Genomic DNA, 203227 nt, shown 5'->3' on the forward strand with positions numbered 1-203227 from the left:
GAAGTCTTGCTCGCAGACATCCTTGTATTATAGATGTGGGCAACCTGTTGGTGTTGTGCCGACAGCGAGCCCGCCATAGAGCATGGGTGGGAATTTACGGTACCTCCTGCTGGTGGGATTTTCTGGTCCCGTCAAAGCCAATGGACTTTTGAATGGCTTGCTGCATTTTATGGCCCCACCCCCACCATGACAGGGCTGTAAAATCCTGGCCCATGTCTTTGGGGGTGCACCAGCCCAACAGCAGCCTTATATTTATATAGCACCTTTTAGATAAATCAGCGTCCCAAGCGCTTCATTGGAGCACGATAAAGCAAAAATATGACACCAAGCCACATGAGGAAATAATGGGAAGATGGTCAAAAGGGGTCAAAGAGGTAGGTTTGTCAGAAATGCCTTGAAGGAGGAAAGTGAGGTGGAGAGACAGGAAGATTTAGGGAAGGAATTCCAGAACTTGGGGCCCAAGTTGCCAATGGTGGAACGATTAAAATTGGGGATTCTCAAGAGGCCAGAATCCTCTGAGCGCAGATATCCCAGAGGATTGTGGGGTTGGAGAAGACTACAGAGATAGGGAGAGGCAATGCCCTTCAGGAATAAAACTCAGACTGGAAAAGTGGTCAAACCGTGGCTAACAAGAGAAGTTAAAGGTAGTATTAGGTTAAAGGCAGAGGCTTATAATGTTGTCAAAAGAGTAGTAAACCTGAGGATTGGATTTTTTTTTAATTCAGCAATGGATGAAAACAGAATTCATGTAGATAAAATAGAACATGAAAGTAAACCAGTTAGAGACATAAAAACAGATTGTAAAAGTTTCTAAAAGGTATGTGAAATAAAAGATTAGTGAAAGTAAAATGGGTTCCTTGGTGGCAGAGACAGGAAGTAGCAAACTCCTCCCAATCATTAATGCCAGTGCCGTACACAGGAAGAACTTCAGTGTCTTTGAAGTGTTTTCTTTATCCTCCCTTGGAACATTGGCCTTTTGAGAGTTGAGAGAGTTGGCCAGGGAGATGGTTTTTGTCTATCTAAACGCAGTGACCAGTCCACTGGAATTTTGCCTGAATGCTTGTAGTGATGATCCTCCCACTGAATCAAAAGGAGGTGGCAGAGGCATTGCTGATAGAATTCCTCTAGCACTCTTATATGTTGCTGATATATAACTGCCCTGTACACTAGGATGTTTAGTGACTTGCGGAGCTCTTGGTTGTCAAACACTCGCTGCCGTAGTTTGTAGAAGGTTGAACTGGCGCAGCTGATCCAGTGTTCGATCTCCTTGCAGATGGTGGCCTTTGAGAGAGGTGGCTGCTGAGGTATGGGACATGCTCAATATATTTCAGTATCGCTGCTTCAGCATGTATGGGAAATATTTAGTTGACCAGGTGTAGTTCCTTACTGCTATTAACATGCAAACCGGACAACAACTTCCAACAACAACAGTGTATTGGGGATAAATGTGCAAATTAGCAAGGCACTGTCCAAGAGGTGCTCCTCCTCCATAAACTGCAATGTACTGGTATCTCACGAGGAGAATTACATTGAATAGTGTGAATTTGTGGTACATACCTGATTTATACACACTAAACTTACTAATAGTGTCAGCTGATAGCCCGCTTGCCCCTGACCCCACAATGTTATAGGTTCAATTCCCACTCCAGAGCTCAAGCATGAAAATCATAGCTCGTACTCCAAAGCAGTACCAAGGGAGGGATGCACCAATGGAGGTGCTGCCTTTTGGATGAGATGTTAATCTGAGGGCCCATCCGCTTGATTAGGTGATGTAAAAGATCCCATGACATTATTTTGAAGAAGGGCAGGGGAAATATCCCCGGCATCGTGGCCAATATTTAGCTATCAAACAATGTCACAAAAAAATAGATTTTCTGGTCATCATCACATTTCTGTTTGTGGGATTTTGCTCAGTGCAAATTAGCAACAGTATTTCCTACATTACAAAAGTGACTACACTTCAAAAAGTACTTCATTGTTTGTGAAGCACTTTGAGACACCTGGTGGTTGTGACAAGCACTATATAAATGCAAATCTTTCTTTACAGACCAACTTAGGACTTGATCTCTCCAATATAAGCACCCTTTTAATAGAGTGATGAGCCTTAATTACTGAAAGACCTCTACAGTCCTGAAAATGTACTTTACCAAATGTGTTTACCAGATGTTAATTATTGTTGGAGATTTTAAAAACTAAGAAAAGTAAATAAAAAGATTTTTTATTTTACTTTCCACCTCTGTTATCCCTTTCTTAGCCTAATCTTTCCTTCCCTTTCTTTATTTTGCTTTCTGTATCAGATTTGATGGTAGAGAAAGCAAAATAAAGATGGTAACTGACACTTACTGTTCAGATTCTTCAATCTGATTGGCTGCTCAGTATCTTTCCTTCTTGATGCAGGTCCAAGATTCCCTATGGACGGTGATGTGCTTTTTCACTAGTTGGCTGTCGGCAACTTCCAATGCAAAAGTCTGTAGAAAATCTATGGTTGACAAGTTTAAAATTTGCCTGACTGTAAAATCTGACCAAAGTGTTGAGCCTTTCTTTTCAATAAGCATTTTGTCTGGGTGTAAGAACCAACTAGTAACCAATTCAGCGATGTTTAAAAGTCATTTTTTAATGTCAGGTTCTAGGACTCAAGCATGGCGGAGGTGTGAACATCTCTTCATCAGGTGTTAATACGAACATATGAATTAGGAGCAGGAGTAGGCCATTCAGCCTCTGGAGCCTGTGGCACCATTCGATAAGATCATGGCTGATCTGATTGTGGCCTCAACCCCACTTTCCTATCTACCCCCCATAACCCTTGACTCCCTTGTCAATCAAGAACCTATCTAACGCTGCCTTGAATATATTCAATGACCCACTGCTCCAATGCTCTGAGAAAGCAAGTTCCACAGAAACCCAGATGTATTGATGCATCCCCTCATCAACTACCATGCAATCAAAATGGGGTCAGAACGTGTATGGATGCACATTGAGAATTTGCTATATAAATAAAGCAAGTATCTGCTTAAGAGTACAAGCAGCCTCTTTCATGTCTAAATGATTAACAGATGACTGTTTTCCTTGAGAAGGTTGAGAAGAGATTTGATAGAGGCATTCAAAATCATGAGAGGTCTGGACAGAGTAAGTAGGGAGAAATTCTTCCCATTGGTGGAAAGATTGAGAACAAGAGGGCACAGATTTAGGGAACTGGCAAAAGAAGCAACGGTGACATGAGGAAAAACTTGTTCACACAGCAAGTGGTTAGGATCTGGAATGCACTACCATTAATGTTCAATCTCTGTGATCCTTTTAACTTCCCCCATGTTTTAAATGTGCACAAATCCTTTAGTAACAATTGGGGGAAGAACCTTGGTGTGTCAGAAAAGAAGAAAATTCTTTCCTTTCTTGATAAGTTGAGTAATTGCAATGCTTTTCGAGCCAGATTGAAACAGTAAATTTGTTTATTCTAGTTTTAAATGCCGTGCTGCGTTATTTATTTTAATGAAGTCAATGATATAAACATAGTTTCAGTTTCCCATAGCAACTGAGTGACTTTTGACAGTATATCAGACAATTCCAGTAGTTTACAGATCATTATGTGCTTTTGTCAAATTTGATATCACAGGAAAAAATGAATGAAATGATTTAATAGTGCCATGAATTCAATTACTTGTCAAAATAATAATCAGTTTAACTGTTTTCCTGTATACCGCCCCTGACTTTATCAAACAGCAGACTCTCTGGCCCACTGAACTGCACATGTATGTATCACATGTTTCTCACACACATGTTGCATTTCAGATGCCACTTGTCAGACATGTAAAAAAAATAAGAACAGAAAGCAGTCATTTCATGTTCGTTCTTCAGATGTTTGATAAACTGCTCCCCTCCCAATGGCAGAAATCGGGGATTCACAAGCAGCAAAAAGCTGTCCAATTAGCCTCAACACATTCCTTAATCGGTCTGCTCCTCTTTGGGGCATTAAAGGCACAGGACAGGTTATTCTGAGCTCCATCTCAGTAGAGAGAACCTCAAATTGAGCTTTAGACACAGATTAACCATGAACAATGCCATAGGAGTTCAGTAGTTGTGATACAGACTACAACAATAGTTGGAGATTAAGTATTATAGTGCATCAGCCCACTGTTTGCAAGGTTCAAAGTGAGCCTTTACTAATGGAATAAATGTCGACTCTCTCTCTAGATACAAGGATCCTATACTCTCTACTTCCCAGCTTCCAGCATTTGTACCTTCACAGAACAAACCTTCCTACAGATTGACTCTAAATTAGCAGGTCTCACTCTTATATGGGAGCTGGAAGCATCACATTGGTGTAGGAGAGTAGAAAGTCTACAAACATTTTAATCCAACATGGGATGATTTTCAGCACTGCATACCTGAAACACTTGTTCTTATTTAACTTTTCCACAGCAAAGACAGCAATCAGTGGCTCAGGGTTTGTATATGCAGAGAACTTGCTGCAGCCTTGACTCTGAGTTCTGGTTCTGGTTCTGGTAAGGGCCAAAGTTGAGTCCTCTAAACACACAGACGCTGAGCTCCACTACAAACAGAATCAGAAGATTCTACAAAGGGCACACTGTTTACAGAAACAAAAAAATAGAAAACACTGGAACGATCTGTGGAAAGAAGGTAAGTTAATTATTCATTTATAAACCACTCACAAAAATTACAAATGTACAACCAAGGACATACAAGAAAAGACAAAAGCAAAATACTGTGGATGCTGGACATCTGAAATAAAAATAGAAAATGCTGGAAATACTCAGCAGATCTCACAGCATCTGTGGAGAGAGAAACAGTGTGAAAAGATCTTTAGTCCATTCAATCCGTTCCAAACATGTTGTGCATCATAATAATCACACTCCCCAGCTGGAACCATGTGATCTGGAAGAGATTAGAAAGCATAAGAAAACCCAAGGCAATTTTGGAAACAAAATCTGGGAAATTCTTCTCCATCCCCTTGGTCAATCAAAACTGGTTAAGGAGATCATTTTGGATTTGATAATTCCTGGTAGTATCTGGCTTTTGTAAGAGGTGATGTCCGTCCCAGGCAAAAACAGATACAGGTTTCACTTGGAGGAATTCAGCAAGTATCCAACGCACCATAGATCCATGATTCTCTGGAAAAAGAACCATCTCCTGACATCTGGCCTTACACAACTTAATATTGTTGTTCTGATGAAGGGTCATTGACCTGAAATATTAATTGTTTCTCTCCATAGATGCTGCCTGACCTGCTGAGTATTTCCTGCATTTCTTTGTTTTTATTTCAGATTTCCAATATCCACAACATTTTGCTTTTATATTAATATTGTGATCCCTGGTCCTCCCTGACCTGTTTAACAGGAACACTTCATCTTCTAAACGTCAATTGAGTCACCTGTAAGTCTATACTTCTCTAAAGTGCACAGTCCCAGCTTTTTTAGCCTCTGTTCATAACCAGATGCTTCAAACTGGGCTTTAAACCAATGGCCCTACTTTGCACCCTTTCCAATTCCTCGATATCACCCACCATGTGAGGAGACGAAATCGGAACAGAGTACTCCAAATGAGGTCTGACCAAAGACAGGTAGCATGCTGTGTGTTAGTCAAGCATCCTGTTAATACACCCCAACACCCTGTTCACTCTAGTTATAGCTTCACAGAATTACTCACAAATCTTTGGAGAACTAAGTGTTAGATCACCCAGATCTTTCCTCCTCTATTTAGTGTTTTTCCCTGAATGTTGAGTATCCACTCTGCCCACATGCATAACACTGTACTTATCCAAGTTAAACATCATTTGGCACACATGAGCTTAATTTTCCAATACACTGAGATCTATCTGAAACAGACATTCAGACATGTGTTAGATCTGGGTGATCTAACGCTTAGGTCTCCAAAGATTTGTGAGCAATTCTGTGAAGCTATAACTAGAGTGAACAGGGTGTTGGGGTGTATTAGCAGGATGCTTGACTAACACACAGCATGCTACCTGTCTTTGGTCAGATCTCATTTGGAGTACTCTGTTCTGATTTGGCCTCCTCACATGGTGGGTGATATTGAGGAATTGGAAAGGGTGCAAAGTAGGGCCTCTGGTTTAAAGCCCAGTTCGAAGCGCCTGGTTATCAACAAATTTGCAGATCATGACCCCAATGCCTACGTCTAGACAATTAATATAAACGGTAAAGAGCAACAGACCCATCAGTGATCCCCAAAGGACACCATTGGTGACCAGTCTCCAAATAGTTCCAAATCTATCTATAATTACTTTCTGCTGATGTCCTTCCAGATAGTTTCCAATCCAGTTCCTCTGCCACTAATATCAGAGGATTCAATATTTTAATGAAAGTCCCAGAATGCTTAACCTCAACATCATCTCTCTATGTGGAGCAGACACTATACTGCAGTTGCTGTCCCTTCCTTTGAGATACATGGTTTACTAAAACTGAAAGAAACTTACAAAACTTAACTAATAATGTTTCCACCTGTGTCAATTACACACTCCAGTCCCTGTGGTGCCCACTGGTAACAGAAGACCTCAAGCATACTGGCAGACGCCACATGCACCTTCTCAAGGATCACTTGGGCATGGGTAAAGCCCCGGAAGACAGGCAGCTGGTGTGACCCCCTCCCCACCCCCACGCATGGGCTGTGTCCAATCTGGACCTGTGGATAGCCACCTTGGTAATGGTCCAACAGGAGACCCACCAAGACCCACCCCGTCTCACTGCGTAACCAAAAATCAGGAGTTTGGGACTGCAGTGGAACCAAGAATTGAGGAGTAAGCCCTTCAAATAGAAACAGAGGCTACAACCTTTCACATTCAGTTTAAATATGAAATGCAGATTCACCCAGGCTGCAAAAATTACAGGTGGGGCTACCTATACTCTATTCGATTGCTGCCTCTAGACATGTGTCACCATGAGCCTAATTTGGCAATGTCTTGGGACTCCAGACAGGTGCCATTTGGAGCAGGTAATCCAAGTTTCCCAGAAACCAAAACATGTTCTGTCTTTTCTCCGTAAACAATAATAGAACCCTCGATTCCCTTAAGATGTGTGTGTAGTAATTGCTCCATGGAAAACAAGCATTAACTTGCATAATATTTTGCACATCTGACTATTCAGGGAGCAGTAATTCTGGCAGAGCAGGGTTCAGCCAGCAGAGATGGCATTGAATACAGTTGATGGCGTTTTGTTCTTGGGAAATGCCAATAGCCTGGTGAAGCCAGTTCTGTTTCTTCAGTTGGTGCTGCACAACACTGTTGAACTCAACAAATGTCAGCATGTGGGCAGAGGAGGGCGATGATGAACTGCACACAGGCCGATCGAAGTGATGTTCCTGTTGGTATTTGGAAGAACCCAAGGTGGTAGAACTGAGGGTGCCACCCAAATGTTGAACTGTTCCAGGAGATGATCCTGATCTGAATCTTAGCAACTCAGTAGCTTACATCAGAAAGGGAGGCCATTTGGCCCATCAAGCCTGTGCTTGCTATTTGTTAGAGTAATTGAAACCTAATCCTAGTACCCTGTTATTTCCTCATAATTATGTCTTCTTTTGCTTCATGACTTATCTACCCTTCCTTTAAAGGATAGAATGGTCTCTGTGCCAACTACATCCTGTGCAAAGCACGCCACAGTCCAACAGCACGCAATGTAAATTGTGCTAAATTCCCTCCCATTTTAAATTGATTACTCTTCCCAACCAATTGAAATTGTCTTTCAGATTCAACCTATCAAAATCCTTCATCATTTTTGAAAACATTATTAAATCTTTCCAGTTTCAGTATCACAAGTGTCTCCTCATAACGATCCCATCCTTTATCTAATGCCACATTTCTGTCAAGATGCAGCTTCCTGACACATTGTTTGTCCCTCACATCCAGGCAGGTGACACATCGATGGTACTCATTCTGCATCAGGTACAAAAAGGTCATGGGAATAAGTAAGAAGTCATTGTCTTTGGTTAATGCCATAAGCTCACTTCTCTAGCTGCCAACTCCATCTCTCGTGCTGACAACTGTCAGGCCAAGCCAGACTGTCCGCAACTTTAGTGTTATATTTGACCCTGAGATGAACTTCCAACCACATTGCTGCACCATCACTAAAGCTGTCTATTTACCTCGGTAGCATCACATGACTCTTCTCCTACCTCAGCTCATCTGCTGCTGAAACCTACGCCTGTGCCTTTGTTACCTCTAGACTCAGCTATTCCAACACATTTCTGTCTGGTCTCCAACCTTGGTGCCTCTGTAAATTTGAAATCATCAAACATTCTGCTGCCCGTGTCCTTTAATCACACCAAAATCCCATTCACCCCTTACCCCTGTGCTCATTGACTTACACAGCTTCCCAATTTAGCAATGGTCTGACTTTAAAATTCTCATCCTTGTTTTCAAATCCCTCCATGGCCTCACCCCTCCCTATCTCTCTAATCTCCTCCAACCCCACAACCCTCTCAGATCTCTGTGCTCCTCCAATTCTGACCATTTGAGCATTGTCAATCTTAATCGCTTCAGCATTGGCATCCATGCCTTCAGCTGCCTGGGCCCTAAGCTCTGGAATTCATTTGCTAAACCATTATACTCTATCCCTCACCTCCTTCAAGATACCTCTTAAAACACCCCTTTGTCCAAGTTTTTGGACATCTGTCCTTATATCTTCTTATGCGGTTTATAATGCTTCTGTGAAGCACCTGGGGTCATTTTATTACACTAAGGGAGCTATATATACACAAGTTATTACTGTTTTTGTAGGTCCCTCCTCTATTCTCCCAACCTCCCATTATGTTCTCCTGCTGTTACCAATCCTTCTACTGTGAAGTATTTAGAATTGACTGAATTGAGGTCAAATCCCAAACTGCAGAGTTCACTGAGGACCTGTTCTTTAGACAATATTTGTTGCTCTCCTCACCACAGAAACTCTGCAAGCTCCTTCTGGTGCTTTAATTCCAATGATAATAGGAGAAAAGTAGCAATGAAGTAAATTCAAGTACAATTGGATTACTATGCACAGACACGTGACAAAATGGTTATAGGGGCACTGGAGAGTGTGTAAAAAAGATTCACAAAGATCATACCAGAACTGAAAGGCCATAACTGTCAGGAAAGACTGTATAGGCTGGGGCCCTTTTCTCTAAAAAAGAGAAGGCTGAGAAGTTATCTGATTAAAATATATTAAAATTATGAAGAGGTTTGCTGGGTAGACATAGAGAAGATGTGTCCACTTGTGGGAAATCCAAAACTAGATGTCTTAAATATAAGTTCGTTACTAATAAATTGAATGGGTAATTCAGGAGAAACTTCTTTATCCAGAGAGTAGTGAGAACGTGGGACTCAGTACCACAGGGAGTGGTTAAGACAAATGGCAGATATATATTCAAGTATAAACTAGATTAGCTCATGAGGGATGATAGGAATAGAGGGTTGACAGGGTTAAGTGAAATGGGGTATGAGAAGATGTGTGTACAGCAAAAATACCAACACAAACCAGTTGGACTGAATGGCCTGTTTCTACACTGTAAATTCCACACAATTCTGTGAGAACAATAGGCAATCAAAGTTTTTGGCCTTAATATGTATTGGCAATGGTTATTCCCAGGAGGAAGTTGAAGAGATGGGCAAAAATGTCCCAATGATGCACTCATGCTAATGTACAAATTTGCTGTTCTTTGGTGTAGGGGATAAGGTGGTGTAGTTGGGCAGTCATCATCAGCTGTCCCTCGATTTTTGAAGATGACGCCCATTCAGGATTGCGAGTTTCCGACATATTTCAGATTCCTTCTCTTTTCTAGAGAAAAGGGTCCCAGTCTTTCCTGATAGTTATGACCTTTCAGTTCTGGTGTAATCTTTGTGAATCTTTTTTACACACTCTCCAGTGCCCCTATAACCATTTTGTCACATGCAGACCAGACTGGGCACAGTAATCCACTTGTACTTGAATTTACTTCATTACTTCAGGGTCTTCATGTGACTGAACAGGCCGATTCTCGACCCACAGACCTTTGGGCACATGGGGCAGGATGTCCCACCATGTAGTGGGATCCAGAGCGCAGAGTTTGCTTCCTTTTCTTTCCTCATCTGCTGCTGCTCTGCCTCATCATTCAGACCCTAATTGAAAAGCAGAACACTGCGGATGCTGGAAATCTGAAATAAAAAAAGAAAATGCAGGAAATACTGAGCAGGTCAGGCAGCATCTGTGCAGAGAGAAACAGAGCTAACGTTTCAGAACTGATGAAAGGTCATAGAGCTGAAATCTTAACTCTGTTTCTCTCTCTATAGATGCTGCCTGACTTGCTGAGTGTTTCCAGCATTTTCTGTTTTTATCTCATCATTCAGATGTCGTGACTCAAAGTTGAGGCGGATTGATGGATAAGTCGTCAATTCTGAACGATTGGTAAACTCAATGGTGTGGTGCCCTTCTTGAAGGTGAGTCACTGGGTGAGCACTAGGACCCGTCGGCCTCCGGCTGGTTGAGGCGCGTTCCCGCGGTCGCGCGCGGGTTTCCTTCACAACCAAGATGGCGGCGGGCGGAGCGAGGAGCGGAGTCGTGGGATTGCTGTCAGCGGCTGGCATTCAACATGAATGAAAAACACTTTATTTGGTTCATCTCAGCCTGGTAAAGAAAGCGGGGAGAAGCCCCTGGAGCGGTGAGTTGTCCGCGGGGTGACTTTCAGACACATTTCCCCGGCTTAATGAGCGGCTGCCGGCAGGGGCTAGTGCGCAGGCGCAATGCCGTCTGCTTGTCCTGGTTGCTCAGTAAATAGAATTAGTGGCCTTGACACCTCTTCCCCGTGCTAATGTATATATAACACCCCGATCCTGTGCTAATGTATATGTAACACCCTGACCCTGTGCTGCTAATGTATATGTAACACCCTGACCCTGTGCTGCTAATGTATGTATAACACCCTGATCCTGTGCTAATGTATATGTAATACCCTGACCCTGTGCTGCTAATGTATATATAACACCCCGATCCTGTGCTAATGTATATGTAACACCCTGACCCTGTGCTGCTAATGTATATATAACACCCCGATCCTGTGCTAATGTATATGTAACACCCTGACCCTGTGCTGCTAATGTATATATAACACCCCGATCCTGTGCTAATGTATATGTAACACCCTGACCCTGTGCTGCTAATGTATGTATAACATCCTGATCCTGTGCTAATGTATATGTAACACCCTGACCCTGTGCTGCTAATGTATATGTAACACCCTGACCCTGTGCCGCTAATGTATGTATAACATCCTGATCCTGTGCTAATGTATATGTAACACCCTGACCCTGTGCTGCTAATGTATATGTAACACCCTGACCCTGTGCTGCTAATGTATATGTAACACCCTGACCCTGTGCTGCTAATGTATGTATAACACCCTGATCCTGTGCTAATGTATATGTAATACCCTGACCCTGTGCTGCTAATGTATATGTAACACCCTGACCCTGTGCTGCTAATGTATGTATAACACCCTGATCCTGTGCTAATGTATATGTAACACCCTGACCCTGTGCTGCTAATGTATATGTAACACCCTGACCCTGTGCTGCTAATGTATATGTAACACCCTGACGCTGTGCTGATAATGTATATAGAACACCCTGACCCTGTGCTAATAATGTATATATAGCACCCTGTTTCTGTGCTGATAATGTATATATAACACCCTGACCCTGTGCTAATGTATATATAACACCCTGACGCTGTGCTAATAATGTATATATAGCACCCTGTTTCTGTGCTGATAATGTATATATAACACCCTGACCCTGTGCTAATAATGTATATATAACACCCTGACCCTGTGCTAATAATGTATATAGAACACCCTGACCCTGGAGTAATGTTATATGTAATACATTGCCTCTGGGTTAATATATATTTACAGATGTGTCAGCTGCTCAAGAATTTCTAATCTTATTTAAAATTCTGGAGGCATAGATTCAATTTTATTTGAACATTTCTGGGGAGGTATTTTCAATCCACGGATGGGTGAATAATGAACAACGGTATTTATTATTTAAAGTGTCTTTCAATTTTCACAAAGCGAAAACAGACCAATGACCAATTAGATATTTGCTGAATAAATTTACAGCCAGTTTTAACCCTTGGGGAAAGTCTCCGCTTTAAATGTCACCTTGCTCCTAATTCCCATCTGACCCGGCCTTTAAAGATTTTTTGAGGCAGGTGTGTGTGTGTGTGAGAGCAGAGAATGTCCTTAGATTGAACTCCGTTAGGATTCAGTTGTGTTTTATTAAATTAGAGTTCGTGTTTGATGCTCTATAAACTTAAGCGATTTAAGTTTAATTTGAGGAATCGCGAGCCAAAACGCCGACTATGAGTTTGTAAAAAGAATTCGAGACGTTCGTTTAGAACTGGAAAGATAGCGCAAATGTACATTGATGGTGGCGTCCTCACAACGGATTATTCCGTTGCCTTTTCACACACACACCAGGGGATAACATGAAACTCATATTAAAATGGTTGTCGGGTCTCAGGAGTAAACCCTGGCGCCTCCACGTGCATTTATAAATGGGGGATTTCTAAGATCCACATTGAGGCTTATCATGGACTCCACATGTCCATCATCATGTTTTCGATATTGCCTGTGCAAATGTCACCGGGAAAACCCTGTGCTCATGTTTGTAAATTCATGTTATGCAAACTGTTTTTTTTGAGTAAGTTGTGAATGGGTGAGGGAGAGAGTGTGGAATTTCGCTCAGCTCAATTGCACAGCGGTGAGTTGTGTGACGATTGAAAAACAAATGTTTTGTTAACTGACAAGGAATAGCTTAGGAATTGTGTGTGTGTGTTTTAAAGTGACCGTTGGCCAGCCAAAATCCATGGATTGAAAATTGAATTAGAGGGAGATATCCAGAGACTTTTAGTAGCAGGCTTAAAATCGATTCAGATTAAAAGACTGAGACTTGTTTATTGGATCCACAGTTTGGGAACGGAGGATTCTACTTGACAAGTTATTTAGCTTCTTGCCATTGCTATGGTCTGTCGGCTGAAAGGGGATGTTGTTTGCTGTATTGTTTTAATGATACGGAGTTCAGTTCAGGAAAGCTCAGGTATAGTCATATTGCTGTGGCTGAAGTTGACATCACGCTATACTGCAGCGTATGTTTAAGAATTTTTCGTGCTTTGATCTCACTTCTAATTTAAAAGTATACAATTGTTAGATTATCAGATTCACTGGATGACAGCTTGTGATTGGACTCCTCTCTGAATGTTAGTGTGTTAATATGTCACACAAGCCAGGTTTATTAACAAATGTGGAAAAAATAGCAACGCACAACAATTTGGTTCAAAAACTTCAGTTGCAAATTTGGTTTCGCTTATAAAAGGTGTTGACAACATCATTTATGTTAATTGGCTGAAATAAGCCTGTGGATCTCACCGTTCAGGGAATGGAATGAATTAATACAGAAAGAAAGGTCTGTCAAATGGAGACTTTTGAAAGGGAATTATTGCAGGTTCCCATTACACAATATTTGCCTAAATGGAAGCTTGTTTGTGCTAATTTTCCCTCTGACACCTGTGCCGCCTCCTCAAAAAATTGTGTTGATTCCCTGCCAGGGTGACAATCCAGAGGCTTTGGTCTCCCTCAGTACTTACACAGTGGCTGCACAGTAGGAGATCAGCTAACTCGCCAAATGCCAAGGATTAAACCTGGATCTTTCCTGGCCTAAGTGCCCCCTACACTCACTGGGTAAACTTGCTGGCTCAGTTGGTCTCCCAGATGAGGAAAGCGGGAAGGCCCAGGATTCCTGCTCCTTGGTGCTATTGAGAGACTCTCTCCACCTTCTGGAATGTGCTTCTATGTTGATGTGAGAACAGGTCTAGAATCTAGCTATAATGATGCATACATACTTGGAATGCCCCGGTATATAATGAGTTGTATCCCAGTACGAATCACCACCTTCAAGAGTAATGGGATGGAAAGAGACAAGGTGTCGCTCCAAGACATTTTACCTTCATTGCATTGCATCTTGGTATAGTTGATAATTTATTTTTATAATTTCCGAGGGATGTTTTGCACCCAGTCTTTTGTCAGTGCTCGTCTCTGGGTGGTTTTTAGAATCTCATGGTGATTTACCTGATCTTGTGTGTGTTTATATGGCTGAATCACTTCAGGAAATACTTCTGCAATACTAGCTGAGCTTCCGAGAGCTGTGGAAATCTCCTTGTTCCTATCACGGAGTAGTTTCCACAACAGCCCAAACAAGATTAAAAGAAAGGTGATTGTGCAAATGTTTTTAATTAACAAATTATAATTATATATCGGGTTGCTGTGATGACCCCAGTGGTCCAAAATCCACTTCTTTTGGGGCTGCACATAGTCTCCAGGTATAGTAGTGCAGAACTTGGATGTTGCTCAAAAGAGAGACATGTTGCTGAAGCTTTTTGTGTTGCAGTCATCAGGACAAATGCAAGAATACCAAATTTCAAATGGGCACAACAATTTATACTATGGGAGAAAAGGACGCTGATTGGTTGGCAAGTTGTCTCTGGCTGAGGCGTTGCGTGGATGGCTTTTCTCCTGTGTTTGTGCTAATGAGTGCAAGATGAAAAGCTTCAGCATTCTCTTTTCAGCAATGTTCAAGAAGCAGTCGTGTTATCTTGTTTGCATAGCCAGTGTGCAAACCTCATTGTTAAAAGATTGCTGTTAAACTGTTAGCCTCAATACAGCAATAGTTTGAATTCAAATGGACGCAGTCTTATGCTGTTTGAATTTGTCACCACATCAAGTACAGTCCCAGTGCAAAGTAGTTTGAAAAGCATTTGGAAGAGATCTCAGACCTCTTGGAGACTTTATGAAAGCACACAGAATTAGAATCACTGAATGATACAGAACAGAAGGTGGTCATTCAGCCCATATTATGCCTTTGGTACAGCCATCCAAGTAATTCACTCCCCTATTCTTTCCCCATAGACCTGAAGTTATCCCTTCAAGTTGACTTTGAAATGCTTTAGAAATGTGAATTTCCAGCTCTTAAAACAACTTTTTGCAAAATACACATACTTGGTGTATCTTCTCTTCAGAATTAAATTAGTGCATATCAGTTTGGCATTGATTATGGAGTCCCCATTCTCAGTCCAATAGTTGTTAGCATAAAAGCAATTTTTCATGCAGCACTGATGTGACATTTGTAGGCAGTAGAACATAATTTTAGGAAGGCAGGTTTTGTATATTGAGGCCAGTGACCTGAGCTGTTTATCTTCATGTTCATGTACTTTGACAAGCAGGAGTCCAGGGGCAAAGAGCAAACGTGAGCAGCACAAGTTCACAAACATTGCCTTCCTGAAACTTCTGTCATCTTTGTTGCAAGGGTCAGTGCTGGGGTTCAGCGATTTTCAATTCATATCAATCACTTAGATAAAGGGACTGAATGTAATGGACGCAGGTTTACTGACGATACACAGCGAGGTGGGAAAGTAAGCTGTGAAGAGGACACAAAGAGTCCGCAAAGGGATATATTTAGATTAATTGAGTGGGCAATAAGGTAGCAGATGGAGTATAATGTGGGGAGTTATGCACTTTGGTAGGGAGAATAGATAAACAATAATTTCTAAATGGTGAAAAACAATTAAATATTGATTTTTGAGGGATTTTGTGAGCTTGTACATGAAATACCAAGTTAATATGCAGGTACAACAAGCAATTAGGAAGACCCATGGACTTTAGTGCTAGGGGATTGGAGGACAAGAGTAGGGAAGTTTTGCTGCAATTGTACAGCATTTTGGTGAAACCACACCTCATGTATTGTTTGCAGCTTTGGTCTCCATACCTATGGAAAGATGTACTTGCCTTAGAGGATGTGCAACAAAGATTCATTAGATTAATTCCTAGGATGAGAGGGCTTTTCTATGGGGAGAGATGGAGTAGAATGGGCCTGTACTCTCTGGAGTTTAGAAGAATGAAAGGTGATATTATTGAAACATTTACAATTCTTAGAGGGCTTGATAGGGTAAATGCTGAGAGACTGTTTCCCCTGACTGAAGAATCTAAAACTAGGGGGCATAGTCTCAGGATAAGAGGTCAGTCATTTAGGACCGAGAGGGAGAGGAATTTCTTCACTTGGAGTGTTGTGAATCTTCACAATTTTTTTACCCCAGAGGTTTGTGGGTGCACAGTGGATCGGAAAAAGTTACTTCCCTTAGCCAAGAGGTCAAAATCCAGGAGGCATAGATTTAGGAGGCAGGAGGATTAGAAGGGAGTTAAGAATGTTTTTCACCCAGAGGGTGGTGGGGATCTGGAGCTCACTGCTTCAAAGGGTGGCAAAGACAGAAATCCTAGTTGCATTTTAGAAGTTGCACTTGAAGTGCCATAACCTACAAGGCTACAGAGCAAGAGCTGGAAGGCAGAATGAGGCTGGGTAGCTTTCTTTCAAGCCGTTTGGATACAGCGGATCAAATGGACTCCTCCTAAGTCATATGCATACAACCCCATATTTATGAACCTTTTAAAACTGTTTAGGAATGCCCAAACAATCTAGGCAGAATTTCACTAATTCTTGTTCCCGTGAGGATTGTAGGGAGTATACCATTTTCAGCTGCTCTGTGAATGTATAATTACCTGACTTTCTAAATAGCACATTCTTTACTAACAGAGGAATTGTCAACGACAAAAGGCCAAGGCCATCCAGTTCACCTTCTACCAGCATGGTAGTGACATGATCCAGCAATAATGGAGTTATTGACCAAACACAGTGATCCATTTCTATCATTGAGTCTACAACAGACCCACACATGAGGTTAGAGAAGCTCCAGTGATGGAGAGCTTTGGCAACAAAGGTCCAAAGTCACCTGTTCCTCACAAGTAGGCTCCATTTGCCACATGTTATGTCTCAAATTACTCATATGCTGAATTCTAAATGTTATTTTCTGAAAGAAATCTATCTAATTTGCTTTTGAATGAATCAATACTATCTGCTTTCACCATCTCCCTTGAGAGCCTGTTCCATAGATGCCACTCGCTCACCACAGATTTGTTTCAATATTTAAGCACAGGTCCTGTCCCCTGGATTCTGGACAAGGTGAAACAGCTTGTCATGGTCTACATTATTCAGTCTCTTTAAAATCCTAAAAATAGCGATCGAACCATCTCTCAATCTTTTTCCAGTGAGAATTTAAATTTACAAAATCATTCATCATTATCCAATCCCTCCACCCCCTCAGATCTGTTTACTGTCTTCATCCTTTAAGCAGCTGCAATATCCTTTCTGTACTACAGTGAGCAAAACTGTACACAGTGTTCTAAGTGCATAAAGTTACTTCATCATTTTGGCTCAATATTAAATTTTTAATGTATCTCAACATTTGATTTGTTTTAGTCATTTTCACCAAGTGTCATTGCAATAGCTTCAAATTATTGCCGATAAGGAGCCCAGAACACACTCATTTTCCATACGCATTGTTTCCTTTCCATTAAAGTAATAGCTCTTTCTAGATTTTTTTTGTCCCCATGTGAAGCACTGCCACCTGTCTGCTCATTTTTCAAATCATCTTGTAGCTTATCCTGTCCAGCGTTTGGAGTCTACCACCTTCACTGGCTTTGTCTGCAGATTTAGCTGTTGTACTTGCAACTCCTGGGTCAGGAAAATATTAAATAAGAGGCCCTAAAACAGACTCCTGTAGAATCCCACTGGTCATGTAGTCTCAGGTTACTGACAATTCCTGTACCACCCACCCTCTGGATTCTATTGGTCACCAAAGTTTATATCCATAATAAAATATCTCCACTTGTTCCCATCTTTATTTTCAGTACCAGCCTTTGCAGAGGAGCCTTAGTCTAGGGCTCAGGATTACTAGCCCAATAAGGTAACAATTATGCTATTGTAACTCAGTTAAAGGACATGTCTGATTTTTAATTTTTTGAGTATCTCTCAGAGCTATCATCAGTCTTTCTCCATTATACTTTTTGCAGATTCTCATTTTATTTCTTTCTAGTTGGAGATATGTGAGAATAGTTTTTTTTAAAAAAAATGAACTTAACTATGACCCCACTCTCATATCGACTCCCGATCCTATACAGAAAGGACCTTTCCTTGATTTTGATCTACTCTGACTCCACGTGGCCTTCCTGAGATTAGAAGGTCATGTGATTGAGATGGTGCATGCCATTTGTCTACAACACTCCTTACAGAAATAAAAAATTAATATATCATGAGACAGCCATTAAAATGGAAGCATGTATGATAAAATTGCCAAATGGGGTGTAGCATGAGAATTGTTGGAAACCCATTGTCCGCTTTGACTGCTGATGTGGGCTTGTTCTGGATGTGGGCTAGCTGTTCATCATCTAGATTTATGTTGTCTTGATGTCCTTTCACTTTTAGTGCATTGGAATCCTCCAGAAGTCACCAGATCCTAAACAGATGTTTTACACCTCACTTAAAGAATATTGGTTTCACTTGTAAATTTGGGCCAATTCCAGTGTCTGTTGGCAACACTCAAGTTGAATTTGGCCCAGACGTGCTTTGGTATGAGACCCAGATGAAATTACAGAGCTGTGGAGAAAGGAAGTGCAAGGACATGCCACCTAAATAGCACCGATTTTAAAAAGCTGATGCCCATTTCTTGCTGCACCCTCTCTCTCTCCTCCTGCCACAGAATATTACTTGTGCAGCTAACTAAAGAAGTAGGAATTGCCCACAATTCACTTAAAATATGTGAATGGGGAGATAAAGTTTGTAACACCATTGTCTACTTTGGCTTCGTGAAGACATCATTCTGTCCCATCATTTACTTGATTTGTGGACACTTGAGTCACCATTTAATCACTTTTTAACATGCTAGACAACCTATACAGTGTAGTGAACAAACTGTACAATTGTTTTTCCGCTGTCCAAGTATAAGTGATCAATTGGCATGTTGTACATGGTTTTATTAAATTAGTGACCCTGAAATAGGAGAATGGCTTCTGCCCTATATTCTAATGGCATTCTCTGCAAATTATTTTATTCTTTAATTTTAGAAATAATATCTGAATATGCAGATTCTGTTTTACTATATTAGGCACCCTGTAATATATTATCTTGAACACAGGCATTCTACTATCATTGGGTATTTATCTCATTGTGAGAAATTGATTTTTTAAAATACATTTTTGGGAAATATTGTGTTATTCTGTGTGTGTGTGTGTGTGTGTGTGTGTGTGTGCATGATTTAATTAAGCTGGGCAGAGAATTGGAGACAGGTTGCCTGGGGATGTTTAAAATATGAAAAAGGTAGAGGTGAGGTATAAGTGAATAGGTTTGATCTAACATTTGCATTTTTAGATAAGTTGAGAGTTTGCTTGAATATCAAAGGGAAGTCAGATGTGATAAGGAACATGTTTGCATCTTGCAGGAGTTCCATAGGTAAATAGAAGTAGGGATATTATATTTTATTGACCTGAAAGCAAAGACAAGATGGAAATGTGAAAGATCATATATTTGGAAGGATTTGAGTTTCAAAAAGGTGTGAGAACAATGGAACCTGAGATGAAAGGGGAAAAGGTATTTAAGAGTTACTCTGGTGGAGAGCTTAGGGTAGCTTTTTGAGCTGTTGAGCTGGAGCTGTGAGAGGTAGCAGCTGGAGCTATAGCTGGAGCTTTGGGTTGAGAGAGAATGCAGTTTGAATCAACCATCCAGTCAAGCCAGAAAAGTCTTGGGCTGCAAAAAGCAGTTTTATTCTAAAGTTTGGATTTTCATGGCAGAGTGGAAGAGAGTTACAGGTCATGTGGTATGCCTTTATTGAAGCTACAGCAGTTTGCCTTGGGTAATATTACTGGATTTTTTTATAGTTAAACATCTATAAGGAAATGTTGCCTGGAAGGTGTTTACTTGTGGGTCTGACCGAGTAGAGTCTTTTTGGGGGAATGTTTATAAGACTACGTTTAACTGTGTAACTATGATCTTGTCTGCTTAAGTTTTCTTTTATTCTTGTTAATAAAACTTTTACTTTTAATTTTGAAAATCCTCAAAAGTGTTGCTGGATTTCTTGCTGTTGAGATCAGTACAACTTCTTCTTATTTTCAGAATGAAAAAAAAAAGGGTTAGCCAAGTTTGCCTCTGGGATTTGGTTTGCGCAGCAATTAACACCAGCTGTGGTCATAACACTCATCCAATTAAGACAGACTCTTTTTAATATGCCATAAAAATACAGTTGGGAAGAATGGAGTGAAATAGAGGTTTGACACTGTACTATTATCTCTGGAATCAAATCCCACCTCTCTCTCTCTCTAGCAGTCCCTCAAAGTGAAGTGAACGCTTGCCAGAATACAGCCTGTGGCAAGAGCTTGTGGGTGGAGTCTTTTAATGTGGGGAGGCTGTTGCACCGCAACTACTAAATGTTTCTTGCTGACCAGGAGACTCTTCCGCTCTTGCCACCTGTGATAGGCATATCACGAAGATTTACAGGTTGACAATCCGCTTGCTTGGCCACACCATGAAGGCACCTACCATGACCATCAAGTCTTAGGTGGGACTGGAACCTGGAGCCTCTGGCTCAGAGTAGGGATACTACCCACTGAGCCACAATACTTGGTCTCAAATCCTACTTAGATTGATATTATCAAAGTCTGTTGCCTGCTGGCTGTAAGGGTCTCATTAAATGAATTTAGACAGTCTTAATCTAGTTTCTAGGGGCTGTGGGGTTCACATAGCAAAACTGTCATGCAACATGGTGTTTAGAATGATTCACAATAATACAGCAATGGCCTAACCAATGTCATGTACAAATTCAACATCTTTTCCGTAAAAGCCCAAGATATCATTTGTCTTTTTCTCTCTAAATGTTTCTGTTCATCAAGTTGAAGCCATGATTTGAAGTTTCCCTTGGAAAATCCACAGAATAGCTAGATGTGAGGAATGGTGCTGTCGAGGACATTTTCTGAAGTTGGTATCAGACATTTTGGGGCAGAGGGAGCTTTATTCTACATCTGGCGGGGCTGTACTTGGTTGAAGAATTCTTGATGCTGGGACTGGATGCCCAAGAAGGGGAGAGCTTAATTCTCTGGTCCAAAGGCCCTTCAACTTGATGAACAGAAACATTTAAAGAGAAAAAGACAAATGATATCTTGGGCTTTTACGGAAAAGATGTTGAATTTGTACATGACATTGGTTAGGCCACAGCTGTATTATTGTGAATCATTCTAAACACCATATTGTAGGAAGGACGTGAGAGCCATGAAGCATAATGAAGCTTCATTGCAATGATAGGTTATCAAAAAAGTTTTTTTACTGGAACAGAGTAGGTTAAGAAGAAAGTCTATTTCAGGGTTACAAAATTGACATATTTTGAAAGGATAAATATTAATGTGCTGTAACAATTCTGTGATTCTCTTGGAAGGTTGTTTGTGAACGGTAAGTAATAATGGGGGTGGCCGAGAGACTCAAGATTATCACTGGAAGAAATTAAGGGGGAAATTAGGAGCTTTTGACACTGTTATTAGAACATGGAATGATTTAATTTTATGTAGCTGTTCGCACACAGACTAAAACATTTTTGGCAAGATAATTGAAAAAGTATTTGGTAAGGAAGTATAATCAAAGGATATGGTGAAAGGGAAGAGAAATGGAGACAGCTCCAGTTGAAGAACAGGCATATGATATGAAATATCTTTGTAAATTCAGTGGTTCTGTCAACACAGCATATTAGTTTGTTTCCATTCTGGTACATTTCTCGCAAGAAGTTTGACCTTGTGATATTACTTACACATTGTCTATTGCCAACGCCTGCATCATCTGTTTAGTCCACTCATCGAAGTTGGACGATAGTTGCTTTTTACAAGTGTAATTCAGTTCTGTATATTGTGCAAAATAGCAGCTGGTTTAGAAATGTTTTGACATGTTCAGAACTTTTCTCATTGTTTTTGGTTATGTGATTACTGGCATAAAATCAATCCCGGACTTTCATTATATACTAAGTTTTTGCTGATATTATTTAATGTCTGGACAATATATGCCACATCATTGCACAATGTGAGGATGAACTATTATGCTATTTAGTGACCTCTATTGAATTAAACGAATCCTTCTCCCACTTTGTTATTCCTTCAAATGGTTCATTTATTTGGATTGTGCTTATCAGCACAAAGCAAAAAAAAACATAAATTTTTCACCCTGAGGGTGGTGGGAATCTGGAACTCACTGCCTGAAAGGGTGGTAGAGGCAGAAACCCTCATAACATTTAAGAAGTATTTGTATGTGCACTTGCGATGCCATGGCATACAAGGCTAGGGGCCTAGAGCTGGAAAATGGGATTAGAATAGTTAGGTACTTGTTTGTCCGGTGCAGACTTGATGGGCCGAAGGGCCTTTTTCTGTGCTGTAGACCTCTATGACGCCAATGAAAGAGTGGCAATGTTTTAAAATCTGAGTTGCCAACACATTTTTTAAAAGGCTTCTAGGTAAGTTAACCCAGAGTAAATATGCAGTCAAAGTATACATTGCAATGAGGAATTTGATTATGAGTTTTATAAGTTGTTAGATAAGATTCAATCTTTGATCTTATACAGTTAATGTTTGCCTGAATAATCAGATACCAGGTGTCATCCAATTAAGGGTTGCGCCCTGCACCATGTTTCTCCCTCAGTGGAATGGGCAGATGACCTGCTCCTTCTGCCAGTACTGCTGCAGAATCTTAAGGCATCTGCTCAATACGTACTGAGATTGAGAATTCAACCTCTAGGGAAAATGTTGGCACAATCCTATGTTCTATTCCACAGTGGTAAAGCATGTTGACATTCATTGGAATGATTCATTTATTTTTTTCCATTCAGTCCCAAACAGGATCTGTTTTTGAAAACATGGTCTTTTTAATGTGTTTTGAATTTTTGCTTTATTCATTCATGGGATGTGAACGTCGCTGGCCAGGCCAGCATTTATTGCCCATCCCTAATGGCCCTGGAGTGACTTGCTAGGCCATTTCAGAGGGCATTTAAGAGTCACATGTAAGCCAGACAAGATAAGGATGGCATTAAGGACATTAGTGAACCAGAGAATCGACAATGGTCATAATTAGACTTTAATTCCAGGTTTAAATTCAAATTTCACCATCTGCCATGGTGGGATTTGAACCCAGGTCCCCAGAGCATTTTCCTGGGTATCTGGAGTACTAGCCCAGTGACAATACCAGTATGCCACCACCTCTCCTGGGAGATTATATGGCTTCGTCCACCTCTAAGTTTTGGAACTTTTCTGAAGGACCCTGGGTTAGAAATAGCATGCAGTCTACTGGTGATTCATAAGGGCATTTGCCTTGCTCCCTCTCAAGCCCTTGGTAACAACCTGCGTTGCTGTTGTTGATTGACCCTTGCCTGACTAGATGCTCTGGTGCTCTAAGATTGCTCAGCAACAATTCCTCTCATCCTTTGAATGTGCTACTGGTTTATCCTTGTCTTAGCTGACTGCAGAAAAGAGCATGTTGGTCCTTGTGTGTGTTGTATCTCACCCAAAATGATAACTCAATTTGAAGCATCTCTGGTCTATGTACATTGTTTCTTGATTTTGTTTTGCTTGTTGCTGAATTTGTAACTCTTGTTAAATCATAACCTTCATAAAGGATTATTGAAGCTGAATCATTCAGAAAGCACTAATGTATCTTGGATGCTGACATAACACATAATAAGCCTTGAAGTGATCACATTGAGGAGTTCACTTGGTTCCCAAAGGAACTAACCAGTTTAACAGTTCAAAACTGTCACCTGAACTTTCAGTATGGATTACTGAGTGGCTTGCTAGGCCATTTCAGAGGGAGTTTAAGAGTCAGCCATATTGCTGTGGGTCTGGAGTCACATTTAGGCCAGACTAGGTAAGGACAACAGATTCCCTTTCCCTAAAGGACATTAGTGAATGTCAGAAAGATATAATAATTATCATAATGTTATTGGAATTTATTATAAAATAGAGTAATAGTGGGGTGTGTGTGTGTGAGATTTAATTGAATTAGAGGCAGCTAGTCTGGGTGCTTTGACCTGAGAAGAGAGGTTGGGTTTGCGATGTTAAGTAGATAAGCATGTGGAAGTTTAGACACATAGGTGTCAGGGGAACATTTGCACTTTGAAATAAACTAGACTAGGTTGCTTTCAAAAGAGGGGTGAAATGTGTTGCCTAGCCAGGTGAAGTTTAGAAACGGTGTGTTTATTTTTCCCAAAGATTGCAGGTAAAACTTAATGCTATGAGAGGGTTTTATTATCAGGGAGATAATGTCCAAAGACATAGTGAAACAATGGGTATTTGCATTCAAAGAGGAAGATATGTATAAAGAAGGAGCAAGGGCTGTGTGTAAAAGAAGGCATTTTTAAGATCTTACAAGTGTGAAAAAGCCTTCAGTATCTATGCCTCAAGCTACTGTCTCCAAAGGACTGAAGTTAAGAAAACTCACTTGGAAGATGACTTGTTCAGGGAATCATGTTTCTTTGCCTGGGTCTTATAAAATCTGTCTGTCTTACAGTTTCCTTAACGAAAGTGTAACTGGGAGTTAGATTGATTAGGGGATTTAGAAGTTATGTTGGTAGTAATTTGTAGATCTATGTATGTATTTAAAGTCATTTCTTCTATTAATGTTTAATCTAGTTTTGTAAAAAACCTTGGTGGCCTTATTACTACTGAATTCAGGGCACACATCTCAAAATTTATACAAATTGCAAAACAAGTTGTGGCAGTTCTTTCAAGTTTACCTTCGGGATTTGACCAACTCAGCATTTACCATTGGCTGTGCCAGATGGGTTTTTACAACAATCAACAATGGTTTCATGGTCATTAAAAGACTTTTAACTCCAGATTTTTATGGAATTCAATTTCAATTGAAAATTCATATTTCACCATCTGCTGTGGTGAGATTCAAGCCCCGGTCCCCAGAGCATTACCCTGGGTCTCTGGATTACTAGTCCAGCAACAATACCACTACACCACTACCTCCCATTCCTTCACTGTTGCTGGGTCAAAATCCTGGAACTCCCTCCCTAACAGCATTGTGGGTGTACCTACATCCATGGACTGCAGCGGTTCAAGAAGGCAGCTCACCACCACCTTCTCAGGGGCAATTAGGGATGGGGGATAAATGCTGGCCTAGCCAGCGAAGCCCACATCCCTTGAATGAATAAAACAAAAATTTAATTATTACTTTGGAATGATTGAGATTGCACAGTGTTACATAGTATTGACATATAGAAACAAGCCATTTGGCCCATCAGATCCATGCAAGTTTATGCTCCACACTAACTTCTTCTTGTCCTTCTTTATTTAACCCAATCAACACATCTTTCTATTCCTTTCTCCCTCATATGTTTATCCAGCTTCCCCCTAAATGTATTTCTACTATTCACCTCAGCTACTGTATGCAATAGCGAGCTCCACATTCTAACCACTCTCTGGGTAAAGAAGTTTCTCCTGAATTCCCTAATGGACTCATTTGTAACTATCTTAATTTAACTTGGACCCTAGTTCTAGACTGCATACTTGGTAACAATAGAGACATGTTTTTTCTTTTTATAATGTAGTTACATTTCCCTTCACAGGGCTACCTATATAAATGTTTGAAATGTTGCTTCTAAAATTTATGAAGAAGCAAGTTGACATTTTTTGTGATTTGTAATCCTTCTGTTAAAGCAGAGATTTCCCAGTCTACTTGAACTGAATCTGATTCAGCCACCACTGTCCTTCGAAACAGATTAGTCATTGCTTATCTGAGCATTAATGACAGTTATTGCCACATGGTTACTGGCAAGGTGCTGTGATGCAATCTGCCATGGAACATTAAACACAGTGAAATGTTTACTGTTCCTTCATATATCCTCACAACTACCAAAGGCTACTTCAACCTGCTATAGGAGTGAATATGAAGTGTGGAACTTCATTAAACTTAAATATGAAGAGAAAGCTTTTATATCAACAAGAGAGAGAACTAGAAATGTGTTTTAAGCATAACATTTCCATTGTCACACACGTGTCCCCCTCTCCACTATTGCAAGTGCCATTTAGTAATTGTTCATCTTTGTAGTAAAGTCCAGCCAATGTTTTGAAGTCTTGTCTGATATACCAATTTATAAATGTTTTTCAGGCATTTGTGTGCGGCAGAATACACTTTATGCGCCTTCTGATTTTTAAAAAAAGTACAAAAGTCATACGTATGGTACCTTCTTATGAATTGTATGGAAGGAGGTTGAGCTGATCAGAAGGGATACATTGGCTAACACCTAGCAGCCATCGAAACAAAAGAGTTATTGTCTGAGTTATAGTCAGAAACTGAACTGGACTAGCCATATAAATACAGTGACTACAAGAGCAGGTCAGGAGCTAGGAATCGTGCGACAAGTAACCCACCTCCTGACTCCCCAAAACCTGTTCACCATCTACAAGGCACAAGTTAAGAGTGTGATGGAATACTCCCCACTTGCCTGGATGAGTGCAGCTCCCACGACGCTCAAGAAGCTTGACACCGTCCAGGACAAAGCAGCCCACTTGATTGACACCACATCCAGAAACATTCACTCCCTTCACCACTGACGCACAATAGCAGCACTGTGTATCATCTACAAGATGCACTGCAGGAATTCACCAAGGCTCCTTCGACACCACCTTCCAAACCCATGACGGACAAGGACAGCAGATAGATGGGATACCACCATCTGGAAGTTGCCACGCAGTCGCTCACCATCCTGACTTGGAAATATGTCGCCGTTCCTTCACTGTCACTGGGTCAAAATCCTGGAACTCCCTCCCTAACAGCACTGTGGGTGTACCTACACCACATGGTCTGCAGCAGTTCAAGAAGGCAGCTCACCACCTTCTCAAGGGCAATTTGGGATGGGATATAAATGCTGGTCCAGCCAGCGAAGCCCAAACCCCAGGAATTAATTAAAAAAAATAGAAGCTATTGGGGTTAGAGGAGCTGATATTCATTTGTTCAGCTAAGCGAACTATACTTAAGTGCTGTACATCTCCTCTGCAAATTGGGAACGTTTCCTGTAGTGATTGTTGAAGACCATTTTTAAACTAATTTTCACTATGATTCCTGGATTTCTTTTCAGATTGGGGGGTTGGTAATAACTGATTCTGTCCCAATTTTTCAAAAATGAGAAACAAATTCTTCCTGGGTGAAAATGTGGACTTGGGATGTTGACATCTCACCCTACACATTGTCTGGCACATGTGGTATGCATCACCCGCACTTCACAATGTACATGTTCCTTCTTAGTTCACTTGAAGCTTGAGCTCTTTCCCATGTATTTGGGAGGCACTAGGGAAAGAGGATGTATATTCAGAACTGTTTCACCACAAAGCTGATTAGTGATTTATGTTTGTATTTCTAAGTTATTTTTCTACTGTGCCAGAGACTTGCAACATTTCCTGTTGGATAAGGGCTGGACCAAACAATTATGTATATTTTTTCCATTATTTTTAAACTTCTTGAGGATTTGCAGACAATTTTTTACAATCCTTTTCAATCCTGTCAACCAGGTTGGCTGTAAAATTAAACCTTTCAGCTTTTTAAATTCAGTACCTCTGGAATCTTGAGATGATAATAGATACACTATAGCAAAACTTGGACTTCAGTCAACCTGCATTAATATGTGTAATTTTTCTGTAATACCCTAATTAATCATTTTAAATTAATTAACACTGACGGTTTACTCCAGTTTTAAGGGCTCAAAATATTTCCTGCAGATACAATCCAGGTTTGGGAAGAGAAATCTCAAACTGTATTTCTAAGTGTTCATAGCTCCAGTGAACTTCGTACAGCATTTCCATATGTGAATTACTGAAGTTCTTTTAGTAACGCAATTGACTAACCTGCTCAACAGCCAGAAAATAATGTCCAGCACACAAACAATACTTTTCTAAATTTAAATCATTTTCCCCTAATCCAATCTATTGCACAATTCAATTTGGACGGCTGTCCAGATCATAAGTCTGATTTGTTAAGCAATTAACTATGATTTATACTGAAAAAACATCTCATCTCAACATTTTTTTTGTACAAAGGTGTCTAAATGATCATGGTAAGTTCAAATAGAGCAACAGATAGTTGGACCACATTTGGCTATCATTTTAATATTTAGAAATATGCAAATCTACAAGGGAAAAGCTCAAATTCGTTCAAACAAAATCATCCAAACACCATGATTAGGCTGGAGGAACAGCACCTCATCTTCTGACTAGGCACTTTACAGCCTGCCGGACTTAACATTGAGTTCAACAACTTCAGATCATGAACTCTCTCCTCCATCCCCACCCCCTTTCTGATCCCCCTTTTTCCAATAATTTATATTTTTAAATATATTTTTCTTTTCCCACCTATTTCCATTATTTTTAAATGTATTTCTATCCATTGTTTCATTTCCACCTTTTAGCATATTTCGATCCCTTTCCCCCACCCCATTTCCACTAGGGCTATCTGTCACTTGCTCATCCTGCTTTCTACCCTTAATGTCACCATTAGCACATTCTTGAGCTAATATCGCGACCGTCAACATCCCTTTGTCCTTTTGTCTGTGACATCTTTGACAATCTCTTCTTTGCCCCCACCTATCACTAGCCCTCTATCCAGCTCTACCTGTCCACCCCCCTCAACCATCTTATATTTCACCTCATTTCTATATTTCCTTAGTCCTGATGAAGAGTCTTACGGACTCGAAACGTTAACTGTCTTCCTCTCCGCAGATACTGCCAGACTTGCTGAGTTTTTCCAGCTATTTTTACTTTTGCACCATGATTACATTACAGCTTTGAAAACATTTGCTAGTATCTGTTGTTTTAACTGTACAAGCATATGTCATATATCGGGCTGGGTACCTAATAAAATCTCTTATTAAGGTCTTTTCTCTGTCGATAATTCTGTAAACACTCTTGACATCGGTAGGAATTAATGTAGTGAAGATTGGATGGTGAGCCTGCCTGTGTCAACATTATTTACCTCATTGAGCTGGCACAACAGCAGCATTGCCTGATACTTGGAATGAAGGTACTGCAGAATGATGCAATTTACTGGATTTGTATTGCAGCGAATCAAGTAGTTTACTAAATTTTGATGTCGCCTTTTAAGCCTGGTTTGTTTTGTTGTCCAGGATGGCAGACAGAAAATTTCATATGCAGCAAGACCAGAGGAAGTGATCACGTTCATTAAATTACTTAGAGTATTAAATGACATTGCCTAGGCACTCAGGATAAGCTAGTTAATAATGCATATCAGACTAGCTTTGAGAAATGCCAAATCTCTTAGCAAATTTCCTAATGCTTTCTCTAAATGGCAGCAGAATCATAATATTGGGCCAAAGTTTAATAAATTTTATTTTACTACATTAATGTATTTCCAGAGTTGAAGTGAATTTGTAAATAATAAAGAGGTATGGTTCTTCCCTGTGTAAATTGTTAAGAATTTGTGTTGTCTTTGTGATACTAGGTCTTGACTGGAAAATTCTAAGGTGCACTTGAAGTAAATATAACATAATTTAAACTTATTTTAAAATTAAGGCCATCAAATTTCTGCTTTGGCTCATTTTAAAATCACCCTTTTTCTTGGGACTAACTTATTAAAGTAAGATTATACATTATACTCTAGTTGTGGCCTAACCAGACCATTATAAAGGCTCAGAAAAATTTCCCTGCTTTATGAAGCCCAAAATTCCATTGATTTTGCTAACTACTCTCTCAGTATGTCCTGCCAGCTTCAAAGATCTATGCACATGAACTCCCAGGTTCCCTCTGAACTTGCACGCTCTATAAAACTGTGCCACTGTCTATATTGCCTCTCCCTTCTGCTAAAATGTATCACATGTCTTTGTATTAAATTCCATCTTCCACTCATCTGCCTGTTCAGCTAGGCTATTTTATATCCTGTTGCAGTCAATTGGTATTGTCCTCAGTTTGCTGTATCATTGGCAAACTTTGAAAATTTACTCTGTATTGCATCTTATATTTATAAGTAACAAAAAGACTGGTCCCAGCACTGACCCTTGGAGAATGCCACGATCTACATCCAGTCCACTCTTTCATGGCAAGGTCAGCATTTGTCACCCATCCCTAGTTGTCTTTGACCAAATGGCTTCAGAGGGCAGTTAAGAGTCAACCACATTGTTGTGGATCAGAAATCACATGTAGGTCAGGTACGGACGGCAGATTTCTTTCCCTAAAGGGTATTAGTAAACCAGATGGGTTTTTATGACAATCGATGATAGTTTTATGGTCACTATTACTGAGACTAGCTTTATAATCCCAGATTTTATTATCTGCCATGGTGGAAATTGAACCTTTGTCCTTACACCATTAGCCTAGGCCTCTGGATTACTAATCTAGTGATATTGCCACTACTCCACTATCTCCGCTTTTTTAAAATCTAAGCTGTAACTGACCCTTCTATTCCATGAGCCTCAATTTTACTAAACAGCCTTTTTATGTGGTACTTTGTCAAACACTTTCTTAAAATCCATATGGACAACATCCATTGCTTTCCCTTTAACCTTGTCTGTTACTTGATCAAAAAATTCAATTGGATTAGTCAAGCACAATCTACCTTTTACAAATCTGTGCTTGCTCTCCTCAAATATCAACATTCTGGGGGTTACCATTGACCAGAAACTCAACTGGGCCAGCTATATAAATACTGTGGCTACAAGAGCAGGTCAGAGCCTGGGAATTCAGTGGAGATTCATTCACCTGACTCCCTAGAGCCTGTCCACCATCTTCAAGGCGCAAGTCAGGAGTGTGATGGAATACTCTCCACTTTCCTGGATGAGTGCAGCTGCAATAGCACTCAAGAAGCTGGACACCGTCCACGACAAAGTAGCCTGCATGATTGGCACCCCATCAACCAACTTCAACATCCACTCCCTCCACCACCAAGTCACAGTGGCAGCAGTGTGTACTTTTTACAAGATGCAGTGCAGCAACTCCCCAAGGCTCATTCGACAACATCTTCCAAATCCATGACCTCCACCACCTAGAAGGACAAACAGCAGGAGCATGGGAGCACCACCACTTGCAAGTTCCCCTCCAAGCCGCACACCATCCTGACTTGGAACAATATCACCGTTCCTTCACTGTCGCTGGGTCAAAATCCTGGAACTCTCCCCCTAACAGCACTCTGGGTATACCACATGGACTGCAGCAGTTCAAGAAGGCAGCTCACCGCCACTTTCTCAAGGGCAATTAAGAATGGGCAATAAAAATGCTGGCCTAGCCAGTGACACATTCCATGAAATATTTTATTTAAAAAAAACACAAAAGGTAACCCAAAAATCTTTTGCCAGCATGTAAATAATGTTTGGGTGGTAAGAGGCCCATAAGAGGCAATGGGTGATATAGTATATGTTTAGAGATGGAGGGCAAGGCTAGAATGCTTAATGAGTACTTTGTATCAGTGTTTAATGAAGAAGAGGAAATGGTACAGATAATGGATGGACTGAAAATTGATAGGCAGGACATACTGGAAAGGCTGGCTATACTTAGAGTGGGTACGCTGCCCAACGTATTTATTTTTATGCAACTTGATTTAAAATTTGCAAGTTCAAGAAACACTGGAATGAAAAGTGAAGAAACAGATTGAGATAGCAAGGAAGAGCAAATCATCACAGTAGCAGCAGTAATTGAGTATTGTAAGAAACTCCACATTATTTGACAGTCAAGTCAATTATTGTGGTTATCAATCCTGCAGTTGTTTTAAGCAACGATTTTATTCAGATAGCTGGATGATTTAGTGGAAATAAATCATTTTCAGGATAGCTGAATTTTTCTTTCATTCTCTTTGAGAACTATTCTGTCTTTGAGGTTCCTGGCTCACTGCAATGTGCCTTTTTGAGATGCTTACAGATTCGTTGTAATCATCAACTTATATCAAAATTTGCAGATTTCAAATTAGGAACCAAGGCAAACTAAAAAAAAGATTGCAGGAGATTTGTGTTCAATTTTCAATGAAAGCTGGTATGTGGGAAAGATGCAGCATTGATTCACTAAGGGGATAGGATTGAGAGATATAGGAAAATTAACAAATTAAGAGAGGCGTTCACTGCTGCAGAGAAGATTATGGGGAGATTTAATAGTTAAGAAATGAATGGATATTGAGGAACGTGAACTTATTATGGATCATAAAGGGAAACATTGGAAGAGATGTCTTTCACTCAAAGCTTTTTCAGAATATTGAATACATTACCACAAGTATCTATTGAAGCTGACTCAATCAGAGTTTAACATATTTCTTTGCGTTAACTTGTGGTTAAAGGGTATGGCGAAAGAGCAAAAAATTAGACTTGATGGCTTATTGTGGGCTGAGCAGTGGCGTGGCGTAGTGAGCCAAATGACCACCTCTACACTTGCACTTCTACAACAATCAGGTATAACATTGAACATTTTTTTAAAAATGATTTAAAACTAGCAAGCATATCTATTTGTTATTATACAAATTATTATTGATTGTACCCATTGTAATATTATGATAATTTTACACTCAAATTGAGGTGTCTAAATAGAATTCTACAGAAACAAAATCAAAATAATTTATTGGACAGACCATCCTTTATTTGAAGTTATTTCCCTGTAATGGAAATAATGTTAGATAGAATTGAGAAAAATTGATGAGAGATGTTTGAAAAGCAGTAATCGGATAATATTAACAAGTTAAATAGATGCAAGACATCACCCAAAATAGATTGCAATGCTCTATTGCTCACCTGCTACTCCATTTCTTTGTGTAATATGGTGTTGTGTAATTATCACGCCCCAGATTGCAAAACACTATCTGGAGCAAGCAACTCTAAAGCAGGGGTTGATTCAAAATTCTAGCAACACTTGCGTAAGAACACAAAAAACATAATGCATCACAGTTATTGATATCCCTGCAATAGTTGTTTTGAATTTGTTGCCAATGACTTTGAGCTTGATCGTATTTTGATGGGACAGTCAAGAATTTTTGGGAACTATGGTGCTGTCCTGGGAGGAAGAAGCGTTTAGAAACTTCGGAAGGTCTGTAAGGAAGCAGTGATATGAGTGCTATGGTACAAGGCTATAATGGAATGCGTGAGAAGGTAAAACAATATTGTTGCAATTAACTGTATTTCTATTTGTTACCTTGATGTTTGCTCATGAAACAAGGGATTTCAGATTTGGTAGAAGTACACTGTTTTTGACACAGATTTTATAGCTCCAAAATTGTGATTGAAAAAAGTAAAAAATGTTGTAAATGAGGGGATTGTGTGGCTCAGTAGATGAACGTTTTGCTTTTCCACCTTTGAGAACTAAGGTTTCTTCCACCAAAAATGGGACCTACTTGAATTGCACAGCATTTAGAAGTGAAGACAGCTGAGCATTTTGGGTGGAGACTTAGAACAGCATTTTTATTCCATTTCTCTAGATCCTGAGGGAAATTTTTGTTGCCATCTGATCCACGTTTCTACTGGGCATGACTCCACAGAAGGCAAACATTTCATGCTGTTCAGTTTTCATAAACATCAGATACTTTGGATGGAATGCCAAACTCATGTTTGACTGTCATTTCATGTCATGCAATTTCAGTCATTCACTAAGTAGTTTTAAGTTGTAACAATGCTATTGGTACCCCTGCCTTTGTTTAAATTAGCAGAGCAAGGATTATAACCAGTGCATTTGTTCTTGTTGCGTTCATTTCTTGCAGGTAGTTGGGATTACAGAGCTGACTTCAGTTAGGTTAAAGAATGTTTCCAAGTCAAATGTGTGCAGCCAAGAGTCAAAACTGAAAGTAATGAATTTCCAAGCTTTGGAGATAAATCTCCTGCAGATGTCATCATCTCTTTGGGGTTGTAGCTGAAAGCACCGAAGTTGGTGGGTGTAAGCCCTGAATTCAGAAGACAAGAAGAAAGAATTTGCCAAGCGCTGTTGAACAACTGTGGACCAGGGGAATAGAGCTATCAGAAACTAGCAGTGATTTTAAATGTTAATGGGCATTTCTAATTTCTCTTTAAATGTTAACGGTTTCTACGGAGATTGTAACATGGGGTAGCCTAGTCATTTTAGATGTGGTGCCCGATACATCAACGTTGTTCTGCATGAACATGAGCAGATTAGGCTTTTCCTCGCTTCTGATTCTGACGAGATTGTTTCATGCTGCCTTGTACTAAAGAACTGACACAGTTGTAATCTTAAAATGTTGTGTTTATAGTAGTTGTATCTATACTTGCCATATAAGATTACAGTGTTTACTGTTTGTGGAGATTTTGGTATGTTGTATTCTTTTTGGGTTGAAACAAGTTAAGGGAATATTAGTTGGGGGAAGTGGTGGCATGGTGGTATTGTCACTAGACTAGCAATCCAGAGACCCAGGGTAATGCTGTGGATTCATATCCCACCATATTGTAGAAGGACATGAGAGCCATGAGGCATAATGAAGCTTCATTGCAATGATATGTTATCAAAAAAGTTTTTTTACTGGAACAGAGTAGGTTAAGAAGAAAGTCTATTTCAGGGTTACAAAATTGACATATTTTGAAAGGATAATTATTAATGTGCTGTAACAATTCTGTGATTCTCTTGGAAGGTTGTTTGTGAACGGTAAGTAACAATGGGGGTGGCAGAGAGACTCAAGATTATCACTGAAAGAAATTAAGGGGGAAATTAGGAGCTTTTGACACTGTTATTAGAACATGGAATGATTTAATTTTATGTAGCTGTTCGCACACAGACTAAAACATTTTTGGCAAGATAATTGAAGAAGTATTTGGAAAGGAAGTATATCAAAGGATATGGTGAAAGGGAAGAGAAATGAAGACAGCTCCAGTTGAAGAACAGGCATATGATATGAAATATCTTTGTAAATTCAGTAGTTCTGTCAACACAGCATATTAGTTTGTTTCCATTCTGGTACCTTTCTCGCAAGAAGTTTGACCTTGTGATATTACTTACACATTGTCTATTGCCAACACCTGCATTATCTGTTTAGTCCACTCATCTAAGTCGGAAGATAGTTGCTTTTTACAAGTGTAATTCAGTTCTGTATATTGTGCAAAATAGCAGCTGGTTTAGAAATGTTTTGACATGTTCAGAACTTTTCTCATTGTTTTTGGTTATGTGTTTACTGGCATAAAATTACTGGACTTTCATTATATACTGAGTTTTTGCTGATATTATTTAATGTCTGGACAATATATGCCACATCATTGCACAATGTGAGGATGAACTATTATGCTATTTAGTGACCTCTATTGAATTAAACGAATCCTTCTCCCACTTTGCTATTTCTTTAAATGGTTCATTTATTTGGGTTGTGCTTATCAGCACAAAGCAAAAAAAAACATAAATTTTTCACCCATAGGGTGGTGGGAATCTGGAACTCACTGCCTGAAAGGGTGGTAGAGACAGAAACCCTCATAACATTTAAGAAGTATTTGTATGTGCACTTGCGATGCCATGGCATACAAGGCTAGGGGCCTAGTGCTGGAAAATGGGATTAGAATAGTTAGGTACTTGTTTGGCCGGTGCAGACTCGATGGGCCGAAGGGCCTTTTTCTGTGCTGTAGAGCTCTATGGCCATGACAATAGTGAAATTTGAATTCAGTAAAAATCTGGAATTAGAACCATAGAACCATAGAAAAGTTACAGAACAGAAGGAGGCCATTCAGCCCATCTTGTCCATGCCAGCCCGAGGACACCCAGGTTCCCTTTCTAATCCCACCTTCCTGCACCCGGCCCATAGCCCTGCAGCTTACAGCATTTTAGGTGCAGATCCAGCTACTTTTTAAAAGAGTTTAAAGTTTTTGCCTCTACCACCAACTTGGACAGCGAATTCCAGACACCCACTACCCTCCGCGTAAAAAAGTTCTTCCTCATGTCCCCCCTACACCTTCTGCCACTTATCTTGAATCTATGTCCTCTGGTTCTAGAATTCTCCATCAAGGGAAACAATTTTACCCTGTCCATTCTATCTATTTCCCTCATAATTTTGTACACCTCAATCAAGTCACCTCTCAGCCTTCTTTGTTCTAAGGAGAATAACCCCAGCCTATCCAATCTCTCCTTGTAGCTACACTTTTCTAACCCTGGCAACATTCTTGTAAACCTCCACTGCACTCTCTCCAGAGCTATTACGTCCTTCCTGTTATGTGGTGACCAGAACTGCACACAATACTCCAGTTGTGGCCTCACCAGTGTTTTATACAATTCCAACATTATATCCTTACTTTTATATTCTATACCTCTGCCAATGAAGGAGAGCATTCCATATGCCGCCTTGTCGACTTGAACTGCTGCCTTCAGGGACCTGTGTACTTGTATTCCAAGATCTCTCACTTCATCTACCCCTCTTAGTATATTCCCATTTATTGTGTAATCCCTGTAACTGTTTGACTTCCCTAAATGTATGACCTCACACTTCTCTATGTTAAAATCCATCTGCCACTTTACCGCCCACTCCACCAACCCATCTATATTGTTTTGGAGATTATGGCTAACCTCTACACTATCCACTACTTGGCCAATCTTTGTGTCATCTGCAAATTTCCCAATCGTGCCCCCAACGTTCACGTCCAAATCGTTAATATATAACACAAACAGCAAGGGTCCCAACACTGAGCCTTGTGGAACACCACTTGAGACAACTTTCCATTCGCAAGGACATCCATCGACCATTAGCCTTTGTTTCCTGTTACAAAGCCAACCTTTTATCCAGTTTGCCACATTACCCTGAATCCCATGGGCTTTTACTTTCCTGACCAATTAAAAGCCTAATGATGACCGTGAAACCATTGTCGATTGTCATGAAAACCCATCTGGTTCAGAAAGGAAAGGAATGCCTTCTAGGGAAGGAAATCTGCCGCTCTACCTGGCATGACTTGCATGTGACTTCAGGTCCATAGCAATGTGGTTGATTCTCAAATGCTGTCTGAAATGGCCTAGCAAGCCACTCTGTTGTATCAAACCACTAAAAAGTATAAAAGGAATGAACTTGGACAGATCACCCGGCATTGACCTACGCACTGGAAATGACAACAGCAAACTCAGCCCTGTCGATCCTGCAAAGTCCTCCTTACTAACATCTAGTGCCAAAATTGGGAGAGCTGTCTCACAGACTAGTCAAGAAACAGCCTGACATAGTCATACTCACGAAATCAAAGCTTACAGATAATGCTCGGACACCACCATCACCATCCCTGGATATATCTTGCCCCATCGGCTGGACAGAACCAGTAGAGGTGGCGGCACACCACCTCCCAGGAGTTGCCCTGGGAGTCCATACTTGACCTTACCCTCACCAACCTGCCTGCTGCAGATGCATCTGTCCATGACAATATCAGTAGGAGTGACCACTGCACAATCCTTTTTGGAGATGAAGTCTTGTCTTCACGTTGAGGATAGTATCCATTGTGTTGTGTGACACTACCACCGTGCTAAATGGGATAGATTTCAAACAGATCTAGCAACACAGGACTGGGCAACCATGAGATGCTGTGGGTCATCAGCAGCAGAATTGTACTAAACCAGAATCTGTAACCTCATGGCCTGGCATATCCTCCACTCTACCATTGCCGCCAAGCCAAGGGATCAACCCTTGTTCAATGAAGAGTGCAGGAGGGCATCCCAGGAGCAGCACCAGCCATACCTAAAAGTGAGGTGTCAACCTGGTGAAACTATAACACAGGACTACTTGAGTGCCAAACAGTATAAGCAGCAAGCGTTAGACAGAGCTAAGTGATTCCACAACCAATAGGTCAGATCTAAGCTCTGCCATATCCAGCCATGAATGGTGATGGACAATTAAACAACTCACTGGAGGAGGAGGCTCCACAAATATCCCTATGCTGAACGATGGAGGAGCCCAGCATATCAGTGCAAAAGATAAGGCTGAAGCATTTGCAATAATCTTCAGCCAGAAGTGCCAAGTGGAGGATCCATCTCGGCCTTCTCCGGAGGTCCCCAGCATCACAGATGCCAGTCTTCAGCCAATTCGATTCACTCTCCACATGATATCAAGAAACTGCTGAAGGCACTGGTAGTGCAAAGGCTATGGGCCCTGACAACATTCCGGCAATAGTACTGAAAACTTGTGGTCCAGAACTTGCCGTGCCCCTAACCAAGCTATTCCAGTACAGCTACAACACTGGCATCTACCCGACAATGTGGAAAACTGCCCAGGTATATCCTGTAGACAAAAAGCAGGACAAATCCAACCCGATCAGTTACCACCTCATCAGTCTACTCTCAATTATCAATAAAGTGCTGGAGAGGGTCATCAACAGTGCTATCAAGTGGCACTTGCTTAGCAATAACCTGCTCAATGACACTCAGTTTGTATTCTGCCAGGTTCACTCAGCTCCTGACCTCATTACAGCCTTGGTTCAAGCATGGACAAAAGGGGCAATTAGGGATGGGCAATAAATGCTGGCCTAGCCAGCATTGCCCACATCCCATGAATGAATTTTAAAAAAGCTCAGACTGTACTTCTAGTTTTAAATATTAAGGTCTTGACCATAATGCATAGTAGTATGACAATGTTTTCCTTGCTCCCACTTTGTTTAATTACTGCATTTGGCAATTGGCTGCTGCGTTTCCTATATTGCAACAATGACTGCAAATATTCCTTGTTTGGTCATACAGAACTTGAGTATTGCTGAAAAAGAGACTTTTTTAATCAAAGCTTTTCAACTTGCACACATCAGGACAATTTAGAAGAATATCAATGTGAGGGAAACCAACAGATTTATACTGTATGAGAAGAGAGTGCTGATTGATTGGCAAGTGGACTCTGATTGGTAGAGACTTTGTCATAGAGAGTGCACCAGTTGATGGTAACTGACAGTTAACTGCCAAGTGCTGTCCAATCGCGGAATTGCAGTAGACATTTTGTTTTGGGTTTTGCAAGTGCAGACTGGTTGAGTATGGCCTGTACTCTGCCTATTATGAACAACTGAAAGGACATGCTGTTTGATTCAATCAGCCAAACATTGGAACATATGGCCTATGTACCTGACATCACACCGGCATTGAAATTCATAGACAATTTTGCTCAATTTTGAGGTAGGTACAACTTCTTTCTGGGCGGTCAGCCGCATCCTGTTAGTGGAAAATATTACTCGCGTAGCCACTACATAGTAGCAACACGAAATGGCTTGCTTGACCTGTTCAAATTTTTTTAGATACTTTGCCTTTCCAGGGTAATTTGAGATAGACCAGGCAGCTTTCAGGTCTGAAAGTGGTGCCCTTTGGCCCATTTGCACAATGTGTGGAGAAGTCACTCAGAAGCCTGATTTAAGCACTTTAAATGTCTTTTTATTCCACTATAACTGGTATTGGTGCAGCTTTCACAAAAGAGAGCAAAATAGCTTTAATTATGTACAGGAAGATTATTTAAATCCCTTCTGTTGTTTTAAACAATACTGCATTTGGAGATCAGGGAAGTGGAAGCAGGATCCAGGCAAGAAATATATTATTAGAAACATTTGCTTGTGAATTTTTAACCACACTATTAATTTTTTAGCAGCTTGCTTCAATGTTTAAGTTTGCTTTGTGTCTGAACAATCACAATACTAATGTAAAACAAGGTGTTGCTTGTTTTATTTTTGGAGTTGGGGAGGACATTCAGGATTGTTTTGGAAGGTGAACAGTAGAGTCCTTTTATAGTACCGACATTCTTTCTATATTGCACTTTAATGAACAAATAGGGAAGTTGAACTGAAGACTTCAAAAAAGCAATTTAATAATTTACCCCATGCAGAATCACAGTGTAGAAGAGGCCATTCGGCCCATCGAGTCTGCACTGACACGTGAGAAACACCTGACCTACCTACTCATTACATAATTTCTCATGCATGTTAATTTAAAACCTAAACTGACCTCAGTTGAGACTTGTGATCACAGCATTCTATAATTTCAATGAATAAGAGCCTGCTGGTTAAAAGAAAAATAAGTGTCTAGGCAGGTAAACTCAAGTGACTAATTTCAGTTTAGCATGTAACAGATGCCAGAGTGCATCTGAACCTCCATAAACTGAGTTTGATGTCTGCAAAATGTGTGCTGTACTCATATTCCTTTTGCATTGCCTGCTACAGGAAATATGCTCTACCACGCTTCGAGGAACTTATGATTTGTCAGAATTCTGACAAATTTTTATTTCGGCTTTTAGGGCCCTTGCTTAAATTTGTCAGTAATCTGAGCTTTTTAGATTGAAAGTTTACCTCCAGTATCCCCAACCCTCCTGATGGTATGTAATCCTTAGGAAAACACATTGGTACAAAGTTTAGGGTCCCTGATTGGGCAGAGGTTTGATTGGCATTTGTGCTTTTCAGAGCTTGCTGACATACGATATATGATCACAAATGGGAACAACCCCTTGGCATATAGGATGAATGTTCCTATTGGTACCTGGAGCAACAATGGGAGCGTTGAAGTGTCAACTGGAAGCAGAGTGGATGGGCTTTGCATGATTCTGCAGCAGTGCTTAACACTGCATTGCACCATCACCCAAATATTTATTTTGTGCACAGTGCTGTTTGATGGAGCCCTCCCTTGGTGTGATGAACCATATTGATTTGCTGTTTTGCCATCCTAGGCCCAACCTTCTTCAGCTGCTTCATCAATGACCTACCTCCCATCATAAGGTCAGAAGTGGGGATGTTTGCTGATTGCACAATGTTGAGCACCATTCGCGATGACTCATACTGAAGCAGCCTATGTCCAAATGCAGCAAGACCTGGACAATATCCAGACTTGAGCTGACAAGTGGCAAGTAACATTCGTGCCACATAAGTGCCAGGCAATGACCATCTCTAACAAGAGAGAATCTAACCATTGCCCCCTTGACATTCAGTGGCATTACCATCACTGAATACCCCACTATCAAAATTCTGGGGGTTACCATCGACCAGAAACTGAACCATATAAATACTGTGGCTACAAGAGCAGGTCAGAGACTAAGAATCTGCAATGAGTAACTCACCTCCTGATTCCCCAAAGCCTGTCCACCATCTACAAGGACCAAGTTAGGAGTGTGATGGAATACTCTCCATTGCCTGTATGCATGCAGCTCCAACAGCACTCAAGAAACTTGACACCATCCAGGACAAAGCAGCCCGCTTCACTGACAACCCACCCACAAACATTCACTCCCTCTGCCACTGACGACAGTAGCAGCAGTGTGTGTACCATCTACAAGATGCACTGAAGGAATTCGCCAAGGCTCCCTAGACAGCACCTTCCAAACCCAGGACCGCTACCACCTAGAAGGACAAGGGCAGCAGACACATGGGAACACCACCACCCGCAAGTTCCCCTCCAAGCCACCCACCATCCTGACTTGGAAGTATATCGCCATTCCTTCAATGTCGCTGAGTCAAAATCCTGGAACTGCCTCCTGCTCCCCATCCCACCCAACAGCACTGTGGGTGTACCTACACCAGATGGACTGCAACAGCTCAAGAAGGCAACTCACCACCACCTTCTCGAGGGCAATTCAAATGGGCAATAAATGCTGGCCTAGCCAGCGATGCCCACATTCCACGAATGAATAAAAAAAGTTAATCTGAGCTGACTCTTTCTGTCCCTGAAGGGTGAGATTTTGATTTTAACAGTGAGGCCTGTTTGAATATTGTACCCACAATGTTTATACAATTGGATTGTGACTCTATTTGATTTTCACACTCTTAATTAATATAATTGTTTGCATCAGCAGTTAAACCCATTTTGGTAGCCTGAGGAAGTTGTGAAACATCCTGCTGTATGGTAGCTCTGACCAGATAATGATGATGTGATGTATGCGGCATAGTCGACGAAGGAGGAAAAACGCAGCAAGAGACTGGATTGCAAAAACAGGAAATAGGATGGCACAAGATGAAGAATTGTAACAGTTCAGAAACTGCCCTGAGCATTACTGTCAGCTGTTTGGGTAAAGGTTGGGACTTAAACCTTGTAAATTGTTCAGTATACCTATCCAAGCATTAGGTGCATTTGTTTTGAAAAGAAAAGTGGACACCATTGACTATTTTGAGCAGCAAAATAAAATAAAAACATGGTTAAAGGTGCACCATGCTATAACAATGGCCGGGGCAAGCAAATTCAGCACTGAGCAGTAATCACACTTGGGATCTTCCCCATCTATATGGCTCAACTACCCAATGGTTCACCTTGTTCAGCCACTGGGAAAACCCAAGCTCTGCATGAATGTTAATGTGTTTTGAGTGGGCATATTATGTGCTTTGATGGTCATGTGCATTTGTAAGAATTGTAATCGTTTATATCATTTGCAAAGACATAAACATAGTATCCATAAACCTAACACACTTCAATGTAAGTTGAAAACGTTACATTTTTGTTGGAGGTGGTGGTGGCATAATGGTAATGTTACTGGTAATGTAACCCAGAGCCCCAAGGTTCAACTCCCACCACAGCAGCTGGTGCAGTTTAAATTCAGTTAATACATCTGGAATTAAAAAGTAATGATGAAACCATTATTAGAGATGGGCAACAAGAATGCTGGCCATGTCCCATGAAAAGAATAAATTAAAAAAACTCATGGACAGCTGTGGAAGATTTGATGATTTCAAGTGTTTTTTTAATATAAAATGATGTACTGTATAGAAAAGAAGTGGCAGCAAGCTGTGCTGCTGCAGGGTAAGCAGGATAATTCCTTTTCTTGTGTCTTTGGGGGTATGACACTGATCTTGGACTCTTCCCACAGAAAAAGCAGGAAGTAGTTGAAGCAAATTGCCTCTGAAATGTGCTCTCCCTTATGCCGACCTTAAAGCAAATTTAGCCAGGCATGGAGAGTTTGCCTGTCTTTATGGCTTATGATTGATGTGGGGAGAGCAAAGGAGGACAAGACATTGCTTGGAGTTTTGGAAATTAAATTTTAAAGAGACAGAAACACATACTAAAAAAACACCTAAGTGACATCAGTGGCAGTCTATCAAAGTATTCATGGTTTGAATGGCCCACTTCTGTGACATAGTTTTTCTCTGAAAAAACAGTATCTGTTCTTCTAAATTCCACTTCAAATAAGGGGAGAAAAATAATTTTGCACATTGTTTAGATTTTAAGCAGGTAGAGATGGCACCTATACGAAAGCAGTACCCTGGTGCTCACATCTACAAACTGACAGCCCAGCTAACATTTTCCACTTGTGTGGTTCCTTGCCTCTGGCCTACTTCTGCACAAAAACCAGAACTAGTGCACATCATTTAAAAATAAGGGATCTCCCATTCAAGACTGAGACGAGGAGAAATTTTTTCCCTGAGGGTCATTAGTCTTTGGAACTCTGTTCCTCAGAATGCGGTGGAAGCAGAGCCTTTGAATATTTTTAAGGTATAGGTAGATAGATACTTACTAACAAGGGAGCCAAAAAATATCGGGGGTAGGCAGAATGTGGAATTGAAGCCACAATCAGATCAGCCATGACTGGATTGAATGGCAGAGCAGGCTCGAGGGATTGAATGGCCTACCCCTGCTCCTGATTCATATGTTTGCATGAAAACCTTAAAACAAAAAGGGTAGCCATCTCCACTACACTGTTGGCAGCAAAATGTATTTGTGTGTTTCTGTAGAAGATGAGCAAAACTTTCCCCATTTTCCTCTTGGCAATAACTGTGGCCAATGCAATTTTTCCATGTCTGCTTTTCTGATGGAAGGGGTGGGTCAGTGTTGCACTGGGATTTGACAACTCCAGTTGTGTAGCAACTAATTGGCGGATATGTGACCACAAACAACTTGGACTTTTAGACTCGCTTTTAAATCTTCCTACTAATAATGGTCTGGGATCAAGATGTACGGAATTACAGACATAAATTAATGTTCTTGCTCTGCATTGCAGCACCAACCATTAAGTTGCAGCATCCAATAGTAGCTCAGCAGTAATGTAAAATGAGCTTCCATATAACAAGCTGAAGGATCCTGCTGACAGTTATCAGTCCTTGCCTGTTCCTGTATTTCCTCAAATCTCCAGTTTAAAAACGGCAGCAAACAGTTGGATAGTTATGTTCTGTCATATTGTTTTAAAGCTGGGTTTTAACACTTATCCTTTTTGTTTGGATAGATTGCATTCCAGTGTTCATCGAAAATTGAGATCTAGATATTTGTCATGCAAGCAGGAATTCTTTTAAACTGAAATAGCTAAATATTGATTAATTTTGGGACTATAATGAAGAACCAGTAACTCTAGATTCATTGTACCTAACTTGGCCTCAATGCTTTTGCTGACAATTTTAAGTTGGCAAGTATGCTATTGACTTGCAGAAAAAAGCACCCTGTTTCATACTACCTGCATGCGAATGTTATTTCTTCAATGTTGACCACGCCAGTACAATTGGAAGTTATGGTTTTCAAAACTTGCTAAGTTTTCTCAGTTTGATTTGCTATACAGTACATGTTCATTAGAAAGATGTGGTTTGCCACTGTGGTGGCTAAGTGAGCAGATGCACTGACCTTGTGTTATATGTGCTATATAAACAAAGTCTCTAGACTTGAGCTCCCCTGGTCTGTTGCTGAGTTAGATGACTGGACTACATTTGCTATCAGTGGTTTGGGTTGGGGAGGGGAGAAATCAGCATGGGTGGTTACTATCTTGTTACCCTAACTGGAAAATGGAGCCCTGGATAAGGACAGGAATGGGCAGTATTGTGATGCATCTCCAGGTCGAATGGTTTGCAGACACTCACTTTCTAAGTTTTCTGTTCCATTTTGGAGCCATTAGCATGTCAAGTACTTTTAAAATCTGTTTTGCTACCATGTACATCTCCAAGAAAACAAGCTTTGCTGTAGTGCAGTACTACTTACACAGATGGCATATGTCCTTCTCAAACATTTTACACTTTCAAGTTTGCAGATTTTAGGGAAGCATCAACACTAGCTTAAGTGAATAAACAACTTGTTCCGTGTTCTTGTTCCAGTTGCACTCTGCCACTTTTTCACTCCCCTTTTTAGCCTTTTACCTGCCACATCAGCTTATTTAGCTTCTCTTTTTTTTTACTTCACTTTTATATATATTATATATTTTTGTCTATTTGTGTCACTCAAAGTACAGCTTGTTACTGCCTTTTTTTTTTACCTCTGATCTTCAGCAGACTTGCTTCATGTGCTTCTGTGACTGTATTCATCTTCCCAGCTTCAGGACATTGACCAAACTGAGGGATTGGGGGTTGATTCCTCAGTGAAAGGATGTAAGGGAGCAATTTTAGGAAACAAGGACATTGTAGCAATTGAAGGGGCCCTGTTAAAGGTGAACATTTGGCCCATCATGCCTGTCCCTTAGTAGAGTATCCAATTAATCCCCCTCCCCTGCTTTTTCCTCATTTGTAATTTTTCTTACTTCAAGTATTTATCCAATTCTATTCTAAATGTTACTACTGAATCTGCTTCCACCGCCCTTTCACACATTCCAGAATATCATAACCTGCTGTGTTTTTTTTTAAAGTTCCCCTGTCACCTCTGCTTCTTTCGGCAAACAACCAAAATCTGTGTTCTCCGGGTACTAACCCTCCTGCCACTGGAAACATTTCTCTGTTCCAAGACATCATGTTCAAAATCCAAGATAAGAAGTAAGCTCTCTCATCACACAAGATTCTTAATGGGTAACTTAAATAGCCAAAAAGTCTGACCTCCAATTCTCATTGCAAATTTTCAGTTTTTTGCTCCTTGCACTCACACAGCTGCATTCAACATAAGCTTCAGAAATAGTATCGCACTTTGCTCTTGTGCATACTGGTGGCGAATCATTGCTGAACTATTTTATGTGCGGGTCCTAGGTCTATGTTCAACAGGAAGGTAATTGCTGAGTGAACCGTCAAGTATCATTTTATGTATAAATGGTTTCTGTTTTTGAGTTCATTCAACCATTTGAGGTAAAAATGTTTATCAAAAACATTACTATTTAGCCAACTGTCAAAATGTCCAGCTGATGAAAGAAATGATATTGTTGTAATGAAACAGATATGCAAATATGTCAATAATCCATGACAGCTAGAACAGGTCTGAGGTGCATGTGTTAACATAAAAAGAGTATCCCATTTTGATCCAGGTTACAAATGGCTGAATCGTTCTGGTGGCTATCTGATGTGGTGATTCATGTCATTGTCTGACTCTCCTCCGTTATTCTCACCCTTCCTTTTAGAAGTGATTTTCTGGATCTCTGCATCTGGAGAGTTATTACTTCACTTTTGGGGCTTGAACTCATTCAGTATATGACAATCTTGTGACAGAGAAACTTTTATAACGGATGGGCGGGCTTTTATGGGAGAACATAATGTACTGGCTAGATTTTTATTTAGTTACAATATGGTAAAATTTAATTAGCTCATTGTAACAGGCTGTATGGACAGAATCTTTTGGGTCTTTGCAGTGCCAAGAAAATGTACAGATGTTGTGAAATAGTGACCTGAAATGTTATGCGTTCAGTCATATGATGGAAGTACATTCAAAGTTTCAAAGTGGGCGTAGAGTTGTACTGATGTCTTTGATTTGATGGCTGCCTGACTGATGACAACATCCCTAAATGGAAACATCACAGAAAAAAAATAGACCATTGTGTCGTTAAAGTTTGAATCACAGAATGGAGACAACATCAAAAGGATTTCAATATAGATACAATGTGATAGGAAGATATTGCAAGAAAAGACTAATGCAATAAATAGAACAACAGGTTAAAAATGTAAGAAAATCTGAATGTTGGCTGTTAGTGGAAGGTACAATGATATTTGTCTATTGACTTAACTATAATTGGCCTGGCAATGGCTCATTTTAAAAATTCTCATCTTTTTGTGCACATTTTCCCACTCCCTATCTCTCTAATCTCCACAAGCCCAACAATCCTCTAAGATCTCTGCATTCCTCCAATTTGGGCCTTGCGTGCTTCCCCGATTTTAATTGTTCCACCGTTGGTGCCGGTGCCTTCAACTGTCTAGACCCTAAATTCTGGAATTCCCTTCCTGAACCTTGCTGCCTCACTTTTCTCCTTTTAAGATGTTTCTTAATGGTCGCCTATCCTAATAACTCCTTAGGTGGCACGGTGTCAAGTTTTATTTGATAATGCTCCTGTGAAGCGCCTTGGGTTGGAGCATTTTACTATGTTGAAGGAGGTATTTGCATGCAAATGTTGTTATTGTCTTTAGTACTAACAGTAGATTGGTTTTCATACAGGCAGCCCTTAAGACAAAGTTTCACTATAACTTTCGTGACTTGCAAAAGAAGCATTTGGAATATTCCATAAAGTAATGGAATCAGTGCCGACATAAAGACTGAACAGCCATGGCAATGTTTTGCTAGAATGACAACTCAATCCTTTTTTATTTACTTCCCAAAAGTAAAATTAGCTTGGGGGGAACATAAAACAAAATAAATCATGAGTTCAGAAGAGCCCCTTTCTGCTAACAGATTGCTGTGAAACGAAGCTGGCATAACTAGCCATCTGTTATGGACGGGCAGACAGGACTACATATTTGGCAGACTGCAAGTCGAAGGGGAGGTCAGCCAAGAGTCTTGCAGTAAGATTGAGCTTTAAACACTCAAATAACCTTGGATAAGCTTTGAAACACATCTGGTGAAGGGAGGTTTCTTGTGTCTCCCTCTTTTATTTGACGCAAGCTGGTCTAGCACTCAGAGGACCAAATGTAAACCTACATAAAATTTCTTAACAGGGTTATTTATTTCCCCCTTTGTGTCAAGATTAATTTATACATAACCAGCCAATCATTCTCAAAACTAATTTAAAGGGCATTTCAGCACATGATATGTTCATATGCAATAGTAATATTTTCTGCTGAGATCTTATAATTCTAACATAAACAAATAAAAAGGGCTGAGGTTTCAGCCCACCCAACTTGGTTCTTCCAGCAAACTGCACAAACACAGATTCTACCAACTCCAGCCAAACTTGTATTTAATAGTTCATGGACATTACACTTTTTTGTTTTAAAATGCCATACCCAGTGTCATGGCCACTTTTGACCATCTTCGTGATTTAAGTATTGTTGTCTTGCCTATTCTGCATTCAATCATAACCTATTTAAGCAGAATGGGAAACTAAGTCAACATGTAGTACCATCCCTGTGAAGCTTCAATTGTCGTTTCAAGTTATGTTTCACATTTCCATCAGGTACCTGTCTAAACTATCTGAAATGAAGGATGGGATAGCGGTAGTGTCACTGGACTGGTATTCCAGAGACCCAGGGAATAGAGTAGAGACCCAGCACGGCATTTGAATTCTATAAAAATCTGGAATTAAAAGTCTGATGATGATGACTGTGAAACAATTGTAAAAGCCCACCTGGTTCACTAATGTCCTTTAGGGAAGGAAATCTGCTGCCCTTACCTGGTCTTACCACAAAAATGCGTTTGACTCGTAAATGCCCTCTGAACATGGGCAATTAGGAAGGGCAATAAATACTGGCCCAGCCAGTGATACCCGCATCCCATGAACGAATAAAAAAAATTGAGAGCCAGTTCTATTTGTGTGTGGACCTATTATCATCTAAAGTCACATGGATGGAAAATAAAGCAGGGTATTCACTCTATGCGATAGAGCAAAAATAGCATATAAATATTTTTAATAGATTAACAATAACACTCTTGCAGGATATTTGAGTCCTCTAGTATCTTTCCTGTGTTTAATGGGTTTGTATGCAAATATGTTTTACATGTTTTTCCTTTTGGTATTTTTTCAATATTGAATTCAGGGATATCAGCCTGTGAAATGGGACACTTGTCTGCTTTTGTTGCCCGGTGTCAAGACCGAATGTTTCTCTCCACAGATGCTGTTAGACCTGCTGAGTTTTTCCAGCATTTTCTGTTTTTGTTTCAGATTTCCAGCATCCGCAGTATTTTGCTTTTATCTGAATGTTTTGAAGTCAGATACATAGTAAAACTCCCTAATCGCAGATATGTATCATTTTCTGTGCCAGTATGACATTCCTTTTGCCATTCTAACAGACTGTCTAAGCCAGGCTACAATTGAGTGTTCGTTGGTGCTGAATTATGGGCTTTTTGTATGGGGACTAAAACTAGATGAGGCTACCCCAAATTTGTTTCAGTTCGGGTCCTGGGCAGCAGATAAATGGGAACACCACCACCTGGAAGTTCCCCTCCAAGTCACTCACCATCCTGACTTGGAAATGTATCGCCGTTCCATCACTGTCGCTGGGCCAAAATCCTGGAACTCCCTCCCTAACAGCACTGTGTGTCCCCTTACACCACATGGACTGTAGTGGTTCAAGAAGGCAGCTCGCCACCACCTTCTCAAGGGCAACTAGGGATGGGCAATAAATGCTGGCCCAGCCAGCGAGGCTCACATCCCATGGATGAATAAAAAAAACACTGTGGATGTTGAAATATAAACAAAATGCTGAAAAACTCAACAGGTTAGGTGCCATTTGTGGAAATATAGTTTGATGGTGCTTTCCATTAACTGTTTCTGAGATGGCGTTGCCATGGGTGCGTCAACACAGCCAATGATAAACTAGCTAATTACACCAATAATTACTGAGCTGTAATCAGTGAACTCTAGTGGGAGAGACTGATGGGGGCCATTCATCCCTTACAGGGAGTGACTTTCATTGGGGAGGAGGAAATAGTCACCTCAGACCTTGTTTTGTGCACTTTCCAAGAACCAGCTCATTATTTGTCCGGCCATTTGACTGGGCGATGCTTTATAGATCCAGGGAGTTAGCACTTAGGAAATATCCACTTTAAAGAAAATGGGAGAATTAACCACTGTTTAATCTTACACTTCAAAACTGCTTGTCCCCACAATATTGCTAGCAGATCATTAATTACAGAAGAAGCAACTTGTTATCATAAAGAGGGATAAATCCACTGAAATTGTTTTAAAATTTTGGCTGTATCCTTTTGCTCTGCTGCAAAATCACAGAATTGTTACATGAAGTGGTTAATGGCTTTGGAAATTTAGATTAAAGCTAATTAATTGGTTTCATCTTTAGCAGTTACATTTTTTTTATTCTTTCATGAGATGTGGGCGTTGCTGGCTAGGCCAGCATTTATTGCTCATGCCTAATTTCCTTTGGAGCATGATGGTGAGCTGCCTTCTTGAACTGTTGCAGTCCATGGTGTAAGTGCATCCACCGTGCTGTTTAGGAAGGGAGTTCCAGGATTTTGACCTAGCAACAGTGAGGGAATGGTGATATATTTCCAAGTCAGGATGGTGTGTGGCTTGGAGGGGACCTTGCAGGTGGTGGTGTTCCTATGCATCTGCTGCCTTGGCCTGCTAGATGTTAGAGGTCGCAGGTTTGAAAGGTGCTGTCAAAGGAGCCTTGGTGAGTTGCTGCATTGCATCCTGTAGATGGTAGATGCTTCTGCCACTGTGTGTCAGTGATGGAGGGAGTGAATGTTTAAGGAGGTGGATGGGTGACAATCACGCAGGCTGATTTGTGCTGGATTATGTTAAGCTTCTGGAGTGTTGTTAGAGCCGCACTCATCCAAGCAAGTGGAGTGTATTCAATCACACTCCTGGCTTGTGTCTTGTTGTTGGTGGACAGGCTTTGGGGAGTCAGGAGGTGAGTTGCTCGCCACAGAATTCCCAGCTTCTGACCTGTTCTTGTAGCCAGAGTATTTATATGGCTGGTCCAGTGCAATTTCTGGTCAATGGTAACCCCGAGGATGTTGATAGTGTAATTAGATATAATTAGTGACCTTTTTATGTAACTATTTTCTGGAACATTTTGTAACAGGTTTATTATGGGGATGGCTATAAACACCATTACAAGCGACTGTCTTGCACCTGTTTAATGTACACCAAGGGCAGTGTGTCCTTCACCTCAATTGAACATTCTTGTAGTGCCATTGGCTTTACTAAAGTAGAACAAGACTTTCATTCAGATTGTGTAGTTTTATGTAGTCAGCAATTTGCCTGACTCTTAACAAAAAAAATGAAAAGAACACTTAACAGCCTGTGTGCACACAATCCTGAACCTCAGATTATTTGTTTGCTTTGTAACTTGCTGCCATTGAATTAAGTCTGTAGTTAATGTAGAAGTATTTTTCTGGGAACTCTGTGAAGTGATTGTATTGTAACTCTAGTGTTCTTGGTACGTTCCAATCCACCCATGTGCCATAGGTAGAAATGCTTACTCTGGCATTTGAACCGATGGGAGAATTGATGACCTTAATGTAATGCCAGAAAAATGGTGTTGTGATGATCTTCCGCTTTAGCTGCAGCACTCAAAAGTGCACTTTGCATGATGTACAACACTAATTACAAATCTGACAATTAATTAAACATGGAATATACAATAAAGTGCTTTTGTTTATTCAACATTTCCTGTCTCATATATCAATACTGTTACTGGCAGTTCTGCTCTAAACTTTCCTGTCTTGTTCCTTTAAAGCTACAAATCTGCTTTCCTGATTCATCTCATTTATATTGAAATGGCAACTACATGCACTCTTTCATGCTCAACTTATTTTCCCAAGACTCCAAAACTGTGGACCTCCCTTACTTTGTACAAGGGGAAAAAATACTACGTCTTTTTAAAACCCAAGCTTGGTGTTACCTAATCACAGTGACTTCAGATACACCTCATATTTTGTCATTCATATCAAGCTTGCTGATATCCTGCACTATAACCCTAGGATCTTCACTTGGATTTCTCAATTAAAAAAAATTAAACAACATTGCTTCAAATTGGACTACTGGAAGAGTTAACACATTTAAAAATGGCTAGATCACATGAAGAGCATTACAGGTAAGTGATTTTGGTGTTATCATGGTGGTTGGAACACAAAGCAATCAGCATTCAAAAGAACCCAACAGCTACTGCCTATAAAAGTGTAAGCTGCCAAAGGTGCATTATGAATGTATTATAAAATATCCTTTGCAAATACAGCCTAAAAGTGTAAGTTACATATTCATTTTAGTGATTTCAAAACTGTCAAAAATGTAATGACAAAGCCACAACAAGGCTTGCATTGCAAGCAGAGAGCTTGGCTTTTAGTGTGATTGAGCTGGCTACTTTCCCGCACACCATTCCCTTGCTTGCTTGGTGCATCCCTTTCTCATGCACCCAGCTTGTGATCTTATTCTTTGTCATCAGTATTGGGATTCAGAGATGGGATGCCCCACTTGTGGATTTTGTTATCAAATTATTTTTGGAACACAAATTCGATCCAGTTGTTTTTTAAAAAATTGTTAGTATTAATTACATCATGCTGTATGAATTTGCAATCTTGTCTTGTTTTTGTTTAGTAGAATGACAGGTAGCAGTTGTTTCAGGTAACTGGAGGACCAATTATAAATAAATCAATCAAGGAGGTCTCCCAGTGGCAGAACGAGTGGTTGTCAGAGTCACAGGTTCCATGCCTAATGCTACGGCTGCGGGGATGAAAGGCTATAATCGCTTCCAAAAACAATCCTGTGGAGGGGTTTCTTGTCTACTTGATAGTCCAACTGGCTTCAGGCCTCTTTTTGGTTAGGACTTCAATGCAGACAACCAAGGATGCCTCCAGGTTAAGGTACCCATGCATTTTCCTACCTGTCTCAGCAGCACCCACCTCTTCCAGTGTGCCTGCCACCTAACATCACTGCAGGCTGATTAATTGGGCCTCCACTGTTGGAACCCGCCTGCCATCCTCATAGGTCAGCGATGACGAACCGCATCCTGGGAGGTTATGGAAGTTGAGGATTATGGGCCGGACAGGAAAATGGAGTTGAGGCCACAATCACATCAGCGATGATTCTATTGAATGGCGAAGCAGACGCGAGGGGCCTAATGACCTACTCCTGCTCACGCTCCCTAATTATTGTGTTCAAAGTCCACCTCCCATCCTTTCTCACCCTTTTCTCCCTTTGTTTAACTTTATTTCATTTCCAGTTCTCTAACCTCCCTCCTATCCTGTTCCCAATCTCCTTCATGCCCTCTCTGCACCAGGTGTTGATGTCATGCTGCCTCAGCTAGGAAGGGGAAAGAATCCGCCCAGATTAACCCTACTCCAACTAAATTAGTATCAGATGACCTTGTGAGATGGGCCTGTGTGTGAATGTCATCGGAACATAAGTAGATCATTTCACTCATTGAGTGTGCTCCATTTTGTAGCATGTAGCTCATTTGGCAACTTGATTGAAACATATAAGATCCTGAGGGGTCTTGTCAGGGTGGATGTGGAGAGGATGTTTCCTCGTGGGGGAGAATATAAAACTAGGGGTCACCTTTTAAAAGTAAGGGGTCGGCCATTTAAAACGGAGATGAGGCAAAATTTTTTCTGAGGGTTGTGAGTCTTTGGAACTCTCTTCCTGAAAAGGCTGTGGATTGAATATTTTTAAGGCAGAGGTGGATAGATTCTTGGTAAGCAAGGGGTGATAGGTTATCGGGGGTAGGTGGGATGCAGATTTGAGGTTGCTATCAGATCAGCCATGATCTTATTAAATGGCAGAGCTGGCTCGAAGGGCCGAATGGCCTACTCCTGCTCTTTGTTCAATTGTTCGTATTATCTTTTTATCACAGTTCGTTGCCCCTTCTCTGTGTCACTCAGAGTTTGGGTTTAGTGTTCACTGCCTCCATTCACATATGAAATATGGTCAGATGGTGAGGTTCCAAATGATTAATGGCACTTGGAATACCCAACATGAGCCAACATTTTCAGATGAAGGGGGGTTGGTAAAAAGGAAGATGTTTGCCTGGGGATTTAGGGATGGGAAACCTTCTTCAAGATTAACTTCGGCTTGTGAACCTGCAGCGACAGATTGGTGTTTGCACAATCTTAATGATCTTCTTTCATTCTAGGTGATCAGCCATGATGGAAGGCCCACGTGTTGCCGACTATTTTGTGGTGGCAGGCATGACTAACGCATCAAAGCCGCTTGAAGAGGAAATACAGTTTAATGACAGCTGCCACAAAATAGCTAAACCGAAAGCACCGATCACAGATTTGGCTATCATTGTGAAATCGTTGGGCGAGGAAGTTCCCCAAGGGTATACATGTGTGGAAACCACTCTCACTGGATTATCAGCTGATCTCAATAATGGAAGCTTGATGGGTCCTCAGATTTTGCTTTGCTACAAAAGGGGTAGAGATAAGCCACCTCTGACTGACCTAGGGTATGTAACTCCGAAAGCTCATATAAAGTAACACCAATCCAGGTTATGTACTGCAAAATAGTGTGTAACTTTCCTCACCATACAAGATTTTTATGTCCAATATCAGGTGCAGCTTGTCTAGCATATACTCCAGTAACCTGTTAAAAATATGTGCTTAAGTGTCGGTGCAGACTCGATGGGCTGAAGATCTGCACTGTGTGATTCTGTGATGATTTCATAACACCATTGCATAGAGTTGTTAATTGTTAGCATCTCTGTAGTTACATCATTATGTCACAGCCAGCCCTACACATGGGTGAAATGTTGGTTGCTTACATTCGCAGAATCACAGAATGGTTATGGCACAGAAGGAGGCCATTCAGCCTGTTGTGTATGTCAGCTCTCCATAGGTGCAATTTACCTAGTGCCATTCCCCTGTCCTCTCCCTGCACATTCTTCCTTTTCAGATAATACAATTCCCTCTTGATTGCCTCCACTGAACCTCCCTCCACCACTCTCAGGCAGTGCATTGCAGATCCTAACCACTTGCTACGAGAAAAACCTTTTCCTCGTGTCGTCATTGCCTCTTGCCACTTACCTTAAATCCGTGCCCTCTTACAGCCCATTTACAGAAAGGCACTGAATTCAGGAGAGCAGCAGTTGGTTTGTTCTCCCAAGACAGAAACAGTAGAAAAAAAGCAAACAAGAGTTTCAGCCAATGGGCAATGCTGCAGCCACACATTAAGAACAGGCTATTAAACTTGTACGGAAACTTTGTTGGAAAGATTAAACATGCTGGGACTCTTCTCTAGAAAAGAGTAGACAGAGGGTGACCTGACGAAGGCTTTAAGATTATGAAAGAGTTTGATAGGGTCAACATAGAGATGTTTCCACTTGCAAATGAGACCAGAACTAGATGCTTTAAATATAAGATGGACACGAATAAATATAATAGGAAGTTCAGGAGAAATTTCTTACCAGAGAGTGGTTAGAATGTGGAACTCACAGCACTGAGAGTAGTTGAGGTGAATCGTATAGATGTATTTGAGAGGAAGATGGATGCAGAAGAAAAGAATAGAAGGCTACATTGATGAGGTTAGATGAAGAAAGGTAGGAGGAGATTCAGGTGAAGCATAAACGCCAGCATGGACCCATTAAGCAGGATGCCCTGTTTTTGTGCTGTAAAAACTATGTAATAATTGTTCATGCAGGATAGCAGGATACTTTGTATTAACTTCGAGATTTGTTTAGAAAAAATATTTACACAATGTACTTTTGCAGTCTGACTGACAGAATAACGCTTGGAACATGAGGACCAGGTGGATGCCATTCAGCTCCACCATTCAGTTTGATCATGGCTGACTTGCACCTCAAATCCATTTGCCCACATAGCTTCATATCCCTTGGTACCCTCACCTAACAAAAATCTTATCTATCTCCATTTTGAAAACTCCAGTAAAATAGGAGATTTTCTTATATCTGAGAATTATTGACCTGCATATTATTTTCAGAGCAGTATCTTGCTAGGCTGTCTAGATAACTAGATTAAGCAATTGCATTAATCATAAGATACTTTGTCTTGGGCCTCATGATTGATCACGTTCCTATCGCAAGGTCAATTTCTTAAACTTCTGTTTTCAGAGAGTGGGGGTTCTATTTAGTTGAACGCAGCAAATGAAAAGGTCTGTAAATTATCCTCAGAGATACGTTTTGGTTGGCAAAATGGCAATAGTCTAAATATAACACTAAATTTAATCTGAAAAGATCGACCTGAATTTGGGTGACATTGTAAATGTGAAGCTGTGTACTAATGCTCTAGATGCGTTGTCTTTTTGTTCAAGGGAATAATTTGATTTCTGTAGCTTTTTAAACAGAGAAACTCAATATAAATTCAAATTGTAAGGAAAGATGTTTGGGAAGTATTTTGTTTAATGTTATCTTAAAGTCACAAACAAAAATATCTGTCACCAACCTTGCATCCATGATCATTACTTGCTGTTTCCTTGTCCAACATCAAGTCAGATGCGGGCCACAACTTTTCACATGCATCAGGAACTGGCTTGTCCTACTCTCATGGGCAGATGGCTCAGAGAATAATTGTGTGCCTGATAGCTGCACACGCATTTAACATTTCAAAGATACTAGGTTATTCGTGGTGCAGCTGATACATGAATACATCTAACGTTATCATTGCAAGGAATGGACTGCCCAGAAAATCTACAAACAATGGTAGATATTCCTAGACAATATTTCTGTATTGTGTATTTTACCACAAGGATACAATACAACTAACTGTAATCAACTTTAAGTTTCATTATATTTTAAGTTTCCTATTATAAGATGTAATGCAAAGATTATACGGTTTGAAGCAACATGGAGTTCTGCTTCAATCAGCACTTTTACGGTGGGGCTCTTCAGCATCTGTGACCAGTGATGCTCTGCTCCTGAAGGGCTCAGGTGCTGAAGGCGGACAAAGGATCATATGCCTTTAAAGTTTCATGGCTGCGTCTTTATGATATGACCCTGATCACAGAGCGCAAGAAAGCTGCCCTCAGCCAGACAAGAGTCAGACATTCTCAGAGGCCATGTGAAGATCTATGGAGTGTCCTCACTGCATGACGCCATAATCCACCTGCAATCGAGTGACCATTAGGGTCCCCACTGTGTCTTCATGACAGGAGCATTATCACAGAGGGCATGTGCGCTGCCATAAACCAGACTGGAGTCAAATAGATGTAATGTGAGGATCTGTGGTGTCTCCTCACTGCTCATTGTCATCACCCTCCACAAATCTAGCAGCAATTAGGGCCTCCTGAGCTCACCTGCCTCGTCTAGCCAGTGCGAGGGCCTCATCCCCATCATCATTGCCTTCGAGGGCCTTCTCATCCCTGTCGGCATCCTCCTCATCCGAGGAGGCCTCCAGCTCCTCCATGTCCTCCTCAGCCAGTTCCTCTCCCCGTTGCAGCGCCAGGTTGTAAACGGTGCAGCAGGCGACAACAATGCGTAACATCCTCTGTGGAGTATATTGCAGGGCTCCACCAGACCGGTCCAGGCACCGAAACCTCATTTTCAGCATCCTCATGGTTTGCTCCACCAAGTTTGCGAGTTGCAGCGTGAGCCTCATTATACCTTCGCTTTGCTACAGTCTGAGGCCGCCACACAGCAGTCATCGGCCACACCCTCTGTGAGTAGCCCTTGTCCCCGAGGAGCCATCCCTGCAGCTTCTGTGGACCCTGGAAGATTTGAGGGATCTGTGACCGACTGAGAATGTAGGACTTGTAAAGGACTTGTAAAGTAGAGTAATAGTGGGGTTTGTGTGTGTGTGTCTGTCTTGAATTAGAGACAGCTGGTCTGAAGGCTTTGTTGTAAGAAGAGAAGCTAGGTTTGAAATGCTAAATAGGTAAACTTGGGTGAAGTTTTAGAATGTGCGATATAAAGGGAACATTTGCATTTTTAAATAAACCACACTAGCTTGAAGTCAATAGAGGGGGTGAAATGTTTCACCCATCCAGGAAAAGTTAAAGAACAAAGAAAAGTACAGCACAGGGCGGAGAAATGGCAGATGGAGTTTAATCCGGACAAATGCAAGGTAATGCATTTTGGAAGGCCTAATACAGGTAGGAATTATATGGGAATCGTGTGTGGAGCCAGAAGAAATGGGAGAGATACTAATTGAGTACTTAGGGCCCTTCGGCCCTCCAAGCCTGCGCCGATCATATTGCCTGTCAAACTAAAACATTTTACACTTCCGGGGTCAGTATCCCTCTGTTCCCATCCTATTCATGTATTTGTCAAGCTGCCTCTTGAACACCACTATCGTACCTGCTTTCACTATCTCCTCTGACAGCGAATTCCAGGCACTCATTATCCTCTGCGTAAAAAACTTGCCCTGCACATCACCTCTAAAGTTTTCTCCTCTCACCTTAAATCTATGTCCCCTAGTAATTGACTCTTTCACCCTGGGAAAAAGCTTCTGACTATCTACTCTGTCCATGCCACTCATAATTTTGTAAACTTCTATCAAGTCGCCCCTCAATCTCCGTCGCTCTAGTGAGAACAATCCGAGTTTCTCCAACCTCTCCTCATAGCTAATAACCTCCAGACCAGGCAGCATCCTGGTAAACCTCCTCTGCACCCTCTCCAACGCCTCCATATCCTTCTGGTAATGTGGCGACCAGAATTGCATGCAATATTCCAAGTGTGGCCTAACATCCATCTTGCCAGCTCATGTCTGATCCCGTGCAACTTTACCTTCTATACAGCTGCAGCATGACTTCCCAGCTTTTATACTCAATACCCCTGCCGATGAGGGCAAGCATGCCATATGCCTTCCTGACTACCTTATCCACCTGCGTTGCCACTTTCAGTGGCCTGTGGACCTGTACGCCCAGATCCCTCTGCCCGTCGATGCACTTAAGGGTTCTGCCATTTACTGTATAATTCCTGCCTGTATTAGACCTTCCAAAATGCATTACCTCGCATTTGTCCGGATTAAACTCCATCTGCCATTTCTCCGCCCAATCTATATTTCTCCAACCGATCTATATCCCGTTGTATCCTTTGACAATCCTCTTCACTATCTGCAACTCCTCCAACCTTAGTGTCGTCAGCAAACTTACTAATTAGCCCAGTTACATTTTCCTCCAAATCATTTATGTATACTACAAACAGCAAAGGTCCCAGCACTGATCCCTGTGGAACACCAGCTCTCCATTCAGAAAAGCACCCTTCCACTGTTACCCTCTGTCTTCTATGACCAAGCAAATTCTATATCCATCTTGCCAGCTCACGTCTGATCCCGTGCGACTTTACCTTCTGTACCAGTCTGCCATGAGGGACCTTGTCAAAGGCCTTACTGAAATCCATGTATATAACATCCACTGCCCTTCCATCGTCGATCATCTTTGTCACTTTCTCGAAAAACTCGATCAAGTTAGTGAGACATGACCTCCCCTTCACAAAACCATGCTGCCTCTCACTAATACGCCCATTTGCTTCCAAATGGTAGTAAATCCTGTCACGAAGAATCTTCTCCAATAATTTCCCTACCACTGACGTAAGGCTCACTGGCCTGTAATTTCCTGGATTATCTCTGCTACCCTTCTTAAACAATGGAACAACATTGGCCATTCTCCAGTCCTCTGGGACCTCACCCGTAGCCAGTGAGGATACAAAGATTTCTGTCAAGGCCCCAGCAATCTCCTCCCTTGCCTCCCTTAGTACTCTGGGGTAGATCCCATCTGGCCCTGGGGACTTATCCACTTTAATATTCTTCAAGATGCCTAACACCTCTTTTTTGATCTCAACATGATCCAGGCTATCTACACACTCTTCCCTAGACAAATCGACCACTAAGTCCTTCTCTTTGGTGAATACTGATGAGAAGTATTCATTTAGTATCTCTCCCATTTCTTCTGGCTCCACACACAGATTCCCACCTCTGTCCCTGAGTGGGCCTACCCTTTCCCTGGCTACCCACTTGCTTTTTACATATGTACAAAAGGCCTTGGGATTTTCCTTAATCCTGGTTGCCAATGACGTTTCATGACCCCTTTTAGCCCTCCTGACTCCTTGCTTAAGTTTCATCCTACTTTCTTTATATTCTCCACGGGCTTCATCTGTTCCCAGCCTTCTAGCCCTTACGAATGCTTCCCTTTTCTTTTTGACTAATCTCACAATATCCTTCGTTATCCAAGGTTCCTGAAACTGGCCATGCTTATCCTTCATCCTAGCAGGAACATGCCAGTCCTGAATTCTTATCAGCTGACGTTTGAAAGCCCCCCACATGTCAGTTGTTGATTTGCCCTCAAACATCCGTCTCCAGTCTAGATTCCTCAGTTCCTGCCTAATATTGTTATAATTAGCCTTCTCCCAGTTAAGCACCTTAACCCGAGGACTCCTGTTATCCTTATCCACCAGTACCTTGAAACTTACTGAATTATGGTCACTTTTCCCGAAATGCTCCCTACTGAAACTTTGACCACCTGGCCGGGTTCATTCCCTAATATGTGTGTTTATTGTTAAGAAAAAGTGTTTATTTTTCCCAAAGATTACTGGTAAAATTGGTATTATGATAGATTTTTATTATTAGAGAGGTGAAGTCCAAAGACATAGTGAAACAATAGGAATTTGCATTCAAAGAGGAAAATATGTATAAAGGAGAGAAGGCTTAGTGCAAGGGAAGGCATTCCAAGATCTAACAAGTGTGAAAAGCCTCCAGCCTCTGTGCCCAAACTGTTGTCTGCAGCAGAAAACTCAGTTTGAATTTGACTATTCAAGGTATTGTGTTACTTTGCCTGGGACTTTTAAAATCTATGTGTTTTTACAGCTGCCTTAATGGAGGTGTAACTGGGAGTTAGATTAGTTAGTGGAGCTAGGCCTTATCGTAGTAGTAATTTGTAGACCTATGTATGTGCTTAACATTGTTTCTTTTATTAATGAATGTTTAATTTAGTTTTGTAAAACCCTCTAAGCCTCACTGGCCTTTATACAGAATTGAAAGCCCACAGTTCAAGATAAGTACAAATTGCAAATAGCTGTGGCAGCTGCTTCAAGTTTCCCTCTGGGATTTGAGCAGCTTAGCATTTACCATCTGCTGTGCCATAAGACCCGCCAGTTCCCTAGACATGCACATTCGGCGACACTGGTTCTCTGTCATCTGCAGGAATGAAAGGCGCCGACCAGCGACAGCTTGCTGTGGCTCTTTGGCAACGTGTGTGGGAGCCTTAGCTGTCCCTTCTTCCAGAGGGTGCTGCTCCTCTCTCTGCGCAGCCAGGCACCTCAGTCGCTCTCTTCTCCGTCGTATTTGCTCTCTGTAAGCCACAAGGCATACAGCTAGGTCACCAGGCTCCATGATCCTGATGTTGTACTCCTGCAGGATGAAAGAAAGAGACGCGTGGGTTAGCATGGGTATAGGAAGACCTTGTCTTGGCTAAGTCTGAAGGTACCTTAATGCTTCGTGGAGAGTGCTGGTCACTACTTGGATGGCCAGAGATTAGTGCGCTGCATGGCTGCCCGAAACCCACCCACCTCCACCACACTCCACCCGACCGATTGGCGGCAGCTTTGCCCATTGGACTGCATGCTGTGCTCTCAGCTCAGGGGCATGCATTCTCCTAACCTGCGCTGCAAGGCTGCACGTATTAGCTTGGACCATGGGGGAAACTTATCCGAACTGGGATGATGACATTGCAAGGGGCTGTGAGCACTTCCACCAGTGACTGCTCCATGGCCAGCTTTAACAAGGAGATTGTACAACATGTCCAGTCGTCCAGTGGTTCTGCAGTCCTCTAAAATGCTTATGACTTTGCAGTTTGTGCCCAAGGAGTGAAAAGCCCTGGAGCACTTGGTGGCACTTTGATGCCTCTACGTTGCTTGAGTGGGCAGAGAAGCTAGAGGCCCGACTCCAATCATATCAATGTGGCTGCACCTGAACTGTCTCAACTGCAGAGAAATGGTCACTTTATACAAGGTGTCCCTGATGCATGGCCGCTTCCCTCGCCCACCCCCAGCATGTGCTTGTGCACTACCTTCAGCCGCAGGGCAGCCCTTGACCCCTCCCTCTCCCTTCAAGTCACCTCAACCGCAGGGCAGCCCTTGCCCCCACAAAGCACCTCAACCTTGAAGCCCAACAGGCGACCTGGGCGAGCACTCCACAACGTTACTGTGTACTCATCTCCAAGTTCCCTTCAAAGTGCGGTCCGCCAAGTGCATGCCTTTTTATATGCTATTGTGAAACACGTCAGCGTGCAATCACGCCAATGTGGGTGGACGATCCGGCGGGAGGGGATGATTTTGGTGGGCTGGCATTATAATGACATGCTGATGTATTACAATTAAGTTCCTGACGTCCGATGGCAGGAAATGCGGCTGGCCATCGGCAGGCTGGAGTGGACGATTGCATACTGGTTTCACAACGTCATGAAACCAATTTTTGGCTTTCTCGCCATATTGTCCACTCATGCCATGAGCACACCCGACGCCAGTGGGCATGGAGAATCCTGGCCTTTGCCTCTGTAAAGCACCTGGGGATACGTGACTACATTTAGTGACACACTATGAACATAGTGGTTAGGAGTTGGAATTCGTTTTAGACTGTGTGGCATTTGGCTATGATTGAGTCAATAGCCAGAACGTTAACTTCAAAATGGTAATAGCGTTTTCTATAATTCTGCCCAGCCTGCTGTGAGTTTAAACTCCAAAACTGGGAATGTAATTCAAAGACACCACTAGAGTCATGAGCACTTGAAGTTTTACTCACCCACTTTTTTTAACATTCAGCTTCTCCTCATAATTTTTACCAAAAAAACCAGATACAGACACATGCACACACACATACGCACACGCAACCTTGTTCATTATAATTCGCACATTATTAGTGCGCAATTAGAAGAACATTGTTGAGCATTTAATGTTTGTAAGTAGATTATTGCAGTTACAAAATCTGGTTGAGAAAGCTGGAATTAATGTATTAAAATGTGACTTTCTTAGATTAACATAGTATGCTTTGAAAGAGTTAAGCTTGCTCATCTTCTGATTATAAATGCAAGTTTTTGCATGCTTTATGTTGGACAGTCTATTTGATTTTTGATAATATTGACAAAGCAGTTCATTTCCTGTAGTCTTAAATGTGCCATATTTTATTCCATGCTCCGATTGTGCGAAGCCTGCCTGATGAAGCAGAATCAGTCCAGTGTGAAAGTGATTTGTTAACTGCAGGACTTTTACAGCAGCTAATCTACTGGTATTGCTTTCTAGTGTTTTGTACGAATGGAAAGAGAGGCTAAAACATGGATGTCACATCATTCAAACCACGCCTTACGGCCGACCTGCTAATATCAGCGGCGGGACTTCATCTCAACGAATCTACATAACGTACCGTCGAGCACCAGAAAATATAGCCCAGAATTCCCTGGCCGTCACTGATATTTGTATAATTGTTCCGAGTAAGGGAGAGAGTCCACCCCACACTTTCTGCCAGGTGGACAAAAACTTAAACAGCAGCATGGTAAGGTCAACAATCTACGTTCAGGTAACTTTTAAGCCAGGGTAATGGAAACCATCGGATACTAGTACTGTATGGATTATACTCATTGTAGAAGATTGCATTATAAAAAAAAATCTGCCTTATATCCTCCTTCCAGCATAATGGCCTCAATTATAATACTATCCCTGATACTAACTTGAGCTCAGAATGCTTGTGTTAGAACAAAGTTATGATACATAGAAAACATATAAAAATATAGTTTCTTGATATTCATTATGAAATTTAGAGCTAATTGTTACGTTTGTTACTCATTTGAAAAGCTTTACACCTTTTTGCATTGGTACAGCAATACTGAGTAATCTTAGAAGGAACGCATTATCTTCCTCCTTAAACATACATACGAACATATGAATTAAGAGCATGAGTTGGCCATTTGACCTCTCAAACCTGCCCCGCCATTCAATAAGATCATGGCTGATCTGATTGTGGCCTCAGCTCCGCTTTCCTTCCTACCCCCTCTACCCACTGACTCTCAATCAAGAATCAGTCTAACTCTGCCTTAATAATATTTGATAATCCTACCTCCACCGCTCTCGGGAAGAAATTCCACAGACTCATGACCCTCTAAGAGAAAAAAATTCCCCTCATCTCCGTCTTAAATGAGTGACCCCTTATTTTTAAACTGTGTCCCTTTAGTTTTGGTCTTGTCCACAGGGGGAAACATCTTTCAGCATCCACCCTGTCAAGACCTCTCAGGATCTTATATGTTTCAATAAGATTGCTTCTTATTCTTCTAAACTCCAATGGAAACAAACCCAGCCAATCTAACCTTTCCTCAGGATAATCCCCTCATCCCAGGGTTCAGTTGAGTGAACCTTCTCTGAATTGTTTCTAATGCAATTATGTCTTTAAATAAGGAAACCTGAACTTTACACAGTAGCCTAGTTGCCTCATCAGCACCCTACACAACTGCAGCAAAGCATCCCTACTCAGTTTCTGGATGACTAGTCCAGTGACAATACCACTATGCCACCGTCTATGCTTCAGCATCTGAGGAGTTGCAAATGGTGCTGAACATTGTGCAATCATCAGTGAACATCCCCACTTCTGACTTTCTCATGGAAGGTCATTGATGAAGCAGCTGAAGATGGCTGGGCCTAGGACACTACCCTGAGGAACTCCTGCAGCGATGCCCTGGAACTGAGATGATTGATCCCCAACAACCACAACCATCTTCCTTTGTGCAAGGTATGACTCCAACCAATGGAGAGTTTTCCCCCGATTCCGGAGTCCAGTTTTGCTAGGGCTCCTTGATGCCACACTCGGTCAAAGCGGCCTTGATGTCAAGGGCAGTCACTTTCACCTCACCTCTGGAGCTAAGCTCTTTTGTCCATGTTTGAACCAAAGCTGTAATGAGGTCAGGAACTGTGTGACCCTGGCTGAACCCAAACTGAGCATCTGTCAGCAGGTTATTGCTAAGCATGTGCCGCTTGATAGCACTGTTGATGACCCCTTCCATTACTTCACTGATGATCAGGAGTAGACTGATGGGGAGGTAATTGGCCAGGTTGGATTTGTCCTGCTTTTTGTGTACAGGAAATACCTCGGCAATTTTCTACATTGCTGGGCAGATGCCAGTGTTGTAGCTGTACTGAAACAGCTTGGCCAGGGGCCCAGCAAGTTCTTGAGGACAAGTCTTCAATGCTATTGCCGGAATACTGTTCAGGCCCACAGCCGTTGCAGTTTCCAATGCCATCAGCCATTTTTTGATATCACCTGGTGTGAAACGAATTGGCTGAAGACTGGCATTTGTAATACTGGGGACCTCTGGAGGAGGCCAAGGTGGATCATCCATTCAGAACTTATGGCTGAAGATTGTTGCAAGTGCTTCATCCTTATTTTTTGCACTGATGTGCTGGGCTCCCTTCTTCTAATACCCTAGGATGAAATCCATCAGGACTGGGGGCTTGTCAGCTTTTACTTCTAATAATTTTCTCAGTAGTTTTTACCTGGTAATAGTAATTGTTTAAAGTTCCTCCCTCCCTTTCACCTCTTAATGTACACCTATTCCTGGGATGAAATTTGTATCCTCTACAGTGAAGACAGATGCAAAATATCTGTTCCTTCATCTGCCATTTCATTATTAATTCCCAAGACTCACTCTGCAGAGAACCAAGAATTCAAGAAATAGAAGCAGGGATAGACCATATGGCCCATTGAGCCTGTTCCGCCATTCAATACGATCATGGCTGATCTTGCGCTTCAACTCCATTTTCCCGCCTGCTCCCCATATCCCTTAATTCCCCGAGAGACCAAAAATCTGTCTATCCCAGCCATAAATGAATTCAATTATGGAGCATCTATGTTTCCCCCTCACTGTGGCCCCCCGGCTCCTCCCCGTGCCCGTGTGTGTCTGGGAGAGAGGGTGAGCGCGTGTGTGCCTGGGAGAGAGAGGGTAAGCGCGTGTGTGCCTGAGAGAGAGAGGGTGAGCGCGTGTGTGTCTGGGAGAGGGAGGGTGAGCGCGCGTGTGTCTGGGAGAGGGAGGGTGAGCGCGTGTGAGTCTGGGAGAGGGAGGGTGAGCGCGTGTGTGTCTGGGAGAGAGAGGGTGAGCGCGTGTGTGTCTGGGAGAGGGAGGGTGAGCGCGTGTGTGTCTGGGAGAGGGAGGGTGAGCGCGTGTGTGTCTGGGAGAGGGAGGGTGAGCGCGTGTGTGTCTGGGAGAGAGGGTGAGCGCGTGTGTGCCTGGGAGAGAGAGGGTGAGCGCGTGTGTGTCTGGGAGAGGGAGGGTGAGCGCGTGTGTGTCTGGGAGAGGGAGGGTGAGCGCGTGCGTGTCTGGGAGGGAGGGTGAGCGTGTGTGTGTCTGGGAGAGAGAGGGTGAGCGTGTGTGTGCTGGGAGAGGGAGGGTGAGCGTGTGTGTGTCTGGGAGAGGGCGGGTGAGCGTGTGTGTGTCTGGGAGAGGGAGGGTGAGCGCGTGTGTGTCTGGGAGAGAGGATGAGCGCATGTGTGTTTGATAGAGCACGAGAGGGAGGCAGGGTCGTGGTAAGAGGGAGCAGAGAGTGCCTCAGGATTCTCATTCACCTTCACTCCCACACGCCAACAGGCACTCTCACCCACTCTCACTGGGGTGAGGGTAAATGAAATTGGGAGTGAGGTGGACACACAAGTGCCCTTTCACACTCGAATGGTTATCTTAATTTTTCAAAAAAAGAGAAAGCAGTAATAAATAATCATTTTATTTTTTTTTGTTGCTCACCCAAGTTGTTTCTTTTCATACGTCAGCATTTTCTTTTCGAAATCCATGTTTAATGTGCCAAACCTTAACTTTCTGAAATTTGCACATCGGCCCCCTGAGCGTGAGAAAATTTGAAACGTCCCCCCCCCCCCCAAGCAAAAATGTTGGGCAAGCCTGATTTAGAGTATTACACAAGAAAACTTGAGTACAACATTTGAGTAATTGGTTGAAATGGAACGTTGTCGTTTATGCTCTAATATAAAGAATGTTGTAAAGATGATTTTCTTTGAAGGAAAGCTGTACATGTTCTGCTATGTCAGAATTAATACAACTTTCTGGGAGTGTGTTGGAGAATTTGCCCCAAAAGATTAGAGAATTAACATTCCATTCCTTAGCATGTTTGAATCTTGAATCATTTTTCAGCTCTACTTTGCAAATGATTACTCGTTAAAAATAGCTGCACATTTTCATTTAATTGGAGCTTTAGAGCTAGATTACTGAGTAAAACCAATGAAGTGAAATGTTAAGCATAATTATTGACTGGCACTATTAATTTCCAAATCTATATACCGTCTTACAGTCTGGAATTTAATTGCAAGTGTCTTTTGAATAGAGCTGCATGATTCAGCAGTATTTGATACTTACATCTGTTCTCTTGTTTAACCTTGAGTTGTGTAACACTTCCTGTCCTCCCATGACATTCCAGATTGTAAGGACGTTGTCCTACAGTAATTTAGCAAGATAGTAAACAGGGGATTGTAGTAATCCAGCCAGTGTTGTATTATCAATTACAACTGCTGGCAAATTTTCTTAATTGCAAAAGAATGTAATTTTAAAATTAATACTTATTATGTGGCACGTATTGCAGAGTGAAATGACCTTTCCTTATTACCGAATGTGCTGGCATTGTAGCAGAGTTGTGGAAGTGAGTTGTCACTGGTCTTGCTAACAATTAAGCCAACCTGAAAGCTCCCCATGGAGTGAATGATGAGGAATTTGGCCCAATTTGAAAGATATGAATTCCATGCTGCCGTGGTGTATACAGCATTACACCTTGGGGTCATTGGGGCCCTTCCTCTTCTGTGCAGTGGCCCGCATTGCTACCTTCACTCCATGTCATTATCGGGTGTTTTTTTGCTTGTTTTCCTCTTCAGGGAATGAATTATTGCAGCTCCCACATCTTTTTTTTAAACAATCAAACGATGTACTGTGATGGACTTGCAGGTACTCTGCGATCCAATCCATGTGTGATAACTGATTCTGCTTTGGGGAGTTTTTGCTTTTCAAGATGATACGTTCCTAAATTAACGGAAATTTTTGAATGGCTGATGGCTGTGTACTTGTCCTCGGCGGGAACATTTTGCTTGTATCCAATCTTGGAGCAATTTGTTCTTTCCTTGGGGAACCAGAATATTAACCACTCAGTATCTTTGCAGGTTACAACTAGCATTATTGTGGTTGCCTCTTCATCTTGAGTATTTCCTTGTTTGTTTTTCTGACTGCACATGTTCCTTTGTGATCTGCAAGAGCTGGTCATGACCCAAGTGACCAGGCAATCAAGGAACTGTTTACCCTTTTTATAGGATTCATTATTTGCAATTAATGTTTAGTAATACATTTTTGTGAATGGGCAGGGGTGGGGGGGTGGTTACCTAGGCATGCTCGAGAGAAGTATTAAGCACTAAGTGACAAATTACTATGAAAACATTTTTTTTACAAAATGCCTACAAATTCGTTGCATTGTACTGAAAGCAGTTTAAACCAATATATTTTTCTGCAGACCTTGGCAATTCTCGACAGTAACTATGTTGTAGTTCTGATGAATGTTACTTTGTGTGTGCAGTTTAGTGATGTACTTCATTTCCTGTTGCAGTGGGGATCAGCAGTATACTTGTGTTACAAAAAGTCCTTGGCCAAGACCAATACTATAGCATACAAAGCCGGTAAGTGCTGCACCCTTAACGAGATCTGGTTGTATAACTTTTCAATTAGGATGAATCATTCAGATCACTTTAAATTTGTGTTTTCGGTTTAGAAAGTGAGATTGTCGCACCAGGAATTGGTGCTGATGTGTGAACATTTGTTACATGCTGAAACTTGGATGTTAGTTGGTGGATGAGACATAAGAACATAAGACATAGGAGCAGGAGTAGACCACATGGCCAGTCAAGCCTGCTCCGGCATTCAGTATGATCATGCCTGATCTTGGGTTTCAACTCCATTTTTCCACCCGTTCCCCATATCCCTTAATTCCCTATGAGACCAAAAACTTGTCTATCCCAGCCTAAAATCTATTCAACCATGGGACATCCACAACCCTTTGGGGTAGAGAATTCCAAATATTCACAACCCTTTGAGCAAAGAAATTTCTCCTCCTCTCAGTTCTAAATGATCGGTCCCTTAATCCTGAGACTGTGCCCTCTTGTTTTAGATTCCATGACCAGCAGAACAATCTCTCAGCGTCCATTTGTCAAGACCCTTCAGAATTTTGTAGATTTCAGTGAAATTGCCTCTCATTCTTCTAAACTCCAGAGAATATAAGCCCAATTTACTCAGCCTCTCATCATAAGACAACCCCATCATCCCAGGGATCAATTTCACTGTACCGCCTCCAATGCAAGTATATCCTTTCTTAAATGTGGAGTCCAAAACTGCACTCAATACTCTAGATGTGGTCTCACCAAAACCCTGTACAACTGTAGCAAGACTTCTTTATTCTTGAATTCCAATCCCTTTGCAATAAAGGCCAACATGCCATTTGCCTTCCTAATTGCTTGCTGTACCTGCATGCTAGTTTTCTGCATTCCTTGTGCAAGCACACCCAAGTCTCTTTGAACATCAACACTTACAAGTTTCTCACCTTTTAAAAAATATTCTGCTTTTTTTTATTCATAAAACCAAAATGAGTAAATTCACACTTCCCTATGTTGTACTCCATCCAACAAAAAATTTGGAAGTGAGATGCTGTTAATGTACTCTTTGAGTGATCAGAACACGAATGAAAATATAGTTTGCTCTTATTTTGAATCTGACTACTTGTTCATTATAATTAAACCCTTAGGAATTCTGGAGTACATTCTCTTTCCTTTATCACCAGCAAATTTTATGATGCATAGAACTTGACTTAAGACTTTAAACTAGCCTGGGGAAAGTATATATTTCTCCTTTAGTGCTTTTCGAAGATATTTAAAATATTCTGCTTTTATGCGCAATTAATTTTTGGCATGTCCGCGTTGAAGCGTCTATAATGGTGACATCAGTGAGGGGAAATCATTCCTCTTGCTGATTGTCATGAATGCTTCATAGTTTATAGGCCAATTGGAAGCTAGCTTTAATTTTCCAGTTTTCTGGGAAATTTACAATTGCTAAACTGAGAATGCTGAGAATCAGTTGAGTGCTTTAGCAAGACACTGGCCCAATGATTTTCCTGTGTTCAGATCATCTGTTATTCCATGGAAATCCTGGGTTTCATGAAAGGATCTTGTTAAGGACAGGGGAGGGAGATGGACTGAAACCCCTAATTCCCTTTCCTTTTTATCCATAATCAATATAGTTTAATGTTAAAGCGGACTCGAAACATTGACTGTGTTCCTCTCTGCAGATGCTGCCGGACCTGCTGAGTTTTTCCAGGTATTTTTGTTTTTGTTTTGGATTTCCAGCATCCGCAGTTTTTTGCTTTTATCTTAGTTTAATGTTAATGAGGCTAATGTGTGTTCCGAAACCCCCCTGCTAGTGTGCAGTCAATTTAAAAGTCATCAGTAACAGACTTTCATGGATTTAAACAAGGATTATTATTTATTCACACACCCCAGAAAGATCACAATTAAAATACAGTAATGCACTTCTACAAATATTAAAACCAAGTAGAATAGTTAGCAGTCCACATATCTGGAGAGTCCAGTGAAGGAGGGAGCTTTTCCCAATTAGGAATTGAAATTCGGTTAAGTTCGGATGGCTAGAGTCAAACCCAGATTAACTGCAGGGTACCTTTGAAGTAAAGACTGTTCAGTAGGCTGTGTAGATGGGCCCTGATGGCTATTGTAACCAGCAGACCAATTTCTTATAGGTGGACTCAGAGCTGCTCGGGACAGGTTGGAGGAGGCTTTGAAAAGACTTTAAGCCTCATAGGTCTTGAAAAGACAAGATGATGCAGCCTTTCTGTGCAGCAGTGATTTTGTTGCTGGTGTTCTGCAGACTGCCCGGCTTCTCTCTCTCTCTCAATATTTGGATAAAAGGATTTTAAAATCAGAGGACAAACGGTGGTCTTTCATAGTAAAGAAGGAGTTTCAGCCATATGATCAAAAGCTATTGAATATGCAATGGAAGGCAGGTAGTGGTCTTAAGCACTTCAATGTGGATGCTCAGTCTCGATAGCTCTTCTTTGTTACATGGCAGATCAGGAGTCAGAGAACGAAAACAAAAATACCTGGAAAAACCCAGCAAGTCTGACAGCATCCGCGGAGAGGGATACAGTTGACGTTTCGAGTCCGTATGACCCTTCGTCAGAACTAAGACATAACAGGGCAAAAAAAGACAGGTGGAAAACCTGTCGGAGAGAAGAGGAGTCAGAGAGTCTGGGAGTTGTTGTCCCGGTGTTTTGGAGTAAACTATGACAGTAGCAAGTGTTATCTTCCATAGAATAGTGCTGTTTAGGTATGTCCATTCAAGGGCGACCCCTGCCCATTATAATCCAATTTGGGACTTTCCAGAAAGCTTGTACAGCTGTAGAAATTGCAAAAGTCATGTGATCCTTCAGCAGCCATCTTACAGTCCATCGGGGTCCATTTTAAAAGGAATAAAGTTTTTTTTAATGTAATATCTCCATGTCTACACTGGCATGAGAATCTTCCAAATAAATGTGTTTGAGAGAGCTGCAGATCCCGGGCTCAGAAAAGTCATGGTACCGAGACAAGCATGGCTATAATTCAGATACTTTCATTTTTGTCTATTGTCTTGTCTCTGCAGGTTTGATATGTAGGTATCCAGAGGAAGATTATGCATCCTTTCCATTGCCTGCATCAGTACCTCTCTTTTGCCTGCCAATGGGAACAACCATTGAGTGTTGGCCTTGTAATACCAAATATCCACTCCCTGTCTTCTCTACGTTTGTGCTTACAGCAGCTTCTGCAACAAAGGTAAATTCATGGCAAGCCTGATATTTAATGAACCACACAATACAGTGTATGCTTATGTTGATTCTGTTTGATACCAGATTTTTTTATCTTTTAATATACTTAGCTTCATTGTATAAAACATCAGCTGATTTACAGTATATACTCGAGTAATAGTCGATCTTATGTAAAAGTTGACCCGGACTTTTTGCCACAAAATCCCTCATTTTTCACATATCATGTGATTAAGTCAACCCCCGACTTTTGGTCAAAAAGTTCTAACTCTTTCTACTTACTACCCACTTGCCACCTCTCCCGCAGGCTGACTCTCTCCCTTTTGCTCACCTTTTCTCACTCGCTGCTTCTCTGCCCAAGTCTCTCGCTCACCGCTTTCTCTCCTGAATCCACACTGCAAGAGAGGGCTCAGGGGAAGGGCAGCAAGAGGGAGGAAGCAAGCGAAAGATGCTGTGAGTGGGAGGGTTTGGCAGGGAAGCGGCGAGTGGGAGAGAGTCTCGGGGAGCAAGGGAGGCCGCTCCAAAATGGCGCTGATCGGGTCACGCACACTCCGGCCCCGGTGTGAAATGATTTCAAACCTCGAAAATATTACTCGTATATAAGTCGACCCCTACTTTTTGCCTAAAAATTTGGCCTCAAAGATTCGACTTTTGCACGAGTACATACGGTACTTCATAAGTCGAGAAGTAGCGGTTTGTTGGTACTTGTATATTCAGGTAATCCTTATGAACTATAAAAACTGAAATTATGAATCAATTGTGAAATAAACCTTTTATTTTCCTTCATAAATGTTGTTGCCTAGAAGCAAAAGCTGTCGAACGTTTATTATTATTAAGTTAAAGCCATGCAATAACCTGGTAATAGATCAGCAGGTTAGAGGTCAGGAGCTCAAATCCCATGAGGGCAAATTGTGAAAATAAACTCAATAAATCTTCTAATTTTTTGGACTAGCACCATGAAAGCTACCACATTGTTGCAAAAACCCGTCTGTTTCACAGGTATCAATTAGAGAAGGGAACCTGCTGCCCCTCTGGGGTCTGACCTTCATGGTTCACCGTTTGTGACCATATTTTAAATAAAATACTAATTACTTGTACTGAATACTTTAATTCTGGCAACAGTATAACTCTGAAAACTCATATATTCCCTTCTGTCAAGTTTGTTATCGTTAAAGTTTATGGTATAAAATGAGTTTAGATAAGTACCCAAGTCATACAACTGAGGGCAACCCCAGTTTCAATATCTGGCCTATGCTGAGTTGAATGTAGCTGGGATGGCTGTAGTCCATTATGCTAAAATTTGTGATGGGAAGCAAGTGACATCTAACTGGGGCAAGAAACCTTCAAACAATGTTTGTACCAATGAAGAGGTGTTATCTCCACTTTAAGAGGTTTTATTTCTGAAATAACCTCGTCCAAAAACTTCTTAGCCAATTATCCTTTTTGTTTTATTTTGCATGTTAATTTTTATCAAAAACGTGTCAAACTACTGAGAAATCTACACAACATTTCTGTTTGTCTGAAGTAGCATATGTGCTGTTTCCCCATAATGACTCATCTCAGTTACTTAAGCTTAAATACAAATTGGCATAGCTAGAACATGGAAGTATACACAGGAATGCAAATAACCAGCTAAAACCGCATAGCTTCCAATTCAGTGGACTAAAGTTTTCCACTGCTAATACAGCTAGGAACACTATATACTGGTTTGCAAGGATAATCTGGAGCTGAATGCAATAATCCACCCATGATCCCGTTAATGAGAAAGACTAGTTGGTCAGTGACCAGCAATACCTTTGTGAATTGTGTCTCTGACCGGTTCATGTGTGGTATCCTGAACTGATCACATTGGCTTATGTGTTAACATGAAACAAAAACAATCCTAAATACACCTTTTTTTTCCCCATCAGAAATATAGTCACCAGCTCTACCTCTAGTTTGATTTGATGCAGAGGAAGATGCACGGCAATTGGGAGAGACAGGGCAGCAGGCTTAATTTTGGATTCCTCCACAGAGTGACCTGAACAGGCATGATTGGCAAAATGGATTTCTTTGCCAACACAGGATGGATCAGTTGAACATGGGACAGTGACTGACAGGAAAAGACTCACTGGTCTGCCTAGCTTGTCCCACACACCTGTGATGTCTTGTGTTACAATGTATGCACTCCCCAGCCCACCCCATCGAGGAGTATCCTGGGAGAGGCAAAAAAGAAGCACATAAAACCCTGACCAGTCATAGAATGATTACAACACAGAAGGAGGCCATTTGGTCTGCCATGTCTGTGCTGGCTCTCTGCAAGAGCAAACATCAGGGAAATAAACCTGGAACATTATTCTCTGACCCCTTTAGGTAATCAAAACTAGTCCAGGAGACAAATCTGACTGTCTGATAGTTGCAACTCAACACCTTTCATAATCATTGTATAGTAAGTGCCAGAGAAAAATTAAAAGTAAGGCAGAAGTTTTTTTTACCCGAGTCCTAATGTATAAATTATTGATGCAGTTTTGGACCCACCCAAAGTAATTACACATTTATACTTGTAATTGTTTTAATGGAATTGTTTCTGCTTTCATCACAACAGTATACCAAATTGGTAATTGGCACTTAGTGTTGCTCTGCAATGTAATGGTTAAACTGCCCTTGCTATTTGTTCCTAGGTTTACGGTGCAGCTATTCAGTTCTATGAACCTCTTTCTCAAGAAAGCCTAACGGACAAGCAGCGATCGCAATTAGGGCTGGTCAGTGCTGCTGACCGAAAACCCATCCTCTCGAAAACAGTTCACACCAGTAAATGCATCTGCCTTCTATCACACTGGCCGTTCTTCGAAGCTTTTCGAAAATTTCTCACGTTTTTATACCGCTATTCGATCTCTGGACCTCATGCACTACCTATTGAGAAGTAAGCTTCCTGTAAAAGATGAATTCTCCCTGACTCTGCTAGAACCGACAGTAGGCATTGCATGGTCCCAGGTTTGATTCCTGATTGTTAACTTCCTTTAGTTGGGCCATAGTAATGGCTGGCCAGACTGAAGAGGGAAAAATTGGTCAGAGCACCCACTCCGATCGCTATTTAGCAGGTCCTGCTGCAAGTGCATATTAGTAATGTCAAATGAGGAGCAGGCTGAAGGTAGTGCCTCCATGCCAAATATCCTGCTATAGTCGCTGTCAAATTTTGCAGTCAAATGAGAATAAAGGCCAACTGGGCAAAGCACGAAAGGGTGCTGATGGAATCTCTAAGTCAGTGAAGATCAATGCCTTCAGAGGAAATGGGGACAGATTAAATAGGCAAGAATTTTTTTTTAAAACAGAGATGGCATACTCCCCTCATGATGCAGGGTCATTCCAAATTCTGGACTATTATTGCTGGCCAGCAAATCACTCAGCATTAATGGAGGGGGGGGGGAAAGGTGCGGGTAGAAGTGGGGTATTGGTGGGAGCAGCCAAACCTGGAACCCTGCATTGTTTGCTGCTCTGTCCTTCCATTTTCATAGTGAAGGAAAGGCCGGATGATTCATGATGTGGTTTAAAAAATAGTTCACATTGGTGAATGTGTTGAAATTGCCTCAAAATAATTGTGTAACGCATTGTACATAATTTCCTAAATAATTAATATATCTTCCGTTTGTTAATATTTTCCTACCCCTGCTGGCAGTGTGTTGAAATATAATCCCAGTGTCAAGTCTGTGTTTGATTATGTGCAGTTTCTGGAAGTTTCTACTCACAAACCAAAGGTGCAATAAGATGGAGCACATCTCAGCAGTTATATGCTGGAACTGTGAACTGAGTGGAGACCTGCCTCACATACTACGCCAGGAAGGGCAGGGAGTTTTTGATAAAGTTTTTTTGATGCAGACTATCACAATTGGAGTGCCTTTGTTTATTTTTACAGTCACTTTATTCCTCAATCTCCCTCCCTATAACCTCCTCAGCTGTGACAGAATGTGAGCTGTGCTAAGGGTTTTCTCCTCACTTCATTGTCAACTGTCTATAGGTGTGTGAGAAAACAGCTTTGGATAGAACGCGATGAAAAGTTTCTTTATTTAGTCTTTAATTTGATTTAATGCATTGGCAAATACCTGAAGATGTTGTCCTTTTCCTAAAGATTTAAGAAATCTTTGTTGTTGAGTTTATTGCAGCCAGCAATGTTTGTTGGAGAGACTGATTTTTAAAAAATCACAAAATAATTTAGTAACTCAGCTGGATAGATTTGTTGTTGCTAAAAGACCATGGTGAGTACTGATGTTTTCTCCATATTTTCAACATGCTCTTTATAACTTCTATTTTGCAGACACATCTGTCATTTCATGCATAATGTCCCATTTCCTTCTCCTCAAAGACCAAGGATTCTTGTGCAGGTGGGTGTCTTATTTGCATGATTGCTATTTAGTTTAAAGCTATGGGATGTCCTCTGTTGTTTGGATTACAGCAGGAGATGTTGCCATTTGATAAATTTAATCCTGAATGTTTGCAACATGATAGCAGCATTGTGGGGATCCACTATTAAGTGAAATGGTAAAACCCATGAAACGCTAATCCCATAGAAAAAAAATTATGTGAAAAAAAATCAACATAAGCAAAAGAAATGAACGGTAAAAGATATAAGTTTGAGAGAAAGCAGTTGGAGAGAAAAAAAACCTTGAAATAAAAGAGATGGATGTTATAGGAGGGGCTGAAAAATGGCAAGAGTTGAGCAAGTGGAGGGGGCTGTAACAGATATGAGAGTTCAGTGAGGCGGGGGGGGGGGGGGGGGGGGGGGAGGAGGAGGGCTGTAACAGAGGGTTTAGCCAGTTCCTCTGCTGTGCACAGTCAGAGCCTGCATTCGGAAACAAAAATTGAGGTATGACACCACAGTAAAGTTGATTGGCTGGTGAGTATTGCTGCTCAGGATCTGGTTCTAAACAACTGGGGAGGCAGTGGCGTAGTGGTGATGTCACTATTGGACCAGTAACCTAGAAGCCTGGGCTAATGCTCTGGGGACACAGGTTCAGATCCCACCATGACAGCTGGTAAAATTTAAATTCAATTAATAAATTTGAAATTTAAACCATTGTTGATTATCCTAAAAACTTGATTCACTAATGTCCTTTAGGAAGGAAATCTGCTGCCCTTACCTGGCCTGGCCTACATGTGACTCCAGACCAACAACAATGTGGTTAACCCTTAAATGCCCTCCGAAATAGCAGAGTAAGCCACTCAGTTGGATCAAACTGCTACGAAGTCTAAAAGCAATGGACCACTCAGAATTGACCAAAGGTACACCCAGCCCTGTCCACCTTGCAAAGTCCCCCTTAGTACCATCTGGGGACTTGTGCCAAAATTGGGAGAGTTGTCCCACTGACTAGTCAAGCAATAGCCTGACAGACAGTGACCCAGCCGTCACCATCACCATCCCTGGGCATGTCCTGCCCCACAAACCGGGTAGACCCAGCAGAGGTGGCAGCACAGTGGTGTACAGTCGGTGGGGAGTTGCCCTGGGAGTCCTCAACATCGAGTCTGGACTCCAAAAGCCTCATGACATCAGGTCAAACATGGGCAAAGACACCTCCTGCTGATCACCACATACCACCACACCCCTCTCCCCCTCAGCTAATGAATCAGTATTCCTCCAAGGTGAACACCTCTTGGAGGAAGCACTGAAGGTGGCAAGGATGCAGAATGTACTCTGGGTAGGGGACTTCAATGTCCATCACCAAGAGTGGCTCGGTCGCACCAGTACAGACTGAGCTGGTCAAGTTCTAAAGGACATAGCTGCTGGATTTGGTCTGCCGCAGTGGTGAGGGAACCAACGAGGGAAAAACATACTTGACCTCACGCTCACCAACCTGCCTGTCGCAGATGCATCTGTCCACGTTAGTATCAGTAGGAGTGACCACAGCGCAGTCAATGTGGAGACAAAGTCCTGTCTTCATATTGAGAATACCATCCATTGTGTTGTGCGGCACTGCCACCGTGCTAAATGGGATAGGTTTCAGATAGGTCTAGAAACACAAGACTGGGCAACCATGATGCACTGTGGGCCATCAGCAGCAGCAGAATTATACTCAACCACAATCTGTAACATCATGGCCCGGCATATCCCCCACTCTACCATTACTATCAAACCGGGGGATCAACCCTGGTTAAATGAAGTGTGCCAGGAGGGCATGCCAGGAGCAGCACCAGGCATACCTAAAAATGAGGTGTCAACCTGCTGAAGCTACAACACAGGACTACGCGAGTGCCAAACATCATAAGCAGCAAGCGTTAGACAGAGCTAAGCGATTCCACAACTAGCAGATCAGATCTAAGCTCTGCAGTCCTGCCACATCCAGTTGTGAATGGTGGTGGACAGTTAAATTCATTGGAGGAGGAGGAGGCTCTACAAATATCCTCATCCTCAATGATGGGGAACCTTGTCAGTGCACCTTGGCAGTGCAAAAGACAAAGCTGAAGCATTTGCAACAATCTTCAGCCAGAAGTCCCGAGTGGATGACCCATCTTGACCTCCTCTGGAGGTCCCCAGCATCACAGATGCCAGCCTTCAGCCAATTCGATTCACTCCACATGATATCAAAAAACGGCTGAAGGCACTGGATACTGCAAAGGCTATGGGTCCTGATAATATCCTGGCAGTAGTACTGAAGACTGGTGCTCCAAAACTTGCGCCCCTAGCCAAGCTATTCCAGTACAACTACAACACTGTGTTATGATGCAGCAGATGATGTGTGCCAAGCGGATCGAATCCATGAGGGAAACTCGATCTCTCTACCACAATGGTTTTGCAGTTTGCATTTATTTCGAGATGCATGTCCTGAATTCAGTAGTAATAAGTATACCAAGGCATTAGAGATTTTTAGAAAACTAAATTGAACACTTATTAACAAAAGAAAGGATTTCAAGCACATACCTAGGTGTACAAATTACTACTATACTAACTCCTAAAACCCCTAACGTATCTGGCTACCAACTACACCCCAGTTAAGGCAACGGTAAAAATAAAATGAAAAAAAATTTAAACAGATGCCAGCAAGTTAACACAATACCCTGGACAGTAGAATTCAAAGTGGCTTTTCCCAGCTTCGGCTTCTGTAGACAGCAGCTTAAAGCACAAATACCGGAGGCTTTTCACACTTCTGGTAGATCTCACAATGCCTTCCCTGACACATGGCCTCAATCCTTTATGCATGTTTCTCCCTTTTATTGTAAATCCATTGTTTCCATATGTCTTTGGAACTTTACCTTTCTCATAATATAAATCTTTTGATGATGCTAATATTATCAGGAACCTTTGGGAAAAATAAACACACTGCTTGGTCTCGTTTTTCTGGCTAGGTGTAACATCCCACCATCTCTTTGAAATTCAAACTACCCTGATCTTTCTAAAAATGCAAATTCTCTTCACCTCACATTCTTAAAACTTCAGCCATGCTTACGTATTTAGGATTTCAAACCTAGCTTCTTTTGATGAATCAAAGCCTCCAGACCAGTTGTCTCCAATTCAATTAAATCTACCACATACACACACTCTCACACACACACACACACACACACACACAAACTATCCAAACCCTACTATTAACCTAATTTTACAATAAATCACAATAATATTATGAGAATTATTATACTTTCGTGACACCAGCAATGTACAAAGTTGCCCTGGTATGTCCTGTATACAAAAAACAGGACAAATTCAACCTGACTAATTACCTCACCATCAGTCTACTCTCAATCATCAGTAAACTGATGGAAGGGGTCATCAACAGTGCTATCAAGCAGCACTTAGTTAGCAATAACCTGCTCACTGATGCTCAGTTTGGGTTCAACCAGGGTCATTCAGCTCCTGAGCTCATTAAAGTCTTGGTTCAAACGTGGACAAAAGAGCTGAACTCCCGAGGTGAGGTGAGAGTGACTGCCCTTGACATCAAGGCAGCATTTGACCGAGTGTGGCATCAAGGAGCCCTAGCAAAACTGGAGTCAATAGGAATCGGGGGGAAAACTCTCCGCTGGTTGGAGTCATACCTAGCACAAAGGAAGATGACTGTGGTTGTTGGAGGTCAATCATGTCAGCTCCAGGACATCACTGCAGGAGTTCTTCAGAGTAGTGTCCTAGGCCAAACCATCTTCAGTGCTTCATCAATGACTTTCCTTCCATGAGAAAGTCAGAAGCGGGGATGTTCGCTGATGATTGCACAATGTTCAGCACCATTTGCGACTCATCAGGTACTGAAGCAGCCCATGCCCAAATGCAGCAAGACCTGGGCGAGTGGCAAGTAACATTTGTGCCATGCAAGTGCCAGGCAATGACCACCTCCAACAAGAGAGAATCCAACCATCGCCCCATGACATTCAATGGCATTACCATCACTGAATTCCCCCACTATCACTATCCTGGGAGTTACCATTGACCAGAAACTGAACTGGACCAGCCATATAAATAATGTGGCTACAAGAGCAGGTCAGATATTGGGAATTCTATGACAAGTAACTCACCACCTGGCTCCCCAAAGCCCATCCACAATCTACAAAGCACAAGTCAGGGGTTTGATGAATACTCTCCACTTGCCTGGATGAGTGCCAACAACACTTACAAAGCTCAACACCATCCAGGACAAAGTAGCCCATTTGATTGGCACCCCATCTACCTAACATTCACTCCCTCCTCCACTGACGCACCGTGGTAGCAGTGTGAACCATCTACAAGATGCACTGCAGCAACACTCCAAGGCTTCTTCGACAGCACCTTCCAAACCTGCAATCTCTACCACCTAGAAGATCAAGGGCAGTAGATGCATGGGACCACCAGCAAGTTCCCCTCCCAAGTCACACACATTCCTGACTTGGGACTATATCGCTGTCCCTTCACTGTTACTGGGTCAAAATCCTGGACTCCTTAACAGCACTGTGGATGTCCCTCCAACACATGGACTGCAGCAGTTCAAGATTAGTATGGTTTATTACTTCTGGTGTGTTAAGCATTAGTAGGATTTAGCAGTATTGGTATGGTTTATTAATAGTGGTAAAGTTTATTAATAGTAGTAAGGTTTATTAATAGCAATAGGATTTATTAGCAATAGCAAGATTAACTAATAAATAAGCTAAGAAATGGCGAGGCTGCTCCAACCTCTAGAATGTACATCCTGTGCTCTGTGGTTTTCTAGGACGCTTCCCATGCCCTGGATAACCATTTATACAGGAAGTGTTGTCAGCTGTAGCAGCTTGAGCTCCAGGTTTCAGATCTTGAGCAGCAGCTGGCGTCTCTCTGGCACGTCCGTGAGGGTGAGAGCTTCGTGGTAGCATGTCACCCCACAGTTTAAGATTGTACTAGAATAGGAATAGTAAGTTAATAGGTGGGGTCAGAGTAAGGGAGAAAGTAATAAAGTCTAAATCAATGTTAATGTGAATGCACGAGTCTGCTAAATAAGGTTGGTGAGTTACAGGTGCAGATTGCCATGTGGAAATACGATGTTGTGGTTATAACAGAGACCTGCCTCAAAGAAGGGCAGGACTGGGTGTTAAATATTCCTGAATACAAGGTATTCAGGAAAGATAGGAAAGGAAGAAAAAGGAGTTGGATGGCGGTATTGGTTAAGGAGAGTGGCTTGAGCCCCACGCTTCGGAACTTGAGCAGAGGAGATAAGGAGAAACTGTTCCCACTCATGAAAAGAGCGAGAACAAGAGGATGCAGATTTAAAGTAATTGGTAAATGAAGCAAAAATGACACGAGGGAAAGCTTTTTCATGCAGCAAGTGGTTAACGTCAGAAATGCATTGCCTGTGTGTGTGTGTGTGTGGGGGGGGGAGGCGAGTTCAATTGAAGCATTCAAAAGGGAATTAGGCAGTTATCTAAAAACGAAGAGTGCTCAGGGTTATGAGGGGAATGGCAAGTGAATTGCTCTTTCAGAGAGCTGGTATAGACACGATGGGCTGAATGTCTGTCTTCTGCACTGTAACATACTGTGATTGTGTAGTGGAGAGAGGTGCTTTTCTTAATGCAGCTTCTACTGGGACCAGAATTTGTATTAGTTAGAATCTGCTGAATGTCAGTCTTGTCATTTTTGTTACAGCAATCACCGCATGATTACCTGATGCTTTGCCAACCTGTATCATCGCCACTGCCATTGAGGTAAGTGTAGACGAGCATAGATTTAACTCTTTTAAACTTCATTTGAAGTCAATTGCGTCATTTGATTAGGGCGCTCACTATTTGCTTGTGCCACTCACCATTTCTAAGTCAGCAAGAACGCATGGGGATTGGAGTCACATATAAACCAGACAGTGTAAAGACAGCAGGTTTCCTTCTCTAGCGAGCTTTAGTGAGCCAGTTGGGTATATGCAACATGCCAGTAGTTCTTTTAACTAATACCAGCCTTTTTAAAAACTGAATTCAAATTCTCAAATTGCCATGGTGGGATTTGAACTCCTGCTCTTTTGATTATTAGTTCTGTAAATTATTCCTATCTATTGGTTGCTCATATGCCAGTGTGACAATCCTGAATACTGATGTAAACTTATGTACACTGAGTATATCCACTGTATTACGTTAGAGTAGCAGTGTTGGTAATGGAAGATCCAATATTCAGTTGTCGCCCCTCTTGTGCAAAAATGGAACAGGCATATGAAGGATGTTGCATCTCTTGTGGGATATACATCTCCCAAACAGATGGCTTTACAGCTCTCTAGGATAAGTGCGTCACTCCCTATGCCATGAAAATTTCTCCTCACAATTTTAACCTATTCTGCTGATTAAATAAGCAAAATGCCAGATATCTGCAGAACAAAAAGAGACGCAGATCTTCTTCTGACGAATAAGTAAATCTAAGTATGAAGCAAACAAGTTCCAAAAAAGATGTAAGAATAAAACTCCTCTGTCTTCTTGTTATGTGAAAAGACTCCTTGATTGAATTACATCTGTGTGACTCATCCCCAGCATCAGTTCCTTATGTAATCCAGCAGCATACGGTGCATTTATAACCAGACAGCAGTGTTATTCCTTCTCCATTTTCCCTTGTTTGATGTAAAGTACTTTGTTGAAAAATAACCAGGCTTGTCTCAGCTAGATCTTATGGCTTTCAGTAACAAGCTGAGAACTAAGCATCCTATTCTTGATGTTGACATATTATATAGAATGTTTTCAACTGTTGGATTACAATTTGAAATGATTAGCTAAAATGCCTTGGCTCTGGGCTATATTGAAAGAGGTTAGACACCATTTTAAACACAACTGAAAGCTATGCTTGCATTTCATGCAACAAATTGGGATTAGAATAGTTAGGTACTTGTTTGACCGGCGCAGACTCGATGGGCCGAAGGGCCTTTTTTTGTGCTGTAGACCTCTATGACTCTAAATTGTTTGTAAATAATGAAAGTGTTTCATGAAGTTAACAGATTAAAAGGAATAATTGCAACAAAGCTAGGTAGAATTTCATATCATGAGCAATAAAATTACATTTCTTGGTATTCCATCCAGTATGTATTTTTCTTAACTTCAAACACATGCAACCACAGTTACTGAAAACAATTGGAATTTAGGGAGTTATCACAACTGCAAACTGTACTGAGTACTAACTCAAAGTGAAATTACAATCACTAGGAAAGCAGTACTGAGCAAACTGATGGAGCTGTGGGTCGACAAGTCTCTGGGTCCTGATGAACTTCATCCTAGGGTTTTAAAAGAGGAGGCTAATGAGGTCGTAGATGTGTTGGTGTTAATTTTCCAAAATTCCCTAGATCCTGGAAACTTTCCATCAGACTGAAAAGTAGCAAATATAACCCCTCTATTCAAGAAGGGAGAAAGGCAGAAAACAGGAAATGATAAGCCAGTTAGCTTGACGTCTGTTATGAAAAAGGTGTTAGAATTGATCATTAAGAAGGTAATAGCTGGGCACTTGGAGAAACTCAAGGTAATCGGGAAGAGTTAGCATGGTTTTGTGAAAGGGAAATTTAAATGTCAATTTACTGGCTTTCTTTGAAGGAGTAACGTGCATTGTGGATAAAGGGGAGGCTGTAGACATGCTGTACGTGGATTTCCAGAATGGATTTGACGAGGTGCCACATCAAACGTTATTGCAGTAAATAAAAGCTCATGGTGTAGGGAGCAACGTATTAGCATGGGTAGAAGATTGGCTAGCTTGACAGAAAACAGTATCACAGTATCTTTACAGTACAGGAGGAGGCCATTTGGCCCATCAAGTCTGCACTGACTCTCTGAAAGGGCATTCCACCTAGCCCCACTCCCCTGCCTTATCCCCATAACCTTGCACATTCTTTTCAGGTAGCAATCCAATTCCCTTTTGATCGACACTGCCTCCACCACCCTTTCAAGATGTTTGTTCCAGACTCCAGCCACCCTCTGGATGAAAAGTTTTTCTTCATCACATTTACTCCTTTTGCTAATTATTTTGAATCTGTGCCCTCTAGTTCTTGATGTTCTCTTGAGTGGTAGCAGTTTCTCACTATTTACCCTGTCCATATCCCTCAGGATCTTGAATAGCTCAATCAAGTCTCCTCTCAGCCTTCTTTTCTCCAAGGAAAACAACCCCAACCTCTTCAATCTATCTTCATGGCTACAGTTCTTCATCCTGGGAAAACAGAGTATGCATAAATGGATCTTTTTCTGATTGGCAGGATGTGACGAGTGGAGTCCCTCAGGGGTCTCTGCTGTGGCCGCAACTTTTTTACAATTTAAATAAATGACTTAGGTGAGGGGACTGAAGGCATAATAGGTAAATTTGCAGGTGACAAAGATAGGTCAGAAAGTATGTTGTGAAGAGGACATAAGGAGGTTGTAGATGGATATAGACAGGTTGAATGAATGGGCAAAAACCTGGCAGATGGAGTGTAATGTGGAAAAATGTGAAGTTGTTCACTTTGGCAGGAAGAATAAAAAAGCAGAGTATTACTTAACTGGAGAATGGCTGCAGAATTCTGAGCTGCAGAGGGATCTATGTGCTCTAGTGCATAAGTCACAAAAAGTTAGTATGCAGGTACAGCAAGTAATTAAGAAAGCTAATGGAATACTATCCTTTATTACAAGAGGGATTGAGCATAAAAGTAAGGGTGTTATGCTTCAGTTATACAGGGCATTGGTGAGACCACATCTCGAATATTGTGTGCAGTTTTGGTCTCCTTATTTAAGGAATAATGTAAATGCATTGGAGGTGGTTCAAAGGACGTTTACTAGATTAATACATGGAACGAGCGGGTTGTCTTATGAGGAAAGGTTGGACAGACTGGGTTGTTTCCACTGGAGTTTAGAAGAGTGAGGGGTGACTTGATTGAAGTATATAAGATCCCGAATGGTATTGACAAGGTGGATGTGGAAACGATGTTTCTTCTTGTGGGTGAGTCCAGAACTTGGCGGGGGTGGGGCACTGTTTTAAAATTAGTGGTTGCCTTTTTAGGACAGAGATGAGAAATCTTTTCTGAGGGTTGTGCAACTTTGGAACTCTCTGCCTCAAAGGCAGGGTCATTGAATATTTTTGAGGCAGAGGTAGACAGATTCTTGTTAGGCAAGGGAATCAAAGATTATTGGGGGTAGATGGGAATGTGAAATTCAAAACACAAGCCGATCAGCCATGACCTTAATGAATGGTGGAGCAGGCTCAAGGGGCTGAATGGCCTACTTCTCCTATTTTGTATGTTCGTGTGAATTGATGTTCTTTGCTGCTTAATGTTTCTTGAAATTCATTTTATTGATCATCTCAGGATTGTGCATAATGCAGTGCTATAACTTCCATCTCTCATCTAAATTCATGATAAAAGCAAAATATCACAGATGCTGAAAATCTGAAACAAAAACAGAAAATGCCTGAAAAACTCAGCAGGCCTAGCAGCATCTGTGGAGAGAGAAATAAGAGCTCTGAAGAAGGGCCATATGGACTCGAAACGTTAACTCTGTTTCTCTCTCCACAGATGTTGCTAGACCTGCTGAGTTTTTCAAGCATTTTCTGTTTTTGATCCAAATTCATGAGCTCTTCGGTGCCAGAAGAGGTTTACAAAAATGGCTCCAGCGATGAGAAACTTCAGTTACCAAGATAGATTGAAGAAATTGGGACTGTTCTCCTTGGAGAGGAGAAGGCTAGGAGGAGATTTGATAGAGATGTTCAAAATCATGAGGGGGGTGAAAGGACCGAGAACAAGAGGGCACAGATTTAAGGTGACTTGCAAAAGAAGCAAATGCGATGTGAGAAAAATCATTTTCACACAGTGAGTAGTTCGGGCTTGGAATGAACTGGCTTGAAGTGTCGTGGAGGCACGTTCAATTGAGGCATTCGAGACGGCATTAGATGATTATTTAAATAGAAACAAAGTGTATGGTTACGCGGAAAAGGCAGGAGAATAGCACTGAGTCATAATGCTCATTTGGGAAGCTGGTGCAGAAATGATGGGCCAAATGGCTCCTTCTGCACTGTAACAATTCTGTGATTCTACGTTCTCCTGGATTAAAGCACTGCGCCATAGTGTGACAGGACAGAGTCCTGTTCCCTGGCCCCACCCCAGCAATGAATTAAAACAATTTTGTGTTTTCAAAATCTCCCTATATCACTGGAAGGCATTTCCTTTGAGGGCAAATCGACTTCATACTGCTGTTAGGGGCCACTCTGTTGTTTGAGTGACCACCGTGGGATCAGCTCATCTGCTGTCCCTGCCATGACTCTGTCTGAAAATGGCCAGCAGAGTGAAGGAAACCTAAAGAAGGTACGTAATACCCAGGAGCACGGGGCATAAATTAGGGATTCCAGAAATATATTTTAATCAAAACCAATTGAAGTGATAAGTCACACTCAGCATTACTTCACTGAATTCTGATGGTATCTGTCCTCTTCCTTTTCAGCGGTGGCAGTTTCACTACTTTGCTGCAGAATCTGGGCCCAGAGAAAGCAGTAAGTCTGCTGCTGTATGCAGTAACTGAACACAAGATTCTTATTCACTCTCTCCGGCCAGCTGTATTGACTAGTGTGGCTGAAGCACTTGTCTCTGTGAGTATTAAGCTTAGCCTTTTGAAAGATTCTTTCTGGGAGGTTTGCAAAGCTGGAGTTTCATTTATATTTTTGTGTGTGCTTTTTCTCCCTCTTTGAAACTAGTGTGATTTTAATTTAGTTCTACTTTGGCTGAATCAACCCTACCAAAATTACCTGTAAATGCGAATTTATGTGAACGCTAAGAAGTAGAATTAGATGAATGCGCAAAACACAAAGTCTTTGTGTAAATTAGAATCGGTTTTGAAAAATTGATTATAATTTGGCAATTAGCAAATAGAATTGTTACAGCAGTCATCACAATACCAAATCAATTAACCTAGTCACGCAATGCCATTTTGCTTCAAATCACTGCGTAGCTTTTGAGAGTTGGATCCTTGTTGGTTTCCTCCTGGACTGTTGAGGCCAGTTCTAGCACTCTGACCCTTACCACCTGATCAGGAAACTAAGCACAGACTGGAAATCACACCTGGGACCTTCTGGTCTCTGTTACTCCTCAGTTCTATTTTGCCTTTACAACTGCGCTTTTGAGAAGCTCTTCCTTTCCATTTCTGTCTGTGTTTCTGACTGTGAAACAATGCACAACTTCCCACTATTGTGAACAGACTTTTCCCTATAAACCGCACATTATTTCCCTCAAATACCAAAGATTTTGATGTAATTTCTTGTGTGACCACAACAGCGAGATAAGTATGGGAACAGTTGATGTGAACTACCATTGAAGCAGTTGCACTATTTGCAACAGTTGTGAAATCAACCTGCATTCCATGGTGAGCAGGAAGTAGCTAGGTTTGCTAATACCTAAGGATTCAATAACTTTTACATCCATTGGGGATGATAGGAATAAATTGAAACAAGTGCAGCTCATCAGCCGACAAATGCTGTTTCAATAACAGGCTTCATGCTTTGAAAATTACCAATTTAGTAATGCATCATCAGAACGAAATGGAAGAGAGTGATATCCTGCCGGATTTTACACTGTTGGGAGATTCATGTGGGGATGGAGAAGGATTGGGGAATGGTCAAATTCAATTAAAAAGTTTTAAATTTAATTTGCCAACACTACTAACCTTGTCTTTAGAGCTGTCCTATGATTAAGCCTGGTGACTTGGAAGTACTTGCAGCGCTTGAGATGGCCTATAACGCTCCTCAAAATGGAGATATTGGTTCAACAGTTGCAAACACTTTGGGTGAAAAGATATTAATTTGGCACTTTCTGCTGGCTTCAATCCACTTCAATTGGCTTTGACTGAAATATATTTCTGGAGTCCATGGAAACTATCAAGTTATTCGCTTATACGCTTACAATATGGCCTCTCTTTTACAAAGAATTATGCTAACGTTAGATTATTAGTTTTTTTTGGATTTACTTGAAGTTGGCTGAAACAACAAATCCTAAATCATAAGATCCAGGGAACTGGCAGGGAGAAATTGCTGAGCTTGACAGTGCAAAACAGCAGAATTAACATGCACAAGGTTGAAATAATATCACCAAAGCACCCCTGGGTTTTCTCTATTGATGTTAACTCAGCTGGTGCAGTTAGCTTCAGTATTTCCTTTCAGCTAATCTGTGACAGTATTGCCAGAAAACCACTGCTTAAAGAAAAATATTGTTTTAAAACCCAACAAAAATAAGACAAGAAGTTGACACTAATTGCAATTAATTTAAAATGCTATTTTTAAAGGCATGATGGTGGCATTTAATCTTTAAGTTGAAAGGATACCTGTTCAGTGTATATGAAGTGTTGCATTATGAAATTCAAAATCCCAGCAATATAGAAAGCTACAGTAGAGACTCCCTCTTTATAACATTGGCTGCTGGAGCTATACAATGCATTAAAAAGTGGAAATATTATTAGGGGATTGCTTTAAGTGATTGATTTATTAGTGTGAAAGCCATAATTAGGATTTTATACATTGTGGTGTAGCAAGGCAGTAATAAAAGGCAAGTGTAATGAAGACCGATGTCTTGTGGAATTGGAAAAACAGACTTTGGCGAGTTTTCTGCTGAGATAAGGAGGGGGAATATCTGGATCCATAGAAATATCTTCAGTAACCCACTTTGAACTGTTTTTTATACCTGAAAAGGATAGTATTCCAAACAATTAAGAGTGTATTGAAGAAAATTTTGCATGCATAAGAGTGTGATGTTAAAACTTAGTCTTTGGGCTTGGGTACAGATTCTGTGTATCCATAAGGAATGTTGAGGTGCAGCTGCAACAGATTTTATATTCCTGGCTTTAGGGTGAAGGTCTAATGTGAGTGTTAGTAGCATTACCTTGTCTGTGTTGGTCCTTGGTGCAGTGTGCCTCTTTGAGTGATGGAACTTTGTACAGCCTTGCAAGTTCTAGTTGGGGTCATAATATCTGAGATGTCATGAGAGACTAGAGGGATCAACTATAATGTGGAAAACCATTATTGAACTAGTAAAGACTTGTAATATGCAGCTGTTCACTGCAGCAGCAGCTGGTTTTTATTACTGCCTTGAAATTATAAATTAAGTCCAACCTGCTTTATATAGGTTAAAAGGATATCGCTATACCTCTTAAAACTTAAAAAAATGTGTATTGGCAAGTTTGAAGAAATTTTTTGAGTAAAATTACTGGACATGGTGAATTATTCTGACCCTATCCTTAGATGTGTTGATTCTTTTGACTATGTGATAAAATTAGCACTTGCATATTACAGGAGAAATTTCAGCCAAGAAGCATAAGATTTCACTCTTTATATTTCTGCTCACAAAATAAAAGTTCTAGCACAAAGTTGTACTTCCAGGAACAAAAATTGTATGATTTCTGGATTTCAAAAGTTGGTAAGACTTTGGATGCTTTCTGTCAGGTTGTGAAAAAATACCGAGACTCTTGGTAATGATTTAGCCTTAGCTGAGCTTGTGATGCACTTATACAGCCATTGAGGAAAGCAATTAAACATTTATCAGCAAGTATGTTGACTTTATTGTGACTCTTTTATATGCAGATGATATTTCCATTCCATTGGCCATGTCCATACATTCCTCTATGCCCGTTGGCTCTGGCAGATGTTCTTAGTGCCCCTTGCCCTTTCATCGTAGGGGTTGATTCTCGCTACTTTGACCTGTATGATCCTCCAAGTGATGTAAGCTGTGTGGACCTGGATACAAACACCATTTCTCAGTAAGATTTTGATTACAATTAGAATATAAACTGTGCCAATGAGTGGCAAATGAGTTGGAAAAAGGAACTGCAGCAAATGGATTGTCCACATTTTGAACAACTCTGTCTCACAATAAGGTGAACTTTTAAGCGGTAACTAGATGACCTCCTGTGATAAAGTAATTCGAGTTACGACCTTGTGTAGTCCTCTAGTGAGGCTGGAGATATTTAGACCAAGGCATGTGGATGTAAATCGGTCACCATTTCAGTCATATCTTCAGTCCTATTTTTTCTTTTCCATCATAAATTTCTCTGTTTACATTTATAATGGAAATGCCTATGCAAGCTTTAATGGTGTAACTATACCCATCTCTCATCGGTGGCACTGTAGCATCTCCACTGGGAAACATTTGTCATTACGGCATGACACCTGTGCATTGCTTGTCTAAAATAATAATTATTACTGCTTCTGATTGATCACTTTATTGACCAGCTTGATTTCACAGAAAGGTGACCTGTTGTTTATTCCAGACTTAATTTACTTGCTTATAAAGTAAATTAATGATACTTACTGGTAGTGGTCTCTAACAGTGTTGTGAGCTAAAACTCCAGATTAACGCATGAAGGAAGAAACAATACCTGTCAACATTAATTGATGGTTCAAATGTCTCCGGCTAACAGCTGATTCATCAGCGTGTATGCTGAATTACAATTTAGAGCAGTATCTTGTTTTGTTAAATTGACTCAGTCATGCGTGCTACTTACAATACAATTTATTTTTCGCTGATAATGAAAACTATATTGAGATTTTTTTTTTCTAATTTCCAAATGCATTTGCCGCATATTTGAACTCAAGATTTGAATTTAAAATAAGATTGTTGTTTCAGAACTGATGATAGAAAAACCCTTACGTGGAAAACGCTTCCAAAGAAAGCTTCTAAAAATCTGATCAACTCTTTGAACAACATTTATGAGCAGCTGGCAGAGAGTAAGTATGTTTTGAACTGTGCAGTGTTGAAATTTGTTCATCCGTTCAAAAATGTCCTCCTTGATCAGAGCTGCCAGTTCCTTTCAAATCACGTGGAGCAGTGTAGAACTTGATACCTGTTTTTATTGGGACCAAACATTGCAAAACGTCCTGAATATATTGTACATAAAAATTGGAAAAAATCTCTACAAAATTCCTCTGACATCTCCGTTGGTTAAGGCAGGTGGGAGGCCCCTCAAGCTTAAATGCCTCCAAATTTTATTCCCAGTTTGTGCTCAGTTTGCTGATGTCAACTGGTATAATATATGGTGCTCCACAATTTTTTCACTCCTGGACTAAGAAGGGTAAAGATCAGATGCCCAGTGAATCTTGCTGTAAAGTCTGTCCAATCATAATTAAAAAGAGGCCATATATTCCATCATTCCTATGCTGATGTTAGCTGTTACCTGATTCTGTTTACACTGATTCTGTTTCCATCCCTTTTCTTTGTATTCTACATAATTTACAGCATAACACAGCAGGATCAGATATGGTGTCTTCCACAGTCAAGTAATTTGCCAACATCTAATATCTAAGTTTACAAATGGAAAATGACCATTTGGGAAAGAGACTAGAGAGGCTCCTGTGTACACCACCATGAGTCAGAGCCTGTGGTTGGGGGAGGAATTGGAAAATAAAATCTCCAAATTTAAGTTTATTCTTTCAAAAAGGACTTCAAAAATAATTTTAAAATAACTTTAAAACTAACACATTTGTCCACCACAATGCATTTTATAGTAATCATTTAAATGTAAAATTAAATTTATTCCCTTCCAGTGCATCAAAGACCCAGAGAGGAAGCTTTAATGGAGTTATCAATGAATGATCATGATTTGAACTTTGGTAAGAGGATGCAGGTGCTGGAAATGGAGATACAAGAAGCTTTCCTCCGATTCATGGCTTCCATTCTGAAGGGCTACAGAACTTACCTTCTACCCATCACAGAGGCTCCGTCTGAGAAAGCAACAGATGCAAGCTCCCTCTTTGATCTTCAAGGTGGTTACAAATAGTAGAAAATAGAGACTAATGTCTGTGAATTTGACTTGGCAATTTTCAAGTTAGGTGCCTCCTTTAAAAAGCGTTAGACACGCTATTACCTGCGTAATAAATTACTTAAACTCAAAAGCATTAATTGCCTGCTTTTTAAAATGACATTCGAATTGTGCTATAATATCAAACTGGTGTCTAAATTGCAATTTATAAATAGTAAGTTGACCCAATTACTCCTATGAGTGAATCCAGTATTGACATCCCAAAGGTACTAGGACAGAAAGAAACAAATGCCGTGACAAATTAAAGATTTAAATCATTTTTGCCACTTGTGTCTTGCTGTTGACTTTTGAAAATATTTCCAAGGATTTTGTTCGGATGACAGGTTATGATGGCTAAAAATGTCAAATTCTGTTAGTACATTTTGCAGTTCCATTTTCATAGGAAATTCAAAAGCCAGTGGCCTTGGTTGCATTAAACGAAGGGGTCACCTTGCCATATAATCAGGACTACTCCCATATTTTGGGATCACATTCCATTGAGAGGATTTTTTTAAAAAAAAAGTTTTGTAACTTCGTGTCAATCTTTATAGGTTTCCTGAAGAGCCGGGACCGTTCTCACCAGAAGTTTTACTCATTGATGACAAAAACCCAGATGTTTATTCGATTCATTGAGGAGTGTTCCTTTGTGAGTGACAAGGATGCAAGTCTGGCATTCTTTGATGATTGTGTGGACAAAGTAAGTCTATTTTAAAGAGAGCTCAGTGTTAACCTGTGAATTTTCAAGTTTCTTTTTGATGAACCAAAAGCTGTTTAAATATTTGATCGGTTTCAGGCAGTTCATAAATAATCCAGGTGGTTTGGTCAATGAGAGGAAACTAATTGTTCTATGGGCAGGATTCTGAAATTAAAAGTGCCTGCAGATTCTTGTGTCCAACTTTAGGAAGTCTGTAATAAAAAAAAAAAAATGCTGGAAATACTCAGCCGATCAGGCAGCATGTGGTGGAGAGAAACAGAGTCGATATTTTGGGTCAAAATGACCTTTCATCAGAACTGAAGAAAGATAGAAACAGGTCATGTGGCACAACTGGTCTATGCCGATGTTTATGCACCAGTAGATCCTTCTCCCATTCTACTTCATATAATCAGCATACCCTTCTATTCCATTCTCCCTCATGTAGTTATCTAGCTTCCTCTTAAATACATTTATGCTATTTACCTCAACTACACCTTGTGGTAGCAAGCTCCACCACTCTCTAGGCAGAGACATTTTTCCTGAATTACTTATTGGATTTATTTGTGAATACCTTATATAAGCACCCCGCTTTCCAACCTGCTTCCCATATTCCTTGATGCCCCGAGAGACCAAAAATCTGTCTGTCTCAGCCTTAATTATGTTCAATGATGGCACATCCACAACCCTCTGGGTAGAGAATTCCAAATATTCGCAACTCTTTGAGCGGAGAAATTACTCCTCATCTGCACCCTAAATGATCGTCTCTTTACCTTGAGATTGCGCACCCCCCGTTATAGATTCCCCAGGCAACCATCTTCTCAATATCTACCCTGTTGTTCACCAAAGAGAAGGTTGAGAGGAGATTTGATAGAGGTGCTCAAAATCATGAGGGGTCTAGACAGAGTAATTAGGGAGAAAGTGTTCTCGTTGGCAGAAGGTCGAGAACCAGAGGACACCCATTTAAGGAGATTGACAAAAGAGCTAATGGTGACATGAGAGTTTTTTTATGCAGCGAGTGGTTATGATCTGGAATGTGATGCCTGAGAGTATGGTGGAGGTAGATTCAATCATGGCTTTCAAAGGGGAATTGGATAAGCACCTGAAGAGAAAATACTGTATGTCTACGTGGCCAGGGGACTAGTTGAGTTGCTCTTGCAGACAGCTGACATGGACACGATAGGCCGATTGGCTTCCTTCTGTGCTGTTAGCAATTCTGCCATTCTATTTATGGCACTGAGTATCAACCTCCCCCAAAAATGCAAGCATCTTATTTACATCTACCCTATTAAACTCCTTCATAATTTTAAAAATCTCTATCCGGTCATTCTTCAATCGTCTCCACAACGGAGTCACAAACAGCTGCCACATGTTTGTTTCATCAAACCCTAGGGATGTTCCAAACTGTTACACGGATAAGAGCCAGTTCTTTCCTTGTAGAGAGAGTTTATTGTCTTAGTACAGAGTCAACACTCCTTCCCCCAGTGTCCTAGTTATCCCCATTTATAGGTGCACAAATACCCATCACTTGTTTAACAATGTAAATGCCATTAAACCTTAACAATGTAATTGCCAATAGTATTAATACAAACTCTTCCCTTGCAAAATCCCTGTTGAGTGAGTTTCTTCTGGCAAATAAGCATACTGATGCTGCAGCGGCAAGTGGAGTGAGTAAACTGCTTCCCATACTGCCGACACTGGAAGTGGTTCACTCCCTGGGCGTGTGTGTGTGTAAATGCACCTTGAGGCCATAGAACCAGCAGAAAGTATTTCTTGCATATGGATGCTCAATAGATTCAATAGACAAGCATTTGCAATAAAGATGCTCTTCTGACAAAGAGCTGTGACATGCATTTTTGGAAGTTGATTATGATTATTTATATGCAAAGTAGTAACCGCCTTTGGCTTTTTTATTCAATTCCTTCATTATTTTTGAGCAAAATTATCTTAGTTGTTTCCATTTTATTAGCAACAGTTTATTAGGGCAGAATACCAAGCAGTGAACCGTGTCTAACCGCAGCATGAGGCAAGAAGACTTTTTTGAGTGGCGTTGATGATTATATTTATTTTATGTGAGTTGTGCGAGTTCCCTTTAAAGAAAGAACGGAAAAAGTGCCTGTTAGATTTTTTCGAATGCAGCGTAAACTAAAGAAAATCATTGCTTACTACTTTTATTCAACACAAACTGGTTGGTTGAATTCCCATGAGTTTGCACTGACAAGATCAGCCGCTTTATTGTTTATTGAAGTAGCACCTGACCCAATAAAAATAGACTTTTATTCTTGCAAAAATATATCTGCAGCCTAAATAAGAGTAAAAATTATTCTTCATTTCAGAAGCAACCCAGTACTGTGTTGTGAGGTAGGACTGATAGAATAATGAGTTGATGCACCATGGCATTGAGTATTGGGATACAAGGTAGTGCTCATGATTCCGCAAATGCGAATTCCCTAATTGAGCTCAATTGTCAGTGATGAAGGGAGAGCAGCAGAGAGCAAATATGAGCTACTCCACTCTAAGGAAGGATGCAGATTTGATGGTGAGGTTAAGTTGAATCTTTCTGGTTGATTCTAGACTGGGATTAGCAGATGCTTGGGAGCTGGCTGCTTGCCCTTTCTACAGAGTAATTAAATGTGAGGGTGGAGTTTCTGTTTTAAATGGGTGAAATTGGGCCACTCATGCTACGTGCTGGTGGAGACCGCATAGATTTGGGATTCTAATACATCAATTAAATCTTAAATGGAGAATAATTTACCACAGGATCCTAGATTTGGTTAAAAGATTCTATACAACTGAGGTGATAATTTTGGGATCAAACGTGAATTCAGATAAAACTGTAAAACATTATAGAGTTTGGCCTAAAATCGCCGAATGCACAAATGTTTAATTTTTTACTTAATTAAGCACGCAACATGCAGACTTTGATATAATATATCATTATGGGGGTTCTGCTGATGTTGCACAGCTATCTCCACTTGCACTTTTATGTAATTTTAGACAAAACACTTATCTAAAAATTGAATTTGTCAAAGGCTATCTTTAAGTTTCAAATTCTATGTACCCAACTTTGATCCATACTCTCATGATACCCTAATGTTGTGCCCTTTGTGTTTTATGTTACTTGAAATCTAGACCCTTGTTACATTACTGTTTTTCTTAAATGAGTGAATGATAGCTAAATTACTAATTGATCAGGATTTCAAACTTGTTTAGTTGATTTCTGTGATCCATCTGTGATGTAACCCATTTGGAAACCTGCTGGATGAAGCATTCTGTCAGGGACTTTTTGACCCTTTTCTCTGAGACATCTGGTGCAGTCAGCAGTGATCAACATTAATGTTATCTGTGGAGTTGCAGGATGAAGTATCTGTTCCTTGTGACAATATTCTTCCATGTGATTTACGTGTTTGCATGTGCAAACTGCTATATATGGGTTGATATCCTGTGTCAATGAACACAGGATATCAAGACCATCACCACTAATAAGATAAATGTGTGATTTGGATACTGGACACATTTCATTTTGGCTGTTTCCATACCAGGCTTGCACAGTGGGATATAGTTTAATTTTATACATGCACCTTTCACATACATTAAGGGAAATTATGCGGAAAATGCATTAATTAAAGCAGGATAATCTAATGAATAAATTTGTGCTCCAGCGACAAATTTATTTATTGTTAGCCGTTGGATCAGGTGTACTACTCACTTGCTCAATTGATTATTTTATGGTGTCTTTCCAGCCATTTATTTATACTGGTTCATCCAGCCTACCCCATATAGTTACAGTATGATGTCTTGTGAATACACGTTCATACAATCCCCACCCCAGAAGCCATGTCATTTCCTGGGTGAGGCAAAAAAACACAAAACCCCAGTTTAATCTTTATTTTGTCTATCTTCTGTTTAATGTTACTTCTTAATAAATCCGAATCACAATTTATAGCCCAGGATTTGCAGTCTTATCAGTGTGTAAACTGTCAACCTGAGTGACCAGGAGAATGAGTCATACTGTTATTTTTCTATTGACCCGGCCAGCAGGATTAAGGATTTATTCATTGTCTCAGAGCAAATTACCTCTTAGATTATTTCATGCAAACAATCATATTTTCATTCACAGAAAGCATGTCCTTTGCACTGAGTGTGAGAAAAGGTATGCAGTGAGCCTAAATTGTAACAGCCTCACCTACTCCAGGTCCTTTGTCAAAATAGCTGAGAATGACTCTTCTAAACATTCTTGTGGAAGCAAGCCTAGCCTCTTGTTTCTTTGACTCCTTTTAATTATATTAGCAAGGCCCAGGAATTTACTGTGTGAAGCATTAAGGGAGCAAGTCTAAGCTCTAGCATGTCATGGTATGTTGGAAGATTAATGGGCCACCCTAGCAAGTGGCCAGAATTGTATCATTCTTTGAGGAGAGCCTATTGTGAATAGATGCAGTTTGTATTTCAGTGAGTAAAGTAGGTCAACACTGAAACTGGGAATCAAGGTTACTAAATCCCATTGGACAGGTCTATTATCTGTGTGTGTCAGAGTCTGACAACTGTCTTTGTATATTTTATTCAAATATGGCCTAATGGATTGTTAAACGTGCTACGGTATCTAATTCAAGTGCCATGCTGGACACTTCAGCATTATTTAAGGATAGCCTTACAAACCAGTCTGTGCTTCCCCACACTGCAGACATCTGAAGGTGACAGCATTGTTTAGAGATAAAAAGCCACATAAGGTTTTTTTCACAGTTAGAAGCATCTATGATTTTTTTCCATGGAGTAAAAGGTTGTGCTTGATTATAACAGTAACATAACCAGTGTGTGTTTAGATCTGTTATGTTAAGTCAGCATATTCAGGCATTTCATTTCAATTTCTCCATTACGTATTTATATTCTTTACTGACAACAACATTTATATACTGTTTCTTTCATCCTTGCCACCCTCCAAATTATAATGAATAAAGTTGAAGAGAGAAAATGCTTAGGATGGTTTTGCATTCAATAGCCCAAAGCAGGCACTGACTGTCTCAGTTTCGTTTCAACAGCAGCTTGTTCAGTGCTGGAAACCTCTGAATTGGGACTTCAATCCACACTCTTGTGAAATGGTGAGAGCACTATGATTGAGCCAAGGCTGCATCGACATGTTAGCCTAGGTTATGTATTGAAACTAAGGGAGAGGATTGAACCTGCAAGCTCTGATTCTGAAATGTGCATGTTACAAACTAAGCCAATCAATAATAATAATAATACAGAGTTTGCGTCTGGATTTTTTGACTGATCAGTGGATTGAGTTGATGGGCCGAGCCAGGCGTATGCACCAAGGTTACTGGCCCCCGACCTCCGCTGCTCCCCAGCATCACAGACAAGGCCTTGGCCTCCACTGTTGCTCTGTATTGGGGGGTGGAGGAAAGGCATGGGAGCAAGAGGGAGGTGGAATGTCATGGGAGGAAGGGTTGCGGGAAGGAGCAGATGGCATAGAGGGGAATGGCGGGGTCACTATGGGAGAGAGGGGGAGCTCCATGGGAGGGGCCTGAGCGACGACCTGGGTGGTGTGGAATAAGAGATTGGGATAGTATGGCATGTGAGTGACAGGATGGTGTTGGCATAGGGAGAAGGGGTGTGATGGAAAATGACATGGGGATAATATGAGAGGGATGAAAAGAATGGGATGCGTATGACATGGGAAGGATAGGAGGGGGGTTTAAAGGACCACTGTTGGAATAAAGATACTAATTTCACTGCAAATGTTTTGTGGTCTCTGCTAAATTGATACTGTTAGTAGGATCAGTGTCAGGATTAGCTCTCCCAATGGTTCAGATGATTAAGACCATGGGTGGATGTCTCATGCAGACCACAGAGATGAAAGATTTGCTATGCATTTTTTTTTAAGTTATCATCAAGGCAATGATAAGGCTGTTACAATCAGGTTTGGGCTATAGGGATGAAAAGGTCTTGATTGCTTGCCAGTGTCCTCCCTCGAAATGTCTGTATGTGGTTGTCAGATGAGGACAGGATAGAGCCTGGGTCTGATAGGCCGCTTCCCAAAGTGGACAAATAGGTGACCAGGTGTGTAGATGAGGGTAGTGCAGTTGATGTAGTTTATATGGATTTCAGCAAAGCCTTTGACAAGGTCCCACATGGGAGACTTATAAAGAAGGCAAATGCACATGGGATACACGGTAATATGATAACATGGATTCAAAATTGGCTTAGTTGTAGGAGGAAAAGGGTGATGACAGAAGGATGCTTTAGTGACTGGAAGCCAGTGTCCAGTGGCATACCACAGGGATCTGTGCTGGGTCCCCTATTATTCATCATTTATATAAACAACATAGATGACTATGTGGGGGGTAGGATTAGTAAGTTTGTGGATGACACAAAGATTGGCCGGGTGGTTAACAGTGAGGTTGAGTGTCTTGGGCTACAGGAAGATATAGACGGGATGGTCAAATGGGCAGATAAGTGGCGGATGGAATTTAACCCTGAAAAGTGTGAGGTGATACACTTTGGAAGGAGTAATTTGACAAGAAAGTATTCAATGAACTGCATGACACCAGGAAGTTCTGAAGAACAAAGGGACCTTGGCGTGTGTGTCCATAGATCTCTGAAGGTGGAAGGGCATGTTAGTGGGCTGGTGAAAAAGGCATTTGGGACACGTGCCTTTATCAATCGAGGCATGGATTACAAAAATAGGAACGTCATGTTGGAGTTGTATAGAACCTTGGTGAGGCCACAGCTGGAGTACTGTGTGCAGTTCTGGTCGCCACATTATAGGAAGGATGTGATTGCACTGGAAGAGGTGCAGAGGAGATTCACCAGGATGTTGCCTGGGATGAAACATTTAAGTTATGAGGAGAGGTTGGATAGACTTGAGTTGTTTTTGTTGGAGCAGAGAAGACTGAGGGACGACCTGTTCGAGGTGTACAAGATTATGAGGGGCATGGACAGGGTGGATAGGGAGCCGCTGTTCCCCTTAGTTGAAGGGTCAATCACGAGGGGACATAAGTTCAAGGTGAGGGGCAGGAGGTTTAGGAGGGATGTGAGGAAAAACTTTTTTACCCAGAGAGTGGTGATGGTCTGGAATGCGCTGCCTGGGAGTGTGGTGGAGCTGGGTTGCCTCACATCCTTTAAAAAGTACCTGGATGAGCACTTGGCACGTCATAACATTCAAGGCTATGGGCCAAGTGCTGGTAAATGAGATTAGGTAGGTAGGTCAGGTGTTTCTCACGTGTTGGTGCAGACTCGATGGGCCGAAGGGCCTCTTCTGCACTGTGAGATTCTGTGATTCACTGTCCAAAATCACATCACGACTTGGGAGAGATACCAAAGGGTAACTGTGAAACAGAACACTGGCAAAAGAAATTAACAGAATGAGGAGAGGGAAAAGGTCTTAAATCTAAGTAGACACTTTATCTTACTGGAACATGAATCAACTGGGTAGCCTTGTGCTGAAAGTACAGAGGTATTTTATTGTACCAGTTTTTATTGTGCCACAGTTTTTACTCTGCATTAAAATGAGAAAAAAAAAAATTTGACATGCAAATTATATGAAATACAGCTGCTGGCCTTCACATGATGTAGTCTTGCTTGGCTGAATGTCAGGACCAGATGTGTTGCATCCTTTCCAAAATTGTTGCAATCTAGAAGCTGGATGCTGAGCAATAAGACTGTGTCAGTTATTCCACCATGTCACAAGAGACATAAACAAAGGCTTGACATAGGCAACTAATGTACTGCTTTCCTCCACATATTGTCTTATTGTCATGCAATAAACATACATGTGAAAGTGCATAAAAACACCAAGTTTCTTCTTCCCACCTCCTTCTGTCCTCCAATGGGAAAGTTGGCAAAATGACAACATCAGAATATTGCCTATCCCACTAACTGTATGATCAGAACCTGTCTGGCAGATCCCTGGCATCATACCACCTGGTAGCTCAGTACATTACCAACAATACATATGTTTCTACATTTCTTCTACAATTTGCTTTTTGAATAATACTTGGTAACATTTTGGCTATGGTATAAAGGGTAACAACAAAAACTTATATTTATCGAGCAATTTTAATGTAGGAAAATGTTTCACGGTGCTTCACAGGAATGTTATCAAATGAAATTTGACACTGAGCTACATGAGATAATGGGGCAGATGACCAATGGCTTGGTCAAAGAGATAGGTTTAAGAAGCATCTTAAAGGAGAAAAGAGAGGTGGAAAAATTTAGAGAAGAAAAACAAGAGCTTAGGCTTTGGGAGCTGGAGGCATGGCTGCCAATGGTGGAATGATTGCCAATCAGGTAAGACCAGGGGAATAACTCCTGTCCAAAGTGCACCATTATAAGTATTAGTCTACCAAAGCATTTCCTGTTTATTAGATGACATCCCTTGTTTCCCTTGTTTGTAACCACAGTGTGCTGGTAATAGGTAGAGTGGATATTAAGTTCAGTACAGGGTGCTGACCAAGCTAATGGTTTTGTCCGAGATGGGTCCAAGTTGTGTGACTGCACTTTACTAGGTGAGTGGTGAGATTCCATCCCATTCCCAACTCACCACTGGAATAGTGACTCCATCATATGCTGTTAACTGACATGCAGCCCAGCACTTGCAGACCTTGTTTAAACTGAGCATTTTCTTCTTTTTAGCTACGCTTATGCATGATCTAATTGCTCTCATTCTGTTCCAACTATTAAGATGCACACATTCATCCGTGATAGAATTAAGTAGTGTAATTTACATTGCGTGTATAGTGTAGAAACAGGCCATTCAATCCAATTGATTGGTGCTGGTTTTTATGCTCCACATGATTGGAGGCAGTACAGCAAAGGTTCACTAGGTTGTTTCCTGAGAGGAGAAGATTGTCCAATGATGAGAGGTTGAGTAAATTGGGTCTATATTCTCTGGAGTTTAGAAGAATAAGAGGTGATCATATTGAAACATTCAAGATTATGCAGGGGCTTGACAGGGTAGTTACTAAGAGGTTGTTTCCCTTGGCTGGTGAGTCTCGAACAAGGGGGCATAGTTTCAAGATAAGGAGTTGATCATTTAGGACTAAGATGAGGAGAAACTTCTTCACTCAAAGGGCTGTGAATCTTTTAAATTCCCTCTCCTGGAGGGTTGTGGATGTGCCCTCATTAAATATATCTAAGACCAGGACTGACCGATTTATGGTCTCTCAGGGAATCAAAAGATATGGGGAGCAGGTGGGAAAGTGGAGTTGAAGCCGAAGATCAGCCGAATCATATTGAATGGCGGATTAAGTTCAACAGGCTGTATGGTCGTCTTCTGCTCCTATTCCTATATTCTGATTATCTTCATCCCACTCCACTTCATCTAATCCTATAGATTTTGCGTCTAAAACGAACTGAGCCTGCAATTCCTGATTGTTTACACTATTCAGGTGATGTCTGAATCCAGAAATTTGATTTTTAATGAAAAACAGGATAACTATCATTCTCCATTCTGTGACCAGCGACTGAAATCATAGAAATGCACAGCTTTAAATTGTATGGTTATGTTGGTAGGTAATTATCAAGGAGAAAAAATAGCATTCCTTAAATGGCTTTCTCCCATTTTCTCTGCCCGTCTCTCCCTCTCTCTCTGCCCGTCTCTCCCTCTCTCTCTGCCCGTCTCTCCCTCTCTCTCTGCCCGTCTCTCCCTCTCTCTCTGCCCGTCTCTCCCTCTCTCTCTGCCCGTCTCTCCCTCTCTCTCTGCCCGTCTCTCCCTCTCTCTCTGCCCGTCTCTCTCTCTCTCGCTGCCCCTCTCTCTCTCTCGCTGCCCCTCTCTCTCTCTCGCTGCCCCTCTCTCTCTCGCTGCCCCTCTCTCTCTCTCGCTGCCCCTCTCTCTCTCTCTGCCCGTCTCTCCCTCTCTCTCTGCCCGTCTCTCCCTCTCTCTCTGCCCGTCTCTCCCTCTCTCTCTGCCCGTCTCTCCCTCTCTCTCTGCCCGTCTCTCCCTCTCTCTCTGCCCGTCTCTCCCTCTCTCTCTGCCCGTCTCTCCCTCTCTCTCTGCCCGTCTCTCCCTCTCTCTCTGCCCGTCTCTCCCTCTCTCTCTGCCCGTCTCTCCCTCTCTCTCTGCCCGTCTCTCCCTCTCTCTCTGCCCGTCTCTCTCCCTCCGCACCTCCTTCGCTCCCTCTTTCTCTCTGCCTTGCGCTCTCTGCCTGCCTGCCCCTCTGCCATTGCGCCCCTGCCCCTGTCTCTCTCTTGCTGCCGCCCCCTCTTTCTCTCACTGCCCCTCTCTCTCTCTCTCTCGCTGCCCCTCTCTCTCGCTCTCTCGCTGCCCCTCTCTCCCTCTCTTGCTGCCCCTCTCCCTCTCTCGCTGCCCCCCTCCCTCTCTCGCTGCCCCCCTCCCTCTCTCGCTGCCCCCCTCCCTCTCTCGCTGCCCCTCTCTCTCTCTCTCGCTGCCCCTCTCTCTCTCTCGCTGCCCCTCTCTCTCTCTCGCTGCCCCTCTCTCGCTGCCCCTCTCTCTCTCGCTGCCCCCTCTCTCTCGCTGCCCCTCTCTCTCTCTCGCTGCCCCTCTCTCTCTCTCGCTGCCCCTCTCTCTCTCGCTGCCCCTCTCTCTCTCTCGCTGCCCCTCTCTCTCTCTCGCTGCCCCTCTCTCTCTCTCGCTGCCCCTCTCTCTCTCTCGCTGCCCCTCTCTCTCTCTCGCTGCCCCTCTCTCTCTCTCGCTGCCCCTCTCTCTCTCTCTCGCTGCCCCTCTCTCTCTCTCGCTGCCCCTCTCTCTCTCTCGCTGCCCCTCTCTCTCTCTCGCTGCCCCTCTCTCTCTCTCGCTGCCCCTCTCTCTCTCTCGCTGCCCCTCTCTCTCTCTCGCTGCCCCTCTCTCTCTCTCGCTGCCCCTCTCTCTCTCTCGCTGCCCCTCTCTCTCTCTCGCTGCCCCTCTCTCTCTCTCGCTGCCCCTCTCTCTCTCTCGCTGCCCCTCTCTCTCTCTCGCTGCCCCTCTCTCTCTCTCGCTGCCCCTCTCTCTCTCTCGCTGCCCCTCTCTCTCTCTCGCTGCCCCTCTCTCTCTCTCGCTGCCCCTCTCTCTCGCTGCCCCTCTCTCTCGCTGCCCCTCTCTCTCGCTGCCCCTCTCTCTCGCTGCTCCTCTCTCTCGCTGCCACCCCCTCTCTCTCTCTCGCTGCCCCTCTCTCTCTCTCTCGCTGCTCCTCTCCCTCTCTCTCGCTGCTCCTCTCCCTCTCTCGCTGCTCCTCTCCCTCTCTCGCTGCTCCTCTCCCTCTCTCGCTGCCCCTCTCCCTCTCTCGCTGCCCCTCTCCCTCTCTCGCTGCCCCTCTCCCTCTCTCGCTGCCCCTCTCCCTCTCTCGCTGCCCCTCTCCCTCTCTCGCTGCCCCTCTCCCTCTCTCGCTGCCCCTCTCCCTCTCTCGCTGCCCCTCTCCCTCTCTCGCTGCCCCTCTCCCTCTCTCGCTGCCCCTCTCCCTCTCTCGCTGCCCCTCTCCCTCTCTCTCTCTCCCTCTCCCTCCCCCGCTGCCTCTCTCTCTCTCGCTGCCCCTCTCTCTCTCTCTCGCTGCCCCTCTCTCTCTCTCACTGCCCCTCTCTCTCTCACTCTCTCCCGCTGCCCCTCTCTTTCTCTCTCGCTGCCCCTCTCTCTCCCTTTCTCCCACTGCGCCTCTCTCTCTCCCGCTGCCTCTCTCTCTCTCTCCCCCGCTGCCTCTCTCTCTCTCCCTCTCTCTCTCTCTCTCTCCCCCGCTGCCTCTCTCTCTCTCTCTCTCCCGCTGCCTCTCTCTCTCTCTCTCTCTCCCGCTGCCCCTCTCTCCCCCTCGCCGCCCCTCGCCCTTGCTGCCCCTCTCTCTCACCTTTGTTATTTCACCTCTGGCAAGATTGAAGGGGAAAAGTAGGTCACCTGCCATCCTCTAGTTGTAAAGGATTATTGCCAAGGAGCCTAATGACCTCTGCACTCGTCTTCTCAATAGAAGCTTCTTTGATGCTTTAAAAATTCAGCCATTTTATAAGTATTCTTATGTGCCCTGTATTCGTTTTAACTGTGAAAGCACATTTAGTCATTTCTTGATGCCAAAAATAAAATGCCTCACTTGCTAATATTCTGACTTGTTTTACAGTAGAGCTTTATTGCATTCCAGTCAGTTGGTAGACTTTTATTCTTTTAATGAGATCTTGCTGTGTTGGAGCCAAGTATTTTTTTCCCTCTGTAGATGGTGGGGGTAAGATTTATTGGTTGGTTTTCATTGTCTACAGAGAGCTGTATTAGAAACCAGTGACCTGGCTCAGAATCATGCTTTACTCCAACAAATGAACCCAATGAACATAAAATCTGTTTAGTCAATTTAAGAAGGCAGCCAAGTGGATATCTGTGCTTTTATTTCTTCATCTGGCCTTAAGCAAAAACATATGCTGTGGCTGCTTAACACACAGATGAAAGGCTGTATTGGAATGTGCACTGCAGAGTTTCCTGTGACACACATGAGCTGAGTATCATTTGGACACCTCATAACTATTAAACAAATCTGTCCCTCTGTTTGCTTTCAAATGACCTGCACCCCTTTGATGTGTGGTTATATAAACACAGCATTTTTGTGAAACATTTAATCGTGTTTGTGGATGAAGGAATTAGTAGCCCTAGGATTGATCCAATGTAGTGCTACAAATTATTGATATGTAATTATCGCTTGTAATACATGTTGTTATTGCTTGTTTAGGAACAACATTATTTAAAATGCACTGCAGACCTAGTGGCTACTACTGAACAGATTCCTGTGGAATCTTCTACAGAGATTGTTTTAGAAACTGAACCTGCCTGCCTGCTTGAAAACTGTCCCTTCAAACCCTCATTCTTAACAGTGTAATGTATTACTGCTGAGGACAAGGAAAATCTAAATTACCATTTTCTCTCATTGCCAACTATAATTATAATTTCAGACATGCTTTTATCTGCTTTCCTGACTTTGCTGTTTTTCAGTTTGCCTGCTTCCCCACATTTGAGGTGTACAACCTGGTAAATTAGAAATGATTTTGGGTGGAGCAAAATTCAGCAGGTCTGGTGCTCTGAGCCATGTCCTTGGAATGGTAAATAAGAAGCTTCATTAATGCCACCAAAGACATTGTAACTTTCAGATATCACCAATTCTGTCACTGGAGATGGAGGGAGGGAGGAAAAGGAGTTGAGAAAGAGTTGACGAGTAATGGCCTGTTATTTCTTCATAGAGAGGGGGAGAGCATTTGATGAAAAAGGAAACCAGGCCAGTACATATAGATGTAGGAATTTGAGTCAGGGAGGAAGTTATTCTCTTTTTGCCTGCATTGTGTCTAAGCCTCTCAAGTGGACAGATTTTAATGTCCCATCTTTCTGCTTTCTCTGTAATGTAATACCATTTCCCAATTTTGTTTCATATATCCTTTCAAATTCTTTAAGGATTTATTCAGTGCCTTTCGAAATGCTGTAATCACTTGCAGCTCTTGTATGTCACATTTCAATAAATCTGTTTTAAAAAGAATCCTCACCTTCCTTTTATTTATCTAGTTTTTATCTTGACATTCTGGCTACTTGTCTTTACTTGTCTTTAATTTAGCTGGCTGTTCAAAAAATCTATACTTACTTTGCTGTTCCTTTTATCATACCAAGCACTTCTAACAAGTCCCTCCACAATCTTCTCAGTTCAAGATGGGAGAAAGTAAAATATATCACCACACAATATACACTGATGGGTATGCTTCTTTAAGTTTCCTGGCAGTACAGTGAAACTCTGTTAACATATATCTGTAGACTGTATGTACTCTGATATGTGGTGTAGTTAAATGGTGCCGATAGTTTTAATGAGAAGGTGAGTTCTGGTTGGTGTAATGCACTCAAAAGTAAATGGGTATTGGCGATCACATGATGAAGTATTAGAACTTGTTCTCCTCTGGAATGGGTTGGATTCCATTTCCAAGAAATCAAATGGAATGCTCACCATTAAGTCCCCAAGCACTGTTAGTTTGACGTTGCCTTATTCCAGTGGGCATAAGTATAGAAGGGACAGTACATTGAACACTTGGAGATCCTCAGCAACTCCCTTTACAAACACATGAAAAAGAATACCAATTCCACAATGCAGTGAGAAGATTTCAAGGTTTTGAAAGGAAACTTGTGCCAATCTGGTTATGAATGGTTTATTTTCATAATGTTTTCCAAGTAATAATGCCCATGAAGGGGATGGTCATTGAACCTGGGATCAAGCACATTTGTCCTCATAATAAATTTGAGACTTTGAGACCACCAATTGGCTGCTCTTGACCTGGAGCTGCTCAATTTTAATGATGCCTATAAACTGGGCAGTCATGTTGAAGGAGATTGTTTTTCTATAAACATGCACAGACACGCCAATGTAGATGACTACTGATGAAATGCATAACTTGATTACAAATTCTAGAAACTAGTTGCAAGAAAGAAGATAACATTGCTTTGGTGGTTTGTACATTCCTACGTTACAAAACAGAATTATAAACTCAGAAGACCGTAAGCTAGTCTGACACAAAAGATTGATGCATTATGCACTGAATATGAAACAATTGAAAAATAAAATGAACTATTTTATTACAGTGCAGAGAGATATGGCCTTAGTTCTGATGTTTGGGAGAGAAATTCAGATATTTTCTTCTATTCTGCCTGTTGCTGAAACAAAAGGGTAATGGAATGTGACTTTGCAAGAAAAGGCATACCACCTACTTCCTAAGGCCTTCCAACTTCAGGAAGGGTGTACAGGCCTAGGAGAAAGTCCAGCAACAGTTCATCAGGACAATAGGGTGGAAGGACTGAGCTCTGATGACAGAATGGATACAATTGGGTTATATTGTCTGGAAGAGGATTGATCTGATACAGATGCTTAAAATGCTTGAAGTCGCTACCAATTTCTTCAAAAAGAAATTGGATACTTTAGGGAAATAAACGTGCAGTGGGGATAGAGTGGAGGATTTGGTCTGATTGGACTGTTTTACAGAGAGCTGGAATGGCTTCCTGCACAATAATGATTCTATGACGAAAGAACAGAATTAACAAGGTGAATAGAAAATGACTGTTCCCTCTAGTAGGGGAACCCAGAACAAAGGGACACTGCCTGCGTATTTGAGCTAAGCCAGTGAAAACCAAGTATAGAAAAATCTTGTTCATGCAAAGGATGATGAGGCAATGAAGCGCACAGGCACAAAGGGCCATAAATGCAACATCAATTGGGAAGAAAAGATGTGTAGGGATATGGAAAAAGGACAGGAAATTGGGATTTTAAAAACTGTCATGACTGAAAGAATGACAGCAGAGTTTTGTGTTCATGTAACACACCTGACAAGGATGGGGCGAGGTTAATAGTTTATTGAGAAGAGCTGCTGAACAGCTAATGGGCACTTCTCGCTACAGACTCACTCCAAGTTGTCTCTTCAACTTCCTGAATCAAGAGGTTGTGACAATGATATTTTAGCCACACCAGATGCATAACATGCGGAAACTGTGAAACTGACAGATTGTGCTCCATTGCAACCCTTGTTTCATTTTCCCCTCTGCCATCAATTCCTACCAATGTTAATATGCAGGGGATCTGCTTTTGAACAAAGTATGCTATGTGACTTTTGATGGTAATTCTGCCTTTTGTACTAAATCAGTTGGATACAGAGCGCCCAGATGACTTGCGTCTCATAGAATTGGACGACTCTCACAGAAGTGAACATACAGTTTTCATAACACCACCTGAACTTCCAAGCCTGCCTAACGGAGAAGAGTATCCCCTTCAATATAGGTTCGCATACAAATTCTATTCTTTCTTGCAAGGTTAGGGTGCAGAATAATCATGAGGATTCGAAAATCTCTGAGTTTTGAAATATGAGAGATGCACAAATTATTTGCTAAAACCCTTGAAAAGAAAGTGAAATACATAGAACTTGATTTTTTAATTCAGTTTCTTTTATGGATAATCATAACAGCTTGTACACTATATAGAGTGTATGCAACTATACATTATTCTCAATGAAGTATTAATGTCCTTTTCTGAGCATCATTGCACACTAGTATGGTAGTGTGGACACACTATGCACAAAAATTAGTGAAATCAGAACAACATCCTCTCCACACAGACACAAAGTTAAAACCATCTATAGTTTTAAGTTTCAATTTAAAAGCTGTAATTTAATTACTACATTCAGTGGTTTTTGTAAATTGGCATGTTTGTAATGTAATTTAGAGAATCATGATTTTGCTGCAGCCATATAATCACCCCCTACTACCAGTTATTTTTATGCAATCTCACTAGATCTATTTTTGTGCTGAGAATGTAACTGTGATCCTAAAAGATCTGCTATTGTGGTTTTTTTAAAGATGCTTCACATGAATGTTCTGTTTTTAGTTTTTGCTTTGAAAACAGATTTTCAACTTTTGATTCCATTTAATGATGAAAATTGTCAGTACTGGACTGCAAACACTAGGTTTAAAAAACATCCAACTGTGTTCTGAAAGTGTTGTCTTAATTTGGATAAGATTCCAGAGGGACTGGGTGCCCCTGAGCTCACCCAAGTGGCTATGTTTTGTAGTTCAGCTGTTGCAAGGAGGTGCATCTGATGCTCCCCACACACCCACTTTACAGGAATTGGTGAAAACCTGAAGTAATTTTCTTTTCCCCTCTGCCTAATCTGGAGTGCTAAAACAGTTGTAATCCCTATAGTTGCCTTGGCTGAGGACAGAAAACTGGATACTGGGAATACCAAAGAATGTGCGTGAAATCTAAAAAATAAAAGACCCTTTCTCAGAACCTAAAGAACAACCAGTTTCTGGAAATTTGGAGGAAAGCAGAAAATGTTATAAACACTCAGCGGACTGGGCAGTATCTGTGAAGGGACAAAGGATGTAATGCTTTGCCTTTGTACCCTTTGGGGCTCAGACAAAGCATCAACTTCCCTGTTCTCTCCACTTTCGTTCCCTGACCTGCAGAGTGCGGCCAGTATTTTCTATTTCCCTTTTTCACGACATATTCCCCCTGAAATGTTAACCTGCCTTTTCTCTTGCAGATGCTGTCAAACATCTTGTGTATTTTCAGTGTTTTGTGTTTTTCTTGCATATTTCTAGTATTTGCTGTTTCTCTTTTTATCTCTAAGTTTAATTGTAGTTTAGGTATATGCTCAATGAAAACAGTTTTATTTTGCATAATATGCTTTAATTAGGTGTGCTAATTAATTGCCGATACGTTGTTGACTGTGTTTGCTGTACTTTAATATTGTATTAATCCTGACCTGATCCTGTTCTTGCAGTTACACTAGCTTCCCTGTGTTAACTCCAGAGCTGCTGGACAGACCAATGGGTTTATTAAAAACTCCAGCCAGCAGGTTAACTTCAAAAAATAGTTGTCCCAACAGTCCAGCCCCAATGGGCAGAAGAACTAAGCAGGTACAACATGACTAATGTTTATATCCTGAATATGCCTTCATACAGTATGTGTAAATTATTATGTGCTATTGGTACAATGAAAGATTGAGTACTCTTAAGTTCACTGGAAGTATGCGAATGATTGGTTAGTATTGTTAGAGTGGAAATGTATGACTGGGTAAAGTCTGATGTGCATGTGTTTTATGCCATAAATGTATAAATAGAGTGATAATTTCAACTTAAAATAGCAACATTAAAATTGCGAACAGCTTGAATGCCTACTTGACTTAAACATTTCATTGAACAATCTTAATCATTATATTCTGCTGCATTTCAGGAAATAAAATCAGCTCAAAAAATCGCAAAGCGTTATTCGTCAGTTCCTCAGATGTGGTCAAAATGCCTCCTGCGTCACTGCTATGGTCTCTGGTTCATTTGCCTTCCTGCGTATGTGAAAGTTTGTCATTCGAAGGTCAGAGCTCTTCGGACTGCTTATGATGTGTTGAGAAAAATGCAGGTCAAGAAGTTGGAGCCACCTGATGAGGTATGGGATACAGACACGTGTGCCATGGTGGCAAACAGTGGCTTCAGTATAGTATTGCCATATGAATCAGTGGGAGAGGAAAGAAGTTATATTAAAGAATGCATTTACAAACATACAAGTTAGGAGCAGGAATAGGCCATTCGGTTCATCAAGCCTGTTCCACCATTTGATAAGATCATGGTTGACCTGATTGCGGCCTCTACTTTCCTGTTTACCCCCAATTGCCTTTTGATACAAATTTAAGAAAGAATACTTGTTTTGGTTTTGTTTTCCCCCTGCCAAAGTAACCCCAGTTGAATTTTAGTGTAACTTTAAATCAGCACTTTTTTTTCCTATCGATTGATTTAAATGATTATGGGACATCTAATGCATAACTTGCTCTCCTTTCTTGGTTTTTGTCTCCCGCATCCTGAGTGTTTGGTTTACAATCTTGAATGGTATGTGAGCTGGTAGTTGACACTTCTTTCACATTCTTCGATTCAAAAGGCAGTGTCCTCACTGGCAGACAATAATACTGTTTTACTGCCAGATATAACTAGCTTTTCACCCTTGGAGAAAGTGGCAAACTGTCCCTTATTTTCATTGATCAACCATCAGATGAAGTGTCTCCTGTTTAGGTTGCCAAATGTGTGACGCAAGCATGCTGGCGCATTGAGGGATGCCTTGGGCCCATAAGTTTGTTCCTGTTGTGAGTTTCAAATTTCTTGTCATCCTGCCCTTAATAAATGTCAATGATGGAGATAAATATGCTGCTATATCCTGACCACATATTTATAAATTACATGTCGAAGATAAAGAATGCTAAATACATTTGAGAGAGAGCAGGGTTACAATAGCGGTGCTCTCAGTCTTGATTCTTTGAATCTAATATTAAACTACCTACAATTCTCTTAGTTTAGGAATTTGCTATTGAAACAACGCTCAGCTTTAAGCTATGGTGCAGTTGTTTCCTTCCACTTGTGATGTCTGTCAGATGTTACAAATTAAACTTCCAAAACCTTCAGGTGATGTATACTGTGGCCAGACAGTGTTGCACAATGTGGCTGGCACCTGTGTAACTTTGGGAATAAATGTATTTGAGATATTTTATTCAGTGCATGTCCCTGAGGATTTCTTACTGATGAAACCTGTGTTTTCCACTCTAGGTGTGTTACCGTGTTCTGATGCAGTTATGTGGGCAGTATGGGCAGCCAGTGCTAGCCGTGAGAGTTCTGTTTGAGATGAAGAAAGCTGGGGTTCACCCCAATGCTATAACATATGGTTACTACAATAAGGTGCGAGCCCGTACATTTTTCTTGAGACTCTTTTTGTTGCTCTTTTGTTGTAACTTATTTTATTCTTATTCCCTTAACGTTCATTTCTCCTTCCCTTGCTTTTTTCCAAGGCACTGGGCTGTTTTCATTATCTGCCGGTGCTGTTCTTTATAAGCTGCAAACAAGTTTGCTGGGCCTACTGGGGAAGGGGGAGGGGGCAGAGACATCATTCTGAATGTTCTCTCCCTCTGTGTGGACAAGGGCTTGGCATCTGCTTGGTGAGATTGTTGAAACTGTGGTGTGAATGCTGCAAGCACCTCACTTTGATTCCAACATTAGGGATCCAAAACAATCTGACCACCCATGTTCAATCAAAAATGTGCTTTTAAATATTTTACTTAAAAGTAAAGCAACTCCCTTATTAATGTGGATATCAGTCTTGAACAAGATCCTTGCTTTAAAGATTAATAACATGGTAGAAAACCCAGCTGATTTAGGTTTTAGATTTACAATGATGATTTGGAGTGACGACTGTTAGATCAGTTTACAAGTTGAGTCAGTAAACTTGTATGATTGATTTTCAAGTTTCAAAACCCCATGTTGAAGTACAATCTATTCAGCAAAGTTTAATGTGGACAAGATTGAGACTCTTTTTGAGAAATTTTTGAAGTTTTGTTCACAGGAAATCAATGCTCAGCAGCTGTACAGACGCGTAAGATCATAAATAGGGGCAGGAGTAGGCCATTTGGCCCATCAAACCTACTTTGCCATTCAATAAGATCATGGCTGATCTGATTGTGGCCTAAAGTCCTCTTTCCTGCCTGTTTCCCCCATAACCCTTGACGCCATTGTAAATCAACCTGTCTAACGCAGCCTTGAATATATTCAATGACCCAGCCTCCACTACCTTCTGAGAGAAGAAATCCCCCCTCATCTCTGTCTTAAATGGGAGGTTCCTTATTTTGAAACTGTGCCCTGAGAGGAAACTTGCTCTCAGCATCTATCCTGACAAACCCCGCTCCCCCTGCCCCAAAATCTTGCATGTTTCAATATGATCACCTCTCATTCTTCTGAACTCCATTGAGGTTAGGCCCAACCTGCTCAACCTTTCCTCATGAGACAACCATGTCATCCCAGGAATCAGCTTAGTGAACCTTCTCTGAAGTGCTTCCAATGCAAGTATATCCCACCCTAAGTAAGGAGACCAAAACTGTACACAGTACTCAGGTGCAGTCTCACCAATGCCCTGTACAGATGTAGCAAGATTTCCCTACTTTTATACTCCATCCTGCTTGCAGTAAAGACCATTTGCCTTCCTAATTCCTTGATGTACCTACATGCTAACATTTTTGTAAGTCATGTGCAAGGACACTGAGGTCTCTCTGTGCTGCAGCATTTTGCAGTCTCTCTCCATTTAAATAATATTCTGCTTTTCTATTCTGCCAAAGTGGTCAACCTTGCATTTTCCCACGTTATACCCCATTGCCAAATTTTTGTGCACTTGCTTAACCTATCCATATCCCTTTGCAGACTTTTGTATCCTTTTCATAATTTGCTTTCATACCGATCTTTGTATCATCAGAAAATTTGTCTACACTATAGTCAATCCCTTCATCTAAGTCACTAATATAGATTATAAATAGTTGAAGCCCCAGCACTGATCCCTGCGGCACTCCACTAATTACATTTGTCAACTTGAAAATGACCCATTTATCCTGATTCTGTTTCCTGTTAGCCAATCCTCCATCCATGCTAATATATCACCACCAAAACCATAAGCTGTAACTTCTGCAGTAACCTACTATATGGCACCTTATCGAATGCTTTTTGGAATTTCAAATACACTACATCTACTGGTTCCCCTTTATCCACCTTGCTTGGCAGATCCTCAACATACAAATCATAAATGTTTAAATGGCTAACCCTGCTTGCCATCAGTCTATGACATTAAGCTCTCTTGACATGTGAGCTGAATAATAGAACCATAGACGTTTACACCACAGAAGGAAACCATTTGGCCCGTTGCAAGAGCAATGCAAAACTGTTCCAGCTGCCTCCTTCCTTTCCCATTCTGTAATAACTGAAGTTAAATTATAAATGACAAAAGCATTGCCTTTTTCTCCATCTACTTTTTACTGCTTTCTTTCCCCTCATCTTCTAAAGGCACTGGTATACTAGGGTTTGTTTCCATGGAACTGACACCTGTACCTATTCTTACTTAACAGCCTATTCTTCTAGTGTGAGTGTGGACTGTGAGTTAGTGGGCTATTCCACCAAGGTGGATATCAAAGCAAAGCTAAACTTGTTCATATGTGCTCCGTTTCAGAATGGGTTACCACTTTAAAAAAAAAAGGGCAATGGAAACGGTGACTGTGTTATCCCCTGCTCTGACCAGGAAAACACAGTTGAGTTAACAAACCTTCACCAATCACCGCCAATTGAGATTGACAAATTCAGCACAGATCAAAGCTGAAATTCTGGCCTTTCCCAGTTTACAAACATACAAGTTAGGAGCAGGAGTAGGCCATTTGGCCCCTCAAGTCTTCTCCGCCATTCAGTAAGATCACGGCTGATCTGATTGTGGCTTCAACTCCACGTTCCGCCTATCCCTGATAACCTTTGATTCCCTCTTGACTGCTCCCCACCATTCTCAGTCTGTATAATCTTTTTCCCTGCCATTCCCAATCTGTATCACTCTGTAACTCCACCTTTCCCAGTCGGTATAATTTTTTTTCCCCACCACTCCCAGTCCATATCACTCAGTGCCCTATCATTCCAGGTCTGCATCATTCTGAACCTCACCATGAGATGCAATTAATCATTGAATCTCTGTGCTTGCAACCTCCTTAGCCAAATACACTTTTGTTTAAATTCGCTCATTGTGTTACTGTATGGAATGAAAAATAATCATTTCATGAAAATATCACATTGAATCATTTGTTGTGCAAATGCACGGTTGGACAGTGTTTTGCAAAATAATCATTTAAAAAGTACCCTTATCAACTTCCACTTATCAATTTTGGTCTGATGAAAAATAATTGAACTCGCTAGTGATCCATGGTATTATTGACTTAAATGGAACTGAACAGGATTGAGCTGGTTTGTAGTCATTAGATGTGTAATGGTGCATGAACACTACAGTACAGTGATCCACCTCTTTAAAGTATTTATCCCCTTTTCAAACAGAGGAGGTGTCTGATTTCTGCACATGATGAGTGACAGTATGAGCAACAGATTTACTGGGTAAATTCTTCAATCCCCTCAATTATTGAGCATTTCTAGTTTGCTTTCAGAAACAACATTTTTAGGGGTCTATTTCTATAAATTATGCAGTGTAGTACCAGAACAAAGGTATTGACTTGTTTTCATTCCTTTAATAGCAACGTCCGCCCACCACCCACTTCATATCAACATTTGTCGGTGATGCAGTTATGCAGCTCATTTAGATATTTGTTCATATTCCAGTCTGCAACATCTTCACTCCTTTCCACAAGCTCTGTGTGCTGAGCCATTGATCCCATCCTCCTCCTAGGACTCAGACTCGACCAAACTGTTTGCAACTTTGGCATCCTATTCAATTCTGACTCCATGACAGAGTTCTTATTTCCACCTCCGTAACATGACCCTACTCTGGCTTTAGTCCTTCTGCTGTTGAAACCCTTAACCATGCCTCTCATTCCAGACTATTCCAATTCTCTGCCTTGCTCCATAAACGCCATCCTATCCATAATTGTATCCTATTCCATACCAAATCCCATTTACAAATTACCTCTGTCCGCACTGACCTCATTGCCTCCAGGATGCCAATACTTCAGATTTAAAATTCTCATGCTTGTGTTTAAATCTCCTTTGTGGTCTCAACCCTTTCTATCAGTGTAATCTTCTTCACTCCTGCAAACCACCCCAAACTCCTGGTTCCTTTTGAATCTGGTTCCATGTGCACTGCCCCAATTCCCCAACGCCACCACACCCCAACATTGACAAGCTAGATGCTGTACTCTGAGATTCCTTTACTAAAGCCCTCTGCCTCTCCACCTACCTTTCCGCATTTAAGGTTCCCCTTAAAACCCACCTATTTGACCAAGCTTTTGGTCCCCATCCTTAAAGCTCCTCACTTGGCTTGGCATCCATTTTTTAAATTACATCTTTATGGAGCACTTTGGGATGTTTCCTGGTATAAATGGAAGATTTTGTGCTCTAAGTATAATAAAAATGGCACTTCTCATGCACATCTGTCCATCATGTTTTACTTGTCACTTGGTAAATTTCTGTCATTTGGACTGTATGAGGACCCCTTTACAATTGAGGTTGACACAGGAGCCAGGATGTCTGTAATTCCCGACTGACTGTACCACTCACATCTAAAAAAAAAAAACAGGCTTTGACCTGCAGCTGAAGAGCAAGTAAGCTCTAACTTCATCCACATCACTAAACAATTGCCCTCAAAAGGAAGCTTTTTCTTTGGTTTGGCAGTGGGCTGATAGCGGATCTCAATTGATTTTCCACAGGCTGTTTTAGAGAGTACTTGGCCATCGAGCAACAGAGGCGGCTACTTTCTGTGGATGAAGATAAGGAATGTTGTGCTAGCCTTGGCTCAGTTCCGCAGGGCTTTGAAAAAGGCCGCAGCAAATCCACCGCAGACCCCGGTGCTCTCAGGTAGGACTCAAAGTTGGCATCGAGCAGACTGTGGAATGAAGAAACCATTTCCTTTTCAGCTAATCTATGCAGGGGCACATTTAGTTGTGTAGCTGATAAAAATTTGTAAACTTAGTTGAGGTTGTAATATTTCTATTTGTCAACCTCTAGGGTGTAGTAAACCAAATAATTCTTATTTTACTTCTCTGTTTGCGAGAGGAGTTTTTTTTAACCTTGGTTTATTTTTAGAGTTCTAATAAAGGATGCATGAAGTCATATAGCTCAATTAGTGTTTAAAATTATCTTAGCATATTGCCTCAATTGTTGAACAAGTTTACTGTTAATTCTAGCAGTGCTACCACTTTCGATGTAATAACATATAAAACTCAATCTTATATTTAAATACTTTTGCTTCCTGCCACCAAAGCTTAATGTTGCATGCAGCAGAGGTTAGTGTGTTATGTTAACTATATGTTAGTGTGGGCAAGAGTCCTTCTGGTGCTACTGCCACAATCAGTGAGATCACCTAGTTTAGCAAAGACTGTGAATCAAACCTGGCACGTTGTGCTTCATGTGGAACATCTGATGAAGGCAGTGTTAGTGACCCATGAAGTGCAGAGCCCGCTATGTTGATACTTTAGTTTGAGTAGGAACAGCCAGGTGCAATGTCCACGTAGGGCCTCTACTATTGTGAAGAGCACAGATGTTTCACAGTCTGCAGTGCATCAGGTTGTGTAGAGTGCATTTAACAGAAGTATCATTATCAGTTATAATGTGCTTCAAATTTAATTTTGATGTGTTTTCTGCACTCATTTAGTGTTTTACAGCTCATCTGTTTCAATTTTTAAAAATTGTCGTTTGTGTAACTGGAAATATTTTAATACTGACTTAATATCTGTGAGAATTTATTTATGCAGACTAGGAGTACCATAATTTCTGTTTATTTCAATCAACACAGTTAGGTCTTCAGTCCATATTTAGTGGGAATACTCTTCTGTCATGCTGCGGTCAGCAATACAACGCAATATCTGCGATGCTGGCTGTATTTAACACTCTGCCCAGTGACTCTGCCCGCATGGTGCAATATTCTGACAGCAAAGTGTTCAGAGCTGTTTAGCAGTTATACCATGCCAAGACTTATATGGTCTTGCAGCTCTTAACTACAGATCGCTCACCTGATTTACACTGTCGATTTCACCCAGATTCACATCTGATACCATGGCAGAAATACAGTGAGAAGGGACTGGAAGTCCAAATGCTGTTTTTCAGAATGAATGAATGTTCCAGATGCTCTGTTCTAGTGTAAAACGAACACATTGATCAATTTAACTGGAAATTATTCAGAGTAAGAATCTTGCATTCAGCAACCCTTTTATACTTCGGGCCACAGTGAAACATTACAGTTGACCTCAGGATTTGTTTTGTTTTTTATAAGTTCTACTTAAATAGTGATTGCTAATTTAATTGGAGAACAGTTGGGAAGAGGAATTGAATTTAGCAGCTGGAGTGAACTGAGTTAATCTGAATAGAGGAATACCAGTGTTGCAGCAATTATGCCATTTCAGCCATGTATATTAATCCAGTTTTCTAAGCCTTTGAACCTAATAATTCCGACAAACCATTTGTTGTTTTCACATTTATGTTGGGTTTTTTTAATCCTGTGGGAGAGGAGTTAATTAAAAAGAATGTTGAAGCAAATCACAAATTTAGAATTTTGAAAATTGAGGAGGCTCCTTTAAAATGGATTGTTGTGATTCGCACATGGATCAACAAGTTTAGGCAACAAGTAAATGAATAACACTGATCAGGGAGGGTGCAGGTTTGATTCCAAGCCTGAGTTAGCAATACATTGGCTCAAGAGTGTGACTAACTGCCACGGTTACCCTTCTGGGATTGTGCATGGGTGAATGTCCGGTGGAACCGGGCCTGATTCAGCTTTGATGCTGCCCCATGGTCGAATAGCATTCAACACGTCGTCACTATCACTGGCATAATTGCAGCTTGTGCCACTTGGTGATTCACCCACGCGGCGGTGCTTCTAAAACAGGAGGGGAGTGAATTGACTAGAAAGAAATGGGTGGTTCCTAGTAACTTGTCTAACCTGTTCTGTTCTCTAAGCAGATGGCAGTGACCTGGATGCTGTTAGCCACGGCAGCATGGATAGCTCTAATGACACTAACACTGTGGAGCAACCCCAGTTCAGCTCTGAGCTAATGAAAGTAGATTCCACTGATGATAGATCTAGTACAGGTACATTTAACCGTGTCACCAATATCTGTCAACTCAAACTTCTTTTGTCCTTTGTTTTCTTCATTGCTTTTTGCTATCTGCCTGTTTGTGATCATCTGCTTGTATCCACCTTATGTGGCTTTTGGTTTCCTGCTTATCATGATGACCTGTTCCCTTTCCCTTCCTGCTTTGCTTTTATCCACCATCTTGCCTACCCTTGTATGCTTGTTCTCTGCACACAGCTAGGCTTGGCTCTAGCTTGAGTTATGGATATGGCAGTCAGGAGCCCTTGTATGAAAGAGTTCCATCTCTCTCTCTCTGGATTTCCTCAGAAATGAAGAATGACCCTATGTTTTCAGGTAATTGTCTAATGTCCACTCTGTGTTTTCTTTGCCCTTCTTTTCTGTTTTTGTTCTAACTGATTTCCTCATAGCTTTTAGTTTTCTTGTTAACTCTGGTTATTGTCATTTTTTTTCTAAATGTGATCTGTATGTGAAGAAAATTATGATATTTTTTCCATTCTAAGGTGCTGGAGTATATTTGAAAAAGCCCTAGGTAACGATCCAGTAAAAGCCTGCTGCGCTGATAATACAGGACACTTTTTGCTTTGTGTTAGTGAATTGAATGTTCCTAGAGAGTGAATTCCAATCCTGAGGGGACACCATGCTCCCAGATGCCTGTCAGGTCATCTCTGTCACCAGACACTGGACATATACAAACTTACAAATGATTCATGATCTTTGAGAAAAAGAGAGGGAGAGAAATGGATCCACAAATGAGCGGTCCAGAGTGATTTTCCATCTTGTTTTCCCTCTCCTTCCACTTCACCCTATGGAGAAGGGAGTTACATCCACTTAGTGCTTCACCCGGATTGCAAATTTATCTATTGCGAGTCATGGTTGTAACCACTTGGTGCAGTAGGTTGGTGTGTGAATCAGCATTTTATATTTGTGAGAGTGCAATTCAGAGTCCATATTCACTTTTAATCTCCCCTGTGCATGTGCCATTGTACTCAGTTGTTAACTGAATAATTTACTGGTGTTCTGTTAATTTGTATTGCTAAAGTCATGTACTTCAACAGGCTTACAATACAATTTGCACAAATGTGTTGCAGATTCTGTTGGTTAAACATCTACCAAATGATAGAAAGTTACAAGAAGCAGGAAACAGTATAAAAGCATTTGTGGATCCATTTCTCTCCCTCTCTTTTTCTCAAAGATCATGAATCATTTGTAAGGTTATTTGCTTTGGATGTTTGATTGTAATTACTGCAAAAAGCGCAAAATAGGGTGGAATAAATTTCTGAACCAACATTCAGAATGTATGTTTGAATCTTGCTTTGTGTGTATGTAGCTCACGACTGATTTGCACTCCACTGATTTTAGCAACAATCTTTGAGTAAATAATCAAACTAATCCATGTTAGTTAATGTCCTCTGCATTTAAAAGCATTCGGTGCAAAGTTCATGTTTACCAGTAATGGCTTTCATCTGCTTGTTAAAGCCTCTAGCCAACATAAGCCTGAAAGTTGATTTGTTTAACCTGCGCATTGTAGTAGTTTTCTTTCATGCCTTATTTTCAATGCTTCATTAGAGCTTTGTGTGTATTTTGGGTGTGTGCCATCATACTAATTCTGAACTGGTTACTGATCATCTACTGATTAAAGTAATTCTTCATTGGTGTTGAAGTCGGAATGTCCCTTTGGAGTACTGAAATTGTAAATTATTTTCATTTATTAGATACTTTATTTCTCCGTTCATGGGATGTGGGCATCGCTGATTAGGCCAGCATTTATTGCCCATCCCTAATTGCCCTTGAGAAGGTGGTGGTGAGCTGCCTTCTTGAACAGCTGCAGTCCGTGTGGTGTAGGAACACCCACAGTGCTGTTAGGGAGGGAGTTCCAGGATTTTGACCCAGCGGCAGTGAAGGAACGGCGATGTATTTCCCAGTCAGGGTGGTGAGTGGCTTGGAGGGGAACTTCCAGATGGTGATGTTCCTATGCATCTGCTGCTTTTGTCCTTCTAGATGGTAGCTGTCATGGGTTTGGAAGGTGTTGTCTAAGGAGCCTTGGTGAGTTCCTGCAGTGCATCTTGTAGATTATGTACACTGCAGCCATTGCATCAGTGGTGGAGGGAGTGAATGTTTGTGGAAGGGGTGTCAATCAAGCAGGCTGCTTCATTCTGGATGATGCTGAGCTTCTTGAGTGTTGTTGGAGCTGCACTCCAGGCAAGTGGGGAGAATTCCATCACACTCCTGACTTGTACCTTGTAGATGGTGGACAGGGTTTGGGGAGTCAGGAGGTGAGTTACTCATCACACGATTCCTAGCCTCTGACCTACTCTTGTAGCTACAGCATTTATACGGCTAGTCCAGTTCAGCTTCTGGTCAATGGTAACCCCCAGGATGTTGATAGCGGGGGATTCAGTGATAGTAATGCCATTGAATGTCAAGGGTTGATGGTTGGGTCTCTCTTGTTGGAGATGGTCATTGCCTGGCACTTGTGTGGCGCAAGTGTTACTTGCCACATGTCAGCCCAAGCCTGGATATTGTCCAGATCTTGCTGCATTTGGGCATGGACTGCTTCAGTATTTGAGGAGTCATGAATGGTGCTGAACATTGTGCAACCATCAGTGAACATCCCCACTTGGGATCTTATGATAGGAGGAAGGTCATTGATGAAGCTGCTGAAGATGGTTGGACCTAGGACACCACCCTGAGGAACTCCTGCAGTGAGGTCTGCGAATCCCAGCCCCTCAATACTGAGGCAGTCTGTGTCCATACTGGCATCCCATCCACTGCCTTAAATATCCACTCCCTCCACCACCGATGCACAGTGGCAGCATAGTGCATCGTTTACAAGATGCACTGCAGCAATTCACCAAGGCTCCTTAGACAACACCTTCCAAACCCACAACCTCTACCACCTAGAAGTACAAGGGCATTAGATGCATGAGAACACCACCACCTGCAAGATCCCCTCCAAGCCAAACACCAGCCTGACTTGGAACTATATCTGCCATTCCCAAACTGTCACTGGATCAATATCTGAAACTCCCTCCCTAACAGCACTGTGGTGTACCTACACCACATGGACTGTAGTGGTTCAAGAAGGTAGCTCACCAAGAACTTCTCAAGGGCAATTAGGGATAGACAATAAATACTGGCCTAGATAGCAATCCCCACATCCCATGAACAAATATTAAAAGAAAACCTCCTTTGAGGAATAAAGAGGGGGTCAGATGCAGATTTGTGCCTGACATTTGTCACAGGATGAGAATCTAGTCTCTCAGCTGTGAGATTTGGGAGCAGAACCCAGCCACTCCTATACAGTGAGAAGGTGACACTCCAGTGCTGACGTGGTGCACCTCCAAGTGGCCAATTTGAGAAATAACATGAAATATACTTTGGGAATAAGTCAATTTCTCGACCTCTTGATCGGCATAGTGAGGTAGAAAGAAATGAGGCTGGGTGAATATTAGAAATTACTGTCTTTTTTGCGTTTTGACATGAGATTGTAGTTTGCCATAAAAATTATTTAATCGTGTGAAAGAGCAAAGGTGTGTGGGTAATTTGCTCGAGACCGAGCTGATCAGAGCCCAGGATAATGCACAATCTATTAGCTGTTGTAACAATAACTCTCACTCGCAAGAATTGCTGACATTGCTCATTAGGCCTATCAGCCACAGCTCAGTATTACACCTATATTAGTTAAATCTTACAAATAAGCACCCTTTATTTAATTTAAAATTTACAAATGCCTGTGCATCTAGTTACAGTTCAGTCTGTTAGCCCTGTCTACTACTTGTGCTACGCTGTCTGAAGGCGATGTGGGTTCAAGTAGAATTGCTGATTACTGCAGATCTAGAGTCATAGAGGTCTACAGTACAGAAAAAGGCCCTTCGGCCCATCGAGCCTGGACATGTCAAACAAGTACCTAACTATTCTAATCCCATTTTCCAGCACTAGGTCCATAGCCTTGTATGCCATGGCATCACAAGTGCACACCCAAATACTTCTTAAATGTTATGAGGGTTTCTGCCTCTACCACCCTTTCAGACAGTGAGTTCCAGATTCCCACCACCCTCTGGGTGAAAAAATTCTTCCTCGCATCACCTCTAAACCTCCTGCCCCCTTACCTTAAATCTATGCCCCCTGGTTATTGATCCCTCCACCAAGGGGGAGAAGTTCCTTCCTGTCTACCCTATCTATGCCCCTCATAATTTTATATACCTCAAACATGTCCCCCCACAATTTCCTCTGCTCCAAGGAAAATAACCCAGCCTATCCAATGTCTCCTCATAACTAAAACTCTCCAGCCCAGGCAATATCCTGATAAATCTCCTCTGCACTCTCTCTAGTGCAATAACATCCTTCTTATAATGTGGATTCTAGAACTGCACGCAATACTCTAGCTGTGGCCTAACCAGTTCCAGCATAACCTCCCTGCTCTTATATTCTATGCTTTGGCTAATAAAGGCAAGTATCGCATATGCCTTCTTAACCACCTTACCTACCTGTCCCGCTACCTTAAGGGACCGGTGGACATGCACGCCAAGTTCTCTCCGATCCTAGGTACTTCCCAGGGTCCTACCATTCGTTGTATATTCCTGTGCCTTGTTTGTGCTGTCCAAGTGCATCACCTCACACTTATCCGGATTAAGTTCCATTTGCCACTCATCAGCCCATCTGACCAGCCCGTCTATATCCTCCTGTAATCTAAGGCTATCCTCCTCACTATTTACCACCCCACCAATTTTTGTGTCATCTGCGAACTTACTGATCAACCCTCCTACATTCAAGTCTAAATCATTTATATATACCACAAACAGCAAGGGACCCAACACCTATCCCTGTGGAACCCCACTGGACACAGGCATTCAGTCACAAAAACACCCCTCGACCATCACCCTCTGCTTCCTACCACTCAGCCAGCTCTGGCTCCAATTTGTCAAATTGCCTTGGATCCCATGGGCTCTTACCTTTGTTATCAGTCTCCCATGCGGGACCTTATCAAAAGCCTTGCTGAAGTCCAAGTAGACTACGTCAAATGCATTGCCCTCATCTACACACCTGGTCACCTCTTCGAAAAATTCAATCAAATTGGTCAGACATGACCTCCCCTTAACAAAACCATGCTGACCGCCCTTGATTAATCCTTGCCTCTCCAAGTGTAGATTGATTCTGTCCCTCAGAATTGCTTCCAATAGTTTCCCCACCACTGAGGTTATACTGACTGGCCTGTAGTTCCCTTCCTCCCTTCTTGAATAACGGTACCACATTGGCTGTCCTCCAGTCCTCTGGCACCTCTCCTGTGGCCAGAGAGGTATTAAAAATTATTGCCAGCACCCCTGCTATCTCCTCCCTTGCCTCACTCGACAGCCTGGGATACATTTCATCTGAGCCTGGAGATTTATCTACTTTAAAGCCTGCCAGACCACTTAGAACCTCCTCCCTTTCTATGCTAATTTCTTTAATTATATCAAAACGTGAAATGACTACCTGCCCAGAGAGAAGTTCTGTATCAATGTAACATTTTATTTTCAGTTAGTGCTGAATTTTAGAGTGGATTATGGACCTAGCAGCCAGGATTTCCATATCACCCAGCTTCGTTTTCAAATGCTGTAGCAGCTGGACATGAATCTAAGCCTCCTCGTTCTCATCCTCATCCCACATTCCAGCTCCCTCGCCTGCAAATAGTGACTGAATTTACTGTTCTTCAGCTGCCTGTCACCTTCTACCCGATTACTTCATTCAGAGAGTGGGAAGAAAACCAAAAATGGCTACTCTTCCTTCTGAATGTGTCATAACATAACGTCCAGCAGCCAGACATCCCGTGCAAGTCTTGGAAGGAGAAAACCTGCAGCACCTAAATGTGACATTTGGGAGAGGGAGAAAGCATATTTTCCAACTTCAAAACAAACTTTTGTAACATTGAACAAGTTATGTATGTGTTTTAAAGAAATACATATTGATAACATATTCCATAAATGTATTTTTTTGTCTAAGGTGGGCAGTCAGATCTTGGATATAACTCCTTATCGAAAGAAGAAGTTAGACGAGGAGACATGTCTTCAGCCCTTGGATCTGAGCAGTCTGCTGTGGGTCAACCAGTGGATAAGGATGACAAGAAAGAGAGCGACTCCAGTTCATGTATATTCTCCCCTTTTATGGTTTCTCTATATTTGTAAAGAGAACTGTTGTGCGCAACTTGAATGTCTGAAATCACAGAATTGTTATGGCGCAGAAGGAGGCCATTCATCCCATTGCCTGCACCGGCTCTCCAAATGAGCGTTATAACTTAGTGCCACTCTCTTGCCTTTTCCCCGTACCCTTGCACGTTGGTTCTATTCAAATAATCATCCAATGCCCTCTTGAAAGCCTCAATTGAACCTGCCTCCGCTACACTTCCAGGCAGTGTATTCCAAACTCGAACCACTCGCCAAGTGAAAAAGTTTTTTCTCGCATCACATTTGCTTTTTTTGCAAATCACTTTAAATCTGTGCCCCCTCGTTCTCCATCCTTTTATGAGCGGGAATAGTTTCTCCCTATCTACCCTATACAGCCCCCTCATGATTTTGAACACCTCTATCAAATTTCCTCTTGGCCTTCTCCTCTCCAAGTCCCAACCTATCCAATCTATCTTCATAACTGAAGTTTCTCATCCCTGGGACCATTCTTGTAAACCTCTTCTGCACTCTCTCCAATGTGTTCACATCTGTCCTATAATGTGGTGCCCAGAACTGTACACAATACTTTAGCTGAGGTCTTATATCAGCTCAGCATAACCTCTTTGCTATTGTACTCTATGCCACTATTGATAAAACCCAGGATACTATATGCTTTATTAACTACTCTCTCCACTTGTCCTGCCACCTTCAATGATCTATGCACATATACACCCTCTGCTCCTGCACCCCCTTAAGAATTGTACCCCTTATTTTATATTGTCTTTCCATGTTCTTCCTACCAAAATGCATCACCTCACACTTCCCTACATTGAACTTCATCTGCCACCTATCTGTCCACTCCGCCAACTTGCCTATGTCCTTTTGAGGTTCTATACTGTTCTCCTCTCAGTTTACAATGCTTCCAAGTTTCGTATCATGCGCAAACTTTGAAATTGTACCCTGCACAACAAGATCTAGATCATTAATAAATCAGGAAAAGCAAGGGTCCCAATACTGACCCCTCCACTTACAAACCTTCCTCCAGCCTGAAAAATATCCATTGACTGTTACTCTGTTTCCTATTACTTAGCCAATTTTGTATCCATGTTGCTATTGTCCCTTTTATTCCATGAGTTATAATGTTTCTCACAAGTCTGTTGTATTGAATGCCCTTTGAAAGTCCACGTACGTCACATCAACGGCATTACCCTCATCTTCCCTTTCTGTTACTTCTTCAAAAAACTCCAGCAAGTTAGTTAACACGATTTCCCCTTTAGAAACCCACGCTGGCTCTTCCTTATCAACCCAATTCTATCCGGAATAATTTTTTCTAGAAGCTTCCCCACCACTGAAGTTAAACTGACTGGTCTACAATTGCTGGGCTTCTCCTTACAACCTTTTTTGAACAAGGGAATAATGTTTGCAATTCTCCAGTCCATTGGCACCTCCTCTGAGTCTAGGAAAGACTTAAAGATTATGGCCAGTGCCCCTGCAATTTCCACCCTTCCTTCAATATCCTTGGATGCATCTCATCTGGTTCCGGTGCCTTGTCAACCTTAAGTTGATACAGTTTATCCAACACTTCCTCCTTATCAATTTTGAATCAATCTAGTAACAGAGTTTCCTCCTCTGTTACCGTGGCCTCAGTAGCATCTGCTTCCTTGGTAAAGACAGATGCAAAGTATTCATTTAACCCCTCCGATGCCCACTGCCTCCATGTGTAAATCCCCTTTTTGGTCCCTAATCGGCCCTACTCCTCTTACCACCCTCTTACTATTTATAATAGAGTTAAAGTTGCTTGTCATTTGTGAATTATTATGCAGCCAGCTAGGCATTTCTTACTGAAATTCTGTGAAGTTATAGACATATCAGTGTTTGAAATATCTAAAAATTTTTCACGTTTGAAAGTTGTGCTAGACTTCCAAAAATGCTATTTAAAAAAAAGCTGCGGATGGAATAGTACCTGGAAGCAGGTGCAAGGATGGGGAAAGAGGCACTCATTAGATGTCAATATCCCCCATCTGTGTCAGAAATAACTAAGCTTATATATATATACAATATATACAATGAATTTAGTTTGCATTTCTGAGTAGCTTGGCAGAGGAGGACAGTCAAATGGAAAGTAAGAGATCTAGAGACGCTTTAATTAGTTTGATTAAAATATTCAGATTGTTCCTGCATACCTGAGTGATCATAAGGCTACAATCAATTCACTGGTTTATTTGACACCATAAATCACAAGATTGTAACTTAAGAGCTTAAGAACTGCAATTTAAACTTCCAAGGTTAGCTTACAGCTTTCAGTCTGCTCCACGTTATCAGTTGATTTTGATAACCTGTTTTGATTTAACTCTATCGGTGGTTTTCAGTTTCTTTGCTGGTAAAAGCTGACCGCATGAATGCCAGCATTTAGCATGCTCCTTGTCATGAAGGTGTCACAACCCACTGGGGATAGTGCGCTGTAACATCAAGCTCCACTGTTCCCCAAGCCACAACCAAACCACCAGATCACCCCAATTCTACCTAACTGTTTAATTTAGGTTAACAGAATACGAGCAACAGGTTTTTAAACTAAATAAGTAAATAACTGTTTATTGAACAGACTGTCGTTAACCAGTGGCAAAAGAAAGAAATATGAACTGCTAATTTCTAATACTATAACTTAAACTCTACACCTTTCTTAAATCCCTATATGCACACTAACACACACATACACACAACACATAAGACACACAAAACATGGATTTTAAGGATGGGATAAATGGTTCAATAGCACCAATTCCGGAGTACAGGATTCATTGGGTTGATTTTGATCAATGTCTTCCAAATTCCTTTCTTGTTGATGATACAAGGTGGTCTTCCAGCACTTTCAGTATTTAGTTCACTAGTTGAGAACTTGCTTTACAATGTCTCTTAACAGTGGTTTTCCCCTTTTCCTTTTTACAGGGGTTTCCTCAGAGAGAGCAGGTTATAGAGATGTGAAGGAAAGAGATTTTAGATGTTTTCCCTTTGCTGGCCAGGAGCTTTCTGCTGCATTGCTACCACATAAAAACCCTGGTCACCTGGCCAGGAGCCAATTAAAATGTTGTTGTCAGGCAGCTTCCTTGGTCCAGGACTCCTTCCCGGCACCATCCTGTCTTTCATGGCATACTTTGTTCCAGGACATTGTCTTTATCTCTCATCCTGTTCCAGTGGACATGTCCTTTAAATAGCAGCCATTGTAATTCTAATCCACAGTCCAACAGAAAGTAAAAAGATATTTTCTTTACAACAGTCGAACAGAAATAAAAAGATAGGTTCCTTACAAAAGTGTGATTGCTCCCACTTGATTAATAATACCTTATTTGGTAAAATTAGTGTGTAACTAGATTATATACAGACTGTAAACTTCCCTGGGCCGTGCTGTAGTAGTCTATTTAAACCTGGGTATGGTAGGGTTGCTTCAGTTGGCCTTGGCAGCCCTGGGCTAGAAAAGTGAAAAGAAGAGTCTAGATCACTGTCCACTAACTCCTGCTGCAAGTACATGTTTACAAACGTTAGCCAAGATCTGAATTGGTGAATGGCCAACTAAAACTGGCTGCATGCCTAATGCTTGCCCAAAGGTTACACTGGCATGTAGTGCAGGGTGTGATGCCTGAGGCCCTCGGGAAGAATGAATTCCTTCAAGAAAGGAAAGGGAGGAGGGGAGAAAATTGGCATAAAAAGATGTAAAGTGTTTATTACAGTGCTACCAATTCAATTCAATTTAAAAGGAATTGTTTAGCTGCTAATGATTATCACTTAATTAATTGATCAATGATTTGTTTCTTTCATTGCTTACAGTATCTGAGAGTGAAAGTGCAAAAGGCAGTGGAGATTGCCTGTCCCAGTTGGATTTTCAAGGAACCAGAAGTGACTTGAAATCTGTGACCAGAATCGTAAAGATGAACTGCAGCTTTGAAATTGCTGAACCAAACCAGACCATTGAGGAAAACAATGGTGTGTAATCCCAGAACATGTTTTATAATTAGGAGTTAGATTATCATGCTCTGCTGCACTTATAACTTTCTAAATTATTCAATAATTAGATACTCCTGTGCACCAACAGGTGACAGGGTTTAATTATGTGCTGAAAAGAGTTCTAAATTAAAGCATTACTGTGTGATTTTGTTTGTGTAGATTGTAAAAGACACCAGGGGAGCATCTGCAAATCATTTAACTTTGCAGAGATTATTAAAAAAAAAAATCCTCAGGCTAGATTGGCTGGGTGGTAAAACCGTCCAAAGCCGTTTCTTTCACCTTTGGAAATGAGGTACACTTCAGACCTGGCCTTTCTGCTTCCTCTAAAGGTCATAAGCGAAATGAGACTGGATGTGAGTCTACAGCACAGAGCCTGCTGTCATTTACCAGTAATTGACAAGGAGTTGGCAGCCATGTCTTTGAGGAAATGGGGTGTTTTGTGAAATGAAAAACCTGGAGGAAGTTAAATTTGGAATCCAACCTGTATAACACTTGACCTGAGGGTGCTGAGAATAGCAAGATGTCACATCTGATGAGGAATAAGTCATTTTTAACATATGTTTAGTAAAGATCCCTTTTACACCATTACTACTCCTCTGCAAGCCTCTTATCCTTTTGAAAGGGATATGGAGGATGAAGCATAACGCCACATGAGTAATGCTTCAACACTGCAGGTGTGATTACATCAGACAAACCATCCACCTCATTGCAATGGCGAAAACAGGGAAATCAGAGAGCCCTGTATCTTGTTTTACATGTTACATGTGCTGGTGCAGGCATAGTAAGAGTGCAGAATTATTTCTGAGACTGACCTCAAATACTATGGTAGATATTTTACATCCCATTTATATTGCAAAATCAGGGAATGTAACTGTGCTTGTGAACCAGTCATTATTCTGCTGAATTTTGCTGGTTTACACTGCAGGACAGATTTGGAAACTGGCGGCCACTTTGGAATAGTTGATGTGGATATGGTGGATGAAAAGTCAAAAGTGTATCTTTAACACAGCTGCTTATGTGTGAGTTACTGCAAAGTGGCATTCAAGACTTTATTATTCTGGCCCAGTGTCGGGACAAGTTCTGTACAGAACAACGTTGTCATCAATCAGAGCACAAATTTTCTCATAGTAGGACAGCTAAACAATGGGGTAACTTAACTTCCAAATAATGTTTGAAAGTGTCTGACAAACTATTTCAGTTCCCATTCACCAAATGTTTTTTTATAGGCCTGATGTGGACAGACAATGCATTTCCCAAATGGAGTGTTGTAGGAATGCAGCTTGTGATTATAACTCCTCATAGATTGCATTTCCTCAGACATCAGAGATACATCGAGCAGATTCAGGTGAAAGAGGAAGAAGCAGCCTGCGATTCTATTGTATCACCAGAAGCCTAGAAAAAGTTGCTTGCTGTCCTGCAAACCAACAGTGATATAAAGAGGGAAAGGAATTTAAGAAAAAACATTGATCAGAATCTGTTTAGTTCAAATTTGAAATAGAATAAAGCACACTTCAATAATTGTACAAAACTTTCAATTAATTAAAAATATTTAATGTCTGATTACAGAAAATGCAGCAGGATTGCTGTTTACTACATCCTTCGATAATGCTGCATATCCTGATCCTGCACTAGTACATGGCAGTAGCTTACGCAAGAGGCACAAGAGCGCTGTGGAGCCTGGCTTGAAGGAACAAATGGTGTGGGGAGGCAGGAACCGCAATCTTAGCGGTGATAATTTTGTAGGGCTTATGATGCACAGAGGAAGCATGGACACTGACCCCAGGGAAATTGCAGAAAAATTGGGTGCTGATGCTAAAATACTTTCGACAGCTTTACAAATGACCACAAGACCGAACACACTAAAGATTGGCAAACCCAGGCATATGCGCAAACAAGTCAGCTTAAATCTAGAAAAGGAACTGAGTGACGAAGACGCACCATATGACTTGGATGAAACATCAGCCAACGTGGAGGAAGATAAAACAGACTCTCCTGCCATCTTTGACTTGGAAGATCTGGACAATGAACCTGATTCTGCAAAGTCTAATGGGAAACCTAGCCAAAACACAAGGCGAGGGCCGCAGCCCAAGCAGTTGCAAAGGAGTATGAGTGCAGGAGCAGGGATCAAACCAGCAGAAAGAAGGGGGGTTCAAAGAGGTTATGACCCTCTTTCTCTTCTAGTAGCAGAAACTAATCAAGAGAAAGAGGAGGAGGAAGAGGAAGAAGACTATGATAAATGTGTCTCCACTCCTTCAGCTCGGCGAAACTTGGCTGAAGAAATAGAGATGTACATGGACTCCATGAATAGCCCTTTGACTAGTCGCACACCCAGCTTGGATTTCTCAAAAACAGATTACGATAGCGCAACGCCATCTAATTGCAAAGGCCTACCTGTAGTAAAGGGATCAAGGAGGTCTAGCCTTCCGGCAGGCTCACCCAGAATAACAGAACTCTGTCGATCCAAGACATTTCAACCACATACAAAGGGAGAATTCCGTGTCGAGCAAAGAGGCAGGCTCTGGTCCTCACCATCATATTCTCCAAGTAGCAACAGGAGAGTGGGAGTTCGAGAGACAGATGGAGCTTTGACTCTCATGTCTCCACCTCCCCTTAAACTAGACTCGTTGCTACCACCCACCTTTGATGTGCTAAAACACAGCATGTTCTCTGCTGGGAAGGGAGTGGCAGAAAAGGCAAGCAAGTGGTACACCAAGTTGGCAACGTATGCTGTGCCCATCAAAGATAACGGCAAGGTAGGACTTTGTCTTTGGGAGCTTTAAAATGAGGCAGGGCATTTTAAATGAATAATAGATCATAGAATGGTTACAGCACAGAAGGGGGCTCTTTAACCCATTGCATCTGTGCTGACTCTCTAAAGGAGCAATTCACCCATTGCCATTCTCACACCTTCTCCCTGTAGCCCTGCACATTTTTCCTTTTCAGATAATAACCCAATTGCCTTTTGAATGCCTCGATTGAACCTGCCTCCACCACACACTCAGGCAGTGCATTCCAGATCCTAACCACTTGCTACGTGAAAAACCTTTCCCTTCCTTTGGTTTGGGAATGGTTCCTTGAACAGATTGATGGATTATGGAGTAAAGGTTGGGGTGCAAGACTAAATTGGACAGGTTTTTCAAAGAGCCGTCATAGACATGACAGGGAAAATAGTCTCCCTTTATGCTGTATGATTCTTTGAGATGTGCACTGAGATTTTGCACATAAAACCTGGCTCCTACAGTTATAGGCTCAGACCACATCTTAAGAGTTTCCCATATGGTGAGTCTTTTTAAACTATTTGTTGTGTAAAAATAGTATTAACACTACAAGTAGCTGCTGTGCTCCTCCTCCTTTAGGTACCATGCCCTAAGAGGCTGTTGGTGAGCATGGACTTCCATTGGATTGGTCCATGATTATGCTGGGCAAAATACTGCAGTGATTTGTCTTTGCCTTTTGCAGTGTGGCTGACCAGGAAATTCTCCTGCTCTTGCCACCTGCCATCAGGCATATTGAAAGGATTTACAGGCTGATAATCAACCTGTTTGGCCAGGTTATGAATGCACCTTCCGTGACCTTCAAGTCCTGAAGTGGAACTTGAACCCTGAGCTCCTGGCCCAGAGGTAAAGATGCTACCACTTCATCACAAGGCCTCCCCACACTGTACTACAGTCTAACAAGTACAGTTATTTTACCAAATGCAGATGATGAGATTATTGTAAATATAAAGCACAACAAAAGTGCAAAGCCTCTATTTTGTATACAAACTGAAAATGTTTTTTGTTCCAACTTAAATTTTTAGGGACGTTATTCAGAGAGAAATAGTATCTCCTCAGTTGGAGCACTGGATCCTGATGCAGCCTCTTTAGATGAGGAGGTATCTGATAACCTGGACAGATTAGCTTCACCTCAAACCGGTAGCATGCCTGCAGGTGAGGCCAAAGGATGGGGCCTGAGACAGGCTAGTTTGGATAGCTCTGGAAACCATGATGGGACACCTAGGCAGCAATTGCAAGTTGGTAAGTTAAGTCTAAGATCACAGAATAACGTTACAGCAGACGTCACCATAACAACATGGCATGGATTTACAATTTGATAAACAATGCAGATTATTTCTCAGAGTAATGTAGCAAATTGCTCTATCTGAATAATAGTGTAAAATTTTATTTGATAATTTTCATGATGCTGGTCTTTATAAAAGCTCATGGGGCCTCTTTAATTTTGATTCTCTCCCTGTTTCATAAAAAGACAGCAACAATTTCAAATATAAACTGGCTTGAGCCAATTAGGCATTTATCAGCACAATAGAACTAAGTTTTTCTTAAAATTTAGTCTACAACCTGTGTGCTTGTTACAGATGCATTCATTGGGGATAGTTTTAACCTATATCATCTGGCTGGGTTAAAGTGAGAGACAGCCTGTTAATAATGATCAGCTGTAAAATGGTCTCATTGTGAATTCTACCATAATGCATGAGTCAGTGTTCTCTTAAAAGCTTGAATGCAGCCTCAGTCTAAAAATTTGTGAAATGGGTAATTTGGTAAATGCTTTTTCTAACTACTCTGATTTGTTTGTATTCAGGCAGTGTTCAATCAACAAGTTCCAACTTTCCTTTACCAGACAAGTCAGATGTAGGATCTTCTCAATATACAAGCAGCACCAGTATCTTCCAGAATTATGCCATAGAGGTAAACTGAACTGTTAATACAGCAGTCTCAATTATCACTGTTTAACAACCACAACTTGAAATTATATTGGATAATTTACATTAAAATTTACATTAAGTAATAATTTACATTAAAAACGCTGTGTAAATGTAATAAAGCATCCCAAGGTGTGCTACACAGGAGAACGAGACAAAATAGTGAAAGATTTTAGAGAACTGACTGAGGAGCAGTTGAAAGGACACAGGGCAGAATTTAATGCTCCCTTTGGAGGAGGCTGGGAGGCAGGAGTGGGCCATATAATGGTGGGGGGAAGGTGTGGGATAGAGACCCTGTTGTCTTTCTGACTCCCCATGATTAAGTCCAGGCGGGAAGGGTTAAGGACAGTCTTCCCGCCCTTGAGTGGGCACTTAAGGGTTTCATTCCACCACTATGGTATTCAACCAGTGGTGGGTGGGGGCCATGCAACATGGGCAAACTGCCAGATAAACCATTGCAGGTATGCCTATGACTGCTGGGGGGGGGTGGATTTTCTCCAAAACCGTGGGCCCAGCAGAGGAACTTGCTGGTGGAAATGGAAGGACCCTCAGCCACTCTTCCCTTGACAATGACACCCCCTGCCCCCACACCTCACCAGGACCTCTCTGACTCCTGGCTTCCCCAGGTGATCCCTCCCCACTCACCTTGGTCTAGGACTCCAGCGACGATCCTCATCCTCAGGCCTCGTGCAGTACCGGCAGTGGCCGCTGCTCCCACAGCTCTGAGGCGGAATAGCCATCTCACTCCAGAAAGTGCAGAGGGAGATTACCCCTGGTGGAACTGGGAACCCCGATGAATGCCTAATTGGGACTTAATCCCAATGGGACTTCTGGTAATGGTCACAGCAGAGTTACCACCAGCTCTCCAGCCAGTGAACAGGCCCACCACCGCGAGCATCAGATTCCACCTATGGGCTTTGACCAGCTGAGTGGGCAGTAACAAAGCACAGAAGAGCTCCAGAGGCCAGAACTGAGATGGTTGAAAGTTCTACCACTAATTGAGGGGAGCACTGGAAACCAGGGCCCAGGGACTGTAGAACATGAGCTGGGATATCAGGTTGGAGGAAGTTACATGGGTCAAACCCATAGAGGAAATTTTAAAGAGGGCAGGAATTTTGAATTTGATATATTGGCAAAATTGATGGTGGACAAGGACAGGACTGATGGGAAAGCAGAACCTGTTCACAAGAACCCAAGAAAGAGGAGCAGGGAGTTGAGGATTATCAGATCAGCCATGATCTCATTGAATGGCGGAGCAGACTTAATGGGCCGACTGGCCTACTTCTGAACTTATGGTCTTATTGAGTAAATCATTGGGCCCGCTGAGCCTGCTCTGCCACTCAGTACAATGATGGCTGATCATGGGCTTCAACTCCATTTTCCCGCCTGCTCCCATATCCCTTAATTTCCTGAGAAACCAATAAGCCTTAAATATATTCAGTGATGGAGCATCCACGAACCTCTGGGATAGAGAGTTCCAACCTTTTGAATGAAGTAATTTCTCCTCCTTAGTCATAAATGATTGGCTGCTTATCCTGAGACTATGCTCCTGTGTTTTAGATTCCCCAATCAGCAGAAACAATCCCTCAGCATCTATCCTGTAAACCCCTTCAGAATCTAGTTTATTTCAATGACACCGCCTCTCATTCTTCTAAACTGCAGACACTATAGACCCAATTTACTTAGCCTCTCATCATTGGACAAACCCTTCATCCCAGGGTCTAATTTAATGAACACTTGCTGTACTGCCTCCACTACAAGTACAGTATATCCTTTCTCAAAGGTGAAGACCAAAACAGCGCAGAGTATTTCATTTGTGGTCTCGCCAATGTCCTGTACAACTGTAACAAGACTTCTTTATTCCTGTACTCCAATCCACTTGCAATAAAGGCCAACATGCCATTTGCCCCCTGAATTGCTTGCTGTACTCGCATGTTAATTTCCTGCATTCCTTCTACGAGCGCACCCAAGCATCTCTGAACAAAACATTTACAAGTTTCACACCTTTTAAAAAATATTCTGCTTTTCTATTCTTGTGACCAAAGTGAGTAACTTCACATTATACAACATCTGCCATCTTGCCCTCTCACTTAACCTGTCCATCTATTTGCATCCTCCCTATGTCCTTCCCACAGCTCACCTTTTCACCTGGCTTGTATCATCAACAGATTTATGCATAACTGTGCAAAATATTTGTTCATTTCATCTGCCATTTCCTTATTATCTACTATTAACTCCCCATTGTCACTCTCTAGAGGACCAACACTCATTCACTCTTTTCCTTTTTAAATACCTGTAGAAACTTGCTATCCATTTTTACGTTTCTAGCTAGCTTCCTCTCATACTCTAATTTCTCTTGATTAACCTTTTAGTCATTCTCTGCCGTTCTTTATATTCTGACCAATCATCTGACCTGCCACTCATCTTTGCACAGTTAAATGTTTTTTCCTTAAGCTTGATGCTTTCTTTAACTTCTTTAGTTAACCACGGTTGGTGGGTCCTCCCCTTAGAATTTTTCTTTTTGGTGGGAATCTACTTATTCTGAGTATTCTGGAATATCCCCTTAAATGTCTGCTATTGCTTCTCTATTGATCTATCCCTAGCCTAGATTCCTAGTTCACTTCAGCTAGCTCAGCTTTCATGCCCACATAGTTGCTCTTATTTAAGTTCAAAATACTAGTCTTAGACCCACTTGTCTCCCTTTCAAACTGAATGTAAATTTCAGTCGTATTATGGTTGCTACTGCCCAGGGGTGTCTTCACTCTGAGGCCATTGATTAATCCTGTCATACTATACAACACCAAGTCTAATATAACCTACTTTCTGGTTGATTCCAGAATATGCTGCTCTAAAAAACTATCTCGAAAGCATTCTAGGAACTCCTCATCCACGCTACTACTGCCGATCTGATTTTTCCAATTTATATATAGATTTAAAATCACCCATGATTATTGCCATCCCTTTATCACAAGCACACAATATTTCTTCTTGTATACTTTGTCCTACATTGTGGCTACTGTTAGGCGGCCTGTAGACCACTCCCACTGATGACTTCTTTTCCCTTGCTATTCCCCATCTGTACACAAACTGATTTTACATGCCGATCTCCTGAAACAAGGTCACCACTAACTATTGCACAAATGCCACCCTTGACCAACAGTGTTAGCCCTCCACCTTTACCTAGCTTCCTATTCTTCTTGAATGTCATATACCTCTCAATATTCAGGACCCAATCCTTGTCATCTTGCAGCCACATCCCTGCAATGGCTATCAGATCATATTTATTTATTTCAATGTGTGCTGTCATTTCATTTACTTTGTTATGAATGCTATGTGCATTCAGTTACAGAGCCTTTAGTTTTGTCTTTTTGTTATCTTTGTACATCTAGCCTTGACTATTGGTGTATTTTTAGGTTTTATCTCTCTGTCCCTTCCTGCTATTCTATGACCCTCATTTCCAATATTACTATTATGGGCTCCTGTCTTGACTCTACCATTTGATTTGCCACATCTACCCAAACTTGATCCATTAACCCCCTTTGAAACAAAGAAAATGTGAGCAGGAGTAGGTAATTTGGCCCTTCGAGGCTGCTCTGCCATTCAATATAATCATGGCTATTCCTCTAGCTCAATGCCATACTCCCAAGCTCTCCCCATACCCCTTGATGCCTTTACAGTCCACAAATCTATCTTTTTCTTTCTTAAATATATTCAGTGACCTGGCGTCCACAGCATTCTGTGGTAGAGAATTCCATAGGTTCACCATCCTCTGAGTGAAGAAGTTTCCTCATCTCAATCCTAAATGGTCCACGCCATGTCCTGAGACTGTGACCCTTTGTTCTAGACAGCCCCCCCACCCCTCCCACCCCTCAGTGCCTCCCACCTCTCAGCGCCTCCCACCCCTCAGCAAGAGGAAACATCATCCCTGCATCTTTAACTGCTTGCTGAACCTGAATGCTTGCTTTCAGTGATTGGTGTACAAAGACACCCAGGTCCCTTTGTACATCAACATTTCCCAATCTATCACCATTTAAATAATACTCTGCCGTTCTGTTTTTCCTACCGAAGTGGATAACTTCATACTTATCCACATTATACAGCATCTGCCATGTACTTATCCACTCACTCAACCTGTCTAAATCCACCTTAAAGCCTCTTAACACCCTCCTCGTCGCTCACATTTGCACCTAGTTATGTGTTGTCGGAAAACTTGGAAATATATAACATTTGGTTGCCTCATCCAAATCATTGATATATATTGTGAATAGCTGGGGCCCAAACACTGACCCCTGCAGTACCCAACTTGTCACCACCTGCCATTCTGAAAGAGACCTGTTTATCCCTACTCTCTGTTCCCTGTCTGCTAACCAATTCTCAATCCATGCCAATATATTACCCCCAACCCCATGTGCTTTAATTTTACACACTAACCTCTTAAATGGGACTTTATCAAAAGCTTTCTGAAAATCCAAATACACGACATCCACTAGTTCTCCCTTATCTATTCTGCTTGTTACATCCTCAAAAAACTCCATTACATTTGTCAAACATGATTTCCCTTTCATAAATCCATGTTGACTTTGTATAATCCTGTTGATATTTTCTAAGTTTTCTGTTATCACACTCTTCATAATAGACTCCAGCATTTTCCCTACTATTGAGGTCAGGCTAATTGGTCTGTAATTCGCTGTTTTCTCCCTCCCTCCTTTTTTAAATCATGGGGTTACATTTGCTACCCTCCAATCTGCTGGGACTGTTCCAGAATCTACAGAATTTTGGAAGATGACAACCAACACATCCACTAGATTATCAGGCCCTGGGGATTTATCGGCTTTCAGTCCCATTAATTTCTCCAACACTTTTTTTAGTAATACTAATTTCCTTCAATTCCTCCTTCTCACTAGACCCTTGGGAGCTATTTGTGTCTCCTTCCGTGAAGACAGAACAAAAGTAGTTGTTTAATTGTTCTGCCATTTCCTTGTTCTTTATTATAAATTCTCCTGTTTTGGACTGTAAGGAACCTACATTTGTCTTCACTAATTGTTATGTTCCTTCTGTTGGGTTGCTTTGCTCAGCGAACACAGTTGCACGACTATCTACTAATGAGCGAATTGGTAATCAAGCTGATGCAGATGAATAGACCATTGTAAGACGAAGCACATGCTGTTTATTAACATAAGTAACGGAACACTAACACAGGTGTCTTCTCAAATCAAAAACCTACTCTAACACTACTGATTAACAATGCAGTCCGTGCTACACGGAATTGGGTAATATAATCACGTGGTCAATCTGCTCACATTCTCTTAAAGGTGTATTGCACCTCAGGTTACCACAACAGTCTTTTTCTTTTTACATACTTATTAAAGCTTTTACAGCCTGCTTTTATGTTCCTTGCAAGTTTGAGGTGTCAGGGGAAACTCTTTCGAGTTATCAACAGTCACAGATTGCAACTCTTTTGAGTACAATCACAGTTCTTGGTTTCCGGGAGTGGGACATGAACCCACAACCCTCTGGTTCAAAGGCGAGGGTGCTATGAACTGAGCCACAGCTGACACCTCCTCAGCTGTGGCTCAGTTCATAGCACCCTCGCCTTTGAATCAGAGGGTTGTGGGTTCATGTCCCACTCCCGGAAACCAAGAACTGTGATTGTACTCGAAAAGAGTTGCAATCTGTGACTGTTGGTAACTCGAACGAGTTTCCTACAGGTAGGAAGTAGACGATAGAGATTTAATCCTTGCAAGTTTTCTCTCCTGCCGACTACGTTTCTCATTATTTTGAGGTGTCAGCTGTGGCTCAGTTCATAGCACCCTCGGCTTTGAATCAGAGGGTTGTGGGTTCATGTCCCACTCCCAGAAACCAAGAACTGCGATTGTACTTGAAAGAGTTGCAATCTGTGACTGTTGATAACTCGAAAGAGTTTCAGTGTAGATTCTCTACCAGCCGATCAGGTCACAGATTTACCGTGACGCCTTGCAAGTTTTCTCTCATTCTCTATTTTTCCGTTCTTAATCATCTCTTGGTCCTCCTTTCTAAACTGCTCCCAATCCTCAGGCCTGCTACTTTTTCTAGCAACTTTATATGACTCCTATTTGGATCTAATACTATCCTTAATTTATTTTGTTAGCCATGGTTGGGCTGCTTTTCCTGTTTTTTTTTGTGCCATTGCCTATCCACCATGCCTTTTAATGAAGTTCCCCAATCTATCTTAGCCAACTCACATCTCGTACCTTTGTAATTTCCTTTGTTAAGATTTAGGACTAGTTTCAGATCGAACTACTTCACTTTCCACCCTAATGAAGAATTCTAGCATGTTATGGTCACTGTTCCCTAAAGGGAGCAACAAGATTATTAATTAACTCCTTCTCATTGTACAATACCAAATCTAGGATAGCCTGTTCCCTAGTCGGTTCCTCAACATACTGGTCTAAAAAACCATCTCGTACACACTCCTGGAATTCATCCGCCACAGTATTATTGTTAATTTGGTTTGCCCATCTATATGTAGATTAAAGTCACCCATGATTACTGTAGCACCCTTGTTACATGCATCTCTAATTTCCTGTTTACTGCCATCCCCTACCTTATCACTACTGTTTGGAGGCCTAGAGACAACTCCCACTAATGTTTCCCACCCCTTGTTGCTTCTTAGCTCCACCCAGACTGATTCTACATCTAGATTTTCTGAGCCAATATCCTCTCTCACTATCGCACTGATTTCATCTTTAACTAACAATGCCACCCCACCTCCTTTTCCTTTTTGTCTGTCCATCTTAAATATCGAGTACCCTTGGATATTCAGTTCCCAGCCTTGGTCACCCTGCAGCCATGTTTCCATAATTGCAATCATATCGTACCCATTTACATCTATTTGCGCTGTTAATTCGTCTGCCTTATTGTGAATGTTCCATGCATTCAGATACAGTGCCTTTTGACTTGTCTTTTTAACGTTTTTACACATCTTTTTCTGTACTATAGCCCTATTTGCTGCTAGCCTTTGTTTCCTCTGCCTTCCACTTTTGCTTTCTACTTTCCTATCTTTCTTTCCTATCTTTTTTCCCCCTCTTGTGTCACCCCGTTCAGGTTCCCACCCCCCTGACAATCCCCCCACAGTACCTGCTAATACCCCTGTGAGGATATCGGTCCTGGTCCTGCTGGGGTGCAACAGGTCCCATCTTCCCCAGAATCGGTTCCAATGCCTCAGGAATCTAAATCCCTTCCTCCTACACCATCTAACCAGCCACGCATTCATCTGGTCTATTCTCCAATTCCTGATCTCCCCAGCACGTGACAATGGGAGTAATCCTGAGATTTCTATCTTTGAGGTCCTGCTTTTTATTTCCTAGCTCTCTATATTCTGCTTTCAGGACCCCATCCCTCTTTTTACCTATGTCTTTGGTATCGATATGGACCATGGCTTTTGGCTGTTCACTACCACACCCCCCCCCCACTCTTCAGAATGTCCTGCAGCCACTCAGTGACACCCTTGAACCTGGCACCAGGGAGGCAATGTACCATCCTGGTGTCACGTCTGCAACCACGGAAACTACTATCTGTTCACCTTACAATAGAATCCCTTATCACTGTTGCTGTTCCACCACCCCCCTCCACACACACACACACACACACACACACACCCTCCCCCCGCCACCGTGCAGCTGACACACTCGTGGTGCTAAGGACTTGACTCTTGCTGTCTTCCCCTAAGAAACCATCTCCCTCAGCAGTGTCCAAAATGGAAAATCTGTTGGAGAGGGAGAGGGACCCAGGGGACTCCTGCACTACCTGCCTAGTACCTTTACTCTGTCTGGCGGTTACCCATTCCCTTTCTGCCTGTGCACTCTTTACCTGCAGTGTGACCACCTCACTGTACGTGCTATCCACGAAGATCTCACCCTTGCGGATGCTCCACAGTGACTCCAGCCACAGCTCCAGCTCCGAAACACGGATTTCGAGTAGCTGCAGCTGGAGACACTTCCTGTACACATGATCGCCCTGGACACTGGAAGTGTCCCTGACTTCCCACATTGCACAGGAGGAGCATTCCACTTGGCCGAGCTGCCCTGTTATGACTTACCCTTAAATTGCTCCCTTTTCTTTTACTTCCTCTAGTTTAGAGAATATTAAGGACAGAAGAAATACTTACCAGGTCCTACTTAACAAGCCCACCGCTCTTCTTACTGAGGCAAGGTAGAAAATGAAAGAATCCCTCCTTCCCTCTTCAGCAAACTTCCTCTCTCACCAAACTCCAACTAAAGCACTCTTAATGCAGCCCAAAGCAGCACTTCAATGCAGACATTTAGTTTAAAGCCCTCTCTACATCGCTAGTTATGTGATTCACAAGAACACTCGCCCCAACGCGGTTCAGGTGTAGACCGTCCCAGTGGTACAGCCCCACTTTCCCCAATACTGGTGCCAGTGCCCCATGAACCAGAACCCACTTCTCACATACCAGTCTTTGAGCCACGCATTCATCTGTCTAATCTTACTTGCTCTGTGCCAATTTGCACGTGGCTCAGGTAATGATCCAGAGATCATTACCCTTGAGGTTCTACTTCTTAAATTGGTACCTAGCTCCTCATACTGACTATGCAGAAGCTCTTTCCTTGTCCTACCTATGTCGTTGGTACCTTCGTTGACCATGACGACTGGACCCTTCCCCTCCCACTGCAAGTTCCCCTCCAGCCCTGAGCAGATGTCCTGAACCCTGGCACCGGGCAGGCAACACAACCTCCTAGACTCTTGCTCTTTGCTGCAGAGAACGGTGTCAATCTCCCTTGGCTATACTGTCCCCTACTACCACCACATTCCTGTTTTCTCCCCCCAGTTGAACAGCTTCCTGTACCATGGTGCCATGGCCAGCCTGCTCATCCGCCTTGCAGACCTTGCTTTTGCTCACACAGGTTGTGAGCATCTCAAACCTGTTTGACAAGTGGAAAGTCTGAGGCTCCTCCACTACTGTCTGCTTGTTTCCATTACCTGCCTCACTCAAGGTCACATCCTCCTGTCCATCACTGCTGATCAAAACAGATGACCCTATTCTAAGAGGCGTGACCATCTTCTGGAACAAAGTGTCCAGGTATTGCTCCCCTCCCCCTCCCTGCAGTGTCTGCAGTTTGGCTTCCAGATCAATAATCCTGATCCGGAATTCCCCTAGCTGCTACATACATTACTCTCTGTCTCTTCACCTAAGTCATTAGTATAGATTGCAAATAACTGATGCCCCAGCACTGATCCTTGTGGCACTTCACTAGTCACAGTATGCCAACTTGAAAATGCCCCGCTTATGCTCATCCTTTGCCTCCTGTCCGTTAACCAACCGTTATTATCCATGCTAATATATTACCCCAACTCCATGAGCCCTGATCTTTCTTATTAACCTTTTGTATGCCTTTTGGAAATCCAGGCATATTACATCCACTGGTTTCTCTTTATGTACTCTACTAGTTAAATTGCCAGAAAACGCTTAATAAATTTGTCAAACAGGATTTCTCTTTTGTAAAACCATGTTGACTTGTTCTAATCACACTATAGTTCTCTAAGTGCATTGTTAAAACTTCCTTAATAATAGATTCCAGCATTTTCCTTGATCTTAGGCTAACCCAGCCTGTAGCTCCCTGTTTTTTCTCCCCCTCCTTTCTTGAAAAACGGTGTTACATTTGCCAACTTTCCAATCTGATGAGACTGTTCCCGAATCTAAGGTGTTTTGGAATATCATAGCCAGCACATCCACTATCTCTGTAGCTTTCTCTTAGCATCCAAGTGTGTAGGCCAACAGGTCCCAGGGATTTGTCGGATTTTAGTCCCTTAAGTTTGTCTGATGACTTTTCTCTGCTGATGGTCATTACCAGATGCATTGGAGTTTCTGTGGAGCTCTGGAGACTGGTAATGAGGATATTGAAGAGATTGAGTGTTTTTAGGTAGTGAAATTATGCATAAGAGCCTCTGATGACAAGCCTAGTTCGGAAGAGGAATTATATGGTTTTAATGATGAATGAAGTGTAGCTTGAAGCTCAACTAAGCATCAACCCAGATATTAAGAGGATGTCTGATTCACTCTGAGTGAACATTTGAGGAGGGAAAAGAATCATGGGCAGCCATAGAGTTTTGGGCATCTTTAATGTACCAAATTATCCTAAGGTGATACCCTGACAGAGAACTAAAGGGCAGAGGGCTGGTTGGGCAGCAAGCAGAACTTTGGAGAAGATTTAAAGTAGGTTGTCAAAAGCTTAGCCAGAGGTTGTGTTGAGGAAGCTTTGAGAAATATGGAAAGATGGGTATATTTGGAAAGAGAATCCCAGAGGATTGACTGAAGCTCCTATCACCAATTTGTGGAGCCTTTGGCAGGGGGTAAGGAAATAAAATCTGAGTCAGAAGAATGAAAGAAAAATGGAATATTTTACAGGGAAAGTAAGGGATAACTGCATGTACCTTGTCTGACAATTCTGAGATCAGGAATACATTGTGTCAGGAATCACAGATGCTGACTTGAGTCTCAGTGCTTTGTGACTGCCTATACAGAGGAAAGGGGAGGGAGATTAGTCATGAAGGGAGATTTGAGAAGTCAGGACTTGCTTTGTTGCGTAACGTTTGCAATTCTCCAGTCCTCTGGCATCATCCCCAAGTCTAAGGAAGACTGAAAAATTATGCCTCTACAATTTCCACTCTCACTTCCCTCCTCCTCTTCCTTGATAAAGCCAGATACAGAGTATTATTTAAGCTATGCCCTCTGCCTCCACCTGTAACTCCCCTTTTTGATCCCAAATCGGCCCTACTTCTTTTACTACCTATTTACTTTTTATATGTCTACAGAAGACTTTACGTTCCCCATTATGTTAGCTACCAGTCTCTTCATACTTCCTCTTTGCTTCTCTTATTTACTTTTTCACCTCCCCTCTGAACCTTCTATATTCAGCCTGGTTCTCAAGCGTATTTTCTATCTGACGTCTGTCACAAGCATACTTTTTCCTCCTTATCCATCTCTTTTGTCATCCAGGGAGATCTGGCTTTGTTTGTCCTATTTTTCCCTTTCGAGGGATTGTACCTTGACTGTGCCTGAACTATCCCTTCTTTGCAGATAGCCCACTGTTCAGCTACTGTATTTCCTGCCAACCTTTGACTCCGGTTTATTCAGCCCAGATCCATTCTTACCCTATTGAAGTTGGCTTTTCTCAGTTAATTATTTTTACTCTGGATTATTCTTTGTCCTTTTTCATAGCCAACCTAAACCTTATAACACGATGATCACTGTCCCCTAAATGTTCTCCTGCTGAGACTTGATTCACTTGGCCCACCCCATTCCCAAGAGCCAGGTCTAGAAGTGCCCCCCTTTTCATGTTGCACTGGAAACATATTACTGTAGAAAATTCTCCTGAACACACTCTAGGAACTCTTGCCCCTCTCTGCCCTTTACATTATTACTATCCCAGCTTATATTTGGGTAATTAGGGTTCCCACATTATAACTACTCTATAATTTTTGCACCTCTGTGTAATTTCCTTACAAATTTGTTCCTTCCCACTAGTTGGTGGTCAACACACAGCACTGAGCAATGTAATTGCACCCTTTTTTGTTCCTTAGCTTTGGCCAAATAGATTTTTCCCTTGAACCCTCTGGGACATCCTCTTTCTCCAGCACTGCAATGCTCTCCTTGATCAATACCACCACACCTCCCCCTTTTCTTCCCTGAACACCTTGTATCCAGGAATATTTAACATCCAGTCCTACTTTGAGCCAGGCCTCTGTTATAGCCACAGCATCATATTTCCACATGTCAATCTGTGCCTGTAACTCACCAATCTTATTGACCACACTCCATGCATTCACATACATGCACAGTAACTCTGATTTAAACTTTATTACTTTCTCCCTTATTCCGACCCTACCTATGAACTTACTATCCCCTATGCTGGTGCTATCTCCCAGTACACTGTGCATCTTTGTATTCCTCTCTGATATGATCTTTTCATTCCCACACCCTGCCAAATTAGTTTAAGCCCTCCCCAATAACATTGGCAAGGAATTCAGTCCTGGCTCAATTTGGGTACAATCTGTCCTGCCTGTACAGTGTCTCCCAGAGCCTGTCCCAAGATTCTAAAGCCCTAAAGGTTATGGAGTAACCAGACAGAGGCCTTCAATATAAAGAGTAACGATGAGATAAATAGTGGCAGATTGTTTCCACTGGCTGGTGAGATAGGAAGAGGGCGCACATTTCATATAATCAGGAAAGAATTAAGATGGAGAATAGGAATAATAAATATTTATGCTGAGAAAGTTGTTGAAGCAAAGCCCGTTTTTTAGAAAAGAGAATTAAATAGCTGCTACTGAAAGAAGAGTGATAGAGTGTAAGGAGTGAACAGGCGACCAGGATTGGGCTCATACAGGGAAAATACCAACAGACTTGATGGGTAAAATCAAATGTTTCTGTTCTGTAGTATTTTGTGATGGTTATGGCAACATTCTGAACCATCAATGTGTGTCAAGCAGTGAAATGAGTGATGAATTGAGTGTAAAAAAATCGCAACACTTAACCAGCAGTTAATCTGGAGGAATATGCAAGGCAGAGGATGGGGCTGTGAAACGGTTTGGTTTGAATAGCTCTGACAAAAACCCAGATACAATGGACCGAATGGCTGCCTCCTCGCTCTAAACGCGTGACACTCAGGCTTCAGTAGAGGTGTTTTGCCTGATGGGTATATAATCCTCCATATCAGTTTTACTCTCTCCTTTCAGGAACAAATGCTCCTTTATTGTAAAGGGCGATTACAACTTTGAACCTCATCAAACTTTAGCGGGGGAAGTCTCTGACCGGGTCGACACGACCTGAGCTGACACAAACCTCGCCGACTGCAACCAACCTTATCCACGGGAAGCCTAGTTATTTGTCTGCACTGTTTACCTTGCGATTTTTGTCTGCACTGTTTACCTTGTGAACCCTCTCCCACTGGTAGAATTGCAGATGGCACCACGGGTGGGAATTTATTACAGGTACCCTGTACTTGTTATTGGGTGGCACATCTTACTTTTCTAGCCATTTTATTTACTTTAGACTATAGCTAGCCTAGGCTTCGGCCATTGTAAGTAGGCCTAAGCCTATACGGGGTATCCAAAAACTGAAATGATCTGAAATCAGAACCTCAGTCGGCCCCGAGGATTTTGGATAACGGGTACGTGACCCATATTTCATATCAGAGGCAATGTTTGTAGTTTAGACAATAGAGGAACAGTAAAGAGGGAAAAGTACTTTCTGTATAGTAAAATTTGGATTCAAAAGAGGGAGTAAGTAACTACGAGAAATAGTAAGTTTCTTTCAATTAGGAGAAAATGATTTTTTTAATGTAGAATTTCTGTCTGAGGCACACTTGTTTATTTAACAGAAATGTAGCTTTAGATGAGTTACGTGTGTGAGAATTATTGCCAGTACATATTGATAACAGCACCCACATTTCATATTCATGTTCTATTCAACTTATTGCCATGAAATCGGCATTGTTGTGAACTTGACAGCCTTTGTGATTACTTCTTTGAAACAGAGCTAAAGAAAACATGCTTATTGTTCATGTTTCAGATTCTTATCTCCAGCTGTTCTCGATGTCGAACTTGCGACTCACTCGTGTATGACGAGGAGATAATGGCTGGCTGGACAGCAGATGACTCCAACCTCAACACAACATGTCCGTTCTGTGGAAATTTGTTCCTTCCTTTCCTAGGTATCGAAATTCGAGATCTACGAGGCCCTGGCAGGTAACTTGATGCTGCACCCTGGTGATATAAAATGTGAATGAACAAAGCATATCTCATTTTTTTCCCTGAGTTTTTGGGAAGTTGTGAATATTATCCGTTTATTTTCTTTCTCGTCCCAGAATCCAAAAATTATCTCCCCCTATTCGCAGTTGCTAGGAAGTCGGACGTTTCAGATCACCAACTCCTGCACAGGTCCCTTAACTGTCATTTTGAGCAGTGTGGAAAAGCCTTGGTCCCAGGGTTTCCTAGTTTGGAAGCCTTATAATGTTCAGTGAAAGTGTTTGATTTACAACATATACTCAGTAAAGGGTAGTGTTTGAAAATGTATGGCACAAATGCTAAACATGGCCTGCGTATTTTGATGAAAAAGTTCCAATTCTTGAGCCTGACTTGTGGCATTGTGCTGTTCAGTTAGAGCGATGATCAGAAACCTTCACTGTTAACACATTGAGAGCAACAAATTTATGAGGACAATTCACTTTTGCATAGGTTTGGAGATCTTTTGCCTTTTGCAAACAGGGTCTTTTAATGTCCCACAAGGAACGAAAGCTGCCATTTTTACCAGTCTGGACCACATTACATCTCAATGTCCTCTGAAGTAGTTTGCCAAGCAACTCAAGTGCACAAGTCACTTGTGAAAGAAGGGCCATGAGGTATGAGTAATAAGTAACAGTGTTGCCAATATTCCTTTAATCCCAAATATAAATATTTAAAACAATTGCCAGCCTTATAATCCTGGTGTACCAATGTCAGTCTGATGGCACCTCATTGTTCAATCACCTAGGGCAGGTAATTTTAGCCTTCAACTCTTCCAGAAATTACAGACAAATTCACTTATGATGTAGTGCTTTATGGTTTTTGGGGAAAGCTTGTAGTATGACAACACTGTGTGACTGCTCCAGGAGTAAATGCCTCAGATCCCAGTGTTGTGCTATAAGCTTGTGAATTGCAGTGAATCAATGAAGGTGTTAACTGATGGCGTGACATCAAACTGATCAGTTTTCAGCATTTTAACATCAGGTCCTTTCCTCAACTATAATTTTACTGGCTTGTTAACACAGTATTTGTATCTGGTCATTTCCTGGATTGTAAAAGCAAAGGGGACATGATGGGTTGAAGGGCCCTGTATTTGTGCTGTATGACTCTGTGAAGATATACTTTAATGTTTTTAATTTATTTAGGTATTTTCTGAAATCCAGTCCATCTACAGAAAGTATGCAGAGTTTTCAATCTGGACCATCTTGCCCAGGGACTAAGAACTCAATGGTCTCCCCACCTGGTTCGGGTGTGATCGACAGCAAGCCTCAGTCACCAAGAATTACAGTGGAAGGAGTCCTGGACATGCAAAGGTAAATGTCATGCGTATATGCTAAATAGGGCTCAGGACAGAAGATGCTCATTCATTCGCTCAGTTTTGGAATTGGATGAAGTGGAAATCAAACTTGGGATTCAGCTGCAACATTTTATGGCTGAAAGTTAGCAAACTGTGCTTTCACACCTCTGCTCTTCAATAAACTGCTTTCAGTTGCACAAGAGCAAACACTTCTCATTATTTCAGATATACAAGAAAGCCACTAGTGAAAAGGCAATAAGGGATTCTGATCTCCTAATCTGAGATCGTTATAGCACGAGCTTAGTGATGGTGAGGCGTGAAACCTGATTTCTTTTAGTTCTTAGTTATTACAATTACTATTTCATGTCTGTTGTAGCTCAGTTGGTGGCACCCTCATCTGAATCAGAAGGTTGTGGGTTCAAGTCCCGTTACGGGAATGGAGCACAAAAATCATAGCTGACACTCCAGTGGAGTACCGAGGGAGCACTGCAATGTCACAGGTGTCGTCTCTCAGATGAGATGTTAAACTGAGGCCCTGTCTGTATTCTCAGATGGATGTAGAAGATCCCATAGCACAATTTTGATTGGAGGAATTTTCTCCTGTGCCCCGGCAAATATCTATCCCCGAATCACAAAAGCGGTTTATGTGGTTATTTTTTACATCGCTGTTTGTTGGCACTTGCTGTGCACAAATTGGTTATTAGGCTTTCTACATTCCAGCAATTAATGCACTTCAACATTACTTCATTCAAAAGTATTTCATTTAAAGCACTTTAAGAGGTCCAGTGTGTGTGAAAGACGCTGTGTAAATACAAGTTGTCTCTTCTTTCTTTCATTGTTAATCTTAAAGCGACCAATAAACCTGATTTACCTACAAATTAGAGAGGTTGTATAAGAAATAAGAACTAGTTCCTTCAGAGCATGATTTTGAAAAGTACTTATCTCTCTATTCTCTCCCTCTCCTTTGTGAAGACCTCTGCCAATGTTTTCTAGTTCACTACTGAAGGGTGGAGAGGAACAGAAGCAACTGGGAATACTTTGACAATTTGTTTCCCCATTGTCCATTTCACCACAGTCCCTCTCTGCTTTAAGTAATGACTGTAGAAAATTAAATATCTTGCGCTTAGTCAAATAAGCTTCATTACCAGTGCTGATGAACCATGTGTTTGTGCATTCACAAGGAAAAAATGGAAAATTCTGTTGCACAGTTGCTCCTGTTTAAGCGATGCTGCATCACAAATAAATAAGTGAGACAACTTTCTGTTGCCCTTGATTATGTTGAAGCATGTCCCACACAATTTTGAAAAACCTTTGTAATGGGAACTACTTGAACATGCTGCCCGACCAGAACCAATTAAATTTTTGTGCCTTAGGTGGGTGGGGGCATGGTAATGGTATGAATGTTTTTTTAAAATTTCCTGTTCACCTCTACTCTTGGAGTCATTCGCTATGTTTAGAGCTACCTAACTTTACGCCACTATTTTTGTGGCTGAGAGTGGCTTTACAGATTTCTTGTGGTCAGAACATGCATGGGTCTCTGTATATTGCATATTTTGCCTGGCTGTAGTCTAATGACTTGGTACTGGGGAAAAAACTTGTGGATTGCAGCCTAATTACATTTGGTTTATTTTGATGTGAACTTATCAGTAAAGTGCGTGCGAGATGACCTTGCCTATTTCACCACAGTCCCTCTCTGCTTTAAGTAATGACTGTAGAAAATTAAATATCTTGCGCTTAGTCAAATAAGCTTCATTACCAGTGCTGATGAACCATGTGTTTGTGCATTCACAAGGAAAAAATGGAAAATTCTGTTGCACAGTTGTTCCTGTTTAATTGATGCTGCATCACAGATAAATAAGTGAGACAGAACAATGCTTTCTGTTCTTGTAAATGTGATGATTCAGTATGCAAAAACTTTCCTCAGGACAATAACTAATGTATTACAGTAATGCCAAGAAAATTAGAGGGATGTAGATAATAGGGGAAACCAAGCAGAAAGTCGATAACATTTGAATGCAGTTATGTTCAGGATCAACAACAACAACTTGTATTTATGTAGTACCGTTAACCTGATCCAAGGCACTTCACAGGCGTGTAATAAAACAAACTATGACACCGAGCCACCTAAAGAGAGATTAGGACAGATGACCAAAAATCTGGTCAAAGAGGTAGACGTTAAGGAGCATCTTAAAGAAGAGACAGAGTGGTAGAGATCTGGAGAGGTGTAGGGGGAGTAGATTCTGGATCTTAGGACCCAAGCAACTGAAGGCACCAATGGTGGCGTGATTAAAATTGGGGATGCTCAAGAGGCTGGATTAGCAGAGCACCGATATCTCAGAATTTGTGGGAGTTGAGGAAATTACAAAGATATGGAGGCATTTGAAAGCAAGGATGAGAGTTTTAAAATAGATTAATTGCTTAACTGGGAGCCATTGCAGATCACTGAACACAAGGATGGTGGATGACAAGAACATAGTGCGAATTAGGACACAGGCAACAGAGTTTTGGATGACATCAAGTTTATGGAGGGTAGAATGTGGGCGGCTGGTCAGGAGGTATTAGGATAGCCAAGCCTAGAGGTAACAAATGCATTTCAGCAACAGATGAGCAGAGGCAGGGGTGAAGTTGGGCGACGTTTCGGAGGTGGAAATGGGCAACCTTATGATGATGCGGATTTGTGGTCGGAATCTCATCTCATTCATATATTATAGCAAGGTTGTGAACAGCCTGGTTTAGCCTCAGACAATTGCCAGGGAGAGGAATGGACAGGCTCCAAAGGACAGCTTTGGCCTTCCTCATATTTAACTTGAGGAAATTTATACTCATCCTTAGAATCCATATGGGTGGAGGTGAGCACCAACAAGGGGAAGATGACACTGGTGGCAGTAGTCTATAGGCCCCCTAACAGTAGCTATACTGTAGGACAGAGAATAAATCGGGAGATAATGAGCGTATGTAAAAAAGGCACCCCATTAACCATGGGTGCCTTTAATCTTCCTGTAGATTGGGAAAATCAAATTGGCAGAGGTAGCCACGAGCAAGAGCTCATAGAGTGTATTCGGGACAGTTTCCTAGAACAATATGTTGCGGATCCAACCAGGGAGCAGGCTATTTTGGATTTGATAATGTGTAATGAGGCAGGTTTAATAAATTATCTCAGAGTAAAAGACCCCGTAGACTACATTAACATGGTGGAATTTAGCATTCGGTTTGTGTGAGAGAAACTTGGGTCAGAAACAACTGTGCTAAACTTAAATAAGGGTAATTACAAAGGAACGAGGGCAGAGTTGGCTGGAATGGACTGGGAAAGGAGTTTAGCAGAAAAGACGGTTGATGAACAATGGCAGACATTTAAGAAAATAGTTCATGACTCAAAACAAAGATATATCCTAGTGAAGAGGAAGAATTCTAGGAAGGGGATAAACCAACCATGGTTAACCAAGGAAGTTAAGGATAGTATTAAATTGAAAGAAAAAACATACAATGTGGGAAAGATTAGTGGTTAGCCAGAGGATTACAAAAGTTTTAAAAACCAACAAAAGGTAACCAAAAAAAGTAATGAGGGAGAAACTAAGCTTTCAGGATAAACTGGCAAGTAATATAAAAACGGACAGTAAGAGCTTCTTTAAATATATAAAAAGGAGGAGCAATGTAATAGCCTTATTCAAAAAGGGAGGGAGACAAAAAACAGGTAACTATAGGCCAGTTAGCTTAACATCTGTCATTGAGAAAATGTTAGAGTATTATAAAGGATGTAATAGCAGTGCATTTAGAAATGCATGATATAATATAATATAATATAATATAATATAATATAATATAATATAATATAATGCTGACATGGCTTCATGAAGGGGAAATCGTGCCTAACAAATTTATTGGAATTCTTTGAGGAGGTAACAAGCAGGATAGATAAAGGGGAACCAGTAGATGTAATATATTTGGATTTCCAAAAGGTGTTCGATAAGGTACTGCACATAAGGCTACTTAATAAGGTAATAGCCCATGGTGTTGGAGGTAATACATTAGCATGGATAGAGGATTGGCTAAATAATAGAAGACAGAGTTGGGATAAGGAGAGCATTTTCAGGATGGCAACCTGTAACTAGTGGAGTGCCACAGGGATGAATGCTGGGGCCACAATTATTTGCAATAATGAGGGAAGCGAATGTACTGTCACCAAATTTTGCTGATGACACAAAAATAGGTGAGAACGCAAGTGGTGAGGATGACACAGAGTCTACAAAGGGATATGGACAGGTTAAGTGAGTGGGCAAAAACTTGGCAGATGGAATATAATGTGGGAAAATGTGAGTTTATGCACTTTGGCAGGAAGAATAGAGGAGCTGAATATTATTTAAAAGGAGAAAGACTGCAGAAAGCTGCAGCACAGGAGGATTTGGGGGTCCTCGTACATAAATCACAAAAAGTTAGCATATAAGTTCAGCAGGTAATAGGGAAAACAAATGGAATGTTGGCCTTTATTTCAAAGGGAATGGAGCATAAAAATAGGGAAGTATTGCTAAAACTATACAAGGCACTAGTTAGACCACACCTCGAATACTGTGAACAGTTTTGGTCCCCTTATCTAAGGAAAGATATATTGGCATTGGAGGCAGTCCAGAGAAGGTTCACTAGGTTGATCCCAGGTATGGGGGAATTTCTTATGAGGAGAGTTTGAGTAGGTTGGGCCTGTACTCATTGGAGTTTAGAAGAATGAGAGGCAACCTTATTGAAATATATAAGATTCTAAGGGGGCGTGACAGGGTAGATGCTGAGAGGTTGTTTCCCCTTGTGGGAGAGTCTAGGACCAGAGGACATAATCTCAGAGTAAGTGGTCACCCATTTAAGACAGAGATGAGGAGAAATTTCTTCTGAGGGTAGTGAATCTGTGGAATTCTTTATTGCAGAGGGCTGTAGAGGCTGGGTCGTTAAGTTTTTTTTAATTCATTCATGGGCTGTGGGCTTCGCTGGCTGGGCCAGCATTTATTGCTCATCCCTAGTTGCCCTTGAGAAGGTGGTGGTGAGCTGCCTTCTAGAACCGCTGCAGTCCATGTGGTGAGGGTACGCCCACAGTGCTGTTAGGAAGGGAGCTCCAAGATTTTGACCCAGCAGCAGTGAAGGAACGGCAATATATTTCCAAGTCAGGTTGGTGAGTGACTTGGAGGGGAACTTCTAGGTGGTGGTGTTCCCATCTGTCTGCTGTCCTTGTCCTTCTAGATGGTAGAGGTCGTGGGTTTGGAAGTTGTTGTCGAAGGAGCCTTGGTTAATTCCTGCAGTGCATCTTGTAGATGGTACACGCTGCAGCTACTGTGCGTCGGTGGTGGAAGGAGTGAATATTTGTGGATGTGATGCCAATCAAGCGGGCTGCTTTGTCCTGGACAGCCAAGCTTCTTGATTGTTATGGGAGCTGCGCTCATCCAGGTAAATGGGGAGTATTCCATCACCCTCCTGACTTGCTCCTTGTAGATGGTGGACAGGCTTTGGGAAGTCAGGAGGTGGGTTACTCATCGCACTAGTCCTAGCCTTTGACCAGCTCTTGTAGCTACTGGCTAGTCCAGTTCAGTTTCTGGTCAATGGAAACCCCAGGATGTTGATAGTGGGAGATTCAGTGATAGTAATACCATTGAACATCAAGGGCCAATGGTTGGATTCTCTCTTGTTGGAGATGGTCATTGCCTGACACTTGTGTGGTGCAAATGTTACTTACCATTTGTCAGCCCAAGCCTGTATATTGTCCAGGTCTTGCTGTATTTGAACATAGACTGCTTCAGTATCTGAGGAGTCGCGAATGGTGCTGAACATTGTGCGATCATCGACGAACATCCCCACCTCTGACCTTATGATGGAAGGTCATTGATGAAGCAGCTGAAGATGGTTGGGCTGACGGCACTACCCTGAGGAACTCCTGCAGTGATGTCCTGGAGCTGAGATGACTGACCTCCAACAACCACAACCATCTTCCTTTGTGCTAGGTATGACTCCAGCCAGCGGAGAGCTTTCCTCCTGATTCCCATTGACTCCAGTTTTGCTAGGGCTCCTTGATGCCACACTCGGTCAAATGCTGCCTTGATGTCAAGTGCAGTCACTCTCACCTCACCTTGGGAGTTCAGCTCTTTTGTCCATGTTTGAACCAAGGCTGTAATGAGGTCAGGAGCCGAGTGGCCCTGGTGGAACCCAAACTGGGTGTCACTGAACAGGTTATTGCTAAGCAAGTGCCGCTTGATAGCACTGTTGATGACCCCTTCCATTACTTTACTGATGATCTAGAGTAGACTGATGGGGCGGTAATTGGCCTGATTGGATTTGTCCTGCTTTTTGTGGACAGGACATACCTGGCCAATTTTCCAAATTGCCAAGTAGATGCCAGTGTTGTAGCTGTACTGGAACAGCTTGGCTAGGGGCGCGGCAAGTTCTGGAGTACAAGCCTTCAGTAGTATTGCCGGATATTGTCAGGGCCCATAGCCTTTGCAGTATCCAGTGCCTTCAGCCATTTCTTGATATCATGTTGATTGGTTGAAGACTGGCATCTGTGATGCTGGACACCTCCGGAGGAGACCGAGACGAATCATCCACTCGGCCCTTCTGGCTGAAGATTGTAGCAAATGCATCAGCCTTATATTTTGCACTGATGTGCTGGGCTCCTCCATCATTGAGGATGAGGATATTTGTGGAGCCTCCTCGTCCAGTGAGTTGTTTAATTGTCCACCACCATTCACAACTGGATGTGGCAGGACTGCAGAGCGTAAACCTGATCAGTTGGTTGTGGGATCGCTTAGCCCTGTCACTTGCTGCTTATGCTGTTTGCTACACAAGTAGTCCTGTGTTATAGCTTCACCAAGTTGACACCTCATTTTTAGGTATGCCTGTTGCTGCTCCTGGCATGCCCTCCTGCACTCTTCATTGAACCAGGGTTGATCCCCTGGCTTGATGGTAGTGGTAGAGTGAGGGATATGCTGGGCCATGAGATTACAGATTATGTTCGAGTACAATTCTGCTGCTGCTGATGGCTCACAGCACCTCATGGAGGATATGGGAGTACAAAGAAAAGCCAATTCAGGTGATTCTCTGGATGAGATAGATAAGAATGGGATAAGGTGAATGTAGTCTCACCCATGTGGAGGACGTTCAGGAGGGATTGGAGGAGGTTGATGTGATCACCTTTGTCAGAGGTAGCAGACAGGTCAAGAAGGACAAGAACAGGTGGTTTACGTTTTTCACCGTCACATAGGATGATGCTTGTGATACTGATAAGTTCTTCTGTAATGTGTTGGAGCAGAAACCTAATGGGTGGGATTCAGATGTGAAGTTCTGGGAGGTGACAACACAAAGAACTTTGAAGAGGAGGGAGAGGTTGGGAATGGGGCAGTAGATTGCAAGGATGGAGGGATCAAGGATTGATTCTTTGGAGAGAGGGTCAATGACAGCCATTCAAGGCTGAGTTGGACAGATTTTTAATCAGTAAGGGAATCAAGGGTTATGGGGAAAAGGCAGGAAGGTGGAATTGAGGATTCTCAGATGAGCCATGATCTCATTGAATGGCGGAGCAGACTCCATGGGCCGAATGACCACCTTCTGCTCCTATGTCTTATGGTCTTATCTTCTACTGGATGTCAGACAGGCAGTCTGACAGCTTAGGAAGGAGCTGGTGGTGAGGTAGAGCTGGGTGTCGTCAGCGTACACTTGAAAACTGACATGTTTTTGGTTGATGTTGCCGACGGGCAGCGTGTAGATAAGAAATAGGAGGAGTCCAAGGATAGATCCTTGGGCGACAGCAGAGGTAACGATATGGGAGCAGGAAGAAAAGCCAATTCAGGTGATTCTTTGGCTGTGATGAAATAGATAAGAATGCAGTAAGGTGAATGTAGTCTCACCCATGTGGAGGACATTCAGGAGGGATTGGAGGAGGTTGATGTGATCATCTTCATCAGAGGTAGCAGACAGGTCAAGAAGGACAAGAACGGATGGTTTACGTTTTTCACCGTCACATAGGATGATGCTTGTGATACTGATAAGTTCTTCTGTAATGTGTCGGAGCAGAAACCTAATGGGTGGGATTCACATGTGGAGACAACACATTCAAGGACTTTGAAGAGGAGAGAGAGGTTGGAAATGGGGCGATAGATTGCAAGTATGGAGAGATCAAGGATTGATTCTTTGGGGGGAGGATCAATGAAGGCAGGTTTGAAGGAAAGGAGAATAGTAGCTTGAGGAGAGAGAATGGTAAACAATGTTATTTGTCTGTGTACTAACCTTCAGGATGCATACAATACCATGAGATTTACAGTGAGAGTAGAACACCTTAGTTTGGATTCAGCTTGGAGAGCTGTGGTCTAGTTTAGTTGATGGGGAAGAAAGAGCTGAGGACTGCAAGCATGTGGAAGGAAAAAAATTATATATTTATATACAATACCTTTCCTGACTTCAGGACATCCCAAAGCCTTTTACAGCTAATTAGGTACTTTTGAAATGTCACTATTGTAATGTAAGATTACACATATAATATTAAGATGAGTCCCATCCTGTTTCAAGTGAGAGAGAAGCACACTGGTGTGAGTAATCGTTAAACTGAGGGTATGGGGCATTTATTTTATGGAATTGGTCCTCCCCACATTGAAGGCTGTTAATCTGTTTGTGTTTAGCCCACTTGCATTAAAATACAGTCATTTCTTGTCCAAGTGTTAGCTCGGAACAACAAGATTTTAGAAGACTGAGCACTTCTGTCAAATAAATATTTTGTTGTGACTTTTTTGAATTTTATTTGGCAATTCAATGTAAATAATGATGTAAAACACCTGTGGAATGAAGGTTTGCTAATTCATGTTTTTGGAAAAATGAACCATAGTTGAATCTTGATGAATGTGTAAACATTTCTCTACAAATGTCAGTGGAATTATAGTTCATTTTTTATGAGAATTTTATATGCCAATTTATCCTTTCTCTAAAAGTTATTTCTTATTGCCAGAAGTGCCCAACCTTTGTCAGCAAGATGCATTCAGATACCTTCAGAGAGATGGCATGGGATTAGTGAGTCCCTGTTGTTGGGGCAGACAATTGCACGAAGCATCAGTGGATGTGGCTCTATATCTGAGGAAGCTAGCACTCGGCGACACATCCACACTGTTCCAACAGGCAGCCTCCCAACAAACCTGAATGATTCAACGGTATGTGACTAAATGAATGAGTGAGGAAAAGGTGCAAGTCCAATTGATTGGTTGGGTGCAATGAAGGAGAAGGAATATCAATATAATGTACTTTTTGTTCAAAGCACTGCATGTGTTTGTTGCTAACTTGAGAAGCTCCATGCTGGTCAGAAAATTGACCTTTAGACGACCAGTCAATATTCCCCTGATATGTTGGTGTGGAATACTTCATACTCCCAAAGGGCTTCCTTCCCCTTTAAATAATAGATTTTTAGGAAGCTTTAGATGTCTGCATTTGAGTAATAATGGGTACATGGTCCTGTAATGCATAATTAGCAAGTCAGAACCCCTCAGTCCAATAGGGCAGGTTGAACAGGCAGGTGAGGGTTGAGGGGTCATTCATGTTCACTGCTTCATCATTCATGCATTTATAGATTGAAGCAGGAGGTGCAGAAGGCCAAGTGTGTCAATTATTCTACTGAAATATGAGGAATACGAGAGCAGTGGAGGCTCAGTCGATGAACATTTTTAAGGCTGAGTGAGATAGATTCTTGACTGACCAGGGAGTCAAAGGGTATAAGGGATAGACAGGAAAGTAGAGGCCACAATAAGATTAGCCATGATCTTATCAAATGGCAGAGGCCAAATGGCCTACTGCAGCTCTTAATTGGTTAGTTCGTATGGAAGTACAGATTGCATTTGCTTTTATTTTAATATTCAAATAACTTATTTTTGGAATATATTCTTTGCTTTAATTTTAAGACCAAGTCTCAAAGTCACATTCATTGTAGAAAAAAATTCACCCCCATTTATTTTTGTAGGATCCATTGGGCTTTGAATGGCAATTACCAAATCCTGATCCTATAACAGTTCCTTATTTGAGCCCCTTGGTGTTGTGGAAAGAGCTGGAAAGTTTGCTTGAGAATGAAGGTGATCAAGTGATATCCATGGCAACGTTTGTGGATCACCATCCAATTGTATTCTGGAATTTGGTATGGTACTTCCGGCGTATTGATCTACCCACCAACTTGCCAGGACTCGTACTAACTTCAGAACACTGCAACAAGGGCGTGACGGTAAGTCAGTAGCAAGCAAAGCTTCTTCATTGTTGTCACTAGCCTCATTTAAGGGCGTGCCACCAATTGCTAAAGGGAAAATTATATGTGCACCAAAATACTTTAATACTGTGTGGTACTCAATTCAAATTATTCCCAATGCCACCACCAGCAGACCTATAACCAATAGTTCTTCAGCCTGCTGGTACACAACTCAATGGTTTTCCTCAGATATAACGCAAGTTTGGAAGGACAAAGTCTATAATTGGACAAATGGGTTAGTGGGCCATGGTACAAAAAAAAGTTATATTTCCAATAAAAGTATATTAAAGCATAAGACTTTATAAACTAATAGTTCAGACCAACAACCAGCTGCTAACTAGTGCGAAAACCTAAAGTTGACATCCTTACCAGCTGGGAGATGTCACCATCTGATTCCAGTTTATTACGTTAATGTCGAGTTCAGAAGGCTGTGGTTATAGAACTGTTCCGCTTACAGCTTTTTTGATCCCTTTTTGTCTAGTCATGCCTCAGCTCATAATCTCCATAGATTGCTGTTTTATGTAGCATAACTAATTAGTAATAGCTTTAATATATGCTTTCTCTGAGCAGGACTGCTATTGGATCTCTTGCATGCATTAAAAGTGTTGTATTTTGCAGATTCCTCGTAGCTGGATGTCAGAGGACAGTAAACATGTTCTAATTCAGATGCTGTGGGACAATCTGAAATTGCATCAAGATCCCAGTCAGCCTTTCTACATCCTTTGGAATGCTAAGAGTGAGTGCAAGTTTATGTTTTACAGATAATTAATGCCTTGAGATTGTATCAAGAAAAAAGAACCATATGATATTAATGGGCTCACTGTTCATTTGAATTATATAACCGAAATATTGTTGAAATTATATGATTTCTGATGTACCCTGTGTTAGTGTGTACTGATATTAATTCACTTTCTCACGCTGTTGGGTGTGATCACCTCTCCCAACCAGTTTTAAGCTGCACTTTTTCAATAGAAACGGCTGGATGTTGATGGGATTTTTTTTTTTAAATTATCAATGTGCAGCTGCAATTACTTGTATACAGTACTTATATTTCTGTGCTTTTATCACCTCTGGCCTGAGGTATTCCTACGTTCTCATGGCCAGCCTGCCAGTCTCCTCCCTCTGTAAACTTCAGCTCATCCAAAACTTTGCTGTCCATACCCTAACCTGAACCAAGCCATGTTTACCAATTACCCATGTGTTTGCTGCCTCATGGTTAGCAACACCTTGAAAGAAATTTAATTTCTCATCCTTTTTTTTATTTATTCTTTCATGGGAGGTGGCCATCACTGGCAAGGCCAGCATTTATTGCCCATCCCAAATTAACTTTGAACCGAGTGGCTTGCTAGGCCATTTCAGAGGACAGTTAAGAGTCGTCAACAGATCTGGAGTCGCATGTGGGCCAGTCCATGTGAAGATGGCAGATTATCCTCCCTAAAAGGCATTACTGAACCAGATGGGTTTTTATGACAATCAATGATAGTTTCATGGTCACCATTACTGGCTTTCAATTCCAAATTTTATTCATTGAATTAAAGTTCTACCAGCTGCCATGGTGGGATTTGAATCTGTGTCCCCAGAGCATTAACTGGGCCTCTGGATTGCTAGGCCAGTAACATTACCACTTCTTTAACGTCTCCCACTTGTGCTCAAATCCCTCCATGGCATCACTCCTCCCTGTCTCTGTAACCTCCAGCCCTACCACCCTCTGAGATCTCTGCATGCTGAAAACGTTGACCTCTTGCCCCTTCACCCCCTATATTGGCAGCTGTGCCTTCAGCTCTCTGGGTTCGAAGCTCTGAAGTTCCCGCCCCAAGCCTACCCCATACTTACCTTCACAACCTGTAAAAACCTATCTCCAACCAAGCTTTTAGTCATCACTTGTCATCTTTCCTCCTTTGCTCAGTGTCAATTTTTTACTGGCTATCGCTATTCTGTGAAGTGCCTTGAAACATTTTCATGTGCTAAAGCTGCTATATAAATGCAATTTGTTGTTGGAAATTGCATAATGTACATTATGGCATCTGTTAACTTATTTGCCATGACTTGAGTTTTATTCCCAATGTTTTACAGGCTTTTCAGTATCTTTCTGTTTACAGATGTTTTGCATGGGGTAGTATGTAAATGAAGCTCTAGTTGCATCTCTACATTAGTGGCAGCCATCAAACAGCATTAAAACATACTCTAAATACAAAAATGTGCTTGTATCAAACTCTTAAGCTCCCACACACTGAAGATCTTTGGATGGTGAAAGATGTGTGCAATGTTTTTGCCTCCTCAGGCATGCCCAATGTGCTGCAGTAAACTCTTCTGGCACTTGGTTCATCTTTTACATTTTGAACATTTTGTTTTCAAGCATGTTTTAAGTCAATGTTGCCATTTGCTTTCATTTCAGTGCCTCAAATTTCACTTTGTTCCTGGCAACTTCACAATGATGAGAATGTCAAATGCCTGATTCACCTCTTATAACTTTAATTTAGCCACTGCTTGTCTCCTTCCATGCAGACTGACAAAGTGAGGGCTTAAGGCATTGGAGAAGGGTCTTTTACATTGTTGAGGAACCTGAGTCATCAACCCGGCAGCAGGCTCTGAGTTCCTGTCAATATGGTTCAGTTACTCTGGGAAAATAGCTAGGGGTTTCTTCCACATCTAAAAACCTGTTCAAGTTTACATACACCATGAATTCTTCATCTGAGCCATGCAGATCTGAGAGTGTGTCACCTTCACAGCCTATCAATTGGCTAGCCTTGTGCCAGTGTATCTAAAGAAATTGTGTTTAAAAGAGACAGACTTAAAGTTTGAATAAGCAGCCGCTTGAGTGTAGTTGTTTTACCAAAGTCTGCATTCTTAATGCGACTAACAGAACTTTCTCTGTCTTCACAGGTCTTAATTACACTCTTTTATTTGAGAGTGAGTGTCAAATTTGTTCTTCATTGTTTGTCAGCTGTAGTTCAATTTACTAATTATCTTTTAAATCGAAGTTTCATTATTTTTAGAGAAAATACCTGCCATTAATTATTTGTTGTTTTTATAGTTTAACTGCAGTATATTTTCTTATTTAATAATGAAATTAATGTCCTGTGTATAAATTTCTGTGCTTCTAATTTCTTTGCCATAGACAACTTTTAAACTGCAGATTTTACGAATGTACAGTGTGAATTTTCCAAAATACACAGACAAATCTAAATCTAATTTTGTATATAAAGTTATGAAAATACCCAACTTTTGATAGTTTGCCGGGGATTGTTAAAAGTTTCCCATCAATCAGTGTCTGTGATAGCCTATGTACTGTGTGACACAGCACTTCCCAAACTCTGGGTCGCGACAATTGCGAGGCAGCAATGATTGCTATGGAGCTCGGACTGATTTCTGACAGCGGTGAGACCCTTTAAATGCTTGTGCTTTTTTTGTTGGTGGATGTAGCCTAATGGACTCCTTTGTGAGGCCCAAATGCTGCTTCTTTGTAAAACCCTGCCTCAATTTTCATCAACTTCCCCCACACTCAACTCCTGTTTCCCCAACCCCCAGACAAGAACTAAAGCTTCCACCCCTACCCGCTCAACCACCGAAGCTTCCCCCACCTCACTGCCCATTCAACAGCTCCTGTACACCCCCCAAACTTTCACTCTGGGGGTCACTCAAAGTCTGAGGCATTATAATGGGGTCGCACTGGGAAAAAGTTGGGAAGCACTGGTGAAACAAATTACTACACGGTTCATTCTGTGTAAGAACTCCAAACAGAATTTTGATGGCTCGTAATAATTTTGAATGTGAGTAAAATTTAAAATTAGTGTAAATGCTGCATTGTTGGATGTGCCCTTGCCTCATAAGCAGTGATAGCTATGCATCTGCTCCTTTGCTGCCTTTATACTGCATTTCTCTCTCTCTCTTCCTCTCCTGAAAACATTAACATCCTGTTGGTTTATAACTCCACTAGCGCATCCAAGTTACTGTGCTCCATGCGTGTGAGTTGGCAGGCTATCGACAGCTGAGTCTGATCCTGTTCCTATTCAGCGATCACTGATAGCAATTGCAATGGAAACCCCAGCTGATTTTTTTTTTTAACCTTCCCTCACTGAGGCTAACAATACCTTTCATTGCTACCCTGATGGGCATCAGCTAATTCAGCACAAACAGGGCATCAGTGATTTATTTTTAAATTTTTTCTCACATTCATCAATTATAATTAGACCAGGCTCAACTTTACTAACACAAGTCCAGCTTGTTGTATACAGTGAGGGAGGAGCCCTCAGCCCAACCATCTCCAGCTGCTTCATCATAAGGTCAGAAGTGGGGATGTTCGCTGATGATTGCACTGATGATTGCACAATGCTCAGCACCATTCACGACTCCTCATATACTGAAGCAGCCCATGTCCAAATGCAGCATGACCTGGACAATATCCAGGCTTGGGCTGACAAGTGGCAAGTAACATTCGCGCCACACAAGCATCAGGCAATGACCATCTCCAACAAGAGAGAATCCAACCATCGATCCTTGATGTTCATTGGCATTACCATCACTTCCCCCATTATCAACGTCCTGGGGGTTACCATTGACCAGAAACTGAACTGGACTAGCCATATAAATACTGTGGTTACAAGAGCAGGTCAGAGGCTAGGAATAGTGCAGCGAGTAACTCACCTCCTGACTCCCCAAAGCTTGTCCACCATCTACAAGGCACAAGTCAGGAGTGTGATGGAATATTCCCACTTGCCTGGATGAGTGCAACTCCCACAACACTCAAGGAGCTTGACATTGTCCAGGACAAAGCAGCCCACTTGATTGGCACCACATCCACAAATATTCACTCCGTCCACCACCGACGCACAGTGACAGCAGTGTGTACCACCTACAAGATGCACTGCAGGAATTCACCAAGGCTCCTTAGACAACGCCTTTCAAACCCACGACCACTACCATCTAGGAGGAAAAGGGCAGCAGATAGATGGGAACCTGCAAGTCCCCTCCAAGCCACTCACCACCCTGACTTGGAAATATATCACAATTCCTTCACTGTCACTGGGCCAAAATCCTGGAACTCCCTTCCTAACAGCATTGTGGGTGTACCTACACCACATGGACTGCAGCACTTCAAGAAGGTAGCTCACCATCACCTTCTCAAGGGCAACTAGGGATGGCCAGCAAAGCCCACATCCTGTAAATGAATTAAAAAAAGGAGAGAGAAACACATTAACACACACACATACAGAACTTCCTTTTACTGAATTCCTCAAAAACCTCATTGCTGATTGTTCCTTCCTGTGTCTTGTAAGGAAACCTAACCTGCACAAAATTATCCTCGTCATTTCTTTGGGACGACATTGTTTCCCCTGTGGGCTTTGTTTTAAATGAAATTCCAAAAATTAATTTCAGGAAAAATACGCACTATTCACCATTATCCAGTACACAAAATGCCAATAAAACCAAGTTAGATACAATTGATAAAAAGGCGCACTCAACCACAACTCCTTCAAATCCTAAAGAAACCTCCACGAGTATTATAGGGACCTGGTGCAAGAGTCATAGCCCTTTCCATTTTTGCAGTATAGTTTCCAACACAGGTGAGGAAGGCTTCTGTCTTCAGTGGGTCACCAAAAGAAAAGAAAATTCAGCAGAATTGTACTACTTCAAATGAGGTGCTCTTTAGTGGTCTTTCTGTACTAGATTATGTGGCGAATACATAATAGCATTGCAGTCAGGGATGCTGAGCTTCACTGTTGGAGCAGAGTGGATTTTTTTAAAAATAAAATCTTTTCGACAAATTACACATCATTTCCTATTGCAAAATATTGAGAATTTAGTTTTGGAATTAACACTAATGAATTTTTTTCCACTTGCAGCTAAGAAACACCCCCTTGTTCAAACACTGCGAGATGAAGGCTGCTTATTTAACAAGGATTTTCTGGATAGCATTGTGAAGAGTATTCAGATGAATGACATCTGTAAGCCAATAAGTAAAATTCTAGAGGTGCTGAGCATGCAACCACATTTTAAACGGCAAAGGTAAGCAAGATGTTAACCAATCACCTCTTGACTTTGCTCAGTTCAACTTTTGTGTATTAAATGACAGCCTACAGCTGGTTTAATGTTTCAAGCATCCCAATTCAGTTAATTCTATTTCAAACATTAATCCTCATGAGCAATGAGCAGGTATATTGGACGCTTGCCTTAATCCCTTGCCCTCCTGTGGCCTTTGGGAATGTGGGGGAATATTTTACCATATACCCTAAGGAGGACTAGCTAAACAGAACTGACTAACGTTAAAAGTTGATGACTCAATTAGTTCAAAAGATAAATACTTCACACTAAAAGTTTAGTTTTAGAAGAGATGCTATAGGATAATTTCTATTTCAAGCTATTTTTAAAAAATGTAATTTGTTTTATTTCTTCTTTGAAGGAGTTTATACAGAGAGATTCTGTTTCTCTCACTTGTGGCACTTGGGAAAGACAACATTGATATAGGTAACATTTCGTACAATGTTTTAAGATTCTTTCCTAAATGTTCATTCCGAACTAGATGTGTGTGCTCAGTCACTTGGTCCTTGTCTGACCCTGTGAGGGGGACTTTGTCAGTGGGTTCAGCACCCTGCTTCATCCTGCCAGATACAAAAGATTTAACCTTGCATTTTAATTATACAGTTAACCTGCATATGGCTCATTAAATCTATTATGTTTTTTTAAAACAAATAAAGCTACAAAATATTGCGAGAATGTAATTTTAAATGAGTGAGCAGGATTGTTAAATATTTATCTCAAACTGCAAAATAAGTTGTAAGAAACAGTTAATTTTAAATATTTTTGTCTCGTTTCTCACATTGACTTTTTTTTGTGCATGTCATGTTTCTGTTATTACCTCGTATATCTCAAACAGACGCATTTGACCGAGAATATAAGAGAGCGTATGATCGGCTAACTCCAAGTGAGGTGAAGCTGACCTACAATTGTGACCGGCCTCCCAGCTCTGGAGTTATGGAGTGTCGCAGGACCTTCGGTGAACCCTACCTCTAGGAATTCTGACTGACGCTGCCCTCACTGCAGCCTGACATTAATGATATGTGTAACTACCACATGGCATGTCATGCAGTGGAAGTTCAATACTTGGCCTCTCCAAATATAACATTGTTAAATTATGATAACCTCTTGGTGGCTAAAAGACAGAAATGTACAGGAAATAGGTTAAATGGAAAGCTATGTAAATATAATTGAAATGGTATTTTAAATAGTTTTGTATTATATAGTGCTATTGGATCAGGTTAACAATAAGGATTGCATAAATAATAGAGGGCTCAGCTCTTCAGAATATGCTGCTAATGTGTACATAATGGCTCTGGCTACCATTGCATCTCATTAAGTCTGTTACCGGTGTGTTCCCTTTAGAAGTACTTTCAGTCTGAATTGTATAAATGTTCATAGCGGAGAAATGTGTAGCAGAGACACTTTGTGTAAAAGTGACATGTTTTTCACATAAAAAAGTACTTTTCAGTATTTGTATATTTAAATAAGGAAATCTTTTGAAGCTATCTACCTTTATAATTATATATACTCATATGATGCAGCTTCCAAGTATGCTTGATACATATATAATGTGGTGCAATATGTTCCTTTTAGAAGTTGCTTTGCAGTTTTTGGTGGTACTTGGAGAGAGAATTGATACATCATCGGTGGAATTTTACAGCCCCTTCCGCCAGGGGGATTTTCCAGTCCCGCCGAAGTCAGTGAACTCTTGAACAGCTCGCCGCATTTTATGGCCCCTCCCCCGCCGTGATGGGGCAGTAAAATTCCGCCTCATGTTCTGCCTTCTGTATCCTTGTTCTGAATGGGAAAGGATGAGGCAATCCAGTGGAAAGACCTTGAAGCTGCACTGCTCAAGGGTCAGAGAGATGTGCTGTCAGTTTAAAATATATTTGTTGAGTGCTAGTTGAGAAGAAGTTGATTGAGATCAAAGATAATGTGTGTGTAAACTCTCATTTTTTTTAATGTTTAAAATGAATTTCCTATGGGAAGGTTAAATTGTATTTATTAGCTTATTAAATAACACTTTTTGAATTACCTGTTACTGTTGCATTTGTGAATATGAAAGTCCACCAAACTGTAATGTCTAATAGAATTTTTATGCTGTGTTGTTTTTGTTTAACGTCTTTGTAACACTTTGCAATATAGAACAGTTTTGTTTATCTTAGTTAAATCTTCACAGAGACAAAAGGTCAAAGGATCCAGGGTTGGATTCTGTAAAATAGAAAATTTTGTAGAAGAAGACAGTTAAACCTGCCCCTTTCAAAAAAAAAAAGGTCTTCTGGAGCGCAGCCAAGGTCCAGTAGCAGAGCCTCATTCATACGTAACCTGCCTCCTCCACCAACCACCTGCTGTTGCCTCACATGAAAGAACAGGACTTCCGTTTTAAATGGGAAACTGTGTCCATCTTCATTGCTCATTATTCCTGCAAGTTATTAATAAAAAAATACACATCTCTTGCTCCTTTTCTTTCCCCTCTTCCTACTGCATTTACTGTTAGCCTTAGCTCAATGTTAACACCCTTGCCTCTGAATCAGAGGGTTGTGGGTCATGTGCCAATGTCGTCAGCACATCCACTAAGGCTGATAACTTCATGTGCACAAAGCCAGCGCATCGCTTTAGTAGAGTATTTTAATATTTAAAAACAAAAAGCTAAAAGCTACTGCGGATGCTGGAAATCCAAAACAAAAACAGAATTACCTGGAAAAACTCAGCAGGTCTGGCAGCATCGGTGGAGAAGAAATCAGTTAACGTTTTGAGCCTTCACGGCCCTTCGGCAGAACTGAAGCATAGGGGCTTCAGTTCTGCCGAAGGGCCGTGAAGGCTCGAAACGTTAACTGATTTCTTCTCCACCGATGCTGCCAGACCTGCTGAGTTTTTCCAGGTAATTCTGTTTTTATTTTAATATTTAAACTGTTTAGGAGCGAGTACGTTAAGTTTATTGTGTCTATTAATTGAATTATATTCCTAATTTTAAAATTACTATCTAGTTCACCTTCTACAACCCTGGTGGTCACTGATAAAATAGCAATAGACTTGTTGATTAATTGCAACAATCAATCTCTATCGATAAAAACAAAAAACTGCAGATGCTGGAAATACAAAACAAAAATAGAAATACCTGGAAAAACTCAGCAGGTCTGACAGCATCTGCGGAGAGGAACATAGTTAACGTTTCGAGTCCATATGACTCTTCAACAGAACTAAGGAAAAATAGAAGAGAGGTGAAATATAAGCTGGTTTAAGGGGGGGTGGGACAAGTAGAGCTGGATAGAGGACCAGTGATAGGTAGAGGCAAAGAAGAGATTGCCAAAGGTGTCATAGACAAAGAGGTGTTGACGGTGGTGACATTAGCTAAGATATGTGCTAATAGGTGACATTAAGGGTAGAAAGCAGGACGAGCAAGGTACAGATAGCCCTAGTGGGGGTGGGGTGGGGGGAAGGGATCGAAATAGTCCAAAAGGTAGAGATAAAACAATGGATGGAAATACATTTAAAAATAATGGAAATAGGTGGGAAAAGAAAAATATATATAAATTATTGGAAAAAGGGGGATCAGAAAGGGGATGGGGATGGAGGAGAATGTTCATGATCTAAAGTTGTTGAACTCAATATTCAGTCCGGAAGGGAGAGACCAAACGCAAACTGGGTGACTGCTTTGCGGAACACCTTCGGTCTGTCCACAAACTTGACCCAGACCTCCCTGTTGCTTGCCATTTCAACACCCCATCCTGCTCTCATGCCCACATGTCCGTCCTTGGCCTGCTGCAATGTTCCAGTGAAGCTCAACGCAAACTGGAGGAACAGCACCTCATCTTCCAACTAGGCACTTTACAGCTTTCTGGACTGAATATTGAGTTCAACAACTTTAGATCATGAACACTCTCCTCCATCTCCAACCCCTTTCCAATCCCCCTATTTCCATTATTTTAAAATGTATTTCCATCCATTGTTTTATCTCTGCCTTTTAGCCTATTTTGATCCCTCCTTTTATTAATCTCCAACAGACCCAGACCTGAGGTGAGGAAACCCCCAGTAGTGGAGAGCTTTAGGAAGCAGAAACTTTTAAATCAGGAAATGGAAGAGGGGGAGGAACTCGAGAAAATTATTACAATCACCAGGGAAGTGGTACTGAGCAAATCATTGGAGCTGCAGGTTGACAAGTCTCCAGGTCTTGATGGATTTCATCCCTGGGTCTTGAAAGAAGTGGCTAGTGAGATAGTTGATGCATTGATTTTAATTTTCCAAATTCCCTCAATTTGGGAAAGGCTCCATTAGATCGGAAAATAGCAAATGTAACTCCTTTATTCAAAAGGAGGGAGACAGAAAGCAGGAAACTACAGGCCAGTTAGCTTAACATCTGTCATAGGGAAAATGTTTAGAAGCTGTTATTAAATACGTTATAACAGGGCACTTAGAAAAATTCAAAGCAATCAGCCAGAATCAACATGGTTTTGTAAAAGGGAAATCATGTTTAGCCAATTTATTGGAGTTCTTTGAAGAAGCAACATGTGCTGTGGATAAAAGGGAAGCGGTGGATGTACTGTACTTAGATTTCCAGAAGGCATTTGTCAAGGTGCCACGTCAAAGGTTATTGCAGAAAATAAAAGCTCATGGTGTAGGGGGTAATATATTGGCATGGATAGAAGATTGGCTAGCTAACAGGAAACAGAGTAGGCCTAAATGGGTCATTTTCTGGTTGGCAAGATGTAATGAGTGGTGTACCACAGGAATCAGGGCCGGGGCCTCAACTTTTTACAATTTATATAAATGACTTTGATGAAGGGACTGAAGATATGGTTGCTAAATTTGCTGATGATACAAAGATAGGTAGGAAAGTAAGTTATGAAGAGTACACGAGGAGGCTACAAAGGAATATAGATAGGTTTAGTGAGTGGCGAAAGATCAGGCAAATGGAATATGATGTGGGAAGATGTGAAATTGTCCATTTTGGCATAAAGAATTAAAAAGAAGCATATTATCTAAATGGTGAGAGATTGCAGAGCTCTGAGATGCAGAGGGATCTGGGTGTCCTAGTGCATGAATCCTAGAAGGCTAGTATGCAGGTACAGCAATTAATTAGGAAAGCTAATAGAATGTTATTGTTTATTGTGAGGGGAATTGAATACAGTAGAGAGATGTAGACCGGTTCTGGGGAAGGTGGGACCAGTACAAACCGGACAGGTTGCATCTGGGCAGGACCAGGGTGGTGGTGGTGGGGTGGGGTGGGGGGGGGGGGGGGGGGGTGGTGTGGTGCGGGGGGGAAGAGTGTTTGCTAGCGCTGTTGGGGAGGGTTTAAACTAGAATGGCAGGAGGATGCAAACCTGAGCAGGAAGACAGAGGAGAGGGAAACGAAAGACAGAAAAGTAAGAAGCAAAAGAAAAAAACGAGGGCGAAAAATAAATGAGGTCATAGCGCAAAATAAAGCTAAGATGACTAACTAGGTTAAAAAGACAAGTCTAAGTTAGTGCAATAAGTTAGATGAATTAACAGCGCAATTAGATATAAACGGTTAAGTTATGATAAAGTTGTAATTACGGAGACATGGCTGCAGGGTGACCAAGGATGGAAACTGAACATCCAGAGATATTCAATATTTAGGAAGGATGGACAAATAGTTAAAGGAGGTGGGGTAGCATTGTTAGTAAAGGAGGAAATCAATGCAATAGTGAGGAAGGAGCTTGGCTCGGAAATTCATGATGTGGAATCTGTTTGGGTGGAGATAAGAAACACCAAGGGGCAGAAAACGTTGGTGGGGGTTGTCTAACGGGCCCCAAAAAAGTAATGGAGATGTAAGAGAGGGCATTAAGCAGGAAATTAGAGATGCATGCAATAACGGTACAACTGTAATCATGGGTGACTTTAATCTACATATAGATTGGACAAACCAAACTAGCAATAATACCGTGGAGGAGGATTTCCTGGAGTGTGTACATGATGGTGTTTTAGATCAATACATTGAGGAACCAACTAGAGAGCAGGCTATCCTAGACTGGGTATTGTGCAATGAGAGGGGATTAATTAACAATCATCTTGTGCGGGGTCCCTTGGGGAAGAGCGACCATAAAATGATAGAATTGTTCATTAGGAATAAGAGTGAAGAAGTTGAATCTGGAACTAGAGCCCTGAATTTAAATAAAGGGAACTATGAGGGTACGAGGTGTGAGTTGGCAAGGATGGATTGGGGAACCTTACTAAAAGGGTTGATAATGGATAGGCAATGGCTAATATTTAAGGAACAGATGCATGAATTACAACAATTATTCATTCCTGTCTGGCGCAAAAGTAAAACAGGAAAGGCGGCTTGACCATGGCTTACAAAAGAAATTAGGGATAGTATTAGATCCAAAGAGGAAGACATATAAAATTGCCAGAAAAAGCAGCAAGCCTGAGGATTGGGAGTAATATAGAATTCAGCAAAAGCGGGCAAAAAGATTGATCAAGAAGTGGAAAATGGAGTATGAAGGTAAACTTGCAAGGAACACAAAAACTGACTGTAAAAGTTTCTATAAATATGTGAAGAAAAAAAGAATAGTGGAGACAAATGTAGGTCCCTTACAGTCAGAAACGGGGGAAATTATAATGGGGAACAAAGAAATGGCAGAAGAATTGAACACACATTTTGGTTCTGCCTTCACAAAAGAGGACACAAATAATTTCCCAAAAATGTTAGGGAACCAAGGGTCTAGTGAGAAGGAGGAATTGAAGAAAATCAGTATTAGTAAAAAAAGTGGTGTTAGATAAATTAATGGGATTAAAGGCTGAAAAATCCCCAGGGTCTGATAATCTACACCCCAGAGTACTAAAGGAAGTGGCCCTGGAAATATTGGATGCATTGCTGGTTAACTTCCAAAATTCTATAGACCCTGGAGTACTTCCTACAGATTAGAGGGTGGCAAATGTAACCACACTATTTAAAAAAAGGAGGGAGAGAATTACAGACCAGTTAGCCTAACATCAGTAGTGGGGAAAGTGCTAGAGTCTATTGTAAAAGATGTGGTAACAGAACACTTGGAAAGCATTAACGGGATTAGACAAAGTCAACATGGGTTTATGAAAGGGAAATCGTGCTTAACTAATCTACTGGAGTGTTTTGAGGATGCAACTAGTAGAATAGATCAGGGAGAACCAGTGGATGTGGTGCATTTGGATTTCAAGAAGGCTTTTAATAAGGTCCCACATAAGAGGCTAGTGGGCAAAATTAAAGCACATGGGATTGGGTGTAATATACTGGCACGGATTGAGTATTGGCTGACAGACCGGAAACAGAGAATGGAAATAAATGGGTCTTTTTCCAGGTGGCAGGCGGTGACTAGTGGTGAACCGCAGGGATCAGTGCTTGGTTCCCAGCTATTCATGATATATATGAATGACTTGAATGAGGGAACCAAATGCAATGTTTCCAAGTTTGCTGATGACACAAAACTGGGTGGAGTTGTGAGGAGGATGCAAGGAGGCTTCAGGGTGATTTAGACAAGTTGTGTATGGGCAAACATATGGCAGTAGATAAATGTGAACTTGTATGCTTCAGTGTGAAAAACAGTAAGGCAGAATATTATTTAAATGGTGATATATTGGGAAATGTGGATGTACAAAGGGATCTGTGTGTCCTTGTACACCAGTCAATGAAAGTAAATAGGCAGGTGCAGCAAGCAATTAGGAAGGCAAATGGTTTGCTGTCCTTCATTGCAAGAGGATTTGAGTTCAGAAGTAGGGATGTCTTACTGCAGTTATACAGCGCCTTGGTGCGACCACACCTGGAGTATTGTGTGCAGTTTTGGTCTCCCTAATTAAGAAAGGATATACTTGCCATAGAGGGAGTGCAGCAAAGGTTCACTAGGCTGATACTTGGGATGGCAGGACTGTCGTATGAGGAGAGATTGGCTCTACTGGGCCTATATTCACTAGAGTTTAGAAGAATGAGAGGGGATCTGATTGAAACGTATAAAATTCTAACAGGGCTAATCAGACTGAATGCAAGGAGGATGTTCCCCCTGGTTGGGGAGTCTAGAACCAGGGGCCACAGTCTCAGGATACAGATCGGGCCATTTAGGACTGAGATGAGGAGAAATTTCTTCACTCAGGGGGTGGTCAACCTGTGGCATTCTCTACCACATAGGGCTGTGGAGGCCAGGTCACTGAGTATATTCAAGAAAGAAATTGATAAATTTTTGGATAATAGAGATGTGGAGTGAAAGCAGGAATATGGCATTGAGATAGAGGATCAGCCATGATCCTATTGAACGGCAGAGCAGGCTCAAAGGATGGAATGGCCTACTCCCCCTAGTTTCTATCTTTGTGTTATACAGGGCATTGGTGAGACCACATCTGAGTATTGGTCTCCTTATTTAAGGAGGGATGTAAATGAATTGGAAACAGCACAGAGAAGGTTTACTAGACTAATACCTGGAATGGAAAGTAGTCTTATGAGGAAAGATTGGGCGGGCTAGGCTTTTATCCACTGGAGTTTAAAGGGTAAGAGGTGACTTGATGGAAACATATAAGATTCTGAGGGGTCTTGACAGGGTGGATGTGGAAAGGATGTTTCCTCTTGTGAGAGAATCTAGAACTTGGGGGCGGGGGGGGGGTCACTATTTAAAAATAGGGAGCCGCCCATTTAAGAGAGAGTTGAGAATTTTTTTCTCTCAGAGAACAGTGAGTCTTTGGAACTCTTTGCTCTCAAAAGGCAGTGGAATCAGAGTCTTCGAATATTTTTAAGAGAGAGCTAGATGGATTCTTGATAAGCAAGGGGGTGAGAGGTTATTGGAGGTGGGTTGAATGTGGGGTACTATCCGATCAGCCATGATCTTATTGAATGGCGGGGCAGGCATGAGGGGCCGAGTGGCCTACTCCTCCTGATTTGTATGTTAACCACAAGTCTAAAGTCACCTGTTGTTCCCAAGCATGCTGCACTCATCACACACCATGTTTCAAATTGGATCCCAAAATGTTATTTTCTGGAAGAAATTGATCTAATTTATTTATGAATGAATCAATACTAAAAGAAAGAAAGGCTTACATTTATAGTGCTTTTCATGACTGTAGAACGTCTCAAAGTGCTTTACAGCCAATGAAATACTTTTTGAAGTGTAGTCACTGTTGTAAATATAGGAAACATGGAGGCCAGTATGTGCTCAGCAAACTTCCACAAACAGCAGTGTGATTATGATCACACAATCTGTTTTTGTGATATTGATTGAGGGATAAATATTGGTCAGGAAACTGGGGATAACTCCTCTGCTCTTCTTTGAAATAATGCGTTGGGATCTTTTACATCTATGCGATCTGGAAAATGGGGCATCAGTTTAATGTCTCATCTGAAAGACAGCATCTCAAACAGTCCAGTGCTCCCTTAGCACTCCACTGGTTTGTCATTTCTGCGCTCAAGCCTTGAAGTAGGGTTGGAACCCGGAACCTTGTGATTCAGAGAGTGCTATCAACTGAGCTATGGCTGCCAAGCAATCTGCTTCCATCAACTCCTGAGGAAATCTGTTCCAATTACGCTCCATTCACTCACTAAAACGAGGTTTCCACAGGTTAATTTTGAACTTCCTCACCTTTAATCGCAGGCTGTGTCCCCTGGTTCTACTGCTCTGGACAAGGTGAAACAGTTTGTCATGGTCATTGTCATAATATCAGTTATTTGTGCTTCAGTTTCCATTTCCTGGATGCTTTATGTAATAGGGGTTAAATCTCAGCGTTCAAACTTCTAAATCTACACATTAAGCTGCATTTGCAAAATATCTAACATATTAATACAAACTGCTCTACTAAATAATGAGTTGAATGTATATTGCGAGGAGTGTGCCTTGTGAAATATGCGCCAGAGTTAGTTGTGTGTAAGATGCACAGCAGAGCTCTTTCAGTAGGACTGAAGATGAAAGATCTATATTTTGTAACCTTTTATACTTTTTATAATAGAATTCATCGCAATACTTTTATCAATCTGGGTTGGGAATTAATACCAACTGGAAAACTGTATGTGGTGATTCGCAAGGTGACTGTGAGGGTGATAATTACCACAATTGCCATTATAATTGCATTATCATGCGTTCTGCGAATATTGCTGCTTAAAAAGATCTTAGTGCCCAGACTGGGAGGCTCCCATTGATGCCCACATGAAGAATCTCAAAACTTTCCACATGCACTTGTTTAATTAAACATCAGTATCTATTAATACCCTCTTTGTGCAGATTTCTCTTCACAGACATCACTTCATGGTAGATACAGTTAAGTTGTTGTCATCATTCAGTTTTTATGTAAGCTACCCATTTTTTTTGATGGATGGATAGTATTCGAATCAATAGAATACTTCTCAGTACTGCTTAACACAAGAAATAGGAGAAGAGCAGAAGTGGTTAGGATCCGAAATGCACTGCTTAAGAATGTGGTGGAGGCCGTTTCAATCAACTCGTTTAAGAGGAAATTGAATTATCTGAAAAGGAAGAACGTGCAGGCTACAGGGAGAATTGCTCCTTTGGAGAGCCAGCACAGAGATGACAGGCTAAATGGTTTCCTGTGCTGTAATCATTCTCTGTAATGTCTTTGCGCCCTGGTCCACATTAGCCTGGCTTCACCTGGATACCGTGCTTGGTCTTCAATCCCCTGTGCAACACCCCGGAGATCAACATGCATGTCTGCTTCCAGGTCACATGTTACTTCCTGGTGTCACAATTTTGGTCATGCTTTGTTGTGAATGATCACTGTTTAATTTTACTATGCCAACTGTCGTAAGTTATTCAACTTCTGATTGCTAAGTGGCACATTGGAGCAAGGCTCTCTGTCCCCCCTCCTTCACTATCATGTATTTAAAAGTATACACTTATTAACTGACCATTGATAAGGCCACAGACATATCACCAGTGTTTTAATAAATCTTTTGTAAATATTAGACATTTTATTACAAGAAAACAACATTCTCTTCACTTCTTTCAGTTTACATACCACCTTCTACAACCATACAATACACTCGACATTTTAAACACAACAGAAAACAAGTGTAATCTTAAAACAAAATGTACAGTGAACTCTTGAAATGTATTACATATATATATAATATAAAATCCTGTTACCGTATGAATTTTCTGAAGCACAGATCAGATGGTATGGTTAATGTGCTGTTTATCTCTTTTGTATTGACTTAATATTTTTAAATTTTTTTTAAAAAGCACTAAAATGTTTTGTCTCTTTTTAATCCCTAGTTGTTGCATGGTATGCTGATTGTTCGCTGTGCTCTGTAACTCAGTGGATATTTCTGATTTCCTACATTGTCATCCCTTGAGTCTTCTCAGCACACCATCAACCATGTGCCAATAATTCTTTAACTGATAGTTTCTCGATCCAGTTTCTTAAATCTATTTCCACTTCCATTACTGCCCCACCCCAAATGACAATATTATGAAGATCCTATTGTCTACCATGCATAAACATGCTGTATTTTAGAAAACTTGTATGATGGCTCTATAGAGGGAACACAGGAGATCCTCCAGCTATCTTCATGCTGCCAATAGCATAGAACAATCAGTGGGTGCTTTCTCCCCTGTTGGTACCACAACTTTCTCGAATTGTTATGGTAGGACCTATTTGACCCACTTAATAGACAACTGCCTAGTTTTACTTTGCTCAAGATGGCTGACACTCACTGCAGAGAAAAGGTTTTTTCGTTAATCACATCTCCATCATGATCATGTCAGATAAAAGAATTCAATAGGGTGGAGACAGCAAAGCTATTTCTTCATGTCAGTCCGGAACAAGGCATTTAAAATTGAGTTGGGCCATTCTACAGTGAAATCAGGAAACACCTTTTCATACAAAATGTCGTGAAAATCTGGAACTCCCCAAAAGGCTGTGAATACCAGAGGTCAACTGAAATTTTTTAAATCTGAGATTGATAGATTTTTGTTAGGTAAAGGTATCCAAGCATATGGTGCAAAGTCAAGTCAATAGAGTTGAGGTACAAGTCAGCCATAATCTAATTGACTGGTGGGACAAGCTAAAGGGGCTGAATGGTCTCAGCCTGTTCCTATGCCCCAGATAGCTTATTTAATGGACAAAAATAGAATTAGGGAGCAATAAAGTCTGAAGTAACAGTTTAACACTGAGCAGCTTCTGAGACGTGATAAAACATTCAGTAATAATACAAGACGATGCTAATGATGTTTAGCTCATATAATGGGAAGTGAGACAATAAATGAACAATGATTTTACAAAGAGCTTTATGTACAATAATAGTCTGTGGCGTGTTTAAATGGATTGTGCCTTCTTAAAAAATGAGAGCATCATCTCTATGAAATGAGTTTAAATATGGTGTTTTATGGTGTTTCAGTAGATTTGAATAATTTTTGGGGGGGAGGGGAAATTTGCAGCTTTGGAGAGAGGGAGATGAACCTTGGTTCCATTCATCAAGGGAAAGGATTCAGTGCTGGGGAATATGTTTATATCACTTTAGGTACCCAGCATCAGAAACTACTACTCCCTGTGCTGATTTAGCACTGTTTACAAATTCCCTCTCAAACCATCCTCATCAGAGCACCCGCTACAGCACTAATCTGACATTTTTAATTTCTACACCCACGATTCCTCTCTGCAAACTGAGTCAGATTACTGGTTTAGACCCTGGGATATCAGTATAATATCAAACTCCTTGTTATTTTAACTGGTGCAACCAATTTATTTCAGTTTCCTGTTAAGACTTTAATTTGCTTCCATGCTGTAGTGTCAATACTAAACTATGGCAATTTTATACAATGCAGATAGATCCATTAAGAAATGGATTGAGTATGCTGAGTTTAAGGATCCCACCAATGTCACCAGGATTAGAATGAAGACCTCAGAACTGGTCTGTTCCCCCAACTTTGAAACCATTCCAAGGTAAGATTGCTAGGTGACACGTTACTGTTGTGATTTTCACCTCCGATTTAGCGTCCTTGAGTTACCATTTTCTGAAACTGTTGTCATTTTAATGAATATTGTATTAGCTACCAGTAACTGATGAAAGTTGATGTTTATGGTAACATGCCACTATTTTGGGGCTATTTCCTAGTCGACTTCAGCTCAAGGAAGAGCATTGGCTGAGCGTCATGTCTTCAACTTTTTCAACAACAGTTTTTAGAACTTTATTTTTAATGGTCTTTAATTCAGGTGGGAAGAATTCACATGGTCTGTCTGAAGGTATGTTTTTTTATGGCCAGAATGGCTTCTTCTGATTCCATGCCTCTATTATTGGCACATAAACATCAAGTAGTGAAATATACATTGGAGTTATGATGTGATTATGGATTTTTCAGCATTAATCATATCCATGTTTGAAAACTGGACTCACCTGCTCTGCCACACCTTTAATACAAGATAATAGGGCCTATTTAACTAATGTTACCTTTTCCCATCATGCTGAATCCATTTATCACCAGTAATTTTCACATTTACTGTAAACATTCATCAATTTGGTGGGAATATATTAATAAAGTCAAGAGCAATGATGACATTGTTGGTATGGATGGGCTGATAGTTTATAATGTTTCAATCAGCCTTTATTCTGGTTGTTTTACTGTAATTTAAAGTTGCAATCTTCGGAGTGTCAGCCGATAGGTCAAGGGTAGAAATTCAGAGTTCATATGGACACTGGACATACTATGATCCTGTCCTCCAACATTACGCTGATGATTAAAAACGCAAAGTAGAGGCAAAACATGGTGAAGCCCAATAATTTGTTCATCTTCCACTTGGAGAAGCCAATGGAGATGATCACGAAGAGCAGCATCAGGAAGAGGAGTACAATGGCACAGAACAGGCCATTACTGCTGACTGGAACTGGATGGAATTTGTTAAAGGTAGCGTACAATAACCAGGGCACTGGAAGCCTATCATACAGAAGAAAAAGAACCCCAAAGATGGTTAAAAAAATGAGCATATATGATTGTGTGTGTGAGACAGACAGGTTGTGTGGATGGTAATAGTGAGTGTTACAACCAGTGAGTGAGCAATTGGGCTGCTCATTGAGGCTACCAGCATTATTTCATGCTTTGAAATGCTTGCATAGTGAACTTGGCTGGAGACAAGGAATGAGGTGTCCGGCAGCAGTGGGGTGAGGGGTTGGTAACTCACTGATCACTGACCAAGTTCAAGCCAAAGCAAACTCAAGTCCAAGTACAGACTGACACACACACACACACACACACACACACACAGTGAAGGGCCTTGGGATGTGTTACTATTTTACTATGTTAAAGGTGCTATAAAACTCCAAATTGTTATGTGATCAAGTCAATGCTGTGTTGAGAGGGAATTAAATACAGTGCTACTGTACATATATGTAATGATTTGTTCAGTTGACAGTGTTCACATTGAAGTCAACCATTTTTATTGGTTTTTTTTTAATTTTCACCCATTGGCTGTGCCTGCTCCAGGCTGAGTATCAGATGTACAGCCTGGTACATCCAGGGCACAACTGCAGAGAGCGCAACTGCAGCTGAAACTCCACATCTTCCATTGGTGACTTCACCACTAAAAGTTTTTAAATTGTATGCCCTTTTCCCTATACTAAAAGAAACCCTGTATTTTGCACCCATGCATCTGGTTGGCCTCCAGCGAAGGGGAACTTTGTGTTGTAAGTGTTGTTTTTACATGATACTGTTTCCGCGGCAGCCCTTCCTTCGCTGCTGGAGCCTGACGTTCACCAACCACCAAACCCCTACACCATGGTGCTCAGAGTTCATCTCACAGTAACTAGTTAATGAGCTGATGACCTGGAGAGGGGCTTCAGCCAATAACCCCTGACTCTGAGGTGACTGTGGCAATCTGGCTTCAGATGGTCACATGTAATTGACACTTTCAAGGCAGGTTTTTAAGCTGATATCGCTCTGAGCGATCCTGTGAAGCCAGGATCAAGAGCTGATCTGATTGTGAAACCTGCAAACCACTGAACACATCTGTTGAAGCAGGACTTACTGCCATCCACTTGTGTGATTAGCAGTCAGCACACCTCTGACTACACACAACACTGTGCACACATCTACAGCACCAGAATCATGTGCTGCCCTGAATGTTTCCATACAGTCGGGACTTGAGAAGCAAACTGCTGGCTTTTTAATTGATGTGAAATGTCTTACTGTCCCATTCAAACCTTCTCTGAGGCACTGTAACCTTCACAATCTGCAACGTCAGTACATCATCAAGTTTTTAATCAGATGAATTGTACCAAGATAAAAGGCCCTTTTCAACCTATTAAAATCATTGATTCTTACAAAGAGCTGGAACAGACAGCAAGCATTAATAGAGGAATTAGGAGTGACTGTTAAGTGCTCCAACCCTCTCTTTCCTGGGTGTGGGTCACTAGCAGTTTGTCTGGCTAAAGTGATGCAGTGGATCTATATTTAGGATACAATCAAAAAAGGAATTTGCATATACATTAAAATAAAAACCTTTCAAGAGCTAAGGATGTCTTAAAATGCTTTATAGTCAATGAAAGACTTTTGAGGTGTGGTCACTATTGTAGGAAAAAACAAAGTTAATTTCTGCACCACAAGATCCCACAAGCAGCAGTGTAATCATGGCCATATAATCTGTTTTAGTGATGATTTTTGAGGGATAAATGTTGGACTCAGGACAACAGGGAGAATGCCCCTGTTCTTCTTAGAAATAGTGCCTTGGGATTTTTTCTATCCACTTGAGATAAAAGATGGGGCTAAAAACAAAAAACTACTGCGGATGCTGGAAATCCAAAACAAAAACAGAATTACCTGGAAAAACTCAGCAGGTCTGGCAGCATCGGTGGAGAAGTCTGTTGAAGGGTCATGTGGACTCGAAACGTCGACTCTTTTCTTCTCCACCGATGCTGCCAGACCTGCTGAGTTTTTCCAGGTAATTCTGTTTTTGTAAAAGATGGGGCCTTGGTTTAACATCCCATTCAAAAGACAGCACCTCAGAGGGTGCAGCACTTCCTCAGTACTGCACTGGGGTGTTATGGAGGTTTATGATCAAGTCTCAGGAGTGAAACTTGAACTACAGCCTTCTGATTCAGGGGCAAGAGTGAGCCACGGCTGATGAGCTGTAGTAAACTTGGAAGAGTTACGTGCTAAAATGGAAGCACAGGGGAGGAGAGGTGCTAATCACACAGGTGAGGTGGTCTTTAGCTTGTGCTTTGTAGCTTTAGTGGAAGGGCTGCAGAAACCACAAAATATGATGTAAATGGGACCCCTCCCCCATCCCACGCTGCAAAAACTCACCACATTATCTCAACAGACTGAGGAATGATACTTGCCCAACTGTGATGTCGAAGATGTTGCTTCCCACTGAACTGGACACTGCCATGTCCCCCAGTCCTTTGCGAGCGACAATAACACTAGTGATGAGGTCAGGGATTGAGGTGCCCGCAGCGAGGATGGTTAAACCCATTATCTCTTCGGAAATACCAATCGTCTCACCAACCTGGGTAAAAAGGAAATAGCTGTAGAATCCCTGAGCTTCTACTGGACCAGGAGAGATACAAGATCACAGAATCTCACCAGTCTTCATACTCTTAACTCTGGAGTGAAAAGGATTTATGATCCCAATGGAGGATTTCAGCTTACGGTGTAAATGCACTGCCTACTGTAGCAAGTTATACAGACCTGAAGGCCCCAGTTTGACTCAGCTGGACAGAGATTGGACACTAAAGTTGGCCTCAGTGTCACTGGGATTGGTTGAGACATGTCAGACAAGGTTCCTTCTCCGGTGATTCCTACTGGAAAAGGCAGCTACACAATGACATTGAGTAAGAGCAGAAAGAGATTCAGCCCTCCACTGTCAAACAGTCTGTGACACTTAATGTCTAGGCTTGCAATAGAACCACAGCTCCTTAAACAGAGTACCAGAGAGCTGCTGGGACCCACTGACCATATATCCTGCACCATCGAGGGAGAGTCAATGCCTCGGGAACTGTACTCCAGAAAGAGTCAATGCCTTTGAGCAAGGATGGGAAGAAAATTTTAAAAAGGGATTCCATAGAACTGAAGCACTTCTCATTTATTCATATCAAAACAATTGTTGCAAAGGCTGCTTATGGGAGAAACTGCCTCCCATTCACTCCCAGTGGATGGAATATAAGAAATGAAGCCATTTCTCCCATTCAGTTGGACAGAATTTTGGTGAACCCAATACTTTTCCAGATTTCTCATGTATGAAATTCATAATCCAAGCAGAAGATTTAGATACAAATGCCATAATGAAGTATATAATTACTTGGGCAATACTAAATACTATGGGGAGATGGTGGTTTAATGGTAGTGTAATCCAGAGGCCCAGGCTAATGCCCTGGGGACATGGGTTCAAATCCCACCACTCAATTAATAAAGTCTGGAGTTGAAAGCTGGAATCAGAAATGATGCCATGAAACTATCAGTGATTGTTGTAAAAACCCATCTGGTTCACTAATCTGGAAAGGAAATGTGACATCCTTACTTGGCCTGGCCTACATGTGACTCCAGATCCACAGGCCTAGTAAGCCACTCAGTTCAAAAGCAATTAGGGATGGGCAACAAATGCTGGCCTTGCCAGTGATGCCCACACCCCAACAAAGAATACAAAAAAATGTTGCAGGTGTGTTAAATCATGACTGAAGCATTTTAAAATGTAATTAGATTTGTGCAAAATATATTTCTGCTCATAATGTTGAGTCAGTTTTGTCGTGTTGAACTGCTCAATAATTCAATAGGTGGAGAGCAAAATAGATATTAAACTACAGATTATAGGAATCCTTTTCCAAACAGAACATTTCTCACCATAGTAATGTAGGATTTGTTCTACTCGGTTGTATACTTAAAGCCAAGTCATAGGGGTTCCAGCAGTAGCTCAACATCCATAAATTGATATTGTGTGGGAAAAGTAATTTTTCAGTAACACTGCACCTACCTGGTGAGCCCACCACACCATCAAGTATGAAAAAGCGCCAATCCATAAAATAGATCCAAGAAAGGTTCCAATAAAGTATTTCTTTGAAGCCTGTTGAAAAGTAAAATAATGTATATCACAGGTATTCTATCCTCCACAATCTTAGGGGAATGTAGCCTTTTAAACTGGGATGATTTAATATAATTTGGGATTTTTAGAGTCATAATGGTGCAGGAAGTGATTCGGCCCATCAAGTCCATGCTGGCTCTCTAGAGCAATATAGTCAGTCCCACTCTATACCCACAGTGCTGCAAATTTATTTCCCTCAAGTGCCTATCCAATTTCCTTTTGAAATCATTGATTGCTTCCGCTTCCACTTCCACCACCCTCATTGGCAGTGAGATCCAGGGCATTACCATATGCTGCATTTAAAATTAAGTTATTCCTCATCTCCCCCTTGCATCTCTTGCCTAAAACCTTAAATCTGTGTGTCCCCCCCACCCCCCCCCCAGTCATTGTACCAGCAGCTAATGAGAACAGCTTTTGTTTATCCACCTTATTCAAACCTGTCATAATCTTGTACGCCTTTATCAAATCTCCCCTTAGTCTCCTTTGCTCAAAGGGGACTAACCCCAACTTCTCCAACCTATCCTTGTAGCTAAATTCCCTCATCCCTGGAACCATTCTGGTAAGTGTCCTTTGCGTCTTCTCAGGAACTTTCATATCCTTCCTAACGTGTGGTGACCAGAACGTTTGTGGTTTCTGATGTTAAACACATTGCTTGCTCTGTCACTAATGACTAATTTTCCACACAATCCTTTCTCACTTACTGCGTTTCGGACATCAGGCACCGTTAGCCAGAGTGGAAACACAATGGGAAGCAGGCACAGGTAAGTGACCTGTTTCCGCCAGGTGTCTGGCCATTCAAGACTCAAAGGTTCTTCGTCTTTGGATTCTTCATTCTCTTCTTCATTGTCCTCATCATCATCACTATCTTCATCGCTGTCATCACTGTCATCATCGTCATCACTACCATCAGAATCACCATCACCACCATCCTTTTCATCACCTTTTCGATCATCTCCATCCTTCTCATCACCTGCTTCCTAATACAAAATGATTTAATATCAGAAATGCAAAGATTCATTGAAAACATTTACTACACATCGATTGATGGTGGCTCTGAATTGTGAGTCCAGCTATGGTTAGGCATCAGGAATGTGAAGAGTTTTGAATGTACAATGTACCGAGTGTGCAGCAGGTTTGTGTATTGGAAGGATCTATCTGCTCAATTCTCCCCAGTACACCATCTGTGTCAAAGGTTGAACTTCAACACCTTTCTATTGTTCAAAGTTCAAATAAGGTCTTGGATGTAGTCAGATAAAACCAAACCCAGTTTATTCAGAAAAAGGGTCAGAATTTCCGCCCCTCCTGAGATTGGGCTGTTAGGCTGGCGCAGGGGGAGTGGATGTAAAATTGGGTGGCATGGTGAAGGCAGCCCATGCCCATGACCTACCTGCCACCTCTGCTATTTTAACAGTCGTGGGGGTGCCCGTGCTACATGATGAGACTTCCAGGTGAACCCTGATGACCTTGTTGCAGGCTGCGAGAGTATCCCTCCGGTTTGGAGTCCCTGTGCCCAGAGGTCTCCCCACATGGTATTCCCCACCCACATGTTCCTCCCCCACTGCCCTCCTGATCACGACCCCTCACACACCTTGCCGGGACTTGCAACACTAGCCCTAGTGCTCCCAGTGGTGCTGCTGGGACTAGAAAGCTGCTGGCTATTTGACAGCTCTCAGAGGAGGGTGGGGGGGGGGGCGGTGGGTGGGTGAATGAGGGCAGAAGACTTGACCTGAGCCAATTAACAGCTCAACAGCCGTAAAATCATCTCAGGGCTTCCCAGTTACGCAGAAATGGGCTCACCTGAGTTTTAAGATGATGGGGCAGGAGCACCACCCCAACAGAAAATTCCAGCCAATGAGTCAATACACTACACAGGCTCTACACTGCCAATTGGTCAAGTACAATCTCTGCACTTCTCTCTGTTACATTTCATTCACCACCAGTTTGTTTATGTCTTCCTGAAGTATGTTACTATCCTTCTTGCTGTTAACAATGTTTCTAAGTTTTATGTCCTCATTGAAATTATTCCCTATATACCCAAGTCCAGTCATTAATATATATTAAAAGGAACACTGGCTCCAATGCCGAATTCTGGGAAACATCACTGTACAATTCCCTCCAGTCTGAAAAGCAAACACTCATCACCACTCTCTGCATCACGTCCCTTTAATCCCTTGGGTTTCAATTTTGCAAATAAGCCTATTATGTGGAACTTTATTAAACATCTTCTAAAAGTCTACATACATCAAATCAATACCACTGCCCTCATCCAGCCTCCCCCGTCTTTCATCAAAGAGCTCAACCTTAAGATTTTGTCCTCTGAAAGACAAGGTTGTGTTTCAAATTGAATTCTCGAAATTTCCCAGGTTTCCACTTAAGACAATGTTTAGAAAAAGTGTCTGTCTCCTATTCAACTTATCCAAGCAATGTTTTATAAACAGCTTCTTTCCCACAGTTAGCCCCTAGCTTCTCACAACTCTGACAGTAAAAGTCTGAATCAGGAGCAACAAAGCAAACTAACTCGATAAAGACATGCACTGATATCAGTTGGTTTCTGGCATCACACTGACATAGCTATTACGCTGAGATGGTGTCCATGTTGGTCCAAACCGTGACCCCCCCCACCCCCCTCAACAATCCCTATCACTGCAATGGTATAATCACCTCATAATGCAGACCTTGGAGAGAGATTATTTTGTTCCATTAACACTGCTCCCTCCTCACTCATTCAATAGAGATACAATGTAGAGTAGTTGAAATGGAAGAAGAGTAGATCCTTTGGGCCCACTTACTTGGTCTTTGGTGAGATTAGCTTCATCCTCAGCACCTTCTGCCGGTGGTGGGGTCGGTGGGTCAGTTGGGGGAGTCACTTCAACATTCACTGAACTGGAGCGATCTGATTTCTCCTCCCCTATCTTCTCCTTCTCCTCCTCTGTCTTCTTTTCGTCCTCTGTCTTCTTTTCGTCCTCTGTCTTCTTTTCCTCCTCTGTCTTCTTTTCCTCCTCTGTCTTCTTTTCTTCCTCTGTCTTCTTCTCCTCCTCTGTCGTCTTCTCCTCCTCTGTCTTCTTCCCCTCCTCTGTCTTCTTCTCCTCTTCTGTCTTCTTCTCCTCCCCTGTTGTCGTCTTCTCTGTCTCTCCACCTACAAAACAGTACCAAAATTTTCAAGATTTCACTGCCCCGCTTTGTTCTTTATGTTCATTATTAAAAGGGACATTTTTTCAGTATCAGAGTTTTCATTTTGGCTCAAATCTAGCAACAATTAGGAATCACATGCTCTAAAATTTTAATTCAGTTTGATAAATATCTGGAAATGAAACACTGGCGCCAGTAAAAGTGACCATGAGGCTGTTGGATTATTGTAAAAATCTAACCTGTTCATTAATGTTCTTTAGAGAAGGAAACTTGATGTCCTTACCTGGCCTGGTTTATAAATGACTTTAATCCCCACTAATGCGGTTGATTCTTAACTGCCCTTGGAAGTGCAATCCCCTCAGTTGTATCAAACTGCCCTGTGGCTCAAGAAAACAGCCCACCACCACCACCACAGGGCATCTAGGGATGGGAAATTATTGCCAATGATACCCCCATCTCAAGACTAAATGTTTTAAAATCTTTCTCTAAAAGGTCTACTTAAAGTCAGCCATATTGACAGTCTTAATAAGTAGGCATTGTAATCTAGAAATTATTATATAGTCTTCCCCTGTCCACTATTGTAATGGAGGTGTAATGATAAGAGGGATATCAAACCAAAGTGTCAAGCGTTGCTCCTCAAATCTCACCAACAGCCATTTCTCCACTCTAGGGGGAGTGATGTGACTTTTATTATTTAGTTACTACTTTGAGTTGATAGGTTTGCGGATCTGACTACATCACCATCACTGGTTACTTGGAAAAAGTGCCCTTAAACAATCTCAAAATGGAGCACCTCCACTCTTCAAAGCATGCAGCCCAGAATAGGTAACAAAGACTTCCTCTTTTAACTTTTTAATGTTCAAGAACATTTTTTATTTTCAACTTGTATTTTAGGTAAAATTTTCTGCTTCCCAAGATGAAGGCCAGTAGTATATATTGACATACCCAAACATATGTTGGACAGGAATAGACTGTCCTGATGGGTTGTGATACATCCTACATCATGTCAAGACTCCTTACCCCCTCTTTGCCCTATAATCTCCCGTTATAAGCAGAAAACCCAAATTCCATTAGGGAACACAATTTCTGAAAAATTCTTCTAAGTGATTGAGACTAGTCCAGAGACCAATGCTGGGAATTGGGCATTTTATCAACTTTATATCAGTATTACATAGTTCCATATCCAAGTGTAACACAGAATTACAGTAAAGTTCTTCCCTGAGGGATTGAATCGTGCAGTCTATTAGCACAGTGGCCTTTTGACTCTGGGACTTGGGTTCCATTAGATCTCTCTTCTCTGCCAGTTTCGAGAGCTTCCATGGAATTTGTTTGAAGAGTCTCAACCTAGTACCGCACTAAATGGGCTCCCAGATAAACCAGTGGAGACAAAACCCAGAATCACTTGAGGAACAATTAGATGCAGCAATGATGGAACTGTAGATGGATGGTCTGAATGGCCTTCCTCATCTTGCAACTTGAGGTTCTAACATAAGGCAGGCCATATGAATAATCAGCCAGACTTAGTTATCATAATATGATTGAGTTCAACATCAGGTTTGAAAAAAGGAAACTTTTTGTTCAACAGGATGAGGCAAATGGGATGACAGCAGCAAATTGGTCAAAACTATTATCGGTAAAACTCCAGATGAACAGTGAGAGGTGTTCAAAAAAGAATTTAGCTTCATCCAGGACCAAGGGGCAAGAGATGCCAGGTAAGAGATAACATAAAACTAGAGGAAAGAGCATAGAAAAGTGCAAAGGATATTGTAGATTCTGGGGATTAGGAGAGATGTATATAAGAACACAAAGATCGGTAAAAAGGGAATACAAAATAAACTTGAGGGATATCAAGATTAACACATTGTTTTTACTATTATATTAATAGAATAAGGATAGTCAACGGTCATGAGAGCCCTTTAGAAACAGATGTGAATAATATTTCAAATTAAAATATGGAAATAGACTCATTGAATAATTACTTTGTGTCAGTCTTCACAGTTAAGCCAGAGGATAACAAACCTGACATTCCAGCCAAACTCTTAACAAATCAAGGACTGGAACTCACTAAAGCTAATGTAAGAAAGAAAACAGTGTTAGACAAAAAAAACAATCGCTGATGTGTGACAAATCGCCAGAATCTGATGGTTGCCATCCCCTGGATTGAAAAGAAGTAGATGAGGAAATTACAGATGCTTTAGCCATAACCTTCCAGAGCTCCCTTGGTTAAAAAATTGTCTCTCTAAATTGGAAAATTGCAATTTTAAATCCATTATTTAAGGAAGATGTGAGAGATAAACCAGGGAATTATAGGCCTGTTTGTCTAACATCTGTTGTGGGAATGTTATTGAAATCTATAATTACGGACAGAGCGACTTAGCACTAAGAGAAATTTGAGCTGATTACAGAAAGCTAACAAGAATTTGTAAAGGGAAGGTCATGTCTAATGAACCTAATTGAGTTTTTGGAGGAGGTAACTAAAATAGCAGACAGGGGGATGTTAATGGATGTAGTTTATGTGGATTTCCAGAAGGCACTCGATAAGATTCCATTTAAAAGACTGTAAACTAAAATTAAAACATGTGTAATTGAAGGCAAATTATTGACCCGCTCAGGAGATTGGTTAGGCAAAGTGGAAGACAAAGAGTAGAACCAATGAACATATGCTTGAATTGGAAGGAAGTGACTGGTGATGACCCAGAAGAATCTATGCTGGGGCCTCAGCTACTGAATTTATTAATTACTTAGCACAATAAGGAACCCTATATTCAAGTTTGCCAATGACACAAAAATTGATGATACAGTAATTAGTGTAGATGGGGGCATAAAATTACAAAGAGACATTGATGGATTAATGAGTAGGTGAAACTGTTGCACATGGATTTCATAAGGTCATCCATTATGGACCAAATAAAGGATAGATATGGGTATTATTTAAGCAGTGAAAAGAATAGTGAAGGTCCAAACAGATTTAGGAGTCTGTCTACACAGATCACTAAAATGTAATAGCTAAGTACAAAAAATAATTTAAAAGGCTAATGGAATTTTAACCTTTATAACTGGAGGGATAAAAGGGAGGAAGATTTACTACAGCTAATCAAAGTCATGGTAAAACCACATCTGGAATACTGTACATGATTCTGAACATCACACCTTAAAAAAGATATTGATCTTGGATGGAGCGCAGCACAGATTCAGCAAAATGTTCCTGAGGGTTAGATTATAGAGAGAGATTTCATAAACTAGGTTTGTATTCCCTGGAATACTGAAGGTTGAAAGGGTGATTTGAGGTTTTTAGGATTTTGAAAAGAATTGATAGGGTAAATAGAGAAACTTTCTCTGCTGATGGGTGAGTCTAAGCTAAGGGGATATGGCCTCAGAGCCAGGCCATGTTCTACTTCAGAAAGGCAAATGATAAAGGATAGATCAGGATCCTAGTTTTTATAAACTTACAAGTTTTTACTTACAGAGACACACATTACATATCATGCATCTCCAGTTCACCAACCACCACAACTTCAGCCTGCTCCTTTATATAGTAAATCCCCAGTTAATGCCCACAACTTGAATACGATTAAACACTCAACTAATATAAAATTAATAGACCATTCAGTAGGGAAAATTCATGCAATGGATGGTTAAAGCGTGGAACTGTCTCCCACAAAAAACGATAGATTCTAGCTCAATTAATAACTTTAAATCAGAGACTGATAGATTTTTGTTAGACTAGGGTATTAAAGGATTTGAAGCCAAGGCAGGTGGATGGAGTAAGGATACAGTTCAGCCATGATCTAACTAAATAGGAGAACAGACTCAAGGGGCTGAATGGCCTCCTCTTGCTTCTACATATGTGTGTGCAGTGCAATTGTCTTTAATTGTGGCAATTCTCCAGGAGATGGCTGGTGCGGAGAATGAATATGTCACCATGGTGCTATTAGGTGGCACTGTCTGGGCTGCAGCTGTGCAAGATTATTGGGCCAAAGCAGAGGAAGCTTCACCCCACTCCTGCCCTGTGCTGTACTTACCTGGGAATACCTGATGCTGATATGGGTGCCTAAAATTCCACAGCCCAAACATTCACAAATTCATGAGCATATAGTCTTAACAAAATATACTTTACTCTGCCTCAGAACTTTGCCAAATACTCATACTGGCATTTCCATCTCCATCTCATTTCTGTGTTATGCTTTCGCTCAGCCCATGTCAATATGCATGCAGTTTCGGGCCTTGATCACACACGCCAAGAAAAAGCTGCATCGAAACTGGCAAATTCATTTCACACAGCGTACTTGTCATTGCCAGACAGAGAGGTAAAAGGATCGTGCTTAAACCAATTGGGTTTCCCAGTCCTCAATATTATTCTTTTAAACTTTGAATAAATGAATGAGCAGAGGAGTAAAGAATGTTTATGAAACTACTGACTGAATCCACTTGACAGTTACCATCTGCAACAGGAAGTGAGAACACAATTCAAACTTAAGTGCAGACATTCCAAGAAACGGATGCATTCCTACAGGTTCCATGTATTCAAAGATACAAGTGTGACAGCCAGTGGGGTCATAAAATATATTAAGTTTAACTCCAGGTATGATTATTTAAGGTATTTCCTTAAGAACTAAATAAAAGACAACTTAAGTTAAACAAGGAGAAACAGAACAGCTTCAAGGAAGAATGGATTCTAAGCCTCTCCAATTTTCTTCCCACAGGCTCCCCACAAGGGTTTGTATGGCCCTACAGTACCACTGGATGTTGGACCATGGGTGGGGGTGGGGATTACATGGAGCTGGACGGCAATTATCCAAAGGCCACTTTCAAATACCACTTTGGTGTGGCTGGTTACAAATCATAATTGAGCAAGTCTGGGAGAGTGTTGGCTGTGTCCATTCCCATTGCTAGGGATTGCGTGCAGTGCAGAGAATCCTCAAAACAAGGGAAATAATCAAAAGGAAAGGAAAGCAATTATACAGCCAGCATTCCACTGGCCAAGGAAAGCCTGTGAACTGCACTGTTTGCTTATCAGAATGGCTGCCCTTGTTCTAGTAGTTATCTGCTCCAATATTGATGGAAAGCACTTGGCTTTCCCCAAATAAAAATATGGAGAGTTTGAAACTGTGGACAAAACAGAAACAGAAAAAGCCCCTCAAGTCTGCATCTCCATTCAATTAGATCATAACTGATCTGAGCCTGAGCTCCATTTACCTCGCCTTTAACTTCTTAGCCCTTGATAACCTTACCCCACAAAACTCTATCGACCTCGGACTTGAAAGCTTCACAGAATTTCTGATTTCCACCACCTTTTGTGTGAAGACTGCGCCCTGATTTAACTTCTGTATGTTCTCGCTCTAATTTTAAGGTTCTGTTCCCTTGTTCTAGATTCCTCCACCACAGGAAATAGTTTCTCCCTTTTTACCCTAGTGAATCCTTTAATCATCTTAAATACATAGGAATATACAAAATTACAAATTGCACCCACGGCCTCTGGGGAACAAAATATCCAGACAAAGAACCAAAGATATTAATTGCATCAAGACAACAGATTTCTGCTTTCTCAGTCCTACAAGCATTCAGCTTGATTATAGAGTCATTGCCATCATTCATGTTTCAATTGGTCACTGGGAGGCTATGTGACTACAATATACACACGGTACTCAATGTCAAACTGCCCAGTTCCCTGATGGGAGTCACATGAGATATTCTGAAAGGTGTCAGTTCCTGTCTGTGTTTCAGGAATGCAAATAAATCTCGTGCTTCGGACAGGAAAGGGAGAATGTTTCTGTTTGGACACTTAGATTGTCACGTTGTTATTCATGTTTCTGTTGTCCACCCAATTTAAGCACATTCCTTGGCAATCTGTCGTTCTCCGAGTCTCACCTTTCGTATTGTTTCCTTGTTGATCTTTTGAACTTTCCTTGCCCTTGGCCATATTGTTCATTATTTCAGCCTTCTGCTTAAACTTCACTGCAAATAAAAGAGATGTTACAAATGGAAATGGTTCTAGAAGCACTTTGAGCGACTTGGAGTACAACGGCAAACCATTTGAAACTGCGGCACAGTATCTCATGATTATTGATAAGGCTTGAGTTTTACACAGCCAGGAGGCCCAAACACAAGTGGCAGGAACGTGCAAGTGGATGTTGTATACAGGCTACTGTTAAAGCATCCTTATGAAGTATTGAAGGTTTTTGCAAGGTCAATTGAAAGCACCACTCCAAAGCAGTTCTTGGCTGTTTGAAAGCAGGAACTCAGAAGGAGGTTGGGCGGGAAGCAAGTGGTCCATATTCACATCATCTGCAGCTTGCTCATCATGTCACACAGTGGGATGAGGGTGAGCTGGGAGTTCAGAAGGGGCATTAGGCAGGAACATACCATCATCCTCAATGATCTCACTGGCACTAGATGCTGCAGGCTCTAACACAGCCAGCCTCATGGTGCAGAGAACATTTCCTCTATAGGACTTTGGAGAAGCAGGCTTCCTTACCCCCTGCCAGTTCTGCTCTGCTCCTTGCAGTTATAAGTCCTACAAGAGAGAGGGCATTGATTGTGTAGCACTGTGTCTGTGTGATGTGCCTGCAATAGTGAATAGATGGAGGCAGCGATGGTGAGTATGAGAGATGTAGCATTGGTAGGTGTGAGGGAGTGAGATGGAGTATCTGGATTTTATGAGTCCTGGGTGCTGGGGTGCTGCTGGGTGAGTGATGGGGGACGTGGTGCATTGAGCAGCATGAGTGGTTGATGATTGGTGGGTAGGAGATGTCATGCGAAGGGTGGTTTTTAAGGACCTCTTGGCCCCCCCTCCCATGGCATCGCTCCTCTTTCCCAGTTCTACCACTAATGCCCCCAGTTCAGCATCTGCCATCCTGGAAGCCTCTCTTTGCCTTGGCATTCACTATGCCATCATTTAAATTGCAGCAATATTCTTCAAGAGGGACATCCTGCCTTTAAGAAGAGCTGGCTGGCTGCACAACGTGGTTAGTGACCAATGCTACAGGGCTTCCCTTCTGAGCACAGAGGCAGCCAGCAGCATTTGGGAAGCAGCACATGACCCACTCAGCCAGACACTACAATCATGTTGATAAGGTGGATGCACCAAATTCATGTGCTGCCCACCTCAATCTGAACAGGTGCCGGTAGATAACGAGGTGTGGCCCATGCTCCCAAAAACCAGGACACACGAATTTGTAGCCCCCAGTGTACAAACATTAAACCCATGCACTTACAGGTAAGTTTCAATGGCACTGAGGTTTTTACAGATACATTAATGAACAGATGTAAATGTAACACATGAGAAAGATTTTCTGCCCACTAACAGTCAATAAAAATAGTGCCCTTTATTAATCTAAACTTCTTTTCCTGGGCCAAGTCAAAGCTGCCTTTGGGAGTTGGATTAATTAAAGAGTGACAACCACATCCCATGCACCTCCAAACCACTGACTCTGTCCACCGCTCTTCCATATGACTGACAATGATCCAGATCAGAGTTCAGGATTTGATTAATATTCTGAATTCCCCTTTGCATAAAATTACAATCATTTCTTAGCACAGGCTTTAACAAGCCCTTAATGAGAAGTTCTCACGTCTTTCTGTACCCCCTTTCAGGCAATGAGCATAGCTTAGAGCAGTGAATACAATGGAGGAGAAGGTGATTTAATTGTCTTCCTCCAACTTAGACTCACCCAGAGAAAAATATATCCCAGAATTACTAATAATGAAAATGGAGGCATGTAAATGATGAGATATTGATGACAGTGGGATTTGGAATCTCCTCACTTACCTTGTCCTTTCTTGGACGCAGAAGTTTTTTTACATTCCCATCTGATATAATCTCTACAGCATTAAAAAAATCAGGGCAAAGGCATTAAAGACAGCTCCAGAGCTGACAGCAATAGTGTGAACTTGATGAAAAACCCTTTCAAATGGCTGCAGCTTGAGATCAGAGAAGGAGCAGGGGCCTGTGGTCATACCTGACTTCATGCGTTTCAGTGTTACACACTTTGTGTCCCTAACGCTCATCTCTTAGATCTATCATTTGGTAGCTCAGAATTTGAATGTTGGTGAAAAGAGAGACATGTTGTCGAAGCTTTTTGTCTTGCACTCATCAGGACAAATGCAAGAATATCAAATTTCAAACAATCACAACAATTTATACTACAGGAGAGAAGGGTCCTGATTGGTTGGCAAGTTTTGGCATTCTTGTTTGTTCTTATGAGTGCAAGACGAAAAGCTTCAACAACATGTCTCTCTTTTCAGCAATAGAATTCTTTCTGTTCTAAAGCTGAACTGTTATTGCTCACACTGCCTCTCCTTGATCAATCCACATTCTGTATTCAACCGGATGTGTTTGCCTCGGTTTCTCGCAAAGCCACTCTGTAATCACCCACTCTGGCAACTTTAATCAGGGGCCAAAGCCCTTCACTCCAGTTGGGTTCATCAGTGTTCCAACTTTCTCTGTAACTCACCTCTCGCCTTTCTCCCTGAAATTCAGCCCTTTCAGCTCAGTTTTGAAACTCTATTGTACATGACCTCAGGATGGTGCCTGTTTGATATCAAATTCATTAAGGTCTAAGTTGGCCCAAACACCAAGCCACTGATATTTGAAGTTAAATTTGATTAAAAAGAACAACTTTGAATTATTGGCTATACCACAGTAAGTAAATAACCCATAAAAACTGAGTGAGGAACATTTCTCGATTAAGGACCATCTCATTAAAATGGCCAATGCGTTTCTTGTGACAGAACTTTGCTTTTGGTTGTATAGCAACCAGTCAGATGTTCAGTTTCTGATTCTGCCAGTTTCATTGGATGTGCAGATCATCAAATGAAAGGATTAGATTTTGAAACATTCTGGTATGTGCCAATGTTAGAGGGGCTGGTTGATGTAATGAGCCAGGATATTGGCATTTACAATTAACCCAGCGAAGAAACCCACTAGCCACTGCAACCCCCAGTCCAATTTAAACTCCTGAAGTGTGAATGTGCTGCAGAGGGTTTGATTTGTCCCTGTGAGAAAGGACAATGTGGGCAGGAGAATGTTGGTATAGGAGGAACACTCTTCTGACAGGCGGGGAGAGTTGAGATACATTGTTTGGGTTAGTGTAAAGGGGACAATATTCTGTATAGAATCCATGCTGCACCTAACCTTAATTGATTGATGTTGACTTAGTGACAAAGCTGAAAATTCTCAGTAGCTTTACATCAGCTTGATGTGTGACATAGGAACAGGAGGAGGCCATTTGGCCCCTTGAGCCCATTCTGCTATTCAATGAGATCACGACTGATCTGTATTTAAACTCCATTCACCGGTCTAGTCTCCATATCCTTTATACCCTTGTCTAGTAAAAATCTTTCAATCTCAGAAGTAAAGCCATTAATTATTAAAAATTCACTCTCTCCACCACTGACACACAGTAGCAGCAGTGTGTACCATCTACAAGATGCACTGCCGAAACTCACCAAGGCTCCTTCAACAGCACCTTCCAAACCCACGACCACTACCATCTAGAAGAACAAGGCACCAGATGCATGGGAACACCACCACCTACAAGTTCCCCTCCAAGCCACACCCCATCCTGACTTGGAAATATATCGCCGTTCCTTCACTGTTGCTGGGTCAAAATCCTGGAACTCCCTCCCTGACGGCACTGTGGGTATACCTACACCACATGGACTGCAGCAGTTCAAGAAGGCAGCTCACCACCACCTTCTCAAGGGCAACTAAGGATGAGCAACAAATGCCGGATTTGCAGCAATGCTCACATCCCATGAAAAAATTGAGCTCCGGAATCTACTTTTTTTTTGTGGAAAGGATCCTACGCTTCTACTACCCTTTGTGTGAAGAAATGTTTCCTAACTTCTCTCCTCAAGGGCTTGGCTCTGGTTTTAAGGTTGTGTCCTCTTGTCTTAGACACTCCCAGCAATGGGAAATGATTACTTTTATCTATCTACCCTATAAGTTCCTTTCAAAATCCTGAACTCCTCAATCAATACCCCCTTTACCTTCTATACTCCAGAGAATACAAGGCTGGTTTATGAAATCTCTTCTCATAGTCTAACTCTAGGAGCCCTGGTTGCATCGTGTCAGACACACATGGACTTGCCACTGTGAACAGCAAAGCCTTGATCTCATTGGCTTCTTGTCATCCAGTTGGGCTGCAGTTTGCCTACAGAAAGTCCATGTGGAAGATGAGGAGCATGCTGGGACCCTCTCCGTGTTAAGCTGATTGAGCTCTGAGCTACCAGTGTGATCCAGCTTTCCTCCAGGGCTCTATAAATCTGATTAAAACCCAGGAACTTTCTTTCACCTGACACACATTCAAGCAGCTGGGGGCACGAAGGCTGGTAAAGCACAAGGTTACCAGGATTGAAGTGAAGGTCACTGAATATGGAAAATCAAACAGCAGGGACTCCTCAACAACGACAGGCAAACTCTCATTAATTAACAAATTCCAACCAACACAACACATTCCTTTCCACCATTCATTGACCCGTAATTTTGCTAATTTAAAAAATAATTCCAGAACACTCATTAATCAGCCTCTAAGGGCAAAAAATAACATTTTCCAATGGCTTAGTTTTGAAAATGAAAGGCTGCTGCTGGCACTAATGCCATATTATTGGGATTTGAAATTTTAGGAAAAGAGGGGCATGTTTCTTTGGGCAAGAGGAAAATTTCAGGTTTTCTAGATTACAAACTGAACTGGAAAAGGTTCTACCTGCACATGATTCAGTTCATCAGAGTTTAAACCCCGGCTCTCGCTAGTTCAGGCTAATTATTGGCAGGGATGCAGGGGTTAGATTTCAGGGTTACGGAGCGAGGGGAGTAAGAGATTTGGACAGAGGAACGGGGTGGAAGATTTTCTCTGGCTGTTGTGTTTACAAATGTATGAGACCCTGAGGAAGTATTGTCAAGAGTGTGAAGGTGGGTAGATGGGATTGAGGGATGTGGTGAGAAGGAGGTATGTTGTAATGTGGACACTACTATCTGTCAATGCAATAAGTGGCTTTTTGCATTAATTTTATAATAGTCAGCCTCACTGATGAATGCAGAATGGGTGATTGTGCAAAGGGAAAGATAACAAAACCATTTATCACTGTGCCTAAAATTGGCAGCCTGAATGAGAAAAACCTATCTTTCCTCAAAGATGCGTTGTTCTGGAAACAGCTTCCTTGGATGAATCAAAATAAATTAGAATATAAAAATGCGGCTTTTCCATCTGAAGTTTGCCATCATTGAACCTGTCAAGATTCAGAGTACTGGAATTCCTGGGATTCAGAGTGCCGGATGTCACAGGGGTCAGTTTGCTCTATGGTGTGAACACTGAGTGTTGAATCTCCAAGGATGTAGAGATGGTTTCCCAGGAGGCAGAGTGTTGGGAGACTCTGCCAGCTCTTTACAGCCTTTGTTAAACAGAGAGAATATCACGAGGATTGTAGGACACAACATACCTCAGAAATTCTCCCTTATTTATTTTAAAAGCAAAGAAACAGTCATAGTTGCTGATATTTAAACAATGAGCAGACCTGAACAAATGGTGACCTTATTTATCATAGATATTGCTCCTGCATGTGCCCTCCAGACCAGTGTACGAAGCATCATGAAACACCCTCTGACTGAACTAGGACTGCCAACTCCGGATGGACATATTCCTGGAGGGTTCATCAAATGACCTCCTGCCCCCAATCGCCCCATGTGACCAAACAACCTTTTATCCTGTTTCCTTCAAATAGCTGAAAGTTTTTGAAGAAAGTGAATAAAACCCACTATCTTTTTGATGGCTTTGTGATGGTTCTCCTGGATTTGCTCATTACAGAGTCCAGGAGTTTAGTATTTAATTCCCAGTGATTCCAGGACAATCCTGGAGGGCTGTTGAACTAACATTCTCAATATTCGGACCTCCTGTTTAACCACATGCTTTAGAAAGCAATTTTTACCAACAAAACAGAGCGCTAAATACACGGGGCTGTCTTTTTAACTTATGTCTTGGCAGCGCATCCAAGACGGTCCTTTTAGATATTTTGTACACGTGAGGTTGTGAGATCCCAGCGATGCTGGCCATGTCTGAGGTGTCATCTCTTCGCTCCGGATGTTGATCTAAATCCACTGCCAAAGAAAAATTGGGAAAGCAGAAGAGCAGGTCCCAACAAAAACAAAAAAAATGCTGGAAAAACTCAGCAGGCCTGACAGCATCTGTGGAGAGAAAGACAGAGTTAACGTCTCGAGTCCGTATGACTCTTCTTCAGAGCTTCAGTCATACGGAATCGAAACGTTAACTCTGTCTTTCTCTCCACAGATGCTGCCAGACCTGCTGAGTCTTTACAGCATTTTTTTTGTTTTTGTTTCAGATTCACAGCATCCGCAGTATTTTGCCTTTACCTTTCGAACAAATCCCAGTTCGGCATCAGTGTTTGTTATTCCTTTCCCAGTCCCTTCCCTGACCTGTGTTGGTGTACAGTTCCACCAGCTGATCACTGTTTGGATTCAACTTATCCTCATCTCAGTGGCTAATACTTCTGCTTCTGAGCCAAAAGGTTGTGGGTTTAAATCTCACTCCAGAGCCTTGAGAGCAAAGTCCAGGCTGATACACCCAGTGCAGGACTGAGGCAGTGCTGCACTGTTGGAGGAGCTTATTTTGGGATGTGGCATTAAGCAACAGTTCTGTTTTCTAAGGTGGATGCAAAACATTCCATGACGCTATTCAAAGGAGAGCAGGGGAGTTCTTTCTGGTGTCCTGTGCCAATATTTAACCTTAAATTAACATCACAAAAACGGATTATTTGGTCATTATTACATTGCCGCTCGTGGGAGCTTGCTGCCTGCAAATTGGCTGCCACATTTCCGACATTAGAACAGTGACCACACAAGTCTTTCATCGACTGTAAAGTGTTTAGGGGTGTCCTGTGAAAGACACCATAGAAATGTAAGTCTTTCTTTCTTTATGTATAACCTATGAGGGTGAGTTTCAGAGGTTGTTTAACATGGAGAGGGACATCCCAGCTGGGTCTGAATTCTATCCCCACCCAAACTCCATAACCTGATGGGAAAATGTTGTTTGACTGACAGCCCAGAATCATCCAATCGGATAATGGAGAGTCGGCTCACTTTCTAATTGGCCACGTGAAGGCAGGTCGCTGTGAAGATTGGCATATCGCGTGGCCAATGGTGGGAGCCTGGGGGCAGTGATCAGAGGTGGGAGGTCATGTGATTAATCTTTCAAGAGTATGTCCAACCAGAGGTGGCAACCCAGTCTCTTAGAATTTATCCAACTCAGAAAAAGAAACAGATCTTCACTGAGGTTGTAGAAAGGACCTCATGGGGTTGAGGGAAAATTTCTAAAACTGATGGGAACGGTTCTCATCCCAAGAGTTCATCGCCGTGCAGTTTCCTGTAGTGATGTGTTTTATAATGATGGAACGGGAAGGAGATATACAGGTTTCCACATGTGCCTGGTCTGCAGAACCTTGTCAGCAATTGTGACTCGCAGTTATCTGCTTAGCCTCCAATCTCTGCTTATCTATTTTTGAAAGGCAGAGTTGGTAATCCTTCAGAGTGATTAGGGACCAGAGACAATATGACAGCAAGAAAAGAGATTGACACATGAATGAGATAAAAGGTCAACATTTCATTGAGAATTTCAAGTTCTTTTTAAGGTTACTTGGTGATGTGGTGCTGATGAGAGGGTGGGGACAGTTGGAGGTTAGGCCAATATTCCCTGGAATTTAGAAGAATGAGGGGTGATCTCATTGAAAAATGTAAAATTCCTAAGGAGCTTGACGGGGTAAATTCTGGGAGAATGTTTCTCCTGACTGGCGAATCTAGAACATGGGGGCACTGTCTCAGAATAAGGGATTGACCATTTAGTACTGAAATGAGGAGAAATTTCTTCGTTCAGAGGGCTGTGAATCTTTGGAATTCTCTACCCCCAAAGGGCTGTGGATGCTCAGTTGTTGAGTATATTCAAGACTGAATTTTGGGAATTAAGGGATAGGGGGATAGTAAAGGAAGGTGGAATTGAGGTAGAAGATCAGCCCTGAATGGAATAATGATAAAGGAATCTTCAGAGGCTGTGTGGCCTAATTTCTGCTCCTATTTCTTATATTCTGATGTACATCATTAAGCTGTTGCCATGTAACGACTACTGGTTGCATCAAGAGATACACCAAACTCTTTGTCTGTTCTCTAGACTAAGCTTTGAGGAATGATAAAAATCTAACATGGGGGAAATAAAAGATTTTTTTAAATATAATTTATAATTTATTGCTGTTTATTAATGGTTCATTGTACTTTAGATGATCTTTCCCTGATAAATGGTAACCAATGATGAATTTTTCTCAAACTCTCGTTGGTTCTGGGTGATGGAATTAAACCTTGCTCGAGGTTAGCATCCAGAATGAAAATGATGTCAATCTCTGTTCTTTCCAACAACATGATACATTTAAACTCTTGACCCTAATCCGGATAAATTAGCAAGTCATTCAACACCGCAATTTCCTCCTTCATCTCAACTCCCATTTCCCAGAGAAAGTGGAACTTTTCCTGTACAGTGACACATTGGCTGTACAAAAAAGTTGTCATCGAAAGAGTGCAATCGATGGGTTTGTCTCCCTTCAAACTGGTTCTTGTCGGAGTCTAAGTAAATAGATACTCTATCCAGTGTCATGTGACACCCTAAAAAGACAGAATGCCCCAATCTGTCAGCTGGATGTACTGTTGTTTCATTGGGTTTCACTATAATTAACAATAGATCAATTTGAATTAAAATAGAATATTTTGCCTCTGCAGCAATATTAGTTATTTCCTATTCTTTTGATTATATTTAACAAGGAGCTGAATCAACATGATTGGGGGCCATTGCCATTCCAAATGCAGAAAAATAAACATCCCACTTCTCAACAAAGGCAATAACTCTTAAAGGGCATCTGACCTGTTCTGTTCACTAAAATGAACCAATTGGTGAGGTCCCCAGTTGCTAAATAACCAGCTCTCACATTTGTACTAGACACAAGTTCAGCCATTTACCTTCAGTCAAGGGGTCCAGTGTGTTGATCATGAGCTGGAAGATGGTGTTCCGCAGCATGCTGTTGTGTAGTGAAGGGGTGCTGCTTCCTCGTGTTAGAATCGCTTTGGGCTAAACGTTGAACAAGAAAATACACCAACATATTGCATGCAATTTAAATCAGAGATTGCCCACACATGTTCAGAGGTAACTGGTTCAAATTCAAGTAAAATGTCAAACAAATAGAAACTTAATTCCATCCGTGAATATTTCTCCTAAGGAAATCTCTATGCTCCTCGAATTCTGGCCTCTTGTGTATCCCAGATTTTAATTGCCCCACCAATGGTGGCCATGCCTTCAAGTGCCTGAGCCCTAAGCTCTGGACTTCCATCCCTAAAGCTCCCCCCCCAACCCACCTCTTTCTACCTCACTCTGCTCCTTTAAGACATTCCTTAAAACCCATCTCTTTGACCAAGTTTTTGGTCATCTGTCCTCATATCTCCTTATGTGACTCAGTATCAAATTTTGTCTGGTGACACTCCTGTGAAGTGTTTTGGGATGTTTTACTATGTTAAAGGTGCTATATAAATGCAAGTTGTTGTTGTTGTAAACAGGGACTCCTGATGTTACACAGTGAGCATTCCTACATCTACAGCAGACACACACTACAACCAGTCAATATGAAATATGCAAGAATTTCTGGGGCAATCCTACTTTTCATTCTCTCTACTTCCCTTTGACCTCCATGTGACTTCATGAAACAGCTGAGACCGGAACACTCCGGGAATGGAGAATGTGATGCCATGTCCTATCAGTCTTTAGTTAAGATCATTGAGTTTCCAACCCTCTCTCCCACCCTATCACACGGTAAGGAGCCTCTGCCAGGTTTCTGATGGAATAAATTGATTGGAACTGACAAGTTATCTCTATAAGGATTGAGATTCTTGTTCTTGGTTGGATTGTAGCTTTAAAACTCATTCACTGGTACCTATAATTCCCTATCCAAAGCTTCTGAAGTCCCTTGATTAAAGTAAAATCTCTCACCCAATCCCTGGTTTCCACTCTAGCTCTATATATAAGCCGCCTAGAGTCTTGTGTGGTTTTGACTTCTACCTTAAGCCTGGAGTTATCTTCCTTTTTTCCTTCTTCTTCTTCTTCTTCTTTGGACTCTAAATCAACACTCTTCTTCATGTAAGTAAAGAGAAATTGGAAATTATTGATCATTGAAATGTTTCACAGTTTTAGACTGAAGAACACATTGAATGGGAAAATAGCTGCCAGTATCCTTGTGACAACTCGGGTCACCTTTTTCTTCCGCAATTTCTCTCCCACAATATTGCTTTTCAAATCTTCACAACAGGGGAAGGTGAGAGATTGTCTCACTGTCAATCCCTTCATTCAAACCTGAACTCTCTCCTGATAACTTGCTACCCTCCAGATCTAATACTACCATCCACAGGACTTCACTTGGCAAGGGCAGGGTGTGCTTCTTGTACTTTTGCTTATAGATTCTTTTTATAACAAGGGTGGTGCTGTTGGTCAAACTGGGAGTGTGACTCTAAAGCAATACTCGTCCACATCAACCTGTCTGTACAGGGGGTGGCTGAGGAATTTCAGTTCCTCTATACTGATTTCACAAACAGAATCCTTGCACATTAGTGACTCCAGCCCAAATTGGACCTAAATGTGATTTGTCTGCACACTAGGTATAATCAGAATAATCATGGGGGGATTTGGAGGAGGGAAAGACAAGGGTGGGAGAGAGAGAAGGGGATGGGAATGTGTCTCCTGCAGCACAGCCTTATAACTAAATTTATACACCCAGATCAAGGCACCGACCCTATTGAAGCTCCCACTTGTAATGGCAGTCGGAGCAGTAACAACAGTGTTGAGAAAGCTGGTTTGGGTTGGTTAATAAGCACAGTGCAGCTGTCAGGAAATCATCTCCTTGAGTATTCTGTACAAAGGCAGGTCCAGCCAAAGCCCCACAACCTCCACCACGGGTGGTGTTAAAGAGGCAGCTCCCAAATCCACCCCAGCCAGAATTGAGGATTGAACCCTGTGCTGTTGGCACCGATCTGATCCACAGCGGTCAGTCAACCACCCAGGAGTCCCAGCTGCTGTGGCAACACACACGTTCACCTGGAGCTGTGGATAGTGATGGTAGAGGCTCTAGTTTCTTTCCATCACATGGGCATCTCTTCCACTTTCAATGTGCGCTGGAAAGATTTACAAGCTGATACTCAGCCTGTTTGGCCACGTTATGAACCCACCTTCCTTGATCATCGATTCCTAGAGTGGGACTTGAACCCAGAGCTTCTGGCTCTGAGGCAGGGACTCTACCCACTGTGAGAGAACAACGTGTTTAACAATAAGACCCTTTATTTGTGTGGGTTACAAATCTCTCCATTGAACAAGAAGCTTTAAATCTGCCATCTTTAAGCTCTCCTGTTAACTCAGCGCATTGGATGAGAATCTAGAATTAGGGGTCACTGTTTAAAAATAAGGGGTCACCCATTTAAAACAGAGATGAGGTGAATTTTGGAACTCTCTTCCTGAAAGGGCTGAGGAAGCAGAGTCTGTGAATATTTTTAAGGCAGGGGTGGGGGTGGAGTGATTCTTGGTGAGAGAGGGGGTGAGAGGTTGGGTGGGATGCAGATACTATCAGAGTAATGGCGGAGCAGGCTCAAGGGGCTGAATGGCCTCCCCCTCCTACCCCCTGGTTCGGATGCACTGATTCTATCGGGTCAGTGTTGCTGTTTCATTGAGAAGCGGCAGCTTTTTCCGCGAAATGTTCCTGTTTTCAGCCGCTAACCTGAT

At 41.6% G+C, this 203227-nt stretch overlaps 2 protein-coding genes across 6 annotated transcripts in view; one reads left to right on the forward strand and one right to left on the reverse strand.

Annotated features, from left to right (window-relative positions):
- The first annotated feature begins 10496 nt into the window (after positions 1-10496).
- dennd4a (DENN/MADD domain containing 4A) lies at positions 10497-166334 on the forward strand. 5 transcript variants are annotated; one of them, XM_078530154.1, is made up of 34 exons: positions 10513-10635; positions 40496-45092; positions 53658-53972; positions 62709-62958; positions 68040-68109; positions 71132-71301; positions 73952-74193; positions 75583-75649; positions 81337-81395; positions 86106-86250; positions 89227-89402; positions 90269-90369; positions 91186-91404; positions 91991-92136; positions 107692-107825; positions 109327-109462; positions 109779-109985; positions 111131-111259; positions 115747-115894; positions 117995-118123; positions 124108-124251; positions 128091-128246; positions 129834-131020; positions 132067-132283; positions 132846-132952; positions 146534-146709; positions 147891-148058; positions 157008-157206; positions 158007-158261; positions 158901-159018; positions 161166-161192; positions 164126-164288; positions 164683-164747; positions 165157-166334. In XM_078530154.1, the coding sequence occupies exons 3-34, from the start codon at positions 53668-53670 to the stop codon at positions 165291-165293; spliced, it is 5952 nt and encodes a 1983-aa protein (XP_078386280.1). In that variant the 5' UTR covers positions 10513-10635; positions 40496-45092; positions 53658-53667; the 3' UTR covers positions 165294-166334. The 5 variants fall into 5 exon arrangements, with proteins under 5 accessions (XP_078386279.1, XP_078386281.1, XP_078386282.1 ...); XM_078530153.1 differs by lacking the exon at positions 40496-45092 and having other exon boundaries at positions 10497-10635; XM_078530155.1 differs by lacking the exons at positions 40496-45092; positions 117995-118123 and adding an exon at positions 118345-118461 and having other exon boundaries at positions 10497-10635.
- Positions 166335-176568: 10234 nt separating this feature from the next.
- Positions 176569-203227, reverse strand: part of slc24a1 (solute carrier family 24 member 1) — a 36274-nt gene continuing 9615 nt past the window's right edge. The window contains exons 2-9 of the mRNA XM_078529902.1: positions 201521-201592; positions 200431-200539; positions 191289-191375; positions 185081-185427; positions 182993-183268; positions 182184-182273; positions 180556-180722; positions 176569-178156 (exon numbers count right to left, since the gene is read on the reverse strand). Coding sequence (XP_078386028.1) covers positions 177907-178156; positions 180556-180722; positions 182184-182273; positions 182993-183268; positions 185081-185427; positions 191289-191375; positions 200431-200539; positions 201521-201592 — 1398 coding nt within the window. The 3' untranslated portion in view covers positions 176569-177906. The remainder of the gene's footprint in view (positions 178157-180555; positions 180723-182183; positions 182274-182992; positions 183269-185080; positions 185428-191288; positions 191376-200430; positions 200540-201520; positions 201593-203227) is intronic.

Source organism: Cetorhinus maximus, chromosome 26 (genome assembly GCF_964194155.1).
Source record: "Cetorhinus maximus chromosome 26, sCetMax3.hap1.1, whole genome shotgun sequence".
NCBI lineage: Eukaryota > Metazoa > Chordata > Chondrichthyes > Lamniformes > Cetorhinidae > Cetorhinus > Cetorhinus maximus.

Coding starts and splice junctions, on each gene's coding strand:
- dennd4a (XM_078530153.1), top strand. CDS start 53,668: ATGATGGAAGGCCCACGTGTTGCCGACTATTTTGTGGTGGCAGGCATG. Junction 132,284..132,845: donor TAGGCAGCAATTGCAAGTTG/GTAAGTTAAGTC, acceptor GTTTGTATTCAG/GCAGTGTTCAATCAACAAGT. Junction 148,059..157,007: donor GGAGTCCTGGACATGCAAAG/GTAAATGTCATG, acceptor TCTTATTGCCAG/AAGTGCCCAACCTTTGTCAG.